At 49.0% G+C, this 232,584-nt stretch overlaps 10 protein-coding genes, 1 long non-coding RNA gene and 1 other non-coding gene across 20 annotated transcripts; 4 read left to right on the top strand and 8 right to left on the bottom strand.

The window, feature by feature from the left end:
• Positions 1-1,032: 1,032 nt before the first annotated feature.
• VIL1 (villin 1) lies at positions 1,033-24,038 on the bottom strand. Its single transcript, XM_020904700.2, has 20 exons — positions 24,011-24,038; positions 19,031-19,116; positions 18,698-18,772; positions 17,585-17,781; positions 16,898-17,006; positions 16,613-16,723; positions 14,772-14,974; positions 14,577-14,655; positions 14,303-14,401; positions 13,447-13,600; positions 12,774-12,874; positions 12,548-12,685; positions 11,822-11,980; positions 9,617-9,796; positions 8,420-8,565; positions 7,606-7,750; positions 6,968-7,156; positions 5,288-5,356; positions 3,769-3,909; positions 1,033-1,188 (listed from the first exon to the last, which is right to left on the bottom strand). The coding sequence occupies exons 2-20, from the start codon at positions 19,103-19,105 to the stop codon at positions 1,075-1,077; spliced, it is 2,484 nt and encodes an 827-aa protein (XP_020760359.2). The 5' UTR covers positions 19,106-19,116; positions 24,011-24,038; the 3' UTR covers positions 1,033-1,074.
• Positions 24,039-32,845: 8,807 nt separating this feature from the next.
• On the bottom strand, positions 32,846-38,728 carry CTDSP1 (CTD small phosphatase 1). 2 transcript variants are annotated; one of them, XM_020904726.2, is made up of 7 exons: positions 38,647-38,728; positions 37,120-37,268; positions 36,581-36,685; positions 36,334-36,390; positions 35,589-35,681; positions 35,265-35,450; positions 32,846-34,546 (listed from the first exon to the last, which is right to left on the bottom strand). In XM_020904726.2, exons 1-7 carry the CDS (start codon positions 38,711-38,713, stop codon positions 34,418-34,420), a joined length of 786 nt encoding a protein of 261 aa, XP_020760385.1. In that variant the 5' UTR covers positions 38,714-38,728; the 3' UTR covers positions 32,846-34,417. The 2 variants fall into 2 exon arrangements, with proteins under 2 accessions (XP_020760385.1, XP_020760386.1); XM_020904727.2 differs by having other exon boundaries at positions 36,581-36,682.
• A 4,592-nt stretch (positions 38,729-43,320) lies between these two features.
• Positions 43,321-54,603, bottom strand: SLC11A1 (solute carrier family 11 member 1). The gene is given in 16 exon segments (XM_020904725.2): positions 43,321-43,836; positions 43,971-44,124; positions 44,823-44,896; positions 46,371-46,520; positions 46,928-47,047; positions 47,184-47,273; positions 48,616-48,774; positions 49,391-49,546; positions 49,924-49,991; positions 50,336-50,406; positions 50,831-50,937; positions 52,030-52,149; positions 52,460-52,582; positions 53,607-53,740; positions 54,309-54,346; positions 54,348-54,603. Coding segments are annotated over 16 exon segments (1,710 nt in total). The 5' UTR covers positions 54,380-54,603; the 3' UTR covers positions 43,321-43,722.
• A 7,520-nt stretch (positions 54,604-62,123) lies between these two features.
• On the bottom strand, positions 62,124-68,291 carry CATIP (ciliogenesis associated TTC17 interacting protein). Of its 2 annotated transcripts, XM_020904693.2 has the most exons (10): positions 68,186-68,291; positions 67,919-68,011; positions 67,344-67,544; positions 67,002-67,057; positions 66,753-66,839; positions 66,396-66,563; positions 64,604-64,728; positions 63,606-63,682; positions 62,786-62,874; positions 62,235-62,546 (listed from the first exon to the last, which is right to left on the bottom strand). In XM_020904693.2, the coding sequence occupies exons 1-10, from the start codon at positions 68,208-68,210 to the stop codon at positions 62,316-62,318; spliced, it is 1,152 nt and encodes a 383-aa protein (XP_020760352.2). In that variant the 5' UTR covers positions 68,211-68,291; the 3' UTR covers positions 62,235-62,315. The 2 variants fall into 2 exon arrangements, with proteins under 2 accessions (XP_070314734.1, XP_020760352.2); XM_070458633.1 differs by lacking the exons at positions 63,606-63,682; positions 64,604-64,728 and having other exon boundaries at positions 62,124-62,546.
• A 6,258-nt stretch (positions 68,292-74,549) lies between these two features.
• PNKD (PNKD metallo-beta-lactamase domain containing) lies at positions 74,550-143,704 on the bottom strand. 3 transcript variants are annotated; one of them, XM_070458631.1, is made up of 10 exons: positions 143,598-143,704; positions 142,666-142,834; positions 80,719-80,834; positions 80,484-80,596; positions 79,834-79,892; positions 79,129-79,221; positions 78,602-78,765; positions 77,804-77,890; positions 76,772-76,887; positions 74,550-76,545 (listed from the first exon to the last, which is right to left on the bottom strand). In XM_070458631.1, exons 1-10 carry the CDS (start codon positions 143,662-143,664, stop codon positions 76,372-76,374), a joined length of 1,158 nt encoding a protein of 385 aa, XP_070314732.1. In that variant the 5' UTR covers positions 143,665-143,704; the 3' UTR covers positions 74,550-76,371. The 3 variants fall into 3 exon arrangements, with proteins under 3 accessions (XP_070314732.1, XP_070314733.1, XP_020724567.1); XM_070458632.1 differs by lacking the exons at positions 142,666-142,834; positions 143,598-143,704 and adding an exon at positions 96,025-96,326; XM_020868908.2 differs by lacking the exons at positions 74,550-76,545; positions 76,772-76,887; positions 77,804-77,890; ... (3 more) ...; positions 80,484-80,596; positions 80,719-80,834 and adding an exon at positions 141,187-141,553.
• Positions 122,432-140,493, top strand: TMBIM1 (transmembrane BAX inhibitor motif containing 1). Of its 3 annotated transcripts, none has more exons than XM_020868905.2 (12): positions 122,432-122,519; positions 131,357-131,589; positions 132,923-133,017; positions 134,191-134,255; positions 134,472-134,525; positions 135,618-135,668; positions 136,413-136,452; positions 137,004-137,041; positions 137,216-137,303; positions 137,622-137,717; positions 138,704-138,757; positions 139,137-140,493. In XM_020868905.2, exons 2-12 carry the CDS (start codon positions 131,397-131,399, stop codon positions 139,281-139,283), a joined length of 921 nt encoding a protein of 306 aa, XP_020724564.1. In that variant the 5' UTR covers positions 122,432-122,519; positions 131,357-131,396; the 3' UTR covers positions 139,284-140,493. The 3 variants fall into 3 exon arrangements, with proteins under 3 accessions (XP_020724564.1, XP_020724566.1, XP_020724565.1); XM_020868907.2 differs by lacking the exon at positions 122,432-122,519 and adding an exon at positions 122,588-122,611; XM_020868906.2 differs by lacking the exon at positions 122,432-122,519 and adding an exon at positions 126,453-126,655.
• A 331-nt stretch (positions 143,705-144,035) lies between the features above and the next one.
• AAMP (angio associated migratory cell protein) lies at positions 144,036-148,977 on the top strand. 2 transcript variants are annotated; one of them, XM_020868904.2, is made up of 11 exons: positions 144,036-144,237; positions 144,709-144,861; positions 145,527-145,646; positions 146,160-146,299; positions 146,557-146,701; positions 146,981-147,064; positions 147,164-147,279; positions 147,435-147,538; positions 147,677-147,767; positions 147,923-148,077; positions 148,487-148,977. In XM_020868904.2, exons 1-11 carry the CDS (start codon positions 144,117-144,119, stop codon positions 148,560-148,562), a joined length of 1,305 nt encoding a protein of 434 aa, XP_020724563.1. In that variant the 5' UTR covers positions 144,036-144,116; the 3' UTR covers positions 148,563-148,977. The 2 variants fall into 2 exon arrangements, with proteins under 2 accessions (XP_020724563.1, XP_020724562.1); XM_020868903.2 differs by having other exon boundaries at positions 144,706-144,861.
• Positions 148,978-149,339: 362 nt separating this feature from the next.
• On the bottom strand, positions 149,340-152,809 carry GPBAR1 (G protein-coupled bile acid receptor 1). 2 transcript variants are annotated; one of them, XM_020868899.2, is made up of 2 exons: positions 152,398-152,809; positions 149,340-150,523 (listed from the first exon to the last, which is right to left on the bottom strand). In XM_020868899.2, the coding sequence occupies exon 2, from the start codon at positions 150,476-150,478 to the stop codon at positions 149,489-149,491; it is 990 nt and encodes a 329-aa protein (XP_020724558.2). In that variant the 5' UTR covers positions 150,479-150,523; positions 152,398-152,809; the 3' UTR covers positions 149,340-149,488. The 2 variants fall into 2 exon arrangements, with proteins under 2 accessions (XP_020724558.2, XP_020724561.2); XM_020868902.2 differs by lacking the exon at positions 152,398-152,809 and adding an exon at positions 151,859-152,365.
• A 5,688-nt stretch (positions 152,810-158,497) lies between these two features.
• On the bottom strand, positions 158,498-186,210 carry ARPC2 (actin related protein 2/3 complex subunit 2). Its single transcript, XM_070458630.1, has 10 exons — positions 186,135-186,210; positions 177,898-177,932; positions 176,538-176,650; positions 172,434-172,479; positions 169,827-170,013; positions 169,133-169,226; positions 163,565-163,691; positions 161,959-162,059; positions 161,553-161,653; positions 158,498-158,955 (listed from the first exon to the last, which is right to left on the bottom strand). Exons 1-10 carry the CDS (start codon positions 186,206-186,208, stop codon positions 158,931-158,933), a joined length of 903 nt encoding a protein of 300 aa, XP_070314731.1. The 5' UTR covers positions 186,209-186,210; the 3' UTR covers positions 158,498-158,930.
• LOC139032320 (small nucleolar RNA SNORA42/SNORA80 family) lies at positions 183,180-183,316 on the bottom strand. Its single transcript, XR_011484846.1, has one exon. It is a non-coding gene; the product is annotated as a small nucleolar RNA SNORA42/SNORA80 family (small nucleolar RNA).
• On the top strand, positions 186,172-187,865 carry LOC139032186 (uncharacterized). The gene is made up of 2 exons (XR_011484703.1): positions 186,172-186,256; positions 186,964-187,865. It is a non-coding gene; the product is annotated as an uncharacterized lncRNA (long non-coding RNA).
• Positions 187,866-221,885: 34,020 nt separating this feature from the next.
• LOC110128537 (C-X-C chemokine receptor type 2) lies at positions 221,886-225,760 on the top strand. Its single transcript, XM_020879378.2, has 2 exons — positions 221,886-221,957; positions 224,074-225,760. Exons 1-2 carry the CDS (start codon positions 221,942-221,944, stop codon positions 225,171-225,173), a joined length of 1,116 nt encoding a protein of 371 aa, XP_020735037.2. The 5' UTR covers positions 221,886-221,941; the 3' UTR covers positions 225,174-225,760.
• The last annotated feature ends 6,824 nt before the right edge of the window (positions 225,761-232,584 follow it).

Below are 232,584 nucleotides of genomic sequence, written 5' to 3'. Positions count from 1 at the left end.
AGAGTGACTTTTGATTCTGATTCTTTGTTATTTTGTATGGAGCGGCACTTTATCTGTGTTTTAGCAGAACTGTTCCTCTGTACCCTTTACGGTTTTTTCTTGTTTTTTGTTTACCTTTTAAATTATGCATAGAGTTTTTTTGTGTGTGAAATTAAAGCCTTTATTAACCTTGTGTTCTACTGTTTATTTCTGAGAAGGACACATTCTTGCAGACACCTAACCAGTTGTTGAAGTTGTGAAAATCACATTCTGTTGGTCTTCTGACTTGGACTTTGAAGCAACACTGTTGCACCTTAAAGGGAGTGGGACACACACCTAGTATGGCTGAGTCAGCACCAACCTTTGCTGGATTTCATCTGAGGAACCTGTGAAGCTCTGCAGAGGTTCTGCATAACAGTTTTTAAACCCAACATTGGGCTAAACTGTGCTCTTCCTTTGCCTTACTATTAAGAGTATCAGAGAGAAGGTAAAATAGTGTATGCATTTCATACTTGCTGTTAGGCCCCTAGCCCAGGCCCAGTGGGTATGTGGCTCTCGGTTAGTGAGTGTTGTGGAACCTCCTAAATAGGGCCATCACCTGGACCGTTCAGCTCTTCCAAAGAAAAAGTCTCTTTAACTTATCACCTGAGGAAGGCTGTAAGAAAATACATGTGAAAAGGAAAAGCCATTACTCTGGGGAAGATGTAAAACTGAAAAATGCTTCAGCCCAACTGCCATATTAAAGATGAGCCATGATAAAAGCCTAGGGGAGTCTCGCCATAACTTAAGGTTCCATGGAGTGCTGGGTTGCTCCTCTCAGAAGGGAAAGCACTAGAGCAGAATGCTTTGAAAGTGATGCAACACCTCTGGATAAAAACAATGCACCCAACTTCCTGAGAGCTGAAATTAGGACCACAGTCTCCTTATAGAGGAATCATATTTCTGGAGGAACAGGTAGGTTACTAAACAAGCGGCATCCCCACAGACTGCAGGTTTCCACTTCAATTGATTTACATCACTGATAGCAGTAATAACAAAACGAAGCTCTGCAAGCAGGGTAGGGTACTGCTTTAAACTACAAGTTACTTTTGCTTCTCAAAACAGCCCTTTTTCTTTCTTGAGGTTTTGTTGCTTCCATCGAGGCAGAGCCGAGAAGGCAGAAGGAGTCATCCCCAAGGCCAGGGTGAAATCGTCAATGGACAGGTGCTCCTAGAAGAGGAGAGGGACCAGAGGGTCAGCTTCTTGCTTAGAGTTAGCTCTGATGAGTCACAGAGGTGTGACAGAAATCAGATGACAAGCAAAAAGAGGCAACGTAACGAGGGACAGGGAGAGGGGAGGTGGCATTTCTTTTCACTCTGGGGCTGTTCTCTGTAGGATTGCCCTCTAGAAAGTTTCTTTGACTCCTGCAGAGCCCTGAACATTGAACAGCTTCTTTATGGTTAACACCTGTAGGTGGAGTTCAAGCCCAGGTTGAACTGAACAGCTTCTTGGTAAACACCTTTAGATGGAGTTCAAACTCAGGTGGATCTGAAGCTCCGGTTTTCTAACCTGTTATCCTTTGCCTCCCACCTCTGGGCATTTTCTGCTCAAGGCTCCTGGAAGCCCTCCCCAATTCCCCAGGCAGGGTGGTGGAGCACTCTGTTTTGGAAGAAGGTCCCTGACAGCTATGGTTGTGTCCACGGTCTGCAAATGCTTTAGCTGCTCTCTGTCCCACCCAAGCTGGCTCTGCAGCTTGGTTGAGACTTCTGGACTCTGACCCCCAGGCAAGATAGCAGGGACTGCCCATCCCAGTGGACTTGTATCTTTCCACTGGTCCTGTTCTTGAACCCTGCAGTCCTGCCAGCTGATTACTAGCCTCACCCATGCCCACATCCGCCTCTCTGTGGTTTACTCATGGGTACTCAGATTGCCCTTCTTGCTACTGCCTGCAGCAAGACCCACCACCCCACTGTTCACTGTTCTGGCCCTCCCTTCTGAGTTTGGAGCAGCCAGAGCATGTGCACTCTCCCCACTTATCCTGGAACCCTCAGCTCTTCTATAAGAATGCACACTACTCCCACAATTTAATCATCAGTGACAACAAAATTTTTAAAAGAATCTAAGCCTTTTCAGACCGCTTCTACTGTGGTGGGGTTGTCTTGATTCTGTTTCTTATATTCAAAATTAGTGATCTATTTAGCTTTTTTTTTTTAAGGCTAATGCATATTTTATTAGATATTGCAAAACTCCCCTCTACAGGTGTGGTAACATTCTGCCCTCACAGCAAAATAATATATGTTGTTCCACAGCCTTACCAACAAAGTACATTATTTAGCCTCCTTTTAATCACCTGGTCCAATAATATTGGCTGCCCTTCCCTTTAGAAATACTTTGTGTGTTATGTGATATGACAGTAAGAGTGGAACTCAGAAAACCTGAATCTTGCTCTGACTTGGCTACTAACTGGGAAAGTCACTTCCCTGCTCTGCATCTGAGTTTTCTCAGGTGTAAAAAAAGCAATGACAATAACAGCTTACATGTACAGAACACTTCCTATGTACCAAGAGCTGGGGAAATAATATTTCTAATATTATTAAGAATAATATATGCTATTAGGATCATCCCAATATTACAGTGAAGACACAGGGAATGCATAAAGGGGTCTAAAGGTGACAAGAAGGATGCAAATGTTGTAGAAACAATACACTTATGTGTATATTGGGCCCAAACCCATAACAGATGTTCCTGGAGGAAATAGCCAACTCACATCTATAGGTTCCTTAATTCATCCCAAAGGCTTCTTTATGGTTTATTGTACACAGGGTAAATTTTCTCTCAATACCCTCTCAAGCTAGATTTGCAGTCTATTTTGGATCTTCATGAAGAGAGAATGAATATTAGACATGTGTTTTTTTTAAACATGCCCTTCTTGCCAAACTCTCTCCTCCAAGTGGTCCACACAGACAGCCCCTGCTCTACCTGAGGGACCCAGTGCTGACTAGTCTCCCTGGCACGCCTCTGAATTGCCTGCCTACCATACACGTAATGATACTTCAACCTGGATGTCTCCCCAGTGCCACTAAACTCATGATTGTCCCTGTCTAGAGCTGGGTCTGACCCAGGGTTTTTTTAATCTCAGAAAATGACACAATTACCCCCCTCTTATGACCTTTATCCAGTCATTACCAAGTGTTGCTGATTTAATCTAAATATTTCTCTAAACCATCTCCACCCATCCCCACCCATTCTTGGGCTTCTCAGATGGGGCTCGTGGTAGAGAACCTGCCTGCCAGTGCAGGAGGTATAAGAGACATGGGTTTGATCCCTGGGTTGGGAAGATCCCCTGGAGGAGGGCATGGTAACTCTCTCCAGTATTCTTGCCTGGAGAATCCCATGGACAGAGGAGCCTGACAGGCTGCAGTCCATAGGGTCACCAAGAGTCAGACAAGACTAAAGGAGATTTAGCAAGTCCATTCTTCACTGAGCAGCTAGAGTGGGCTTTGAAAAATGTACCTGACTGCCATTCCCTTGCTTCACCCATAATAGTTGCCCTTGACTTTTAGGATGGACACCACCCTCCGAAGCCCGACAAAGAAGTCCCAAGTGCCCCCTTCACCCAACAGCTGCCCCTCCCCAGCTCCACACACTCCCTGCTCTGGCCACCTTGCCCTTTCACCCAGGCTGTGTTTACATCCTACTTCTGGGCTTCCATGTATACTGTTCCCTTCTCCGAGAATATCCCACTCTGCCTGAATAATTCCCATTCATCTTTCAAGGAAAAATCTCTGACTAAATCAGGTTCTGACCCACCTCCCTTCGGCTGGGATCCACCCCCTCGGGAAGCTCCTCTGCAGTCTTGTTCACCAGCTGCTCCAGGGGAAAGATGGGTAGAGGTCCGGAACTGAGGTTGCTGTTAGCATTGAACACATCTGGTTTAGAGCTTGTGAGCTCCTAGGGAAAAAACAGAAAACATTGTCACTTCAGCGGGTTTGTGGCTGCCTCCCAGGCTGCATTTTTCTCTGAAGTCAACAATGACCCTAGGGAACCTTCTAGAAGCCCTCAGTGGAGTTCCTTGCAGTCCAGGAGTGAGGACCCAGCACTTTCGCTGCTGAGGGCCCACATTCAATCCCTGGTCAGGGAACTATGATCCCTCAAGCTGCGCAGTGTGACCAAAAAAAATATAAGCCTTCCATGACCCCTGCCTCCCACTGTCCACATACATATACACACACTCTTCATAAGAACATGGCATACTGACAGGATCCACAAGCTAAAGCTTGGCAGTCTATATTCAACCAAAGCTGGTTGGCTGTATGACCAGCTTTGGAAAACACATAAACAAAACTGTTCTGTTCTATGACTTATAAACTTCTCCATGGCTACCCCTAATGTTCCAGGTCTACCTTGGACATTTATGACCTTCTTTTAGCTGATATGAAACTGTCAACCATAAATTCTCTTAGCCTTGACCTACCTACCCACACTTTCCCGCATGCTCCATCAGTCAACCAAGAAGGATTAATTGAGTGCCATGGGGTTCCCAGGCTGTGGGTGGGCCCGAGGGATTCACATGTTATCTGCTGATAACCCCGGTGTGCTTGGGAAATTGCTCTCATGTACTGGCCACAATTCTGCACAGTCTACTTGGTCTTATCTCCCCTGCAAGCCTGTGAACATCTTTGATTTCATATTCCCACATTCTAAGCCTGTAGGCTGAACATATTTCTATGAACTAACTGAAAGATCGAAGGAGAAGGTTTTTCTACCTGGAGAACGGTGATGATAGTAGAGAAATCATTACTTCTCCAAGCGTGGTCTGAGAACTAACTAGATCAAATTACCTGGGCCCTTTGTGAAAAACACACATTAACGGGTCTCAACCCAATTCTCCAAACCAGAATTTCAGGAAATGGGACTTTGGGATTTCCTTCTTTGTGGATGAGGGGCACAGAGCTTGTGGGATCTTAGTTCCCTGACCAGGGATTGAACCTGTACCTCCTGCAGTGGAAGCACAGAGTCCTAACCACTGTACCACCAGGGAAGTCACAGAATCTTCATTTCAATAAGCTTCCCCCACCCCCAAGTTCCCCATCACCCAGACTCTTACACATGATAAAATTTGGGGACCATTTCACTAGGGAATGGAGGAGACAAATCTGCGCAAGACATTGAAGTTAAACCACAAGAAGAACTTCCAGGAGAAGAAGGAGAAAATGATGGAAAGAAAGCAGAAGACCCTGGCACCTTCTTTGGAGCTTTCTGAGCTTTCATGGGTCTGACCACTGTCAGTGGACACTGTGGGGGCCCCTGCCACCTGCCCCATACTCACAGCAGTGATCTGGCCCCAGTCCCCAGAGTTTCCAAGCTCCGCCTTCAGGTCCTCATAGGATTTAGAGTTCTGCATATAAAGTAAGTGACAAATTTTCTAAAAAGTAAGTGACAAATTAGACCTGGGTTTCAGCAGAGGAGTCAGGACCATTTTCCTTCAGGCGCTGAAAGAAGACTGCTCTAGGGCCGAGGGGCAATGAGAAGGGGAAGGGGGAATCAGGGGGAGGCTGGAGGCTGTCCTTGAAAAACCAGGTTGAATGGTAAGGATGAGCATGAAGGGTTGACAGGTAACTGGCTGGGGCAAGGGACTATTTGCCCCGCTCAGCCCACCATGGAGATGGAGAGTATGATCTTTCCCCACCCTCTGAGTTTAAGAAGCTGCACGCAGCCTTGGAAACCCTACCCACACTGTGGGGGACACGGGGGTCCTGGAGAACTGGAGAGCTCCCCTCAGAGCCTGGAGGGGACACTGTCACAGGGGAATGAAAGGAGTAGAGGGGAACTTGGCTCCATGGGGAGCCCCATCTCCACATCCCAGGGCCTGGCAGCAAGCTTAACATATTATGAGTTCCAGCTATGCTGACAGTATGAACTAGTGAGTAAACGAATGGATGAATGAGTCTGAGAGAGAAGCCAGCACAGATCTGATGGGGGGAAGACCTGCCAGAGTTGTTGATGTGGGACACTGACCTGGGTTTGAGAAGTTCTGGACACATCTAGGTGTGCAGACTTGAGATTTGTTGGGCTCCATCATCAAGACTTAACTTAGCTCATCAAACACTGAATTTTTTTAATGCATTTGAGGAAATTAAGCTCTCGGTTTCCCAAATCTCATCTGTTGTACCAATTTTGTGTACCCAAAGCCACCAGGACAACACTCATTCTTCCTAGCTTTCCTTCTTCCTGCAGAAAATCTTCACTGTGGTTTGTGGTTTAGTCGCTAAGTCGTGTCCTACTCTCTGTGACCCCATGGACTGTAGCCAACCAGGCTCCTCTGTCCATGGGATTTTCCAGCAAGAATACTGGAGTGGGTTGCCATTTCCTTCTCCATTTTGAGGACCTGCCCTCTGCTTCTCTCTGGGGCCAGTTTAGGAAAATTCTGTGGAAGTCTATTTCATTGTTCCTCAGGTCAGGGCTGCGTATAGGGCCCATTTTGCTTAGAATTTAGTGCTAGAAGACATGTCTTTAGACATGTTCCTTTAGAACTAATGTGTTTAGAGGGCCACCAATGCCATCTCATAGAAGTTTCCGCAATGATGATGGACATTCTTTTTCTGTGTTGTCCAGTATGGCAACCACCAGCTAGCTACACATGGCTAGTGAGAATTGTGAGAAATCAATTCTTTGATTTTGCTTAATTTCAATTCATTTGCATTAAAATCGTCAGTTACAGCTCTTCCCAATAATGTCCAAGAGCTTTGAGCTAAATCTCGTGTACAAGCAAGACACGGTCATGAGCCTAAATTTTTGATGGACTTCCTTCCCTCTCCCTTACCAGGGAGCCTCATAGTCTTACTGCAGCCTTACTGTCCATTCTAAGTCTCTTCAAGCCCCTTTACAAATACATCACAGGTCATCTATCCCAATGGACAGAAAAACCCAGGCATCAACCCTGGCCTCCTCGTATGTGTCATGAAGAATGTGCTGGGGTGGGAGGACCAAGTGGGCTCGGGCCACTCACATTCCACTTGAAGGGATCCCAAGCCAGGAACCAGCCCGTGAAGGTGGGAGGCTCGTGCCCTTGCTTCACCACAATTATGGGGGTCTCAAGGTCCCGGCCGCTGGGGTGGGTCTTGAGATATTCTTGCACCGTGGTGGCTGCGGCTTTCTTCTCGTCCTCATTGGCATTCTTCCCAATCCAGAAAAAGACCTGTGGAGCATCCCAGAGTCAGTCTCCCCTGTCCTCCCTCAGCTCACCCAGGCTCAGACACCCTGCTGTGAACCCTGACCTTGGGCAGGCCCCATCCGGCCTTGACTTTGCCTCTGGAAATTGGGGTTGGACAGACGCCCTCTACTTCAGTATTCTGTAGATGTGTGACTCTCAGCCTCTCCAGAGCCAAAGACCCCAGAAACACTCCTCTGCCTCATGAAATCAACTGAACTTTGGGAGAAGTATACGTCGTGCCCTGCAGCCCCACTGCGCATCCTCCTCTCCTACCTGCCTTCTTTCTTATGCTCCTGCTGTTCGTAATACCAATCTCAGGAAGAATGTATATGGAAGTCAAGAAAACATCAAACCTTACCTATCCTTAAAACCACTATTTCTTGGCCCTGGGGACTAGGGTTGTCGGAAGGGAGGTCCCCAGGCCTCAAAACTACCTGGTCCCAAACATCTAGCAGGAAAACATCATCCTCTTCCAAGTCATCCTGATTGAAGTCAGGGATCTCTGTGGCCTGGAAGCACCCAGTCTGGTTGGAACATTCAAAGAGCCGGGGAGTGATGACCAAGTTTTCTTCCTGCAGCCTACAAGGCAGAAAGGAAATTGTGTTGGAAAGCTCATCTCCTAGGAAAATGCTCTTTCTTCTGATCACACCAAAAGTCCCCCATCCTACCAAGAGTCCAGGAGCCCTCCAAAGGAGAAATTCCCACTACTCTCCCAGGACAAGCATTTCAGTGAGCTCTTCTACAGTCCTGTTAAGAAGTTCTTCCTGATATCTTTCTCTATTGCTCCTGCTGCTAATATAGTACATGCCCTTTTGCTTTTGAACTGGGGATATGGTGGATCATGGACGTTCTTCAGAAAACTAGGCTTACAACTTGTGTTCCTCAGCCTCTGGTCCTGTGGCAGCGTGGAAGGACAGTGGCTGATGGGACCCTGGCATCTTTCTCCCAAAGGGCACACCTAGAGTCCCGCCCCTCTCTTTGAGCTGCCTTCTCTGGGTGTGAGCTCCCTTTACAGGAAATATACACCCCAGGCCCTGGGCATTCCACAGTAAGTAGCACAGACACAGCCCCCATGCCAAGAGGCTCCCAGAGCCCCGGCTGCCCCTTCATCATCTGGTAACCCTGTGAGCCCGACACCCAGAGTCCTCAATCCACGCCTGCTGCAGGCTCTGGGTGATGCGGGTAGAAGGGCTGGGAGGCTCTCCAGCCTCAGAAGGGGAGCTGGAGGTCAAGGGACCTGGGAGTTACCTCTTGGTGCTGGCATAGGGGGCCTTCCCGCCCAGGGCCATCCAAAAGTTGGCTGGCTCCTGCCCTTCCACCACCACTTGCTTCTCAGTCCGGGAGACAGTGTCAGCAACCATCTTGGCCATCTCCCGCTCATCCCCGCTGCAACCCTGGAAAAAGGTGGGGGTGCTTGTGCTGGGGGAGCCCACCTCCAGGGCCCTGTCTCCCCCTCTTTCCACCATATTCACTGGCCTAGGGCTCCCGGGCCTGAGAGGTTCTCCTGGATCAAGGCCTTGCGCACACAGCCCAGCATCCTTGACGCTCCAAAGGATGGCAGAGGAGGCAAGGGAGACTGCCCTCCCAGTGGAGAGGTGGAGGCCTCCCAGAGACTGAGTCCTCATGACAGAGATAAAGGGGGAGGCAGCGACAGGCACACACCGGGGGAATGAGAGAGCCCAAGACATAAAGACAGGGGAATTCCCTGGTGGTCCAGTGGCTAACATTCTGTGCTCGAAATGCAGGGGGCCTGTGTTTGATCCCTGATCAGGGACCTTGAGCGCACATGTTGCAACTAAGATCCAGCACAGTCAAATAAATAAATAATTTTTTGTTTTCAATGGACTTCCCTGGTGGCGTCATGGATAAGAATCTGCCTGTCAATGCAGGGAACACGGATTTGAATCCTGGTCCAGGAAGATCCCACATGCCACAGAGCAAATTGGCTCGTGCACCACAACTACTGAGCTTGAGCTCTAGAGCCCAAGAGCCACAACTAGCGATCCTCTGTGCCGCAGCGACTGAAGCCCTCAAGCCCTAGAGCCGGCAGGTCACAACTGCTGAGCCCCAGTGCTGCAACTACTGAAGACCGTGCGCCGAGAGCCTGTGCAGAGAAGCCATTCAATGGGAAGCCTCTGCACCACAACTAGACAGTAGCCCACATGTGGCAATGAAGACCCAGCGCAGCCGTAAATAAATATGGCATTGTGCACCTGTTGATCTCAGGCAAGGGTTTAAAAAAAACACCATGAAGACGGACCAACACAGGACAGACAGGAGTCACCAGAGACAAACAGAACGAGAAAGACCTACTCAGACACAGGGGCGGAGGGTAGGGATCCAGACCCAGTGTTGAGGAAGCGGGAGGTGGGGCCAGAGGCAGCTGGGAAACCAGGAGGCGGGACCTATGGGGGATAGGGGGAGGCCATTCAACTCTGCACACACCTTCCCATACCACAGGTAGGAGCAAGACTGAGTCTTGAGGATGAAGACGTCATTGGAGTTGAGGGAGGTGGCCCGGGGTGTGACCTCAAAGGCCTTGGTGTTGTTGGCGCTGGTTCCTCGGACCTGGAATAGCCGGGTGGAGGGCACAGGCTCCAGGTTGTTGGCCCGGGATGTGCCTCCCTGCAGGGAGAGACGGGCAGGAGTAACTTAGCAAAGGTGGTCCTCTGATACACCATCACCTGACTAGTCTTCCCAAAACATTGCTTTGGTTACGGGCACTTCCCTGCCTGACACCTTGGTTCAGACTAGAACCATTCTAGGTCTACAGACCAGAATCCAACTTTCAAGGGATCATTTGAGGTCTCACATGAGGAGGCAACCTGCCTTTCCAGGGTCACTCTCAGCTCTCTCCAAACCCTCCATTTAGCTCAGCCAAGCTTCTCATGGTTCCTCACAGGACCTTTTCCATGGACCTTTGTCCTGGCCTCTGCATCGCCTTCATTTCACCTCTGCTGAGCTCTGACCCCAATGTCAAAACCTCCTCCCAACTCTCTTTCCACCATGGACTCTTTGCCTGTTCGCTGATCATTGTGTTCATGTGCCCCTCTGAATGCAATGTATTTCTGGCATTTAAGCATATGGGGAACAACAGACTAGTTTCAAATCGGGAAAGGAGTATGTCAAGGCTGTATATTGTCACCCTGCTTATTTAACTTATATGCAGAGTACATTATGAGAAATGCTGAGCTGGATGAAGCACAAGCTAGAATCAAGATTGCCGGGATAAATATCAATAACCTCAGATATGCAGATGACACCACTAACCTTATGGCAGAAAGCAAAGAAGAATTAAAGAGCCTCTTGATGAAAGTGAAAGAGGAGAGTGAAAAAGTTGGCTTAAAACTCAACATTCAGAAAACCAAGATCATGGCATCCGGTCCCATCACTTCATGGCAAATAGATGGGGAAACAGTGGAAACAATGACAGACTTTATTTTGCGGGGGTGGGGGGGGGCTCCAAAATCACTGCAGATGGTGACTGCAGCCATGAAATTAAAAGATGCTTGCTCATTGGAATAAAAGCTATGACCAACCTATAGAGCATATTAAAAAGCAGAGACATTACTTTGTCAACAGAGGTCCATCTAGTCAAGGCTATGGTTTTTCCAGTGGTCATGTATGGATGTGAGAGTTGGACTATAAAGAAAGCTGAGCGCTAAAGAATTGATGCGTTTGAACTGTGGTGTTGGAGAAGACTCTTGAGAGTCCCTTGGACCGCAAGGAGATCAAACCAATCAATCCTAAAGGAAATCAGTCCTGAATATTCATTGGAAGGACTGATGCTGAAGTTGAAGCTCCAATACTTTGGCCACTTGATACGAAGAACTGACTCATTGAAAAGACCCTGATGCTGGGAAAGATTGAAGGCAGGTCTAGGTTGAGATAGTTGTATGGCATCACCGACTCAATGGACATGAGTTTGAGTAAATGCCAGGATCCGGTGATGGACAGGGAGGCCTGGCATGCTGCAGTCCATGGGGTCAAAAGAGTCGGACATGACTGGGCAACTGAACTGAACTGAACTGAACTGAAGCAAACAGTGCCTTGGACTGTTGATTCACTGTTTGTTCAACAAGATGGTAAACAGCATTAGCATGGCATTCTTCTCCCCCTTGGTGCTTTGCAGAGGGCTGTGTACTTAGTAAGTGTTCAATAAATAGGTAATTGCTAAAGGAATGCAAGGGATGGCTATTTCAACAGGGAAGTCTGCTCCATGTTATTTGGCAGCCTGGATGGGAAGGGAGTTTGGGGGAGAATGGATACATGTATATGTATGGCTGTCCCTTTGCTGTTCACCTGAAACACAACATTGTTAATTGGCTACATGCCAATACAAAATGAAAAGTTTAAAAAAAAAAAAAGGTGTCAGTGCACCTTAGGTTCATTGTTCAGCAAATCATCCAACATAACTTCTTTTTTCATCTAGAGAGGAGTTGGGGTGTAGAGAGTAATAGTCTTATACATGCTAAGTGTTCATTAAATGGATTTTTAAAAATACTGAGTAGTTGTTTCTATTTCCATTGCACATAGGTGATGGAGCCTCAAACAGTCCCCTCCCAGGAAGAGTAGGCTACCCCCAGCCCGGTCCCCCACCCCATGTCCTCTTCCCTGTTTCCCAGAGCCCACCCCACCTCACTGCCACACCTGGTAGACCACCATGCGTCCCTTGAAGATGGACATGAGGTGAGGCGGCTCCTTGCCCATCGGGACCCGGATCTGGACCGGTTCATTGTTGTACTTCTGGTCCAGGATGACAGCTTGATAGGCAGAGGCTGTGATTTCATCCTGGCTGGCCTGGCTGCCCTGGGGATGTGCAGGGTGGGAGGGGTGAGATAAGGCTAGCCCCCAGTTTTAACTTCATATCCAATTCTGACTGGCCCTAAACCCAACTGTCTTCCCCACCAATCTCCACCCTGAACACAACCAAAATCCCACTCCCCCCTGAGCCCCACACCTAATCTTTCTCCAGCCTCAGTCCACCCCAGCCCACCTTGACCCCCAACCTCCTCTCCCACTTACTGCACCTTTCTTGAGGAAACACCACGACTAGCCCCCACTCACCCCCAGCACCCCCAAACATCTCCCACTCACTCGCATCTGGACATGGAAACCCACAGTCAGAGCGGGTGAAGAGAAGGCGCAAGAAGCCATGGAAGTTAGAAAGGAGACTCAGAGAACAAAAGGGGAAGGGCTGTGAGTGGGGGTACCCAGCGTCAGGGGGATCTCCCAGCCAAAGCAGTTCCAAGATGGAAAGGGGGTAAGATACCCACCACCAGAGGTATTCAAGTCCAGGGCGATGGCCGCTTGGCAGGGGTATAGTGAAGCGGGGTTGAGCAGCTGCGCTCTGAACAGGGTGGAGTGGGGCCTGACCTGCCAGATGTAGAGCAGGTAGTGCTGCTTCTCGTTGATGAGGTAGGTGTAGAGCAGCAGGTAGCAGTCGCCCCCGAAGAAGTGGCCCAGCCACTTGGTGTCCACAGGCACCAGCTCTAGGTTCTCGATGCGCCACATCTGGAGCCGGTACCAGGCTAGTGTGAGGTCCGGGACAGATTCCACCAACCCCTGCCCCCCGGCCCGGGCCTCTCTCCCCCCGCCATACCTGCACCTCGCCACTCCCATCGTCCACCATCTTCTGCTGGGCAGCCACCTGAGGCTGGACATGCATGGATGTGGCATCAAACTTCACCTGTTCCACCTTGGCTGGAGTGAGGGGGGAAATCATGACACCCAGTGTCACCAGCTGAGTTCCCCCAGGTTCTCACAACAGCCTGGAGTGGGAGCTGCAATTCTTAGACCCATTTTACAGATGAGGCAACTGAGGCTAGAGAGATTCGGTAGCTTATCCCGGGTCACACAGTTAGCCAGTGGCAGAGCTATAACACAGAACCCTACCTCCCTCCTGTTAAGACTCATGTTTCGTCGAGGCCTCCCAGAGCAGCCAGGAGAGGGACATATTCTCCTCCCCCGGGTGCTTGGCATGGAGCTTGTCCTTAGCAAATACTGTCTCAAAGACTGGAGTTGTTTGGGTTTGGGTTCCGAGGAGACCCAACACTACTCCAAATGAAAGGCGAGTTTTTCTCAGCTCCCTTTTTATGACAACTCTTGAGTTTATCCAAGTCCCTTTGTGTCCACGCCCCTCCACCTGGGGAGCCCAGAGTCAGGGTGAAGTGTGCACAAGAGGAGTGTTCAAGAAGGAGGGCAGGAGTCAGGTCCAGCGCTCTCCTGGCCCACTGCCCGCTTCCAGCCCCACCCCGCCTCGGGCCAGCCCTCACCCACGGAGCCCACGGTGTGGGTTTTGCCCAGGCCAGTGGTCCGATTGGGTACTGTCCACTTCTGGAAGAGCTGCTGAAAGACAGCTGACTCGGCCCCGTCGTTCTGCAGCTCCACCTGTGTGCTCAGTGGATACTGCTTCGCTTTGATAAAGTTCTGGGAAGAGAAGGAGGAGGCTGGGGTGTGTCCCTCCCCCAGCCTCCACCCCCCAACAGGAGCCGAAGCCTGGCTGTAACCCCAACCAGACCCACCACTAACCTGTCCTGGTCCCAAGCCCAGACCAGACTCTAATCGCTGTCCCAATGCTGACCTCAAACCTAATCCAGCTGAATCCTACCCCAGGTCACACCAGACTCCACCTCAAACCTAACTCTGACCTCAACCCTGAATCTAACACTAACCCCCAAACCCAGTTCAGACCCCTGACCCCAAGGCCAAATCTGACCCAAACCTGACCCCAGCCTCCATCTCCAAATTTGAGCCCGACCCCCAATCCAACGTTGATCCCCGGCCAGCTCAAGGTTACTGACTCCAGCTCCTACAATGACCCCAAACTCTGATTTGGCTTCAGCCCCATGCTGACCCACCCTGCTTCTTGTAGGGAGGCCAGCCTCCGTTTCTCCCTCCCTTTTCAGAGCCAAGCTTGAGGTGCAAGCCCTGAGGAGGCTCCCTTTTTGTGACGATTCTTGAGGTCGCCGGGTTGTTGCCTCCCTGGGGTGCAGAGAACCTCCAAGACGACCCCCCGGAGCCAAGTGAGGCCCAGAGCCGTCCCTGGCCTCTGGCCCCCACTGCTCTCTCCCCCCTGGCTGGCCTTCTCTACCCCTCCTCCAAGTTCTCCTCCTTGACGCCCAGACCCACCAGCGCCTGGTTCATGGCTTCCTTCTTCTCCTGGGCATTGGCATTCTTCCCCTTCCACACGTAGATCTTTAGGCCCCCCTGGTCCAGAATGTAACAGTCCTGGAGGTGGGAGAGAAAGCGCAGGCTGGGGGAGCTGCAGACACAGAAGTTTGCCTCTTGTGCTCCCCCACTCCGACCACCCCAGGACCCTGGAGCTGCTCCCACTGGGGGAGAGTGGGCAGGGGCCGGGTGGGTAATGGGGAGTTGGGGCTGGGGGCACTCCAGACCCTCTCACCTCGTGACTGAGCAAGTCTTGTGTGAGTGGCCGCGTGGCGATTTCTCTGACCACCACCTTTCCCTCTGAGTCAGACACACTGCATAGACAAAGACGCGGCATAGACAAGGAGGATGCTGGACCCTCGTCCCGGGGTTTCCTCCCCCGGGAGGTGCCCCCTGTTCCAGCAGGAGCCCCACGCAGCCAGGCACTCACTGGTACAACTTGAGGGCAGCCTTGAGGGCCGGCTCCACCACCGTGTCGGCCACGGCAGCCTTCAGCTCCTTCCGCTGGCCCAGCACGTGGTTCATGATCTCCATCAGCTGCGGTGAGGCCTTCTCGTTCTCCCCATCCACCACACCCACGTAGGTGCGCCCACCCCGCTCCTGGTCGCGGATCTCCTTGGCCAGGTTCATGCCCTGCAGGGAGGCCCCGGGACGCATGAAGGCTGGTGGGGGGCGGTGGACAGGGCAGCGTCCGCCACCCCAAACCACACCTGGAGAGCCCAGCCCCCCACAGCAGCCCCAAAGTGGGAGGCACCTGCCTGGCGCTTCCCTTTCAAGCGGGGGGATCAGGCTTTTATTTTTATTTATTTATTTTGCATTTTTTTTCTTTTTTTTTTTCCATTTATTTTTATTAGTTGGAGGCTAATTACTTTACAGCATTGCAGTGGTTTTTGTCATACATTGAATTAGCCATGGATTTACATGTATTCCCCATCTCGGTCCCCCCTCCCACCTCCCTCTCCACCCCATCAAGGTGTGTGTCAGGAAGCCAAGCTAAAACCTCAGGAAGAGCAGTCTTCTTCATGAGCAAGGGGGGGGTCTGGTGGGGGGTTGGGGGGACTTGCTAGGCCTTTGGTTTTGACATTGTTTGAAATTTATGATTTTGCTTCAAAGTTTTGCATGAGAGGTGAGCCCTGAAGATCACAGTCCTGTCTCTGCCCCAAAGCCGTGTACACACATTCACTCACACACACACACACACACACACACACACACACACACACAGCCTGGCTCACTCTCTCAGCCCAGCGTCTCCTCTCCAGTTCCTGGCCTTTCCACTCCGGCCGCCTCCCCTCTCCACGGTTCCCTTCACCCCACTGCCCCCCTCGCCAGGCCCACCTTTCTGTTTCCAGCCAAGCCCTATTTATCCAGCTCCCAAGACAGCCCCATTTTAAGATGCCCCAAACCCAACCTTGATTTTCTCCCCAACTCTGTTGCTCCCTGATCTCGCCATCTCAGAAAATGGGACCCCACCCATCCCCACAAAAAGCACAACTTTTGACTTCTGTCTCTCTCCTCTCTTGTCACCCCCAACCTGACATGCAGGTCCTGTGATTCCACCTTCCCAGCCCCCTCCTCACCTAGGCGTGTGCCCTCAGCCCGTCCACTCCCCTCGCCCCTCGGAAGTCAGAGGGTCCTTCAACGGCGTCCCAGGCACTGAGAACAAACCTCAACCCTCTCACACAGCTTCCTGACCACATAGCACGTCCTGTTGAGACCCACCCACCCTCCTTTCCAAACTCCCTAAAGTCCCTGTCTCGGGCTTTGTCTGAGCTGGAAGGTTGCCCCCCATCCACTCCTCTCTTCCCTTAGGGCCCTCTCCCCCCACCCCCTCCTCCCAGAAGCCTTCTTAGACCCCTCCTAACCCTGAGAGCCACACTCCGCACCCCTTACTTCTCCAATATTCCTCTGATGTCTGTCTCCCCTCCTGGAGGCCAGAGCCAGGGCAGAGCTCTGCCCGTTTCATTGACCGCTGGCTCCCAATGCTGGGCACAGTGTCTGCCACACAGCAGGGATTCATCAGACATTAGTGGACCCACCACAGTGCATGCATGCAGACTCCAGCACACATACCTCACTGCACACACATGGAGACTCAGATCCACCTTCAAACACAGCACCCCAGACAATCAGGGAAGAGGGTGCTGAGGAAATGAGGGCCGGTGGAGGCGTGGCAGCAGTCTGGCAAGTGTAGGAGGGAGGCCAGGTGCTGGAGGCAGGAGCGGGAGGGGCAGGGTGGGATTTTGGGTGGGCGGCACAGGGGGGATTTACCCTCAGTCTCTCCATGCGGTTACTCTCCGGCCCATTCCACTGTATGATGAGCTTCCCAAGGTCCAGGAGGAAAACATCCCCACGGTTGAAACTCTTCCAGGACATCTCCACCTGGGGAGCCATGGGGCAGGCACAGACCCCACTCAGACCCTGTCCATCATCCATCAATCTCTCCCCCACCACTTACCTGCCCCTCACCCCTCCTCAGCCTCTGCCCTCCGCCCAGTCAGGGCAGTGGGTGGGAGGAGAGGAGACTGTGCGCCCTGAGCCCTGGTTGGTGCCCACCTCTCCTGCCACCACATTCCTCTTGCCCTTGACGTGGAGCAGCCGCTGGATGTCATAGGAGTTGGTCTCCACTTGCTTCATGCCGGAAGCCACGCCCCCTTTCCGGATCCTGTGAGGAGAGGTGAACTGACCCAAGGGAGTGGGCTGGGAGGTGTGACGGGCCCCCCGTCCTCTCAGATCCTGGGTATGTGGTTGCCACAGGGCCCATTTGAGGGCTGGGGCTGGGAGTAAATGGGTGCCTGAGGCCTTGGGGGCACAAACCCCCAAAAGGCACTCACTCTCAGGGTCATGCAAGTGCAAGGTCACTATATCGCCTCCGTTTGCATGACCCTGGCAGTGCGTGCCTCCTTGGAGTTTGTACCCTGGTGCCTCGCTTGCCTCACCCTAGTCCTTGCCCTGCTGAGAGGCCTGCAAAAGGTGGGTGTATGGTAATGGGGCCATGTGTGAGGACAGGACAGGGGGCTGAAGCGAAGGGAAGAGGGGAGATGCTGAAGACAGAATTGTGTCTCCTCTCAAACTCAAGGCTGAAGACCAAGGATAGGGCAGCAGCAGAGACAGGGGCGGGGAATGGAAAGGTGAACAGAAATGACCCTCATGGGCTCCCCTCCCAGCCCCAGGCCTGCCCCCCAGCCTCAGGTGGCCCTCCCAGCCCTGGCTCCATTCCCCCTGTAGCGTGCCGCTCCGTACACAATGCCCTGCTTGAAGTAGCCTCGGAAGGTCTCGCTCTCGTTGCCCTGGACCTCACGGTGCTGGACGGCCCGGCCCTTCAGAAAGTCGTCCATCTGCGTGGTATAGATGGCAGCCGCCCCTTGCTCGTCCTGGGACGAGGCCTGGCCGATCCAGTAATGAATGTCATAGGACAGGTTGCTGCCTGTCTTGTGGATCTGGGGAGAGGACATGTCCAGTGGACCCAAGGCCCTGGGCTCCCACAGCCCTCTCCCCGCCTCCCTGCTTCACATGTTCTCCTGAACATGTGGGGCCAGCACCACAGGGGAGCGTGGCATGGAGTAGTTCACGGGACGAGTGGTCAGGAGCCCTGCACTGTGCTGTAGTTCTCTCAGACCCTCTGAGACATGTAGCAGGTGTCTTCTCCTGGGCCTTGGAAATAACTTGGTTGGACTATGGCAGCATTTTCCAAAGTTATGTGCACACCATGGAAGGTGACTTGGTGGTATACAGTGAAATGACTTTGGAAATTTTTTTTGGTCCACCCCTCTCAGCATACAGGATCTTAGCTCCCTAACCAGGGATAGAATCCACGTCCCCTGCAGTGGAAGTGTGGAGTCTTAACCACCAGTCCTCCAGGAAATCCCTGATTATGGAAATATTTTATAGCTGCTTTCTGTTTGTGAAACGGGACACTGCTTTCCATTTGTGATAATGATACTGAGTTAAGTTTTTTAATAAATGGATTTAAATTTTAAAAGCAAATCAGTAGAAGTACAAATGCATTAATGATACAGGATGCAGAAGAAACCAAGAGAGTCAAATGAAGTTGACTGTGGATTTTGGGAACATGGGCTCAAGGTAGGGTGATATCCCACCAGTTCAGAAGCTCCCCCAAGACTGTAAATCCACAGAGGGTCACTCCAGCTGGGAGCTCAGTGGTTCAAGGGCACTGAGAGGCTCTTATATCTCTGACCCTCTGGTGTTACGGCTAGGCTGGGAACACCAACTGAACGCTATCTAGGGATGAAGCTGGGCAGCAGTCCCCATTTCCCCCAGCTTCACGGTTCCTCCTGTTGCTGCCCTAAGCTTTGCTCTCTGCTGTGCCCCCTCCCCTGCCCATACCCCACTCACAGCCAGGATTACATAGCAGTCACCATCGAAGAAGCTGCCGAAGGAGTTGGAAGGAACAGGCACCATCTGCATGGCCTAAGGAGAGAAGGGGTTGACCACCCAGGACCCCCAGCTTCCCTGCCTCCCGTTAACCAAACAGAGAGCTGGGGGAGAAGAGCAAACAGACCAGGAGAATGAGTGTGAGGAGGGCGGGGAGGGGAAGGAGGATGGGGGGGGTTGATGCCTGAGGAGGGGGTGGGGTTGGCAGCAGGGACTCGCACGCCAGCAGGGCAGGGTGGAGGACAGTCCATCCCCAGCCGCAGAGCCCACCCTGTGACCAGGCAGTATCCTCACCTCGATCCTCCATATCTGCACCCCGGGTGTGGTAACGTTGAGGGAGCCTTTGACTTGAGCGCTCAGTTTGGTCATGGTGGATGAGCCTAGGGGTGAAGTGGCGTGGGAGCAAGAAGAGGGTCTGGGAACCCTGGCTTTCAGGGGGCACTCTTCCAGCCCAGCCCTGGAGAGCTCCCCACAGGGCCAGGAAGCCAGGGCTCAGGGCCTTAAAAAAGGTCCCCACTGGCTGGAGGTGGGGTGGTCCCACCTCCAGACTTCCCACCGGGCTCTGATCTTGTCACTCTTGTTCAAACTCCTTTCCTGACTCTCTATCACCTACTGAGAAAAGGTCCCACTGGTAAGCCTGACATGCAAGGTCCTTCTTGACACAGCCCCAAACGATGGCTGCCTGAAAATGTTTGATCAAAGCCATGCCTGGCTAAAATATATATAAAATATAAAAAATATATCATACAGAGTTTATTTTTTTAAGCAAAGAATAAACAAGGGTTGAAAAGTATACATGCTCAAAAGAATTGAAGAAAAAAAAACAGGTGTTCAAACAAAACTTGTACATGAAGTTTCATAGCAGCTCTATTCACAAGAGCCAAAAGGTGAAAACAACCCAAATGTCCATCAACAGACGACTAGATCAACAAATGGTGGTCTGTCCACACAATGGAATAGTACTCAGCCATAAGAAGGAATTAAGCACGATACAAACGCCGCAGCATTGATGAACCTTGGACACATGATGCCGAGTGAAAGAAGCCAGACACAATGGCCCCGTTTTGCACGACTGCATTTACATGAAGTGTCCAGAACAGGCAAATCAATAGAGAGAGCAAGCGATTAGTGGTTGTCAGGGACTGCGGAGAAGGGAGGAAAGAGAAGTAACCCCTTGTGCGTGTGGAGTTTCCATTTGGGATGATGAAAATATTCTGGAACTAGACAGCGGTGATGGCTGCACAGAATTTTGAATGTATTGAATGTCCCCGAATTGTTTGCTTTAAAGTAGTTAAAATGGTAAGTCTTATATTCAGTGTATTTTATCACAATAGAAAAGTGTATGCAGCAATTTCCTATTTATTGCTACCCCCAACCCTCAAGTGAAAGAGAAAGTCGCTCAGTCATGTCCCACTCTTTGTGACCCCATGGACTTTAAATTCCATGGAATTCTCTAGGCCAGAAGAGAATTCCTTCTCCAGGGGATCTTCCCAACCCAGGGATTGAACCCAGGTCTCCTGCATTGCAGGTGGATTCTTTACCAGCTGAGCCACAAGGGAAGTCCGAACCCTCAAACACCCCTCAATTACTGTTCTGGTGGCCCACAAGATGTGGACTCGACAAGATGTGGACCCCACCGGGGTGGGGCCGTGTTTGTTCAGTGCTGAATCCCCAGCTTCCAGCTCTGCTGGAACTTTGTTGAGTGGGTGTGTGGGTGGATGGCCAGGTGGTGGGGTGGTTGGCTGAGTTTGTGGGTAAAAGTGATTAAGTGGATGGATGAGGGAATAAATGAGTGAATGAATGAACGAGTGAACCTTTCCCACTGGGAACCACCCTCCACCCACTGATCTTGAAGAAATCTCTCCCCTATCTTCTTTCATGCTGTCTCTTATGACTCTTTTCCTTTGACTTCAAGCTATGTTCTTTACTCCAAGTGCTCATCAGAATCAGCTAGGGAGCTTTAAACAACACTGGTGCTCTGATGCTCAAGCTATATCATACCCCCAGGGATTCTGATTTAATTAGGCCAGGGTGGGGCCCAGGCTTGGGCACTTTATTTTCTGCCTTTGGGGAGGCGACCCAGAGATGCTTTCAAAACTCCCCAGTGACTCTGATGAGCTAGGGAGGAGAGCCACTTGTCCCCAGTAATTTTTGTCCCAGGTTTCCTGCCCCTCCCTCCCAGTCTGGAGGCCATCCCATTCCCCACCGAGCCTACCACCCAGCCTGGCTTGGAGTTGCCCTCCATGAACGCTCCTTGAACCGATGAATAATGAATGAACGATGACGTGGCCCCCACCGCCGTGCTCTGACAGCTGGAATCTATCTAATCTCTCCTTGCACCTGGACTCTGAGTCACCTCTTGGAACAATGACCTGGTCTTTTACTGTTGGTCAACTCCCTCTTCTGACTCCTAAACGGTGACCCCCTTCTCCCTGGCATTGTGGAATTTGGGGGCAACGTCTTCCTGCCCAGCCTGTGATTAGTGCCCCCTCCAGCAAATTAGGGCCACCTGCCGATGGCCAGTGCCGCATCTGTAGAAGCCCCTAATGCCTGGGTCCCGTCTGATATCCCTGTGGGTCAGGGCCTCCTCCATGAAACATTTCTCAACCCATGGAGACCTCAGGGCTCCCAGGACTCATTGTTCGGTTGAACCAGTTTGGGTACTAATGAAGAAAATGTTTCCTCTTACTTCAATCACCACCTTTGTTCACATCCCTCTTTTTGCCAAAACAGATCGACCCTCACTTGCTGTGCGAACATGGCATGTATCTTCACCTATGAGTGGGCAGTCGACAACCAGGTGGTCTCTAAAGTCCCACTGGGGGAATTCCCTGGTAGTCCAGGGGTTCAGACTGAACTTCCACTGCAGGGGGCACAGGTTCGATCCTTGGTTGGGGAGCTAAGATCCCACATGCCATGCAGTGAGGCACAACATAAATAAATGAAAAATAAAAAAAGTAATAAAGTCCCATCAGGGATGTGTTCTGAGTCTAGGAGGGACCAGCAAGAGCAAAAGAGGGCAGACAAGATGAGGCTCTTCTTGTCCATCAGATCAGTGGAGACTTTGGAGCAGGGGTTTGAAACAGTTGGTGCTCTGCCTCCCTAGAGAGAAATCAGGATTGGGGGCCTCCAGCAGCCTGAAGAGGGAAGAGGTGGGCATGGGGATTCTGGGGGAGCTGCCCCAAGAATTGGACTCGCACTGCAAGAGTACCTCATGGATGCCCGCCAGCTGCTCCTGCCTCCTAGAGCTGGTTAGAGCGGATGCCTCTGTCCCGCACCACCCCCACTCTGGTGAACCTGCTCCAGCCTTGCATCTCCTGAACTGCTGGGAGGAGTAGGGGGCCCATGCCAACCCCTCATTGCCCACAGCACAGCCCTGGGTTTGAATATGTGACATCTTCTCCCTCAACTTGAATTCACTGGCTCCCTGCTCACTCCTGGTCCCCTTGCTCCTCTGTCCCCACCTCAGTGAAGGGCACCATCACTCCCGGACCCCGAAGTCAGCCACTGATGCACACTCCGAAGCCTTCCCTGTCCTGCCTTCCAACACATCCCCATCCCTCTCTGCTTCCGGTAACAGCACACGATTCACTGGCCCTGGCCACCCCCACCCACCCCATGCTGCTTCACACTCTCCTCTTATGTCCTTTTCTTTTCCTTTCATTTTCCTTTCCAAGGCACTCCCCACCTTTCTTCACTTGGCCAACACTCCTATGCTCTTCTGGACTCAACTTAGGGCTCATTTCTTCCAAGATGCCTTCCTAGAATCCTCAAGTTAGACAAGAGACCCGTCCTCAGGGAGCCCAAGCCATCCTGGCCAAAAGATGCCTGTCTTGGTCCCCTGACCACATGATGGTGATAGGATCTCTTTATAAGTCTAAGGTTCCCAAGGACCTAGACTCGTTTGTCTGTGTAGCCCCCAGCTCCTGGTACACGTGCGTGCTAAGTCGTTTCAGTCATGTCCAGGTCTTGGCAGACCGTATGGACTGTAGCCCACCAGGCTTCTCTGTGCAGGGAATTTTCCAGGCAAGAATACTGGAGTGGGTTGCCATGCCCTCCTCCAGGGGATCTTCTCAACCCAGGGATCAAACCTGCGTCTCTTAGTCTCCTGCATTGCCTGGCAGGTTCTTTACCCCTGGCGCCACTTGGAAGGCCCCCCAGCACATAAGAGGTGCTCAATAAATATTCTTGAAGCAGAAATACTGAATTGCAGAATAAAAGGAGTGGCCCTTCTTAGGGCCATGGAGGAATTAGGGTTCCTGCTGTCCCCTGCGTCCCATCTTTCCTTTGTAACTGCTGCCCCATTGTCCTGGGAGTTCGGGCTCCAAAGAGCTCCAGAGTGCCCCAACTGCTCTCTGTCCCTAGTCACACAGTTCTGAGTGGGACAGGGACATGGCACTCCTCGAAACGAAGGACACGCTCCTGCTCTGTTAGGCCAGTGAGAGCAGAGTGAGTGACATATCCCAGCCCTCCAGCCTGCAGACTCAGCCTCACCCCCACCCAAGAGCACCTGAACAGGCTTCCTGGGAAGCAGGTGGTCAATATGTCCTAAGATCCTAATCTGGACTTGCCCCCACTCCCCTGCCTCACCTCCTTTCAGCTGAATGGGGCTACAGGGCCTGGTGAGGCTGAGGGGAGGGGTCCGGTGGAGGAGAGATGGGATAGCATGCCTGCAAGGGCATCCAAAGATAGACGGCCGCCCAGGGCCCTGCCACCACCAGCCCCCTGCCCCTGCTTCTGTCTTTGCCCATTCCATCCCTGATGGCTGTTGCTCACACTTTGGTATCCAGGAGACAAGAGCGCTGAGGTCCCAGGAGTGACAAGGAAATGGAGACGCAGAGGAAAAAAAACATCTCAGATGAGGAAGAAATGAGCAGAGATGGTGGGAGCCAGGGGAGGGGGAGAGGGAGGTCAGGGTGACCAGCTGCTCCCTGGTGGCCCAGGGCTGGTGGGTTTTACATCTACAAGTCCCCAGATTCTTCTCTGTCCAGGGCGATCTGGGCCAGGTGGTACCCAACGCAGGGTGGGGACGATGGCACGCGGGGGGGGTAGGAAAGGGCCGTTGTCTGGAGTGGAAGCTACACTATCCTTCTCTTGGAGGCCCGGGAGGCCACCCTGTGCTCCCTGCCCTTTCCAGACTCTCCAGAGAGCCAAATCTCTCTCTCACCCCCACGCCAAGAAGTAGGAGGCCCCGGGCTGCCCGCCGGAAGCAGCCGACCCTGTCCTGCCCTCTCCCACCACCTACCGTGCTGGGTCCCCGCAGGGTGGCCTTACCTGTCTGGGGGAGGCAGCTGCCACCTGGGAGATCTCAGGGAGTTGTGGCAAGCTGGCTGGAGGAGAGCGACCTTTGTCCCCACCCCCCCCCCTCCTCTAGGAACTGCCTTCACCATATAAGGGAAGATAGGGCCCCAGAGAGAGAGGGAATGGGCGAGGGGGTGGGGAGGCAGGTGGCCGCCGTGTCCCTAGGAGCCAGGAGCCCAGTGACCGCCAGACACCCACAGCCGAGGGGCCCCACCCCTGGGTCCCCAGCGAGCACCCAGGGATGGGATACATTTCTACCCAGGGCCCAGATGCTCCCTGCAGGTGGATAGCACCTGCCAGGAAAGGTAGGGGCGCCTGGACCCTTCATCCTTCCAAACCAGAGGAGCAGGCTCCTCCATCCTCCCTCCTCCCTTTGGGGGAAGGACCCCAGGATGGGGGAGCCCTGGACACAGGGATTTAGGGCCAGGAAATAAGATTTGGGGCTGTTCCAGGACTGACGGGACCCTAGCACCCCTAGAGGTCGCACGCTCGCTCCGAGGGGCACAGAGCTTTTCTTGTCTGCCCCTTCAAAGGTACTGGCTCCTCCTCCTGCTTTTATGAGCTGCAATAAACCGGTTCCTTTGGACTCTGCTCTGCCGTTCTCCCCCGAAGCCACGGCTTGTATTTCTGAACCCTGATCCTAGGGGGCTTCTCGCTCAAGATGGGAAAGGAGCCAGTCTCGCTCAGAAGTCAGCGTCGCCCCCAAACTCAGTGTCCTGGGCAGCTGCCCCTCAAACTTCACCCCTGCAGAAATTCTCCTGTCACTTCTGCATGGTGGTCCTTAGGGAGGTGAACTGAAGTGGGCGGGGTGAGGCCAGCTGCTTCTTCTGGCCATACCTTCCCAGGAGTTCTCAAGACAGATGTACATGAGTGTGCACATCTGTGCATGTGTGTGCAGGTGTGCGTGTGTGAGCTCATGCAGTCTGGTAAGAGGAGTAAACGCAATTCAGGTGCTATCTTGTTTCTTTAAAAGCACCTTTTTGTGTGTGAATAAAAAGTATATGTTCAAGACTTCCCTGATGGCCCAGTGGTTAAGACTCCACACTTCTACTAGAGGGGGTTTGATCCCTGGTTGGATCAAACCTGCATCACCCTTATGGCAGAAAGAGAAGAAGAACTAAAAAGCCACTTGATGAAAGTGAAAGAGGAAAGTGAAAAAAGTTGGCTTAAAACTCAACATTCAGAAAACTAAGATCATGGTATCTGGTCCCATCACTTCATGGCAAATAGATGGGAAACAATGGAAACAGTGAGAGACTTTATTTTTGGGGGCTCCAAAATCACTGAAGATGGTGACTGCAGCCATGAAATTAAAAGATGCTTGCTCCTTGAAAGAAAAGCTATAACCAGCCTAGATGGCATATTATAAAGGAGAGACATTACTTTGCCAACAAAGGTCCATCTAGTCAAAGCTCTGGTTTTTCCAGTAGTCATGTATCGATGTGAGAGCTGGACTATAAAGAAAGCTGAGCACTGAAGAATTGATACTTTTAAACTGTGGTGTTGGAGAAGACTCCTGAGAGTCCCTTAGACAGCAAGGACATCCAAGTAGTTCATCCTAGAGGAAATCAGTCCTGAATATTCATTGGAAGGACTGATGCTGAAGCTGAAACTCCAATACTTTAGCTACCTGATGCAAAGAATCAACTCATTTGAAGAGACCCTGATGCTGGGAAAGATTGAAGGCAGGAGGAGAAGGGGACGACAGAGGATGAGATGGTTGTATGGCATCACCAACATAATGGACATGAGTTTGAGTAGACTCCAGGAGTTGGTGATGGACAGGGAAGCCTGGTATGCTGCAGTCCATGGGGTTGCAAAGACTCAGACACAACTGAGTGACTGAACTGAACTGGGGAACTAAGATCCCACAAGCTCAGCAGTGCAACCAATATATGCGTGTGTATGTGTATGTATGCTAAGTTCATTCAGTCATGTCTGATTTTGAGATCCTCTGGATCGTAGCCCACCAGGCTCTCTGTCCACGGGATTCTCCAGGCAAGAATATTGAAATGGGTGGCCATTTCCTCCTCCAGGGAACATATATGGGCTTCCCTGGTGGCTCAGATGGGAAAGAATCTGCCTGCAACACAGGAGACACGAGTTGGATCCCTGGCTTAGGAAGATGCCCTGGAGAAGGCAATGGCTACCCACTCCCAGTATTCTTGCCTGGAGAATTCCATGGACAGAGGAGTCTGGTGGCCTATAGTCCTCAGTTATACAGACAGGCAAAAAGGAAAGAAAAACCTCCTAATTCCACTACAGAGATAAATCTGAGTAATGTATTTTTATATTTTGGAGTATTTCGTTCAAGGTACTGCCCAGTACATATGCTGGGGGTGTATACTCTATGTATATATGTATACTCTATGTAGATAGTACACCATATGTATATATGTGTACTATCATGGTCCATGGGATTTTCCAGGCAAGAATACTGGAATGGGCTGCCATTTCCTTCTCCAGGGGATCTTCCCAACACAGGGATCAAACCCGGGTCTCCTGCATTGTAGACAGACGCTTTACCGTCTGAGCCACTTGGGAAGTCCTGTATATACTATAGGTATACTATATGTATAGAGTATCTATCATCTATCTTCTAACTGTCTCATGGTAATCCATTAGATAGATGGCATAGTTTATGTAACCAATATCTCAAATTATATCCAATTATTTGAAATTACTAAGAATGCCTTGGTAAGTTTTATTACTAAACTTTTGCCAATAGACTGCATCCATTATCATGTATTTAGCATAAGCTCCCTAAAAGTGGCATTGCTGGGTCAAAGATATGACTAGTCAAGTTGCCCCCCAGAAAAGTCACATTAATTTATAGCCACATCTGTATTAGCGGCAGCTGCCTGGTTTCCCCAGCATTGAACTCCAGCTTTTAAGAAAATCTCTGTCAGTCTGAATTGTCATTGTGTCAATTTATATTTCTTTGATTACCAGCGAGATAGACCATTAAAAGTATATTTATTGGGGAATTCCCTGGCAGTCCAGTGGTTAGGTGGGGAGGGCATGGCATAAATATATATATCATGTGTGTGTGTGTGTATATATATATATATGCTATGTCTTTTGTGAATTTTTAATTGATTTGTTGGAGTTGTCTATATATTTAATGTATTAAGGTTTGTAACCCTCCTGTCATTTAGGGCATACTTTTCTCTAATTTAGTTGCTTAACTTTTAATTTAGCCTCAGAATTTTGGGTGAAAACACGTGTTTTGGGGTTTTTGTGTGTGTGTGTGAGATCTTCGTTCCCCTAGGAGGGATCAGACCTGTGCCCTGTGCGGTGGAAACACAGAGTCTTAACCATTGGATCACCAGGGAAGTCCAGAGAATGTATGTTTTTAAGAATTATTTCCAATTTCTTAATTTTGATAAATGTCAAACATATTGAAAAGTATAAATAATCGTATGATAGTATAATAAACAGCCATGGACTCAAGAACTAACATCTGCAATATGTATATATTTGGAAGTAAATTGCTGATATTATTGTACTTTAGCTCAAAATATTTGTCATTCATCTCCTAAGAGTGAGGACAGTCTCCTTCATAAGATTTTCACAACTGAGAAAACTAACAATTATTTCTTATATCATCTTCTACTCAATCCAGTCAGTGCCTTCCAGGAGGACTGTAATACCTGGTTTCATTGACTCTTGATCAAATCATGCACTTCCTTTGATTGTTATGTCTCTTCAGTATCTTTTAAATCTAGAATAGCTCCGACTTCTTCCTGATGCTGACTTACCCGTATCAAGGGCAGTGTGTAGTAGAACGTTCACACTGGGATTTGTCTTTCTTTGTATACTATTTAATTTGTTCCTCTTCCTCCTGTATTTCCCACAAGCTGAAAGCACCTCTGAAGGTCTGGTTAGGTTCTGGTTTAACAATTTTTTTTCAAGAATATGTAAAAAGGGACCATGTTTCTCCAACTATAATATCTTAACAGTCAATGGGTAAATCCATGGCTGATTCTTGCCAATGTATGGCAAACACCACTACAATATTGTAAAGTAATTAGCCTCTAACTAATAAAAATAAATGAAAAAAAAAGTCAATGGGGAATCTATTTGATGTGCAGATTCTGATTCCATAGGTCTGGGGTGGGGTCCAAAACTGCATTACTAACAAGCTCCCAGGTGGTGCTGATGTTCCAGTCCAGGGACCACACCGTGAACAGCATGGTCAAAGGTGTTGCTGTGCACTTCATTCTGCCCGGCATCAAGACATCTCAGCATGAGTGATATGAAGTTTGATCCCTTGATTATGGTGGTTATTGCCAGATATTGCCACCCTAAAGGCATCCTTCCCCTTTTACAATTAGAAATCATCTTGGAGTAATCTTTGGCCAATAGTTTGGCCACCTGATGCGAAAAACTGACTCATTGGAAAAGAACCTGATGATAGAAAAGATTGAAGGCGGGAGGAGAAGGGGATGACAGAGGATGAGATTGTTGGATGGCATCAGGGACTCAACGGACATGATTTTGAGCAAGCTCCGGGAGTTGGCAAAGGATGTGGAAGCCTGGCGTGCGCAGTCCATGGGGTCGCATAGAGTCAGACACGACTGAGTGACTGAACTGAACTGGAGTGATCCTGGGGCAATTTGAAGTCATCTCAGGGCAATTGCAGCACAGAAGTTTCCAATTATTTACCACTCTCTACTTCTCCTTTCGTGAAGGAAATGACAACCCACTCCAGTATTCTTGCCTAGAAACTTCCAAGGACAGAGGAGCCTGGTGGGCTACGGTTCATGGGATCACAAAGAGTTGGGCATGACTGAACACACACGCACTTCTCCTTTTGTAATATTATCATGTAATTACTTGTTAATATCTGTTTCCCCCAACACACACACACACACACAGTATCCGTTTCACTCACTGCTGTCCTGTGATGCCTGGTATGGAGTAGGCATGCAGTGGCTGAAAAAAGAAATGAAATTTGTGATTTCTCTTTGATAATGTATTTAGAAAGCTGTTTTTAACTTAAGCCAATTTGTATTTTTAAAAATAAGTGGACCTGATAAAATAATTCCAAATATAAACATATATAATATAATGTGTTATATTACATGGAATCAAACTTTGCATCACTCAGGCTGAGACAACTGCTCTCATCTTAAATGTCTCCCATCCAGTCTGCCATCTCTGATACCCACAGTTAGCCACAATTTCCATTTCTTGTGTACCATACAGAAGTACACAAAATTATATACATATATTTGTATCTACTTTTATATTTCTCTTTAATGGAAAACCACCATCACCATTGTTAGGAAACTTGCTTTGTTTGGTTGGCTGGTTTATCTTGGAGATCATTCTGTATCTGTAGATAGATATGGAATGGTCTATGTTGATCTATAGATAGATAGTTCCACCTCATCGTTTTTCATCACTATATAGTATTCTCTGGTACAGATACAGTGACATTTATTTAACTAGTTCCTTATTCTTGGACACTGAAGTTATTTCAAGTGCTTTGCTATTCACTTCAGTTCAGTTCAGTCACCCAGTCATGTCTGACTCTTTGTGACCCCATGGACCCCATGGAACACACCAGGCCTCCCTGTCCATCACCAACTCCCGGAGTTTACTCAAACTCATGTCCATTGAGTTGGTGATGCCTTCCAAACATCTCATCCTTTGCCATCCCCTTCTCCTCCTGCCTTCAATCTTTCCCAGCATCAGTGTCTTTTCAAATGAGTCAGCTCTTCGCATCAGGTATTACCAACAAAATTAATACCCATATGCATATAGTTATATGAATATACATTTTATCTACCACATGAATTCCTAAAAATTCAACTGCTAGATCAAAAAGTGTCTGCATTTTGAAAATATTTTTGATGGTCAAATTATTCTCCAAAGAGGTTGCACCAAATATACACTCTTGTCAGCAGTGGTGTATCCATGATTCTGTGAGTAACAAGCAAGTAGTGAGTACCTAAACCCCTCAGGCAGAGACATTTTCACAGCCGAAGTCTCCAAAGCCAGAAGTCAGGTTGCCTTCCTCCCTCCCCTCCACCCCTGCCCCAAGAGCCAACCAGCAGGAGCTCGTTGCCAAGTTCATCTCCCGTGTCACATCCATCACTTCGTCCTTCCCTCTTCACTGTCTTGGCTGCAGTTCAGGTCTTCAACCTTTGTCGTTGGAACCATGTCTGTGGTCTCCCCCTAGGGAGAGTCTTAGGTCCCTAACCAGGTAGCTCAGTGGTAAAGAATCTGTTTGCCAACATAGGAGACAAAGATGAGGGTTTGATCCCTGGGTTGGGAAGATTCCCTTGGAGCAGGAAATGGCAACCCGCTCCAGTATTCTTGCCTGGAAAATTCCATGGACAGAGGAGCCTGGCAGACTACAGTCCATTGGGTCGCAAAGAGTTGAACAGAATAGCACACACCCCTGATATAGCTTCCAGGGGGTAGCTGCCAGGTTTCTATATGACTCTCTCCTGCTCAGTGTCCCTCTGGGGCACCCCCTGCCTTGCAAGGCAAAGGCCAACCCCTTGGTCTGGCTACAGATCTGCGTTATCTCGCTCCTGCTTTCTGCATTGTCATTTCCCCTCCTTCCCCCCTTGTGTGCAATTTCGAAACTGTCACTTCCCACGCTCCCTACTGTGTCCCTTGAGGCTTTGGCTTCCTTCCCTGTTGGACCTCCCTGCACAGACCACCTTCCCCTGAACCTTGCCTCCTTCCCAAATCCTTCGCAAGGATTTCCAGGCTCCCCATTGTACCCCCAGGGGAGGTTAGGCTGTCCCCTGTGCTCCCCCCCAATGTTATCTCTTGCCCCCCCCCCTCACTTGCAGCATTTCAGGTTTGGACAACATATTCAGATGTCTGTTCTCCAACTAGGACGTGAGTTCCTTGAGAGCAGAAGGGCAGCCTAGTCATGGCATACCCCCGGGTCTTGGCACGGTGCCTGGCACCACAATCCACGTGGTTGCATTGAACTCTGTGGATGAAGAGTGTGTGTGTGTGTGTGTGTGTGTGTGTGTGTGTGTGTGTGTAAGGCTGGCTGAGGTCTCAAAGTTGGGAGCGCTGGTGACTCTGCGGTAACAGGCCCTTCAGGATGCAAATCTGGGGGGCGCGAGTGTTTGCATGGAGAGCAGGAAATAGAGCAGGACCCCGAGGAGGGCCGGGCAGGAGGCAGGCAGGGCTCGGTGTTGACCCGGCCGAGGGCTCTCGGGCTTCGGCTCAGAGTGGGACCGGAGCTCAGGGTGCTGAGCGAGGGTGCTGCGTCCTTTCCTCCCGGGTGATGGCTTCACGACGCTTTTCTACCAGGAAAAGTACTGGGGAGAGGGAAGGGGGAGGGGGCAGCATCACACACACACAGCAGAGACCTGGGGGGACACAGCAGAGTCTGGAGCGCCAGGAGGCTGAAGTCACAAGGTGAGGGGATGAGGGCCGGGAGAGGCAGAGGGTGGAGATGGGGTGGGGGGGGGTGTGGAGCAGGAGGATCGGATTTGAGAGGGGCAGATCTTCCTTCTCCCTAGTGCATGGGGGGGTTGGGGGAGGGGGGAGAAGCTACCCACCCCCAGGAGAGGGCCTCGTTCTAGGCCGGCCCTCATCCTTCCAGCCCCGGGTGCCTCGGGGAGAGGGTGGGATGTCTGCTCCCAGGCTGGGGACCGGCGGGAGAGGCCCGGCGCCGGGGAGCCCAGGCGTCGGCGAGGACAGAGAGGCCTCTAGCGGCCACCTTGGGCAGCAGGCGAGGGCGAGCCGGGAGGGCACTTCCTGCCAGGGCCCGGGGCGGCCCAGTTTCGCAAAGGAAGTTCTGCCAGGGCCGGAGGGGCGGAGGCAGGAAGTGGGCCGGAGGCTCGCGCTAGGGTGCGGCCGGCGGGTAGTGAGAGGCCGCGGCCGGGCGCGGGGGAGGGCCGCGGAGGTGAACCAGACCGAGGCCGCGACCCCACCCATCCTCCGCGGGTCCCCGGACGCCTCCGCCTGCCCACAGCGCGGTCCGGCGGCGCGGCGCTGCCAGCGACGCCTCGGCCATCGGCGCTGGGTCAACCGCGTTCCAAGTTCTTCCGTTTGGAGTTGAACTTGGCTTCCCTCTAGCTCGCCCCATTCCCCTCCACCCTCTGGGGCCTCACGGGTCCCTTCCCTCCACCACTCCGGGGCGGAGACCACACCCCTCCCGTCTCCAAATACCTTCCAGGGGCCTCTCCTAGGGTCGCGTTTCAGTTCGCCTCAGAGCTAATACTCTGTGGCGTCCTCCCGAGGCAGGCATTATTTAATCACTTCTGCAAAGAGGGCCTAGCTCCATTTTCCTGGTCAGACAACTGAGGCCAGGACCGGTAGAATTAAATAACAGTCAGATGAACTCGGGCTTCCTTGGTGCCTCAGCGGTCAAGAATCCGCCTGCGAATGCACACGATGCAAGAGACACAGGTTCGAGCCCCAGGTTGGGGGGGAGGGGAAGATCCCTGGAGAAGGAAATGGCAACCTACTCCAGTATTCTTGCCTGGGAAACCCCATGGACAGAGGAGCCTGGTGGGCTAGAGTCTACGGGGCTTCAGAAGAGTTGGAAACGAGTTAGTGACTAAACAGCAAACAGCACAGATGCACTCGGACCCATTCAAAGTTTGCACTTTCAGGCTTGACGCCCCTGGAAGAGGCAGGGCAGCCTGCCCACACCGCCCCAAGTTCCAACCTCTCACCTCTGCCTTGGGGCAGCCCAGGGCAGCCCTTCCCTCCACTACAATCCCCTTCCCTCCAAAGGGTTTGCTGAAGCAGTTGTGGCTTCACTGGACTTCCCCCCAAGTTCAACACCCCCCTTCCCCATCAATAACCACAGAGCCAGGATGGGGGGGTGAGGATCTGGTTTCTCTTTAGTTCTTATCAAACTGTGGGGTTCTCCGTTACAGAGAAGGCACTTAGATGGGAGGGTCACCCGAGTCAGACCAACTTTGTCCTCCCTCCCACCCCCAGCTCTCTGGGGGGGAGGGGGTAATGACATGTCCACCTGACATCCCCCTTGGCACTGGTATGTGGGTCCCCTTAACCGTTAGGCCTTTGGGAGAACCCAAGGCCCTGGCCTCCAGACTCAGCGTTTGGAGGAGGGATTCCAGATAAAGGACTCAGAGCTGGAAGGCAGGATGTCCTGGGAGCTGCCCCCAGCCAGCAGGGGGCAAAGCAGAGGGGCTGCAGGGGTGGGGTTGGCACAGGGGCAGGGGACAACTTGGCCAGGTTTCCTGGAGACTCCCAAACCCCATAAGGGTCCCACCTCCTACAGCTCCCCTAAAGGCACCGGTGAAGTACGGGGTGCAGGTGGGGAGGCACCGGTTAGGTGGTCTAGAGAGAGACCCACACACAAACTCCGCGGGTGGGCCAGGCACAATGCAGGGCACAGAAAAGGTGCTCAATGAATGATTTTTGAATGAATGAATGATTGGAGCAGAGAAAGTGTGAGGGACAAAGGACAGGGCCTGGGGCCCCTTGGCCAGCCTGTTTCATTCAGAAAATAGTTTAAAAAATGTAAAAATCCTTTCCCTCCTCACCCCCCTAGTTTATGGGCCCAGGAAAGGGGCGAGGGAAGGGTGTCTCTACCTGGACCCTTCTCTCTCCCCCTCCCCTAAAAGTCTATATACACATATACATATTTATATGGCACCGCAGGATATTGCCTGGGCCCCCACACGGAGCTGGGGGCACCAAGCCCCAAGGCAGAGGTGAGAGGTTGGAACTTGGGGCGGTGTGGGAAGTAGCCCTCAGCAGCTGGTGAGCCCAGAGCAGCTGGATTCTGGGGTCCCAAACAACAGACACCTGCTCCCTTCACAAGTGGAAACAGATCAACCCTCCCCACCCTAGGCAGAGGTGGGGTGAGGGCGGTCTGGAGCAGTCCCCAGGGAAGAGGTGGGGAGACTGGGTCCTTCCCCACCAGCCTAGATTGCAGCAACCTGAAGGCTGTTCCGGGCAAAGCTGACCCAGATGGTGGCCCTGGGAAAATCGAGCTGGGAAGAGGGCTCTATGCAAGGCACTTGGAGTTCACTGTTCCCAGGCTGAGGGGGGGCGTCCAAGGCAGAGGGCAGCGCAAACCCTGCCCCTCCCCCAAGCAGAACCGGAAGGGCCTGAGGGGCCCAGTTTGGCAGCAGAGAAACATGGCCGTGCAGAGAGAGAGAGGAAGGAAGGGGGAGTGGCACAGAGCCCCTGGGTCCCCCATGGAGGAGGTTCTAAGGCACTGACTCAGGGACCCAGGGGCTCATCGCCCTCCGTGCAGCCTGCTGCCCCCTCCAGAGCCTGGCCAGGCTGGTGGGGGGTGCGGGGGTGGGACGGGGAGACCCCGCTTCCCCGTGGTGCTGAGTTTTCTTAAGGCAGAGTCCGAGTGAGAGGGGTGCAGATGTGGTCAGGGGCAGGTCCGAGCCCCGTGGCGCCTCACTAGCTACCCGGCCGAGGCTGCCTGAGCACTGAGTACACGTCGTCCACACGGCTGAGCTGCTCGAAGAAGGGCAGGAGGTCATGGAGCTCCGTGTCACTCATGTTGTCGAACCAGGAGGCCACCGGTACCTGGAAGATGGGTTGTGGGGCGATGAGGGGGGTGTGGGGCGATGAGGGGGGCAGGGGGCCCTGGTCACAGAACATCCAGATCAGCCCTGAGCACCCTCACCCAGTTTCCCAGCAAGTGGCACCGATCACACAAGTCAGAGCGGACGTTTTAGGGAACCATGCTCAACCCTGCATGTTTGACCTGTCTCTTCAGTCGTGTCTGACTTTTAGGGACCCCATGGACTGTAGCCCGTGGGCCAGGCTCCTCTGTCCATGGGATTCTCCAAGCAAGAATACTGGAGTGGGTTATCATTTCCTCTCCAAAGGATCTTCCTGACCCAGGGATCCAGCCGAGTCTCTTCTGTCTCCTGCATTGGCAGGCGGGTTCTTTAGCACTAGCACCACCTGGGAAGCCCTTACCCTATTGTATACTAAGCACTTCGGACAGTTTTGGTTCTACTTAATTCTTTAAGAAAGTTATTTCTGGGATCCACTAACAATTCACAACTGTCAGGATGAAGTGGAAACTGCTCTAGTGCCCAGCAAGGGACCCAAACCCACGGCAGGCGCCTGTACATGCAGGCAGAATGGGCTGAGTAACTAATAAGAGACCTGGGGCAACTGTGGATGGACAAGGTGAGCAGACAGCAGGCAGGGGCCACTGAGGAGAAAAAAGAGGGAGGAACGGGAGGGACCAGACCCCCGCAGGGCTCCAGCCCCCATCCTGCCGGGCACTCACGGCGTTATCTGGATGGAAGACGTAGGAGGCGGGCGAGTTGTCCAGGATGAGCACGCGACGCAGGTCTCGGCCCAGTCGGCTCAGGTCCTTCACGTAGTTCCCCCGGTGGAAAACACACGACTCCCGAAACAGCCGTGCCCGGAAGGCCCCCCACTTGTCCAACAGGTCAGCTACGGGGTCTGCATACTGGGGGGCGGGAGGTGGGTCATCGGGGGCGGGGAGGGCGCCAAGAGGGACCCAGAGGCCTCTGCCCAGAGGTTGTGTGTTGGAGGCAGACAGAAAGCAGAGGTGCCCAGGGAGCCCTGCGGAGGGTGGAGGGCTCACCTTGGCCAGGCTGGCGGTGAACAGCACGCATTCGAAGAGCTCACCCATCCGTTGCAGGAACTCATCGACGTGGGGCCGCTTCAGCACGTAGACCTGGGGGGTGGGCCAGTGAGGGGACTGCTGGCCCGTGGGCCTGGGTGGGGTGGGGCAGGGTGGGGTGGCGGGGGGCTGGGCAGGAGTTAGGTGCAGGAGGCAGAGGAGCACAGAAGGGTGGCTGGTCCCAGGGCCCGTGGGCTCCACGTGGTCAGCCACCCCCACCACTGCCAGGTAAACCACCCACTGTCCCCGAAGAGGATCAAATAACCTCCGACTTCTGTCTTCAGGCCCTACCTCAGAGGGAATCACTAATTCCCACCCCTTCCTCCGCCAGGGCCTCGGCCAGATGTGGGGGCCTAGGGCAACCCCCTCACCCCAAGGCTGCAGGGCACCGGCCCCCGAGCCAAGTAATGGAGAACAGGCTGGACAGCACACAACCTATCCTGAATTACTTGAACTGGGTCCCGGGCAGGGTGGGGGCGAGGGGGCACCGAGAAAGACCCCCCACCCCACTCCCTGCAGGCCTTGGAGCTGGGCCAAGTCCCTGAGGGTCTGTGTGACCTCAGGTAAGTCTCACACCCTCTCTGGGCCTCGGACATTCCATATTTATCAAAATCCCATCTAGAGCTCTCAGGACTGGTGGGAGGAGCCTGGGGTCTGGAAGACAGATGCCATCCCTACCACCTCCCCCCCACCCCCAGCCCCTCACCTGGTGGACCACCCCATCAATCTCCACAGGAATGATGAAGTCAGCATTGTTCACTGGCTGCAGGGGGAAGAGAGCTGCTGGAGCTGGGGCAAGGCCAGCCAGGACCACCCTCCCAGGCCAGGCCAGGGTCTGTGTGACCTCAGCCAAGTCTCACACCCTCTCTGGACTTCTGACAATTCCACATTTATCAAAATCCCATCCAGGGCTCAGAGACCGGGGCCTGAGGGCTGCTGGGCGGGGGGCCCACCTTGAAGGAACTGTGCACCAGGGTCTCGTCCAGGTCGATGACCACGCAGATCTTGTCCGAGTCCTGGGCTTTGGCCTCAGGGAGCAGGTACTGGACTGGGGTCTGCTGTGGGGACAAGGGGGGAGCTGGCTGCTGCCACCTCTCTGAAGTCCCAGTCATTTCTCCTCCCCCAGCCCTCTTCCTGGAGAGCCCCAAGGATAGAGTGGAGACACCAGCTCCTTCCCAGCTTGGCCCCTGCCAACTCTGGAGCCTGGGGTAGGCTGCCTGGCTCTCTGGGCTTCACTTCCTGACCTGAGAAATCAACGCAGAGGAAAGCCTGCACTTCTGAAGGGGAAATTCAGAATCCTCAGGGCTAGGGACCCTCGGAGGCAGTCAGGGTTGGGAAGGCCTGGGAGGGTGGAGGGCTTGGTGGGAGGGGTAGGGGGGCTTCACCCTCCTCCACAGGGCCTAGCAGCACGCCATGAAGAGCCCCCTTCCCCTACACCCCCCGAAGGGCTGAATCCAGGTGCCCCCATAGCCCCTACTTGGCCAGCACGCACCTTGGGGACCGCACCATTCTCCTCCACGAGCAGGGGTGCCCCGCTGTGGGCGGGCAGGGCCTCCGCGTCATCCCGGCAGACACAGCAGAAGAGCGAGTGGAGGATGCCCCTGCTCCGGGGCTTCTGAGAGGCTGCTGACTTCTGGTCACCTAAAGCAAGGAGGCCCAAGGTGGGGGCGTGCACACTGCCTGGCCTGCAGGGCTGTGCCTACATGCCCGGCTGCCAACCCCTGGGCTGAGAGGATCTGGCCATGCTATCTTCATTGAGGGATACACACTAAGGTGGCAGCCTGACAGTCTTGGCTCCAGGCCACCCCTCTGCTCCCCACAAGTTCTTCTAATGTGGGTACAACGTCACCCACATTAGGGAGTGAGCTGGTTGGAGGCTGGGACGGGAGGTGTTTCCTCTTCCCAACAGTTTCCATCTCTGCTAGGGGAGCAGTGCATAGGGGCACCTCCTGACACGCACCGGACCTGAGCAGCCCCTGGTCAGTGGGGCCCCTACCAAAGAGGGCTGGGGCTTGGGGCTCTGGGGCCCACTCCCGCCCTCCTCCCATTCTCCGCCTCCAGAGGTCCAAAGTCCTCCCTGAAGCTGGGCCCAGACACAGGGGGCGGGGGCTTGAAGCTAGTGTCCTGCGGCCATCTACTGGCCCCTCCTCCTCCGCCCCCGCCCGGACCTCCAACCTAGATCCCGCTGAAAGACTGGCCCACACTCCACCGACCCCCTATCCAACTCCCCCCGCCCCCGACCCCGGGCGGAGCTAGGTCCCGGCCACAAGTGGACAGACCTGGAGGGACTTCCTAGTCTCAAGTCCACACCAGGACAGGGAGAGGCAGACCCCCTAGACCAGAACCATCAGTCCCGGGGCGCCCGGCCGATGCTGGCGGCATTGGCTGCGTGTATGCACAGACACGGTGCCCACCGGCTCCGGGAGCCAAGTGCGCGGTCCGATCACGCGTCTCCTGCGGGCGCGCGGGCGAGCCTTAGAAGTGGTTGTCTCTCTCCGCGCCTCCACGCGGGACGCGGAAGTTTGTGGGGAACGTGGCCCTGTCTTGGCGGGAGATCTTTCCAACCCTCCTCCGCCCGCTGTCACCTCTGCGCCCCCTCCCGCGACCCAGCCAGACCTTGGCCCGGAGGGGGCGGAGTCTCAGCTGGTGGCCTGAAGGCGCCCTCTTCAGCCCCCCGTCTCCCAGCCCCCTTGGCGCCAATGGGGGAGTAGGGGGGGGACGACTCTTGGGCCTCGCGCACACCCAGTGTGGGAAACCCGGAGGGCGCTCCGTGTTCCATCCCTGCCTCAGTTTCCCCACCTCGAGTACACCGGAGCGCCCCAAAACGCGCCAGGCCCCGCCCCGGGTCTCCAAGTCTCTGCAAGTTCAAACTCTCACCCAGCTCCCCCTCCGGTTGGAAGCTTCGGGTCCCGCCACGGCGGGAGCCCTGGGCGGCTGCGGCAACTGTCGCCCCCGAGAGGGTCCCGGCCCCCTCCTCTTTGCGGCGCCCGGTCTAAGCGCCCTCTGCGCGCCCCAGTACCTTTGCTCCGTAGCGGGCTCCGCGCTTCCTCCTTGCTGATCTGAGTAATGACGGCCGAGCTGTCCATGGGGCCGGGCGCGCTCCGCTCCGGCCGGACTCTGGCCCGGGAGCCCGGCCTCCCCCCCGGCTCGGGCCGGAATCGGGGCGCGGGGGGGAGGGGAGGGGTGGGAGGGAGGGATCCCCGCGAGCTTCGGAGGGGAGGGGAGCCAGGTTCTAAGGGGGAGGGGGAGGGAGGGGGCGCGGAGGAAACTTTGTTACAACATGGAGTTTCCTCCCCGCGAGGCGGATGCAAACATGGAACCCGGGCGCCGTTTCAAGGCTCCCCCTTAAAAGGGCAACGGCTTCAGCGTGACCTGGACTCGGCCGGGGCTTTCATCACTTGAGGGGCCGGCGCTGCTCGGCGGGCAGGGAGGCGGGCCCGGCCGGGTTCCTGCCGCGCTCCCGGGGGCGCCGCCTCCTTTCCCGCCGCCCGCCCGCCCGCCAGCCAGCCCGCCAGCGAGGCCAAGCCTCTGCGGCTGCGTGGCAAGGCCAACACCCCGGCCCACGGTTCTCCGCGCAGAGCGGCCCGGGACCAGGGCCCGCCCGGGGCGCCCGTGCCCGGGAGTGCCCCGAGGCAGCGCGACTCCACCTCTGAACATTCCAAAGGTCGGGGACTGGCAGCTTCTCGGTCTTCTCATCAGGGAAATAGGGATAACACCATCTGGTCTGAAAAGTGGGTCTTCTCTCCGGTAGTCGCAGGGGAAGTCGTGAATGTGCAAAGCCTCTGCTGCACCTCCAAACGACTATGCTGAGCCACACAATTAGGTCCCTAACCGGACCGTGACCTACCCGCAGTCTCGGGCCCTTTTCCCTAAACCCGGAGCTGTAGGGCGCAGAAATTCCAGCTGTCTGCCCCAGGGTGCCCCTTGCCGACCTCTCCTCACCGGGCGCCCGGCCACGTCCACTCCCCATGCCCACTCCAGCCATCCGGCTTTCTCGCCTGAAGCCAAGGGCCTCCACGCCTCAGGGCTTTTATACGTGCCGTTCCTTCTGCCTGAGTGCGCTTCCTACTCCTTCGCACAGCCAAATTCCACCGACCTCGAAGAAATGAAACCCTCCTTTTTCCCAGGCCCCCTCCTCTGCTTCCCACCCGCCGGCCCCTCTGTAACTGCTGGGGAGGGGACATCAGGCCGCGGCCCCACACAGTGGGACTCGCCGGACCGTGGGGACCACGGACATCCACCGGCACACCCGTTCCACTCGGGTCCGTGCAGACTCTCCCCGGGCACGGGGCCCGCGTTTCCACGCGGATTCTTCGCGAGCAAAACTCCCGTGTGTTGCGCGGTGAGGTTTACGGGCGGGGTTTGTTTGGTCTCTTTTTTTTTTCCCCTTGTCTATGAAGTTCTTTCTACTTGTTATTACTGTTTTGTGTTCACATCTTAAAAATATTAATAACGCCAAGCCTTGATAAACACGCCCCAGCACTTCCTTCCCCCGCCGGGCGGGGCGGGGCGGGCGCGTCGGGTCCCGTCCGGCCGCCGGGTGCGAGCGCGGCGCGCTTTCTCCCGGCCGGGCGGAGGGGGCGCCCGGGAAGGAGAGGCCCGGCGTGGGCGGCGGGTCGCGAGCTGAGCTGGCTCCAAGGCGCGTCCGCTTCGGGCCTGGGGTCCAGGGCGGGGTGGGGAGGTGGTCAGGGGCTGTGGATCCACTAGACAACACGACTCGCCCTCTGCTTTTAGTCACAATTATCGCCAACGTGCTGTGAGCACTTAGGTCTGAGTCCGGCTGTGACTGCGCCCTTCATCTCATTTAACGACTCCTTTAAAAATCCGTTTTACAGATAAAGAAACTGAGTCCCGACTAGTGAGCGATTCGGTCCGCCCTGCGGCAGGGACTGAGGTGGGATTCCGGCCGTCGGGCGGAGCCCCCTCCCCTACGGTCCGGCCCCGGGGAGGCGCCTCGACTTTATCTCCGGATGCCCAGCCGTGCTGACCCCAAAAGGAAATGGGCGGCGAAGGGCTGAACGAACCCCTGGCCTCGTCTCTAGTCTGAGCAGCTCGCCTTCCTTCCCCGCCCCCGCCCCGAGGCTGGAGCCTGGAGCCTGGCCGGCTGTCCCTTCGACGGTCAGAGGAGCGGGGATAGGGCGGGCTGGACCGCGCGCCCCCCCCCCACCCCGCCCCAGCCCGCCCAGTAGCTATTCCCTTCACCTTCGGCCCCTAAGACACACCCCTATCGTCCCCTCCAAGACTTCGAGGTTGTTGACGCCTCCCAGGAGACCTGCCCTACCCCGCTTACTCCGCCCCAACACCCCCCCCCCCCATCCCCCGGTTTGGGGGCTCGCCAAGGTGCCCTTTCCGCCCGGGCAGGGTGGATGCAGACTGAGTCCCGACACCTGGGCAATGCGGGCTCTAAGGGGTCTGTGGGGACTGAGTTGCCGGTGGAAGCGTTCTGGAGGGTGGGGCGGGTTCTTCGGGTTTCCCCAGGAAAGGAAACACACACCCAGCTGCTGACTCCCTACCCTCTCTGATACAGCAGCTGGGGGTCGCTGTGCAGTTTATTTTTATGTTTCGTTGGTTTGCACTCCAGGAGAAATCAAGTCATGGGGACTGTGAGCCGAGAAACACTAGGACTCAGTCAGGCTCGGTCTGGCAACTCGGGACATCATCCAGCATCTCAGCTTCCCCCTCTGACAGCTGGGGTCCCACCCGGGCAAAGTGGGCAGGCTGAGAGAAAGACAGGAAGCCCTGCTCCAAGACCCCAGGCACACCTGGTGTACCACAGGGCAGGGTGGATGCGGAGTGAGTCGGGGGTCTGGGGGTGTGTAGTGATAAGAGTTGTGGGTGGAAGCTTTTGGGGAGAGTTAAGGTGTCAGGCCACTCCTAGCTGGAGGATTCTCTAGTTAGATCTGAACACGGCGGTGGGGGGTGAGGGGGGTAGGCTGGGAGGACCAGGGCTACTGGGAAAGGGGCAGCCTTTTGGGTAGGGAGGGGTCGGGGCAGGGAAACGACTGGCCTTGGCCTGACCTCATGGCTAACCTCTTACCCAGGCCCAGGGCCACCCCTCAGCTGGCCCTTTGGTCCCCTCCCTCTTCCTTTCCCCCCAAGTTCTAAGTTCCAAGCTTGACTGCTCATGTGACCAGGCCTGTTTCTCTGGGGAACTCCCAACAAGGCTGTGTCTCTAGCTTTTGCACACACCTATACACAACCCCAACTCCTGGCATGCTCACCTCCCCCTTGAGAGTTCCCCCTCCATCTATTCAGTTTTCAAAATACTGTCTAGTACTTGATTTTCTCTGGACCTTGCCTCAATTTTTGCAGGTGTGCTGACACTGTTGCCGGTTTGTTGTGGTGTACTTACCGCCCAACTCCGCCAGGTAGTCTATTTAGACACTGTGCCTCCCTCCCCCATGTCCAGCACAGGCCTGGTGCCCAACTAATGCCTAGAGAATTGTTTAAAGATGTGGACAAGGGGTACAGCTGGGGGCACCTCCGGGAAGTAGGGAAGAGGGTCTCCCTTTTCTTGGCTACCTGGCCCCCATTCATCCCCTCTTCCAGTTCCCGTGGGCCCCATCTTCTCCAGGGCCAAGCCAGGAGAAGAGGATTGGGCAGCTTTCTAGTCCGGGTATCTCCCCACCGTTGTGTAGGGTGAGCCAGACCTGTCCCATCCCAGTCCTCTTAGAGGGCCCCACTTGTTTTGTTGCCCTTTTAAGAAAGAGGAAATTCTTCTCATAAACAAGCGCCTCAACCTGAGCGCGGAGCCCGACTGCCTGCCCCACTGCATCCCCGGGAAATCGGGGGTGCTTCCAGGCACACCGCCCACTCCAAGCTCAATCCAGGGGGAAAGACTGGCGGCCCCTCTTCGCCGCTGCTCGCCACCGGGGCTGGGGGCGGGGGTGGCGGGTGTCCCAGAGACTGGAAGAGGCCGGAGGAAGAGACTTTGGGGGAGCCTAGAAACAGCTCAGGGAACGTCTGTAAAGTGCAGTCCCTGCTAGGGGCGAAGGGGCACTGGCCCCGCTCCCTACGGCCGAGGGGGTTCCCCGCCCACGAAGCTCACCCCCCACCCTCCAGCCTGGGCTGATTCCGAGGCCCTCCGGCTCGGGGCCCGAGTGACCGCCTCCTTTTTGGAGGCGGGGAGTACAGGCGCTCGGAACCGTCCCTTGCCCCTAGGGGGAGCTGGGAGACAGCGCCCTGGGAGCGTCTACTGCGCGGCGTGGGAGTCTCGGCCGCCGTCCCTGGGGAAATGGCAAATGAATTGGGCCTCGGAGGCATGGACTCTTGGGTTCTTTACGACCTGGTGCCCGAAGAGAGGGGAACCACGCCCTCGTTCTACTGCCTGGAAAATGGGTTTCGGGTGGAACCGAATGTCTGAGGCCACTCCAGTGAGAGTAGGAGCGAGAGGCAGACATTCGAGGAGGGGGATACTTGTTGATGGTTCAGGGATTTTGTGCTTGCCTGTCTCCGTTTCCCTTCTCTTTTGGATTAAGCGGTGAATCAGCATTTATTTGGGCTTCCCCAGTGGCTCAGCGGTAAGGAATCCGCCTGCAATGCAGGAGATGCAGGCGATGGCGGTTCCCTGAGTAGGGAAGATCCCCTGGAAGAGGGCATTACAACCCACTCCAGTATTCTTGTCTAGAGAATCCCATGGACAGAGGAGCCTGGTGGGCTGCGGTTCATAGGGACGCAAAGAGTCTGACACGACTGAAGGGGCTAAGCACAACGGCATTTATTTAACATTTTCAAACTCTTATTTTTAAGTCAGTTTGGAGCCTGGGTCCTGCCCTGGACTGGGTGGGTCTGTCAGATCACTCCTGTGATAGTGCTCAGTAAATACTTTTGGAATTATGATTCTTTTGTTTTTAAATCTGAAGTGCTAGGCTCTGCGTTCAAGTGTCTTATTTACAACCATTGCAAGGTAGGTGTCCCCATTTTATAGTCAAGAACACTGAGATCTGAGCTAGGAAACAGCAGGTCCCTATGGAACTCACGTTGTCCGGCTTCCAGAACTCCCTCTCCGTCTTGCTGTGGGTGACCACACACACACCCTTGTCTGGCAGGCCACTGTGCCCACTCATCCCACCCGTGGCCAGGCCCTGGTGGGAGCTCATCCTGAGGTCCTACCCCTCTCCTGATCCTCTTCAGGAAGCCCATACAGAAAGCGTTGGTGGGAATTGTGGGCCAGAACAGTGGCTCCCTGGGTGATGAGACAGGTCCAGACCTGAGGGAGGGGCGGCTATGAGGAGGGGAGAAGACCCACGAGGAAGCTCCCGGTACATCCCCGCTATGCCCTCCATCTGTGGTCTCCTCTCCTTGCCTCCCCCATCCCCCAGGCACCCGCCAGCCCAGCAGTACCAGGTAGGTGGTGAGGCCCAGGTAGGCGGCAGCCAGCAGAGCTACAAGGCTGAAGTAGGCAGGGTGGGGAAGGCTGGGCACATAGCTGATGACGAAGTAAAGGTTGACAGCGCAGACCAGCACCATGATGGAGGAAGTGATGACTTTGCTCACCCTTGGGAATGAGAGGGAGACTCAGGATCCGCTGCATCACCCCCAGGGCCCACAGTCAGCCTGGAGCTAACGCAGGCTTCCCAGGGCTGTGGGGCTGTGGGGTCTGGTGCAGGCCCCTGGCCATTTTCTGCCTCCTGGGCTGGCCAGGCACCACACCAGCAGGATTTGGCAAGAGTAGAGGCTGAGGTCGGAGAAGGCAATGGGACCCCACTCCAGTACTCTTGCCTGGAAAATCCCATGGACGGAGGAGCCTGGTAGGCTGCAGACCATGGGGTCGCTAAGAGTCAGACACGTCTGAGCGACTTCACTTTCACTTTTCACTTTCATGCATTGGAGAAGGAAATGGCAACCCACTCTGGTGTTCTTGCCTGGAGAATCCCAGGGACGGGGGAGCCTGCTGGGCTGCCGTCTGTGGGGTCGCACAGAGTCAGACACGACTGACTCGATTTAGCAGCAGCAGCAGCAGAGGCTGAGGTGAAGGGGAGGAGCTCAAGCTCTAGAAATAACCCCTAGCTCAGGATTCCAGTCCTGGCTAGCTGTTCCTCCTCTTTCTAGCTATGTGACCCTAGGCAGGTTTCTTAACCTCTCTGATCTTATCAGATATTCCTTATCTGGAATAGTGAGAATTCCTACCTCTTGATGGTTGTGAGGATCAAGTGTGATAACGTAAGCCCAGTGCTGGGGTTGGGGAGTACTCACAGGCCATTGGCAAACTCCTGCATCAGGGCGGGCATGCTGGTGAAGGTGAGGATGGGCAGCACAGCAAAGGGAAGCTAGGAAGAGTCAGAAGAAACGGGCTGAAGGACCCTGCCGTTAGAATACAGTGAGGAGGGGAGGAGCAAGCCAGGGCTCCAGTCACCCTCTGCTTCACTGTGCAACCTTGGGAGTCCCCTAACCACTCTGAACCTGTTTCTCCACGTCTATGGCTTCCACTGTGTGTGCTAGTCGCTCAGTTGTGTCTGACTCTTTGGAACCCCACAAATGATGGCCCACCAGGCTTCTCTGTCCATGGGATTTCCCAGGCAAAAATCAATTCAATTCAGTCACTCAGTCGTGTCTGACTCTTTGTGACCCCATGGATTGCAGCACACCAGGCTTCCCTGTCCATCACCAACTCCCGGAGCTTACTCAAACTCATGTCCATCGACTCAGTGATGCCATCTCATCCCCTGTCATCCCCTTCTCCCACCTTCAGTCTTTCCCAGCATCAGAGTCTTTTCCAGTGAGTCATTTCTTGGCATCAGGTGGCCAAAGTATTGGAGCTTCAGCTTCAACATCAGCCCTTCCAATGAATATTCAGGACTGATTTCCTTTAGGATGAACTGGTTGGATCTCCTTGCAATCCAAGAGACTCTCAAGAGTCTTCTCCAACACCACACAGTTCAAAAGCATCAATTCTTTAGCGCTGAGCTTTCTTTATAGTCCAGCTCTCACATCAATACATGACTACTGGAAAAACCATAGCTTTGACTAGATGGACTTTTGCTGGCAAAGCAGTGTCTCTGCTTTTTAGTATGCTGTCTAGGTTGGTCATAGCTTTTCTTCCAAGGAGCAAGCATCTTTTAATTTCATGGCTGCAGTCACCACCTGTAGTGATTTTGGTGGGATACTGGAGTGGATTGCCATTTTCTTCTCTAGGGGATCTTCCCAGCCCAGGGATCAAACCCATATCTCCCACTGCAGACAGATTCTTTACCGTCTGAGCCACCAAGGAAGCCCCAAGGTCGTGGGGGCCCCAAAGCAGGAGAAAGTGTTTGGGGGGTCTGGCCCCAGGCTATCTGAGTGTGCATCCTAGCTCTGCTGTACTGTGCTTAGTCACTCAGTTGTGTCCAACTCTTTGTGACCCCATGACCTGTAGAGGTCGCCAGGCTCCTCTGTTCGTGGGAATTGTCCAGACAAGAATACTGGAGTGGGTTGCCATGCCGTCCTCCAAGGGATCTTCCCAACCCAGAGATCAAACCCAGGTCTCCTGCACTGCAGGCGGATTCTTTACCATCTGAGCCACCAAGGAAGCCCCGTGGCTCTGCTACTGGTCACTTAATTGCGTGCATCAGTTTTTCCATCTGCAAAATGGGGAAAATGGCAGTTTCTACACCCTGGGGCAGCTATGGGGAGTACCAGAATCTTGTAGGTAAAGTGTGTTTAGAATTGTGCCTGGGAGGTGGGGGAGTCTGGGGAGGGAGGGAATTGCTGTGGTTCCTGTTTGGCCCCACAGGGCGGAGGAGGTGGTAGGACCCGTAGGCTCACCAGCAGGCTCTGCAGAACGTTGAGCAGGTCGTTGAGGCCTGACAGGTCCCGCAGGTCCCTGAAGACAGCCACGAGCACAGTGGGCAGGATGGCGCAGGAGCGAGTGAGCAGGACTCGGGTGAAGCGTGACCACCGCAGCTTCAGGAAGCCCTGGGGCATGCAGTGAGGAACTCGGTGGTGGGATGCAGAACTGGGGTTCCAGGGGAGGAATCCTCCATCCTCCCTCAGCCCATCTGATACCTGGAGGAACCCTCTGTTTTTCTATCTTTGAAATGGGGGCAGCTCTGTCTATAGTTGGTGGTGAGGGGATAGATGGGGGAAATTGGGGGTGAGGTTTTCCCCCCTACAGCTGATTGCTGAAGCCTAAACCGTTTTGGAGAAAAGGCTCCTATTAGTCCTGGGTAGTCTCAGGCCTCACGTCCCTAAATCTCAGTTTTCTCATCTGTGTAGTGGGGCTTATAAGGGTACCCATTGGGCTGCCTTAAGGATCAAGGAGGCCCATGTCCAAGTCCTGAGTGGTCTGCCTTGTGCTCAGACACCGGCCGGCCCAGCCACACCTCCATCACAAACTGTCCCGCGTAGGTGCCGGTCATGGTGGAGCTCTGCCCAGCGGCCAGGAGACCCACAGCCCAGATGTAGAGGGCTGCAGGGCCAAAGAGGCAGCCCAGGATCACGCCCTGGAAGAAGGGGTGTGGTCAGACCATGGACCCACCCCCTCCTGGCGCAGACTCCGCCCCTGAAGTGGGCGTGGTGAAGGGGGTTCCGCTGGATCCAGCCCTTCCTCGCAGGTGCCCAGCCCTGCCATTCGCTTACTCCTTGGTAAATGTCCACTGCCACGGTCAGGTTATTCCTGGGAAAGATCGTCGCATAGTCGTGGAGGCTGCTGCTGGCACAGATGTTGAACTGGAGGCACCGGACAGTAGGAAAGAGATGTGAAGCACACACTCAATACGGGAAAATCAGACCTCCAAGCCTTGACCAAGGGTTGAAAACTGGGTGGCCCACAGGCTGAATCCAGCCCGACATATTTTGCTTGGCCAACAATTTTTTTTTCTTTAATGTGAATTTGTTGACAACGTTTACAATTGAGAAGCATTAACAAGCCTGGTTTCTAGCTTCTCTTTGATGGTGAGAGCTGGCATTACCACAGAGACACAATTGGCTGCCAGTGACTCAAGCAAACCCACAGGCCCTTCTCCCTTACCTGGGACCCACTTCCCACAGCTCTGCGACTCGGTCGGTCTCGAAGACAATGTGTGACTATAGTTTGCCATCCTGTTTAGATCTCTCTCCTTGTGCTAAGGAGAGAGACTCACAGAGGGGTATGACCTCACAAGGTCACTCAGCAAGGCACCCAACAGTGCCTGTGTGCCCGGAGTCCTGACTAGTCTGTTCCGGCCCCACCAGCCCCCTTTAGTGCCTCTGGACAGAGACCCACCCAAAAACTGAGACAGACTCAGGTCCCAAATCCCAGAAAGCCAGGGAGGAGCTGGTTGGTTCCTTCTCTTTCAGAGTCCACTCAAATACCATCTCATCCAAGAGGCTTCCCCTGGCCACCTGGGCTAATGTAGAAGCCCCTCCCCCACCACACCCCCAATTATGTTTCATCACCCCCTTTATTTTCTTTACAACATTGTTCATATTTTCCTTTGAAATCAATCAACTGATTGGTTGATTTCCAGTTTGCTTACTGCCTCCAAAGTTAATCTGCAAGAGGGCAAGGCCATTGTATTATTGGCTGCCGTATTCCCATGGTCTAAGACACTGGGTGATACATAACAAATGCTCAATAAATATTTGATGAATGAATGATGGTTTATCTGCTAGTAATGAAGATTATCACTAGAAACTCAAGAGAAGAAACTGACTGCATGAATATTCCCAACCTCACGCTCAAGCTTAGGCAGGCACCCCCTCCCAGAAGGTTCTCCCCACAGCTGGCTGGGCAAATCCTGCCCATTCTTCAGGTGCAGCTGGAATGCTGGGTCCTCCAAGACTCAGCTCCCTCCAATAACCTCCCCTGGATGTGTGTGCCCTGGAGCCCCTGGTGTGGGGGCTGACCCTCTACAAGCCTACAGGGGGCAGCTGTGTCTCCCCAGTAGGGTGGGAAAGGGGCTCCCAGTCAGAGGCCAGGGTCAAGACTCCTTCCCCTACCAGTGCAAGACAGAGACTCAAAGGGCATAGCTGCACTCTTTGGAGTCCCCCGCAGAGCTTAAAGGGCGTGAATATATGGGGTGTGCCTCACCGCAGCCTGGTTGGTTTGCTTGTAGAAGGCTTGCCCAAAGACAGCCATGACAAAGAGGTTGATGAGGAAAGAGACAGACAGGGCGATGGTGGCTTCAACCAGGAAGTACATGTTGGCTTCTCGGATGTCCGCCCGCCGGGACCGGTCTACCTCTCGAGACTATGAAGGTAAAAGGACGGAAGTATCGAAGTCCCTTAGAGTTGTCCCAGAACTCTCTACCGTCACACTCTACATATGTTCCCCTAAACCCCGTTCTGTCTAAAGCCCTCTTGCATATTAGTCTGGGATAGTCCTTTGTTTCTGTCTCAGGACCTTTGCACTTGCTGGTCCTTCCGCTTAGAATATCTTCTCCCCTAATCTTCCTTCCCATCCTTCATGTTGCAAAAGTCACCTCCTTAGAAAGGCCTTTGCTAGCTACCTTTTCTAGGGAAGCCCCCCTCCTCAGTCATCCTCCATCAGGCTGCTCTGTTTTGTTTCTTTCAGAGCATCTTTCACAATCCATTTCTTTCCTTTACTATTGACTTGCTCATGGTCTGCCTCCCCGACTAGAAATGCATGCTCTAAGAAGCCAGAGGACTTATCTGTCTTTTCCCTCACTGACCCTCAGCTCCCAGCACACAGTAGACCCTCTATTATTATATATTGAATAAAGAATGATTGGCTTCTCTCCTAAATTCAGAGGCAGGAGTCGAAGGGGCGGGGCTTCAGCCTTGGGGGCGGGGCTAGCGTGGCTCTAAGGGAGAGCACGCGTCTCCCTCCCCTCCAGTCTGCTCACCTTGACCAGGGAGGAATGCAGGTAGATGTTGTGGGGCATGATGATGGCGCCAACGATGCCCACGGCCTGCAGCAGCTCAGGCTGGCCACAGCCTGCGCACGAGGGCAGGAACAGGCCCTGAAGCAGTGCTCCCTGGGCAGGCCGTGCCACCACGTACTGTGGGGTGAGTGAAAGTCACTCAGTCGTGTCCAGCTGTTTGTGACCCCATGGGCTGTAGGCCATGGAATTCTCCAGGCCAGAATACTGGAGTAGGTAGCCTTTCCCTTCTCCAGGGGATCTTCCCGTACTGTGGGGAGGAGCCTCGTTAGGCCCGGCTCCACCCCTGAGCCTCAGTTCTACCCTCCAGTCCACTTCCGATGCTGGAGTTGGGGGAGAGGGACTGGAGGGGGGGGGGGATGGAGGGGGAAATGGGGGTGGGGGTGGGGGTGGGGGTAGGTCATGGCTAAGGTCCTCTCCCCTGTCCCATCAGGCTCTGCATGGGGCAGAGTAGGGTGGCTTTGGTGCAGGGCCCTGTTATGGCTCTGGCTTCCCACCTCATAGCCGAAGGTCAAGGCCATTATGGTAATAAGAAATCCAAAAAAGGCTTCCAGCTTCCGCAACCCTAGGGTGAGAGCAAAGGGGCTGAGCAACAACAAAAACCACCCAAAACCATAATTGTAACTTAAGCAATTATTAATGACTGATATCCTGAGCACTTTGTTCCTGGCACTGTGCCCCGGGCTTGACCGGTGATACTGCAGTGAATCCTCCCAGCAGCCCTCCCAGATACTAGCCCTGTGCTAGTATCTGCGTGTTGTAGATGAAGAAACACTACTCTAAGTTGCTCAAGGCCGTGCAGAGCGAGGTTGCTCAGAGCCCTTCTCCCAGTTCACCAGAGCACCATTACATTCATTGCCAGCCCCCTCCTCGCCCGAGTCCCACTGGGGATGAGGGGCACACACCCACCGTAGTTATCGAGGAAGAGGAAGAAGAAAGTGTCCACGATGGTGATGAGGACACCACCCCAGAGTGGGATTCTGAAAGCAGAGTGGCCTGGGTCAGCCTGGCCTAATTGAGGAGTCTGGATCTCCCACCCTCAGGGCTGGAGACCATGGAATGGGGCCTCCGGAGAGCAGGCACTCAAGGGGCCCCAGACAGCTGAGGGAGAGGGGAGCTGGGGGTCTAGAGACCTCAAATGGCACCTCCATGCTGGGTGGGGGACCAGCGTGGTAGGGAGCTTGGGGCTGCAGTACTGAAGCCTGCAAGATGACCAACATCTGTCCGATTTGCAGCAAGTCGCTTTACACATCTGGGTCTCTGTTTCCCCATCTGGCAGATTAGGCAATAACTGAGTCAGAGATGACTGCAGGATGAAGTGGTCAGGGGGAAATAGAAGGCCTGGGGAGGAAGTGGCAGCTGTTCCCAGCCCTGGGCTGAAGAGCTCGGGCCCCTCTGGAGTACCGTCCAGCAGAGAGCAGACTGAATGCAATAGCCGTGCCAATGACTTCCTGCATGTCTGAGCCCACGATGGCTAGCTCGATGGTCAGCCAGAGGAGAACGCGGGGCACCTAGGCGAGGACGAGATCCATTCAGCAAGGCTGTCTCTTGTCTCAGTCCTGCACCCACCTGTCTGTAGCTGGCTCTATATGCCTGGGCTGGAAGCCTGCAAACTACATTTGCAAGTGTAGCCTTGCCAGTTGGCTTCATGGTGCCATGGTGGTTTCACGTATAAAATTAGAAACGTCAATTAAATAGAGTCGGGAGATAAGAAGAGGAAGCTTCCGCGCCCTTCAAAGATAGCAGAGCCCAAGAGAAAGAAGACACTTCTTTGCTGGAAAGGATTTAGGCACTGAAAAGTCATGGACTCTTTGCTATCAGCCTCCCAACTTCCCTTTTCCCTCCATAAAAGTGTTCTCCTTCCCTTGTGTAGAGTCCTTGCAGGTGGCTCCCCATGGCTACAGACCCTGAATTATCATTCTCTGCTGATCCTGAATAAACTCATCTTGGCTGCAGAAATATCTGACCTAAAATATCTGTTTTAGCTCAACAGTAAGAAATATTTAAGGAAAATTAAAAAACAGGAAGAGATCTTTTTCCTCCTGCTTCTGGAGCTGGCACCAGCAAGGGCGCCACGTAGCCTGGGCTCCAATAAACAGTGATGGCAATGTTTCTAGAAGCTCGACAGCAAATGATGGTCCTTGGGTTTCTGTCCAGCAGCTTTCTGATCTCTGGGTAACACCTCCTTCTCTTGCTCCTTCAGCTCTGTCAATACCTTTGTGACTATATCCTGCATTAGATGCCTTTGACCAATCCAGTGGTATAATTTCTGTTTGTTTGCCTGGACGCTGACAACAGCCAAGTCCCCAGTGTCCACCCCAGCCAATGGTTATTCCACACCAGTTTTGCCTCGCCCCCATCCCGTTTTTCTGCTTAGGCAAGTCACTTCCCCAGGTTTCAACGTCCTCTTCAGTAAAAAGAGCAAGGTACCTCTAGCGTCCCTCCCATTCTGCATTCTATTCGTTTGAGCCTCAGCCTTACCTATCACATGGGCTTGTAATGCTCCACTTGAGATGATATTTTTATTTGATCATCAAAGCTTTCAATGGCTGTTTGGGATTTTGTGGCTACAGATTCTTCCTGTCCAGGGGTACCAAGCTCACCTTAGGGTAGTAGAGATGGCAGACCTCGCCCAAGTCCTTGCCTGTCACCACGCCCAGCCGGGCAGCCAGTCGCTGGCAGAGCAAGCCCAACACTGTGGCCCACAACAGCACCCAGAGCAGCTGCGAGAAGTTAGGGAGAGGCCGTCAGCCAGCGGGGCTAGTTTCTGATAACCCCCAAATTGCTGGGACCTTCTAACCTAGGACACTCACCGGGGAGAGGATGGGGGATACAAAGCTGGAAGACAATGCCCCCTATACCCCACAGTGTGGCATGGCTGCCTTGGAGACCCTTTTCTGGCCCATTTGAACTTAACACCTATTTCCAGCAACTCTGGCCAGGAAGGCCACTCTGGGGAGTTGTGGCAAAGCTGGGGGTCTCCACCCACTTAGCCTGGTCACCACCCTCCCCACGGTGCCCCGACTCCGTCACTTTGAATCCAGCCACAGCCCCAGCCTGAAGATCTGACTCGATGTTTCCTGGGTCCAGGAATGCAATGCTCATGAGGAATCCAGGCCCCGTGAAGGCCCACAGCTTCCGCAGGCTGAATGTACCCTGTGGAGGGGAGTGGAATGAGGGGTCTTGGGTGGGCACAGCTGGCCTTGGCCAGCACCCAGTTGATACCTTCCCAGGCTCAGAGACCCAGGCTGGCCAGCCCTGCCCTCGATTCCCCATTCCTGGAGCTATCACCTGGAGGGTTAGTGGAGCACATGAGTGGGAAGGACTTAGGATTTGCTGGGTCATGGCAGATCAGCTGTCTGGATGGGTCAGTTCTGCAGTCTATACCTGATTGGCCAGCCTCATGCAGGCCCTGACTCAGCAGATCCTCAGAGCCCAAAGGGAAGCTTTCCTGGGTCAGACCTCCCTGGTCCAACTCCTCCCTCCACAGCCCCTTCTCAGACCACAAGGCCTCCTCTCTTGAGTCCACCAAGCCGAGGGTCTCCCCACCCCCATTCTGGGGATCCTGAGTCTCTCTGAAGATTCTGGAAACGCAGGATGACATGTCCTAGGCTTCCCTGGTGGCTCAGACTGGAAAGAATCTGTCTGCAGTGCAGGAGACCTGGGTTCGATGCCTGGGTTAGGAAGATCCCCTGGAGAAGGGAATGGCTATCCATTCCAGTATTCTTGTCTAGAGAATCCCATGGACAGAGGAGCCTGGTGGGCTACAGTCCATGGGGTCGCTGAGAGTCTGACATGACTGAGCAACTAACACACACCCTCTTCCCAGAAGCCAGCCCACTGGCGTCACCTTTCCCATGCCCTTATCTGCTTCCTTTCCTTAAATATTACAACAAATCCTTGAGGCTACAACCCAAATTCATCCCGGGTCCTTTCCCCTTCCTAGGAGAGCTGAGATTCATTTAAAAAGCCACTTGGAATTTTTAGACAAATAGTAAGCACCCCAGCTAAGCACTGGGGGACGGAAGCAGGAGGGCAACAGTTCCCATTGTCTGTCACTGTGGCTCAGAGCCAGGAGGGACTGGCCCTGATCTTCAGGAGACCTCCCTCCCCAGGCTGCTGAGAGCCCACACAATCCGGTGCATCCTGAAAGCCCCCAGGAAGTCTCCAGCGTTCTCACCGATTCTGTATCCGGAATGGGGATCTTCTCACTTAGGTAGGTCCCTCCGGGAGGCGCTTGCTGTGACCCTGGACTGGGTGGGCTGGAGATGGAGCCATATCTGGTCCCTCCCTGCTTTGGGGGGCCCATGTCACCTGCAAAGGGCCCCACGAGCCTTGGTGAGTGACCTGCCTCTTTCTGCTGGCCCAGGGTTAAAGCCATCTGTCCTCTCCGCCCCCCCCCCCCCCCCCCCCCCCCGCTCCTCCTGGCAGAGAGGAGAAATGAAGGCTCCACCGAATCAGAACCCTTCACTCTCATCTTAGGTCCATCACCTCCACCCATGAACCGGACACTCCGGAAGATGTATAAGAAGTGGCGCCTTCAGGGTTCCCTCCTTCCATGGGAGGGCAGAGATTCCCAGATCTAGTTCTCTCTCCACGGAGGATGTGGAGAGGGACATGGGTTCCGAGGAGGCAAAACACACCACCGCGTGCCCCAGGGCCACATCCCTGCCGCCTGCAGGAGTCAGGGAAGCTGCAAGGGCTCCGGGTTCACAGAGACCAGGCTCTGCCCTTGGAGGTGTGAAGAGCCCAGCCTCAGGCTGGTGTCTGGAATTGCGGTTGAGATCCAGACTCCCACGGCGCAGCAGGGACTTCCCTTGCCCGCCCTGACTCTCCCCATCACACCCCCACTCAGGCTCTGTCCCTGGAGGGGGCCTCTCACCTGGAATGAAGACCGCAGACTCGGGCACTCTGTGCGAATGGCTGGCGTGCCGGGCAGCCCCTCACGGGCATGGCAAGCCTGTGCTTCCTCTCTAGGCAGTGGTGATCGTGCAGGTCCACGCCCTCTTGCCCATCCTCAGCTGTCCTCACATACAGGCACGTTGTGAAACACTTTCCAAAGGCAGAAGTGGCCAGTTCTGGAGGAAGGGTCTGGGTGGCCACAGTAAGGACATTTGTTCCCCTCCTGGCCTGAGCCCCACAACACCTCTGGCTCCCTTCCAGGCACCCTGAGTTCTGCGCCTCTCCCAAGTTAGCTCTGATTTTGGACAACTTCCTGCCACTTGGGCATGCATGTCTAGATCACATGACTGCCCGCCAGCCCACCCTCACCCTGTACAAGCAGTCAGGTCCTTCTCCTTTTCAATCTTGGGTCCCATGGCCACTGGGAGGAAGGGAGTTTGATGGCTATCTAGGTCTCAGTGTCCCACTGACTGCCTCAGAGGGAAAGATCTTCCGGCCACTGCCACAGGGACATACATTGAAGATTCAGGCCAAAGAGATCCCCAGAAGAAAGAGGCACTGGAATTCTGGTCTTGGTTCTGCCGCTGATCCACTGACATTGTCACCAGATCACGTCTTGTCTCTGAGCTTGTTCCTTCAGTTAAATGAGGGTTCAGTCTAACTAAAAGGTCAAAAGGTGCCCAAGGAGGCCAGGCAGGTAAGATAAACTATGAGACCAGTTGGGAATGAGAAAAACAGTGCTGGCTCAGTGCTCAACGTCAAACGATGCTCAGTATCAGGGGGAAGTAATAGGGAGTGGTGGTGGTTTGGTCGCCGACTTTTGCGATCCCATGGACGTAGCCTGCCAGGCTCCTCTGTCCATGGGATTTTCCAGGCAAGAATACTGGAGTGGAATGCCATTTCCTTCTCCAGGGGATCTTCCCAACCCAGGAATCGAACCCAGGTCTCCTGCATTGCAGGCAGATTCTTTACCGACTGAGCTACAAGGGGGGGAAGGAATGGTGGAGACAAAGGTCATAAACTCTGTCTGAAGAGGGCAGTGCTCACAGAGTTTCAGCCAGTTGTCAATGTGAGGATGTGGGTCCACTGTCACTATGTCGTCTGTTTTGTCAAGGATGCTGGAAAATTTATGCAACATATGCATTTGAATACTGGGCTCAAATGTTTTGCAAATATTGGGTGACCTAAGCAAGCACTTCTATGGGCCGGATTCCACTTTAGGACGATCAATCTGTATGCTCTAGACCCTTCTAGCTCCCAATCTCTTCTTGCCAGCTGCCAGCTCCTTTATCGCCCCACTTACTTCCCTCGGAGTCTTCTCCCTGCCATGCCCACTCATGTCCTCTATCCTGTAACCTTTCTTTTCTGCCAAGAAGATTCAAAACTCAAATTGTCATGGCGTTTCCAACTCCAAAGTCTGGACCTCCAGACGCAGAGAAAGTCAGGGCTTGTTCCCAAGCCCAGACTTGATCTGGGATATGATGTTTCCCCAGGTTGAGTCAAAAACTTGAGCCAAAGCTTGGAAACCCAGGGTGGTGGGAGGCAGCCAATTTCCTGGCTCCTTGTTGATGAGAGAGGCTGGAGGGACAGGAGAGGCAGGGGTAGAGGGGTGACTGGTTTGAGTCACAGATGAGAGAGCAGCATAGTGGTTTGTCACTGTGCAATCTTGTTGCTCAAGCCACCAGCCTTGACCTCTAGGGTTTACACAGGTTTGCAATCACTACTTTGGACTCAACGTGGGGTGGCTGGGGGATAAGGCTGGGGTAGGAGGCTGTGATGGTTTAATTTTTGTGGGTCAGTTTGAGCCATGGGGAGCCCAGTAATTTGGTCAAACATTCTAGGTGTGTCTGTGAGGGTGTTTTTGGAGGACATTAATATTTGAATTGCTAGACTAAGTAAATCAGATTTCTCTCCCTAATATGGGTATGATCCAATGAATTTGATGAGAATAAAAGGCTGAGTAAGGGATAATTCTCTCTCTCGATGAGTGTCTTTGAACTGGAACGCTAGTCTTCTCCGGTCTTCAGACTTAGTTTGGACTAGAACTTATATCATCAGCCCTCCTATTTCTCAGACTTTCAGACTCAGATTGGAATTGTATATGCCATTGACTCCAGGGTCTTCAGCTTGCAAATCTTGGGACTTCTTGCCCTCTATACTCTCATGGGCCAGTTCCTTATTATCTATCTATATACCTTATCTGTTTATATTTCTGTTGGTTCTGTTTCTCTGGAGAACCCTAAGACAGAGGTCCTCCTCTTTGCATTTTTTGTGAGGCCTTCCCTACAGTTAGGAACTTGGTGAGTGTAACTGATTAATGATTGATCAAACCCAGCACAAACTCTGCCTTACACAAGAGGCAGTATGTGTCATGGTTAAGAGCAGGGCTTTCTGGCCAGTGTCTCCATGAGCCAGAGCTCTGGAAATCTGCATAGTGGCCCCCTCAGATCTGGAGTTGTTGCTGAATACTAAGCCCTACATGCGTAGAGTGAGATTGCTTGAAGCCCAATTCGATCAAAATGGATCACAGTCTTAAATGTAAATTTAAAACTATAAAACTTTTAGAAAAAAAAGTAAGGGAGGGAATTCCTTGGCAGTCCAGTGCATTTTCACTGCTGTGACTTGGGTTCTATCCCTGGTGGGGGAACTTAAGATCTGTAAGCCACAAGGCATGGCCCAAAACAAAAAGGAAAAGAAAAAAGGTAGGAGAAAATCTTCAGGATCTAGGACTAGATGAAGATTTTTGTTAGACTTGACACCAAAATCGTGACTGATAAAGGGGAAAAGGATGAGTTGGACCTCATCAAAATGAAAACTTTTGCTCTGTAAAGAACCATGTGAAGAGAATGAAGAGAAAAACTAAAAATTCAGAGAAAATATTTACAAACCACGTATCTAACAAAACTCCAGTATCTAAAAATAGGGAACTCTCTTAAAACTCGAGAGTGAAAATACAAACAGTCCAATTAGAAATGGGCAGGGAGTTCCCTGGTGGCCAGGGGTTGACTTCGGTGCTTTCACTGTTGTGACCAGGGATTAGGTCCCTGGTTGGGGAACTGAGAGCCCACGTCTCGTGGCGTGGCCAAAAAAAAAAAAAAAAAGAAAGAAAAAGAAATGGGCAGAGGTCATGAACACACACTTCACCAAACAGGACATACAGAGGGCAGACAAATATATGACAGGATGTTCAGTGTCGTTAGCCATTAGGGAAATGCAAGTGAAATCATAATGAGATATGACTACATCCCGATCAGAGTGGCTAAAATAAAAAGAGTCACAATATCAAATATTGATGAGGATGTGGAGAAACTAGGTCAATCACTCATATGTTGCTTGTGGGAATGTAAAATGGTATAACCACTCTGGAGATAGTTTGGAAATTTCTTTAAAAATTGAAGATGTGGTCTTCCTTGGTGGCGCAGTAGTAAAGAATCTGCCTGCCAATGTGGGAGACATGAGTTCAATCCCTGATCCTAGAGGATTCCAGTGCGGTGGAGCAGCTGAGCTGGAGCTCCACATCTATTGAGTCTGTGCTGTGGATCCTGGCAGCCTGCATACCGCACCTTCTGGAGCCCGTGCTCAGGGACAGAGAAGCCACTGCAATAAGAAGCCCCCACTTGCCACAACTGGAGAGGGCCCAGGCACAACAATGAAGACCCAGCACAGCCAAAAGTAAATAAAATTATAACCCCCCCAAAAAATAAAATTTAAAAATGCAACTACCATATGATTCAGCAACTGCACTCCTGGGCATTTTTTTTTTTAAACTGGAGAAATGGTAAGAGCTCAAACTGGAAACAGTCCATACCATTCTTCAACATGTGAATGGTTAACCAAAGTACAGTACATCCATACCGTAGAATATACTGTGGTATTCACACTGCATACTATGGTATACATGTATCCCAGAGAGGTTAAAACTTATGTTCAGACTAAAACCTGTATATAAACGTTTATAACAGCTTATCTCTAATACCCAAAACTAAAATTAGCCTAGCTGTCATTCAACAGGAGAATGGTTAAACTAAGTGCAGTACAAACCATTGATTACTATTTAGCTGTGAAAGGAACAAACTACTAATATACACAGTAACTTGGGAGAATCTCCATGAAATCATGCTAAATGAAAAAAATCCATTTGTAAAGTCTTCATGTATTACTATTTCATTATGTGACATTTGTAAATAAGTAAGGGTAAAACTAGGGACATCTGAAAAAGAGCTATGGGTTGTGTCAAGGTCAATATCCTGGTTGATTGAAAGCAGAGAGTCAAACAGATACTTGTACACTTGTGTTCAGAGCAACGTTTTTCACAATAGCCAAAAGGAGGAAATAATTCAAGTATCTATCAAGACGAATAAAGTGCTATACTATCCAATGGAATATTATTCAGTCTTAAAGAGAAATGAAATTCTGATATATGCTACCATGTGGATGAACCCTGAAAACATTATGCTAAGTGAAATAAGCCAGTCACAAAAGGACAAATATTGTATGATTCCACTTACACGAGGCAAATCTACAGAGGCAGGAAATAGGACAATGATTACTATGGGCTGTGGGACAGGGGGGAAAGGGAGTTATTATTTAATGGGTACAAAGATTTTGTCTGAAAAAAAAAAAGATTTTGTCTGGGATAACAAAAATGTTCCAGAAACAGATGGTGGTGATGGTTGTACAAAAATGTGAATGTACTTAATGCCAGTGACTTGTACACCTAAAAATGGTTAAAAGGGTACAGTATATTTTGGGCTTCCCTGGTAGCTCAGACAGTAAAGAATTTGTCTGCAGTGCAGGAGACCCGGGTTCAATGCCTGGGTCAGGAAGATCCCCTGGAGAAGGGAATGGCAATCCACTCCAGTACTCTGGCCTGGAGAATTCCATGGACAGAGGAGCCTGACAAGCTACAGTCCATGGGGGTCACAAAGAGTCAGACACAACTGAGTGACTATCACTTTCACTTTATGTAATTCTCCAGGCCAGAATACTGAAGTGGGTACCTTTCCCTTCTCCAAGGGATCTTCCCAACCCAGGTCTTCTGAAATGCTGGCGGATTCTTTACCAGCTGAGTCACAGGGAAGCGCCTTTATGTATATATTACCACCAAAAAAAAAAAAAATGTGGAAAAATTCCTGGTTGTGATATTGTCTTTTAGTTTGTAATTAATTATTTTTGGTTGCCCTGGGTTTTTGTTACTGCGTGCAGGCTTTCTCTAAGTGCGGTGATCGGTAGTGGCTACTCATCCTTGTGGTGCCTGGGCTTCTCACTGGGATGGCTCCTCTTGTTGCAGAGCACGGTTCTCTAGAGCTCAGGCTCAGTAATTGTGGCATGTGGGCTTAGTTGCTGCATGTGAGATCTTCCTGGATCAGGGATCGAACCTGTGTCCGCTGCATTGACAGGTGGATTCTTAACCACTGGACCACCAGGGAAGTTTCATATTGTATTATAGTTTTCCGTATGTTCAGAGATATACATAGCTTAGGAGTATGGAGTAAGAAGAGGGAGTCAGAAGTTCTGGGGACAGATGACACAATCTAAAAACAAACTGGTCTTGGAATGGGAGAGAGAGCAGGAAAGTGGCAGACCCCTTCCCAAGTCACCTGATGCTCTGCAGAGGAAGGATGTCTGTGGGCTGGACGTTACTGCCCTCTCTTTCCCCCCACCACAGCAAAGCATCAGGCACTTCAGGGAGCCCTCGAGGCCTCTGTAAGAACATTCTGGGTGCACTGGGCTGGGTCAACCTTGGTTTCAGTTCTCCACGGATGGGAACTTGCAGTGCTTAGGAGGCTCTTCAAGACCCGGCTGTCCCTACCTCACCATGACTGAGCACTTTCACGCCAGCTTCTCCCTCCTGCCCCACCCCCACTGTGCATCAGCCTTGCTGGCCTTCTGACCCCAACCTGCCATGCTCAGTCTTTGCACTTGCCATTCCTTCTGGCTTGCTATTCCCACAGCTCTTCACAGGTCTGACTCCTGATCATTCAGATCCCAGCTCAGCTGAGACATGAGAGAGACCCACTCTTAAGCCTCCACCCATGAATCCCTTTCTGCCCATGACTTGGCCATAATTGTTTTCATAAAAATATCTGAAATTTCACATAAGAAATGGTCTTTTATGTTTGCTGTCTGTCTCCTCATGCTATCTGCAAGTGCCGTGAGGACAGAAGCTTGGTCTTGTCCCTGCTTTTCTCCGAGTGTTCAGAACACTCATGGAAGGAACCCAATATTCACTGAGCTGATTGCCTGACTGAACAAAAAGACCTCATCCTCCTCAGCTGTTGCTATCCAGGCTGGTAGCCGCTAGCCACATGTGGCTATTTAAATGGAAATTAATTAAAATTAAAGTAGAACTTCAGGTCCTCAGTCATATTAATCACATTTCTAGTACTCAGTGGCCACATGTAACTTGTGGCTACCATACTGGACATTGCAGATAGAGAACATTTCCATCATTACAGTCTTGTAGATATTGGCCCCTCTTGTCCACTGGAGTGCAAAGCTCTGGGACCCTTGTCTCTTAGCTGGTGGGAGGAATGAACAGATGGAAGGATGGAGTCTACATACCAAATACCAGCTGCCACATTGGGGGTGGCCCCCTATTTGTTACTGAGCTGTATTGGGCAGCAACAAGCCACTGGCCAGAACTGTCATTAACTGAGAAGCCTAAAGGAGGTGATGATCACCTGCCTATCCTTTGTAACTGGGGACCTTCCATGCAGTTTGGGGGTTCCTGTGTATAGTAGAGACTGGGAGGAAGAAGGTAAGCTGGTGGCATGGGGAGGGAGGGAGGGTTGGAAAGCTTCCGGAGTGTTGTTGAGCAAGGGTACTGGTGAGCACACTGACTTCTTTTTTTCTTTGATGGTAGCTGGCAATTATGCTGAGCGGGCTCTATTAATTATTCTGTTTGCCAAAAGCCCCGCCCCTCTGTCATGACTAACCTAGGGACTAAAAATGTGGGGTTTTCTTATTTTGTTTACTTCGTTGCACCAGGTCTTAGTTGCAGCCTGTGGGATCTTTATTTGCAGCATGCAAATCATTAATTGGGTTAGGGTTGGGGGAATCTTAAGGGCTTCCCTGGAGGCCAAGTGGTAAAGAATATCCCTCTACCAATGCAGGAGCCCCAGATGCTGGTTATATCCCTGGGTTGGGAAGATCCCCTGGTGAAGGGAGTGGCAACCGGCTCCAGTATTCTTGCCTGAAAAATTCCATGGACAGAGGAGCCTGGTACTCCATGAGATGGCAAAGATTTGCAGTTGAAGAGTCCCACATGACTGAGCTAGATTGAACAGAGACGCACAGAGTGGGATCTAGTTCCCTCGGCAGGGATCCAACCCGACCTCCTGCAACGGGAGCTCGGAATCTTAGTCAAAGGGCCACCAGAGAAGTTCCCAAAATGTCCATTTTGGGATCCAACGTCCAGGTTTGAATCCTATTTCCCACGTGTTAACTCTGTTAACATTTTCGTGCCTCTATTTTATTATTTGTAAAATAGGGACGGTGGTGGTATAGTCGCTCAGTCGTGTCGGACTTTTGCGACCCCGTGGACTGTAGTCCGCCAGGCTCGCCTGTCCATGGAATTCTCCAGGCAAGAATACTAAAGTAGGTTGACACTTCCTTCTCCAGGGGATCTTCCCGACCCAGGGATTGAACCTGGGTCTCCTGCATTGCAGGCAGATTCTTTAGTGACTGAGCCCCCAGGGAAGCCCAAAATAGGGATATTGATCATAATAAAATCTAGGAAGAAGGGCGGAAAATCGCTCGGCAAACCCTGTTCACGTTTCCTATGTTTAGCCCCAGACGCTGGCCAGAGAAGGATCCAGGTCACAGCAGAGGCTGGGGAGCGCCCCGTTTATTCCCATTAAAACCGCAGGCAGGAAATCGCGCCTCCGGGGTGCGTCCCGCAGGCATCCCGTCCCAGCCCAGCCCTGACGCCCCCGCTTCCCGTCCAGTCCCCGCCAGGGAGGCCCCGGGCCGCCTTGCTGCCCGCCTAGGCCTCGCTGCGCTCCGGCTCCAGCTCGCGGAAGGGGCTGGGCCGGTTGGAGGAGCGCAAGGCTGGGGTGGGCGGGCGTCCCTTGGCGAAGGGGCCGAAGTACTCGGCGGCGAAGGTGACCACGTCCACCGGCTGGCGCAGCAGCAGGAAGAGCAGGAAGTCGGAGACGAGAGCCTGGGCCTCGGGGTGCTGCCGTAGATAGCTGTTGTGGCTGAGACGGAGCTCCTCCTGGTGGTGTTGTGGCGAGGCTGAGCCGGACCCGGACTCCCGCTCCCCAGGGGCGCACCCCCCTCCTCCGACCCATGGAGGGATTAGGAGCGCTGGGGTCCCCAACCCCTCGGGGTGCAGTATTTCAGCGGGGTAGGAAAAGTGATGACAAAGGGTGGAATATATGCCCAGGGCGGGGGTAGGGGGTTAAGGGTGTTGGGAGGGGTGGGGACCTAAGGCTGCCTGCAGCCTCTCCTCACCTTGCGGTCCAGGAACCGCGAGTAAAGCTCCAGGTCCTCCTCCCACACCAGGGGCTTCTTCTTAAATACTGGGCGAGGCTCAATATCATCTGAAGGAGTCCGGTGGGAGGAAGGCGGTGGTGGTTTAGCCGCTAAGTCGTATCCGACTCTTTGCGACTCCCATGGACTGTAGCCCGCCAGGCTCCTCTGTCCATGGGATTCTCCAGGCAAGAAGAATGGAGTGGGTTGCCATTCCCTTCTCCAGGCGATCATCCCGACCCAGGGACAGAACCTGGGTTTCCTGCGTTGCAGGAAGATTCTTCACCGCGACTGAGCCACCACGGAAGCCCCTGGGTGGGAGGAAGGCTGCATGCCCATTCCGACCCCAGGAACCTTCCTCAGATATAGAGGGATGACTGGACGACACCTGTTCTAGGCAGGCTCGGAAAACCCCAGGGTTCTGGCTGCCCATATGGGAAGAGTTCCCAGCAAAGTTATCCTCTTCTAATTAGGGACAGGGACTGGAAAACAAGGGCTTCCCCGGTGGCTCAGACGTAAAGAATCCGCCTGTAATGCAGGAGACCCGAGCTCCATCCCTGGGTCGAGAAGATCCCCTGGAGAAGGAAATGGCAACTCACTCCAGTGTTCTTGCCTGGAGAATCCCCACGGTCAGAGGAGCCTGGCGGGCTACAATCCGTAGGGTCACAAAGAGGCGGACATGACTGAGCGACTAAGCACTTACTGGAAAGCAAAGCCTCTCCGTCTCATTTGGCCTCCCACCTCAGAGGTGGCCCACTCAAGGCAGCCCCTGCACCCTGGGAGGCTCGGCGGCTTCACTCACCCTCTTCCCTCAATACGGGCACCTTGGTGATCATGCAGCACCCCGGGGAGCCCACCTGGATCCTCTTGGCCAGGTGCCTGGAGTGCAACACGGAAAAGGGGTGAGTCTTCCTAGACCAGCCGGCTCCTTTGAAGGGTGTCCTGGGGCCTCGGTTTACTGCTGTCCTCTCCCCCTCCCCCACTTGTCTTTGAGTTCCAGGGTGCTGTTCATGTCTAGATCACCAGATGATGGCCCCTGCTTTTCAAACTGGGGACTGTGTCTACCCTGAAGATGTGTGCACATATGCAAGACCTTTGTAGGTGTGAGCGCTAGAAGAACCATGAAAGAGTTCCCTGGCACGCCAGTGGGACTCCACACTTTCACTGCCAAGGGCCTGGGTTCAATCCCCGGTTGGGGAACTAAGATCCCGCAAGCCATGAAGTGCAGCCAAAAAAAAAAAAAAAAGAAAAGAAAAAGAAATGGCAAGCCAAATTATGAAATCAGGAAAGCCAACAAAGTTCTAATTTGTTTGTTTGTTTGCTTTTCCCAGTGTGGTGATTCTGTCAGTACCTCCGTGGAAATTTCAAGAAACAAATGCTCCTCTCCCTTCCAAATTTTCTCAGGATTTTGGTGCCTGCGCTTTGCTGGTGACAGCTTGGCAGTGTATTAAGATGCTTCTTCCAACGTGATGATCTTATCAAGTGCTAAGTTGTTCAAACTTTTGTGTTTTTCGATATTACACCCACACCTATGGCAGCTGCTTTAGCTATGCCCTGTGGAGTTGATCTTGACTTCCTCAGCAGTTCAGGACTCTTTGGTGAGATTTGGGAGGCATTGTGAAGATCGGGAAAATGATATATTTTCCCGTGAATATATGGAAAAAGTGAATGAGTGGGTAAAGCCAGGGGCACTCCCATCTCAACAACAAGTCTCCCTGGTAGTGAATCTCCACCCAGGTGGTTGAGCTTCCCATGTTTGTGCTCAGTACTGCCCCCTTGGCCTCACCGACAGTGGCTCACCCATCAGGGAGCAGGTAAAACTGGCAGGACATGGGGATGCCTTGTTCCGAGTGTACCGTCTGCTCCACAATGAAGACTTCCACCTGCTGATGGCCCACCTGGATTGTCTGGGAGCCCAGGGCTTGCTGACAGCAACCGAAATGAAGGGAGGGAGGTGAGGCAGATGCCTACCAGGACCTCCCCCTACATCTCACCCTGCCCCTCTCTCCATCTTGTAGCTTCATTGCTTGTTCACCGGTGATAAGCAACCCTGGCTGTCCAGACCCTTAGGCTCCACAAGATTTGGGTTGCAGCCCCAGGTTGAGTTGAGGTCCTCTCATAGAGAGCCAGCTCCACCCTGCTCCTGCCTCAACCCTCCTCCATGCCAGCTCCATGACCAACTGCTTCTAGCTGGCAGATTCTATAACACAGATCACCAACTAGGAGTGAGTGTGGGAAGGGGCAGGGGTTGGGTTACTTGAGGGGAGAGGGTAGTAAGGCTCTGGAGAGGGACTTTTTTATTATTCAGTTTCTAAGTCGTGTCTGATGCTTTGCAACCTTATGGAATGCAGCACGCCAGGCTTCCCTGTCCTTCAGTATCTCCCAGATTTTGCTCAAACTCATGTCCATCTAATCAGTGATGCCATCCAACCATCTCATCCTCTGTTGCCCCCTTCTCCTCCTGCCTTCAATCTTTCCCAGCATCAGGGTCTTTTCCAATGTATTGGAGTCTCTTCGCATCAGGTGGCCAAAGTATTGGAGCTTCAGCTTCAGCAGCAGTCCTTCCAATGTATATATGCAAATTAGTACAACCATGCAAACTAGCACAGCCAATGTATATTCAGGATTGGTTTCCTTTAGGTTTGACTGGTTTGATCACCTTGCTATCCAAGGGACTCTCAAGAGTCTTCTCTAGCACCACAATTCGAAAGTGTCAATTCTTCAGCACTCACCCTTCTTTATGGTCCAACTCTCACATCTGTACATGACTACTGGAAAATCCACAGCTTTAACTATACGGAGATTTGGTGGCCAAGTGATATCTCTGCTTTTTAATATGTTGTCTAGGTTTGTCATAGCTTTTCTTCCAAGGGGCAAGAATTGAGACTGAGATTTGGGGCTGTCTCAGGCCCATGCAAGCTACGTGTTATAATTAAAACTTAAATCCCTATTACAGCTATGGCTGCGAGGAGAAAAGTGCTAACATAAAAATATTTCAGAGAAAATTGGGGGCAAATGGTGTGTGCCTGTTTGTGTCAAACTCCTTGCTGTTTGTCATGTTTGTGGCAGAAGAGATGCCAGTGTCATTTACAAAGCTGGTCAAATCAGCCCCCAAAGTGCATGTCCACAGACACAGTTTCAAAATCACATATTGTAAGAAGTCCTAGGTAGGTTGGTGATGAAAGTTTAGCCAAAATAAAGAAGCACCCTTCAGGGTTGAGACATAATAAAATAAAATTCAAGTGAAGTTGGAGATTTAAATTTCCTGATGTTTAAAAAAAGTCTCTAAAAATGGCCCCACACTGTTTTTTTTTTTTTCCTGAACTGACTTTTGTGTAAAAAGCATCGCTTTCTTCCATTGCTCCCACCTTTTTAGTCCCTATCTTCCTCACACCACTTGCCTTGGTCTTCTCTCTGAGAAACGCAATCTTGTTTTCTCCTGCCCTTGGAAGTTTCACCCCCACACGCCGGGGGTTTATCCCTGCCCCATCTGCTCTTCCACTCCACAGCTGTCTTTTCTCCCAAATCAGCATCCTCTCTGCCCCTTCTAGCTTGCCCACAGACCAAGTCCCCACCCAGGGAGATGGCTCACGTAAGTAGAATAGCAGAGTTTGCCTTCAGTGTCCAAGGCCAGGAAACGGGCATTGCTGGGCACCGTATGCCGCCAGGCCATCACCCTCAGCAGCACCAGGTTAGCGGCCTGGGAGACGAAGCCCTCAGTGGAGGGCCTGGGGAAGAAAGTCACTTCAGTCTTCACTTCCTGTTCAGGACAAATCTGGGTCAGGGAACTTGAGCTGGGAAGTAGGGGGAGGTTGGGCAAGTCAGGTGTTGAGCATACGGTCCAGTCCATATGGCCCCCAGGGCAGGCTCCTGGCCTGACACCATCTGTCCCCTGTTTGCGGTTCCAAAGAGGATGTTGAGTATGGCTCCCACCTGGCTCTCCCCTTACCTCACCCTCCTTGACCATTCTGGTCATGGCCAGCTGATCATCCTGCTTCAGCAAACTCGTCTTCTGTTCCATGGGGAGAATGTGGAACTAGGGGGCAGAGCAGGAGGGGAGAATCAGGGACTCACCGATTGTATATGAGTGAGATCCCCCGGAGGCCACCTTGTCCATCCTCCATAAATGAGAAAACCGAGGAGAGATGTGGATAGAAAACCTTCTCTCTGTGGTCAAGGCTGGGGGCCCAGGAGGTACCTTGATGAACTCCTGACTCTGTTGTTTCACAACTTCCAGTTTCCACGAGAGATAGGCTGAGGGGAGGGAGGTGAACACAGGAGACAGGGCTGGAGACTGTGGGAAGGGCGGGTGGTGGCCTGGGTTGGAGGACTCAGGGGTAGGGTGGCCACAGGTCAAAACTACGGCTGCGATTATCTTCTTGTCACCACACATCCCACGCTTTCTCTTTGCCTCGTTCTAGTCCCAAGGTGAAATTAAAGGGCTGCTACTGAGTGAATGTCCTGGGAGTTAGGGGCTGGGAGTGGGGGCCAGGATAGGACGGTAGGGGTTGGGGGGGGGGGGGTTGGTCAGGAACTCTACCCAGAAGGGAGCTTCCACAGAGTGTTTTGTCCACGAAGCCTCGGCTGGAGGCATGCACGAAGGGGACGTACGTTATGACACCAAATTGGTCTTTGTATTGCCCTCTCTGCACCTCAATGGTCAGCTCTCCCTGAGGCTCCCCTGTGTCGGAGACCATGACCAGAGTCTCTGAGAAGAACAGCAGCATCAGCTCCTCCTGCCCTGTGGAGTGAGGGTCCCATGGGAACAGTTAAAGCCCCAGCTCCTAGTCCTCAACTCTCTGACCCCCCTGGCCACCAGTGCCCCCACTGTCTCCACCCACCCTCTCCTCATCTCACGTCTCCCAGGCAGCCCCCGCCTCCCCTCCACTGGTCTCTGCAGCAGTCAAGAGGTGGAGACAGCCCACCACACACAGCGATCCCCACCCCCACTGTATCCCTGGGGTCTTCCATTAGTTGAAGACTATCAACCATTGCGCTTCAGGCCCTTTCTGAGTCCCAGGCTATTCAAGGCTGCTAGAGAGGTGTCTGGGCTCTCTCTCTTCCCTCCGGTCCACAGTTTTGTCCACCCCCTCCACCCTCACTGCCCAGGCTCACGGAGGGAGTTGAGGAAGTGGATGGCCTCAGCATTGGCCTCTGGGGGTGGCAGATTCTCCTGTGTTGAGGGTTGGGGGTCCTTGGCTTTGGAGCCTATGGAGGGAGGAGAGACTGAGATGGCAGATGGCGGACCCCGAGGAGGACAGCGATGGGGCGGGAGTCCCGAGAGTAGAATCCTCCAAGGCCACCCCAAGGTGGACGATGAGGGAGAGATGCCCCCCTCACTTTCCAGGCCCCCACCCCCCAACTCCTCAGCCCCCTTCTCACCTTTGGATTGAACTTTAGGGGACATGCTGCTCGCTGCTGCCAGGTTTGTATCCAGATGTCTCCGTGGCAACTGGGAGCTCCCTACTGCCTCTTAAAGGGCCATCAACTCATTTCACTAAACACCCAGACCTTCGAGTAGTTGGTTGGAACTGTGACTTCTGGGGCTCAGCCCAAACTTAAGGTACTGTCCAGCAGAGGGAGTATTTGACATTCTTAGGTGGCAGAGGGGATGACATGAGTATTTACAGTGACCTTGGAAGCTGTCCCATACAACTGTACTTTGGAGTTCAATTCGTACTGGGATTTAAACCAATACTTTAAAAAAAGAAAAACTTTAAATTTTACTATAATTATATGTTTACTTTTATTAGATTGCATTAAAAGTACTTGGGAAGCTGGTTTATCAATTTGTTAAAAAAAATTAGAGAATTATTTTTCCTTTATTTTTCCCAGCGTTACTGAGATATGTTGTTCAGTGGCTCACTTGTGTCTGACTCTTTGCAACCCTACAGACTGCAGCACACCAGACTTCCCTGTCCTTCACTGTCCTTTGAGTTGATGATGCCACTCAACCATCTCATCCTCTGTTGGCCCCTTCTCCTCCTGCCCTCCATCTTTCCCAGCATCAGGGTTTTTTCACATCAGGTGAAAAAAGCTCTTCACATCAGGTGGCTGAAGTATTGGAACTTCAGCTTCAGCAGCAGTCCTTCCAATGAATATTCAGGGTTGATTTCCTTTAGGATTGACTGGTTTGGTCTCCTTGCAGTCCAAGGGACTCTCAAGAGTCTTCTCCAGCACCATGTTTCGAAAGTATCAATTCTTTGATGCTCAGCTTTCCTTATGGTCCAACTCTCACATCCGTACATGACTACTGGAAAAACCATAGCTTTGACTAGATGGATCTTTGTTGGCAAAATGATGCCTCTGCTTTTTATAACTGGCATATGACAATCAAATGCTTTTAAAAAGGTAGTAGAATATATGGAATGAATAAATATGGCATAAACATCCTAAAGCAGTTTTAATTTTGTAAAGAGGACAGATTGTTCATTGAAGTCCCCTTAAAAGTTAATATTAGCTAGGACATCTTTGGTGGTACAGTGACTAGGAATCCAACGCATGGAACATGGATTTGATCCCTGGTCCAGGAAGATTCCACATGCTGAGGAGCAACTAAGCCCATACACCAGAAGTACTGAGCCCAAGCTCTAGAGCCCACGAGTTGCAACTGCTGATGCCTGAGCACCTAGAGCCTGTGCTCTGAGACAAAAGGAGCACTGCAATGAGAAGGCCATGCACCACAGCAAATAGCCACCGCTCACTGCAGCCAGAGAAGGCCTGAGCAGCAACAAAGACCCAGCATGGCCAAAAATAAATAATAAATAAATAATTTAAAAAGAATTAGCTAGGTTCATAATTAGAACGACGTGACAAAATTGAACTTAGAAGTTTTAGAAATACTTACGTTTTAAAATTTGCATTTTAAAAAATCAAGCACTAATTTTTAAAAGCCCAAGTGAATTCTGAATAAGTCATTTTCTGCACGTGAGCCACCACCAGTGGCATTAAGAAAATTCACAGCTGCTTTGGGAAGTGACTAGTTAGTTCCTCAAAATAGTAAATGTGAAGTTACTATATGACAATTCCACTCTGACATGTATACCCAAGAGAGCTGAAAACATCTGTCCACATAAAAACTTACACACAGATATTCATAGCATCATTATGCAGAATACACAAAAAGTGGAAACAACCCAACTGTTCATCAACTGGTGAATGCATAAACAAAATGTTATATATATATATATATAAAATGGGATATTGTCCAGCCATAAAAAGGAGTGAAGTACTGACACAGGCCATAATATGCTTCAACCTTGAAAATATGTTAACTGAAAGAAGCCAGTCACAAAAGACCACATATTGTATGATTCCATGTAAATGATAAAATGCCCAGAACAGGCAAATCTATAGAGACAGAAAATAAATCAGTGGTTGCTTGGCGTGGGGGAAGGGTGGGGGTGTGGAGGCAGCAGGCACCTGACACCAGAGGGTCACAGGGTTTCCTTGGGGAGTGTTGAAAATGTTCTAAAATTAGATTGTGGGTAGCTCCAAAACTGCGTATACATTAAAACCCACTGAACTGTATACTTTAATTTGCATTATATAAATTGTATCTCAATAAAATTAATAAAAGTAGATTTAAAACAAACCTATTACTTTCATGTGTGAATTACATAAAGTTTGACAAAATCTTTTCTATTGGGCCAAGTTTACACACAAAAAGAAGCAGCAGGGACTTCCACAACAGTCCAGTGGTTAAGACTCTGAGCTTCCACTTCAAGGGACATTGGTTCACTTCCTGGTCCAGGAACTAAGGTTCCACATGCCACGCAGCAAGGTCAAAAAAAGGGCAAACTGCTATTTTTTGTTCCTTAAGGGATGCTCACTGAATTGAACTGAACTGAACACAGTCCTCCTCCTTATTGCATGCCCGTATCCCTGCTTTTCTGGACTCCTGGCCTCAGGGAAAATTTGCTCCCTGAGCCCTCTACCCCTTAGAGTTTTTCCCCTGTCAGCCCCGCTCTCCTTCACCTCCTCTTGCTCAGGCTCTCCAGTTGCATAGAACCTCCAGATGCCTGTCCTGACAGGCTCCCGCCTCCTGGGAGACCATGTTTTCAACTCTCTCACTTCCCCCAGTTCCCTTCCCCTTGGTGCTGTTTCCTCCCAGTCGCTTAGGGGAAAGAGAAAGTTGGCAAGGTGGATCACAGAAGGATCAACATCCAGTTTCTTGTCTATTTTTTTAGTCATCTGTTAAGGACCCTTGTTACCACTGCTGCTTAGGACCTGATAGACCAGTGGAAGGATGCTCTGGAGAAGTTGACGTACTAGCCGTGCAGTTGTGCTGGACTGGTTGGCCTCTCTGAGCCTGTAGCATGGACAGCCGGTGCCCTCCCAGTGGTTAGGGTGGGCATCTACTGAACATCAGCCACTGCTGCAGAGAGGGTGCCCTATGTGCCCAGCTCTGCAGGGTGTAACCTATTTAATCCTTCCAATCAGCTTCTCAGATGGTGTGAGCATCAACCCCATTGGACAGATGAGAAGTGGAGGCACAGAAGGTTAAGTAACTTGCCCAAGGTCACCCAGTTAATAAATGGAAGGCATGGACTCCAACTCAGATGGGCTGACTCTAGTCCGTGTTCTTAATCACTTTGCCCTATTGTCCCTGATAGACTGTGGGTGCATGCTAAGTTGCTTCAGTAGTGGCTGACTCTGTGACCCCCCCTGCCAGAGTACTCTTCCATGAGATTCTCCAGGCAAGAATACTGGAGTGACTTACCATGCCCTCCTCCAGGGAATCTTCCCCACCCAGGGATCGAACTTGCGTCTGTTAGGTCTCCTGCATTGGCAGGTGGGTTCTTTACCACTAGCGTCACCTGGGAAGTCCTGTTGTCTCTGATAGACTAGCCCTAAGTTTATTAAGAACAGTAAGAGGAAGAAGAGACTACTGTTCATGGAACACCTATGTGCATCTCATTTGGCTGCCCAGCCACTCCAGAAGAGGCTAAGAGACAGAAGTTCCCTGTCTGGTGCTATCCACGGTTGGTCAGAGTTTGTATTCAAACCCAGACCAGTCCAAGTCCTCTCTCTCCCACACTGTCCCTGCTTTGGCCCGAGCCTAGGGTTTACTGACCATCAGGGTTAGCTTTGCACCTGCTTCCAAATGTTCCATTTGTGGCCAGGGCCTTGGAAGACTAGGATGACCCCCTCCCCCAAGACACACAAGTGTACACACAGGGCTTTTCAAGTTCACATCTACAACTTATCCTGTTCTCTGTCCTTCCCTGGAACTTCTAAGGCTGCCCACTTAACATGCCCCTCCTTTTTTCTTTTTCTGTGATTTAGAAAGAAAGAGACTACAATTTAGGGGGAAAAAGATGGAAGTGCTTACAGGTTATTTTTTAAATTATGCAGTATTCAAACACCTGTGAAGCCACGTGTCTACCTCTATTTCTTCTCATATAATGAATTACAGCACCAGAAATCAGACACAGCATTTTCCAAAGTGACTTTATATGCCTTTCTCATCTAACTCTTCTAATAACCTCCAAATAAGTGGACTTGTTGGTGATTGTTTATGATTTTGCTGCTTTGCATCATTTCTGATATCAGACCCTCTATTCCTCTGAGGAACCCTTTCCCTACTCCCAGTACACTGTGTTTCAACTGAGTCTGACATTGCCTTTCCAGGTGTGGTCATGTCATTGAACCTGGCCAGTCAGAGAAGCTAATTCCCCTAACTCCTATGATAGGTTAGGATTGGGCACATGATCCAAACTGAACCAATGAAACGTAGTCCCTGGGACTATTAGAGGTTCTGCTATTAACCTGTAAACCTAGTTGATGAACTAGTAGCCTGCAAACCTGGAACTTCTAGAGAAAATCTTTCCATCACAGGGAAAAAGACTGATAGAGCATGGTATCAATGTAGAAGAAAGCAGAGCTGAATGACGAAGATGCCTTTGAATCCCTGGATCCAGCCATGCCTGAAGTTACCATGATGTAATCCCACGCTTCTCAACTTCATGAGTTGATAAATTTCCCTTTTGGCTTGAATCCCTTTTTATTGAGCATTTGTCACTTGCACTTGAAAGTACATACACAGTAAAGATTCTGTCTCATTCAAAGTTGTCTCCATTGGAAGATGGACTGAGATAAAGTTCCTTGGATGCTGAGTGATAGAGCTGGGACTGTAAGTCAGATCTCTTAACTCTAGCTGTCACTGGTGCCGTTCTGCAGACAAAGAGCAGGCGTCCGAGTTGTTGCTGGCCAGTGCTGGTTCCAGCTGAAGCACGTGCCGTCATTCGGGATGGGTGCCCCAGTAGGAGGGTTCACCAAGGCTGTGGGAAAATGCTTCACTAAACCCTAGAGAACTGTCACCATCTGTCCCTCAAACTGGGCACACCCAGAGTGACCTGGCCCTGCGGCTTGGCCCATCAAGAGACAGTTACAGAGCAGAGACTCACCCTTCTTCAGGAAGGTGAGGACTACCGCTTCTTCCTTCAGTCCCACCCGGGTGCCACCCTGAGCCAGGATGGGGTCGGGAGCCAGTGCCAGGGTCCTTGGCTCAGGGTGTGGGACACCAAGATGGGAGGCCGAGCTGTTACCGGGGGTGGGAAAACTCTGACTTGGGTCCAAGGAAATGTGGAGCTAAGCCAGTGTTTCCCAGTCTTCAGCCACACCAAGGTCACCTTCAAGAATTCTGCTATAGCCAAGTGTCACCTTTATTTCATATTGTCCTGTTTCAATAATGCAAGCACACCTCTGAGATATTGCAGATTCAGCTCTAGACCACCAAAATAAAATGAATGTCGCAATAAAGAGTCACATAAGAAATGTTTTTTCCAGTGCACATAACAGTTATAACACTGTGTGCTGTGCTTAGTCGCTCAGTCGTGTCCGACTCTTTGTGACCCCATGGACTGTGGCCCACCAGGCTCCTCTGACTATGGGGATTCTCCAGGAAAGAATGCTGGAGTGGCTTGCCATGCCCTCCTTCAGGGGAATCTTCCCAACCCAGGGACTGAACAAAGGTCTCCCTCATTGCAAGAGGATTCTTTACCATCTAAGCCACCAGGGAAGCCCATGTTACACTATACTGTAGTCTCTTAAGTGTGCAACAGCAGTATATCTGAAAAATGGTACATGCCTTAATTTAAAGTATAATTAATTTAAAAGATTTTATTGATCAAAATACTAACCATCATCTGACAATGCAGGGTTGTCACAAATCTTCAATTTGTAAAAAAAAAATGCAATTATCAGAAAAGCACCCTAAAGTGAAGCACAGTAAAATGAGATATGCCTGTACCTTTAATCACCTGCATGAATTGAAAACTGGTGTCACTTGTCAAAAATATTGACCATGAGGATAAATACAAGGAACACAAAATGATGTTCTTAAAGTTCAACTCAAGATAGCTTCAGGGCTTGACAGCCGACCTGTTTAACAATTAACAGATGAGTCCGGCTATTAATTGCAGAGGCCTTAAAGGACCTTAAAGAGGGGTCAGCGCCAAGGCCTTGTCCTTGAAGCATATTCACGGCTGGGCGGTGACCATATGTAAAACCACTTCCCCTGCGGCTAGAGGTGCATCTGTGCATCTCAAGCTTTGGAAAACACCAAGGTAAGCAAATCATAAGCCCTGAACAAATTCTCACGAGCCATGGAAGGATATATTTATAGCTTTGTTTTTGCCCAGAGTTCTAGAAGTGCAGTCCTTCTGAGTAAGCAAGAACTGTAACCCAGAGAGGAAAACAGAACCAGCAGTAAAGACAAGCCCACTGAGGGACCAAGCCTCGGTTAAATCATTCATTCATTCAACATTTATTGAGCGCCTACTGTGTGCCAGGCACCGTGCTAGGCGCGAAAATACAGAGATGCATAAGATACAGTCCATGCCCTGAAGGGTTCACAGTCGAGAAGGGGGAGACAAACGTGTAAACAAGTAAAATACAGTGTGATAAGTGCCACAAGAGAAGCATTGACAAAGAGCAGAGGTAGCCTGGAGGGGGAGGGGCATGGGAGGAGGAGGGGGGACTTCCTGGAGGAGGGGGACCTTGAGGGGGATTGGTGAGATGACTAGGTGTTTGCCAGGCAGACAAGGCAGGAGGGGCAGGAGGAGCAGGGGAAAGGCAGGAGGAGCAGGGGAAAGGCAGGAGGAGCAGGAGAAAGGCATTCCGTTCAGAAGAAACAGCAGGAGGGAAGGCACAGAGGCAGGTCTGGAGGGTGGGGAACTCTGACTATTCTGGCGGTATTGCTAGAGTTGGTACCAGAGGCTGTGGCCCGAGAGGGAGGCAGAGGCAGGCTGATGAGGGGAACTGAGGGCAGGGGCATCTCGGGGGCTCCCCAGTGGGGAGCAGAGCCTGAGGGAAGGCTTCCACCCAGGAAGAGAAGGCTCCTGGCTGACCCCAGGTACGCCTGCTTGAGGACCATTGCTGTGCTCACTGTGGCCCCAAGGGGACCTGGATCCAAGGCCAGAGGAGGAGCTGAGCTGAGGCAGGGCTGAGCAGAGGGGAAGGGCCCAACCAGGGGTCCTAGAAGCTGCCACTCACTCGAGAGCTGTCCACTCCTGGACTTCTGGTTTCTGCTCTCTACTGTGTAGACCTCCTGGCTCCTGCCAGGATAGGGCCAAGGGCCAAATGAGAAATGACAAGGTGATGTCCTTGGCCAACTGCAAAGGGCCAGATGAATGGCTTTACTAACTGAAAGGGGCAAGGGTTGAGGATGAAGCAGGAGTGTCTAAGAATAAGGGCCACAATGAGAAAACCACAGTGGACCTGGTGGACAATGGCTCTCTGGTCCCCCAGGAAGAAGGGGCCCTGCTGGCCCAGGGCAGGGGCAGAGGCCAGCAGGCAGGACCAGGCCAGCTGTGCAGTGAGCATGTGTGACCTACATGACCGTGGGGCCTCCAGCCCCAGCCTCCTGGTGTCTCCTTAGCCTGAGGTCAGGTTTCCTTGGCAACCGGGACTCTCCCGCTTCCAGGCTGCAGGGGAGTCACAAGTCAGATTGTCCACAGCCAGGCTTGCAGCCCTTTCCTCTTTCTCAGAAATGGCTCTGTTTAAAAAAAATGCCTTTGTGGGGGCAGGGGGTGGCCTTGCTTTTGTGGGTGCCTTGCTCTTGTGCAAAAATGCCTGGGGGAGGAGGGGCAGAGGCTCAGAAAACCAGAGCCCAGGTGCCCCTCTGAGTGACTGCTTTTCCAAAGCACCTGACCTCAGGCCAGTCTGGGGGAGTGAGTTTCTTTCCCCACCACGGATGGGAGGAAGGGAAAGATGGACTCACCCTGTTCAGGACTCCTGCTGCCCTGAGTTCAGAGGCTGCAGTGAGAGCAAGGGCTCCGCGTCCTCACTGCCGCGGCAGGAACAGGGGGAGCTAACTCCCAGTGTTAGCTCTGCCCTCGGTGACTCAGCCTCACCCTGTGGAGTCCCCAAGCCTTCCGTCACCCGGCCTCTCGTTCTCAGGGTCTCCTCGCCTGTACCTCCTCTGCCCCTGGCCAGTGTCCGGGTGGTGCCCGCTGACGAGCCGATGGAGGCGGGGTGGTAGCAGACAGAGGGATGGCGTGGTATGGGCGATGATGGGTGGTCTCCCCACTGCGGCGGGTGGACTGGGCCGGGCCGGGGTGGGGTCACTTGCTCTTATGCAGGTCCTTCAGCTGGCGGAGCCTCTCCAGGAGCCGGGCCCGGGAGCAGCCATCGTCGCCTGTGGGGCCAGGGCCTGGCCCCAGAGCCTCCTGCAGCACCGGGCAGTGTGTCCTTAGGAACGGGTTATAGGAGCGCTCCTCCCCCAGGGTGGACGGGCACTGTGGGAGGAGAGACACGGGCTTTGGTGGGGAGGATCTAGAAAACGGATCTGACCAGGAAAGCCTCCCCACCCCCTGCCCCACCCTAGGGTTCAGGTGTTCTCACTGGAAGGCCCTTGTGCCAAACAGGCCAGAGCTCTGGGGAGGGGCCTGCAGGGCCTGGCTCGGCAGAGATGGGATCCATCTGGGGAGTACCCTCGGCTCCTCCTGGACCCCAGCCCCGCACCGTGCTCTTGCGTTCCATCCGCTGCCTCTGCACCCACTGCATCTTCCTCTCCCGGGCCAGGTTCTCGGGCTCCACCACGCCTGCAAAGCCCAGGTTCTCCTCTGCATACTCGTGGCCTAAGGATGGCCATGGGGGCCGAGACACGGGGCAGAGTGAGATGGGTTATGGTCAGGAAATGTCCTCCCATCCCCACGCCGATGGGTACCTAACAACTGAGGAGGAAGGACAATGCTTCCAGAAAAAGCCCAACCACAAGGAGCCGCTTCTGTAAACATGGGCACAAGTCAGCCATAAGTGATGCTGCAGAAGCAGTTGGGGGGAGGACCACAGACCTGGAGCCAGAAGACCTGCATTCTAGCGCTGCTGGTTCTGCCCAGCTGTGCAACCTCAGTCAAGTCATGGCACCTCTCTGAGCCAATGTTTTCTCGTTTGGCAAGTGGGGAAAATAATAATGCCACTAATGCCACTAGTTATGTGTCCCTGAGGCTGGGATCAGGACCTGGTGCACATTAGATGCTCAACAATGTATTTGTTGAATGGAATGAATAGATGAATACATGTTCTGAGGATTGACTGAGATATTAGTGGATGTGTTTTAGAAACTACAGATATGCAATGTACCCAAGCACGTATGTATGGATGGATGGATATTCCACGTACATGCATATGGATGATGGGTGTGCAGTGTGGGTGTGATGGATGCAGGTAACGATCCATGCAGAGTGGATTTAAGTCACCTCATTAATCAAAGGCTGTTTTCTGTTCTGGACTCTGGCTATGAGACATCAGCCATCCCACGGGGACACTCTGGGGCCTACAGGGCTCCTCAGAGGCTGTGGGCTGGCTGCCAGGGGCAGCTGACATAAGAGGCCCTACACAACCAGTGCTCTAGAAAGAAGGGGGTCTGCCCCACTGCTAGAGCTGGCTCCTAGGAGTCACCGGAGGAGAGCTGGGTCACCTCTGGGCCAGGAACTGGGTCGGCTGGGACTCTGGGTGTGTGAGGGGCTGGGAAGAGATGGAGGGGCACCTCACCAGGCCACAGAAGAGTGTCATCCCCCAGCCCGAGCACGGTGTCCAGTGAGCTCAGCATGGTCTCTGCAGTACCCTCAAAGGTCCGTCCTGGTAGGGTCAGTGGGTATGTGTGAGGACCAAGGACCACACAGCATTGTGAGGTCGATGGAGAGGAGTGGGGACCCCCCATATAGCTGGGGCTGGCCACCAGCCCTCACCCATGCCCCTGCCATGCACATTCACCTGGCAATGACTCCCTCCCTCCCCCTGGGAGCTGGACCCAAACATTGAGCCCTAGCTGGGCCCGTCTGAGGGCACAGACTGACACGTGGTGGGAGAGGGGTGTGGAACCTCCAGGCTGAGTTCTGTGGTCCCAGGCCCATTCCAGGCAGAGTTGCACTTTTCCACACAGCACCTCCTTCTTTGCCTGCGCTGCCCCTGGGACTCCATGCAGCCTGGGACCGGTGATATCCCACCCACAGGATCACCCTGTCAGTCAGGGATTCTCAGGTTTTTGTAACTGGTCTTATCAGTCACTGTATCAGAGAACCCGGCTCCACCCAACGGAAACAAACGCTCTTCGAGGTCTGTGCTCAGTTATAGGCTTCGCCTCATTCCGTCCATCCCCTTTGGGACGTCGTGAGGATATGAAAGAAAAATCGAGGTAACAAAGGTGGTAGCAACTGCTGAGGCAATGTGTGTGCTGAAACCAACATTTCCGTGCATTGCGTGGGGCTGCGGCTGTCCTCGGGCCCCAGCCCTGGCCTCTCTCTCTCCCTCTCATTCCCGCTCCCCCCTCTTCCCTTTTGGGGGACTCACCACAGCCAGAGAGGAAGAGCAGATCCCCTGAGAAGAGGCAGGAGGGACCCTCATAGGGCTCCCCGTCCAGCAGGTAGACCAGATGGCCTTGTGTGTGACCCGGGGTAGCCAGAGCCCGGATCTGAAGCCGTCCCACGCTAACCACATCTTGATGACACAGGGGACTGAGGAGGGAGGCAACAGTGGAGAGAAGGCACTAGAGCTTGGGCCATGCTCGTCCTCCCTCCCCTGCCCGGCCCAGGCCCAAGGGGATAGGTGATGTGCAGGAGTGGGGCTTCCCCACCAGAGAGAGATGGGCCCCCTCAGTGCCCAGGGCTTCAGACTCAAGCCCTCCTGCTTCCTCTTTGGGGGACTATGGCTGGGTCAGTTGGGGGGTGGACAGTGCTAGGCTTCAAATGGGCTGTGATCTGCCCTCGAAGGGCCAGGAAGGGCACAGCAAAGATCCAACTGCTGATAGCCCTGAAACGCGTAACTGAAGGATGAGGGTGAAGGGCAGGGCCATCCCCCGCCCCGGGTCACGGACTTACTGGGTGAGGTAGGGAATGCTGTCCTGAGGGCTCCCGTACACCCGACAGTCCTGGTGCCGCCGGCTGAGGTCGCGGTTCCCTCCACTGTGGTCCCTGCAGGATGGCACAGACAGGCAGGGGCTTTAAGGGGCAGCTGTCCTGGGCCTCCCTGCCTCCCTCTTCCCCAAGCATCTCCAGGGCTTTGAGCTCTGGGACTCCTGGCTTCTGGACTGAATCAAGCCATCCGCTCTACTTCAGACCTCTGTTCAAGCTGTCACCCTGCCCTCTAATTCCCCCACGTGGATCTGATCGTACCCACTCGGTGCCCCTGCCCCCCAAACCCTGTGCTGGCTGCCACAGTTATTGTTTGTACACTTTCACACAGGGCTGTCTCCCCATGGGACTATAACCTCCCTGGATGAAAGCGATCACAAGGTTTGCCCATGCCCAGCAGACATGCCCATGGAACCAAAGATAAATGCCTGCTCTGCCCTCCTCTGGTGCTTCAGGAGCCTGGTAAGTGGAAGAGGGGGAGACCCGTCACTCCCTCTTCTCCCTCCCACCGCTGGTGCCCCAGTGACTTCATGAGGATGGTGCCCCCCTAGCCTGACCCCTGACCCGCAGCCCAGTCTGTTCTCATGGGTCCCAGTCCTGGAAAGCCCAGGAGGGCCATGGCTGGCCAAGGGAAGATGATCTGCACTCAGACCTCCCACCTCAGCCCCTTACCAGTGTTTGTGGGTGCAGAGAATGGCAACCAAGTTAACACCTTCCTTTTCAATGGAAGCCTGGGGGAGACAGGAGGCAGTCAGACTGGGGATCGGGATGCTGGGTGGAGAGGAGAGCAGGGAGAGATGGGGGAGAGGGAGGCGACAGAGCCAGAGAATGGGAAGGGGGTGGGGAAGAGGCAGTTGGATAAAGGGGGGGCACCTGAGCCCAAGCACAGGCATAGGGTGGAGGGAGACTGGCGGAGCAGGTGGACACACAGGTACATGCACACAGAGATGTAAGAAATGGAAGGAATGATGAAGAGACCTAAACACAACAGTCAGAGGTGAGAAAAGCAAGGTTCAGAGAGGGGGCCACAGAGAGGAAGAGGAGAAGGAAGCAGGCTAGACCCACAGCCCCGGGAGAGCACAGCTTTCCCTCCAGCTCCGACTCTCCCACTGCTGACCTCCCCTCCTCCCCCGGCCACACCCGGGACGCTGGCCCGTCCCCAGTGGGTCACGTGTGTTTGCGGTGGTCAGGGTGCGCTGTGTGAGTACGCATGGCGGGGGCCCATCCCACTGGCAGGGAGCAGGGTCAGCCTCTCTCTGGCAAGGAGAAGCTGCCAGTCCCCCGGGTGGGCCCAGGTCCCCCCGCCCTCGTCCTCCCCTCACCTGTACAGCCTGAGGGTCGGAAGGGTCCACAGCCACAGCTAGCCGGGCCTGGGTGTCGATGATGAGGTAGCTGTAGTTGTCCGCGAGGACAGGGATGGGGAGCACCTTCACTCCTGGGGAACAGAGATGTGGGTGGGGGGACAGGGCAGGGAGCCCGTCCACTGGGGGAAAGAGATGGGGAGGGTAGGCAGGGGTGGGGGGCGGGTGGGCACAGCCTGGGGCGGCCAGAGCTCACCATTGAAGAGGCGGGGCTGGGTTCTGGAGTGGCCTTTGGGGTAGCGGTTCCGAGCCCTGCGCAGCTGCTGGCGGTAGAAGAGGTACCCGAGCCAGGTGCGGGTGTACAGGCTGTACCTGCGGGGTGGGATGTCCGTGCTCAGCCCAGGCCCCATGTCTCCACGCCCTCGGTCACCCCCTGCGTCAGTGCAACGCCACCGCCACTGGTGCCGACCGTCTGCCTTGCTCAGTACTCAGGACAAGATGCAAAATGAAACCGACACACCCTGAGCTCAGAGCTCATCAGGCAAGATGTGAACTGAGGAATTCACAGAAGAGATCTGAGGATGAGGGCTTTGTTCAGTGAAGGCAGTTAGGAGTTAGGAAGCAGGAAGGAGGAGGGAACCCTATTTCAGGCAGGGCAGTGGTGCGTCGCAGTCACACGTGGGACCTACTGAAGGTCCCAGCGTTTTAAGTCTCAGCCAGTTTGAGTGGGCCCCAGGAATCTGCATTTCTAACAAGCTCCAGGTGATGTTGATGCTATTGGCCCAGGGACCACAAGGCTGAGAACCACTAGGGTCGAGGAAACAATAGGCCCAGGCCCAGAGGCAGCAGACAGCAGGGTTCACTTAGGGAAACTGTAGAAAGCTCTGCTTGGCTCTTTGGTGGAAGAAGCCGGCAGAAGTGAGGCTGCATGGTTTGACCACACTCCCTCCCTCCACCTGCCACATTCCAGGCTACACAGTGAAAAGGGGGCACATGGAACAGAGGGGACTCGTGAGTGACAGAGTCCCCCAACACAGGATGCTAGCACACGGGGCAGCTTCACAGATGTGAGACCCGGCAGTCACATAGGGCCCCACACTTGGCGTGACACTCTGCTGTCACCATCCTGAAATCCTTAATGATTTTCTCTTTGAACTTGTGTCTTGTAAGTGAAGTCTGATGGGACAGAGGATCACGCACGTGAGCAGAGGTGATGCATATATCATCACGTCACATCCCATGTGTCTGCTCTGTCCCTGCTGCCCTGACCCTGCTACACACACCGTGTTCACCATGGCCATGAGCATAGAATTCTGGTGGACCCTCTACGTGTGGGAATTCAAGACCCAAGAAGACAGGTGAGTGTACCTTTATGAGTAAAGGGCTGGAGGGCACTAGCTGACCTGTGAGCCACACTTTGGGTTCAAACTAGAATTTTCTTGTGGGATGTCCCTGGTGGTCCAGTGGTTACGATTTTGCTTTCTTTCTTTTTTTTTTTTTTTTTTTTTTTAAGATTTTGCTTTCTAATGCAGGGGGTGTGAGTTTTATTCCTGGTTGGGAAGCAAACATCCCATGCACCTCATGGCCAAAATACCAAATCACAAAATAGAAGCAATATTGTAACAAACTCAATAAAGACTTTTTAAATGATCCACATTAAAAAAAAAATCTTATAAAAAAAAGAATTTGCTTAAAATGCATCAAGAGGCAATGGTGTTCTAAGAGACACAAGGAACCCTACCACATCCTTTCTTATATATAATCCCACCATTAATGCTGCAAATGATGCTGTTACAGAAAGGAAGGGAAAGAGGCGATGGATCTGTCCTTTTCCTTCCAGCTTCTCCTCATTCATCAGAAAGCTGAAAGCAGAGAAAGCTGGTAGAATGTGCTATGTATCAAGAAATGAAACAAAAACAGCTGAGTTAGGGCTGTTCCCACACTTCCACTGTTCTGGTAAGAACATAACACATATCTGTGTACAAGCTAAGAAATGTGAGTTACGTAGTTTCAGTGATCCCACGTATAAGTTAAATGTTCTTATTGTTGCTGTTGGTGTTGTTTAGTCGCTAAGCCATGTCCAACTCTTTTGCGATCCCATGGACTGTAGCCTGCCAGGTTCCTCTGTCCATGGGATTTCCCAGGCAAGAATACTGGAGTGGGTAACCATTTCCTTCAGGGGATCTTCCTGACCCAGGGATTGAACTCTTGTCTCCTGCTTGGCAGGTGGATTCATTTGCCACTGAGCCACCTGGGAAGCCCCAGGTGTTCTTATATTTGTATTTAAAATTGACATTGCATGATATATAATGAATGGCACAATTCATGCTAATAATTAACATTTTAAATATCCCCCTACTCAAATGATATTAAGTAGCAAATTAAAAACATCACAGCAAGTCAAGAGAGAGAGATTGTAGAACAATATTTTTAATTGTAGAACAATATTCATAATTTCGTATCAGATGTGGCACTTCTTTCTTGCTTTTTGAGCAAGAGGCTCCAAATGCCATTTTATACTGGGCCCTGTGAAGAATGAGCCGTCTTGGACCCTGGGCTCGCAGGAGAGTGACAGGCTGGGCTGTGGGTGGGCTTGGTCAGTGTTTAGGTTTACACAGCAAGGCAGGGGGTAATGGGGGTGGGATTCTGGCTGATCAAGCCTGAGACAGAAAAGTTGAAGTTGGGATGCTGGATGAAGGATCCCAAGTCCCTACAGAGGTTTACTGTGTCTGTGGGGGGCAGGGGCAGGGGGAGGGCCCTTTGGGAAGGGCAAGCTGATCTGTCTGCAAGCACTTTGATCAAAACCAAGCATGTTTCCATGGAGAAGGCAATGGCACCCCACCTCAGTACTCTTGCCTGGAAAATCCCATGGAAGGAGGAGCCTGGTAGGCTGCGGTCCATGGGGTCGCTAAGAGTCGGACACGACTGAGCGATTTCACTTTCACTTTTCACTTTCACGCATTGGAGAGGGAAATGGCAACCCACTCCAGTGTTCTTGCCTGGAGAATCCCAGGGACGGGGGAACTTGGTGGGCTGCTATCTATGGGGTCGCGCAGAGTCGGACGCGACTGATGCGATGCAGCAGCAGCAGCAGGCATGCTCCCGTAACAATTCGCTGAAGGTGAACCACTGCTGTCCAGGTTCTGTGTGCCTGGGCACTTATTTCCGTTGGGAAATTGGATGCGCTGTGGAGAGGTTCTACCATCCTTTAGGAGTCTTCATGTCTGTTTTATATGGGCCCTGTTTTCGTTTTACTTTAAAATTAATTTCGAACAGGTCCTACTTTCACTCATTCCACAATATTTAGTGAGGCCTTGCTATCTGCCCACTCTGGGCACACAGCGGGTAAGGCAGAGTCCCGGCCTTCTTGCAGCTTCTACTCTAGTGGGACAGAAGGGACTGTAAACATACTGTCAAGGGACTTCCCTGTGGTCCAGTGGTTAAGAATCTGCCTTGCAAAGCAGGGGACTCTGGTTTGATCCCTGGTTGGGGAACTAAGATCCCACATGCTATGGAGCAATTAGGCCCACAGGCCACAACAACCGAGTCCTCAACTGCAGTGAAAGATCCCACAAGATGCAATGAAGACCTCGTGCACCACAACTAAGACCCAAGGCAGCCAAATAAATAAATAAATAAACATACTGTTCCCTGATAGCCCAGTTGGTAAGGAATCCGCCTGCAACGTGGGAGACCCTGGTTCGATTCCTGGGTCGGGAAGATCCGCTGGAGAAGGGATAGACTACCTGCTCCAGAATCCTTGGGCTTCCCTTGTGGCTCAGCTGGTAAAGAATCTGCCTGCAATGCAGGAGACCTGGGTTCAAACCCTGGATTGGGAAGATCCCCTGGCAGAAGGGAAAGGCTACCCACTGTAGTATTCTGGCCTGGAGAATGCCATGGACTGTATAGTCCATGGGGTCGCAAAGAGTCGGAGACGACTGAGTGACTTTCATATTCACTTTCACTGTCAAGAGAAGATGACAAAATAAACAAGGCAAAAGGACAGAGAATGAGGACAAGAGCTGCTATTCTAGATCTGATGGTCAGTCATGGAAGGCCTCTTTGAGGAGGTGACATTTCCAAGAAGGAAAGAGGACAGGACGTGTGAGAATCTGGGGAAGGCACACCAAGACCGGCTGAGTGCTGGCAGGAGCTGCTGATTCTTGCCTTTCTCCCTGCTGTGCCGTTGGGACAACAAACAATCAGCACAACACAGATGGGACTGGTTGGATCAATCTAAATATCCTGGATTGGACTGAAGATCAGAAAAGGAATGTTAGGGAGACAACACACGGAATTTCACTGAAGTCTGGAGAGTGGTAATGGCTTGGATGGATGTTAATTTCTTGGTTTTGATGACTGTACCATGGTTATGGAAGATGTTAACATTTGGGGGAACTGAGAGAGGGGGTATATGGGAATTCTTTGCACAAATTTTGCAAATCTAAGATGATTTAAAAATGAAAAATTTTAAAATAATAAAGAAGAAAAGAAAACCACCCTTGCTTCTGTGCCCGGACACCACCTGGCATCTAGGCCCTGTTCCTGACTTCATTTCTTCCTATTTAGGCTTCCAGGAAGTGCAGGACCTCTGACAACAGTAAGCTCTGGGTTCTCATTACAGCTTGGGCCATCCTTGGTCTGAGACCTTGGGATAGTCAATGGTCTCACAGATCAGACTTCTCATCTATAAAATGGCGATACGACTTACCCCTGCAGGACTGTGTAAGGATTAAGTGACATAAAACAAGATGACAAGTGTTAACATTCTCCAGGGCCTGAAGGGTGGAAGGTGTTTAGCCACTGCTGTTTCCTCCCCAAATTCAGCTGGACACCCTTCACAGCTTCTAGAACAAGGCCGTGCACAATCTGGGAGGGACTGGTAAACATTCCCTGTCTTCCCTTATTGGATACTTAGTACACGTACTTTGTCCTCCAACAAAGATCAAGATGTACAAGGGCAGGGACTATGCAGTAAGAAGCTGCGATAAACAAGGCCCTGCTCTTCCACTGGCTTTAACCAGCAAATATTTACTGCACGTGCTGGACCGGGTACAGAAGGCAGAGAACAAGGCAGATGGCTCCCTGCCAACATAATGAGAGGAGCAGCCAACAGACACTGAACTGGAAAACAAAACAATCAACAAGCAAGCGGTGAACTGTGGTGGGAAAGGAAGATGGTTTCACGGCAGACCGGGTGGTCGGGGAAGGCCCCTTCTCTGAGCGTGACCCTTAAGCAGGTTCGACAGATGGGGGAGCCAGCAGTGCTGACTGACTGTGGGGGGCGCAGCACCAACACCCCTAAACAGGCACAAGCGGGGCACACTCGAGGAGCTGCCAAGAGGCCACGAAGTCTCTAGGCAGAGAAAGGGTCAGCGAGGTGCGCAGGGTCAGGCCATGGAGAGAGGGTGGAAAACTGCTGGTGGGTTTGAAAGTGCGCAAGCAAATGTTCTAACTTCCTTTTTAAGAGCTTGCTCAGCTGCTGTGCAGAGGGGTAGAATGAACTGAACGGGAGCGGAGGGGAAGGGGGCTGGGGAACCGAGTCACGCAGTGAGGGACACGACCAGGGCCTAGACTAGAGGGGGTGTCGCAGATGGAGAAAGGGGGGGGGGGGCGGTGGCTGTCAGACCCAAGATCTGTGCTGGCCAGGGTGGCCCCTGTGGCCCTGAGGTCTGGATCGCTGCACAGGGCAGCGGGGAGGGGTCCGAGGACCGAGTTGCACGGGGCCTGGTTCTTTGCAGACAAAGAATTCCTCCTGCTTCTCTCCAGTCCCTGCGCTCAGTTCTCCCTCCACTGGCGGGCTGGCTGCATCACCAGGGTCTATAACCGTGCCTGTCAGCTCTTCCTCTTGCTGCCTCTCTTTCTGGGAAAGGCCCAGTCACCCTCCTAGTTTCACAACTCAAGCATCCATTTAACCCTTTCCCCGGTGACTCAGACAGAATTCCTCTCCACTTCTCATTTCCCTTCATGGGTTCACCCCTGCAAAGAGAAACTGTTGGCGAGGCCCTAACGAAAGCTCCTCTATTCAGCTCTCTGACTCACTGAACCAAACTGCAAACTACTGGCAGATGCTCATGTTCCCAAAGCACCACTTTTGACTGCAGTGGCTTCCCAGGGCCTTCAGTGGCTTCCCAGGGCTGGCAGGAGAGTGTCCAACCCCCAGGCAGGCCCTCTGTGGACCAGGAGGAGGCAAGTCTCTGTCCCCTCCCCAACATGGCCCTGTGGAAACCCCATGTCCCAAGAGTGAACAAATGGACACCCCCAAATGTCCATCAACAGCACAATGGACAAATAAGTAGTGACATATTCCGACCATGGAAAACTACACAGTCAGGGGACTGAATGATTTAGGGTACCAGCTCTCAGCCTGCACAGAGCTCAAACGTAACACTGAGCTAACACATGGGCCACAGAAAACAGACAACCTGACGATATTTCCCTAAAATGCCAAAGAAGGACTTCCCTGGTGGTCCAGTGGTTAAGACACTGCACTTTCAAAGGAGTGGGTGCAGGTCAATCCCTAGTCAGGGAACCAAGATTCCATATGTCACGTGGTGTGGCTAGGAGATGGAAAAAAAGGCCAAAGCAAGCAAAACCATCATTGGTATGCAGACGTAAATAGTAAAAGAATAAAGGCAGCGGAGAGGAGGGCATGGTCAGCATGCACGTTAGTAGGGTTTCTCTGGGAGAGGGGGAAGGTGGGCTGGGGAGGTGTCTGTAACATTGTCTTTCTTAAGCTGGGAGGATTGTTATTTTATCTGTCTTCTGAATGCCTGAAATAGCTCATTAAAATTTCAGAACTACAGTCCTGCCTGGCTCCTGCAGGTCTCAGCCTGAAATATCCTCCAGGCCTTTCTAACTTACTGGAACCCTATCCAGTTCCTAATCAGCACCATGCAGGAACCCCAAGCATCCTTCACCACTTCCTTGATGGCTCAGATGGTAAACAATCTGCCTGCCAAGCAGGAGGGAGACCCAGGTTCAATCCCTGGATTGGGAAAATCCCCTGGAGAAGGGAATGACACCCCACTCCAGTATTCTTGCCTGGGAAATCCCATGAACAGGGGAGCCTGGGGGGCTACAGTCCATACAGTCACCAAGAGTTGGACACGACTGAGTGACTAACACACACAGATACAAGCATCTTTCAGGGCTGGGCTAAACCCCAGGGCCTGATTATCCAGGCAGAAAGCCACCTTCCCCTGTTCCATTTGGGGCACTCAGGAGCAGCTGAGCCCCGGGGCAGCGGCTGGGCCTTATCAACTTCTACCTGGTGCCCTAATCAGTGCCATGCAGGGGGCACCTGTTTCTCGTGGCTCCTCTGCACCCCCCTAGCACTGGCCCAGCACAGAACCGGGACTCACAAAATGCTGGCTGAGTGAGCAGGAAAGGCAGCACAGGGCCAGGCACCTGAGTATAAAAGTGACGGGCAGAGAAAGTGGATTGTCAGCGCTGACTGCGGCTCCACCCAACTGGCCCCAGGCCAGGCTGTGATGCCCAGTGAGGGCATCGGAGGCCCGAGTTACAGCCATCCCTGCCCTGGTTCTTCCCTTCCCACCTCACCCACCCGCTCCCAAGTCCCTGCCCTCTCCTGGCAGGACCCACAAGGTGGAGCAGGGTGCTCTGATAAGCAGGTCATCTAGACCCAAGGGCCTAGGTGAGGCTGTGTCACTGGGGCACAAAATTCCAACTTCCCCAGCCTGGGGTCCGGACCCAGGGCCTCTAAAATGGAGAAGATGGCGGAGCAGAGGAAAGGGGGTCTGAAGACGGGGTCCGAAGTCTTGGCTTTGCCCCACAGGTTAGAGCATCTCTCCAGAGCCCACTGGCCTCATCTTTAATAAGAATGACCTTTTCCTCAGCTTTCCTAGACCCCACCAGTGGGCTCAATGCCTCCCATCAGTTATCTCCTGTCATCCTTCAAGCAACCCTGAATCAGGTATCATTATTTCCTCCATTCTACAGACAAGGCTCAAGATCACAGAGCAGTGAGTGGTTGGGCAGAGAGATTCACCCCCGACAGCCTGACCCCAGAGTCCACACTCTTTTCTTTTTTTATGGCTTATGGTTCCCTGACCAGGGATGGAACCCATGGCCTCTGCAGCGGAAGCACAGAGTTTTAATCACTGGATGGCCAGGAAAGACCCTGGAGTTCACACTCTTAACCATCGCAAACCCCTAATAAGCAGGTAGGATGAGATGAGTGGGCCTGAACTATTTGGGGTCAGACCCAATTCCTTTGAGGGCCTTTGCTGGGAAAACACATTTGTCGGGGTAATTACAGTGTTCCAGACACAGCCCGGCATCTGGCCTCTGGAACCTCCTGGAGCACTAGTTTCAGTCTCTATGAGACACAAACCTTTGAACCCTGTGAACTCTCTTCCCAGACCACCACCTCACATGTGCGGTTTTCCTGAGGACCGCAGAGGATCAGAGACCCAGCAGTGCTCAGGAGAAGGTGCCTTGAGTGGAGGATCCTGGAGACCTCTGTCGGTCTAGGCTCTGCCACTCTGCCCTGAACCATGACAGGGTGGATGGTTCCACCGGGAGCAGTGCAAGCCAGATGGACAAGAGAATTTAGGAAAAAAAGATGGGAAAACGCGAAAGTGAATGAGCCCCTGGGAAGAACCTGCCTCCCATCTCCTAGCCCCCCATCTCGCTGGGATGTCGCCATCCCCTGTAATGGGGCTCACAGCTCCCTTTCTTCTGTTGCCCAAGGTAAGAAGCAGAAACTCACTCCACAAGCCTCAGTTTCCTGCTCTGTAAAGCCAAGTGCTCTTCCTCTATAAATGAGCAGCTGAGTCCAGAAAGTTCAGGTGACTTACACAGTGACATGGACCTCTGCAGGGCCTGATGTGGGATTCAAACTCCCTGCAGCATGAGAATGTGCCAGAACGCATCAGTATGATCTCGAGGTGCTGGTGAAACCCAAAGATGCTGACCTTTTCTTCTTCTGTTTACCACCCACTCCAGGACTCTGATTCAGCAGTTCTGGGGCCCAGAACTACCCACCATCACCTCACCAAAAAGAAAAGCAAGTTTCCTAATTGGTCCTCTGGGACCCAGGTGGGAGACAGAAAAACCACTCTACCGGGTGGGGCTGGGGTGGGGGCAGCCGGCCTGGGGCAGCCTTGCAGGGTCCTGAGGGGCCCTCCCCCTGGGGTCAGGGCTGCAGGATGAAGCACCTGCCATCCCCCGTCATGGGGCCACAGGCATACCTTTCACTCCTCGCCTCACTGAACCAGAGCGTGGCTTCTCTGGTATCTGAGTTTGAGCCTCTGGCCCCATGGGAGGCCCCATGGGACAGCTGGGGACAGTGACACACAGCCCTCCCCCACCCCCTTCTCTTGGCTCACAGTGGAGAACACACAATGAAGCTCTTCTTCTAACTCCCTCCCGCGAGCAGTCTCGCCATCCTGGGCAGCCCTGAGACAGGCCTGGGGGCTGCCTGTCCCAGCTGGGCCCTGGCCCCAGACTCTGCCGGCTGGACAACAGGCCCAGGCTGAGAGGACTCTGGTCAGGGGGTGCTTTTGGCTTCTCCTCTCCTGCCTGCCTCCCCTACCCGCCTCCACCCGGGGCCCAGCTTTTCCCAGGCTTTTCATCTGACCAGCAACAGGCAGTCTTTATGAAAGCAAACCGGAAATGCCTGTCTGAGGGCCTAGTGCTGGAGCACTGCCTGCTCGGAGGCCCCTCGGGAACAAACTCAGGCACGAGATGTTTTGTGCTTTCCCCAAATTGAGGAAACTGAAGAAGATAACGAGACAGCAAAACAGGCCCTAGAGGGTGAAGAGTTTCCTGAAGCTGCCAGCAAGGCCTTGAGGGGTCGGGGGACAACTTCCCCACGACCAGGAGAGGGGCAGTGCCTGCAACAGGTCAAGAGACAGCCCTGACCAGGAGACCAGAGGCCCCATCTCCATACCCATCCCCTCATCCGGTTCGGTCCTCTGCTGACTTTGCAGATCTCTCCAGCCTTCAGCATCTTTCCCAGGGGGAGGAGGAGCGGCTCCTGAGGGCTCCCCAGGAGGCCCAGAGGCACAGTCAAATCTCAGTCCTGGGCAGGAGGCATGGACTATTTGTGTCTCCTTGCCTGAAATCCCAGGCCACCTGCCCAGCCAAGGCCCTAGGGTTTTGTTTGGTGTAGGTCTGTTTCTTGGCCCTCCCTCGCGCCTCCATCCTTCCCCTCCTCACCCCAATCCCAGGCCCTCTAGATTCAGCCCTGTTCCCCAGGCTTGGCCTGTGGAAGTCCAGCGAGGAAATCACACCCATGAACACTTGATGCAGGAACAGGCAAGAATACACAATGAAAGCTCTAGGAGGAGAGACAGTGCCAGGGGTCAGCCTGGAGGCAGAGATGAATTTTGACTGGAGAGGCTGGACAAGCGTTGTGGAGGAGAGAGCACTTGGGCCAAGCTTTTTATTAATTCCAAAGTCCTTTAATGAGGGCCAACTCTGTGCCAGCTACTGTTCTGGAAGCTGGGGAACAGTAGTGAAAGAAGTTTCTTCCCTCATATGGCTCATATCCTGATTGAGGGAGAAAGCCAGTAAACAATAGGCAAGTCCATATACAGGATGTCATGTGGTGATATGTACTGTGGAGAATGGGCTTCCCACTGGTTCAGAGGTAAAGAATCTGCCCCGTAACGCAGGAAATGCAGGAGACCCAGGTTCAATCCCTGGGTCGGGAAGATCCCCTGGAGGAGGGCATGGCAACCCACTCCAGTGTTCTTGCCTGGAGAATCCCACGGACAGAGGAGACGGCAGGCTGCAGTCCATGGGGTTGCAAAGAGTCGGACGTGACCGAGCACGCACGTGAGCACACTGTGGTGGAGTAAGACTGCAGGCGTCGGGGCCCTGCTATTTTTACACGGGGGTCAGGGTAGGCCTCCTTAATACAGTGAAATTTGAGCAGAGACCTGAAGGGAGCCAGGCACAGTCACGTGGCCATCTGGGGGAAGAGGGGTCTCGTGAGAGAGAACAGAGACAAAAGAGCTTGGAGGTTAGACTGTCTCAGAGTGCTTGAGGGACAGCAAAGTGGTCTGTGGCCGAAATCCAATGAGCAAGGTGAAGGGCACACAAAAAACCAGCAGAAACAGTGAGGTGGGGGGTGGGCAGGTCCCTCTGGACCTTGGAGCCATTCTGGAGGGTTCTAAGCAGAGTTGCAGCACATTTCTGACTTAAATCTTAAGGGTTTGATTCTGGTTGCCTTGCTGAGAGTGCTCTTGTGGGTACAAAGGCTGAAGGGAGTTGTCAATTTAGGAGATTAGGTGAGAGGTGACCAGGGGTTGGCCCAGGGTCGTAGCAGTGGAAGTGGGGTGAGTGTTCAGATTTGGGGCATATTTTGAGGATGAGCTTTGAGGAAATAATATTTGACGTAGGAAGGAAGGTCTGGCAGACCCCAGAAACAAGTACAGCAAAGAGCACAGGGCCTGGGGAAGATGGGATTGCGCAGCTCTGGAGGGGGTGTGGGAGGGCCCCAAAGGCCTGGGTGAGAGGTGTGGACTCCGTTCTGTAGGCAGCATGGCCTGGGGAAGGGCACACCTACTGGGACATGCACCAGAGGAGCCTCTGTGGGTGCTGGTGCTGTGGCTCTCCAGGGTTCCAAGGCCTGCAAAAAAGAAAAGGACCCACCCTGCTTCCCTCCTGAAGGCTGTGTTGTGGATGGCCCAGCCCACTGCCTCTGTGTGGTCTTTACTCTGGCAACAAGCAGGTGGGCCATTCACTCTAGGGTCCTCAGCTCAGGACTCCTGCCCCCTCTTTGAAATCAAGCCACTGGTCCTCACTGGCCCCTGAGAAGGGCTTTTCTCTTGCAAAAGGGGAGCAAGCAAGGTTTGTCCTGGGACAGCTGGTTTCACTTGGGTCAGGAGATGCAAGAAAGATCCTCTATGCCTCGGAATGAAGAGGGGACTTGGTCAGGGAGGATGGGAGAGTTTTGTCTGTTGGACTGTCCATTTGCAGAGGCTGGCTGCCTTCCACTTTCTCAGCTCTGAAAGATGGTTCCCAGCCCTGCACGCAGGAACCCAGCCTAACTCCCCATTCACTGCTCCCTCTGCAGACAGGCCCTGCTCAGGGTCCTGTTCTCTAAGCAAACCTTCTCAACGGCCACTGAGAAGGCAAAGGGGCAAAAGGGAAACTGAAGCATGAGTCAGGGGGCACACAGAAGGGAGCACACACTCCCAATCCCAGCCTCCCCAGGCACACCCCGTCACTCTTGGGGAACCTATCATGCCCTGAGCCTCTGGCCAGTTAGGGTCCTTGTTCCTCTCACTGACTCCTTGAGAACAGCTCCTTTCAGTGATCCCACAATCCTGACCCAGGGCAGTAAGGGGGGGCGGGGGTCACTGAATGAATGAAGGGATGTGGGATTTCCTGAGAGTAAGTGAGCAGGATACACTTGGAAGACAATAGAAGCATGTGTGCGTGTGCTCAGTCACTCAGTTGTATCCGACTCTTTGGGACCCCATGGACTGTAGTCTACCAGGCTCCTCTCTCCATGGGATTTTCTGGGGAAGAATCCTCGAGTGGGTTGCCATTTCCTCCTCCAGGGGATCTTCCCAACCCAGGGATCGAAACTGCATCTTCTGCGTTGGCAGGTGGATTCTTTACCACTGAGCCACCTGGGAAGAAGCATGTAAGGAAGCTTAAGAAAAAAAAGAAGTGGAGGGACTTCCCCGGTGGCCCAGTGATTAAGACTGTGCCTCCACTGCAGGGGACATGGGTTTGAGCCCTGCTCAGAGAACTAAGATCCCATATGCTGCATGGTGTGGCCCCCCCCCCCAAAAAAGGAAGCTCCAGAAGGAGCCAAGGCTGTCCTAATGCCATGCATCTTCCCTCCCCACATCCCCCATACTATAGAAAGAATAATTGCTAACATTTCCTGAGCACTTACTACAAGCCAGACCCTGTGTACAATTTCATTTGATCCCCACAGGAGCCCTCTGAGGTAGGCGCTATCACCAGGCCCATTTTACAGATGCCAACAATTGAGGAACAGAGAGGCTGAGTTATTTGTCCAAGGTCACACGGCTGCTGCTGCTGCTAAGTCACTTCAGTCGTGTCCGACTCTGTGTGACCCCATAGATGGCAGCCCACCAGGCTCCCCCGTCCCTGGGAGTCTCCAGGCAAGAACACTGGAGTGGGCTGCCATTTCCTTCTCCAATGCATGAAAGTGAAAAGTGAAAGTGAAGTCGCTCAGTCGTGTCCAACTCTTAGTGACCCCATGGACTGCAGCCCACCAGGCTCCTCCATCCATGGGAATTTCCAAGCAAGAGTACTGGAGTGGGGTGCTATTGCCTTCTCTGGTCACACGGCTACTGAGCAATAATGCTGGGATTCAATTCAAAAGCAGATTTATCTGATCCCAATGCTATGTGCTTAACTACTACACATTGCCTCCCAGGCCCTGCAGAATCTTGAATGCGTGTGTCCACCTCAGGGTAGCTCAGATCGACCCTCTGCTGTGCCCAGTTATCCCCATCCCAAGACAATGGTGGTTATGTTTGAAGAAAGCCCTTTATAACACTGTCAAATACCAGTGAGTACTGTTATTACTGACAACATCAACAAGGACTCCTCTCCCAGTACCGCTTCCCATCTCCGCTGTCCATTTTCCAGCCCCCTAGTAAAGCCCTCTACTTGTGGTCCTCTCAGCCACACGTTCAGGGTGGAGGGTGTCCATGCGCTCCGCCCCTCCCCTCATGTCCTGCCCCATCCCGGCCCCCTCCCTCTCCATCCTTCCTGGAGGCACCCTCACAGCATCAACACCTGCCCATTTCCCTCAGACTGTTTCCTGCTGACACCCTCAGTCCCTCCCAGCAGCCAGCAGCCTCTCCCTGAGGGACTGGACTGATTGTTTCCCAGATCCTGGAGAGGCAGGATCTGGGACTCTGATTCCAGGCACGCCCTCCTGCTCTGCAAATTTGGGGAGCTGATTCCAAGGCAACCTTGAAATCCAGTCACAGGAAAGATCATGGGTTACTGAATTTCTGAGAAGCTCTCAGACAATTCCAGGTTTGAGGATTTGGAAACACCCAGATCCCAAGTTCTAGGAATACCCAATCCTTCCGGATTCTGAGGTGGCAATCTTGGAAATTTTGACCTCAGGACTTCTGATCCAGTCCCTTGTGGAAACTGTTTCACTTCCTCAGGCTCTTTGTATGACTTCAACATTACCGATGTTGAAAGCTAGAAGTAGATTTAAAAATCTTTCCCCAATAGAGCTGTACAATTCTCAGAAATTTTGTGAGGAGCAATATATTTTTTTAATCTCACATATGGAGATATTTAAATATTTGTGAATCTTATTATTTTAATGCTATTTGCAGAGCAATGGTGACCTAGCTGGAGCACTATGGAGAATGTGACCATTGTGTGGGTTATTAGAGATGTGAATGCCCCTGTAAGGCACACACACAGGATTCCTCCTCACCCTTGTTTTTTCAGTTTCCCCCCCCACTGGACCCTTACATCTCTGTGTCTTAGACTGAGTGAGGATGATCCTAGGGATAAAGTTTCTGAGCTATCTGGGGTGATCACGAGAGGAGGGGTGAATTGTACAACCTCTTCTCTGAAACTCAGGAAACTCCCCAGCTTCGGCCCTCGCCTGAACCTGGCCTTGGGCCAGGGCTCCCACAGTTCCCAGACCAACATCACTGTCCTTCAAGCGTGGCCTGAGGGCCTGCCCCCTGGCCCTGCTGGCCCTGGGAAGGGGATGAAGCCTCTAGGAAGCCTTCTCGTAGCTCCTTCCCTGACTCTTACCGCCTATAAGGCAGAACAGGGATGGTTACCATCCTTACTCTGTCCTGTCAGGAGAAGCAGGGGTAAGGGACGAGTGAGGACTGGGGTAAGGGGTGGGGGTCAGAAAGGAAAAAGTCACTGGAGGTCAGTGAACCTTCAACAAGTCAGGCTGAGTGATTAGGGTCGGATTTCACAGCCTGGGGCTTATGACAAGGGCGGCGGGGGAGACAGGGATGTCGAAGGAAAGGGACAGTCTGACCTACAGAGTGGGGAGTGGGGAATCCCGCTTGGGACAGAAGTGCTTGCATTGAGTGGTGGGAAGCTGAGTGATGGGGAGAGGACCAGGGACACATGGAAAAAGTTAGCGGTTTCAGGTGAGACTCAGTCGTCTGACATTCCTTCTCTCCAGCACCTGCCCACCGGAGGAACTGGGGGGGTGGGGGGAGCCCGGTATCCTGCACCTGTTCTTTTTCCAGCTCCCTTGTCTCCAACCCCTCAACTGGCTCTCTTCTCTAGAGGTCCTCTCAAAGCCCTCTTCTCCGGCTATCCTGACTTGCTCCCCCCAGCAAACTGCTTTCCCCAGCCTAACCCAATTTTCCACCTACCCCAAATTTCTTTGCTTCGTCAGCCCACGCCCCCCCCCCCCCAAAAAAAATCAGTAGTTTCTCTAGCCTGCCTCTTCGATCGTTCTTAGCTCCGGCCCTGGATCCCCCAGCCCTAGCCCTGTCAGAACCCCTAAGCCCTCCCCCGGCACCCCTCCTCTAGTCCCTTTTCCAGCGCGCCAGCTTTCCCGATCCCCGCAGCCCGCAGCCCGCCGGAGCCCGGCACGAACCCGATTCGGAAGAGCAGCCGCTTGCTACGCGCCATGAACAGGCCGCGGAGGGTCCGCCGCGCTCGGCAGCTGCGGGGGCTCAAGAGCAGGATGAAGACTAGGAGCAGCAGCCCGCAGCTGGCGACCCACAGCCACGACGCAGGCCAGCCTCGCCAGGCCATGCTGGGGGCAGGAGCCCGCGGCGGGCCAGGGGGCGGGACGGGGCGTTGCTAGGCGACGGCTCGGCCCAGGCCCCCAAGTGGGGAACCTGAGGGCTTGGGGCCCCGCCCCCTGCACCAGCCAGCTGGGAGACTGGGGGCATACTGGCCCCGCCCTTCCATTGACTCACGTTCGAACCAGCCCACTCGCCACCCTGGGTACTGTGGACGCCCCGAATGCCACCCTCTGGAGGCGGCCTGGCCCCGCCTCCGGCTGGCCGGCCGGGAGGCGGGGCTGGGCAGTAGCCGGTAACCGACCTGCGCTAATCCCGGTGTACAATTGCCAGAGCCCGGGGCTCGGCCCTACACCCCACCTTTCCCCAATAAGGAGCTCTGGGAGAGGTCCTGGAGAGGTCTTCTTGCTGGGAAACCTTAGCCTCATAAACTTCTTCAGCTGGAAGGAAACTGGGAGATCACGTGGGTCAGCTGCCGTTCATTCATTTATTCATTAACTAAATGAATTTTCTGTGTCCTCCTTTGTGCCAGGCCCCGTGCCAGGATCTGAGGATGCAAGGGTCAAAGACACACATTCTCGGCATTCCTGGAGCCTAGAATCTCTCGGAGAAACAAACCAAATAAGCAAACAATTATCTATGCACTTACTATACTTACATATACACATACATACCTACCTGCTGTGTGATTATAACACTGCGGTTCTATGGAGGTCAGAGAGGGCCAATTTAGGTGTGGGAGGGCCTCCTTGAGCAAGTGAAATGTAAGCCATGCCCTGAATGATAAGAAGTCACAGAGGCTGAGAGGGAGTGATTCCACCAAGATTATACAAAAATGATGGCAGAAACAGGAATAGGACCCAAAATAGCCCAAGCCGATGGGAATTCCACATCACTGACCCCTCCACCCCCACCATACTGCCTTCCGGATGAATTCCAGAGGTTAAGATCAGTGGGTTGGAAGAAAATGTAGACAGGCATGGTGATCTCTTTAATAAATTTGGGCAAACTGGAACTTGGGGCTGGGCTCTTTCCAGCTGCAACCCTAGCCTTAGCCCTGCACAGGGAGGGAAGGAAATTTGCCAACAGTGACGGCAGTGATCTCTCCTGCTGGAAGATGGTTGGGGAGGAGAGTAGGGGAGGCAGGGCTCTTGTTTTCTTCTGTTTCTTTGCTTCCGCCTGTGCTCTGGCCTGAGAGAGGCTGGATAACCTGATCCCCAAACCACACATTTATCCTTGCTCTCTGATGTACTCTGAGTAGATCACTGGATCTAAAGATTGAGTTCCCAGCATGAAGAGCATCCAGGTATAGGCTCATTATGCATAATGAATTGAAGGCCTCACTCCTCAACCACCTCTGAAGAAAAAGCCAAGATACATGTTAAATTATCCCCAAACTGAATTGTAATCCCAACACCCAACCCTGGGTTTCCTTCTGTAACTCCAGACAGTGAAGTTTCTCTTATCTTAAAGGTCAGAGATATAGCCTGCTCCCTTCCTGTCTCCATACCCACATTTCAGCTTCTTCTCAGTGCCTGGCACATAAAGGGCTCCCAATAAACAAGAATCAGATAGAAATGAATTAAACCCCTGTGTATGCTGCAAAAGGGGCGGGGCTGAGAACACTAACAAGCTAGTTTGTAGAAGGCCCTCTGGGCCAAGGGAACTTGTATGTCTCTAAGTCTGTGTGTATACATGCAAAGTGAAGAATTATGGAGCCTGGTCAAAAGTCACTGTGAACACACCTTTCTGCAGGTACAGCTGTGCCAGGCATGATATTGAGAAATCAAAACACAGCCCCTGACATCTGAAACAGGAAATGCAGGCTCAAGCATGAGCTCGCAGATACAGAAATGATTGAAGGCTAAATCTAATCTCATGCTACACACACATTTACAAGATTATAGCTAATCATCAACATACATTTTATGAAATGCAGGGAGCTGGACAAGGCTGTGGATAAGGAGTAAGAGTGGGTGTTTTGAGAATTCACACAGGACCAGGAAGCTACCCTTCCCTCTTGAACTATTCTGAAAGACGTTCAATATCCACTCCAAATCCGCTTTGGTTTCACCTCAGGTGGCACCAGTGGTAAAGAACCCTCCTGCCAATGCAGGAGGCTAAAGAGACATGGGTTCAATCTCTGGGTTAGCAAGATCCCTTGAAGTAGGAAATGGGAACCCACTCCAGTATTTCATGGACAGAGGAGCCTGACAAGCTACAGTCCATGGGGCTGCAAACAGCTGGACACAACCTCACCACTGAGCGCACACACACCTCTCCCATGAGAATTTTTTGCCCCAGCCAGATTGATGCTTCATTATTCACTGTGTCCTGCACTTGATACCTGGTAATACCTCACTGCTTGCAGACATTTGGCTTGGGGGGCACTCCTAAGATGAAGATCGGCCTGTGCTTGGCAGAGCTTTTATTTTGCTGAAATCTCCTCTCATTATCCACAGTTATTATTAAAACCTCAGGCCCAGCTACAGTTCCTTTGCTTTCAGCCAATATGCTTCTTAGAGGAAGTAATTTCCCTGTCCAGTCAGTCTTCTACAAATTTTGTGACTTACATACGAATTTTTGGTGGAAATGCTATTGGCTCCTCTTGTTCATATTGTCAAGCAGTGTTTCTCCTGGCCTCCACTTTTTCTTACTCTATAAGCAAACTCAAGCATCTCCTTGCCTTAAAAACTTCCCTTGGGAATTCCTTAGCAGTCTAGTGGTTGGCTTTCCTGGTGGCTCAGTTGGTAAAGAATCCGCCTGCAATGCGGGAGACCTGAGGTCGATCCCTGGGTTGGGAAGATCCCCTGGAGAAGGGAAAGGCTACCTACTCCAGTATTCAAGCCTGGAGAATTCCATGGACAGTATAGTCCATGGGGTCGAAAAGAGTTGGATATGACTGAGCAACTTTCACTTTCCAGTGTTTGGGACTCTGAGCTTCTACTGCACGAAGCATGGTTCAATCCCTGGTTGGGAACCTTAAGATCCTACAAGCCATGTAGCGGAACCAAAAAAAAAAAAAAAAAACCAAACCTGGCCTTGACCTTGGGTCCATATCTAATTTCTCTTCTGCCTTTATCTTAACACAACCTAGTTTCCGGAAAGGCTTTCTCCTTGTATGTGGTATTAATAGATTGCATTTCAGTTCTCAATTCTTCATCTCTCCTGAAAATATACACCTCACCATATGACTACACACCATTTCCATGGAGGTGAAATATATTTCTCCCACACCACTGATCTTGGACTTGGTCTTGTGACTTGCTTTTGCCAATGGAATGTTAGCAGACATGATACAAAAGAGGTCTTAAATATGCTTAACAGTTAACTTGGACTCTAGCCACAACTTTCACCATGAGAATATCCTGGGTAGTCAGTTGCTAGGCTAAGGAGAGTTAAAGACACATGGAGGTGACCTGGACCCACTCACAGCTGGAAGTCAACTCAGCCCAGCTATTGTTCAGTTTGCTAAATCCCGTCCAAGTCTTTGTAACACCATGGACTGCAGCACACCAGGCTTCCCTATCCTTCACCATCACCCAGAGTTTGCTCAAACTCATGTCCATTGAGTCAGTGATGCCATCCAACCATCTCATCTTCTGTCACCCCCTGCTCCTCCTGCCCTCAATCTTTCCCAGCATCAGGGTCTTTTGCAATGAGTCAGCTCTTCGTATCAGGTGGCCAAAGTATTGGAGCATCAGTTTCAGCATCAGTCCTTCCAGTGAATATTCAGGGTTGATTTCCTTTAGGATTGACTGGTTTGATCTCCTTGCTATCCAAGAGACTAAAGAGTTTTCTCCAGCACCACAATTCAAAAGCATAAATTCCTTGGCACTCAGCCATCTTTATAGTCTAAGTCTCCCATCTGTACATGACTACTAGAAAAACCATAGCTTTGAATAGATGAAACTTTGTCAGCAAAGTGATACTTTTTATCATGCTATTTAGGTTTGTCATAGCTTTCTTTCCAAGGGGCAAGCGTCTTTCATGGCTGCAGTCACCATCTGCAGTGATTTTGGAACCCAAGAAAATAAAATCTGTCACTGTTTCCACTTTCCCCCCATTTACTTGCCATGAAGTGAGGCGACTGGATGTCATGATCTTAGTTTTTTGAATGGTGAGTTTTTTTTTTTTTTTTTTGAATGGTGAGTTTTAAGCCAGCTTTTTCAGTCTCCTCTTTCTCCCTCATCAAGAGGCTCTCTAGTTCCTCTTCACTTTATGCCATTAAAGGGGTATCATCTGCATATCTGAGGTTGTTGATATTTCTCCTGGCAATCTTGATTCCAGCTTGGGATTCATCCAGCCTGGCATTTCTTATGATGTACTCTTCATAGAAGTTAAATAAGCAGGGAAACAATATACAGCCTTAACATACCCCCAATTTGGAATGAGTCTGTTGTTCCATGTCCGGTTCTAACTGTTGCTTCTTGACCTGTATTCAGGTTTCTCAGGAGGCAGATAAGGTGGTCTGGCATTCCTACCTTTTTCAGAATTTTCCACAGTTTGTTGTGATCCACACAGTCAAAAGCTTCATACATTGAGTATTCATATGTTGGTATGAATTGTATGATTCAGACAGATTGGGTATCAACTGGCATAATTTTCTAGAAAACAATTCCAATATGCATCAAGGTTTTAAAAAATATACATCCTTTGACTCAATAATTCCTTTTTAGCAACCTGCAAAAGATCTGCCCCAAATGTACAAAATGGTGTGGCTGTAAACAGCCAATAGGTCAGGCAGTAAGGGAAGAGTTAAGGTTCTATGAACCTCTGTGCAGCTTTAAAATGGTGTTTATTTTTATTTTTTTTAATGGTGTTTATTTTTTATTCTATTTTCTTTAAAGATGATGTGTGTGCCATCACTTTTCTTTTATTATTTTTATTATTTATTTATTTATGTCACTGTGCCAGGTCTTAGATGTGGCATGGAGGGTCTTTTTTTTAAGTTGTGGCATGTGGAATCTAGTTCCCTGACCAGGGATAGAAGCCCAGTCCCCTGCACTGGGAGGGTGTGGATTCTTAGCCACTGAACCACCAGGGAAGTTCCTAAAATGGTGTTTATAGTTAGAACCCGTAGTATGATTGATCCTGGATTGGATCCTGGACCAGAAAAAGGACACTGGGGGACAACTGCCAAAATTTGAATAATGACTGTAGAGAGGTTTTTAAATTTGTATCAATGTTAATTTCCTGGTTTTGATTCTAACACTGTAGTTAAAAGTAAGAAGTGAACATTTAGGGAAGCTAGGTGGCAGGTGTATGGGACCGCCTTGTATTTTTTGCAAATATTTTCTAAGCCTGAAATAACTTCAAAATAAAAAGTTTTTTGTTTTTGTTTTTAGAGAACAGAACACACACAAACAGAACAGAGTTCATGTCAATAAACATCGTTTTTAAAAAACAGTACCGGTGTGGCTGATCCTGCTGCTTGATTGATGCCCATTCTCCAACCCTCCCTGCTTTCCTGGTTAACCCCTGTTGTGCCTGAGAACAGCTAGGGCTTCCACGAGAGTCCCTCCTCCTGATTGGTCTAAGCCAGCTGGTGCTCTCATGGCCCTGCCAAGAGACTGGCTAGACTCAGGAATATGAGACAGTTCTTGCCATTAGATAATAATAGCAAATATTTATATAGCACAAATCATGTGCCAGGCACTATTCTAAGTGCTTTACACAGTTTAACTGTCAGTTCTCACGACAACCCTATGAATCAAACATGGATATAATTCCCATTGGCACAGATAAAACATGAAGGCACTGAAATATCAAGTCAGTTCCTCCAGGTCACACGGTGATTTGCTTCAAGTTGAGATGGGGAGGGAAATAGGCTGGAAAGTGAAAGTGTTAGTCTCTCAGTCATGTCTGACTCTTTGCGACCCCATGGACTCTAGTCCCCCAGGCACCTCTGTCCCTGGGATTTTCCAGTATTCCAGGCAATACTGGAGTGGATTGCCATTCCTTCTCCAGGGGATCTTCCCGACCCAGGGATCGAACACAGGTCTCCCACATTGAAGGCAGATTCTTTATCATCTGAGTCAAATAGGCTTTTCATAGTTGTTAAAACAGAATATAATAGGGCTCTGCTCTTTTCTTTTTCCAGGATGCTATCACCTGCCTGTGATGCCTGGAACTATGGCAGCCATTTTAGGTTTATGAGGCAGCAGCCCAAGAGGCAATTCCAACAGCTAAAGATGGCAGAGCAAAAGTGTGGATGCAGCAGGATCCTCTATGATCCACCTCCCAGAATATTGGAAATAAAGACAAAAATAAACAAATGGGACATAATTAAAATCTGCACAACAAAGGAAACTATAAGCAAGGTGAAAAGACAGCCTTCAAAATGGGAGAAAATAACAGCATATGAAGTAATGCACAAAAAACTAATCTCCAAAAAATACAATCAACTCCTGCAGCTCAATTCCAGAAAAATAAAAGACCAAATCAAAAAGTGGGCCAAAGAACTAAATAGACATTTCTCCAAAGAAGACATACAGATGGCTAACAAACACATGAAAAGATGCTCAACATCTCTCATTATCCGAGAAATGCACATCAAAACCGCAATGAGGTACCATTTCACGCCAGTCAGAATGGCTGCTATCCAAAAGTCTACAAGCAGTAAATGTTGGGGAGGGTGTGGAGAAAAGGGAACCCTCTTACACTGTTGGTGGAAATGCAAACTAGTACAGCCACTATGGAGAACAGTGTGGAGAGTCCTTAAAAAACTGGAAATAGAACTGCCATATGACCCAGCAATCCCACTACTGGGCACACACACCGAGGAAACCAGAATTGAAAGAGACACGTGTACCCCAATGTTCATGACAGCACTCTTTATAATAGCCAGGACATGGAAGCAACCTAGATGTCCATCAACAGACAAATGGATAAGAAAGCTGTGGTTAATATACACAATGGAATATTCAGTTCAGTTCAGTTCAGTCACTCAGTCATGTTCGACTCTTTGCGACCCCATGAATCGCAGCACACCAGGCCTCCCTGTCCATCACCAACTCTCGGAGTTTACTCACACTCATTTTAATCGAGTCAGTGATGCCATCCAGCCATCGCATCCTCTGTCGTCCCCTTCTCCTCCTGCCCCCAATCCCTCCCAGCATCAGGGTCTTCTCCAATGAGTCAACTCTTCACATGAGGTGGCCAAAGTATTGGAGTTTCAGCTTCAGCATCAGTCCTTCCAATGAACACCCAGGACTGATCTCCCTGAGGATGGACTGGTTGGATCTCCTTGCAGTCCAAGGGACTCTCAAGAGTCTTCTCCAACACCACAGTTCAAAAGCATCAATTCTTAGGCGCTCAGCTTTCCTCACAGTCCAATTTTCACATCCATACATGACCACTGGAAAAACCATAGCCTTGATTAGACGGACCTTTGTTGGCAAAGTAATGTCTCTGCTTTTTAATGTGTTGTCTAGGTTGGTCATAACTTTCCTTCCAGGGAGTAAGCAACTTTTAATTTCATGGCTACAATCACCACCTGCAGTGATTTTGGAGCCCAAAAAAATAAAGTCTGACACTGTTTCCACTGTTTCCCCATCTATTTGCCATGAAGTGATGGGACCAGAGGCCATGATCTTATTTTTCTGAATGTTAAGCTTTAAGCCAACTTTTTCACTCTCCTCTTTCACCTTCATCAAGAGGCTTTTTAGTTCTTCACTTTCTGCCATAAGGGTGGTGTCATCTGCATATCTGAGGTTATTGATATCTCTCCCGGCAATCTGGATTCCAGCTTGTGCTTCTTCTAGCCCAGCGTTTCTCATGATGTACTTTGCATAAAAGTTAAATAAGCAGAGTGACAATACACAGCCTTGACATACTACTTTTCCTATTTGGAACCAGTCTGTTGTTCCATGTCCAGTTCTAACTGTTGCTTCCTGACCTGCATATAGGTTTCTCAAGAGGCAGGTCAGGTGGTCTGGTATTCCCATCTCTTTCCGAATTTTCCACAGTTTATTGTGATCCACACAGTCAAAGGTTTGGCCTAATCAATAAAGTATAAACAGATGTTTTTCTGGAACTCTCTTGCTTTTTTGATTATCCAGCAGATGTTGGCAATTTGATCTCCGGTTCCTCTGCTTTTTCTAAAACCAGCTTTAACATCTGGAAGTTCACGGTTCACGTATTGCTGAAGCCTGGCTTGGAGAATTTTAAGCATTACTTTACTAGCGTGTGTGATGAGTGCAATTGTGCGGTAGTTTGAGCATTCTTTGGCATTGCCTTTCTTTGGGATTGGAATGAAAACTGACCGTTTCCAGTCCTGTGACCACTGCTGAGTTTTCTAAATTTGCTGGCATATTGAGTGCAGCACCTCACAGCATCATCTTTCAGGATTTGAAATAGCTCAACTAGGATTCCGTCACCTCCACTAGCTTTGTTCGTACTGATGCTTTCTAAGGCCCACTTGACTTCACATTCCAGGATGTCTGGCTCTAGGTGAGTGATCACACCATCATGATTATCCGGGTCATGAAGATCTTTTTTGTACAGTTCTTCTGTGTATTCTTGCCACCTCTTCTGAATATCTTCTGCTTCTGTTAGGTCCATATCATTTCTATCCTTTATCAAACCCATCTTTGCATGAAATGTCCCCTTGGTATCTCTAATTTTCTTCAAGAGATCTCTAGTCTTTCCCATTCTGTTGTTTTCCTCTATTTCTTTGCATTGATCCCTGAGGAAGGCTTTCTTATCTCTCCTTGCTATTCTTTGGAACTCTGCATTCAAATGAGAATATCTTTCCTTTTCTCCTTTGCTTTTCGCTTCTCTTCTTTTCACAGCTATTTGTAAGGCCTCCTCAGACAGCCATTTTGCTTGTTTGCATTTCTTTTCCACAGGGATGTTACTCAGCCATTTAAAAAGAATACATTTGAATCAGTTCCAATGAGGTGGATGAAACTGGAGCCTATTATACAGAGTGAAGTAAGTCAGAAAGAAAAACACCAGTACAGTATACTAACACATATATATGGAATTTAGAAAGATGGAAACAATAACCTTGTATGTGAGACAGCAAAAGAGACACAGATGTATAGAACAGTCTTTTGGACTCTGTGGGAGAGGGCGAGGGTGGGATGATTGGGGAGAATGGCATTGAAACATGTAAATTATCATACGTGAAATGAATCGCCAGTCCAGGTTTGATGCATGATACAGGGTGCTCGGGGCTGGTGCACTAGGATGACCCAGAGGGATGGGATGGGGAGGGAAGGGGGAGGGGGTTCAGGATGGGGAACACATGTACACCCATGGCAGATTCATGTCAATGTATGGCAAAACCCATACAATATTGTAAAGTAATAAATAAATAAATAAATAAATAAAACTGGAAAAAAAAAGAAGTGTGGATGGAAATAGCATCCTTGAAGACAGTACTGAGCCCCTGAGGTCTGGATTAGCCCCTGAATTTCTTGTTATGTGAAATAAAAATTGTCCTTACTGTCTAAGCCACTTCTAATTTTTTTTTTTTGATACTTGCAGCCAAAACACCCAAACTAGTACTATAGATAAATTTTACATTTTAATCTAAAATGGAGGGGAGGGGGAACAAGGTACAAAACTGTAGAAATTTTGTGTAATTGATATGATGGCTATAAAAAATTGGTGCAACTCCAAATAAAAGTAATAAACCTATTCTCTTCCTTCACATTAACTGCATTAAAAATGCATGGAAAAATATTTAAAATGCTATAATGATGATCTTTAATTGATTAATGGCGTATCACTTGTTTTCTTTTTTTATATTTTAAAAATATTTTCCACACTTCTATGATGAGAAGGAATTACTACTTTAATTACAAAGTTAATTTATTAAAACACAGAAAGCAGTCCTCCTTGCTGCCTCATTTTCACTTCCCATCAGTTCCTAGGTCCCTCCCCTGAGCCTCTGCCCTCATCATTCGATCCTAATTTGACTCTGACCCCTTGAACCTCCAACAAATTTGTCACTGTTCTGTCCTTGTCACTTAACCTCTGAGCAGAGCCTTCAACTTCCCTATCACAGTGTCCTCTGGGTCTTTTTTTTAAGAAATAAAACATATTTTATTTATCAAAGAAAGGATTCTAGGACTTCCCTAGTGATCCAGTGGCTAAGACTCTGAACTCCCAGTGCAGGGGGCCCAGGTTCAGAGATGCCCGATCAGGGAACTAGATCCCATATGCTGCAACTAAGAGTTCGAATGTCACAACTATAGATTCCACATGCCACAACTAAGATCAGGCACAGCCAAATAAATAAATGAATGAATGAATAAAAAAATTCTAACAAGGCTTGGCTTTCCAATCGAAAACATGTGTCCCATGATGTGTGGAACAGTGTTTAAGCAATGAAATAAATTTCCAATGGTCATGATTGTGCCTTGTTCTTCTTTTTTTAACCTGGAGTATATACAGTTCCTTTACAATGTTGTGTTTGTCCTCTGGTCCCCTTCTCACACCCCCTACAGCTTCCCCTTCCACTGTCATCCCTCACATTTACTGCTTCCCCTGACTTCAGCTATCACTTGCTATTACTCATTACTCCCAAAGAGAAGTGTCCACCCTAGCTTCCCCCTCTAGTTCCAAACCTAAATGCCCATCTTCTTTCTGGCCATCTCCAGGTGTGGTGGGGCAGGGGGAGGGGACGGGGGAGGTGGGAGGCTCAGTCTCTTCTCTGTAAAAAGAACTGATAGTTTGCACCAAGTATTTATTAAGGATTAACTATAATTAGCCAAGTAAAGGATGTAGTGCCAAGTTTGTTGTGGGTAATCACTAAACGTTCATTGAAGTTATTGCACCTTGTATCATTCTTGCAACATCAAGGTCTGGTCCCTGAGAGCGCTCCATCATCATCCAAATTTGGGCCCTGAGTCCCAACACGAGGTGCATTGTGGGTACCTCCCACCCCTGTCCACTTTACATAGGTTATCAGACAAAGGCTTTGAAAGCCCAGGTCTGAATCAGATCTGCCTCCTGCTCAAAGCCAGTATCTACAGCATTACATTCACATGACTTGGTTTAGCAACACAGTCTCAACCCAGTTTTCCAGTGTTCTGTGCTTACACCGCTCCTTTCCATGTCCCTGGCTTTCAGTCAGTCTGCAGTGGTCATTTTCCTGTACTTTTGCCCCCTTACCCCTGCCCCACCACCTGGAGAAATCCTTTAAGGCTCACTTCTAGAGGTACCTTCTGCCCCAGCACTCCGGATATGGTCTAAAGCTTTCCAGGATAACTGTAACCAATTAAAGGCCAGGTTCTCTTGGTCTGGGAAGTTTTGCAGGTTCTCCCAGGAGGAGGAAGGGAGGAGGGTAGAGTTCAGGCCCAGAGAGACTGAGATGCCCCCACCTTTGAGTAATAGTTCCTTGAAAGTCCAACATCCTCTTTGAAGGCCCTGTGATCACCATAACTCTACCTCCAGACTCTGGAATATTGCCTGCCACCTGGTAGTCAAAAAGAAATGAATGGTTTGAAATGTAAGCATTATTGCTTTCCACTTTGAACTATGGGGAGTCCAGCTCAGGGGTGGTGGTGGGGGGGTGCCACCGTGGCTTCCTTGTAGACAGAAATGATGCCCTGTGCTTCCTGGTCTGCCCCTCATCCAGCACCTAGCACCTAGTATCACAGAGGCCTAAGTGTTTTCTTGGGTACAGGGCAAAGGAAGACTAGAACCAGCGAGTCTGATTGTCCATTATGCCCTAGACATGCTCCAAGTCCTCACATGTATCATGTCATCACCCTGACCGTATCCTCAATTAAGGTGAACGCCCTGGCTCAGAGAGGCTGTGGTGTACCTCATCACAGAGCTAATAAGTGACAGAGCCAGATCCCGTCCTGGTTTTATCTGACCCCAGAGTCCAAGCTCTATCCATTGATGCCATGTTGCCGGTTGGGGTAGGAAGTAAGGTAGGGGGTGGTTAGGTCAGATTCAGCCAGGAAACAGATGACTTCCTCAAACTGGGAACCAGAGGAGAGCTTTATGGAAGGACCACTTTACCGGCGATGGGCAGGGGACATGCGGCTCTCCAGGGCTAGGGGCAGAGGGGCTCTGTCACCACCTGTAGACCTGACAGGTGAGGGGAGGGAGCAGTTATGGAACTTGGAGGGACGGAATTGCTGGGACAGGGCCACCTGACTGCCGTTGTGACCTTTGGTTGCGGAATGAGCCAGTCCTTGGTGACCCTTTGGGCAGAAGAACAGATATCCCAGCTCCACTGGCTCCTGGCCACCCCTCTCTTGTGGGGCTCTCCACTGGCAAACCTAGCTGAAGCTGGAGGTCAAAGGGCCCCTGCCATGTGCACACAGGCCAGCCCTGAGCACGGTGGGGAGGAGGGTGGAGATGGGTGTGGAGGGGCAGATGGAAGGTAGCTAGCCAAACGAGGCCAGAGAAGACACATGGGTTTGGGGCGGGAGGTGGCGGTGGCGACTGTGGGTGGGGTGTACTGACCCTTCAGAGGTGAAGGCCAGACACCACCTTTCATCCACTGGCTGAGATAGCTCTGAACTGACCCCTCATCCCATCCTCTGCTCAGAACCAGGGGATTCTCTTAAAATACAGCACAGATCATGTCCTTCCCCTACTCAAAACTGTTCAGTGGCTTCCCTATACAGTAAAACTCCAAATCCTTAACAAGGCCCCAGAGGTTCTGCAGACCAGGCCCTGCTCATGTCCTCAGTCAGTCTCCTCTGAGGCCATGCCCAGTGCTCAGCGCCCTTCAGGCACACAGCTCTCCTGGAAGCTTCTGGAATAGCCCAAGCTCTTTCAGTTCTGAGTAGCCTCCACCACCTTCACCTTCATAGCTTGTCGCTTAGAGAATACCAGCACGCCTGCCACTGCACACACAGACACACACCCACACATCCATATCTATATGGGTGTTATCTGTGGACAAGGGAAATTAGAGTGATTTTAAGGCTTGTTTGACCTTGACTCATGGTAAGAAAGACATTTTTTATGAAGACCCTTATACAATACGTACATAAGTAAGACTGAAACGAAGTTCCACAAAACAATAACAATGCCTATATTCTCATTTTTTTCTAGTCCTTTTAAAAAAATGCTGGCATTATCCATTTAATTGATGTTACTAATGGGTCACGACCAGCAGTGTGAAAAACGCTGCATTTTAACCATCTTCCACCTAGAAAAATGTTGGTTCCCTTTCCTTGCCAAGGGATGATAGCCAGATCCTGCCCCCTAGTGGTCATGTTTGGAAACTGGTCGTCTCTTAGAGGAATACAAGGTGGGGGAATATTTTCTTTTTCAGTAATAAGTACTGAGTACAGGCCACGCATCTGAAGCCTTGGGGTTTGAGAAGAATTATAGCGTAGACCTCGACCCAAAGAATATTCTCCAGACTGATGACCACAGTGTAATTGCGCTAGGTCTGTGCTGTCCAATGTGACCACCAGCCACATTTGGCTACTAAATATTTCAATACAGCTAATGCAACTAACAAATTTACTATTAATTTAATTGTATTGTATTTTAAATGTTTTCAGTTATTGGAAAACACTCAAATATGTTTGGAACAAACTTGATATGTGAATTCACTTTTTGAACTGTACATTTTATAAAAACTAAAGATTCCATATTTTTGATGAAAATTTAACATCCAAATCCAGATGTGCTGTAAGTATACACTGCATACTGGACGTCAGAGACTTAGCATGAGGGAATTCCCTGGTGATCCAGTGGCTGGAGCCCTGTGTTTCCACTACAGGGGAAGTGACATGGGAAGTGAGATCCTGCGTGCTTTGCACAGACCAAAAAAGAAAAAAAAAAAATCAAAGACTTAGCATGGAAAAAATTCCCATTAATAATTTTTATACTGATTAAATGTTGAAATAATATTTTTAGATATGTTGGGTTTTAAACAAATATATTACTAAAATTAAATGCATCTGTTTCTTTTTACTTTTTATTTTATTTATTTTTTGGCCACACTGCACAGTATATGGGATCTTAGTTCCCCAAACAGGAATAGAACCTGTGCCCCATATTTATCTCTGCACTGGAAGCTTGGACTACTGGACCGCCTGGGAAATCCCTCCTTTCACTTTTTAAATGTGCTTAATGAAAAATGTTGAATTACTCATGTAGCTCACACTGTATTTCTGTTGGACAGCACTCACAATGAAGAAGGAATTCATAGGGCCTGGACTCCATCTTAGGCCTGTCCATGCTGATCATGCTTGGCCACCTCTCCAGTGGACTCTGCACTCTGTGTTTAGTGTCTATGGAAACGACAAGAGAAGGCTAAGACCCCCTCCAGACAGGGGAATCTTGAAGATGGTATCCAGGTTACTCGTCGCCTAAGTGAGCACATACACTAATCACCCCTTCCTCCAGACAGGCCATAAACTTTTCTGTACCTGTCGGAGTGTAACCTCGTGCTTATTGATTATTGGCTAATTATTTAACTGTCTGAGCACATGGCACATGAGTGACGGGGTTATTGGTATTGTATTTACCCTTCCTTAGTTTATGTAACTCTCAAGGAATTTGAGGCGGTGGGTTTGGACACATACACACGGGGTATAAAAGATTTTCACAAATGCTGGTCGGGGTCCTTGGCTAAGAGGAGACTCTGCCTTGGGCCCGCTGGTATAATAAACTGTACTCCACTATCTGCATTGTCCTTCTGAGTGAGTTTGTTCCCTGGGAATGCGTGGCTACAACAACAAAGCTGGAGCTCCTTCTGGTGTCCCTTCCTCCAGCCCCTCCTGTGCATTTTGCATCCCTGATGGAGAAAGGATGGAGGAAGTTGCAAGAATCCTCATTCAGACTGGGCTTTGGATGGGGGGAGGAATTAGGAATGAAATGGTGGACCTATTAAGGTTGAGATGCCCATGACCTCAACACTAAGAGTGTGGGCCTCCCACCCACAGCCCAGCACAACATGGAACACAATAGAAATGTGGACTCTCAGGCCCCAACCCCCTACTGAAGCAGAATCTGCATTTTAACAAGATTTCCACATGATTTATGGGCTTCCGAGGTCAAAGCTATGGTTTTACCAGTAGTCATGTATGGACGTGAGAGTTGAACCATAAAGAAAGCTGAGCATCGAAGAATTGATGCTTTTGAACTATGGTGTTGGAGAAGACTCTTGAGAGTCCCTTGGACTGCAAGGAGATCCAACCAGTCAACCCTAAAGGAAATTAACCCTCATTGGAAGGACTGATGCTGAAGCTCCAATACTTTGGCCATCAGATGCAAAGAGCCAACTCATTGAAAAACACCCTGATGCTGGGAAAGATTGAAGGCAGGAGGAAAAGGGGATGACAGAGGACAATATGGTTGGATGGCATCACCGACTCAATGGACATTAGCTTGAGCAAGCTCCTGGAGATGGTGAAGGACAGGGAAGACTGGTGTGCTGCAGTCCATGGAGTCCCAGAGTCGGACATGACTGAGTGATTGGACAACAGCAATAACAGGTGGTGCTTGGGGTAAAGAATCCCCCGCCAACGCAGGAGACAAGAGATACGGGTTCAATCCCTGGGTCGGGAAGATCCCCTGGTGAAGGGAATGGCAAACCACTCCAGTGTTCTTGCCTGGAGAATCCCCATGGACAGAGGAGCCTGGCAGGCCTCAGTCCATGGTGTCGTGAAGAGTAAGACACGACTGAAGCGACTTAGAATGCACACAACACATGTTTTGCTTGCACACAAAAATTTGAGAAGCAGTCACCTATTTGATAGCCAAGTGGAGATACAGGGGGCAGTTCTCTCTCTGTTTTTTTTTTTTTTTTTTCTCAATGACCAAGGAAGTGTTGCAGTGAAAAGGAAAAAAGAAGAGGAGTGAGGCTGTTTTTTTTCCCTTTCCTGATAACAAAAAAGATAAAGAGAACAGTGAGCAGGCCTGAACCTTCCTAGTCTTTTTTACTTTAACTGCTCTTAACTCTGCATGTCTGTAACTATCTTTGCTTTTCGGCCCCTAACTCTACAGGAGCTACATTTCACACCTATTTTTCTTTGATTCTATGCTAAATACATCCTGTATCTGGTGATTACCCTTACAACACACCCTTCCCCTCGTAGTTACATATCAGAAAGAAGGCTGAAGAGCCACTGCCAGATTCAGTTACTAGGCTATGGTCTTTGAAACAATGCAAGAGGAAGAAATTAAGGCCCTAACTCCTTTGTTCCTCATCAATGACTCCTGACAGCGAGCCTTCATGTTATATAAGTCCCTGGAAATCAACCCTGAATATTCCTTCATTGGAAGGACTTGTGCTGAAGCATCAGCCACCTGATACTTTGACCACCTGATGCAAATACTTTGGCCACCTGATGCAAAGAGCTGACTTGCTGAAAAGATTCTGATGCTGGGAAAGATTGGAGGCAAGAGAAGTGGATGAGACAGAGGATGAGATGGTTGGATGGCATCACGGACTCAATGGACATGAGTTCGAGCAAATTCCAGGAAATAATGAAGGACAGGGAAGCCTGGCATGCTCCAGTCCATGGGGTCAAAAAAGTCAGACACAACTTAGTGACAGAACAGCAACAGTTCTATCTAGCATCAAAGCTGACTGATAATTGGATTTGCCCTCAGGCATTCATTACTACATTCCCTAAAGATTCTGATTCAGAAGTCTAGAAAGAGGTATCCCCAAGGGAATCTATATATATATATTCATAAACTCCTCAGGGGATTCTGATAGTCAGGAGAGATTGAAAAACATTTTGCCCTGCACCCTGGCTAACCACTGTGGTGCCCCAGGTGGATGTCAGACTGATTCTGCAGCCCTTCCTCACATAGCAACATTTCCTTGTGGGAAGGAGAAGCTCTAACCTAACCTGATGGAAGAAATAAAAGTTACAGTGGTCCATTTTCAAGAACAGCCAGCTTTGACGATGTAATAGCTGATAGCTGTAAGGATTACAAATACGTCCTTGGTGGTTCAGTTGGTAAAGAATCTGCCTGCAATGCTGGAGACTCATGTTCAATCTCTGGGTCAGGAAGGTACCCTGGAGAAGGGCATGGCAACCCACTCAAGTATTCTTGCCTGGAGAATTCCATGGACAGAGGAGCCTGGTGGGCTACATTCCATGGTGTCACAAAGAATGGGACACAGCTGAGTGACTAACACCTTCACTTTCATAAGGGTTACAAAACTGGAAAGTCCAGACAAACAAATGGAGGGTGAGATGCCTAGGATTTTCGCATGGGTTCATCCTATTGGTAAATTCAAAACATCAGAACAGGAATAGGTCTGCGGGAAAGGAGGAAAGAAGATGTCAGGGAAGGGCCAACCCAAAAATAGAGGGAGGGAACAAACCTAGGTGATTGTTCACCCCATAGTACTCCCCAGTGAGGAACTGGGGGATGGACCTGTGTGTTAGGTGTAGGAAGAACAAACGGAATGTAGGAAGAGCAAACATAACGCCATGATAGGAGACAGAGGCTGGAAGGGAAAGACCCTCCTCTGGCAACTAGGACGATTATCAGGCCACCCAGATACAGCCAATCAGAACTTGTTTTCGGAAAAGTCCCGCGCGCGCGAACATGTAACCAATCCGCTTCGCTAATTGACCCCTGCTTATGTTTGAAATTGGATGGCCTATAAATATGGGTAGAAAAACTGGGCTCGGGGCTCTCAGCCTGTGCGCCACTGCGTTGGACACAGTGGGGGCCCTAGCTCGAGCTAGCAATAAACTTCCTTCTTGCGTTTTGCATTGTCTCTTGGTAGCTTTCTCTCTTCCCGCTCGGGGATTCGGACATCGGGCATAACATTAGGGATAAGTGTAACAACTCTGGGGGTGCCGGCCCACCAGACATCTGCAAGACTGTCATTAAAGCCTTGCTTCCCGCAGCAGCTTGTGTCTCCAAGTCCATTCTTTGAGTTTGGGCTGGTGAGCATGTTTCTCACACCTGATTCCAGTACTCTTTCATCCAAGAATTGTTGTTCAGTGGCTCAGTCATATCTGATTCTCAGAGACTCATCTAGTAGAGTCACTAACAACATCACAATGTGTAAGTCATAGGAGGTAGGAAAGAGCAGTAGGATTAGACCCATTAAACTCATTATAGGAAAAGAGATGGGCCCAGGCCCATCAGTGGCAAAGCTGGGATACACCCTTGCTCCTGGGATGTTGAATCTGCCATTCTTTCTACTCCCTATTTCTTCTTCTTCTTTTTTAATTGGAGTACAATCATTTTACAGTGTTGCGTTTCTGCTGTACCACAAAGTGAATCAACTGTACGTATCCACGTACATGTATATCCCCTCCCTCTAGAGCCTCCCTCCCTCAATGGCCCCCAGGTCATCACAGAGCACCCAGACGAGCTCCTTGTGCTATATAGCAGCTTCCAACTAGTTATCTGTTCCTGTTTTTTTATGAAAGTGCTAACGACTGTTACATTGCTGTACTCAATGTGCCACCAAATTTGGAAAACTCAGAAGTGGCCACAGGAATGAAAAAGGTCTGCTTTCATTACAATCCCAAAGAAAGGCAATGCCAAAGAATGTTCAAATTATTGTACAATTGCACTCATTTCACATGCCAGCAAGATTATGCTCAAAATCCATCGAGCTAGGCATCAGCAGTACGTGAACTGAGAACTTGCAAATGTACAAGTTGGATTTAGAAAAGGCAGAGGAACCAGAGATCAAATTACCAACACATGGTGGATCATAGAAAAGGCAAGGGAATTCCAAAAAAAACATCTACTTCTGCTTCACTGACTACGCTAAAGCCTTTGACTGTTTGGATCACAACAAATGTGGAATATTCTTAAAGAGATAGGAATACCAGACCACATTACCTGCCTGCTAGGAAACCTGTATGAAGGTCAAGAAGCAACAGTTAGAACTGGACATGGAACAACAGACTGGTTCAAAACTGGGGAAGAAGTACGTCAAGGCTGTATATTATCACCCTGCTTATTTAACTTATATGCAGAGTATATCATATGAAGTGCTAGGCTGAATGACTCACAAGCTGGAATCAAGATTGCTGAGAGAAATATGAACAACCTCAGATATGCAGATGATACTACTTTAAAGGCATAAAGTGAAGAGGAACTAAAGAACCTCTTGGTGAAGGTGAAAGAGGAGAGTGAAAAAATTGGCTTAAAACTCAACATTCGAAAAACTAAGATCATGGCGAACGGTCCCATCACTTCAAGGCAAATAGATGGGCAAAAAGTGGAAATAGTGACTTTATTTTCTTAGTCTCCAAAATCGCTGCAGGCATGACCGCAGCCATGAAATTAAAAGGAGCTTGCTTGACGTGAATCAGCCATGGATTTACATAGAAAAAAAAAAATAAAAGAAGCTTGCTCCTTGTAAGAAAAGCTATGACAAACCAAGACATATTAAAAAGTAGAGACATCACTTTGCCAACAAAGGTCCATACAGCCAAAGCTATGGTTTTTCTGGTAGTCATGTACGAATGTGAGAGCTGGACCATGAAAAAGATTGAGCACTGAAGAAATGGATGCTTTTGAACTGTGGTTTTGGAGAAGACTATTGAGAGTTCCTAGGATAGCAAGGAGATCAAACCAGTGAATCCTAAAGGAAATCAACCCTGAGTATTCATTGGAAGTGAAACAGGAAGGAAGGGGGCAGGGCACAACTTTTAAAAGAATGACATAGTCCAAGGATACAACATAAACCGATTAGAATCAGGAGTTTTCTGGTGTTCCAGTGGCTAAGAGTCTATGCTCCCAGCTCCCAGTGAAGGGGGGCCTGTGTTCGATCCCTGGTCTGGGAACTAGATCCCACATGCCACAACTAAGAGTTCATACGCCACAGCAAAGATGAAGAATTGCACATGCTGCAACTAAAACTCAGCACAGTCAAATAAATAAATAAATATTAAAAAAAAAAAAAAGAATAAAATGGGTCCAAGATGGCAGACAAGTCAACTTCGAGTAGACCTTGATCCTCAATCAGCAAGCTAAATGAGGCACCATGACAGCTCCAAGACACCATCAAAAGACCAAAAAGTGGGTAGGGGCCCAATTCCTGGAAATCTCCACACCTTCCCAAAAACAATTGGAATGATCCTCCGGTTTATTGGCCTATGAAATTACCCAGCCCATAAAAACTAACCAGGCCACATTCCGGGGCCCCCACACTCACCCTCTGTGATGGCCCACACTCTGTGCAGTGTGCTTCTCTCTGAGTCTGAATAAATCCACTTCTTACCTATCACTTTGTCTCTCACTGAATTCTTTCTGTGATGAGACATCAAGAACCTGACCTTCATTAGGTTCTGAAACCAGGTACTGTGGGTTTTGGCCGGGTTCGAGCCCAGCCATGTGGGTTCAAGTCCCAGTCTGAGGTAAATGGTTGTAGCAGGACTGATGCTAAAGCTGAAGCGCCAATACTTTTGAAGGAGGAAAAAGAACAGGCGCTATCGTGAAAGCAGGACTCCATCTTGGACCGGACTGTGGAGTATCTATGCCCAGTATCTATGGAAACGACATACCAACTGGAAAACCAGGCCTCTGGAAGGAAGAGCCCTAGGGCTCTCCATCGCCTAAAAGAATACCCTAATTATCTGTGTAAGGGAATGGAATCATACACTCTATTATGCTTACTGGGGTATGACCACAGGCCTATTGATAAATGTCTACTGTTAACTACGTAGGCTTAAGGCATGTGATCACGGGTTAACTCTGATTGTATCTTTCTTTTTCCTTGGTTCAGACTAGTTTCAGGAAACCTTATACACTTAGGGTATATAAGGTTTTCAAAAAACTGGTCGGGGTCCTTGGCTAAGAGGAGACTCTACCTTGCACCCTCCGGTGTAATAAACTGCACTCCACTATCTGCATTGTCCTTCTGAATGAGTTTGTTTCCCGGAATGCAAGGCTACAACACTTTGACCACCTGGTGTGAAGAGTGACTCACTGGAAAAGACCCTGAGGCTGGGAAAAGATTGAGGGCAGGTGGAGAAGGGGGGTGACAGAGGATGAGATGGTTGGATGGCATCACCAATTCAATGGACATGAGTTTGAGCAAACTCAGGATGATGTTGAAGGACAGGGAAGCCTGGAGTGCTGTAGTTCATGGGGTCGCCAAGAGTTGGACAGGACAGCAACTGAACAACACTACTGGGCTGGGCTGACTTCTAAGCTGTGAGTGGGTCCAGGTCCCCTCTATGTGTCTTTGACTCCTTAGACTAGCAACTGACTACCCGGAATGTTTGCATGGTGAAAGTTGTGGCTAGAGTCCCAGTTAACCATTATAGCACATTTAAGACCTCTTTTGTATCATGTATCATTCCATTGGTAAAAGTGAGTCACAAGACTAAGTCCAAAATCAGTGGTGTGGGAGAAATATATTTTACCTCCATGGAAATGGTGCACAGTCACATGTTGTCAGACACAACTTAATGAGTGAACAACAAAAAACACGGAATCTGGCCATCCTCCCACCGAAGCGCATAGTCTTAACCACTGGGCCACCGGGGAATTCCCCCTCAGGAGTCTTTCCTGAAATATCCCCTCACTCCCACCCATGCTCCTTTCTCTGGGATTCCATAGATGCAAGTGAGCACTCCTCTATCCCAGCACTGGTAAAATTGGCAAGACTGCAATTCTTTGGTCTTTTACTAGTGTTGCAGAGAAGAAGCCAATTCTGACTCCATGTTGAAACTATTTCTTTGACTTGCTTTTCTGTTGCTTTTGTTATTACAATCACAGATAATGGCCTGCCTCAGAAGACCCTGCCAGTTTGCCTGATTGTAAACTAAAGAGCCTTTGTTCAGCTCTTTAAGAGATAATCTGACCCTGCCCACCTGTGAATAGCTGCAACAAAAAGGAGAGATTAACACCCCCCTTCCAAAGGCTGCCCATTCCCTTGTAGATGTTTTGCAAGACTGAAGACCCTTTCACAGTCTAAGGGAGATAGTGTTACAGAGTACAAGCTCCCTCTGCTCGCCATAAAACAGGCCTATGAATCTGAGAGAAGTGTTGAGGCAAGGAAGGAATACGATTTTATTTGGAAAACCCATTGACAGAGAAGACGCCAGACTAGTGTCTCAGTTGATGATGGATAGGGAAGCCTGGCATGCTGCAGTCCGTGGAGTTGCAAAGAGTTGGACATTACTGAGTTGGACACAAACTGAAGACCCTTTCACTTTATTTCCCCACTGCCACTCCCTCTCTTTTCTGCCTTTGGATTTTAGTTCCTCATTGCTTCTTTCTCTCTGATTCTACAAAAGAAACTGGCATCCAGACTTCAACAAGATGGTTACTCTCAAAGAGTAGGGGCTTAATTAATAATCTGCTAAGGGTCTTACAGATAAAGGCCTTTTATCTCTTTTATCCAGGCATAAGATAGGGTCCAGAGGAGAAGTCACTTATTGAGTACTTATTGTGAATGGTCATCCTGGGCCTTGTTCTGCAGATGTTCTTTTAGAATTACAATTATAAAGAAAAAAATGATGCCTGCCATTCTGGTTCTACAGGATCAAGGCACTGGTCACTGGAGTCACCCACCAACAGTGTACCCTGAGGGGGGATGAAGGGAAAAAAAAACCAACCACAATGTTGCATTCTCTGCTTTGGATACTAGAGTCCCTAGATAGTTAAGATACCTATCTAAGGAAGAATTTTAATGACCCCAGATTCTTGCATCATCCCATTAAGCACTTAAGTCACTAACAGTTATCTTTTTCTGTTTAAACACAGGTTTTTTCCCAGCCCCCCCCCCCAAAAAAAAGATCCTGAATATTCTGACTCCTCCCTTATCTCTTTGGAAGCAGTTCCTCAGAGCTATCTGAGAGTCTATGGTCCTCAGTAAGGTACCCTAAATAAAACTTAACTCACAACTTTAACATTGTGTGTTTTTTCTTTCAGTTCACATAATCTTGATTTCAGGATCAGAAAATAGGCTCAGGAGGGTCTTCCCTGATGGTCTGTGCATGGGTGCATGCTCAGTCGCTCAGTTGTGTTCGACTCTTTGTGACCCCATAGACTGTAGCCTGTCAAGTTCCTCTGTCCATGGAATTTTCTTTCTTTCTTTCTTTTGTCCATGGGATTTTCCAGGCAAGAATGCTGGAGTGGGGCTTCCCTGGTGGCAGAGTGGGTAAGAATCTGCCTGCCAGTGTAGGGGACATGGGTTTGATTCTTGGACTGGGAAGATTCCACATGCCCCAGAAAACTAAGTTCCTTCTCCCGGAGTACTGAACCCTCGCGCCTAGAGCCTGTGCTCTGCAACGAGAGAAGCCACCACAGTCAGATGTCTACGCACCACAACAAACAGTGGCCCCTGCTCACACTTGCTGCAAGTAGAGAAAGCCCAGGCACCGCAACAAAGACCCAGTGCAGCCAAAAAAATAATAATAAAATAAATAGAAAATTAAAAAAATACTGGAGTGGGTTACCATTTCCTACTCCAGGGGATCTTCCTGATCCAGGGATCAATCCAGAGTCTCTGGAGTCTCCTGCACTGGCAAGCAGACTCTTTACTATTGCACCACTTGGGAAGCCTGGTGGTCCAGTGGTTAGGAATCCACCTGCCAATGTGGGGTACATGGATCCCATTCCTGTTACAGAAAGATCCCCCCATATGCCTCGAGGCAACTAAGCCTGTGCACAGTAACTATTGAGCTGTACGCCCTGGAGCCTGTGCTTCACAAGAGAAGCTGCTGCAATAGAGAAAGCCCTCGTAGCAACGGAGACCCAGCACAGCCAACAATAAATAAATGGGCTTAGGACTGTCAACTACAAATTGGCACCTGCCAAGAGAATTTGCTGGGCTTCCCAGGTGGTTCAGTGGTAAAGAATCTGCCTGCCAAGCAGGAGACACAGGTTCAATCCCTGGGTTGGGAAGATCCCCTGGAGAAGGGCATAGTGACCTACTCCAGCATTCTTACCTGGACAATCCCATGGACAGAGGAGCCTGGTGGGCCAGTCCATGGAGTTGCAAAGAGGTGGACACGACTGAGCAACTAAGCTCCATGCTGCCTCTTTGGAACAGTCTATCTGAGCTATCTGAGGTGCTCTCTTCCAGGCAGCAGTCCTCATTTTGCACCAAATAAAACTTAACTTGCCACTCTCACCTTGTGCATCATTTTTAGTCAACAGGATAAAGAACCTTCAGTAAGGCTTGTGTGGGGCTTGTCTGTGTGCATCCCCACTGTCCACTTTTTCAGGGGGCAAATGTGATTGCTAGATGGAAAATGAACTCCCTTGAAATAATTCAGGCAGTTTCAGAAAGTGAAGGGTACTTTCTGGCAAAAGGGGCCAAGTGCAGAGAGCATGAAACAATGTCAGGAGACCCAGCCACATGCTGCAGGGTTTTGCAGCTCACAAGGACTCTGTGATACAGGGGAAAACTCATACTGCCCCAAACTGTCCTTTCCCTAGTGCATCCTTGTTCCTGTGCCCATGCTTTGGGAGAGGACTTCCTCATGATTTCAGTAGTTGCAGCTCCCGGGCTCAAGAGCACAGGCTCAGCGGTTACGATGTATGGACTTAGTTGCTCTGAGGCACGTGGAATCTTCCTGGACCAGGGATTGAACCAGTGTCTCCTGCACTGGCAGGTGGATGGATTCTTTACCACTGAGGCATCAGGGAAGCCCTATCCTTATGTCGAGGGCTTCCCTTGTGGCTCAGATGGTAAAGGATCTGCCCATAATGTGGCAGACCTGGGTTTGATCCCTGGGTCAGGAAGATTCCTTGGAGAAGGGAATGGCTACCCACTCCAGCAGTCTTACCTGGAGAATCCCATGAACAGAGCAGTCTGGTAGGTTACAGTCCATGGGGTGGCAAAGAGTTGGACAAGACTGAGCAACTAACACTTTCACTTTCCTCAGGTGAGTTCTTTGATCTCACATGGAACTTACACTGAAGGTGGCTGGGGGAGTTAGCCCTCCATAATGTCTACCATCCTAAATAACCTTCTATTTAAGTTATATAAAAATAAACACACATAGTGTGTGTGTGGAGGGGGTGATTTTAAAAACATCTTAAAAAAAAAAAGACCATCTTCAATTGGTCTAAAATACAGTCCAAGTGGTAACCTTGCTTATTATGCTTTCTAGTAATAGAAACATTGCTTTCACTAATGCTTAGTATGCAGATGAACTTCTAGATAAGTCCTTGGGCTCTTGTTTCTTAAGCCTCACTCTGTGAAAGAGGGGGACAGGCCCTGGAGATCATAAAGTGCTTCCTGTTGGGTTTGGAATCAGGAGGTGCTCAGGTTGTCTGGACTGTCTAACTGTGTTCTGTGTTTTGTCAAGTCATCCCACCCCCATTCAGAAAGGAACTGTGTCAACATGCTCTGAATGACATTCAGTGGCAGTGTGAACCTGCAGCTACCAGCTTGAGATAAGCACCTTAAATAAAGTCATTCTACCAGCAGTCTTGGCCTAATTGGGAAAAAAAAAAAAAAGGCAAAAACATGGACTTTGGAACTATGTAATCTCTGCTATTGTTACAAAACTTCCCAGAACCTATTTCCTTGTCTCTAAAATGGAAGACTAGCACATTCTACCATTAGTGGCTGCGAGGGTTCAGGCTACTGGTGGAAAGCCTCAAACCCAATGTTCTGCACTGACTTAGTTCTCTACAGGATCTCTGACTCTAAAACACCTACTTTGCTGGTCGAAGTAACTTCAGGCAGGAAATGTCTTATTCTCAGGGAATTCTAAGTTCCATCTATCGCTACATTCCTTGTAAAGAATCTGCCTGCAATAAGGGAGACCTGGGTTCAATCCCTAGGTCAGGAAGATCCCCTGGAGAAGGGAATGGCTACCCACTCCAGTATTCTTGCCTGGAGAATTCCACGGACAGAGAAGCCTGGTGGGTTACAGTCCATGGGGTCGAAAAGAGTCGGAAACGACTGCGCGACTAACACTTTCACTTTCTTTTTACATTTGCAAATTTTAAGTTTTAAACTGGAAAAGTGCATCTGGCTTAAAAGCATATAATTGTTAAAGATGATCATCATTGGTTTTTGTCTAATAATGAGAAAAATGGGAAACAGCATTTTTAAAATGTCCTTTAAAGTAGGAAACTGATGCAAAACACCGCGCAAAAAAACAAGTAAAATATGTAGATACATAGGCAAAGAAGCATCACCAGCAAGCGCTGGCCGCTGGGAGTCGGGAGGAGTGGAAGGACGTGATCTCTCCCTGTAGTTTTGTATTTTGAGTTTCCAACAATGACCACGTACAGCTTTAAAATCGGAAAATCTTGGTAAGTCCTGGCGGACTTGGGAGGAGAGGCAACAGGCGGATGCGGGCGGGACCGGGGCGGACCCCAGCGCGTCGCGGGGGCCCGCGAGACGGGGCGGGGCGCGGAGACCCAGCCCTGCCCAGGCCGGCGCGGGCAGTGCAGGATTCGCGACACCAGGAGGCCGGCGACGCACCGTCCGGAGCGCCAGGCAAGCCAGGGGCCCCGGGGCCGGAAGGCGTGCGGGACCGCAGGCCGGCGGGGACCGGACCGGGACTAGGCGGAGCCCCAAACTTTCTTGGAGTGCGTGGCGGGCCGGAATGGGGCTCTGTCGTCCTCATTTTTGAGTTCCTCTTTCTCAGCGCGCCCCGGGCGGGCGAGTGGCGCCTGTTTAGCTTTGGGAGCCCAGCCGCGGGGTTGTGGGCGCGGGCGATCAGCCCCGGATCTGAGGGTGTCCCGGGTCCCTGCTTCCTATCGCGGATCCGTCGCCGGGCGTGTCCACAGGGCCAGCCCCAGGGTGGCCAGCTGTGCGTGGGATAAAGGGTGTCAGGGGCCTTCAGCTGGTGGGAGGGGGAAGGGAGGCGGCCCGGGCCTGGCCTCGGCCGCCTCTGACGCCCTGGTGCCAGCTTGGGTGTAGACAGGTGACCGAGTATTTGAGTGAGGGAGAGAGCGGGTGGGAAGCCCCGAGCAACTCACATCCTTGGTGTGGGGAACTTGTCACCTCTGTCACCAGCCAGGCCTTTGCCTCAGTCCCCTCTCCCCTACACTGGTCTAGCCACTTCCCTCAGGCTGGGTTCTGAAAACTACTGGGAAGTACTCTTTCTTGTGGCCTCTTTGGGTGGGAGTATAAACCAAGCAGGAAAATGGGAGCCGGGAGAACCGTGGAGACAGCAGGAGGGAAGTGGAGGCAGGCTGTTCGGAGGCTCGGCCCTGATCTTGTGGGTTTTGCTCTAGCTGTTGTCTTCCCCCGGGGTCACCATCCCCTCTGACTCCATAGTGGCCTCTGGGGTTGGGATTGCCCCGAGGAACCTGGTCATGGGATAGGGGGAGGTGGGGGTAGGCCTGGGAACTAGGGTCAGAGCCAGATGTCATGGAAGGTCCCTCGGGTGTCCAGTTCTCTGGGGCTCTGAAATATTCATCTCACTGGTGAGCTTTGGTTTCAAAGCTAGCGCCTTTGGCTTGGCCAGTGGTGGCAGGAGGAGCCAGGAGCCCTTGGAGCTGCTTTGTGTGGGGCAAGGGGGCAGCCATACTTCCTCCTCACCTGCCTGCTCTGTCTCTCCACGAGGCCCCAGAGACCCGGTTTATAACTTAAAAAGTGGTGGGACCACACACGGGGTCAGGGGCCCTGACTTCCTCTCTTCTTGTGCCCTGAGCTCAGGGCCTCACCTGTAAAAGTGGGCACGTCAGAGAGGTAATGATGGGGTACACCTCCAGTGTGGGGAGAACATCACGTCATGAGCTGGGGTAATAGCCACCTCAGCTCAGCCTCCTCCCATGGGAATGGCTCGGCTAAACAGCACTTACATCCCCCAAACTTGTCACCCTGGACCCTTCAGAAAGAGCAGAAGCCCCAGGGAAGGGACTCATATTGTGTGTCTTTAGAGAGCCACACCGGGAGTAGAAACTCGTATAGCAACTGGGAGAGAAGGTCTCTGCTAACCATATGGCTCATCCTCATGTGGGCTTTCTGGAGTATTCTGTTGGGAATGCAGAGGAAGGGAAGGCCTTGATGGACTCTTCCACCCCTAAGATTCTGGGGATCTGGGCCCAAACCTGGGTCTTATTTTAAGTAGAGATCATACCCAGAAGTCCACAGGCCACAGTGCTGGGTACCTGGAGGATAGTCAGTATACTGGTCATGGAGGAGGATGACCAATATATATATGTAAGTCCTTGTTCCTATATGTGTGAAAGTGACAGTGATGGTCACTCAGTTGTGTCTGACTCTTTGCGACCCCACTGACTGTAGCCCACCAGGCTCCTCTGTCCATGGAATTCTCCAGGCCAGAATACTGTAGTGGGCAGCCGTTCCCTTCTCCAGAGGATCTTCCCAACCCAGGGACCGAACCCAGATCTCCTGCACTGCAGGCGGATTCTTTACCAGCTGAGCTATCAGGGAAGCCCGTTTATATATATAATAATTGGTGTTTTTTCCTATTATGTGAAGGTGATGTTAGGAATGGCAGCCTCCTGGCTCTATGCTGCTTGGAGATGCCCCCAGCCCTTTGCAGTGAGTTCCACTTTGGAGTTCAGAGCAGCTGTGTGGGGGTGGCAGAGAGGAAGAACCCTCACAGAGGATCAGGGCATTGAGTTGGCCCTACAAATGAGGGGGCACACCTGGTACTGAGTATGGCTGTTCTGAGGGGCTGGCTAAGGACAGGGGTTTAACAAGATGATGAGTTAGGACATGAATCATTCCCAGGGCTATCTGTAAAACAGAGGTGGCCTGGTCAGCAGCCCACAGGATGGCAACTAGGTGTGCCTGTATAAAAATGTTTCAGGCTTAAGAAAGTTGGAAGGAAACAAAGTTGAATAGCTTTGCTCACTGCAGAACTTGGAAGCTTCCTATGCCATGGTGTCTAATGAATTTCCAAAAGGGGATATGGATTCTCTGTTTCTGAGCTCATCCATGACCATCTCCTGGCAGGAGATCTCCTGGGGAGGAGAACATCTCGTGTTCTTTAGAGCAGCCTGGGAAATACCTGGCTGGATGATTCTAGCTTTCTAGAGTCCAGAGAGGTAGGAGAGGGAGTTGTGGCCACTCCCACCCCCAGGTCAGACCCTGTGCCTTAGCCTCCTCCAGACCGGATGAGGATGAGGCTGAATCTGGCAGAGACTCTTTAGGAAGCAAGACATTTTGCCCTGAAGGTTTCTGCTCTGGTCTCTTAGCTGTTCATTCAAAAGCAGACATTCTCAGAGTCTGAATGGACTTTGATCATTTGGTGATGGTAAAGAATCCTCCTGCAATGCAGGAGACCCAGGTTTGATCCCTGGGTCAGGAAGATCCACTGGAGAAGGGAATGGCAACCCACTCCCTGTATTCTTGCCTGGAAAATCCCATGGACAGAGGAGCCTGGCGGGCTACAGTCCATGGGGTCTCAAAGAGTTGGACATGACACTTGTTTTATGGATGAGGAAACTGAATCCAGAGATGTAAAAAGACCCATCCTGACTCTAACAGTGGAGTTAGGACCAGAACCAGGACAAGAACTCGGCTCCCTGCATTGTAAGCCAGGGCTCTGACAAGGATTGACTTTCGACAAGGGCAAAGGAATTGGTATCAACGAGAGAAAGGTCTTTACTTCCTCAGTCCGCCCAGGTGGTGTTGTTGGCTTGTTCTGGTGGGGGCCTCAGGGACTTTGCCTCCAGGCAGGTATAAAAGCAAATGGTACCTTAAGTCAGACTTCAGATCTGGGTTCAAACCTTTCTCTGCTGTTTGCCTGCTCCAGGACCTTGGATCAACTTCTCTCGAATTTCAGTTTTCTCATCTGTAGGGTGGGGATAAGGATTGCACTTCATAGGGCCCTAGTGAGGAGCAGACGTCCTTGGTACCCAGTGGTCAGACAGTACTTGCTACTCTAAGTGGTTCTCTTCCTTCCCTGCCCACTGCAGGAGTGGGGCATATCTCCCTTCTCCACTAGGGGTTGTTAATTATCTGTCTGCCTCTCCCCGCCTCATCTGGGAGTTGAAACTGAACTGAACTGAAAAGGTAGGAGAAGCTGAAACACAAAGAAGGAGGTGGATGGGGCTGTGTTTCTGAAGCTGCATCCGGCCCGGTTAGTGCTGCTTGCTTTCCTTATCTGGACGTCCTAGCTGTTCTGGGTTGACTGGGGTCTCGGAAATCACCCCCACTCATGATGCTGAAGGGTGATGGGAGTACTGAGTGCCTGGGTCTTTCCACGGCTTCCCCTTCCTGGGAGACTAGAGCCACCTTCTCATTTTCGGGTTGGTTGGAGACCAGGGCTGGGAGGGAGGTCTTGAGTTGGCAGCCTTATCTGTTTCTGAGCCAGGAGGGCCGGGAGAACTGGGGGAGGCGGCTGGTTGTGGCTCCGCCTCCGGGGTGTGTGCGCTGGCGTCTGTCTCTCTGAGTTCCCGGACAGTGGGCAGGGCTGGGAATGATCGCTCCAAACCCATGACCAAGAGGGCCTGTCACTGCCTGGGCAGGAACTTCCTCGGCTCTGGGATTTCCTGGTCTGTCAAATGACCAGAGGATTTCTAAAGTTTGTTCCAGCTCTGACGTTTTCAGTTTTCAGATCCTCTTGGCTTCATCCTGTTGACCCCAGAGGCCAGGCGGACAGAAGGATAAGTTGATTCTGGGCCCTTGGTCTGTGTGCGTCAGACCTGGTGGTGAGCCCAGCCACTCCTGGGTGGATCCTTTTTACTCCTCTGCCCTCCTGTTTTCTTGGAGGGGAGTGGAGAGCTTGGGGGGTGTTGGGGTAGGGAAAGGGAGAGGAGGCTGTCACGAGAGACCTGGTCACAGCGGGCCAGGGGCTTTGCTGCTGGGTGGGGTTTCCTGAGATACTCACCCTGAGCTATTCTTTCCACTCTGGCCCTGGGCACCCGTTCCTGGCAGAGAGCAGCACGGGTTGCCTGGACCAGTCAGCTGCTCCTTTCCACCCCTCCCTCCAGCACACACCCTTCTGCTGTAAACCTAGTAGATCCAGCCTCCTCTCAGCAGATTCCAGAGCCTTAACCCTTCAGATGCCCTCCTCCCAGGGAGCCTGAACCTGGGCCCCAGCTGGCGGGGAGCACACTGGCCACACTGAGACAGCACCAGGGAAGGAGCTGGCTTCCCCGAGGCTGCCTCTGAAAACCTGATAGCCAACAAGTCCTATGTTAGGGCCCTCCCACTTCTGATGGCTGGGTCTGGGGATCGTGTAGGAGAAAGAGGTTCTGGCTCCTTCCCGATGGGTCATGAGAATGGGGATCACAAGAATGGGGAGCAGGCTTAGCTCTAACTTGACAAGGGTGCTGTGGAGCCTGAATGCCTTGATAAAAGGCATCACGAGGAAGCATGTTGTAATGATTCAAGCTCCTTGCCACAAAACAATCTTGCTTCCTGTTGTGGGAGTGTGTTCAGTAGAAACCGAATGCCTACTGTGTTTTAGGAAAATTCAGGCTTCTGATGGGGCGCCTGGAAGGTCCATTTTAGCCCCTCCAGGGGCTACCAGTGGAATTCCAATGACCTGATTCCTGGTTTCTAGTCTGTGGGCAATAAGTATCTGCACTCTATCTCTGTATATTTTCCCACTTCTTCCTCCCCTTCCCTTTGGACTCCACTTTCTCCTGCTGCTCCCGCCTTTAGTCATAGTCATGATAGTAAACTCTGACAGCTTCCCCCTTTCCCTACTCCTGGTCACCTGCCAGCCCCAAACCTCATCCCTAGCTGAGGCCTTGATGATGGGGAAGTGGTCAGGGCCTCATGTAGGTCAGGCCGTGGCCAGGGAGCAGGCTCAGAAGCTGCCCATGCTGGCAGCCCTGGGGCCCGAGGTTCCTGCCCATCTGGTCCTGCTCACAGGGGGTGTGACTGTGCCTAGCCACTCCCCTGACTGGCCTGAACACTCTCCCTGTCTCCTGCGCACAGGCCTCTACACCAGAGAGCTGGGATGTAGTCCTGGGTCCTGGCCCCTGCTTTGTGGCCAGGGACAGGTCCCTCCATACTCCCCCCTCCCCCGCCCCGAACCGCGGTGGACTGGCTGCTAAAGGGAGGGGTCAGCCTGCCCTAGATCAGCAAGTTTCCTTTCAGTGCTGACGTTTTAAGAATCTCTGTCTCTGACCACCCTCTCCTGGTGGCTTCGTGGAGTTTGGGAACCATGGGGCTGATGGAAGGGGCTGAGTGGTTCATTGTGCACTTGCTGTGAGCCCCCTTTTGTCAGTAGAGGGGCCGAGATGGGAAGCTGAGAAGTGACGAGTGGATCGAAAGGGGGATGAGGATGAAAGCAGAGAGGTTAAGAGCTCTGGAGTCTTTGGGAGCTGAGTCTGGCCTTTATCACACCCTAGCTAAGTCACCTTGGACAAGTGACTTAATTCTTCTCAGCTTCTATTTCTTTATTTGTAAATAGGGATAATAATGTGTCCACCCTATTGGGGTATCATACGGATTTAATGAAATAACAACTACAGGTAGTGTTCAGGTACCATTTTAAGTATTGTACACACATTTTCTCGTTTAATTGTTGTAACAGCTCTGTGGAGGTACTGTTACAGTGTTAAATCCATTTTCCAGGTGGAAAAACTGAGACACAGTGAGGTGAACTGGCTAGTGTTGGTCTCTGGTGAGCATGGGCTGGTGGCTGAGCCCCCAGAGAACTGAACTGAGCTGCTGCGCTCCCTGCAGAAGGTCTGGTTCCTCTGAAACCAGAAGCATCACAGGGAGGGGCGAGGAAGGGCAGAGGGCATCTCCACGGGTCAGCGGCCCACTGGGCCAGGCCTGAACCTGGAGTCCTGGGGGCCTATCCAAGGCGGGCCTCGCGCTCCCTGATTTACCCGCTGGTTTGGGGAGGGACCTGTTTGTCTGGCTTGGCTTGAGGGGGTGGGGCAGCTGGCTGGTTGGGCAAAGGGCAGGCCCCACATAACTGGGCTCCTCAGGTAAGTCCCAGGCCCAGAGTCCGTCAGAGCTGGACATGAACTCAGGGATCATCTGGGCCCCTCACCCCACTTCACCGAGGGGCACCCTGACTTGCTGACAGGACCAGGTCATGGTGACATCAAGATCAGGCGGCCAGCTGGGGCCTCCGACCAGAGGGTCCTCCCTGCCAGTTTCTCGTGGGCTGTGTTGAGCCTGTTGTCATCGGGGCCGGGGCAGTAATGACAGATAACCCTACTCTGCGGGTGGCCTGCCCTTCCCGCTTCCTGCAGATGGGGCGCTGTCTTCCTGGTGGAGTTAAAGGGGTGTTTGGGGAGAGGGGGCGATAGGGGGAGGAGACTCTTGCTTAGGGGAGGAGGGTGCAGTTTCTCTTCCTTCCTCTTTTAGGAAAGTCTGTTAAGCAGATATGCATATTGTTACTGTTTATGCTACCCTGACATAAACCACAAATGTTTTCAAAAACAGTTACTCGCTCTGTTTCTTGAACTCACACCACTCAGTGCTGGGTCTCCCTGTTTCCCTCCGCTCCATTTGCTCAGAGCGCCCTACCCCAACCTGTGGGGCCTTCACTATGGCCCATGGTTTGCTGTCACACCCTCACTGTCCTTCTTATTTCTGACCTGACACACTCTTGCTGTCTGGTTCGTTTGTTCTGGGAAGATGGAGAACGGCTTTCCTCAAAAGAACTCATTTAGAGACTTGGCCTGTTATGTGAGCCCTCCTCCCCACCCCTCCCTGCCACCTTCCCCTCTGTGTTATCCCAGTCGAGACAGAAGAGTTAGTTAGGACAGTCTTTTATCTGCTCCCTGAACTGGGCAGGGGGCCCTAAAAAGAGGGGTCTGTTCTGCCCTTCTGGCAGAGCCTCTGGGGATGTCTGCTGACCTTGACCTGGGCATGTATCCTCTCTGTGGGGACCTAAAGGAAGGTGTGCCCTTGAGAGATGGTCTAGGGGGCGGCTGTGGCCCTCTGAAGGGGCCCAGACTCTGTCAGGGCTTGGACCCTTCCAGGGACCTCGGATCCTTCCAGGGACCTCCTCCTCAACTTTTCCCAAGCCCCCATCTCTGTCACCTCAGAGGGGGACACCAGGTCCAGAGGACATTTATCTGGCTTAAGAGGCATAAAGAACACAGCATAATATAGAGGACACCTAGACTTCCCTGGTGGCTCAGATGGTAAAGAATCTGCCTGCAAAAAAAAAGAATCTGCCTGCAATGTGAGAGACCCTGGTTCGATTCCCGGATCGGGAAGATCCCCTGGAGAAGGAAATGGCTACCCACTCCAGTATACTTGCCTGGAGAATCCCATGGACAGAGGAGCCTGGCGGGTTACAGTCCATGGGGTCGCAAATAGTCGGACATGACTAAGCAGCTAACACTTTCACTTTCACCCAGGACCCGGAAGAACTCGGCTCTTGTACTATTAAATGTGCTAGTTTTGTGATCTTGGGAGTCACTTTACTGCTCTGGGCCTGAGTCCCCCAGTGGAACTGAGCACTTGGGGCCGTACAGCCTGGGGGTCTCTTTGGAATGTTTCTGGGGTTCCTTTCCCCTCCTTCCTCTGCCCTTCCCCAGCCGTGGGGCTCTCCTGCCTCAGAGAGGGCACTGGCTGGCTCTGGCATCACTCCTCAGCATTTTAACCTTTCTCAGCTGCCAACCCTGGGAGCAAACAGGCAGGAATCCCAGGGCCGCCAGGGCCTGGCGTCTTCCCCTCCCCGGGGGTTTGAGGGCCCTGAACTCCCTGGCATTCTGCTCCCTGGCACAGCCCTGAAGCGACTGGTGGCAGCCACAGGCTGTCACATGCCTGAAGCTCCTCCTCGGCTGTAATTTGAAGGAACCAGAAAGTCCTGTCTCCAACATGCTTTTCTGTGCAGCCTCCCAGCCCCCAGGGGTCAGCCCATGTACCCACACGCTCAGGCCTCTCTGGCGGCCCCTGACTCAGCCTGACACCTTCCACAGCCCTGTGCCCTCCTCCTCTGGGCCTGGCAGCTCCAGCCCTGGGACCGGCTTGTTGTCTTCCACTTGGGGCCTTGGCTCCTCCCCAGCTCCGCCTTTCAGGCCTGGAGCTCCTGCCAGCTGCTGTGGGGGCTGGGCTGCCCCCTTCAGTGGGTCCTGGCTGGCTCTGTGACTCGCCAGTGGCTTTGCTGGGGTCATCTGGCTCCCTTCCTGGTCACTGGAAGTGATCAGTTAAGAGAACCCCCTGCTCTCATACCACCCATGTGACTGGTCTCCCCCCACCCCCCCAGCTCCTGAGCTAAATCCCCACCTGCTGCTTTCCAAGGGCAGGAAACTGCACAGTGAGGAGGGGCTGGTGTGAGGGCAGAGGGGCAGGGGCTGAGCTGGTGGGGTGGGAACAGTGGCCTGCAGGGAGAGACTGAAGGTGTCCTCTCTGCAGAGGCAGGGTGGACTGGGGCTCAGTGAGCTGGGCCTATGCACTCATGACTACTTTTCTCATCTCTGCCTCAGGTCTCAGCAGCTGGGGTCTCCCCTCAGCCTTTGAACTATCATGTCCCATCCCAGTGCCCCTCCTCCATATGAGGACCGCAGCCCCCTGTACCCTGGTTCTCTGCCCCCAGGGGGCTACGGGCAGCCATCTGTTGTGCCCGGGGGGTACCCTGCCTACCCACAGCCTGGCTACGGTCACCCTGCTGGCTACCCACAGCCTATGCCCCCAGTCCACCCGACGGCCATGAACTATGGTAAGTCCCTGCAGGGCAGCTGAGGGTGGGTGGGAAGAGGCAATACTGATGAGGCCACTTCCTTTCTTTCCTTCTTAACTTCCTTCATCTCCTTTTTCATCTTCTCTCTGGCTCTCTCCTTCTGTTTCCCCATCTCTGTTACCTCTCTGCTTTTTCCTTCAGCTCCTAGCCACCCCCCACCCCCCACCCCCCACCTCCAGGCCACCTGCCAGCCCCTTTATTCAGCGAGAAGACTGAGTCTGTAAGACACACCAGAACTTACACATCAGATGGGAAAGTGGCTGGTGAAGGAATTACTTCAGGAGGCCACTTCTGTTTTCCTGCTAGGCAGTTGCCACCCACCCACGGCCCTTTCTTCTTCAGGAACTGCCGCTAAGAAGGAAATGGCAACCCACTCCAGTATTCTTGCCTGGAGAATGCCATGGACAGAGGAGCCTGTCAGGCTACAGTCCATTGGGTCGCAAAGAGTCGGACATGACTGAGCAACTAACACTTTTCACTTTTCACTGGAACCTGAAGCAGTTTTTTTTTTTGTTTGTTTTTAAATATTCTCAGTGCTGATGGATCCTCATTTTTTAAGGTAACATCTGATTTGCAAACATCCAGAACCTGTTTGGATGTTTGATAAACGTCGTGGCTGGTAAATCTGGTCAGAAATGATACTAGAATGTGGTGAGATCTTCCTTATGTGGCTCGCCTCGGATTTTGAAAGCGGTTCCCAGGGAGGCATTTGAGGAATGGCTTTGAGCCCCTGCAGCACCTCTGGAACCCGGGAGCACAGCCAGCTCTCATCAGGCCGTTCGTGTTCTGGTGCGAATACCAGCACATCAGTCACGTTTACAGCGATGCTTTGTCCTGTGCACAGATAGCCCTGACGTTTCTGTTTTCCCAGAATCCTAGTGCTTGCCTGATGGAGACCACTGTCTGCACACTCTGTCCTCCATGCTCTGCACATATGCACTGTTTCCATCTCCCTTTCCTTCCTTCGATCCCCGAGTCCCTGCTCTGACCCTGCCAGCTCCTCTGACCCACACCTGCCTGGCTTCTTTAAGATGGTTTTCCCTTGACAGCAGGAGCGGTGGGTGTTCACACTCCTCAGTGGAATCATGCTGATGGAGTGTTCACACCTCAGCCCCCTCCCAGCCAGGGACACACCACTCCCTATGGTATCCACTCAGGTTGCTCGGGGGGCACCTGGAGGAACTGGCTGGGGAGAGGAGTTCCTGAGTTTTGGCTGGAGATCCCTGAGACTGTTGAGATAGTGTTCCAGAGGCTTGGGGATTGAGGCCACAGGCCCTGGATCCTCTGTTGGTCATATGTGATCTGTCCCCAGGCCCTGGCTATGATGGCGGGGAGAGAGCAGTGAGTGACAATTTTGGATCTGGAGACTGGGATGACAGGAAAGTCCGACACACCTTCATCCGAAAGGTGAGATATGGGCTGGTGGGCAGGTGAATCTGGCCACTGGGGCCGTGACTTGGCCCATTAAGAAGAGGGGCAAATGTGGAGTCCTGCCCCAAGCCACAGGTGGGGCCCAGAACCAAGGTCACCTCCAAAACTAATTGAGCCCCATTGCCAAAAGCCCCCCTGATCATTACTAACAAGCTTCCTGACTCCCAATTAGGCAAAGATGCTCACTGCAGTAAACACCCTATAGTGCCTCAACTAGTCACCTAACGCCAACCTTCTAGGAATTTTTTTTGTCTTGAGGCTATAAAAATTGGCTATTAATCCATGAAAACTGTCGACTCTCCCTGGCTTGTCAGGAGTTGTCGGCCCACTGAGCTTGCAGTGCCCACTTTATCTGTGCTCTTCGTTCTTAATAAACTCACTCCTTTCTGCAATACTCTGTGTCTGGAAATTCTTTTCCATCCTGCACTGGGACTGCCTCAACAGGAATGGCGGTCCTCTGGTCCCCTCTAGCCCTGCACTCTCCTGAGGGAACACCAGCTCCTCTAAGCTATGTTCGCCCACTTTTGCTTCTCTGTTCCTTGCCCTTGCTTTGGGGGGCAGGTTCAATTTGAACAGCCCTGCTGAAGTGTTCTGCCCTCTGCAAACTTCTTTCTCCTGTGAGACTGCAGCAATTTGAAGCCAGAATTGATTGCATGCACTCGCAGGCCCCTGCCCGCCATCTCACCTCACCCTAGCACCTGCTCAGGGTAGAGAGATACCTGACCAACGTTCAGGCTGAGCCGCTGCAGGCACAGAGGCCATACTCAGGAGTGTGGCGAGGCAGGGCAGTGAATGTCAGTGAAGGCCATGTGTTGGGCTAGAAGGGGAGATGTCAGGAGCAGCGGGGGTGGGGTCAGCCCTGCAGGTGCGCACAGCATCTGAGCCAGACTCAGAATCTGAGCCAGACTCCTCACTGCGCTGGCCTCTCTGGCAGGCTGCAGTGCAGCTGGGGCGGGCTCTCAGATGGAAAGGAAGTAAGAGTAGATCCTTCAAAATGAAGAAGGAACCCCCTCCCTACCTCTGGAAGATGGGAGCAGACCTAGGGTGGGAAGGTCTTTTGGGCTCCCTGGTCTCGGGGCTGGCTGCTTCCTGGGGGAAGGCCGGGAGCAGAGGGTGGTGACCGTGCTGTCCCCGGTGTTCGTGTTCCAGGTTTACACCATCATCTCCATCCAGCTGCTCATCACGGTGGCCATCATCGCTGTTTTCACCTTCGTGTGAGTCTCTGGGCCTTTCTGCACAGCTGAAGGTGGCTCTGGGGTCCTGGGCTCTGGGTCCCCTGCTAGGAGCACGGCTGGGGTGAGCCCTCAACCCATGGACAGGAAGAGGGGCTTGGTTGTGGGTGACTAGAGAAGATGGGGGGGCGGGTAGGGCCTCGGCAGGGGGCGGACAGCCTTGGCATGACTCTTTCCTGTGTCTTCTCTGCTCTGCAGGAAGCCGGTCGGTGACTTCGTGAGGGCAAACATGGGCATCTACTACGCATCCTAGTGAGTGTGTGCCTCCTCTGCTTGGGGGCCAGGAGAGGAGGGGTGACAGCTGACTAGCAGGGATCAGAATCTTTTCAGAGGGAGGGGTGTCCCAGTTGCCAGCTGTGCTGGGCCGTGTAGTGTGTGCCACTGAGTGTCAGTGTCGGGGTCTCCTGAGAGCAGGGCTGGGGGAGCCACGGCCACGTGCATCCTGTAAGACAGGCCCCTGCTCTGGCCGCCTCTCCCTGCGGCCTCCTCCCAGGCCAGGGCCCCGCTCCGGCCGCCTCTCCCTGTGGCCTCCCCCCAGGCCAGGCCCCAGCTCCGCTGCCTCTCTCTGTGGCTCCTGCGGCCTCCTCCCAGGCCAGGCCCCCACTCCGGCCGCCTCTCCCTGCTCTGCCGCCTCTGTGGCTCCTGCGGCCTCCCAGGCCAGGCCCCCGCTCCACCACCTCTCTCTGTGGCTCCTGCGGCCTCCTCCCAGGCCAGGCCCCCGCTCCGGCCGCCTCTCCCTGTGGCCTCCCCCCAGGCCAGGCCCCAGCTCCGCTGCCTCTCTCTGTGGCTCCTGCGGCCTCCTCCCAGGCCAGGCCCCCACTCCGGCCGCCTCTCCCTGCTCTGCCGCCTCTGTGGCTCCTGCGGCCTCCCAGGCCAGGCCCCCGCTCCACCACCTCTCTCTGTGGCTCCTGCGGCCTCCTCCCAGGCCAGGCCCCCGCTCCGGCTGCCTCTCCCTGTGGCCTCCCCCCAGGCCAGGCCCCAGCTCCGCTGTCTCTCTCTGTGGCTCCTGCGGCCTCCTCCCAGGCCAGGCCCCCACTCCGGCTGCCTCTCCCTGCTCCGCCGCCTCTCTCTGTGGCTACTGCGGCCTCCTCCCAGGCCAGGCCCCCGCTCTGGCCGCCTCTCTCTCTAGCAGCTCCTCCCCCGCCTCCCAGGCCAGGCCTCCGGTTACTGATGGCCTCAGTGTCCCTGGCCAGGGTGACCCTGTCCTGCTGGGCAGCTTCCCCGCAGACTTCTAGACGCCTTTCTGGGCCTCCAGCCTGCCAGGCTGGTGAGTGCCACCAGGCTGGGCCGGGAGGGTGCTGAGGGGCATAGTGGGCCTGAGACTACTTCCCTCTTTCTCCCCAGTGCTGTCTTCCTGGTCACATACCTGACCCTTATCTGCTGCCAGGCACCCAGGTGAGTCCCAGAGACTTAGACCATGGGAAGGGATGGTCGGGGGCAAGGAGGTGCACGCGTGCTATGTCGCTTCAGTTGTGTCCGACTCTTTGCAACCCCATGAACTATAGCTCGTCAGGCTCCTCTGTCCATGGGATTCTCCAGGCAAGAATACTGGAGTGGGTTGCCATGCCCTCCTCCAGGGGATCTTCCCCACCCAGGGATCGAACCCGAGTCTCTTATGTCTACCTGCCTTGGCAGGTGGGTTCTTCACCACTGGCCCACCTGGGAAGCCCCCTCATAGCATCTGAGTGGAGACTTACCAGCAGTGATGATGATGACAGTGAAGGTGAAGAGGATGGTGGTGGCACCTACTGGCTACTGCTCAGCTGGGCCCAAGTGCCTTGTGTGTGTGGGATCTATTTAGCTATCTAGCTGTTATTCTTATAGCTACCCTGCAAGATATGGGGCATTTTAACCCTTTAACAAATAGGAAGAACCCAAGGCTCAGAGAGGCCAAGGGACTTTCTCACAGTCACGCAAGTAGTCAAAGAGCTGCAAACGAATCCAGTTCTCTGTGGCTCCACAGCCCAGGTGTGTCCTGTTGCCCCTGCTGTCTCTGCATAGAACACGAGCAGGTCCCGAGGGCCAGGCCAGCCTCCCCTCTCTCAGGTCCAGGCCTCGTTCTCGAGGTGCACAAGCCAGGAACTTCTTCTGAGACCTGGCCGGCCACACGCTACTAAGTCATGGTTTCTTTCCCTTCAGACGCCGTTTCCCATGGAACATCATCCTGCTGACCCTCCTTGTGAGTCAAAGGGCCGGGGGAGGGGGGAGGAGATGGTGAGGGAGGGCTGGGCCCAGGGAAGGAATGGGACCCTGTTGGGGAAGATGGCCTTGGCTCTCTCCCTGACCTGACTGCCCTCAGTTTCCTTGTGGCTGCCACTTTCCAACTAGGTGACATGTACCACCAGCTCTGGTAGTGTCCCCACCATGCCTCCAGGGCTCTGCGTGCCCCTCTCTTTCTAAAATTGATTTTAATTTTGTTGTTTGTTTATGTATTTGGCTGCACCAAGTCTCAATTGCGGCATGTGGGATCTAGTTCCCTGACCAGGGATCAAACCTGGGCCCCTGCGTTGGAAGTAGAGTCCCAGCTGCTAGACCACCAGGGAAGTCCCTCTTTTTAAAAAAAATACATATTTTTGGCCACACCATGGGGCATGTGGGATCTTAGTTCCCTGACTAGGGAATGAACCGGCACCCTCTGCCTTGGAAGTTTGGAGTCTTAACCACTGAACCACCAGGGACGTCCCACAGGCTCTATTAAGTGTCTCCCTCTGGTCTCTGTTCCTCCCGCAGACTCTTGCCATGGGCTACATGACCGGCACCATCTCCAGGTGCGTTCAGCGGCAGTCGGCACACGGGGGTGTGTTTTATAGGGGAGTGGGGCACCCCGGGCTGACAGCCCCTGTATGGCTGCATGCTGGGCATGGTACTTCCCGAAAGCTCTAGTTTTGAAGTCATTTGTGCGTGGCTTATGCCTCTGGCCTCTCTTAATTCCTTCCCCGCAGTGTGTATAACACCAGAGCCGTCATCATCGCAGTGATCATTACTGCTGTGGTGTCCATTTCAGTCACCATCTTCTGCTTCCAGACCAAGGTGAGAGCACTGGAGGGCCGGCCCTTCCCTGGCCACCCCATCCCCCTCTCTTATACAGACCTGACCTTCTGGGCCTGGCACTTAGCAGGCCTGAGAGGGCCCAGATCCTTATACAGGGGTCTCCCTTAGAGACCCAAAGCCCCTTCCCTTCACATCCACATCCACAACTCTGCTTCCTGTGTCTGTCCTTAGAATGCCATGGTCAGTCCTGAGTGCCCCAGGAGGCAGCATTGAGCCCCCTGGAGGAGGCAGGGCCTGGCTGGCCGGGCTGCTGGCTGTGGCCCGTCTGACACGTGCCTCCCTCTCTCTTCCTGGCAGGTGGACTTTACCTCGTGCACAGGCCTCTTCTGTGTCCTGGGAATAGTGATGATGGTGACTGGGATTATCACTGCCATCGTGCTGGCCTTCAAATACGTGAGTGTCCCGGCAGAGTTGGTCGGTGAACCCAGTGCTCAGGGCAGAATTTCTGTATATCTTGCTGCAGCAGGCCCCATGGGCCTCTGGACGGCTCTGGGTTCCAGAACCTCTCAACTGGCTAGCCAAGGCACCTGTGCTGAAGCGCCATCCTTTGGACTGGGGTATCATTGGAGACCCAGGTCTGGGAGCCATAGCACCTGAGGCCCCAGACAGCATCATGGGATTCCTATGAGAAGCAGCAGTGTGATCTGTCTGACAGCTGAGGCCAGGCTCTTGGAGGCCGGTTGGCAGAGGAATCCAGAGGGCAGAGATGGGCTCAGCTGGAACGGACCTTAGGGACCACTGTATCTCCTCTTTGTCTCCAATTAGCAGGGGGCAGCATGTGAGGCCCTAGGCTGAAGGAAGCTTTGTGGTGGGAAGGGGAAGCACATAACAGGAGCGTGAACATGACAGGAGCCTACCCATGTGACCATGCTGGCCGTGCCCTTGTGGACAGGTCCCTGGAGGGCTGTTGAACAAGGCTGCCCTGGGGGTGCTCCCTGACTCCGCTATTCATCTGGTGGTTAGGGGGTGTCCCTCTTGGGCAGGGCTGCAGGAACACGGTCTAGTGACTGCTGACATAACTAAGGGTAAAGTTGATGGGGCTCTTCAAGGAGTGCATGGCTGGGCCTGCCCCTCCCAGAGCCATAATTCAACCACTCTTCCAGAAGCAGAGTGGACACCTCTGTACCTTGACTAACTGGAAATTGGTTTGGGTAAAAGATGCTGTGATTGATTTCATATAGCGACTGGATGATGGCCTCTGTTTTCTCTGCCAAACATGTTAGCATTCTTAATTTCTCCCAGGATCTGGAAGGGAGAGGTAGTTTTCTCATGGATCTTCCCACTTGGCCAGAATCCCAGTGGGGAAGATGGTCCTGAGGGTCTGCCTCACTCTGGGCTTTGCCAAGTTTTCTAATGCCATCCCTGTCCTCTCTCCCCAGGTTTACTGGCTGCACATGGTCTATGCTGCTCTGGGGGCCATTTGCTTCACTTTGGTAAGACCCTGCCCACTCTAGGAAGGGGAGTGGGAGGTATGGGACTGGGTGGGTGCTGAATGTAGGCTGCTTGAGAGGCAGGGAGTGGGGCCACAGCTGCCTTTCCCTACTGTCTGGAGACTCCACTGATTTCTTGGGCATTCCTGTCTTTAATTCACATTGCTTGCTATGAGAATACTCAGCAAGCTATATTCCAGAGATGACACTATTCCAGTGTCCCTCTCCCTTTCTGGACTGTGAACTGCTTAAAGACAAAGACCATGCCTTCTGCTGTTGTTAAAGTGTTCCCTAAGCACACCTCATGGCCCTGAGGCTCCCAGGACAGGTCTGTGGACTACTGAGCCCCTGAATCCTCATGTGTGGCTTCTTGTCCCTGCAGTTCCTGGCCTATGACACACAGCTGGTCCTAGGGAACCGGAAGCACACCATCAGCCCAGAGGAGTACATCACCGGCGCCCTGCAGATCTACACAGATATCGTCTACATCTTCACCTTTGTGTTGCAGCTCGTGGGGAGTCGCGATTAAGGAGCACTTCCGGGGCTTTCCCTTCCCTAGGGGGCTGGGCCCTGTGACCCCGGTCTGGGCCTACACCCATTTCCTTCTCAAGTAATACGCCCATTTTTCTTTCTGTCCAGGGATGGGCAGCCTCTCTCGCATTGGATGTATAGGTATCTGATGGGGCTGGAGGAACTAGGGACTAACTCTTGCCCTTAGTGGACAGAGCTGGGCCAAAGATGTGTGTTTTCCCTCCACCCCACTACAGGGCACCAAAGCCTTAAGAGCTGGGGTTGGAGTGGGGTGAAAAGAGCCTGTTCTGTAGCTCAAAGGGAACATGAGAAGGAGAAGGGACTTCCTGGTGTTTCCCCTCCCACTCCTGCCATGGGCTTCTGGGCATGACAGCTGGAAAATTTTTCCTCTCTCAATCCCAACAAAGCCAGAGAGCTGTCCCCTGCCTCCTGGACTCATATCTTGTACTTTTTTGGCAACCCTTGGCACCTTTCAACACAGGAAGGTAGAGGGGGTTTGTCTCCCCTGCTTCAACCCCTTCTTTTGATAGCATTTATATAATGATCTTCGGGGTTAGGGGTGGGGAGGAAGAGGAGACTGAGCAAAGTCAAGCACCGAGGCCAGCTGAGAGCAGCATCTGTCCAGGGCTTCCTCAGGGCTTGTGTGGTAGAGAGCAGGCCCCCTGGCAGTCATCTGGTTCTCCGAAGCTGCCTGGGGCTTCTCTGGTACTTCTGAGATCTCTATAGTCAGTGGGACCACTTGCTTCTTGTGCTCAGGCTTCTCAGAGCAAAAAGTGAGGGCAGAAGTCAGGAGATGGTGTGGTGTGTAGGATCACTGTGGCCAGGAAGTAACCAGGGTGAAGACAGCCTAGAATGTGGGCAGGGTCCCCCATCCTGTCTTGAGAGAGATGGAAGCCTACATGGTACCCAAGGGGCTTCCCTTCTGCTAAGGGGAGGGCCCTGAGAGGAAGGAGAAGCCCCTCTCAGTCTGTGAACTCACGCCAGGGGATTTAAGATGCCCCATCTCTCCAGCCAACTACCGCTTTCTTCATGACACCAAGTGCCTCAAGCTGGAATGGGGAAAGGGGACAAGGGTCACTCTATGGGGTGGGGGTGGAAACCAAATCAGCCCAAGGATATATTTAGGACTTCTTTATTAAGTATGTGGTCCTAAATATATCCCACAAAGGAACGTAACTAGAAATAAAGTTTTATGTTTAGAAGGTAAACCCCTGTTTGGCTCTGGTTTTCTTCACTTTAAGGGGTCAATTCTTAGAGAACATCTGGCTCTGCCCAAAGCATCCATATCCTACCCTTGCATTCTGGCTTGGTATCTTCTACAAGAACCAAATATGCTTTGTCCCAGTGCTTCCTAGTGATGGATGGCTCAACCCCAGGTCTGGCAGGCACTGCTCAGATCCATAGCACATGACCTTTCTATATCATGGACCCTTTACAAAAGCACAGGAGAGCTATAAATGCTCTTCCTGTCAAAGCTGTATGTGTACACACAATTTTGCATATGGGGGTGGGGGTGGGAATGGACCACAATGTTCAGGTTTAGAATTCCTACCTTAGAAGTCACTAGTTCAATCCCTCTTACAAACAAGGAAACTGAGGCCCAGAGAGGTTGAGTCATTTGGACTCAGCCAGGAAGATTAAGTGTTTTTTTAAAACTCCACACCCTGAACACCCTTTGATTCTCTTTATTATTTGTTTAGGCTGAGTGGAACCCCTCCCTCCTGGCCAGCAGCTCAGGGCTCACTCCCCAGGGCCTGAGCCTAGGCTTGTACTTAAGTCTCTGTGGTTTCACCAACTATTCAGCCTAGAACACTGAGGCTTCTGTGAGAGGGAGTACAGAGGAGTAACCAACCCCACCCAGTACCCCTCCCATCCCAGGGGACTCACAAACCCGGTCCTGGTTCCTTTCCACTCAGTAACTTTATTCGCCTTTGGCTGGTTTTTCAGGAGGAATGGGGTTGGCAGGAGCCTGGGCTTCATGCGCCCTCTGGTGGGCCTCAGAGGCAAGGACCAGAAAGGACTGGAGAGTCTGGAGGCCACAGTCAGTAGAGTTTAGGGGAGGGTTTCAGTGCTCCTCATGACTGCACCCCCGACCCAGCTTCAGGAGATGGTGCATGACGGGAGGAGGCCCTGAACCTCTGGCTCTCATACTCGCCCGTGTTGGATGCCCGCATGTTCTGCCGAGCCTTCATCTGCTTCAAACGGTCCTTGTCCACTTCCCGCTTGGTGAGGATGAAGAGGAGGATACCACAGGGGAAGCCGATGGCCCTAGGGGTGGGGAGATGTGCATGGCATTTGGGGAGGGGCCTAGCCTCAGCCAGAGGAGCTGGGCAGAACCTCATTCCAGCTTCAACTGCACCAACACTGCAATACTACTTGCATCTATTCAGCCTCAGTGTTGGCTGCTGGAAGGCCCCGTGTGAATCGGATCCTGCCACTGCCCTGCTCAAAACCCCGCTACAGTTCTCTGTCACTTCCTGGCCAAGTTCAAACTCCTTGGCGGCATAAAAGGCCTGTGGTTGGGTCTCTGCCCACCTTGTCATTCCTTTTCCCTTTAGTTTGACACTCCTCAGCATGAGCCCTGCCAGCCTGCCATAACAACTGTGCAGGGTTCTCCAGACAGCCCATTCTCTACCTCTCCAAGTCTTGGCAAAAGTTCCCTCTGCCTAAACCACCCCACACCCCATCCCTGACTCTCCTTAACCTGAGCAACTGCTATGTGGGAGGCACTTCAGTGTGGGGAAAGGGCGTGGAGTTATAAGACCTGGTGAAAATCCAGCTCTGAGCCTCAGTTCCCCCCTCTGTAAAACAGGGATGTCCTATTTATCTCAGAAAGACTAAAACAATACACAGTAAAGTACTGGCACACCTTGGGTGCTGCAAAAAAAAATATTAATTTCTCCCTGCTTTTAATATTGCTCAAGCCTGGCATGCTCCATCCATGGGGTCGCAAAGAGTTGGACACGACTGAGCGACTGAACAACAGCAATGTATTAAGATCAGAATCAAATCCAAATAACAATTCACTGAACATCTTATAGGTGCTACTACTGTATAACTAACATAATCTTGCATGATCTCAATTAAAACCTCAATTGGGTCCTGCCCCAAGCTCCCAAAAGAGAGGATGAGGCCATAGACCCAAATCTGAATCAGATTAGCTCAGCTCAGTGCACAGAAAACCCACTCTCTCTCCAGTTTCAGACGTTGCCACCTCCCTCCCCTGCTCCAGTCCTCTGAGATTCCAGTCCTCACACCCAGCCATTCTGTCCCGGCAACCCTGGATTCAGTTCATCACCTGAAACTTGGAGAAGTTTCTGGGTCCCACCCGCCCCTGGTGCCACTCCCCATTGGTGGGCAAAGAGTTAGTTAAAACTTACCAGGCTAGTCCCACAGCTTTCATGGGGTTCTTGCCCCTCTTTCTGGGGATGTATTCCAGTTCAGGGGAGAGGGGCTCAGGCTCCTCCTTGCACTCTGGGGAGCTGTGGCTTTGCAGTGCCCGGCTCCTGTTCTGCGAAGCCTTGTTAGCAGCGGCTCCTGACAGAATCCCTGTGAATGGAGACAAGGAAGGTCAGTTAAGAGAAGAGGAGAAGAAAGCCTAGGGAGGAGTGACTGAGATCTGAGGAAGGGGAGTGACTGCAATTTGGAGTAACAGGTGCCTGGAAGAGTCCAGAGAGAAATGGGAAAATCGCCATCGAGGTGGCACCTTTGAAAGCCGCTTCCACGTCACTGCGGGCTCATCACCCTGGTGCCGGGAGAGCGAGCTTCGCTATTCTTCATCTCCTCGGACCTCAGGATGTGAGGGGACTGCAGTGGGGCTCGCGTGAGACATATGAAAGAAAATCCGAGAAATGGCTTGCAAACTGCAGAACGTTAGCACTGGAAGGGGAGCTTAAAGGTAGTCTACTCCATCCCCTCATTTTATAGAAGAGGAAACTGAAGCCCCAGGAGACGAACTGCTTCGCCCAAGGTCGAACTGCTAATTATCCGGGGCTAGAACCCAAGCCTCCAAAAGCCCAGGGCTCTTTTCCTCTGCACTGCGGTGAGTGTGAAACACCTGGAGCGCGGGAGTCTAAAAGGCTTCCTCGAGGCTCCCTTTCCGTGAAAGACCCCAGAGGTGTCGTGTAACCGGAAGGCTGAGGGATGGACTGGGTGACTTTTAAAGAGCATCTTTTAGCCCCCAGACTCTTTAAAATCCTGCAGAGGGATGCGGGCAGCAATCGACAGCCCTGAACTCCTGCTACAGCTTAGCGGGATATGAAAAAAAGGGCATCTCCTGCAGTCTTGCCCTCCCCGGGGTCCCTCTCCTTACCCCGGAGGACGCGGGCATTTCTCGCCCCCCGGCCCTTCAGCGCCGTAGCAGCTACCACCGCCGCCATGTTCAGATCCCACCCCCCCCTTCACCGCAGTCCCCGCTGGGAATTGTAGTTTGCGTAAGGGGCCTCCCCCGCTGTATCCGTCCAGCCTACAAATCAGAAACTACATCTCCCAGAAGCCCAAGCAGCGGACCCAGGAGAACTACTCTTCCCAGGAGAGCCCCGGAAGCGCGCACGCTCGCTTGTTTCCCTCCTGTTGGGGGCGGAGTCAGGTCGGGCGGAGTTTGGGTTCTCCTCGCCACGCCTCGGCCTCGTCTCCCTCTTCTGTCCTGTGATTGGTGAATCAGCCGGTCCACCCCCTTCGCTATTGGTCAAGAGCCCGTCGCTCTCCCTGCCGGGGGAGTGGCCTACGCCTACTTCCTCCCGGGAGGAGGGGCCCGAGTTCCGCGTCGTCGCGCAGAGCTGACTCTGGGAGGCGTTTGGGCCCAGAGAAGTGGGTCCGCCGCTTGCGCCGCATGGAGTCCGAATCGGAGAGCGGGGCCGCTGCTGACACCCCCCCGTTGGAGACTCTAAGCTTCCATGGTGATGAAGAGATTATCGAGGTGGTAGAACTGGATCCTGGTCCGCCGGACCCGGGTAAGAGCTGCGGATCCTCAGGCCATGGGACAAGAGGCTCTTACCCCTGGCCTTTGACCCCGGCTTCTCCCCCCTCTGCTCCCCACCCTACCCCACCCACCTGTCATTCCTACCTACCTCCTTCGCCCTTCCCCTCTCCCCTAACCCCACACTTAGTTCTCAGGCCTGGCCCGGGGTGGGGGTTCCCCTGACGCCTCCCCTGGCCCTTCCCCTCACACACCCCCTTCCCATCATTCCCTCGGTCCTCCCTTCCCACACGGTCTCTGGCCAACCCCAGGTCCTCAGAGCTCTCCAGTCCTCCGTTCCGCACGCCCCCTCCTCCCTGTCGCCTCTCACCCCCCACTTCACCTCTCCTGTCTGACCTCACCTTGCCCTCTCGCCACATGACCACCCCAGCCTCGGGCCTCCCCACACTTGCCATCCCTCTTACCGCCTGCCGCACACCGTCTGTTAACCCTCTCCCAAAAGCAGACGATCTGGTCCAGGAGATGGAAGATGTGGACTTTGAGGAAGAGGAAGAAGAAGAGGGCAATGAGGAGGGCTGGGTTCTGGAACCCCAGGAAGGGGTGGTCGGCAGCATGGAGGGCCCCGACGACAGCGAGGTCACTTTTGCATTGCATTCTGGTAGGTCCCTGGGGAGATCTGTCCTAAGTTCAGTCCAGGTGGACATTTGAGCATCATCCACTGTGTAGCAGTGGGAAAATGTTGCTTTTGTGGTGGAGGAGCTGTTGGCTCCTGGAGTCGGTTGAGACACACTTGGGTTCAAATCCTGTCTCTGCTACTTGGTTGTTTATGATCTTTATTGACATCTCTGGGCTTTAGTTTCCTTTTAAAAAGTTGTCATTGATAAAAGTTTCTTTACTCTGAATTAGCGGTAATAGTACCTTTTGGTTCACCTTTTGGATAATCCTTTTAAATATTAACTCTTGATAAGGAACCAGTAACACAGGCTTTCCTCACTCAGCCCCCAACCTGGTGACACCCCACTCTGAGAACTGTAAGCCCTGCACACGTTCTCTCCTCTTGTCCACCACATAAGTGTGGGATGAAGGGAAGAACACAGGAGAGCGATGTGTCCTGGGGAGGGACTTAGAGTTTGGCAAGCTTGGGGAGGGACTTCTCCAACAACTGAGTGTTTGAAACTTAGAAGGTCTTGGACGCACCCTTCTTTTCCAGGAGGAAAGACATGTTGCTTTAGGTGGAAGGGGGTGGGCTCCCCAAAGGTCCTGAAGGACAGGACTCTAGGTGGGAGCCCCACCTCCTTACTCTTGGAATGTCTCTTGGGACAGCATCAGTGTTCTGTGTGAGCCTGGACCCCAAGACCAACACCTTGGCAGTGACAGGAGGCGAAGACGACAAAGCCTTCGTGTGGAGGCTCAGCGATGGGGAACTGCTCTTTGAGTGTGCAGGTGAGGAGGCTCGGTGAAGTCTTGCCTCTTTGCAGGTCTTAGGGGGCTGGCCTGCAGTGGTTGTGCATCCAATAGCCATTTATTGACCCCTGTTTTGCCAGCTCTATGCTTGGCCCAAGAGCCCCAAAGAATATCCTAGTCTGTTGTGGGCGTGGGGGAGGGAGACACTGATTAGCTGAGGGAGTCAGGGAAAGACCTGGAGGAGGCGACACTAGTGACGGAGAATAGGGGTGGGAAGAAGGCTGTGGATGTTTCAGGCAGAGGTGTGCTGTGGACAGAACGGGGAAGACATAGGTCTGGGCTACACGTGGTCAGCTGGGGGCCCAGGAGTGTCTCGCCTGGGGAGAGCTGGGGGTGTTGGCTCCTGCAGCAGCTGTGAGTTTGGTTACCTGTTCTGTGGGGACTCATCCTTTTTTCCCAGCAGGTACTTTCTGGGGGCCGGATGCCTGGGTCCTGTATCCCCAGCACCAGGTGCTCTGACATTTCTCTCCTCTCTCTGCCCACTCTCTGCAGGCCATAAGGACTCTGTGACCTGTGCTGGCTTCAGCCACGACTCCACCCTAGTGGCCACAGGGGATATGAGTGGTCTCTTAAAAGTGTGGCAGGTGGACACAAAGGAGGAGGTCTGGTCTTTTGAAGCAGGAGATCTAGAGGTGAGATCGTCACAGTGGGATTCAACTCCGAGGGCCGGGCAGAGTGGGGAGAGCTCAGGGGCCACGCCTCCTTGAGCAGATCAAGCCAGCTCTGAGCCAGTGCTCTCCCGGAGGACAGCAGGAGTGTCTGGGCTCATCCCCTGGGATGTCTCCACTGACTGACTCAGAAGCAGGGAGAGCTTGGTGGGGCTCCGGGGGCAGACTCCTAGGTGAGATGGGGTGAGGAGAACCCCTGTTGAGCCTTTGTCTCTGCCCAGTGGATGGAATGGCACCCTCGGGCACCTGTCCTCCTGGCGGGCACGGCTGATGGCAACACCTGGATGTGGAAGGTTCCGACTGGTGACTGCAAGACCTTCCAAGGCCCCAACTGCCCGGCCACCTGCGGCCGAGTCCTCCCTGATGGTGAGAGCGGCATCCCTGAGTGTGGACAGGTGGGGTCTGGGTTCCACACCTGCCTGGCACCCTCCTGGGCCGTGGTCAGCAAACTCCGAGGTCTGCTGTTGGGAGCACTGATCTCCCAGGACCAGAGCAAACAGCTCTCCCTTTCTCACCCGGAATTGGGTCTCCCCTGGGGCCCTGTCTGTTCCCTCGCTTCCTTGCCTGCCTCCCTCTTCTCTTGCCCGATGCGCTGATGTGTCTGTGCTGGTTGTCTTCTCTTCACCTGCATCTCTGATCCTTTAGGGAAGCGCGCTGTGGTCGGCTATGAAGATGGCACCATCAGGATTTGGGACCTGAAGCAGGGAAACTCTATCCACGTACTAAAAGGTATCAGAGGTGGGGGAGGTGTTAACCTAGGCCTTTGTGGGGAAAGGGCCGAGACCTGGGTCAGGATGAAGCCTGACTTTCCCCGCTGCTTCATCCTAGGGACCGAGGGTCACCAGGGCCCTCTGACCTGTGTCGCTGCCAACCAGGATGGCAGCCTGATCCTCACTGGCTCTGTGGACTGCCAGGCCAAGCTGGTCAGTGCCACCACCGGCAAGGTGAGTGGGGCCTGGAAGCCTGGCTGTGGGGCTCTCTGCGTCTCCTCCGTTTCTTCTCTTTTTCTTCACTCAGCCTCCTCGCCCCAGTGCCTTTCTTCTCTTACTGGAGAACCACGTTTCCAGGCCCTCTTCTGATCCTCTCCTCTGGCTCGTAGGTGGTGGGCGTTTTCAGACCTGAGACTGTGGCCTCTCAGCCAAGCCTGGGAGAAGGGGAGGAGAGTGAGTCCAACTCCGTGGAGTCCTTGGGCTTCTGCAGTGTGTGAGTGTGAGCGTGGCCTCAGCCTGGACACAGGAGCAGGGGGCTTGGGGGAGGAGGCTGGGCTAGGGGACCAGGAAGGACAGAGGGCACCGAGTGCAGGTCCCTCCACGAGCCATCGTGATGCTTTCTTCTGCCCAGGATGCCCCTGGCAGCTGTTGGCTACCTGGATGGGACCTTGGCCATCTATGACCTGTCCACACAGACCCTCAGGCACCAGTGTCAGCACCAGGTACAGGCTGTGGGGAAGCCCAGGTTCTCTGGGAGCATCTGCCCTAGACCTGGCTCCTGTCCAGTCCTCCCTATGGTCCATTATCCCTCCCTCCCTCCTTGAGAGTTGGAAGCAGATGCCCCTGACTCACCCCACTTCTGTGTACCCTTCTGCAGTCGGGCATCGTGCAGCTGCTGTGGGAGGCAGGCACCGCCGTGGTTTACACTTGCAGCCTGGACGGCATCGTGCGCCTCTGGGATGCTCGGACCGGCCGCCTGCTTACTGACTACCGGGGCCACACAGCTGAGATCCTGGACTTTGCCCTCAGCAAGTAAGTGACTTGGGCAAGGGCTGGGGTCTCTGCATATTTGGAAGGTGAGAGTAGCATTGGGGGCCCTTAAAATGTGGGAGGGTTGCTAAAGGAAGCTAGGACCCAAGGCCTGGGCCTGCCTAGGCAGCCGTGCTGGGGCCTGCGGGAGTCATCCTCTGTTGGTGGTGTGGCCTCTCATCTCACTCTTGGGCTCAGGGGCTGAGACTGCCTCCCCCATGCGGGCAGCTCTCCTCTGATTCCCAGGCTGATGGCTGGCTTCAGGAGTGTTCACTGGATGTGGGCTGGTCAGCCCAGCTCCAGGCACTAGTGGTCTAGAGTTGGGGATACACTGGAAGAGCCCCCCCAAAGTGCCCCTGGGTGGTGGGCTTGGGGTGGGCCTGTCCTTTCCAACCATGCTTTCTGTCCACAGAGATGCTTCCTTGGTGGTGACCACGTCGGGAGACCACAAAGCAAAAGTATTTTGTGTCCAGAGACCTGACCGCTAACAGCTGCATCATCTGCTTTGTGTCTGGTGTGGAGGGGGCGCAGGGAGACCCCCCACAGCAGAGGCGGTCGGGTAGGAGGGAAGAGGAGGGGAGGGGCCTCGGACTACTTTCCAACCCCTTCAAACTGACTTGCTCCCTCTCTGTCTCTTCCTTCTCTTAAGAAACCCACCCCTCAGGCCCCTCCTTCCCCCCCTCCCCTCCCCCTCGCCCAGACCTGGCAGATACTTCAGAGGGAGGTTCAGACCTCTTTCTCTTTCACTTCCTTTGCTGGTGTGAGCCATGGGGGTGTGTGTTTGTATGTGGGGAGTAGGTCTTTGAAGTTCCCGTTCTTTCCCTTCCCAAGTCTCTGGGGGTGGAAAGGAGGAAGAGATGTTAGTTAACAGATTTTAAAAATGTAAATAAAATATACTTCCCAGAGACGTGTCTGTGTGGATTTTGTGGCTGGACGTGAGGAGGAACTAGTGAGGGCCGTGTCAGGGTGTTGCTACCCTCCCCCTCTGCTGGATTTCAGGGTTCCTCAACTCACCGCCCTCACCTACAACTGCCTGCCTATCAGGAATCTCCCTGGATATATATCCTCTAGGTTCTTTCCCCAGCTGTTCACCTGTCCCTCCCTGGCTAAGACATGGAATCTCCCTGGATCCTCTAGGTTCTTTCCCCAGCTGTTCACCTGTCCCTCCCTGGCTAAGACATGGAATCTCCCTGGATCCTCTAGGTTCTTTCCCCAACTGTTCACCTGTCCCTCCCTGGCTAAGACATGGAATGAGATAACCATCACCTGGGCCAGGGGAGCTTTATTCAGTCAGAGTGGGGTCATACAGGGACACTCTCTGATCCATGATCCAGAGCCGTGGGGACATGTGGAGACGGGCTTGGCAGCCAAGATGGATGGATGCTTCTGGTGGGAATGAGCAGAGGCCCTCCCTCTAGTTCAAGTCGAGGTCCACGCTGCTTTGGCTGCTGGTATGGTAGGCGGTGCTGGGGCCAGGACTGCCCTGGGGTCTGCCCCGCAGCATCTGGAGCCACCTCTGGGCAGCCGCCCTCCAGGGGGCCGTGTAGCGCTGATCACCCAGCCCCATGGCCACGGGCACAGCCGCCGCACTGGCGCTGCCCAGTGAGATGAGGGACAGCAGAGTTCCAGGCCCCAGCGGTGGGCGCTGCTCAAAGGCCAGGACAGAGAGCAGTAGGGTGGCCACGTAGGGCCCCCAGCACAGCCCAAAGAGCAACGTGGCCCCGGCCTGCGCCCTGGCCTGCCGCCAGGTGAGGGCCCGGGCTAGGGCCGAGGGCGCCCCGCGGCACACGGCCCGCTCCAGCCGGCGTATGTCCTGCAGCTGGCGGTGTGCGGTGACCAGCACGCGGACCGAGAGGAGGGCGGCCGCGCCCACGGCTGGCAGCAGGAGCCCATAGATTTCGAGGTAGAGGTAGGGGGCTGGGAAGACGGCCTTGGAGCTGCAGTTGCCACCAGGGGCCCAGTGGTTCCAGCCCAGGGCAGGCAGGCTGGCAAAGAGCAGGGGGGCAGCCCAGGTGAGGAGCAGGGCCAGCCTCATGCTCCCGCGGGGCCGCAGGGGCCGCAGCACGGCCATGTAGCGCTCCCCGTGCACCAGCAGGAGGTTGGCGAGCAGGGAGAGGAAGCAGAAGTTGGGAGCCAAGTAGAGGAAGAGGCAGGACCAGTAGCCCCGGCGGCTCTGGCTCCACAGGGCGGGCAGCGCAGGCAGCGCCAGCCCGGTGAGCAGCCCTGCCAGCAGCAGGCTTAGGAAGAAGCAGCCAGCGGGCGGGCTGCGCAGGCGGCGGTCCCCGGCGATGCCCAGGGCCAGGAGCAGGTTGGCAGCGACGATGAGACTTGCCAGGGCCAGGGAGAGCCCCAGGGCCCCTGCAGGAACGGGGCTGGGCACCTCCTTGGTGCTGTTGGGTGTCATCTTGGGCCTGAGGACGGGGGAGACCTGGAGCAGCAGCAGGCGTGCCTGGTCGGAAGATGGGGTGGCTGGAGTTAGGATGGGGCTGCGGATCACTGTCCTCTCTCGGCAAGTTGCTGTTGTTTCATCGCTAAGTCATATCCGATTCTTTGTGACCCCAGGGACTGTAGGTCACCAGGCTGCTCTGTCCATGGGATTTCCCAGGCCAGAATACTGGAGTGGGTAGCTCTAGTCCCTTCTCCATTGAACTATTGAGCTATTCCCCACCCAGGGACTGAACCCAAGTCTCCTGCATTGGCAGGCAGATTTCTTTACATCTGAACCATCAGGGAAGCTATCCAGAGGTTGTAGACCAATGGACTGTGGACCATATCCTGTTTGCTGATACACATTTTTCCTCCAATGAATTGCCAATTAAAATTTACATAAAAATTAATATTTTTGGTTAAAAAAAAAATGAGGGCTTATGTAGTAGCAACCAGCTAGAGTTGAGCGGTCACTGCCTTCAGAAAGCTCCCTATAGTCCCCACCCAGCCCTTTCACCCATTTCTGTTACCTGCCTGATCCTCTCTGGGCAGCTGTGTTTATGCCTCGGGTTAGACTCACCCATCCCCACAGCATTTGGACCACCCCTGCCTCCACCAGGTGAGGCCTCTAAATCAGCTAAAGGGATAGGATGGAATCTGGCTGGTGTGTAGTGGTCCTCTGGCCAGCCAACAGCTGACAGTCTCCTTTGGGTCATGGGTGGGCCCTGGACCAGGGGCTAGGGCTGGGGTGCGGGGGGCGGGGTGGATATAAATGGAGAGTGGTCCCTGTCTTCAGATGCTTGCAGGCTGGTTGGCACCAGTGTCTTAAAAGGTGGTAGGTTACAGGGATTGGGGGTGGGGGTGGGGGTGGGGGTGGGGTGGGGCAGAAGTCAGTCTGAGGCAGGGCTCACTGAGTTAGCAGCACCAAGGGGTTGCCCTATCCCCAGCACCTCCCTTCCATCCGCCTTGTGGCTGGTTACACTTCAGTGAGCAGCCTCCGGGTAGGACTTCCAGCCCATAAACTTGACGTCCGCACCAGGCTAGCAGCTAGCAACGGGGCCTTTCCTGGGAACTGGAGGAGGGGAAGAGTTGCTGAGGGACGGGGAGGGTTGGCAGTGAGTGTGGAGGGCAAGGGGGGCTGGTGTGAGCCCAGAGATGGAGGGGGAGCTGCTGGGCAGGGCCTGGCCTCTCTGTGGCTCTGACCTGTCCCAGGCCTCCCATGCCCTGGCCCTACTGCCACATCAAGGGGATGAGGGAGGGGGTGTCCTGCCTGGGCCCTGTGGGAAACTCCTGCTTCTGTCAACAGGGGAGCAGCTGCTGTTGCTAGGATCAAAGTCAATAAGGGAAGGATTCCTACCTGCCCCCTCCCTGGAGTGAGAGGGTCGAAGGGCCTCAAGGCCACCCTGAGCACAGGAGATGCTGCCCCTTCTATTCCCAGCTCCCCCAGGTCCCCAGGCCATTGCACCCCTTTACCCTCAGCCTGGTTCCTCTTCCTCAGTGTCCCCCAGTGCCCTCTGCTGGGAACATCCTTCCCTTCCAGCGGCCCTCTGGTTTCTGTTCCCCTTCATCCCCGCACTATTAACTTGTTCAAACTCCGGGAGATCTCAGGGTCCTGAAACTTCAAACCTGGACTCTGGAATCACAGGCTGGAGCTCCCAGCTCTTCTCTGGGAGTGAGTCTCCCACCCCACCTCCACCAGAGCAGCAAGAAAGGCAGGCAGGGTCAGCCCTGCGTGGGGGGGGTGGGGGGGGGGGCAGTACATCTCAGCAGTCCCAACCTGGAGGCTCTGGTGGTTTGGGCTGGGTGCAATGGCCTCTTCAGGCCCTGAGGCTGAAGTCTCCAGGTGTGGTCCAGGGGCCGGGTGGGGGCTAGGGTTAGGGTTAGGTAGCTACTCACATGACTGTAGGTGACAGGTGTGGCTTGCCCAGGCTGGGCTCCCCTCCGAGTGTCAGGGAGCTGTCCCGGCCAGCGCTGCAGGGCTTCTGGCGATGTCTGGTGTCCTGACCATTGAGGTCATGGTACCTCCACTGTGTGGAGACAGCAGGGCCCCCAGCTCTCTGCTGCCCTGGCTCTGCCCTTGCCTGGGATGGAGCTGAGGCTGGTGGGACCCAGCCTGGCCCCGCCTCTGGGGGTGGGGCCTGACACACCCTGAGCTGCTGTGCTGGGAAGGCTTCCTCCCTTCTCCGCTCCCCCCGCCACCCCCTCCATGTCCTCCTCCTGTACCAGTGGCCCTGTCTCCAGCCACTGGACATAGCTTGCCACCAAGGAGGCAGCTTGGAGCTCTCTGGCCTGCTACTGCTTAGCTAATCTGAGGAATGCATTCCAGTTAACCAACAAAGATTTAGTCCATCCTCCCCACCTCCCAGCTGATATATTTACATTTTATAAATATATCAGTGGCCAGTCAGCTGATAGCGCATCCAGCTCTGTAATTCTGCCAGTCTGCTGAGTACAGTCTGATGGTGGTGGTGGTGGGGGCCTTTGGAATCTGAGAATCTTCGCTATCTTCCCTTCCTATCACCTGATGGGAACTTTCAGCTTATAAAAGCCAGCCTTGCCTTCTAGAATCTGGGGTCATTCCACACTTTTCTCATTTGCTTTGTGAGTCACGTTTTGGGCTCAGAGGCATGAATGGCCCTGGGGGTGTGACTCTGGGCAAGCCATCTCTCTGGGCCTCTATTTTCTCACCTGTAAAATGGGAACAAGGCAAGGCATCAGTCAGTGTTGCCAGGAGTCTTATGGGATAATATGTGTAACTGCACAAACCCCACTGCTGGACACCTAACGGGGGAGGGGTCTCAAGTGACATCCTTCTTCTCTCCTCCATGAAGACTGAGAAACAGCCAAAGCTTGAATCAGAAGGCCTGGGTTTAAATCTCAAGAATCCTAGTTGGATCCTATTTTTCTGGCTGTGTAAACTTGAGCAAATTATTAAATTCTCTTACCTCAGTTTCCTCATCCTTAAAATGGGGGCTCATACCATTTTCATCTAATGTAAGACTAAATGAGAAAATGTGGGGAGACTTCCCTGGAGGTCCAGGGGTTGACTCCACCCTTCAACTACAGGGGCACAGGTTCAATCTCTAGTTGGAGTATATCCCACATGCCACGTGGTGTGGTCAAAAAAAAGTGTAGTAAGGACTTGGGTCAGTGGTTGGCACAGAAGCAGTCAACGAAAGGAACTTCTGGCCTTCTCTGCACGTCCCCTCTGAGAATTCCATTGAAATAAGTGGATGAAGAGCTTGTGAATAGCAAGATAGTAATGACACTTTCACTTCACAAGGAAACACAGGAAACTGAGTGAGAGGAAGGGCAAGTTCAAGGCTAGGAAGCACTGATTTCCATCTTGTGTCAAGTGTAACTTTGGGGAGAGGGAGAGAAGAAGCAGTTACATTTTCTTGAGACCTGAAATGGGAGAAAACAGGCTAAAACTTCAGCAAGAAAGCTGGAGGTTAGACATTAGGAAAAGCTTTCTCGTTCAGGAGCACATGAAGATGGAACAAGGGGTCCTCTGCTCTCTCCCAAGAAGATCTGGGCCTGAAGGGTTGGAGGCCTGAGAGGTCTGGCTCCGCCAACTCTGCACGGCAGTCAGGGGTCCTGGAGAGAAGGGCCTCTGGACGAAAAGTGGGAGAAGCATCCAGTCTCAGGCCTGTCCTCAAGGGAGCTGGTGGCTAGGAGGACGCAGCGTTCCAGGGGATGGCTCCCAGCCCCACGCCCTCTGGTTGGGCAGAAGTCAAGAGGCTCTGGGAGAGTTCAGACTGAGGTCTGGACAGAAGTGGAGTGGGGCCCCTCAGATCCTGAACTGCCGAGAATAAACAGACCTCCCTCTGTTCCCAGCCCTGGCCTCCTCCCGGCAGCCTCCAGGATGTCTGTTTCTTCTCCGCTGCTCTGTCTAAACAGTGTGTGGGATGACGTGTAAAGAACAACTCTGGGAGCAGGAGTCGGGCAGCCTGGGTTCTGTCCTCCGCTCAGCTGTTTGTTCCTGACTTGATCGTCTGGTTCCTCTGTTCCATCAATCCCTGGGGCTGACTCATCCGCAGTCTTCTCTCCTTTGCTCACAGGAGGGCTCTGATGCAGGAAGTCTTCAGATGCTCCAACCAGCTGACTCTTCAGGCCCTAGAGTCCTCACCCCAGTCCCTCTTCTCTCCTTAGGTCCTGTTATCACGATGCCTGATGTGGACAGGGGCAGGAAATGCACCTGGGTTGCCTTAGTCACTCTGTTCTCCTGAGCATTTAACTTTTCTGTTGACCCTGGGTGTCTGGGACTGGGTGGTGAGGGTCGGGAGGTACTGACTGGATGAACAGAGGCAAAGTGGTGATGAGTGGCTATCGAACAGTTCAACCTTCCCCAAATGCAACAGCAGACGAGCCCCTGGGAGTCTCTGGAGGGTTGTGGGCACAATACTGTGACCAAGATTGAGGAAGCCCTAAGTCAGCTATATGAGCAGAGGAAACTGGTCCTTCCTGTTAGGGATAAATGACAGATCTCTCACAGAAATTTAACAGTGCTTTTAGCAATCCCCAGAAGGTGGCAGCATTGCTTGAACTCAGAATAGCCCCAAGAATGGACCCAGGCTTGGGTCTTGGGCCTCTGTGGCTGCTGGGCTGAGGCTGAGGGTCCATCAGGCCTACTTTGAATGAGACTGAAGGAACTGAAATGGTAACAGCGGAGAAGCAGCTCTGGATATGTGGGCTGACACAGAAGCTGGTGTTACTTCCTCTTCCTGGCTTCAATTTCCCGCCCTTTGGTTCCACACTTCTACTTCCTGTTACTGTCTTGTCTTCCCTCCAAGCTCCTGATTTTTAGCTTCTCCAGGTCCCACTTTCTCCAGACTTGAAGATACCCACCAACACCTTCCTCACCTCAAACTGCAGTATGAGGGCAACCAGCAAAAAATAGCACCATTTTTGGGGAGGATCTGAAAAACCCAAAGCAGAATAACCTTGGTTTATGCTGCCTTCTTATCCCCTTGGGAGTGTAAGAATGTAACTAAGATTTATTAGAAAGCATTATCAACTATAATCATAGGCATTATCAGTCAGTTCAGTTCAGTCACTCAGTTGTGTCTATTTGTGACCCCATGGACCACAGCACGCCAGGCCTCCCCGTCCATTACCAACTCCTGGAGTTTACTCAAACTCATTTCCATTGAGTCAGTGATGCCATCCAACCATCTCATCCTCTGTCGTCCCCTTCTCCCACCTTCAATCTTTCCCAGCATCAAGGTCTTTTCCAATGAATCAGTTCTTCAAATCAGGTGGCCAAAATATTGGAGTTTCAGCTTCAGCATCAGTCCTTTCAATGAATAATCAGGACTGATTTCCTTTAGCATGAACTGGTTGGATCTCCTTGCAGTCCAAGGGACTCTCAAGGGTCTTCTCCAATACCACAGTTCAAAAGCATCAATTCTTCAGTGCTCAGCTTTCTTTATAGTCCAACTCTCACATCCATACATGACTACTAAAAAAACCATAGCTTTGACTAGACGGACCTTTGTTGGCAAAATGATTTCTCTGCTTTTTAACATGCTGTCTACGTAGGTCGTAACTTTTCTTCCAAGGAGCAAGGGTCTTAATTTCACACTGCAGTCACCATCTTCAATGATTTTGGAGCCCTAAAACATAAAAGTCTGCCACCGTCTCCCCATCTATTTGCCATGAAGTGATGGGACCAGATGCCACTATCTTAGCTTTCTGAATGTTGAGCTTTAAGCCAACTTTTTCACTCATTATAAATGCTTACTATGTGATAGGCACTTATCTGTTGTCTACTCCTTTTAAGAGCCCCTTGAGATAGGTGGAGTCATGTCCAACCAAAGATGAGGCCACTGGTGCTCAGATTAAGAAATCTACTCAGTCACATAGCTACTAAGTGGAACCTGGATTCAAACCCAGGTCTCTCTAAGAACACTTTTGCAGCTCTCAAGTTTACATCCCAGCTTATCTACACCTCCCAGGTATGGATCTTTGGGCAAAGGAGCAAATTAGCACCAATTGAGATTAGATCCCATTTTCCCAGCCCACATCCTCAGCGTGCTGAAGTCCTCCTACAATGGGCTTTGGCTGAAGTTACAGTGGGCCTTCGTCCATAACGGTGAAGGAGGACCCTTGAGAAAGAGTTAAGTGTGCCCTGGAAACAGATGTAGACAAAGGAGTGTCTGGAGGGGGTTTCCCTCAGTATGAGTTTTTATGCTGATGAAGTCTTGGAATTAAGACAATTCCTTATGGTTTACTGCTGTAAAAAATACTTAATGCCTCTCTTTTTCTCCTAACTCCCTATCTTCTAAGCAATTTTGGTTTTGCCATTTATAGCACTTTCCAGAAATCCGATCCCTATTATTGGCAAAATATAGTTGAGTTCCAACTTACTAAGGAGGTATGTTCTAAACTCAGAGGGATGGCAAACACACTTTCTAGCAAAATTACCTTCACAAACCCCTTACACAGGGGTACAGAACACATCTATGTCACTGTCTCCCAATAGATCTAACTTAGCCCAGTTTTCCATCTACCAGAGGTAGGTGATGAGGGACCACATCCCAGGATAACACAGGGCAGACTAGGCAGTGAGCTCTCTCCACTGCAGGTCCCGGTTGGCACCACCAAGGGGATAGCACTCTCCAGGGCAATTGTTTGTTGACAGCATGGGAGCATAACTGATCCTGAGCTTTCCAGAATCTTGTTTATAAAGAGTAAAGTGGGGGGGGGTACTCTTTTGCCCCCTTCTGATGCCTATGTCAGAAGCTTTCTCTATCTCCTTTATACTTTAATAAAACTTTATTACACAAAAGCTCTGAGCGATCCAGCCTCGTCTCTGGCCCCGGATTGAATTTGTCTCCTCCGGAGGCCAAGAATCCCGCGTCTAAGCGTTCAGCAACAACCTTTCATCTTGGGGGCTCGTCCGGGATCCTTCAGGACAAGGTGGGCCTGATAATCTATGTGAGCCTACTTCTGCTGACTCCAGAAATCCTGAGTCTGCCATTTGATCCTCAAGACAATGCCTTCCTGTCCTGGGCTCACTCCTATGCTGCATTCCACAATCGGTCTAACTGCTGGGTCTGCGGAGCACTCCCCACTTCATCAGTGGAAGGCTTCCCGTGGTGGACATCTCCACTTCAAGGAAAAGACTTTCTCCAAGTCTGCGAATACCTTCAACAACAATCACATGTGATGCCTCTTCTTGGTCTGGTGACATCTAACAACCCTAGAATGGACTGGTGTAATACTCTGTACCTTAACTATGGACATAATGTGACTTTTAATTTTGATTATTAAAAAAAAGAGTAAAGTGAAGTTTTGATGACTAAACGACCTGTCCCTTCAAATCTGACCATGACCCACAATAAAGACATTTTCATGACCTAGTCAGTATGTCCACAACTAAGACATATTTCAGAATTAGTACTTACCCATAATAGGAGTGATGTACTCAGCATGACACAACAGCACCTACTATTCCATTTTAAAACGTTGAAGATGAAGTCACACACGTGAAAAAAAACACACAGGAAACAACACACACACACACACACACACAAATGAGTTGCATGTAAAACTGGGGAAATATGAGTAAGATTGTGATCGTGTCAACATTAGCTTCCTCCTGGCAATTATATTGTATTACAGGATTTTAGCACTGTTTCTTACAACTGCAGTGAATCTACAAATACCTCATAACTGCTGAGGAAATGTCAGATTTCACAATTCATTGACAGTCTCAAACCAGTCTGAAACACAATGAACTGGATAGAGACAAATTAAAAAGCTTTACAGTGCATGTTCAAGTTTACTTAGAAATGCCAACTAAGAGCTTATCAGTGAGCCTTTCTCCCCTCTACAGGGAGGGTGGGGGTGAGGGGGCTCTTGAACCTAAGCTTCTCCAGTGCAGGTTTGCAGGTTCAAGGGCAGTACTGATGCATCCTTCATCCCTCCTTTTTTTTTTTTTTTTTGGGGGGGGGGGGGGGGGGGGGGACTCCCAGACCAGAAATCAAGTGAATTTTCATGTAAGATAGAAAGATTTTCTTTATTAATGACCCCAACCGTATTTCTTTAGATACAGGAGTTTTGAACTCAAATACTTAGAGAAAACAAGTTAAGATTGCATTATCCTGCAACTCATTACCAGTAACATATTGCAAAGCAAAACAGCTTGGAAAAGAGGGGGAGGGAAAGGGGAGTGAGGGAGGGAAGATAAAGAAAAGGAATTAAGTTGATCAAGTGGAATTCTTTTTTTTTAATTCTTGGGAACCATGAAGTCCTTGCAAGCACAGCTCGTTTTTGCAGATTATTTTCCAAACGTGTACAAAATGGAACCAAAACGGAGAATCCCTTAAGAACCTGAAGAGGTGCAACATTAAAAGCTACGATTATCCAGTAGCAAGTGTTCCAGCCTTCAGTTGCCAGCCGCTTCCTCTTCCTGTTCCCAAGAGTTAGCGGGATGAAAACGTCTTCCCCCTTCAAAAGCAGAGAATAAATGTGAAGGTTAGTTTCTGCTTACCTTCCTATCCACCCCACGCTCTGCACTAGAGATAGGGTCAATGTTTCTTAAGCAGAGGTATGTGGGAACTCCAGGCAAGGGTTAAGGTCCAGCTTTCACAGAAACAACCTATCAGCTCTTTCTTCCTATTGAATACTTCAGGGTACCAAGTAATAAGCCCATGAGGACAGTAAATATACCAAGTTAGACAGGAGAATCACCTGCCCACAATTTCGGGATGGCCTAGATCTACCTGCATTTTAGACTGGTCTCAACCCTCTTCTGAGCAAAGAATTTGGGGTCCTCCTAACACAGCTTATACCTTTTTCAGGCTAGCAGACAGCAGTTCCTTAAATCTTTCCCCATGGGGCCAGGATGTCAGAAGAAGCAACCCTCCAAACTTTCCAAGTTTAAAGGTGCTTTGTGTTGTCATACGGTGACTACACTCAGTCACAAAACACTTGCTTCACTTAAGGCTCCTGAGCTGGGGTGTCTTGTCGTACCCAGCATTCTAAGAATGGCCAACTCTGGGAATGGTTCCCAAAGATGGAGGGTACCTATCTGGCACAGAAGCCTGGAAGCTAGAGCGGAGGACTATGGGAACTAAGATTTTCCTGTCTGGAATGTCTTACCCTACCACAGATGAAGCTAAAATATTTTGTTATCCATTCCCCAACAGAAAGCTCAATTCTGACAGAGCTCTGTGGGGTGCTGATGGCTGGCTTCTGATCACAGCAGGGTTGCCACCCTCCTTTATGCTGCTCCAGGTTCTGAGAACCCAGAGCAGAAGAGGGGTCCTGGCTTCTCCTGCCTAGCCTTGGGAACTCAATCTGGTTTTCAGGGTTGTTTAGCTCCTGCTTCTCCTTTCTGGGGCTCACCTCTGCCAAAGAGAGGTCACAGGATGGAAAAAGGCAAAGCTGCTCTCCTTAAGTTCCAGGAAGGAAGTGTACGGATGACTGGTTCATTTCAAGGACTCATCTTTTCTCAGTCCCCCATCAGGACAGGGAGTTGTTCCTGCCCTTCCACTGCACCTGCTTTGCAGTGACCCCACACTCCAAGGCTGCTGGGCTGTGTGATGGAGCCAGGGGAGAAGCCCTGTGGGGAGACACTGGGTAGTTGGCTGCCTGGTGGGCGTTTCTACTGAACGGACAGGCAGGTACAGGGCTGAAGGTGACAGCAGAAGTTTGTGACTATTTATGATGCCCAGCCCCCATTTGGTGGGCCACAGGCTGGCAGGTCAGGATGCCTTCTACTGTACTGGCTGCCGGCTCACCTCCTGGCCTCTACTGAACGGGGCCCTGAAAGTGGCACAAAATTGGCTGCTCACACTCAAAGTCACCAACGTGGTGTGCGTGAAAGAAGCAAGCACGCAAGCAAAGGGAGACCTGTCCACCCTATGATGGAGGTTAAGAGTCTGCAGGGCAGCGAGAGACGTGCTCCCAGGACATGCCCACCCTGCCTCCCCACCTTTCACATTCTGCCCATTTTAGGCAGTGCCACAAAGCTGCAGAGTAAAAGGAATGATGCTGCCATTGTCTTGCCATGGCACGTGGGCACTTCTCTCTAAGCAGAGGATCCAGCTGTGGACTGAACACTCTGCGGGCTCTGGGCAGTGCGAGGAGTTAATTCTAGAGAAAGGTCCTTGGTATCAATTTCCTAGTGAGACAGGCAGCCTCTAAAGTCTAGAAGGCAGGGGCGACTTACTCTGCTCTCTATAAATGTCTGATGCTTCTGAGATTAAAAGCACTCTGCTCAGGCGCCCAAGACTCAGACCCTCTCTCACCTTGTTAAATGGCAGCAAAAACTAGCTTGGTAGAAGAGGCCAAGGGAAGGAGCCTGAAGGCCTAGGCACGACATACCTATAGAAGGTTATCCCAAGAGTGTGGGGTCCTGGAAATGGCTGTGAGGGTTGTGGGGGGTTTAGTTCACCTCAGGACATTTAATTCAATGGGAACAAGTGATAGGAGACGAGTACCTATTTCTCTGCCTGGAGAACAGGATGGTGGAAACCTTACCAGAGGGGGTCCCAAGAGTCGGCACCTGGCACAGACCCAAACCCCCAGGCCCATGACCATGCTGCTCTACTGTGGACAGTGTCCTGCATCCTTTAGGGCGCTCCTCATCATCTCCACCTCAGATAAAGTTGACCTCCTCTTCAGGCAAAATTCCTGCCAAGACTTGGACCAGGAAAGAGAATGCTTTGGAATAGTTCCAGGCCTATTTATGCAACTATATGTCCTCAAGCAGATTATTCCACTTCTACAAGAAGACATCAAGACAGTTAAGACAGGCCTCTCAACTCAGGCCCAAAGAGAACATAGTTCATCTTGGTAAAAAGGTCTGTGCTTCTTCCTAGCAGCCACTCTCCTCGATCACAGAGATGTTGAAACAAGGAGGCCCATTCAGACGTGAAAACCTGTTTGTCTCCCATCTTTAGTCTGCCAGGCAGCTATAGGCGCCCCACTGCCTGTCTCACCTGCAGCCACTGCCCAGACACCTGGGTCACCGACACCCATGACCTCCTTGGTAAACTTAGGAGAGGAAGGCAGTCCTGCTGCAGGATGGTGCTACTCACGTGATTGTTTTCATTTCCTTTTTCTCGGCATCTGGGCGTGCACGGTTCAGCACCTTGAGGAAGTCCGATGTTTTTGCCCGCATACGTGTGTGAATATAGGCCTGGAGGCAAACACAATGGGTACTGAAGCAGAGTCATGTTCCAGAAAGGCTTTGCTCTAAGTAGTGGAAATTATCAGAAAGGTTTGGGAACATCCACCCTGGGGTTGACGTAGGGGTGTGCAAGGAAGCATATACTCACCTTTCTGCTATGGAGTGAGAGAGATGGAGAAAGGCCATGATTCAAAGCCTACAGAACCATCTCTGTAGAGTTCCTAGCAACAGCCTGGACCAGAGAGGACTTTATGCCATGAGCTCTGGTGCAAAGAATGGCCCGGAGCACAGGTGCTGTGGCTGCTCCCACTCACCTTAGAGCACTTGATGTGGTAGTGCAGGTAGTCCCGGAACGTGTGGATCAGGTTGATGGTGTTGTCTCGAGCACTGGCGTTGGTGTGGCGAGGGAACAGCACTGGGTGGGGGCACAGACAAGGTGTCAAGGTCGAGTAACACCAATGCCAAAGGGTGCAAAGACCAGCAGCCTACCGTCGTCTCCCATCTAGCCCTGCTTCGGGACTGTCCACTTGTTTCATTAGGGTTTTCTGCCAGTGAGTGCAAATGGAAGAGACCATGGCCGAAAACCAGGGCTCCCCAGGGGAAGGGCTTGGTCCTGGCATTCATTCCGGGTCTGGATTCTCCGGCTGTGCACTGTGAAATCTACTAGCTCCTGCCTCTCAGAAGTCTCTCTAGCAGATGACACAACTGGCTACCTGGGTGGACTCTGGAGCAGTGGGGATTAGAGAACAAAGCCTGCCTGCTGCAGGCCCTTGTTGCCAAGGCAGAGTAAGCGTTCAGAGAAACTAGATCCCTGGAGGACCATGCAGTCTGTGGTGAACACCAAACCGGAAAGGACAAGAACCTGAGCACTCCTGATGGGGAATGGCAGGAGGAGTTGCTTTGGATGGGGGCTGAAAAAGCGCCTGCCACTGCACGACCCCATGAAGTCCTGTGCAGTCAGTCACTCAGCTTCACACCTGGGCAGACCTGCATGCCTCTCCCTCTGGCTTCTGGGAATCCCCTCTATCTTCTGCATCTATCCTACTCAGTGGAATTTGCATCAGCAAAGTCCTTGAGTATCAAGTTTTGTTGAAACGAAAAGAAATGCCTCCTAAGAAAGGGTGGGACCACCGTGTGTCAACTTGCCCTCAAGAGAAAAGAGCGCCAGGCCAGGAGATAACTATACTGCAGAGGTCCTGAGATGCTAATGACTATAAGTTCACCATCAGTTTATGTAGCACAAAGAAAGACACTGCTAATTAAACTGTAACAGGCTGTCCCAACCTGAGAGAGAGTAACGTGCTAAAAAAAAAAATAAATGTAGATTAGATTTAAGGAAACCTGGTTAATCAACCCGCTCATCGCCGAAGTGCTGGTGAAACTTCAGCACGCAGGTGACTTAGAGAACTTCACAAAAGGGGACATTTTAGTGCCGTCAGGGTCAGTGTGCGCATGAGCTGTGATTCTAAACTGTCAGCTGTTAACGATGAACCAGCTCACTAGGCTGCAGCAAGCTGTGAGAGGGGTGGATGTGAATCTCTCCAGAGGGAAAGTGGGTAAGCGAATCGTGGCTGGAGCTCTGGTCTGATGAGCAAAAAAAACCTAACAGGCGCCAAGGGACAGAGAACCCCGTCCAGCCACTTAGCAGTGTTTATGTGGCCCTAACCTCTCCTACTTCACACCAGAAGCTACCCTTTTCCCCCCTGAGGATTTAGATAAAACAGGGAAAAAAGGAAAATGATTACTGTATAAAAATAAAAACAGTGCATGACTTGTATTAGTGCTCCATGCCATGCCTCCTACAGTCATGGCACTGGCAACAGGAACACTCTGGCACACCTGCTTTCACCACTCAGCCCTATTTCAACTGCAGTAGGAACCCACCAAGGTGTGCAAATGTGGCAACCCTGCCCGGCTCACCGAAGGTAATGTAGCCGATGTTGTCACCCACGGCGGCATCGGTATCTTTCAGCTCTAGGGGAGGTTCCCTGTGGCTGAAGAGGACCTGTGGGGCTGTGTGGCTGGCTCTGCGTCCTTCTTTGAACTCCTGCCAGGATGAAGCAAAAAGCAGCCAGAAGAGAATCTGGTGTGAGATGAACAGCAAGAACAGCAACCTATGCTCTGGGGTTTGCCCTGTGATGTGACCTCTGAGCCCTCTGTCTGGCAGAGGCTAAAAATGAATGACACCTAACGTGAAACACTGGTTTTCCCTGGTAGCTCAGCTGGTAAAGAATCCACCTGCGATGCAGGAGACCCCAGTTCGATTCCAGGCTTGGGAAGCTCCCCTGGAGAAGGCAGAGGCTCCCCACTCCAGCCCACCATGGGCTTCCCTGGTGGCTCGGATGGTAAAGAATCCGCCTGCAATGTGGGAGACCTGGGTTCGATCCCTGGGTTGGGAAGATTCCCCTCGAGGAGGGCATGGCAACCCACTCTAGTATTCTTGCCTGGAGAATCCCCATGGACAGAGGAGCCTGGCGGGCTACAGTCCATGGGGTCGCGGAGTCAGACATGACTGAGCGATTCAGCACAGCACAGCGTGAAATATTACAAGTGTTGGCTGCCATCAGTGCACTTCAGATTCAAAGAGGAGAGATCACAAAGTCCTTAACAAGTCTGATCTTCAAAGAGCGAAGAAAAGCACTGTTAATCCTCTTCTCTTTCTTTTGTTTTGGAAAAATATGCATGATAAAATTACTTGAGGCTAAATAGACAACAAATTGCAAAGCACTCGGAGAACCAGATTATGCTCAGGATAAGGATGACAGTTTATTAGTTTCTTTTGATTTAATATGAAAGGAGGTTATATTTTTCAGGAAATTTGATTAAGATGTCAAGTGGAGCTCAAGTAAGAGCTCACCCTTGACAAAATGTATCCACCCTTATCAAACTACAGAAAAATGCCTAAGGATGTCAAAACCAAGCCATTCTTCCCCGTCCTAACTTCCACATCTCAAGCGTTCCCAATCCATACATTCCTGTATAAACAGGTAAGTGACATGAGGCATCCCGGTCTCAACCCAGATCTGTAATAACAGGACTGGACTTTCCAGCAACGCCAGTAAAACCTATGGTTTAAACTCTCTGGAGGACAGAAAGATGGAATCAAAAGTTTTCCAAGGTCCCTGAATTTGCTGAGTGTACTGAGAGCAAGTCATATAGCCCTTCAGTCTACAAGTTCCTTCTACTGCTGCCCAGATATAACGTTCTCTCCAACAGCTTGGGCACAGCTGGCTGCTCTCCTGTGGGGAGAGCAGCTTTTCTACAAACCTCTACTGTGATATTTCACTATTCATTAATGCATCTGGCTTCCCTACCAGGTTTTAAGCTCCTCAAGTCAAGGATTCTTTTATTCATCTCTGTACCTAGTCCTCTGCCCTTCAAAGAGGCTGTCTAGCACAAGGATGAGAAAGAAAGCACCACTCCCCTAGCTGACAGAGTCAGCACACTGTGAAGGAAGGCGCAGGGACTACACTTCCACCCGCAGCAGGAGGACACACACTGATGGGCAAGCCCTCAGCAGCGGATATGTGAAGGAAGGATACTACCTGAGGAGGTCTAATGCCCAGTCGGGGAGCTCGTCTGTCACCCCCTGCCTTCTGAACTCCTTGTGTAGCTTCCAAAGGTTGGTGGGAAATAACATCACTGGGTTAGGTGAGCTCCCCTCTGAACTTTGATCCCCAAAGGAAAAATATCTGAAGAGGGAGGGAAGGATCCAAGATAATTCAAAATGGAAATCCTTAAAGCAAAGCTGCTGAAATTGCCCTTCTCTAGAAAATACCGTTCATTCTGCAACTGGGTTGGGAGGTTCTCTAACTTCTATCAGTTTCCCTCTTTTAGCCCTGGCGGGGAGAACAGATAAAAACTGCCTGCCAGCACTTTGTGTTTCATAAGTTTCTTGAATGCTCCAGTTCACTGGTACATGTGGCATTCGCAACCAGATGGGAGTATCTGTAAACCCGTGGTAACTTGGCAGCATTTCTCAGTTTTGTACATGGAGAATGATACATTTCAGAGTTGGTTAACAATATACTGACTTGGGGCTATAATTCAGGCAATCTCCTGCCTCTGTTTCTCCTTGGTTTTTCTCTCTTACAAAACACTTAAAAGCCAATCAACCCACCAACCCAGCACTTTTTGCTTTAAGAGTCTTGTTACATATGTATCAGCAATACTGCCTCTTTTTTCTTCCTTTTTTTCCTCTTTGGGGCATCACAATATTATTTCTTTCTTCCATCAAAGCACAACTGACCACAGAAGCTCAGAATAAACCCAAATAAACACAGAAATTAAGTATATGATAAAGGCAGCATCTTAAACCAGTAGTGTAAACATGGACTTTTAAACAGCTGCCACTGGGACAGGGAGTAGTCACTTAGAAAAAAAGATGACTCCACCTTTCTTATCATGCACCAAGAGAAGCTACCCATAGGCAGTAAGATTTACACATAAAACATGAAACTATAAAAACACCAGGAAAATAATGCAGGTAGATTTCTTTATAACCTTGCAGTAGGGAAGGCGTTTCTAACTATGACTCAAAATCTAGAAGCCACAGAGGTTGATCAATTTCACTGCATGAAAATAAAGTTCTACCTGGGGGGAAACCAAACAACAAAAACAACCCACTAAGTCTAATGACTAACTGGAAAAAAAAAATCTGCAACTCTTATCACAGACAAACTGCCAGTCTCCCAAGTATATGAAGAAACTGAGAAAATCAATAACCCAATAGAAAAATGGGTAGGGGCCATCAAGAGACATCTCACAAGAAAAGAAAAAAAACAGCCTTCAGCGTTAAGAAAAAAAAAAGATGTTTTGACTGTGTTCATGAGAGAAAGCAGAAACCATTTTTAACCTGTCAGACTGGCAGAAATCCACAAGTTCAACACCACTTTGGGAAAACGGACACTCATGCATTGGAGGTGGGAGGGAAATAGCATAACCTCTCTGGAGAAGGGGTTGGCAATGCTACCAAAATTACTCACTTTGCCTCAGGGTCCCCAGTTCAGGAAAATATCCTACAGGTGTAACCCCACATGTATACAGGCAGCAAGGATCCTCAGAATAACATCTTCACTACTGCCTACGAGGCAAATTGCTTGTCTTGTCCTGAACATATAGTAACCAGTGGTTTCCACTTAATTTTTCTTACCTACTGAACTAACTTAAAAGATCTAGTTATATAAACAATTCTAGTCCACCAATCTCTGAAGGGGTAACTATTACTTTTCACGTAATGAGTGCTGAAATGGTATCTACCAGGTTTTCTCTGATGCTCACAGCTCATATACCTACAAAGGTGAGCACTAGCACATCCATAAGAGTGGGGAATGCCCCTCCCTGTCTTTTTCCAAATGACAGCAATAAGCATCCCTCCAAGTCAGCCTGCCAAATGACAAGGGAGGGATGGCATTCTGACCAGGCCGGAGGTGCATGTCAGCATGGGAAACAAGGACGCACAACAGACAGACAAGTGACCACGACCAGCCTTCCCAGGTCACGGCCTTCTAGGCTAGGCATTCACTGCTCTCCTTTTTCCTAGAAATTTAAAATAACTAGGCCTAGGACAGTGCTTGATTTATTTTGGAGGGGAAAACCAGCAAAATAAGTCCACATTACTAAGGTCATTTCAAGTAAATTACCACTGCCTCTGAGTCTGGAGAGGGAGGAAGGGCAGACGGCTTCCTGGGCACCGCCTTTTCACATGGGGTCAGGCCGTCACTCACTGGAGACACTGTCAGTACAAAAATGCAGACCTTCTTTTCTCTTTTAGACAAGTGTCCCACCACACGGACTCTGAGGGAGAGCATAAGTTCACATGCAAAAAAGAATACTCAAAATTCTCCTAAGGAACAAATCTCCAGTACACTCTCCAAGACAAGATCTGTTTAAAGTATAAAAATAAGTTAAGATGTTGTCTGGAATAAAATGGAAGAAGACTGGTAAAAAAAACCCAGCCAAATCTAAATATATACTTCATAGGTTTTAAAATTAGCTTGTCAGTCTGGATTTGGCCCAATTTCTGAGCTACTGCATTTAATTCCCCTGTCAATTCTGCATAAAAACACATGAAATGCCTGTCTGAGGTTTACATTTAGGACCTAAGACATACATATCTGTGTGTCTGCACACACACACACTTTTGAAAGTTTAGTACTCTCAAACGCTGTGTCAATATTCTGATTCTTCTGCATGGGGACTACAAAATTAGTTTCTGATTAATTAGCTTAACACAAAAAGCCACTACAGATGGTCAAATGGAGACTATCCCTTCTGAAGATTCCCCTAGCCACTGAGAATACTTACACATAAAGTATTCTCACTATATTAAGCACAATTATTTTTCAACTCAACCTGGCAAAAGAGGTTCTGTCCTGGAATTCTTAAATTTCATTAAACTGCCAAGGAACAGAATGAACATACAAAGTTTTGTGTTTTTTTTTGAAATTTAACCTCTGTACTAGACTTTGAATACTGAGCTGTCTCATAAGAAATATGCCAGGATACCACTTCACCAGTGAGCTCTCATGTCCTAAAGCCAGCTACTGGTTAGCAGACAGCATGACAAAGCCACAATGGTTATATTGTGTCAGACCCGAGTTCAACCACACCAGAAATCCAATTACAAAATGTCCTGCTAACCCCCATTACTCTTCTAGTAGATGAGCTGCTTCTGAGGGAGGCGCTCCATGGGAACCTCAGCCAAATTCAGGCCCATTCTCTTCACTGCCAGTTTGACAACTCTACGCTATTAATGCATTACCGACCACCTAAGAATTTTCTCTAGACTCCATTCTGAAAAGACTTTAGAACTAATAAGCCAAGCCAACAAACCTTGCTAGAAGCTTGAAGAAAACTTAAGAGGGCAGGAAACGTGACCAAGCTTTAAATCAAAGACCCCATGGCAGGAAGGATATTTCATATTCAGTCATCTTGTTACTGTGTGTTATGCTTAGTTGCTCAGTCATGTCTGATTCTTTGTGACTCCCATTCTGTAGCCCATCAGGCTCCTCTGTCCATGGGGATTCTCCAGTCAAGAATACTAGAGTGGGCTGCCACTCCAAGGGATCCTCTTCCAGGGGATCTTCCCAACCTAGGGATTGAACCCAGGTCTCCCGCACTGCAGGTGGATTCTTTACCGTCTGAACCAACTCTAGTTCAGTCCCGGAAAAGGGCTAAAAGCACTAAGAAAAAAAAATTCAGTGAGTTTGATGGAGGACTGTTTAACTAAATCAAGTTTCAACATCAATAGGACTGCCAGTTCTTATCTTTTTAAAAAAATATCTACTTATTTATTATTTAGCTGTGCTGGGTCTTAGTTGTGGCATGTGGGATCCAGCTCCCTGACCAGGGATCGAACCTGGGCCCCCGTGCATTGGAGTGAGGAATCTTAAGCCACTGGACCACGAGGGAAGTCTCTCTGATGGCAGGGTGTAAGTCACTAGGCCGTGGTTCCCCTACCCCTGCCCCAAGATGTCCGCTCCATACCTGCATGAACACCTTTCCAATGACCACATCGTCGTCATCCTTAAACACTGTGCTGAAGACTACTGTGACTCTGTCCTTTTTTGACTCAACATACCTGAGGGGAACAAAACCCATGAGTCAAGTACAGAATCAGAACAGGGTTTTGTCGAGAACTTGATCTACAAGTGAAGCAGGAGGGTAAAGCCATCATAAACCTTTTAATTCATAAAACAAGTTGTGCTAGTGAGACTGAATATTTATGGCCATGAAGTCAGTACAACAAATGCAAACTTTACGCGAGGCAAGAGATGAAAATCACCCAAAGTGGACATTATGAACTTGTCTATATGGTATGATTTGGAATCCAGAGTTAGCTGATTCTCAGAACCCCACTTTAAAAAATATTTCTTAGAACCTATAGTTACCCTCAGCCTCCTGATTGCCCAGCTAAATTATAGAAGGGGACTCAAAATGTTAGTGCCTTAAAGGAAGTGCTAGATTCTCTTTTTATCTTCTGCCAACTTTCTGTAGACAAGGAGAAGTGGCCTTCTCCTTCGCCACACCATCTGTATCCTGGGTTAAAGAATTTTATGAGAAAGACACTTTGGGGGGCTTCACACAATATAGTTTAAGGTCTGACTTAGCTGAACATCTTTTGGTAAGCACATGTGACAGACACAACCAAGTTTCAGGACCAAATTCTACCTATACTCACATGGTCTCATCATCCCTATAATGGATAACTGCCCTGTTCTCCCCTTCCTTGCCCTCTTCTTGGAACTGGAAGTATTTCTCAAAGACAGAGGCAAAACAGTTTCGTTTCAACATGCCAGCCTGATGCACGATGGAATCCTTGGATGCAGGCAGATTTTCAAGGTCGTATAGCAAAGAGACATTGTATCCTGGAGGGGAAAAAAAAAACACCCAGTAGGTATATTAAAAAAAAAAATGCAGTCCACTCCCATCTTCCTCAAAGGACAAATGAGGTGAAATAAAACCTTAATTCTTATTGTATTGTAAATATATATAGCTAATTAACAGATACCACCCAACAATCTAAATCAGTATCAAAGATGACTGATTACAAATAAGGAATGGGAGGAAGTCATAATCCTGAAACTTTTAGAAATTTAATGTTCCAGACACAATCGTGAAAGCGGGCTGAATATGCTATCAACCTATTAATGAGTTTCATATTTTTCTCTGATGGTTTATCATGCCAAGTGTCAACATGGTGAGCAGCTTGGTTGCTTTTTGATAAAAAAAAAATACTTGCCTGCATGCCATTGCAAACCCTGAGAATGGAAATAGGGCAAAAACCTAAAAGGGGGAAAAAAAATCTGTATACACCCCAAAAGATTTATTTGTGTACACTGTAAATTTTTCCAAGTGTTTTAAAACATTTTACTTCATTTGATCTCCATATGAGTTGTATGAAATAGGCCAGATATAGTTATTCTCATTTTAGAGGGAAAAAAAGGTTCAAAGAAGCCAAGTGCCTAGGATGCTTTATTATGTAATTGAATGACGTATACCTGCCCAAAAGCCTGTAGATGATTTTGCAAGAATATCTGTCCATCACTGAGGATCATTTCATATTCTAAACAAATGATGGGAATAATTTTACCAGAACTGTACAGACTTCACATTTCCAAGTTTCTTAGACCTTTATACTTTGTTACCATTTAATACTTATCTAAGAGCATTCCTGAGGTCTGTGTTTTGGGGATCTATCCTCACTGATAGCATCAACTGGCTATCTAAATCTCTGTTCTAGACGGGTTTAGCACATTCTTGGCACTCCAAAATTAAATAATATCAATCACCCTTCAGTTTTTGATACCTGAAAACCAGATAAACAAATAGACCACTAGATTAAAAAAAAGAAAGAAAATATTTAAAGCTGGGGTTTTGTTAGTTTTAAGAAGCCAAAGAAAACAAACTAAATAAAACTGTAACTGAAGCCAGACTTAAGTATGGCTTCCCATATGATAAAGAAAACATGATGAGAATGAAGAAAAGTAAAATCTAGTATGGCTAGCTGAGTTTTCCAAACATGCCTAGATAAACCCATAGAGAAAAATCCAGGTCACACTCTGCTTGTTCTGATAGATCTTAGGATCTGAGTGGTGACAAGAACATTCAAGAGTTCCTTTATGCTTTCTCTGCTCTAGTTATTTTTCTTTCTGAAATTCCCTGATTCCTCTCAGAGCCCACACTGTTATTTATCTTTTGGCTTTTCTTTCTGAAATTCCCCGATTCCTCTCAGAGCCCACACTGTTATTTATCTTTTGGCTTTTATTTCTGAGATATGTTTGTACCATCAATTTGGGGAAGAATAAATTTCAGTATTCTTTATGGAGCACGAAGTTCTCATAGGCAAATACTCCAAGTAACAAGTTACATTCCAAAGGCACTTTTCTTTATCAGCTACTTCGTTTCCAGAGCAGCATATAAGAGTCAGGGGAAGGTATTCTAATGGGGATTGTGAGGTGCCATCATTTTTTTTTTTTTTTTTAAAGTAACTGCTGTTAAAAAGAGACAGATACATTTTCCTTTTTAGAAAGCTTTGTTAAGTCAAGGTACCAGTCATAGGATCTGAGTAACAAATATTACATTCAAGCAGTCTTACAACTTGGTCCTCACTATGGGGCCTGGCTATAGATGCCTCAGAATTCAAAACTACTACTTAATCATAGGGATAAAAATACTGTTCCATTTTTTTCCTCTTTAAGTTTCCTTTAAAGCTATATAACATAGCTCTTCTAATCAAGGAGGCACAGATCACTGATTAGGGGCTGAAATTTTTATTTGAAAATGTGAAAATAGCTGTGAATATTCCTTTTCCTTCTCCAAATGTGCTGTGTACAAAGGTGTCACTGGGGGCTGGGAGGGAGAATCAATGTTGGCTTAATCTTCTCAAAAGGCAAGTTAATCACTATGGGCAAACAAAGGTGGCCCTTTGGCTGAAACATTAACAAAGAGTCAATGTTAAAAAGAGCATACATCAACTCTCTGTGTGACTACACCAATAACGTGTATCCATTACTGGACAATGCAAAGCCGCTTAAATGCTAGGTTTACGGAGACAGCTAAAGTGGGACCGTGGACAGGGAGGCCTGGCGTGCTGCGATTCATGGGGTCACAAAGAGTCGGACATGACTTGAGCGACTGAACTGAACTGAAAGTGGGACCTGAACTCATGCAGAAATATTCATAAATAAATAACATTTAAACAAAATCTGTTGGCTAAAAAAAGCAAAGCACAAACAGGACGAATTTCTTTTCAAGTCATTCCATAGTGATTCACATTACTACATACCTGATTCTGGATTTACCAAGTAACTTCCGTACACCCTCTTTAATAACTAGAAAATAGAAAAACAAGTATGTCATACAAATACATATCAACAAGTATGTTTATTCAAAAGAGAATTTCATTATTTTCAAAGCATCATGCATGCCAAGTTTTTCCTAAGCCAGCGTTCTTCCTAACTTTCAAAAGGCGAATGGGAAATAGCATACAGGGAGGGAAGAAGATGTATCTGAGTTATCAAGCAAATCATTCACAGAACTTCGATTAACTCCAAAAGGTTAGCACTTGGTCACCCACCCCCTTTATATGGTCTGTTCTCCTCCAGATCTTATATTACACATAATTATCCTTTTTCTTTTTCCCCAAGAGAGGAGAAGGATGCTGAACTCAAGTGAGAATAGATCATATTAGTTATCAACCAAGTATAAGCCAAACCACTAACTCAGGTGAATGAAATGGTAAAACCAGAACTGTCAGGAACTGATTCTGGTTAGCCTGTTTATCTTGAATGCTTTAAAATTATTTATTTACTACCAGCTTTTTTACAGGCAAAAAGCAATGGATAATTCAGTCTCAGCCAGTCATTTATACTGTGGGGGTCCACAGAAGGGTGGACTCTCTAAATGTTGTTTTCTCAAAACCAATCCTTACAGCTGGCTATTTTCCAGGTTTTTTGGAGTAAATGATAAAACAAGAGTCCCTTTTACACCTTCTTATTTTTTCTCTGCCAGTGTGATTGCTCTTCCTGGCAGGAACCGCTCTGAGGCTGGGATGGTTTAAGAATCAATCTTTTTATTTGGGAAGGAACAGTTCTGACTTAAATGTTATTGACACATTAAGCAGGAGAAAGGCAGTTATTTGGAGAGAGAAAAATTAAAGTCACTAGAATTCAATAACTTCTCGGTATTTAATAGTTTTTATTACGTTTTAGAGGCAAGACATAGGCAGGTCTTATTTCTGTCTCATTAAAATCTTGAACTTAGGGAGGGAAGGAGTCAGCATTATTCCAAAGGAAGGCAGAATGGAGGCCAATATATCAATACTAACCCCCAGTCGTATAACAGGCTGTGGGATTTTGTCTCTATGCATCCAATTTTTAATGGTGTCACCACAAATATACTAACAACGATCCTCTTGCATTTTCTGGGATACCAAAAAAAAAAAAGGTATTCGAATCTAAGTTACCAAGTTAAAAGTGAACAAGAGGTGGGAAGGGGGTTCAGGATGGGGAACACATGTAAATCCATGGCTGATTCATGTCAATGTATGGCAAAAATCACTACAATATTGTAAAGTAATTAGCCTCCAACTAATAAAAATAAATGGGAAAAAAAATAAAAGTGAACAAGAGCATAAACTTGCTTTAATTGTAATAGTGTGTGCTTCTCAGAGCCCATCTCCAGCATCTGGGGACTCAGATAACAGAACTGAGCAAATGTCAATGCTTTTCTTCTAATCTTATTTTCAGTGTTCTCTCCAGGTTTTAAAAACGCATATGATATACAAAGCAGGAGCCATTTATTTCATGTCCCATTTTCAAGAATTATCATATAGTACATTCTTTCTCTTCATTCTTAAATATTTTTCAGTACTCCACGTATTTATTTACCCGTTATTCTATAGCTGGAACAAAGTCTCAACATGCAAAACCTGGACAGTAGGGTGGACTTCGCAGCACGAATCAGTGACCACACTTGTTTATGTAAAGGCAAAAGGTAAGTAATGCCACACATAGTTCCTACTTGATTACCATACACCCACTGTGAGGTATCTCTTACAGAAGAGGAACTAAAGGGAGAGGTTCAAGGTCATAGAATCTATTGGTGGCACAGAGATTTGACTTCAGGTGCCCCATATACCACTTCTCCTAAATCATTTCAGGGTGAAAAAAGTAGCACCCATGTCCCATTAGTAATTTTAACTATCTACAATTCTGTACTATGTGTACTTAGAGGAAGGGAAAATCAGATGTGGGAGAAACCACGGCACCTAGTTTAGGTTCCAAGTTATTCAGTTAAAGCCCAAGATACTAAGTTAATATTCTGAGATCTAAGCAGTTTTTAGAACCAAAATTATACCATGTTCAACTCCTCTGCTCCCTCCTCTTGGCAAAACCAGCCAATGCTTCCCAATTCACTTCACTTGTACTTTTAACTGTGATTCACTTTGCACCCCCTCTTACAACTTGACACCAGGAAATCAGACCTTCCCACCTGGCAGCTGAGGCTTTCTGCTTTGAAAAAAGGCCTGTGACAAAGTAACAAGCTTCCTGTGGTTATCACAGGCTGGTCACTGTTTAACCAACCCCGGGAGCCATTTACCCCGCACTCTGCTGCAGCACAGCCAATGGTTGCCTATTCCACCCACTTGAGTGGGCGAGGTTGGTTCTCTGACCCTTGTGGTAGCTACAAGAATAGCAATGTATTCTGGAGTTTCACTGTAAGGAAAGCAAACTGGAACAAAGATTTAAGAAATCTAGCTTAACACTTTCTCTCCCTCCCAAGGACTGTTTTTACTGCATCAAGATCTTTAAAGAGAGGGGAAGGTCTAGCGGGAATGATCGCACAGTTTTTCAGTCATCTGTTCAAATGTTCAACAGTTCTTTCTAGATAGTTGTCTTCTACTTCATCTAAAGCAGGGCCACCTTAACTGCCATTTATTTCCTCTTGATCTTCATCTGGTAAAGAGTTAGCCGGTCTCACATTAGTAATCTTTCAAATGCATTAAAAGACTTAAGTCTTTCTCTGGAGGCTCTTTCTTTTCAGGTAAAATAACCCTGAATGCAAATTCTCTAAACCATTCTTCTTCTCTTGAACTTGAGGCAAAATCAGAGAAGGTTTTAGCTGTTCCTTCCAACTTCCAGGGCAGACCAATTGCATATGAAGTAAGGGAAGTGACCGTGTATGGCTGTTGGTATCTGGGTTGGTTAACATTAATTTTAGTTTTTAGTATCAAGATTTTGATTGTATGCTTTTGTTAAACAGCTCTTTCATCACATAAATTTTAAACAAGTTAAAAGCTACTACTCTCAGTAGCATGGAAACATATACACTACTGTATATAAAATAGATAGCCAATGGGAATTTGCTGTATGCTTCGGGGAACACAAAATGGGGCTCTGCAACAACGTAGAAAGGTGGGAAGGGGTGGGGGTGGGAGGGAGGTTCAAGAGGGGACATATATATACCTATGGCTGATTCATGCTGATGTATGGTAGAAACCAACACAATACTGTAAAACAATTATCATTCAATTAAAAATAAATAAAAAATATAACAAACTACTATTACTCTCAATCAGAAAGAAAAGAGAAATGGCTGTATCTTCATTTACCACATTAAGGACAACCTACTCTGTTAAAACTAGAAGATACTTGAAAACTGATTCAGGAACTGAGTCATACTTCCTGCTTTGAGACCCAACCACAACGTGCACACACTGGTGTAATAACATTTTCTTTCTTCCATAAATGGCTCTCCCCAGAGCAAATACAGTTCAACAGGAACCAAACCTATTGAAAGAAGTCAGTGAATACAGCATGGCCACCAAGAGTTTCTGAACACATGGACACCCTTTCTTATTTCCCCTAAGATAGTCATAAGGAAGAAGAGATACTTACAGAGGCCAGTTCTAAAGAGCATTAAATTTAAAAGTGTGAAGGGCAGATTTGTTCCTAAATTTCTAGAATGAGAAATTATGCCTGTAAACTTGAAACAGACCAAGGTTATATACCTGCTTCTCAATGTAACAGAAATAGAAATGAATCCATCTCAGTCTTGCCATAGCTATTTTTGTATTGGTCAAGGAAAAGTATTCTTTGCTACATTTTTTGAGAACTAAATCTGTTTTTGTCTTCACTGGTTAGAGAACATCTTTACTTCTTCAGTGTACAAAGCAGTCAAGCAGAGAACCAAAACCTTTTCTGAGAAACACCCTTCTTTATGACTAATGGAAATGAAGTCAAGAGCCCCTGGTTAGGTGAGCAAGCCACCCAGAGTGGCCAGTGCCAGTGTGGATGACTCAGTGCCGCGGATCTTCTAGGAACGGCAAATTGCCAGGAAAAGGTGAGGAGGAAACAAGACTCCCAAGGAAAAGTGATCTGCAACTTACCTCATCAGCACCATGTGCCTGAAGTTCCTTGTAGAATTTCAAAGAAATACTGACCATCACTTTTGTTTTGTCTCCATTAGGATTTGAAATATGATAGAGGACTCCATCAAAATCTGCCAGGAGAGGCAAATAATTTTGCTTAACTTGGAAATAGCGAATAACATTTCAAAGTGCCTGTCTACCTGTTGCAGGGCACAAGGAAATCTCCCTTACAAGTAGGCATGTAAGTAAAATGGTGTTCATTTAAAATCCATGTGGAAAATCAGTAGAAACACTGAGATAAGAATTATCAAGAACTCATCTCTTTTCTCTAAAATTACAAAGCTATTTTTAATCATCACTTTGTGCTGAAAGAATTTTTAAAAAAACAAACAAGTAAACCTTTATTGTGATATATTTTAAACATGTATAAAAATATAACATACAACGAACCCCTATTCTCATCATGGCTTCAACAATTAACATATGGCCAACCTTGTTTCACTTAGACACAGCCCTTGCCAATGATCTATTCTGAAGCAAATCTCACACATCATGTCAGTTCACCCATATTTCAGAATACATCTCTAAAAAAAACATAACCCCAATTCCACTGTCATCCCTAAATTAAAAAAAAAAATTAAATATCCAGTCAAGCACTGAAATATTATCTCAAGAATTTTAAAAAAATATTGTTGTCTTATTTGAATTAGGATCCAAACAAGGCTCACACAGAGTGTTTGGCTAGCTCTTAAGTTCTTGTAATTCACAGGCCTCCCCTCTACACAGTTCTTGAAACCTGGGGCTGAGTGTCATTACTTCAGGCAGCTCTGGCATTGCCAGTTAGCAGGAGGGAAGAGGATGGTGCCTGGCCTCCAAGTCAGAGCCCTTCAGAGCTGCAACAAGTTTTCCAAGATGACCTGGTCAAGCATCCCCATTTTATTAATAAACAGCATGACCAACGCCTCAAAGTTCACAGAGCAAGTTAGTAGTGTCAATACCCAATTCTTTCTAGGGAAAAGAAAGCACTAACCTCTCTCTCTCTGACTTGTTGAACAAGTCTCGAGTATTTTTGTGAGCCCCTACTCCTCTAAGTGTTAGGTAAACTAAGATGATGGCTAAAGATACTAACATAATATTTCCAAATTTAAAAAACCTTAGTCTGTATCACAAAATTAAACCCAAACTTCTAAGATATCAGCAGGCAACTTTATATAGCTCACTAAATCCATCAATAATGATTGAAAATAAAAGCCAGAAAATAAAATAAACCTGACAATCAAGATAAGAGCCCAAACGTCAAAGTTTATTTTAGGAACAATTTTCTTTTCTATTTTTTATATTGTGCCTTCTCTTAATAGGCGAGATAAAGGATACTTACCTGCAAATGTTACTTCTACAGCTTCTGGTTTGTTTCTGCAAAATGAAATAAAAGTCCTTTAGTTAGCTAACTATATTGCTAGGACCTCCCTGCTGACCCAGTGGTTAAGACTCCGTGCTTCCAATGCAGGGGGCACAGGTTCAAACCTTGGTCAGGGAACTAAGATCCTGCGTGCTGTGCAACGTGGCCAACAAAAGGGTAATGACATTGCAGCTTGCCTTCAGGGAGACTTGCAAAAGGCTCCTGAGCTTTATTTAAGATCAGACAACCTTGATCCAGGTACACAATTTATTTTCTCATGCACCTGAACCTCTGTACTTACTAATGGTGAAAGACTGAAAAAAGGACAGACAGATAAAGCTTGTTTTGCAGCTCGAGTCTCTGCTGTGGTTGGGGCTCACCTTCAATTCTTAACTCCTTAAGACCATGACAGACACATTTGCATATATGACTCACAAAATGCCCTCTTTTGTAAAATGAAAGGATGAGTTCAGGCCACAAAATGATGCACAAAATGATCCTATTCCATTTCAAAGACAATCTGTAAGTCTTCCTACACTGTGTTTCCCTCTCCCTTACATCACCTAAGTACTCACCACTCTCCTTCATGAAGCCCTCTTTGGTTCTACTCTATTTTTTTTTTTTTTTTTTTGCGGAGGCGGGGGGGGGGGGGGGGGGGTGTTTTTAAACTTCAGTGTTGTACTTTCTGTTTTTTTTTTTTTTTCCAGTGTTGTACTTTGATACAATGTGTAGCACAAAGTAACAGCAAAATAACAGAGAACAGTCAAGACACCTGTTTTCCAACTTTAGCCTTTTCTTCAGGATCATGTTTTCAGACAAATTAATGCCTGCATTCCTTCATTTTCTCACCTACTCATCTTTAAAATGGGAGAACACAAATGATCCTACCTACTTCACACAACTGCTAAAGATAAAACAAGAGAACAGACATGGAAGAACTTATCCTGGGAGGCACTGACGGTCTACCACTTCCAATGTGATTCCCAGCTGAGCCTGGTACATGGACTTCTGTTTGATAAATGCTGCTGAGTTATTAACCCAGAAAGCATGACATATATCCAGTTAAAAACAATAATGGTCAATTAACCTCCAGTGAAAAGCTACTTCAAATGCTTTCCTCACTTCTCCTCAAAACCCAATGGTAGGAAACCAATGAAGACTCCATAGTTTTATCAGCTAACACCCTATAACTCAAATGATTCCACTTTGTTTTATGGGCCAGCAGACAAGATATACACACTTTCACATTTATTCTTGCCTAACTTGCTCAAGACCTCACCATCAAATGTGTATCTCTTTTACTATCTCCGCTCCCTCATCTGCAGAAGGAACTAAGACTGAGCTGCCCTTCAGAGTTGCTGGGAAATAACAGAATAAATAACATGGTTTATGACTGTTAAAACGCTGCTGCAAAGCTAAACCATACCTCTCAAGGAAACTGGCTTCTATTAAACATATGTTAGCCCCGTTGTAAAATCAACCTATACAAATCACACATCGAGTTCCACTCTGCTTCTTCAAAGCCATCCATATGTGACTTAGGAAAAAGTACTTTGGGGGAGAAGCATCAAGTGGGTTTATGGACAAGCAGTGAGTTCAGGATGTGATGAAAAGAACTAGATTCAGGATATGATGAAAAGAACTGGATAAAAATTAAAGGTTGTTTCTGATCTTTCATTTGAAACTGTAGCCTGGTGACTAAGGCGATGAATGACCAACCACCATTTCTCACTTCTAGAAAAAACAGGAGCAAAGGAAGAAGTAGAAACATTAATCTATGGCCCATTTGAATGAAACATTAAGAGGCTGCACAACGGGAGGAAGCCACTGAAACACATTCTCCTGAAGAAGGCTGGCTGTGCCTAAGAGGCAGGGTGGAGGCTTATAAAAGCCCATGTTGTATCACTTAGTAGGAGGCTGGTTTTTTTTTTTTTTTAACCTTTAAGCTTTAAGTCAGCCACAGAAGGACTCAGTTCCTCACTTTCTCACTTCATCAACTGACCAAGAAAAGATCAACTATAGATAAAAAACCTTAAGGGTTCCAACATTCTGACTTGAAATTTTGAATTTCTCTAGGTCATAAAGTTCCCTGAGCACTGATCCCCACTGGGAGAAGTCGCTAAGATCTATACTAAGTGGTTTGCTGCCTGACTTGGGAATATTTGTCAAATCATTGCCATTAATATTTTAGTTTGCTATTTATGGCTGCACAGAGGTTGCAGAGGAGAGAGGCAGGCTGCTGAGGAGAGCACTGGGCTGAAGGCGTCCTCCTGAGAAGTCACCTGGGGGTTAGACTTCTGTCCAATTCTGTCCCTAACAAGGGGACTGCACTGACCGGGAAATATACCATGACAGGGCTATGGCTCAAGTCCAAGACCAAGTGCTTTGTGGTTTAAAAATCACGGGGCTACTGGGGAATAAAGGCTTCCCTGGTGGCTCAGCTGGTAAAGAGTCTGCCTGCAAGGCAGGAGACCACATGTAGCACAGGATTCCTGGGTCCGGAAGATCCCCTCAAGTAGGAAATGGCAACTCACTCCAGTGTTCTTGCCTGGAAAATCCCATGGACAGAAGAGCCTGTACGTTACAGTCCGTGGAATCGCAAGAGTCAGACATGACTTAGCGACTAAACCACAAGCAACCACAGACAGGAATAAGATTGGTCTGGGAGCAAGTGTACTCTTAACTGGCCAAAACAATGTTAGTCACTCAGTCATGTCTGACTCTTTGGGACCCCATGGACTGTAGCCCACCAGACTCCTATGTCTATGGAATTCTCCAGGCAAGAATACTGGAGTGGGTTGCCATGCCTTCTCCAGGTGATCTTCCCAGCCCAGGCATCGAATCCAGGTCTCCTGCATTGGAGGCAGATTCTGTACCATCTGAGCTACCACAGAAGCCCCTAGGCCAAAAAGGCAAATAGTTCTTTTCTGTTTGACTGTGTGTGCTAAAGTTTCAGGCAGTGAGAGTAACTTTAATCACAGAAAAAGCTCTTTCAGAGCTGACTCTTCACCACAAGTTCTGTCGCTTACTGTAGCCACAGCAATGATACTCATGAGCAAGCCAAAGGTTCCTCTTCTAGAAAATGGAGATTAAAAGCCTCCACCACAATGGCAACCCACTCCAGTACTCCTGCCTGGAAAATTCCATGGACAGAGGAGCTTTGTAGGCTGCAGTCCATGGGGTTGCAAAGAGTTGGACATGACTGAGTGACTTCACTTCACTTCACCACACAAAGCTGCTGTGAGGACTAACTGAGAAGTTGCCTGGACGGCAAAGTTTCCCAACAAAGGTCTTATGACTCAGCTACAGATATGCTGAGATAATGATCCCATGGCCCTCAGGGCAGCCCAGTGGCAGGATCTCCAGGCTAGACCATTTACCCAGATGTGACATACCATAACAAGGTCAGCAAATCACCAGGGAAGGGTGCCTACACAATGCTGAATCCATCTACTCCCTCAGCAACTCCCAAGAGCCCCAGTTTTGTCAATTGTAAATCAGAGCTGCTATCTGTAATCCAGACACATTCTGAAATGGAAGGAAACCATGTCAAACAATCAGGAGTTGGTCAGCAAGACAAGGAGAAACAGAACCATATTAGTGTCAGACTGCTGCAGTGTCTGCAATCCTAGAGTAAGCCAGGTGGCTAAGTCCTCAGGGTTACTGACAGGACAGCACAAGACACTAAAACATACTGAATTCATTCAGATGGGTTTCAAGAGCCATTCTTAAATACCTTTAGAAAAAATTTCTTTCTCTCCTTTTTCTAAAATGTCACTAAAGAACTCCTGGCAACTGTTATTATCCAATCCTCTTTCCTCATTAAGGATTTTGGAATTTTTACTCCTGAACACATCCAGTTCCTTGTTGTGCATTTATGTCCCTCTTCTAGTTACTGTTTCTATGAGCTGAATTAGAGGAATTATTGAATACTGCTCATTATCTCATCATAAAGTTTTTGATTAATCTCCTTTAAGTCCTCTCTAAGGCTCCCATCATCCTTTTTGAGCAAAGCCTATAAAAATGGATATTAGGTAAGAGGTGGTCCTACTTTCTTAAGGTACATCTCAAAATAATGAAGAGGGTCTAAAAGCTGAATCACACAATGTCAGAAGAAGGATAAACTCCTAAAGAAACTGAGAACCATTCTATCTAGCTTCATCAAACATGTACTAAGCTGACTATACACACAGTAAGAATTCTGGGGAAACAAAGATGAAAGAACCATAGACCCTGCCACTAACAGAGTTGCAGGTTTCGTACACACAAAAGGAACACAGTTCTGGGGCCTCATGCCCAAAGTAGCTCCGAGGCAGCCAGAGAGTGGGCAGTAGTGTGTGACTACAGTGACCAGTAAAAAGACCAACCAGATCATCTCAGCAAGTCAGCTGCTACATCCAGTTTCTTCTAAATGCTTAAACAATGTCCTAATTCCAAACCACTCCACAGCGGTCTGTCTCCCTGAGGACACAGGCAGCATATTTGGGAATGAGAAGGTATCAGCAAGATTTAATTTATTCCTCGCTCAAATTTCTCCTCCCACAGTCCTCGCCCACCCCAACTGGCATGGCTTGCTTACTGAGCTTCACTCCTCCTCACAGCAGCACAGCGCCCCACAATATGCACAGCTGTGGCAAGAAGCCAGCATGCACTTAAAATCAACAGCAATTCGCATCTGACAGCATTTCCTCAATTTTGCACTCCAGACTAGAGTGAGGTTGACAAGCCTAGCTTTGGAGGCTATAAAGGTTCTTGGTGTGTATACAGTAACAAAAGAATTAAATTAATTTGCCAGAATACTTCTTTAATTGGGAGCCTAAGTAAGAATTCCTAAATGGTTGGAAAAAAAAAAAAAACAACCAAAAAACTGTCGACAAGACCTGCACATGAGGTTATCTGCAGTGTTGTGCACAGGTTCTTAATCACAGACAGTCTCTCAGTGTCACAGTCTCAGTAGAGGCTGTTGAGAAGACAATTTACCAATAATTATCATTTTGTGGGGATACAGGAATCATCTCAATAAGCCACCTTTCCAGGAATGTGGTGGGAAAAAAAAGAAAGAGTAATTTGCCTGGAATGGCTCTCAGGCTTTGTCAAAACTGCCTCCAAGTTAAAAGGTTTTCATGACCAAATATATTCTTAAACAATTTATGACAGAACTGCTTTACTCGAAGGAAATTTAGACATTTAGAAGGACGTCACAGGCAAGAAGATCCAGCAAGATAATCTGAGAGGCATCATTTTTTTTCTTTCTTGTTTCAAACTGTACAACCCCCTTCAGTGCTCGCAGCCCACAAGTAAGAAGGCTGGGCAATGGTTCGAGGCTGCAATTTACTCTGGCATGGGTACACTATGAGAGGCCCACAGAGGAGGACCTGCCATAAATCCATTACCATGCTCCGAGAGGCATCACTTAAAATAAGATCAACTTCAAAAGGAAAATAACTCGTGTTCTGAAATGTATACCGCAGAACTATTTTTAAGACTACCTCATAAAAAAAAAAAAAACTACCTCATGCTCACGTTTTCAGTAGCTGCCAACAGGGCTGTCCAAGGGGACTTTCTGCAATAATGGAAATGTCCTACATCTAGCTGCCCACATTTGGCTGCTTCTAGCCACGCGTGGCAACTTTGCTCCAAACTGTGGCTAGTGTGACTGAGGAGCTTTATTTTAATTCACTTTAATTTTTATTTCAACCTGACTAGCCATATGTAGCTACTGGCTATCACCAGGCATCGTGGAGCTGGAGGATTCATTCTGGGGAAGGCTGCGTAGAACCTCATTTCCCCAGCTGGGAAAAGCAGGGCGGAGCGGACCTCTCCCAGCAGGTTCCCACAATGGCCAAGCCTTTCCAATCTCCAAGGTTTCTCCTTAGAGCTACTGCCTTTCTTTAATCTTTCTCTGATCTCCACCCCAAAATGTGTTCCCCCTTAGGTCCTCTGTAACTCTGCCATACTCTTAGAAAGGTCCCCCTTTCCTGTTCCTGTTTGGGGATGAGCACTGAGAGAACCCTGTAAATGTTCATGATTATTTAGTTATTATGTAATAATACTAGTTATTATTCTCTAAAAGTTCTGGCTAGGCATGCACCTTGATAAATAGTTAACTATTTGATAAATACTTAAATACTTTACTGCTGCCTCACCTTACTAGTATGCCTAGAAACTTCTAGGCTTCTAGGTGTTACATTTGCAATCACAGGAAAACCCTATCTGTTAGGCTGAATATCACGGTCTTTTTTCAAAGTGATTTTCAGCAGAGTATGTTCTGAGTCCACTTACTTAAAGTCACATCTCAAATGGAAGACAGGCCCGAAAAAAACCAAAAATGGCTGCCATGCCCTAAGATTTAACATTGTTACAACATACACTTTGTAAAAAAAAAAGAAGTCCAGAAGTTCCAAATTATGCCTTCCAGACTTGTATGACTACTTACTCCCAGCTGAAATAGTTAGTAGCTCTTTTTAAGAGTAATGTTCTAAAAAGAAAAGAGCTGAAGCTATGAATAATGGGCTACATTTCAGAGTCACAAGTTATTAATAAACAAGCAGATGTGAACGTACTCCTACACTACAAGGCATGCTTCTACTTGAAATGCACAGGCATTTATCTTGTAGATCAGCTTATAACCACCCATGTCTCATTTTTCGCTAGTCTAAACGTGAGAATTCACTTGAGATCAGCTGTGAAAATGCAGAAGTTATTTTAACTTCCTCCTATGTGCTACACTGCTCAAAAAAGTACATAGCAATCACCCAAAATAAGCCACTAAGCTGACTGGCTTGAACATTTAAAATGCAAAGGAACTGGTAAGTGAGGCCAAAGACAAGAAGCAAGTCAGCCTAAAATATAAGCAACTGCAGCCCCTGGCAGGAAACAGTCACTACTGGTCACTGTGTTACTTCAAGGAAAGCTGTGCTTTGTTCTACAGATAAAACCTGTGGCCTTACAACAGAGATAGGAGACAATATATTCAATTTAAGAGGCAGGTAGTAAGTATTTTTTTTAAATGCCTCCAAGCCACAAGTTCATTATGTCCACTTAGAAATTCCCTCCACCAATCCTCTCCCATCGGTGGCTCTCCAAGCACTTACTCTATTCTCAGTTCCCAGTTCACCAGAAACGGTTTGCACTATTTCCTCAACTGTGTAACCAAGATGTGAAGTCCCATCCTCACACATGGGGAAATGAGGCCAAGGGACTGGCCACACGCCATCAAAAATTAGAAGTTAAAACCGATTCTTTGGTTCATGTATTAAATATTATACTAGAAAAGCAAAGCAGCTTTGGGGAGGAGGTCGTCTTCTACTGATTCTTGCGTCTGACGGCGAAGGTTGCCTTAGAAACATGTCCTAAAGCCCACTTTTAACAAGGCCAATGGTTGACAAACAGGTCTTATCTGAGAACTTTATTATAGACTCTGGAGGCTTTCAAGTGTGTATCTGGGCCGGAATGACTACAGAAGAAATCACAGACCAAGGGGTACGGTACAAAGATTTGAAAGATAACCAGATAGAAGACAGTGGGTGGGGAAAAAAGAATCAGGACCTCAGAAGAGCGATAAGAAAGGAGTGTGGATATTGGGGGGACTATTAACTTTGCTCGAGGAATGTAACAAAATGACCAGTCTCTCTCACAGTAGGGTTCGGGGAAGTAAAACTAGAGAGATCAACGGGTTTTCCGGCTGCAAGGCAAGGGCCTGCCTCAGTCTTCTCTCCCGCTCCTTTAGACGAGAAGATGGGGGTGGGGAGCGAGAAGATGGGTGGTGAATCTGGGCCTGCCACCTTCTTTCCTCCTCCAGTGCTGGGAATTCCTGAAAACTCCTTCCAACCGGATCCCAAATGGGCTCTCTCTGGGTTCTGAACAATGACGGGGAATACAGAGGGAAGTGGTCCCCAGCTCGTTCCAGAGGGGAATGGGATCCTCCAGCGGAGAGTTCCGGCCCAAGCTCCCCTCACGTCCCACAGGTCTCCTGCCCTTTGGCACGCGCACTCCTGTCCACTCACTGCTTCCGCATCCCTCCTCTGAGCCTCTCCCCACGCATCTCTGCCCCTCACCCCACCGCGCCCAATCACCTCCCACGTCTGACCCCGCCGGGGCAGTCCCCACACCCGGCCAGGTCGCTCACCTCCCTCCTCTGGGTCTGGAGGACTGAACGATTATCAGGGGTCAACTCTGCCTCCCCCGCCACCCACCGGCCCCTGGCGCGCGCTCACCCGGCGGCCGCGTTCTCGAACTTGAGCGCGAGCGTCTCCTCGATGATGCGGTTGTTCACCTCCAGCAGGATCATGGCGGCGGCTGCCCCGGACAGGGGAAGGAGAAACAAGGGCGGGTGAGGGTGGGTAAGGGAGGAAAGGACAGAGGGAGCGGCCCTGCTGCCCCTTGAGGAGGGGGGCTGGGTGGGGTAGGAGGTTAGGGGAGAAGGGGAAAGGGACCAGGGTGGGAGAAGGGGGAAATCTGCGCGCTGGCCCGCGCACGCACTGACTGTGGAGACACCCACCCACCCGACCGACCTGGCCCCTGAAGCCTGAACCCGCCTGCCGAGCCGCCGCCGCCGCCGCTGCCGCCTCACCGACAAGCCTGGTCCCCGCCCAGCCCCCGGCTCTAGCCGGCCACTTCCGCTCTCACACCCACTTCCGCTCGCCGCCCGGACGCGCGGCCCCGCGGCGCCATTTCCGCTCCGACCCCTCATGCACGCGCACGCAATCGCACCGGGCAGGGGCAGGGTGGAGGAGTGGGGCAGGGTGGAGGAGTGGGGCGGGGTGGAGGAGTGGGGCGGGGTGGAGGAGTGGGGCGGGGTGGAGGAGAGGAGTGGGGCGGGGTGGAGGAGTGGGGCGGGGTGGGGCGGAGTGGGGTGGGGCGGGGCGGGGCGGGGCGGTTGCCGCGCTTGCGCACGCGCGATGCTGGTAGTCCCAAGTCCTTCCTCTTCGCTAGTAACCCTGCAGTCCTCCTCTCGACCTGCTGCCGTTCCCCGAGGTCCACCAGGCAGTCCGGTCTCGTACTCCCCAAATGTTTACCTCCACTCTTCCGGTCTTGTAATTTCAGAGACCCTGCAAGAAGCTCGCTCTTGTCATCTCCCAGCCAGCTTCTTTGCTCTCCGCTTGTCAGTGACCCTTCCTCGTGCCACACCAATGGCTGTCCAGCGGCACCGTCGCTCATTCATTTCACCAAATGTGTAGTGGGCTCCTGCCCTGCGCTGGAGATACGGTGGAACACACGAGGTCCCGCCCTCGAGGAGCTTATAGTCTGGTGAAGGAAACGGACCAGTTCTCAGTTTAGCTAACTACGGATTGTTAACAAGGTCAAGGAAGGAGAGGAATGAGAAGTCACCGAAGTGAATAAGCCTGCCTGGATTCCTGTCATGACTCCATTTCTGTGCCTAGAGTTTGCCTCCAGGTGCCCCGAACGTGATTTTTCTCTGCCTTTGAAACCCTTTCATTCCAGTACCTCTGCCAGAGACATACATTAACTTATCTGCATGTGGAAATGAACTCATTTTTGTGCTGCGGCTGTCTTATGCCTGTGCGCCTTGTTTTGTCTTTTTCTCCATGGAGAATCAAACAAATGTAGTTGAGTTCTCTTTACATGTATTGATTTACTTTCTGCTACGTGCTCTTGGTAAAGGGAGGGATGGGGAATGCAAAAATGAACAAATAACTAGCCCTTGTCATCAAGGCCCAGACAGCCCTTCAAAATGGATTTCTTTGCTTACCGACCATGGATAAACTTCCATTTGAAACTACTCCCAAATTATATGCTAATGTTTTAGCATTGTTTATTTAACTAAAATAATGCAAATACATAGCTGTAAAATACATACATATACTAGAAGGCTTGTAATGAAAAAAGTTGTTCCCTGGCCTACTCTTTAGAGGCAATAGTCTCAACTCTATTACATATTCATCCAGATTAGACCCATATATCTAAATAAATCCATATACTACTAATTCTTGATTTGTTCATTTTAAGGGTTATTTGTTGACTTCCTGCCATGACAGTTAAGAACATGAGTCTATCTCTTCTGTTCTCCACCTCCCATATTTATGTAAAAATTTCAGTTAAACCAATAATCAGCATTTAAATTATGTATGCAAATACTATTTACCAATGACCCAATGTATACTACAACTGTGCCTTATAATTTATACAGCCCTTCATTTTTCTTAGAGTTAATTATTGCCTTTTCCCACTTGCTTGTTAGTTTTTTGTATTATCTACAGTTGGCTGCCCCCACCCCTGAAAGTGCTCTTAAGACTCTGTCCAAAAGTCTGGCAGTATTTTCTGTATACTCAAATGCATAAGTTCTGTTTTTTCTCTGGAATCTTTGTCCCAGAGTCTCCTTCCTCTTGTTTCGATCGGAACTGACTGCTCTCTAGACTTGCTGTACAGTTGTCATTCTGGGATTTTCCTGGGCTGGTTTTGCCCATTTCACAGATCCCATTCCTTCCTCTTAGTTTACTTCCTTGTTTTGCTGAAGCACCGACTCTGGTTACTTCGAAAGGAAAAGGCATGGGGGATATATTGGAATCTTTGCATATTTTAAAATCTATCTTAATACTTAATTTGTAGTTGAATTTATAGTTGGGCTGGATATTGAATTTAAGTTTTGAAAATAATTTCCTGTCATAATTTTTAGGGTATTATTCATTTTCTTCTACCTTCCAGGTTGCTATTGTGAAAAGCCTGATTCCTATTCATATTCCTGATCCTTTGTATGTTACATCTTCTCTGCCTCTGGAGGCTTTAGAATTTTCTCTTTAGTCTGTGGGTTGGAAATTTTATAATGATTTGCTTTGCTGTGACTTAATTTTTTTGAACTGAGCACTTATTCAAAATGGAAGCTCATGTACTTTAGCTTTGGAGGCAATTTTCTTTATTTCCTTGATAATTTCTTCTCCTCCATTTTCCTTGTTCACTTTCTGGAATGCCTGTTATTTAAAAGTTAGATTTCTGGACTGATATTTTCATTTTTTTTCTTCTGTTTTCTTGTTGCTTTGGATTGGTGTGTTTTATTTTTATTTTCAATTGTAAATATACATAATGTGAAATTTCTCATCTTAAGCATTTTTAAGTGTACAGTTCAGTCAGTTAAATCATTTATTGGGATTTTAATGCAACAGTCTCAAAACTTTTCATTTTGCAAAGTTGAAACTCTGTACCCATTGTTTGTTTGTTTTTGTTGTTCTGTTTTTCTGAGATATTTCCTTGTCATTATCTTCAACCATTTTAAGTTTCAGGTTTTTTTTATTTTTAATTCCCAAGATGTTTTTCTCCCAACTCCCCTTCCCATATTATTTTATCCTTCTTCTCTTTTATATATTTATTTATTTGACTGATCTGGATCTTAATTGCAGCATGTGGAATGCAGTTCCCTGACTGGGGGATGAACCTGGGCCCTGACTAGGGAATGAAACTGGGAGTCACCAAACCACTGGGAAAGTTCCTGTCAAACATTTATTTGACAGGAGTGTCTTCTATCTTTCTGAGGATATTGTATGTTTTATGGACACTAATATCTTCTCTCTAAGGATACTGTAGTGTGTTTCTTTTTAGTTTTTCTTCTCTTTGCTTTGATCTATTTCTTTGTTGTTGTTTTTATTTTTGCCTGTTTATTTTTGTTTAGTCTCATTTATGTTAATGGCCATCCTCAAAAGTCTGATTTCTTTAGCAGCCTGTTCCTATTTAGGGATGAGATTCCAAAAAGCTGAGTGGAGGCTGAGTGTGTGGGCAAGAAGCGTTGACAAGCACCTTACTTCTCAAAAGGGACTAGCAGCGTTGGCTTCCTTTGGAAGCTTTTTGGAAATACAGACTCTCTGGTCCTACCGTAAACTACAGATTTAGAATATGCACTTTAACAAGATTGCTACGTGACTCAAATGCACCTTATGTTGTGAGAAGCACTGGATGAGTGGGCTTATTATGAGGTGTACCGGTGGTATGCTGGGCTTCCCTGGGAGCTCAGCTGGTAAAGAATCTACCTGCAATGTGGGAGACCTGGTTCGATCCCTGGGTTGGGGAGATCTCCTGGAGGAGGGCTTGGGAACCCACTCCAGTATTTTTGCCTGAAAAATCCCATGGACAGAGGAGTCCGGTTGGCTACAGTCCATGGGGTCGCAAAGAGTTGGACACGACTGAGTGACTAAGCACTGCATTGATGTGCCAGATTTCTTAGAGGGCCCACAAATGTCAGTATTGGGAGGTCTTCTCTCCAGAGAAGCATCCTCTAGTTTCTTGGGACTTATTAACTTGACTATGAGTGTTCCCAGAGTCTTAAGAATGCATTCTAAGTTCCAAGCCACTTCCACTTAATCCCATTGTAAGCCCTGTGCCTCCCCACTGCCTTCCCTAGGGCTAGAGTGTATAGAAAATGAATCTCTGTTGGTAAAGATGGAGGAAGGGGTGGAAATGGGATGGGTCAGATGGAAACAGGGGTAATCCCTTGACTGTTTGGGAACCTAGAATGCCAAATGCTTTTTATGACACAGATTTTTCAACCAATTTTTCCATTTTCTTCATCTGGCTTGTGGTTTATTTAAACTTATGACTAATTGAACAAACATCTTTGTCCCACCACCCAGCTTTCTGGAATCTTAACGTTTAATAATTAAACTTGCATGAGTGCTTTTTTTAATAGAAGAAATACAGTTGAAACTTTCTGTGAAGCCCACCCAACTCTATTCCCTTTTCTCCTTCCTCCTCCTCCTCCTCAAAGGTACCCATCACCTTGCATTTGGTGTTTATTCTTCCCATGGCATGTTTTACACTTTTATTACATATGCATGTATCCATAAACAATGTGTAGCAAATTTGCATGATTTTAAACTTTTTGTTATTAGTATTACATATGCATGTATCCATAAACAATGTGTAGCAAATTTACATGATTTTAACTTTTTGTTATTAGTTATTAATATCATAAATATATCCTTTTGAAACTTGTTTCTTTTAGTCAGCAATATATTTTTGAGATTTACCCATGTTGTTACATGAAGCTGTTTTAATTGTGATGTAGCATTCCAGTGCTGAAGATGAAGCTCCAGTACTTTGGCCACCTGATGGGAAGAGCTGACTCATTGGAAAAGGCTCTGGTGCTGGGCAAGATTGAAAGCAAAAGAAGAGTGAGGCAGAGGATGAGATGGTTAGCAGCACTGATTCAATGAACTTGAATTTTAGCAAACTCCAGGAGATAGTGAAGGACAGCAAAACCTGGCATGCTGCAGTCCATGGGATCATAAAGAGTCAGACACAACTTAGCAACTGAACAACAACAGCAGCATTCCAGTATATGATTATATGTTATGATCACCAGGGTATTTACTCTCCTGTAGAAGGACACTAAAGTTCTTTTCAGTATTTTTGCTATAAAAAGCAATGCTGTATGGAACATTCTTATACATATTTCCTGTATACAGATGTGAAGATTTCTTTAGCATATATCCCAAGGAGTGTAGCTAATGAGATGCAGATTATGGATACCTTTAACTTTTCCAGCTGTTGCCAAATTGCTCTCCAAAAAATTGTACCAATTTATACTCCCACTTGCAACATACAATGGTTCTTATTACTCCCTGTCCTTGGCATTGTCAAACTTTAAATGGATGGATATGAAAAAACATCTGACTGTTTTAGAAATAAGAATTAGCCAAGTAGATAAAGAGGCATACATGAAGGCCTAGAGGCAAGAGACCATGACATCTTGCAGAAAGTAAAAGCAGACTGGTAAATTGTGGGGTAGAGCTGAATGGGGAGGGAGGGAAATGCTGGGAGGCAGACAGCTGAAAACACAGTAATGGTTAACATTTATTCAGGTTGAAGATTTGTTCTGTGTTAGGTGCTGGTGCTATTTTAAGAACTTTACATGTATCTCATTGAATTCCTGTGATAACTGTAAGAAGTAAGAACTACCATTAGTTCTTTTATAGATGATAAACTGAGATGCCGATTGGCTAAGAATGTATCCAAAGGTATCCAAATGTATCCAAATGTAGCTGATCATTGAAGCTATATGCCTAGCTACATGTGGCTGATCATTGAACTGGGATTTTGACTCCAGATGTCATGCTCTTGACATGTAATACGGATATCCAATACTGAACTGGATAGTTCTGCATTTTAGTTTCAAGTATAATAAAATCAAAGTATAAAAAAATTGTACCTAACACTGCATTTAAAAATAAAGACAGTAGCTTCTTGATTGAACCTTCATCCTGCTGAACCCCAATGGCCAAAATAAGGAAGGTGACTGTTTTAAAACAGCCATAAATTTTTGCTTTCAGTCTTAAAGACAGAAGCTGGAGGTCATATTGGGGTTGGGGGGCTGGAATCAATTCAAACTAGATTTTTATAAATTTAGGATGTCTGTTGTAACCTGCAGGGTAACCACTGATAATAACTAAAAAAAAAAAAAAAGTATGGAAAAGAAAATGAAGGAAGGACCAAAATTGTACGCTCGAAAAATCAGTCATACACCAAAGTAGAGTGTATTCAAGTAAATAAAGGAGAAAAAAGATTTAAGATACAAAGAAAAGAAATAGCACATGGTAGAAGTAAGTCCTTTATTATCAGTAATCATTTTAAATGTAAATTGATAGGCTCACTTTATTAAAAGATGGAGATTGACAGAACATATAAAAACCTGTGATCCAGCTATACACTGCTTAAGAGAAACTTAAGAAGAAAAGACACAAATAGGTTGAAAGAATTGGAAAAATATATTCTATGCAAATAGTAAGCACAAGAGAGTGGGGTGGTTATACTAGCACCAGAAAATATATATTTTAAGTTGAAAGTTGTTATAAGAGACAAAGAAGAATGCTATGTATTGATAAAAGGATCAGTTCATTGAGAAAATAGCAGTCATTACAAACATACACACCAAACAACAGAGTCCCAAAATATAAGAAGCAAATACTGATAGAATTAAAGGGAGAAATAGATAATTCTACAATAATAGTTGCAGTTCGCCTTCAATATCTCACTTTAAACAGTGTATTGAATATCTAGGCAGAAGATCAGTAAGGAAACAGGAGACTTGAAGAATATTATAAATCAAGGAAGCCTAACACATACAGAACATCCCACCCAACAACAGCAAATACACATTCTCCTCAAGTGTACATGCAACATTCTCTAGGATAAGCCATATATTAGACATAAAAAAACTCAATGAATTTTAAAAGATCAAAATCACACAAAACATTTTCTTCAACCACTTGAGAATGAAACTAGAAATCAATAACAGAAGAAAATGGAAAAATTCACAAATGCATGGAAATTGAGCAACATACTCTAACTACAAATACATCGAAGAAGAAGTCACTAGGGAAATTAGAAAATACTTTGATATGAATGAAAATTAAAATATACTAAAACTTATGGGATGCAGTGAAAGCAGCCTTCAGGGGGACATTTACAGATCAACACCCTAAGTTCATACCTTAAGAAACTAGAAAACAGAGCAAACTAAACCCAAAGCTGGCAAAGAAAGGAAATCCCATAATAAAGTTTAGAGCATAGCTAAATAGAGGATAGAGAAACAATACAGAGTACCAATAAAACCAAAAGGAGAAATCTTTTCTTTAAAAAAATCCAACAAAATTGAAAAACTTTTAACTCAACTAAGAGAAAAAAGAGAAGATACAAGTAACTAAAATCAGACAAGTGAAGCCGTTACAGAAATTAAAAGGATTGTAAGAGAATATTATGAGTAATTGTATGCCCATTAATTAGATAATGTGGATGAACAATTTTTAGATATGTGGAAATGACCAAAACTTAAGAAGGAATGGAAAATATCAATAGACTTCTAACCAGAAAAAGATATTAAATCAATAATCAAAAACCTCCCAAGAAAGAAATGTCCAGCCACTACAATATTGTAAAGTAATTAGCCTCCAACTAATAAAAAGAAATGGAAAAAAAGACATATAAGAAAAAAAAAACAAATAGAACCTAATAACCTAATACATCATAATAAAAATAAAAAAAGAAATGTCCAGGCCCAGGTGCTTTAACTAGTGAATTATACTAACCATGTAAAGAATGTCTGTGTGTGTAGTTTCTTCACTTGTATCCGACTCTGCGACTCGATGGACTGTAGCCTGCCAGGATCCTCTGTTCGTGGATTCATGCAGTATTCATTTGCATGAAGTATGCAACTCTTGCAGTATTCATGCAAGAATACTGGAGTGGGTTGCCATGCCCTCCTCCATGGGATCTTCCTGGCCCAGGGATCAAACACACGTCTCCTGCATTGCAGGTGGATTCTTTACTAGTGAGCTACTTGGGAAGCCCCCTGTGTAAAGAATAATTAATACCAACTCTATCCAAACTCTTCCAAGAAACAGAAGAGGAAGGGAAAACTTCCTAACACATTCTGTGAAGCCAGCATTGCCTTAATACCAAAGCCAGACACAGATACCTCAAGAAAAGCAAACTACTCTATCTTTTATGAATATATATGAAAAACTCTTGAACAAAATGGTAGCAAGCCAAGCCAAATAGCACATTAAAAAGATTGTATACCACAACCGGGGCTTCCCTGGTGGCTCAGTGGTAAATGATCTGCCTGCCAATGCAGAAGATGTGGGTTACATCCCTGGGTGGGGAAGATCTCCTGGAGGAGGAAATGGCAACCCACTCTAGTATGCTTACCTGGAAATCCCATGGACTGAGAAGCTACAGTCCAGGGGTCACAAAAGTGTCGGACCCGACTTAGTGAATAAAGAATATCATGACTGAGTGGAATTTACTCCAAGAATGCAGAGTGGCTCAATGTAAGAAAATCAATCAATGTGATACATCATATTAACAGAATAAAAAAAGAATAAAGAACACCTCAATAGATGCAGAAAAAGCATTTGATGTAATGCAGCACTTTTTTTTTTTTAATAGAGAACTTTTTAATGATACAAATACTCAGGAAGCTAGGAACAAAAGGGGATTTCCTTAACATAATAATGGGCATTTATGAAAAAACCCACAACTAACATCATTCACAATTTTAAAAGACTTAAAACATTGTCCCTCACATCAGGAACAAGACAAAGATGTCTACCTTCACCATTGTTTTTGGCATTGTACTGGAAGTCCTAGCAGAGCAATTAGGCAATAAAAATAAAGGAAAAACATCTACACTGGAACACAAGAATTAAACTATCCTTATTTGTGAATGACATGATTCTATATAAAGAAAATCACATAGAATACACACACACACACACACACACACACACACCTGCTAGAGCTAATTAAAGAATTCAGCAAAATTTTTGGGAACAGTATCAACACAAAAATCAGTTGCATTTCTATACACAATCTGAAAAGGAAGTTAAGAAAACAGTTTCACTTCCAATAGCATCTAAAAGAATAAATTACTCAGGAATAAGAATAACCAAGGAGGTGAAAGATTCATACACTAAAAACTACAAAGCTTGGCTAAAAGAAGAATTTAAAGAAGACCTGAATTAATGAAAAAACATCCCAGTGTTCACAAACTGAAAGACCTGATGTTGTTAAGCTGGCAATATTATCCAAAGCAACCTACAGATTCAACATAATCCCTGGCAAAATCCCAGTAGCCTTTCTGCCTAAATGAAGTTGATCTTCAAAGTTAGAGAGAACTGCAAGCGCCTCTAAATAGCCAAAATTATATTTTTTAAAAAGCAAAATTGGAGGACTCACACTTTCAGGTTTCAAAACTTAATACAAAGTGGGGCTTTGCTAGTGCTCCAGTGGTTAAGATTCCTCACTTCCAGTACAGGGGGCACAGGTTTGATCTCTGGTTGGGGAACTAAGATCCTTTATGCCAGGCAGTATGACCAAAAGCAAACACAAAAATAAAAACTTGTTACAAAGCTACAGCAATCAAAACAGTGTGGTGCTGACGTAAAGACAGACATATATAGACCAATGGAATAGAATTGAGAATTCACCAATAAACCCAACATCTATGGCCAACTAACTCTTGACAAGGGGGCCAAGACTATTCAGTGGGGGAAACAAGAATCTCTTTAACAAATTATGCTGGGACAACTAGATAACCTTAAGCAAAAGAAGAGAGTTGTACCCTTATCTCACCATTTATACAAAAATTAATTCAGACTGGATCAACAACCTAAATATAAATGTCAAAACTATAAAACTATTAGAAGAAAACATAGGTGTAAAATCTTTATGACCTCAGATTTGTGAATAGATTCTTAGATTTGACACTAAAAGCAGAAGCAACAAAGGAAAAATAAATTGTTCATCAAAATAAAAAACTTGTGATAGACATATACAAGCTATACCTCTAAACCTGAGATAAGTCAGCCAAGGACTGTCATTTAAATAAAGTCAGCTGAACGGCTAAATATGAATAATGCAATAGGTTGTGCTATTCACAGGAAATTAGTGATTTATTTAAATTTTGAGTGGTTTCATATGCCTCCCAAGAAGTTATCTGCTTTAAAAAAATCACATGTATTGAGCCTCTCATTTTAGCATAAAAAGAGAGACATACTACTCTCATTAATAGACAATTTCTCCTCATCTCTGGTGAATAAAGATTGACTTGAAGGAAAGCCAAATTATTCACTTGCCTTGGATGCTCTCATGTCTTGGCCCTGTTTTGATAGGATGCGCAAATGTGACAGGGGAGATCAGGAGGCTATTCTATTTGTCTGGGCTGGAGAGGATGACAGTCTGCTCTGGGTGGACTAGGGAAGATGGAGAGAATTAGATGTTTTTAGATTTATTGCAGTAAGGAATCAAAAAGTTCCGGTGGTGGATTGAAGAGGTGCTGCATTCGTTTTTTTTTATGCTGAGTATCAAGCTACCAGAAACTTAGCAACCTAAAATAACACCCATTTATTAGCTCACAGTTTCTATAGGTCAGAAGTTCAGGCATAGCTTGACTGGGTCGTCTGCTCAGGATCTCAGCAGACTTCAGTCCAGGTGCTGACTGGGACTGTGGTCTCATCAGAGGTTCAACTGGGAAGAGATCCACTTCCAGACTGATTGGCAGAATCCATCTCCTAGCAACTGCAGCACTGAGCTCCCCATTTTCTTTCTTTCTTTCTTTCTTTCTTTTTTAATAAATAATTCACAGTTAAATTTTTAAAAAAAATTTGTATTTTTAAAATACAAATACAAAGTTTATTTTTGGCTGTGCTGGGTCTTTGTTGCTGCATTGGCTTTTCTCTAGTTGTGGCAAGTGGGGGCTGCTCTCTAGTTGTATGTGAGGCACCCAGGCTTCTCATTGCCGTGGCTTCCCTTGTTGCAGAGCACAGGCTCAATAGTAGCAGCTCACAGGCTTTGTTGCTCCGCAGCATGTGGGGTCTTCCTGGACCAGGGATCGAACCCATGTCTCCTGCATTGACAGATGGATTCTTTACCATTGAGCCCGCCAAGGAAGCCCTCCATTTTCTTTCTGGCCGTCAAAACCACCCCATCCCCACAACTCCCTTGACAAATATGACAGCTTAATTCTTTAAAACCAGGAAGAATGTCTTTCTCACTTCAGCCTGCAGGATGGAGTCTTAGAACGTAACTATGGAGCTGACATCCTGTCACCCTTGCCATATAACACAACCTAAACAAGAGGCTGGCATCGGTCACCTTGGCTATATTTTACTGACTAGGAAGCAGGTCACAGATTCTGCCTCAAGGAGAACAAAAACATAACTCTGTGGAGGGGGGTTATCAGTTTAGAATGTGTCCCCCACAGGAAGGATAAGGGAAAGCAAAGTGACAGACCTAACTTTCAGATTTCTGCCTTGAGCAACTGGGTGGCTATTGCGCTGTTAATTGGGATGAAAACATGCAGGAGCACGTTGGTTGAGGGCAGCTCCTGAGCTCAGGGCATGGAGCATGCCTATTCTGTTCTTCACTCTTTATCCAGTACCTCATGTATTTCCTAACATGTAGTCAGTGCTAATAGGATGAATGGATGAACAAATGCTTCTATGAGACATCCAAATGTAGACAGCGATGAGCCAATATCTCCGGGAGGTCACTGGTGTTTGTACACTGATTAACACACCACCTTGGATGAGACTGCCTCAAAAAGAGGGTAGAGAGAGGAAGGCAAGGGTCTCAGGATTGAGTGCTGGGACCCGCAGCACCAACAGGTCAGGGTGAGGAGGAAACACTGTCAAAGGATACCAAGAAAGGACAGGCATGAGAGGCTGTTGTCAAATGCTCCTGAGAATCCAAGTCAGTACAGAGAGGGGTCTGTGAGGAGAACCGGTTTTGGCGGAGTGGCGGGGCTAAGGAATGGACAGGAGATAAAGAAAGGGCGGGCAAGCCAACCCTTTTTTTCTAGAAATCTGGCCTTAGGGGAGGAAAGACTGAGTGATACCTGGAGACAGATGAGTCATCCACTGTAGAGATCAGCCACATTCTGATGCCGAGAGAGGGCAGCTCGAGGCAGGCACTGGGATGGGACCAGCCTTCTCGGTCAAAGGGGAAGAGAACATCTTCTCTGCTGACTTCTTGATCTTGCCTTTATACTGCTTTCTCTATCATCCTCTTATTATAGTCAAGCTAACACCTTTCTTTAAGAATGTTACGGTTGGAAAATACACTCAAGAAGTCTCTTTCCTCTCCTTTTCTCCTCTTTCCTTGCTCTTCCTCCTCCTAAATCATTCTGTCCAGAATGTATTTCCTCCCTCCCTCCCTTCCTGCCAAAATTAGTATGGAAGAGACTTGGCCAGTTTCATTGAGGACAAGTAGACTGCAAGAGAGAAGGAGAAGGTGAAAATAAAGCAAAGGTGGTAATTAATACTGTGAGGCTTCTGAGAAAATGATGGGGAAATGGACTCTAGGAAACAGACTGGCTTTGAGTTGGCTGAAGGATGAAAATACTCTGATGCACAAGCAAGGAGGAAGGTGTGCAGGGGTCCCAGTTAGAGTATTGGTTTGGTGTCAGGAAGTAGAAGGAGGTTTCCAGGGTTCAGGTCCAAGTATTTTTTGTGTCCACCCCATCCCTGAGATACTGGTTTTTCATATAATAGACTTAATAATTTTGTTGAATAAAAGAATAGGTGCAGAAATCCTTTGAAGAACAGCATAAATAGTGCACGTCTTCCTTGATTTTTCAAAACAAAATACTTATTGACTTTAGTTATCATACAAGTAACACATGCTCCTTAAAAAATGTAAATAATACAGAAAATTTTCCTTGAAATTTTCCCCCACAGAGATAACAACTGCTAACAGTGAGCATCCACCTTGCCCCAGTGGGTTACATATTAACTAAAGATCACCTTATACCTGGAATTGTGTAAGCTGTTTTTCTCACTTTAACATTGTATCCTTTGTGTCAATATGTAAAGACCTTCCTTATCTTTTATAACACCTGCTTGGTATCCATGACACCTTTGAGTCTGGTACATTTATTAACAAAAACCTCTTTTGATAATCATTTAGGTTGTTGCTAATTTTTCAATACAGCTTTGCATACTTGTACCATTATTTTCTTAAAATAAATTTAGGGACTTCCCTGGTGTTCCAGTGATTCAGACTCTGCCCTTCCAATGCAAGGGGCATGGGTGTGATCCCTGATGTGGGAACCAAGATCCCACGTGCCGTGTGGAGTGAATCCCTACCCCCCAAAAATATAAATAAAATAAATTTAAAGGAGGGCAGCACATATGTACATTTTAAATTTTGATATGTCTCCAAATTGCCCTCCAAAGGACTGTGCCAATTTAAGCTTCCATCAACAAGATGTCAGGTTACCTGTCTCCACATACTCTTGTCAACAATTGGCTGTTAGAAATCTTTTTAATCCTGTCCATCTAAGGAAAAAATTAATCTTGTTTTAATTTGCTTGTCTGTAATTATTAGTGAGGTTCTACATCTTAAATATGAATTTGGGCCATTTTCAAGTCTTCTTTTATGGAGTGCTTCTTTGTGCCATTTACTCACTTTCTATCTGACTTGTTAAATTACAAGTCAGATAGAAAGTGAATAAACATTGAATGGCCTATCAGCAAAAACCTTCAGAACTGGGAATGAGCCTTCCCAGCAACTTGGGACAAAAGGGTCATGAAATGCCCCCCAAAGTATTGTTGGATTTATGACCACAAGGGGGCCCTGTCAACTACAACTTGGCACTTGCCAAGAGCATTTGCCAGTGACTAAACAGCAGTAACAACAAGGGTATTTGCCATCTACCTCTGCAGAGACTGAGTTTCCCTGGTAGCTCAGTTGGTGAAGAATCCATCTACAATGCAGGAAACCTCAGTTCAGTTCCTGGGTTGGGAAGATCCCCTGGAGGAAGGATAGACTACCCACTCCAGTATTCTTGCCTGGAAATTCCCATGGACAGAGGAGCCTGGCAGGCTACAGTCCACAGGGTCACAAAGAGTTGAACATGACTGAGTGATTAAGCACAATTCAGACTTTAATAATAATGTGACTTCCCTGGTGGCTCAGATGGTAAAGCGTCTGCCTACAATGTGGGAGACCCAGGTTCGATCCCTGGGTTGGGAAGATCCCCGGGAGAAGGAAATGGCAATCCACTCCAGTACTCTTGTCTGGAAAATCCACAGAGGAGCCTGGTGGGCTACAGTCCATGGGGTTGCAAAGAGTTGGACACGAACGAGCAACTTAACTTTCACTTTTCATACTTTAGTAATACTCTTCTTTTTCCAGCATGTTGCAAATGTTTTTTTCCACTTCGTTGTTTAGCCCTGCTGTTGATTTGCTTTGCAATATAGCAATTTTGCATTTTTTAAAAGTTTATTTCTAATTGAAGGATAATTGCTTTACAATGTTGTGTTGGTTTCTGCTGTTCAACATGAATTAGCTCTAAGTATACATATATTCCCTCCCTCTTGAGCCTCCTTCCCACCTACCTCAGAGATTTTAGTTTTATGTCAATTTTCTCAATCTTTTTTAAAAAAATGGTTTTTGTCATTGGCACAGTACTAATAAAGCTGATTGTCACATCAGCTTTATTGTCACATCAGAATTATTGAAAAATTCTTATGTTTTCTTTATGACTTTGAGGTTTATCACTTTTTAGTTAAAATTTTATTTGTTTCTGCTTGTTTTTAATCAGAAGAGCAATATGTGATTACATTCTAGTAACTTCCTTGGAAGTAGTCACTGCTATTTGATTAAGGGCTATCCTTTTAGACTCTTACATGTTCATGTGAAGATACCCAGACATATTCAACATAAATGGCATCATTTACATGTGTTATATATAACTTGTTTTCTCATTGAACAATGGTTAAATATTTCCTTGTCAGTGCCTATGTATTGATTTCTTTCTTTTCTTATTGCTGAATGATAGTTTATTGTATGAATTTACTATGTGAATGTACCATAAATTGTGGTCTGTTAAGATATTTGTCTTCATCTGAAAATGTGTGTTTGTGTAGTGAGTTAGAGATATAACCTAATTTTTCCCAATAATTTTCCAACTATCTTAACACCATGTGTTGAATAACCCATCTTTCCTCTACTGACTTGAAATGTTACTTTATAGTTATAGTTTAAAAAAATTAAAAAAATTTTTTTTTAAGTTTAGGCCTCACTGTGCAGCATGTGGGATCTTAGTTTCTCAACCAGGGATCAAACCCATATCCCCTGCATTGAGAACTCAGAGTCTTAACCACTGGACCACTGGGGAAGCCCTAAAATGTTATTTTATATATGTTGAATGAACACCAGATTGAGAATTTTGGGAGAAGGGCATAGTTAAGTATTCAGGAGCATTTGAAGGCCTTCCTGTTTCTGATGTACCAGCTGGCCTGGTATTCTTATTTCTCCCCGGCCATGTAGCTTGCTCTGCAAAGACATACAGGGCTAACCAATATTCCCTACTTGTTTTATCCCCGTGTACAGAGAAATCTTAGCTTAGTAGCCACTTCTCCTTCATCATCATCCTGTTTAAGGTTGTGGTAGACCTGCCACCTATTTCCATCTCCCCTGGGTGACTTGAGGTGTGTAAGGCCTTATGTACTAGGCAGTTCAGGGGAACACCCTTATCTGTAATATTCCCTCCTGTGTATCTAGAACAGGAATGTCGAGACAGCTGGCTTTACTTTCACAAAATGCTCCATTAGTAAAGCAAAACAAACAAAAAACAAAAACGAGATCATTTGGGGTGAATCTGTTTTAATTTAATTAAAATTTAAAATTATTATTCTTTTTTTACTTACCTTGTAAAGGATACAAGTGAACAGCCAGATGAACAGGCAACTTCTAGAAGGATCCTGAGAACAGGAGCTTCCCTGTGGAGTTGGGGTGCACCACCCTCATGGCAGGGAATGTACTCAGCAATCTGGAAACTGCTTTAATGATAATTGTTACATTTATTTATTTATTTTAATCAGTATTAGAAAAAAATAAGACACACATGAGAGCGCAAGGCTTAAAATAGGTACGTAAGTTAACATAAGTAAATCAGTCTAAAGAATACTGTATTTGAGTAGACATGATAAAATGCTACAGAAGGTTTGAGGATGATTGAAGGTTTGGAAAATCTCAAGTTAGATGACAGTGTTATCAGTCAAGAGTGCCCCCAGGTGCTTTCCCCTGACAGTCCAGTGGTTAGACTCCATTCTTTTACTACCAAGGGCCTGGTTTCGATCCCTGGTCCAGAAGCTAAGATCCTACAAGCCAAGTGATGTGACAAAAAAAAAAAAGAAAAAGAGTGTCCTCAGATGGAAGTGAAGTGAAAGTCACTCAGTCGTGTCTGACTGTTTCTGACCCCGTGGATAATCCATGGAATTCTCCAGGCCAGAATACTGGAGTGGGTAGCCTTTCCCTTCTCCAGGGGATATTGCCAACCCAGGGATGAAGCCCAGGTATCCCACATTGCAGGCAGATTCTTTACCAGCTGAGCCACCGGGGAAGCCCTCAGATACAAGTAACAAAAACCTATTAATAACTCATAGTGGCTTAAAAGCAAGGGGGTGAGGTTTTTGTTGTTTTTGTCTTTGTTTTTCTTGTTTTTGTTGTTTTGTTATTTTACACATGATATTCACTTGTTGGACTATGTTGGTTCAGGCACTCAGTGATGTCCAAGGGTGAAAGACCTCTTTGTGATTCTTTTGGCCTTTTTCTCATGGTCCCATGATGGCTGCTGCTGCTCTGGCTATCACAACCAAAAGGAAGAAAAAGGAAGGTGGGACCAAGCAGTGTCTTTGACCTCTGTCAGGAGAAATAAGAGCTTTTCCAGAGTTCCCAGCAGTCTTCTTCAGCCTCATTTGCCTGAATATACATGGTCACTGTGAGGTGTAAAGGAGGCTGGGAAAGTAGACCATAGATTGTTGTAATTGGCTTAGACCATCCTCATCAAACTGAGGTCCTCTTAGTGAGGAAGGAAGGGGAATGGGTAGGTAGGAAACTGCAGTATCTGCCATGTGTGGATGCGTGGACCTGCAGAGCGATGCAGAAATGGGACACCATCTGGCCCCAAAGAGATGCTACAGTGGGAGTAACGTCAGGCTCTCAGCTCCAATCCCTAAGTAACAAACTGTACTTCATTTCATGTTCTTGCAAGTTGGCAAGATTGCTTGTTATATCATTTCCATAAACCATCCTTTGACTTGATCTAGTGAGAGTAGTTTTCTATTCACTCTAGCCCCAAGCAGAATTTTTTTTCTTTTTTTTTAAAATTGAAGTACCCTGGTGGCTCAGAGGGTAAGGAATCTGCCTGCAATGCAGGAGATGTGGGTTTGATCCTTGAGTTGGGAAGATCCCCTGGAGGAGGAAATGGCAACCCACTCCAGTATTCTTGTCTGGGAAATCCCACAGACAGAGGTGCCTGGTGAGCAACAGTCTATGGGGTTGCGAAAGAGTCAGACATGACTTAGCAACTAAACAGCAGCAGTTAAATTTACAATGTTATGTTAGTTTCATGTGTACAGCAAAGTGATTCAGTTTTATATATATATATATATACACATATTTTTTTCTTTTCCATTATAGTTTGTTACAAGATACTGAGTATAGTTTCTTGTGCTCCAAGCAGAGTTTCTGACATGTGTTAAAGTGTGTGTTCTCGTTTGTTCTTTACAGCAACTATTAGAATCCTTATTTTACACAAGAGGAAAAAGAAACTCAGGTTAAGTTGCTCAACATCATGTGAATTTAACCTAGGTTTTCTGACAACTAACATATTCTTTATGCCATCTCTATTTTTTGGAGGACCATCTTTATTTTTTATTTTTATTTATTTATTTATTTTCCTTCTGGAGGCCCATCTTTAAAGGGAAGTATTTATTCCTTAAGTAGTATCAAGAGGACAAAGGAATAAAATACATGAGCGATGGAGTTTCCTTTGGGGCTGTTCAGTATCACCCATCAGGTCTGTACCTGGCTTAAGTCAGAAGGCAGGAGGCAGCCTGACCCTGTCACACACCTGGGTTTCAGAAACCTAGGGGATGTTTAGCTTTCTTCTCGTCTATTTCCAAACTTTATGCATGTAATTTTTTGTCCTGGTTGTAATTTAACATGTTTGGAGGATGTGGGGCATTTAAGTTCCAGATTTGTGTGAAAAGCACAAGAGAAAGCAAGTGTGTTTGGGAGCTACGTGCGTGACCTTAACTGACCATGACCTTAACCACCAGCAAGACAAAGGTGGCTCTCAAGATCCTGATTCAGCCTGGTCAAGCAGAAGTCATCACCTCCTCTCCCTAAACTTGACTTTTTTCTTGCATTTCCTGTCTTGGTAAATGGTAGAGCCATCTACACAGTCATGCCAGGAAGTCATCACCCCCACATGCAAACCCTTGCCACATTATGCACATTCTTTCCTCTGAATCACACTGTAATACGCCCCCTCTTTCCTTCCCCCAATGTCTCAGTTCAGACCTTCTTCATTCCCATTCAGAGGATGGTGGCTGCCATCTCCTGGATTTGGTATTTCCCAAGCTCTTTGGAAAACCTGGGGTGCTTGCTAATTAGCTAAATGCTCAGATCCTTCCCCTAGACTCTGAGGCAATAGGCCTGGAATCTGTATGCTTAACAGACATTCCTGGCAATTTTTCCAAGCAATGGGCGGCGCTGGGACCTCGCTGGTCTCCCTGCCTCAGATTTCTCCCTTATCAACCTAGCCCTGCTCTGCTGCAGAAGTGTCTTCCTGAAATGTACCAGAGTCTCTTATGTCACACAGAACTCAAACTCTGTAACATCATAAACAGGGTGTGATTTGGTCACTACCTCCTGCTCTATCTAGTCTCATTTCCTGTCTTCCTGAGCTCTAATAATACAAACTGTTCATCTAATTTGAGGATCCCATTGTTTTTTCACTGCTCACTGCCGCCTTTGCTTATGCTGTTCCTTCTGCCTGGATAGCCTTTCTTCCCCAGGTCTACCTGGAAAACTCCTTTCCGTCCTACAAGACCCAACTCAAGTGTTCTCCCTTCCCTGAAGCTTTCCTTGCCCTCTTTAGAACTTGAGCATATGTTTATTATTGCAGTTAACTCACTGAAATCTCTGCGGCAGAGTCTGTGGTTAGACCACAGCTACAGATTGTATTTGTAGTAGTTGTAGGTTCTTAGTAAACAACTACTGAATAAATAGCTTTTCCTCTGTGAGAGGAACTTTTGTGAAAGCAAATAAGGCTATGTCCATGAAAATAGTCTTCCCGCTTTTTCTCCTGTCAGTTTAAACTCAATAGTGTTTCTTACTGTGAAAAACAGTCCTTATTCTGTTTACATTTATAAAGTCAAAATATTAAACATGTAATAATAGTCAACATTTAGCTGGTGCCCGCTGTGTTCTAGAAACTTTCACTTCACTTATCCTACAGTTGAAAAAACTGAGGCTCAAGAGGTGAATTAATTTGCCCAAGATTGCAAAACCAGTAAGTGGTGGGATTGGTACAACGCTATTCTGCCTCTTTCAGGAATGTATATAATAACCACATCCCTGGATATGCCATATATGTCTAGGATAAAACATCCATGTATTGTGCAGGTAGAATCAGTGAGTGAAGCAGTATGGGCATGATGCAATAAAGAGGGCTGAGGAGTGTGGCAGATTGGAGGGTGTACCCTCTGAATAAAGGTGTAGCTGAGACCTACAAATGCTGATTTGACTACCCAGCATTTTACTGTGAAAAATTTCAAACATATAGCAAAGTTGAAAATTTTATAGTATGTCTGTCTACCTACTACCCAGCTTCTACTACAAGCATTTTACTTGTTTTATCTCGTACCTATCCATTTGACTATCCTTATACTCATTAATGCATTTTGTTTTTTAAAATGAATTTAAAGGGAAATTACAGATAGCAGTACATATCTTCCTAAATATGAATACATCAGTATGTACAACATTAGCTAGAGATCAATATAGTTTTTCTTTTGATGTAATATTTATGTATTAATACAATGAAATGCACAGATCTTCAGTATATATTCACTAAGTTTTGACAAAATATGTGCTCCTGTCATCTCAATTTCCATTGTGGAATAAACCCCCAGTCTAGAAAACATCACCATTGACCCTTAAACTCCCCGTGTTCCTCCTAACCATCTCTGCTTCCATCCCCCATGAGGTAACAACTGTTCTGATTATTTTTCAGTACAGATTCAGTTCAGTTCAGTCACTCAGTTGTGTCTGACTCTTTGCAACCCCATGGACTGCAGCATGCCATGCTTCCCTGTCCATCACAACTCCCGGAGCTTGCTCAAACTCATGTCCATTGAGTCAGTGATGCCATCCAACCATCCTGTCCCCTGTTGTCCCCTTCTCCTCCTGCCTTCAATCTTTCCCAGCATCAGAGTCTTTTCCAATGAGTCAGTTCTTCACATCAGCTGGCCAAAGTATTGCATCAGGGCAGATTAGTTTTGCCTATTTTAGGACTTTGTAAAAGCTGAATTATACAGTATATACTCTTTTGTATAAGGCTTCTTTCCACTCATCATAAAGTTTTAAAGATACATTCATGTTGTTGAGTGTATAAGCAGCTCTTTCCTTTTTGTTGCTGAGAAGTGTTTCATTGTATTTGACTGTATGAATATACCACACTTTGTTTATCCATCCTCCTATGGATGGACATCTGGGCTGTTTCTAGTTTTTGTCTATTATGAATAAAGCTACTAATATTTTTAGACAAATATGTTTGTGGACATATATATTTACCTCTCTTGGGTATATTCTTAGGAGAGGAAGAGCATGTTTAGTTTTACGAAACTGCCAAGTCATTTACCAAAACGGTTGTACCACTTTACATTCCTAACAATAACCTATGAGAATTCCAGTTGCTTTACATCCTCACCGGCACTTGATGTGAGCATGATCAGTTGCTAAGTTGTGTCGGACTCTATGCGACCCTATGGACTGTAGTCTGCCAGGCTCCTCTGTTCATGGGATTTCCCAGGCAAGAATACATTTCCCATGTCCTTCTCAAGGGGATCTTCCAGAGCCAGGAAGATCTCCTGTGGCTCCTGGATTAGTAGGTGGATTCTTTACCACTGAACCACCTAGGAAGACCCACCAGTACTTGATATTATCATTAAAAAAATTTTTTGAGTCATTTTGGTGATTGCATAATGGTATTTCCATTGTGGTTATAATCTTCATTTTCTTGATGACAAGTAATGTCGAACACTTTTTCGTGTATATATTCGTCATTTGTATATTGTTTTGCCATTTAGGAGGGGTTATTTTTGGAATTCTTTGTATATCCTCAATGTCAGTACTATGCGATATATAAGCTTTACAATTATTTTCAACCAGGCTGTGGCTTGTTTATTACTTTTTTATAATGATGTCTTTTTGAAGAACTTAAATTTAAAATTTTGATGAAGTCAAATATTTTAAAGGTTACTGCTTTCTTTTATTATTTATTTATTATTTTATTATTCACTGTGGGGCAAGGGGGCTTCTTTACTGAAAAGACTTCTGCCACCACAGATGCTCAGGGCTGGACCAGAAATTTCCCCGCTCCCCCCTCCAAGGAGAGCAGTGACGTTGGGGAGCGGGGTGAGGGCGAGGTTGCAGCGAAGAGAGAGGCAGCGTTCTGCTGAGGAGGGTAGGCTTGAGAAGGAAGCAGAAGAGACTCAAATTGCTCAGAAGCAGCCACAGCCAAGCCCTGTGTGGGGCCTCCTAGGACTTCAGCATCTCAGGGAGCACAGTTGCCGGACTCTCCTTGGCCCTGTTGCGGCCACCACAGGTGCTGATGCACTCCTTCTCATTCAGGAAGTTGTTCTGCTATTTTTTATTTTATACAAATAGTTTGCTTACCCCCAAGTCATGATATTCATTCACACTTTTCTCTAAAAGCTCTGCAGTTTTAGCTTTTACATTTAGACCTATGAGTCATCAACATAATATCTGTGTGTAAGGCATGGATCAAAGTTCATATTTTTCCTATATCTAGTTATTTCACCACCATTTTATGGATGGAATTTTCCTTTTCCCATTTGGTTGCTTTGGCACTTTTGATGAAAATCAAGTGATGGTGGTAGCATGGTTCTATTTCTAGCATCTCATTTATGTATCAACTTCAGCTGATTTTTGCCATGGGCTCAGTATTGCCCCATCTTCCAAATGTTAGGAAAGAGGATAGAAATCCAGATTTCTTTTAATGTGAAAAAGTTTAAATTTTAATAAGTTGAAAATCAATTCTACTTTAAATGAACAAGCAAGTAAACCAAACCTAGGTAGCCAAGGAAAGTCTTCTGCAGACTGACTGGGTCTGTGGCATGCGGACTGGGAGAGGTAATTTCAGCAGGAAGCTGGTTCTACTATTTATGCTCAAATATAAACCAAGGGCCTTATTATTAATTTTTTTTAGAGTTGACTATATTTTGAATAAATCAAGGTAGTGTAAGTTTGTGTGACTATTATTTCTTTAAGATATTAATAATTAGTTATTTATTATAATATTTAAAGTTTAGATATGGAAATACACTATTATGAAATTTGTATATCAAGATATTAATTTAATTTTCTAAAAATTTTCCATCAAATATTATTTCAGAAATTTTTGTTTATTTTTTAAAAGATCTTTTTGATGTGGATCATTTTTTAAATCTTTATTGAATTTTCTACAATTTTGTTTCTGATCTATGTTTTGATTTTTTGGCCGGGAGCCATGCAGAATCTTAGCTCCCTGACCAGGAATCAAACTTTCTCCCCAGCCGCCTGCACTGGGACAAAGTCTCAACCACTGGTCTGCCAGGGAAGTCTCAAGGGCCTTGTTTTAGGTGAAGGAAGATGAAACTGTTGCCAGAGTAAGTACGTGGATTTCAATAGACCGGGAAAGTCAAGGAGAATTTACTTCCAGGGTGAGTTTAAAACACAGGTCTTGAAACAACAAGGTCCTACTCTACAGCACAGAGAACCATATTCAATATCCTATGATAAACCACAATGGAAAAGAATATTTAAAAAAAAGGATGTATAGATATGTATCACTGAATCACTTTGATGTACAGCAGGAACTAACACAACAGTGTAAATCAACTATATTTTAATAAAAAAAAGTCCCAGGGCCTGAGGTTTCTTTGGCATCTAGGAGAGCCAGGAAGGGCCACACAGACCAAGAGGGCCTAGTGGGAGATGTGGAGAGGCCAGGACGTCCTGGACGGCAGCCGAGGAGAGCGTGCAGGCAGCCAGACAGACGCGACGAGAAATAGGCAAGGACTGAGAGAGTCCAGGGTGACCTGACTGGAAGTGAGGGGTCTGAAGTGACTTAGAGAAATGACAGCGGGCTAGGCCCCGGCCCAGGAAAATGCTTCCTGGAGCGGTCTGAGGCTTTTTCAGCTTGTCAGGGGGAAGGTGAGCCGGCAGCCTGAAGACAGTAAAAACTGTGGGCCCCAGAGCTTCAAGGATGGCTCCTGGCAGCACCACGTGCTTCCCACCCCCATGGTGAAGCTATTCGTTGTAAACATGGTAAGACTACATTTCACATCTAAAATATAATGGGAACCATGTCACATGTTTCAAAAATTAAAAAAAAAATATTAAAAGCTATTAATGAAACGTCTTCTTCCCAACTGCCTCCCATCTGCCCAATTCCCATCTCCAACTCCTCCACCCCCAGGTAAACATTTGTGCTGTTTATTTGTACTGCAACCAAGGATACCACTTTGGCAGCCCCGTCTGTCAGGCAAAATGTTGATTATGCTGACTGAGCCACACCAGGGAGAGCTTGGTGTGGCGGGCAGCATGTAGGAGAAAATAAGCCAGGCTGCATGAAAGACAGAAGTGTGTTAACACTTGCTAGAACCTTGTCTCATGAACATGTAAGAGAGTGCTATCACGGAGGGAGGGCATTCTCCTCAAACTGGGATGTGGTGCTTGTTATAGGCTGAATAATGTCTGTATCCCTGCAAAATTCTTTTTTTTTTTTGGAAGAAAATAAAAAAAATCACTGTAATGGTTATCACTTCCTATGATTACATTTTAGTAGAAGTAGAAAAAAATAACAAAAGGAGGTCCTAATAAACCAGGAGGTCCTCCCCAGACCCAGAATCTGTCAGGACCATCAAAATTCATGGACTGGGGCTTCCTTAGCAGTTCAGTGGTAAAGAATCCACATGCTAATGCAGGAGACGCGGGTTCCATCCCCAGTCTGAGTGTCACAGCTATTGAGCCTGTGCTCTAGGGCCCGTGAACCTCAACTACTGAAGACCGAGTGCCCTAGAGTTGGTACTTCCCAACATGAAAAGCCACCACAATAAAGAAGCCTGAGCACCTCAATGAAAAGTAGAACCTGCTCACCGCAACTGGAGAAAGTCCGTGCAGCAACAAAGACCCAGCACAGCCAAACATAAAAAAGTAAATTTATTAAAAAAAAATTCACTGGCTGAAGCCCTGACTTCCAATGTGATGGTATTTTGGGGGTGGGAGGGTATCTTTGGGAGGGAGTTAGGTTTACATGAGGTCATGACCGTGAGGCCCTCCCCATGGTGGGATTAGCTTCCTCATAAGGACAGGGAAGCCTGGTGTGCTGCAGTCCATGGGGTCGCAAAGGGTCGGCCACGACTGAGCGACTGAATTGAACTGAAGAAGAGGAAGAAGCCAGAGCTCTTTCTCTCTTTGCACGAAAGGCAACGGTCTGAAAGCCAGAAAGACAGCTCTTACCGAGGACCCATGCAGCCAGCTCCGTGATCTCAGACTTCCAGTCTCCAAAACTGTGAGAAATAATCTGTTGTTTAAACCACTGAATCCACAGTATTTTGTGATGGCAGCCTGAGCTAAGATAATTTTGGAGGACCAAAAAGTGAGCTGTAAGGAAGCTGGGAAAAGATTTCCAGTTCTCTGAAATATACCTTTTAATTGCCTTGCCAAGTGCATCCCAACATGTTGTGTTTAAAAGTGTGAATTCGGGATGGGGAACACATGTAAATCCATGGCTGATTCAGGTCAATGTATGACAAAAACCACTACAATATTGCGAAGTAATTAGCCTCCAACTAATAAAAATAAATGGAAAAAAAAAAGTGTGAATTCACACAGAGAGGCCAAGAACCGGTGGTGTGGAGGAAGGGTCTGTGGAGGAAGGGGGATGGCCACAGGGACAGGACTATTCATGAAGCCTGTGACAAGTTGAGTATGATACGACCAAATGGGAGATAGACCTCAACTGCTCATCCCAAGCCGCGCTGCCTCTCTGGGAATTGCTAAACTCTCACCTGCACGAATGCTAAGTCGTGTCCGACTCTTTGTGACCCCATGGACTGTATCCGCCAAGCTCCTCTGTCCACGGGGATTCTCCAGGCAAGATTACTGGAGTAGGGTTGCCCTGCCCTCCTTCAGGGAATCTTCTTGATCCAGCGATCGAACCCGCGTCTCTTCTGTCTCTCGCATTGGCAGACGGGGCTCCTTACCACTAGCCTCACTTGGGAAGCCCCAAAACTCTCATCTGGGAGGACGTTAAGGGGAGAATGAATGCATGTGAAAGGGCTTGCACACCTTAATGGATGGTGTCACGTTCTAGACGTTGACTGCCTAACCCAACTTCCAGCGGGTAGAGTATTTTTACCGCGATTATTTTTCTGCCTGCCCCGCCCCTCTCCACCCCGCCTGCCCTCCCCCTCCCTGTATTTGGTTTGATTTGAAGGTAATGCTTCCCTCTGCTGGATTGACCTTGAAACTGCATAGATCCTGGCCGCCAGGAGTGGATTCTTTTTTCCTCTCCTGCTAGAGCTCAGGTGCTGTCAGCATTGCTAGGGGTCTCATGATTTCCGAAGCCGTGGTGCGGTCAACTTTCCCTCCAATGTAATTTCCCAGAGGCCAGAGGCGAGTTAAACAGAAGACAAACCCTCTGTGGGTCTCCCAGTCTCTAGAAATATAATCCATCTTTCTTTCCTTTGCTTTGGTCAACAACTTTTTATGGCACCCTAAAGGACAAGCTGTCTCCTAGGCGCTTAGGATACAGCGATCAAAATAACGATCACTGCCCCTGTGAGGCTTATGTTCTAGAGAGGAGAGAGAGACGATAAGTAATAGTGTCTATAGTAAACAAGTGGATTGTATAGTATTATGTTAGGAAGTGATAAGTGCTGTGGGGAGAGAAAAATGTGTAAAGTAAAAAAGGGAACATTTTCATATTGTTAGCCTGGCACTCACCATGTAGCCCCAGGCTTGTGATTATCTTTGGGGGAAAAAATCCAACAATAATAAATATCGCAATAAATAAATAAATATGTCATCCCCCCAAAAAAATGGGGAAAGGGATACCCAGCAATGCTAGGGGAGATACAACTGTAAATAGGTGGACAGGGTGGGACCCAGTGAAACGGCAGCATCTGAGCAAACACTAAAGAGGTGAGGGGTTACCTGGGGACCATCTGCACAAGATCATTCCCAGAAGCCTGAACAGCAGAGGCGATGCCCCCAGACTGGAGCCGAGCCAAGAGGTTAGTGTGGTGGAGCAGAGCTCTAAGAGACTAAGGAGGATTCGATTAGAGGATGTTATGGACTGAATTGTGTCCCTTCCCCCCAGATTCATATGTTGAAGCCCATTACATCAAAACGGGACCTTATTTGGAAAGAGAGTCCTCGCAGAGGTAATTAATTAAGACGCAGTCATTAGAGGGAGCTCTAGTTTAACAAACTGGCGTCCTTATAAAAAGGGGAAATTTGGACGCAGACATATCAGGAGAACACCAATGTGAAGACGAAGACAGAGACTGAAGTGGTGTTTCCACAACCAAGGAATGCCAACAATTGTTAGCACACCACCGGAAGCTGGGGGAGAAGCTGGGCACAGATTCTCCCTCGTAGCCCTCGGAAGGAAGCAGCTCTGCTCACACCCTAATCTTGGCTTTCCAGCCTCCAGAACTGTGAGAAAATGCTTTTCTGTTGGTTAATCCCCCCAGTTTGTGGTCCAGGGGGAAAGGGGTGGAGGAGTGATGGAGAAGGCATTTTTTATTTTAAAAAATCTAGCCATATATATATATTTTTAATTTTCTTGACTGTGCAGCATGTGGGATCTTAGTTTCCCAACCAGGGGTTGAACCTGCGCCCCTTGTACTAAAAGTGGGAGTCTTATCCATTGGACAACCAGGGAAGCCCCTTGAGAACTTTTACTTTTATCAAATTCACTTTTTTTTTCATGATTAGGTGGGCTATATCCCCCTCATGCAAACATTACTCAATGTTAGAAAGCCATGAATATAATTCCCATGCTAATATAGCTAAGAAGAAAAAAAAAACATAATTATCTTCATAGGCCTTTGACAAAATTCAATACTTATTCCTTTTTTTTTCCCCAATACTTATTCCTGATTTAAAAAATAAAACTCAATAAAATGAAATAGGTAACAACTTTAAAAGCAAGTGTTAACTAAACTCCAGATTTTATCTGGATTTTTCCAGTTTTTTCACTAGTTCTCTTTCTGTGCCAGGATCCAATGCAGGGTTCCCCAAGGCTTTCAGTTGGTATAACTCCCCAGTCTCCTTAGTCTGGGTTGGTTTTGCTCACTCTTCCGTCACTTTTCATGACCCCGACAGTGTTGAGGAGTGCTGGCTGGGTGTCGTGTAGAGTGGGCCCCAGGCTAGGCTTGTCTGATGTTTTCCTCATGACTAGTCAGGGTGATGGGTTTTCAGAGACACTACCCCAGAGGTGAGGTGGCCTTCTCTTCACATCATCCCGTGGGTTTGTGAAACCCACACAGCGTCCCTGGTAGCATCAGCCCTTTTCCCTTGGTCAAGGTGGTGTTTGTCTGGTTTCTACGCTGTGAAGTCACTTAAAATGCACCCAGGAAATGAAAGCAGTAAAATTCATCGTTTGGAAACATTGGAGGGTAGTAAGAAGGTGTGACACGATCTGACTTAAAACATAAACGGATCTCTCCGGCTGCTGCGATGAGAACAGACAGTAGGAGAAACCTGGCAGACACAGGAAAGACTGGGAGGTTGCCTTAGTAAATCAGGTGAGAAGGACTGGTGGCAGGGGCCAGGGCAATTGCAGTAGGGGAGATGAGAAAGTATAAGTTGGAATTTCTTTTGGTAGAGTCAGTGGAATTTTCTGATAGTTTGAATTTTGGGTGTAACAGATAAAGACGTGTCACTGAATTCTGGCCAGCTCAGTTGGAAGGATGGAGTTGCCATTTTGAGTGAGCTCAGGTAAAAAGTCCAGTCTGGCATTTATGTCCTCTCCATTCCTTCAATATTTCACCCACCCAGAAGATATTTACCTGGTGTCCAGGCTGGTTGCATAATTTGCAGGACCCAGTGCAAAATGAAAATGCAGAGTCCCTTGTTCAGAAAGCAGGAGAAAGCTTGTTTCTTTCTTTTATGGCCTTTCTCTTAAGGGGACAGAGTGGGGATTTCCTGGCCTTCCAGTGATTAGGTCTCTGAAATTCCACTGCAAGGGACCTGGATTTGATCCCTGGTTGGGGAACTAAGATCCTACAAGCTTTACAGTGTGGCAAAAAAAAGTGTGTGGGGGAGACAGAGTGTTTTTTATTGTCTATCTAATGCTGCACTCCCTGAGGCTTGGGATGTTTGGGGGTGGGGGAGTAGCAGGCTGAGCTCTCCCGTCCCAGGGAGGCAGCAAGAGGTGGGACTACACTAGAGCTGAGCTCGAGGCCCTGTGTGTGTTCCATTGTCTCTTCAGACCTCACTTAAAAAACACAAATTCTAGGGACTTCCCTGTTGGTCCAGTGGCTAAGACTCTGAGCTCCCAATGCAGAGGGCCTGGGTTCGATTCCTGGTCAGGGAACTGGCTCCCATATGCCACAACTAAGGCCCAGCACAGCCAAATAAATATCAAAAAAAAAAAAAAAAAAACCACCACAAATTCTAAAGTAAATTTGTAAGGAGTCTCATGGTACTGGTGGCAGAGCATTCCACCCTGAGCACAGGGCTCTTCCCAGCATGCTGCCCTGTACACTGCACAGTTACACGCCCACTCCCCGTGTGTCTTCTGCTAGTGTGTGTCACACACTTTGCTGGGCACTGAGGATGCAAAATAGAATCCTTTACAGAGGGGCAAAGAGGAAAGGAAGAGAGGCTTTATTAATCGTTGCTCTGTATCAGAGTGTCGCCTATTCACAGTTCAGTGGGAGAGACAGAGTTCTGAAAATGGAATCCAGTCTAAAAAGTACAACAATCGAGAACAGGATGGGTGACACCGGGCCCCCAGGGGAAGGAGACTACGGCAGATTGAAGGGCTGAGGAAATAGGAGGAATCTCAGTGTCTTGGACATCTGCTCACCGACCTAGCTGGACAGGCTGATCTGAGAGAGGGGAGGGAAATGACCATCAGAGTGTTATTTATTTACTTTTGAGTGAAAATGGCTAAATACATATTTTTTTTCTGACTGCAAAATTAGTGCTCATTTTAGCAGTTGGGCCACATCAAAGGATATAAGCAAGAAAGCAAATATCCGTAATCCCACCATCCAAAGATAACCACTGTTAACATTTCCCCTCTCTCTCCTCTCCTCCCTGTGCACATACATCCATGGATTTATTACAGAATCTTATCATCCTGTGCATTCTGCTTGTTGACGTTTCTGTCTACTCAGTGGTTATAGAACTCAATATAGAACTCAAGGTTCTATTATAGATACGTTGTCACAGCATTAATTGTAGCTATACCTTATGTTTAGTGGAAACAGTGTTCCATTTTACAGATCGACTATAATTTGTAAAATAAGTTTTCTGAAGGGCATTGAAATATTACCAAATTTTATTGCTATAAATGACTCTGAGACAAAGTTTATCCTCCCTCCCTTTCCCCTCTTCCTTCCTGTTCCTATTTCTTTCTTTCCTTCCTTCCCTCATGTTAAGTGGGCCCACAGGGTCAGAAGGTTTGCATTGTTTAGTGAGTCTGACATGCAATCACTGAACAGGATTGTTCATTACAAGTCATGAACATTTATCATCTGCCAGATACTATACTAAGCACTACATTCATTAACTCAGCAATCCTCATATCAGCCCTATGAGTTAGCTCCCACTTTTAGTCTCATTTTACAGAGGAGGAAACTGAGGGGCAGAGTGTGTATCTAAGCTTTCAAGGCACAGAGCTAGCCAGGGACAGAGCTGGGATTTGCACCGAGGTGGCTTGGTTGGCGCTAGTGGTAAAGAACCTGCCTGCCAACACAAGGGATGTAAGAGACGTGAGTTCGATCCCTGTGTCGGCAAGATCCCCGGAGGAGGAAATGGCAACCTACTCCAGTATTCTTGCTTGGAGAATCCCCATGGACAGAGGAGCCTAGAGGGCTACAGTCCATGGGGAAGCAAAAAGTCAGACGTGACTGAGGTGACTTAACCTGCAAGTACACACAGCTTGGTTCTCGAGCCCGTGATCTTACCTCAATTCATCATCACACAGCTGCATGAGGCAAGTAGCCCCATTTTGATGGATAAGGATATTTTGATATAGGTTAAAAACAGTGTCCTGTACAATGTCACGAATTTCCATCCACAGTTCATCATGCGCTCTACCAGATCTAGTCCCTTAAATCTATTTCTCACTTCCACTGTATAATCATAAGGGATTTGATTTATGTCATACCCAAATGGTCTAGTGGTTTTCCCTATCTTCTTCAATTTAGGTCTGCCAGAGAATAGCAAGGAGAGATAAGAAAGCCTTCCTCAGTGATCAGTGCAAAGAAATAGAGGAAAACAACAGAATGGGAAAGACTAGAGATCTCTTCAAGAAAATCAGAGATACCAAGGGAACATTTCATGCAGATGGGCTCAATAAAGGACAGAAATGGTATGGACCTAACAGAAGCAGAAGATATTAAGAAGAGGTGGCAAGAATACACAGAAGAATTGTACAAAAAAGATCTTCATGACCCAGATAATCATGATGGTGTGATCACTCACCTAGAGCCAGACATCCTGGAATGTGAAGTCAAGTGGGCTTTAGGAAACATCACTATGAACAAAGCTAGTGGAGGTGATGTAATTCCAGCTGAGCTATTTCAAATCCTGAAAGATGATGCTGTGAAAGTGATGCACTCAATATGCCAGGAAATTTGGAAAACTCAGCAGTGGCCACAGGGCTGGAAATGGTCAGTTTTCATTCCAATCCCAAAGAAAGGCAATGCCAAAGAATGCTCAAACTACCGCACAATTGCACTCATCTCACATGCTAGCAAAGTAATGCTCAAAATCCTCCAAGCCAGGCTTCAACAATACATGAACTGTGAGCTTCCAGATGTTTAAGTTGGTTTTAGAAAAGGCAGAGGAACCAGAGATCAAATTGCCAACATCCGCTGGATCATCAAAAAAGCAAGAGAGTTCCAGAAAAACCTCTATTTCTGCTTTATTGACTATGCCAAAGCCTTTGACTGTGTGGATCACAATAAACTGTAGAAAATTCTGAAAGAGATGGGAATACCAGACCACCTGATCTGCCTCTTGAGAAATCTGTATGCAGGTCAGGAAGCAACAGTTAGAACTGAACATGGAACAGCAGACTGGTTCCAAATAGGGAAAGGAGTACGTCAAGGCTGTATATTGTCATCCTGCTTATTTAACTTACATGCAGAGTACATCATGAGAAACACTGGGCTGGATGAAGCACAAGCTGGAATCCAGATTGCTGGGAGAGATATCAATAACCTCAGATATGCAGATGACACCACACCTTATGGCAGAAAGTGAAGAAGAACTAAAAAGCCTCTTGATTAAAGTGAAAGAGGAGAGTGAAAAAGTTGGCTCAAAGCTCAACACTCAGAAAACTAAGATCATGGCATCTGGTCCCATCACTTCATGGGAAATAGATGGGGAAACAGTGGAAACAGTGTCAGACTTTATTGTTCTGGGCTCCAAAATCACTGTGGATGGTGACTGCAGCCATGAAATTAAAAGACACTTGCTCCTTGGAAGGAAATTTATGACCAACCTAGACAGCACATTAAAAAGCAGAGACATTACTTCTCAAACAAAGGTCCGTCTAGTCAAGGCTATGGTTTTTCCAGTGGTCATGTATGGATGTGAGAGTTGGACTATAAAGAAAACTGAGCACTGAAGAATTGATGCTTTTGAACTGTGGTGTTGGAGAAGACTCTTGAGAGTCCCTTGGACAGCAAGATGGACAGCAACCAGTCCATCCTAAAGGAGATCAGTCCTGAGTGTTCATTGATGATGTTGAAGCTGCAACTCCAATACTTTGGCCACCTGATGCAAAGAACTGACTCATAGGAAAAGACCCTGATGCTGGGAAAGATTGAAGGTGGGAGGAGAAGGGGACGACAGATGGCTGGATGGCATCACCGACTCAATGGACGTGAGTTTGGTTAAACTCCAGGAGTTGGTGATAGACAGGGAGGCCTGGCGTGCTGCAGTCCATGGGGTCGCAAAGAGTCGGACATGGCTGAGTGACTGAACTGAACTGAAGAAACGTGTCCAAGGTTCTAAACTGTTAAAGGAAAGCCGATATTTGAATCATGGTCTGTCTGATAGGCATGGCAACTCAGTCCAGTATTCTTGCCTGGAGAATCCCCATGGACAGAGGAGCCTGGTGGGCTACAGCCTATGGGGTCACACAGAGTCAGATATAACTGAGCAACTTATCACACACACATGCTGTCTGTATCCAAAGCAGCGGTTTCTGGGTTCATTCAAGAGAGTGTCCTCAGTAGGAATCTCATCTGCTTGCTCTCCAAGTTTCCTCTCCAACTTCCACCAGAGGCTGATAATAATCAGGGCTGGGAGGTCCAACCATAGCTGCATCCCTGGGTCACACCCCTGTCATGTCCTGCCGTTACCTGTCTGCCCGTGAGACACATTCTCTCCCTTCTCCTTTCATCCTGGATCACTGTTGGTTTCCAGAACTGTCTTGGTCGGGCCCAGTTTTGGTTGTGTGTAGAGACAACTCCTGGAGAAGGAAATGACAACCCACTCCAGTATTCTTGCCTGGGAAATCCCATGGACAGAAGAACCTGGCAGGTACAGTCTATGGGGTTACAAAGAGTCGGACACGACTTAGTTACTAAACCACCACCACCAGACCACTCCACTTGAACTGGTGTTCAACAATAAAGACAATTTACTGGCTCACATAACTGAAAAATACACAGAGAAGATGAACTCTGGGCATAGTATGTTTAGGATCCTGGATCTGTTTCTTTGCAATTCTCTTGGTTCTGTCTCCTCCAAGTGTTAGTTTTTGTCTTTGGACTGGTTTGCCGTATATGGTAGCAAAATGGCTTGCAGCAGCCACAAAGCTACATACTTGCTTTTCCACAGTCATTAAACAACCACCCTGAGCCTGGCTCTGAGTGGGATCGTCTTAGGTCACATACTTACCCTTGAACCTGTCACGATGGCAACAGGGACCATCTTCAGGGAGAGGGTTGAACGCTCTCCTCCACCTCCCTTGCCTCTACCTTGGTTCCCAGGTCCGAGTGGATTCTTCTGCAGGGCTGTGCAGAGATGTTGAGGCCGGTATCAAAGCTGACAGGGGGACAAAATAGATATCCTTATAGCCATATTGTGTTGTCCACATGGTCCTGCATAGAAGCTGCCACTTCTAGAACAGAATGGCAAGAACAGGCCTTGGCATCTTGCCAAGGACTGGCATGTGGGCTGCACACGTCACAGCAGTCTTTGTGGCACTGGATGTTCTACACAGAATGGAAACATGCTCTCCCGTTAGGAACATCATAGAGCCATTTAATGCGGAGCCGTGATAAATGCAAAGTGACGTACAGAAGATACGTGCTGTGGGAGAACTTGCTGGAACCTTTTCAAGTGGGTAGAATTTTATTCCAAGCTCATCTGTGTATGCCTTTTCCTCTCCTTCAGTGAAATGCCCTTTCCTACCATGAAGGGAAAGATCCTTTTCAACTCTTTTCCCCATATTGTTTTCCCACTGGAGACCTAAGCTACCACCGTTGCCACCCCCATGCTCATCCCAAGGGGCTGATTCTTTTTTGTTCCTTGGGTTTGAGGGAGGACTCTTCCCTAGTACTCCAGTGATTAGTTGAAACATACTGGAATCTTGAACCAACTTGAGTGAGGGCCTGGGAAAGCAGAAGGGAATTATTCACAAAGAGGAGCCTAAAGCCAAGGATTAGATGAGACTTTTCTTGCCTTGGTCTTTCTCTGTGGGTCTCTTCCCTGCAGATTTTCTCGTTCAGTGACTGCCGCCCCCTCGTGGCGAATATTCTGTTTGCCCTGGAGTGCATACTGACTTGCACAGTCCAGACCCCAGTCTGTTTTCTCCCTTGTTCCCTATTTTCTGCCCCAGGAGCTACCTTTTCCCTAGATGATTAATAGGAGACATGTCTGCTCTCTCCAGGGACTACCCCCTCTTCAAGTCCTTTCTAGTCTAGGCATCAGGTCGCAATTGGTCAACACCTGTAAAAGCAAAGCATGGATAGCCCCAGAGCAATTGTCTCCTTACACTTCCTGCTATTACTTATAAACGATAAGAGAACTGAGGAGGAGAGCATGACTTAGTTTAAGAAATATGCTTGCCAGGGGCAGAATTGTAGGCACCAGTGCCATGCTACATTCAGCATGCATGGTAGAGGCAGAACACAGATTAGCACCAGCCCTAAACAGTAGCAGATAGTTTGGAAAGGACAGACAGTCCAGCTCAACTATATGGAAGTGCAGCTTTCAGGCACAGCTTACATAGACTCTCTTCCTTAAAGTGATAGACACCCTGAATTGCAGGAAGGGGGTGGGGGAGGATCCACGACACATCAATCCAAGGAGATATGACTAATGTTGTTTACCCTATAACCATTGAGTGAGCACTTACCCTGTATCCTGGCAGAGGCTCTGAAGGTGAATTGGAGTGGTGTCTAGCAGCCCACGGTCTAGTGGGGCAGACTGACTTGTAAATGCATCATTACAGGACAATAGGGTTCCTGTTATAAGGAAGAAGTGATTGAAGTACCAGAGGTAAAGCCAAGGGACAGACATTAGTTGTTGGGGCAGCTGAGGCAGGTTCCCAGAGATGCCATCCATTCACCACCAGCGGCACCAGCTCTGCTGGTCTCCCTGTGGTCCAGCCAGACTCCAGGAGTGGCCCCCAGAATCAGGGCCATTCTAATTAACCAGTTCTTCGTTGGTGGTGGAGGAGGATTAGTTCTTCCTCTGAAGCTCCATCAACATCTCCATCCCAAAGAAATCTAGAGTTTAAGTAAACACTGTGTGTTTGCTCTCCAAACACAACTCAGTCTTCTACCTCCTTCCCACGGGGTTGTCCTCCAGCTGTCAACCCCACCCCGCTGGTGGAAGGCTCCTACAAGGCCCTCCTACTGTGGACTGCTAGAGTCTGTACTATATAAAGTCAAATTCTTTCCCCTTTATTCAGGTCAGGCAAGTTGGAAGCTTTCAAATGGAAATAAAAGCAAGAAAAGGAAGAGAATGACAATAGCCATCCACAGAGTGGAGATTTCAGATAATGGATCCTTAACTCCATCTTCACCCCGGGTTCCCCTGCTTGGACACAGGGACCCTGGGAGTCTCTGATACCCTGTGACCCCCTGACTTAACCTGTTCTCCAAATATAGACATGGGCAAGGCCCAGGGAGCTGTGCTGTGACGAGGCTTCCCTATTCTTTATTCATCAAGTTTCCTCTCAGTGTTAAAGCACTCTGGTCTCTGAGTTCCAGGTTCTTACAGCTGGACATACATGCTTGGTGACTCAGGTAGGAAGCCACCTCTGATTGCCAGGACTTTTTCTGGGGCAGGGTGACTTAGTTTGACTATATTTCAGAAAATGAATCTGGTTGTCTGGGACCTGTGATTTGTACTCCATTGACTCCCTGCCTTCTTCCTCATGACCATGTACTCGGTTCTGTTTTTATACATGGCTACAGATGGTGACCAGGGGGCCACAGTCTTCTCACCTTCACCTTTCATCCCTCTCCTTTCCTTTTAAAAATATTTATTAAAAAATTTTTTTTTGGCTGCGCTGGTCTTTGTTGCTGCATGGGGCCTTTCTCTAGTTGCAGAGAGTGGGGGCTACTCTCTATTTGAGGTGCACGGGCTCGAGGCACATAGGCTTCAGTAGTTGTGGAACAGGGGCTTAGTAGTTGCAGGTTGCAGGCTCTAGAGCGCGGGCTCAGTAGTAGTTGTGGCTCATGGGCCTAATTGCTCCATGGTACGTGGGATCTTCCCAGAGCAGGGATCAAGCCTGTGTCTCCTACATTGGCAGACAGATTCTTAACCACTGTGCCACCAGGGAAGTTCCACGTCTCTCCTTTTTTAGGGAAGAGGATGACTTTCTCTGATCTGACGTTTATTGCTTTGCCCTGAGGCTTAGTCTTTTGTGACAATGCAGTCCTGGCAGAGAGATTAAAATGTATGGGTTTGAATGAACTCATAGAACCTCAGATTTGGAAGCATCTCAGGGGTTATTTATTCTGCCTCCCTCAATTTGGATGAGGAAATGGAAATCTGGAGAGGTAAAAGGACTCACTCAAGGTCACATAGCATATTGATGACAGAATCAGGAAAGAATGAGCACTGGATACCAGATATCCTTATTTCCAGTCTTGGGAACCGTTTGTGGGTTTTCAGATTGTCCTCTGAAGAGCCCTGGAGGTTTTGCGGGAACCTCCTCTGTAGTGACTACTTAGATGGAGAGAGGGGCACACCCACCCTCCTCAGCAAAAGAGGTTTTTGTCTGTTTCATGCCTGTTTCTTCTGGTACGATTTTGCTTCAATGAATGTTTAACAACCTTAAAAGTTATTTGACAAGTGCTGAACGATTCTGTGGATATTTAAGTGGTGACCACAATGGGGGTTTCTCTTAAATGCTTACACTTTCTTTAGACAGAGGACCCAAACATTTATTGCTCCTTTAGAGAAAAGGCTTAAAATACACTTTTTTTTTTTTTGGCCATGCTGCACGGCATGTGTTATCTCAGTTCCCCAACCAGGGACTGAACCTGTGCCCCCTGCAGTGGAGGCGGGAGTCTTAACCACTGGACCATCAGAGAAGCCCCTTGACATACACCTTAATGCAATTTATTACTATTATTTTCTTCCCTCAGTGGATTTTAAGAAGGTTAAATAAGAATCGGTAAGGGAATTCCCTAGTAGTCCAGTGGTTAGGATTCAGCACTTTGACTGCCGGGGCCTTGCAGTCTGCATAACACAGCGAAAAACAAACAAACAAAATACCAGGAAGACCATGGAGGGGAAATAGCGTAGGAAGGGGCATCTGAGAGCAGGTTTTGTCTTTGCCACCCCGTGGACAGTGGCCCACCAGGCTCCATGGAATTCTCCAGGCAAGAATACTGGAGTGGGTTGTCATTTCCTTCTCCAGGGCATCTTCCCAGTCCAGGGATCAGACCCACGTCTGCTGCATCAGTAGGCGGTTTCTTTACCACTGAGCCACCTGGGAAGCCCTAGAGCAGGTTTGCCTCCTTCCATTTTGCCTGATGCTGGCTCTTCCCTGAATGTGTAGAGCAACTTTGTCCTCCCATCTGAATGCCTAGACATGGCTGAGGATGGAGAAAGTCAAAGAGAGCACAGAGGCAGTATTATAGGTAGAGCTGATGCCACTATGGGGCCAGCCAACAGCAGATGCTTTTCCCTGTGTGTATGTTCATCTTATCCCACATTTAGGCCTAGGGGTTCTGGAAAGCTGACAACACGATGAAGCTGATCCTTAAAGCAGCCCGTGACAGAGATGAAGGAAGGGATCTTCAGTTACCAAGCTAGCAGATAAGCAGAAGATAACCTAGTAACGGTTATCACATCCTTGATGAGAGTGACTTGGATCTGAGTTACTAAATCACCTTTCTTTCCTTCTAGTCTTTCAACCAGATCACACCATGAAAATCATCCTGAACGATTTCTATAATAGCAGTTATTTGTGGGAGGAGTTTGAGGATGAGTTTGGAAATTACACCGGCACGCCACCCACAGAAGATTATGATTATCTCTGTGAGGTAAGCACTGAGACACTCAACAAACATGCTGTGGTCGTCATCTATGCCCTGGTCTTCCTGCTAAGCCTCCTGGGAAACTCCCTGGTGATGCTGGTCATCTTATACAGCCGGGTCGGTCGCTCTGTCACTGATGTCTACCTGCTGAACCTGGCCATGGCTGACCTGCTCTTCGCCATGACCTTGCCTATCTGGGCCGCCTCCAAGGCAAAGGGCTGGATCTTTGGCACACCCCTGTGCAAGGTGGTCTCACTCCTGAGGGAAGTCAACTTCTACAGTGGTATTCTACTGCTGGCCTGCATCAGCATGGACCGCTACCTGGCCATTGTCCATGCCACACGCACGCTGACTCAGAAGCGCCACTGGGTCAAGTTCATATGTATAGGCATCTGGACCCTGTCTGTGATCCTGGCCCTGCCCATCTCCATCTTCCGTGAGGCCTATCAACCACCCTCCTCCAACCTGGTCTGCTACGAGGACCTGGGTGCCAATACAACGAAATGGCGGATGATAATGCGTGTCCTGCCCCAGACCTTTGGCTTCCTCCTGCCCCTGCTGGTCATGCTGTTCTGCTACGGACTCACCCTGCGTACGCTCTTTTCAGCCCAAATGGGGCAGAAGCACCGGGCCATGCGGGTCATCTTTGCAGTTGTGCTCGTCTTCCTGCTCTGCTGGCTGCCCTACAACCTGGTCCTGGTCGTGGACACCCTCATGAGGCTCCAGGTGATCCCCGAGACCTGTCAGCGCCGCATAGACATTGGCCGGGCCCTGGACGCCACCGAGATCCTGGGCTTCCTGCACAGCTGCCTCAACCCTCTCATCTATGTCTTCATTGGCCAGAAGTTTCGCCACGGACTCCTCAAGATCATGGCCATCCATGGCCTGATCAGCAAGGAGTTCTTGGCCAAGGACGGCAGACCTTCCTTTGTTGGCTCTTCTTCAGGGAACACGTCTACTACCCTCTGAGACCCCTCAGTGGGCTCCTCGCTTCCCCTCAGCATCATCCCAAGCCCCATGTCCTCTGGCCAGGCACAGTCCCGTGTCAAGGCAGCTCCCCACTGTGGCTGTAGGAAGTTGCTGAGGCCATGTCCCTCTTAGGCCCCCATCACATGGATTAGACAGCCTGTCCTGGGCCCCACCTCTTGCTGTAATTGCCATGTCAACTGATAGAGCTTGGTGCATCCTACCACTGAGCCCACAGTGCTCTATCTTCTGGCAGACATCCTTTGAAGATATTCTTTTCAGTGATTACAAAAGGTTCCCACTATTGGGAACCATTAATGCAAAACACCGTTGGTTACTTGCCTAGCTCTCCCTTTCCTTGTTGGCCAGCAAAGTTCCCTTCCCTTGAGAGAGGCTGCAAATGACAGACACTCTCTTTCCAAGATTCCCTTAAGACAGGAGTGGCCATATCATCTTGTTCTGATTTGTAAAACTTAAAAACAATGATGTGCTGGTAAATCACTCTCCTGGTTGGGGGGTGGGAGGAGGGAAGTTCTGATTTGTAGCATTTGCTGTTGTGTGGTATAAATAAATGCTACCATCACGGCCAATTTCAAGGATGGTGGTGTTTAACAACAAGCTCACAAAATCTAAAAAATGTGATAATGTGCTTTCACAAGCTTGTGCAAACTGGCTTCAGCACACTGTTGCTTAAGAGGAAGTCTAATGGGGCCAGGGGACTCCTAGGAAATATTCTTAATTTAAAACACACACACATACACACACACACACACACACACACACACACATCCTTGGTTCTTGACTTTGACTATGGTTATAGGATATGATGTGTGGAGCTGAAGCAGCCACTTTTTGACAATGAGGGGAAAAGCCTTAGAGCCAAAGGATAACAAGGACCTAAGAATAAAGAGTCCAGAATAAACCTAAGAATAAATGGTCAAATGAGTTTCAACAAGGGTGCCAAGACTATTTAAGGGGGAAAAGATAGTCTTTCAACAAATTGTCCTGGGAAAGTTAGATATCCACATACAGAAGAATGAATCTGGGCCTCTACCTTACATCATATACAAAAATTAATTTAGGATGGATCAAAGACCTACAGTTAGAGCTAAAACTATAAAACTCCTAGGGAAAAAACTTAAGGAAAAAGCATAATTTGGTCTGAGGTTGGGTATGGAGTGAGGCTCAGAGATGGGATTTAGATCAAGGTTGAGATTGGGATCAGGGGTTGAGGTTGGAGTCAGAGATGAAGTGTAGGGGAGCCAGGTATGGGACTGTAGTTTGTGATATGATCAGAGAAGAATGAGTGTCAGAAATAGGGAGAGATCCACAAATAGACTGAGGCTGGGGATGGGGTGAGTTTCAGGGAGGTTGGAGATGGGGTTGGGACCAGGTGTGGAGTAAGTGTTGGGAATGGGATGAATGTGGGGGTGTGGGAGGGGTGTTAGAAACAGAGTGAATGTCAAGGATGAGTTAGTGGCTACAATAGTGGCCACTAGGATTTAATCTAGTTAGTGACTGCTGCAAAAGGCATCACCAGTAAGGTCACCATCCTCTCTAGAGTGTTGCCTATGATGCTCTCTCAGGGTCCAAAATGGAGACACCTTGGCCTGTCCAGCTTGAGACTCCAAAAGTACATTGGTGAGGAAGGAGTTAGGGGCTCAGGCCCTAAGAAATACCTCTGATTCAGGGGAGAGGATAGAAGAATGTAGAAAGAATCCAGGGAGGAAAGCAGGAAATGGGCCTGGAAACCTCCCTTTCCTCTCCCTCCCTCCTCTAGTCCTCTCTCCACCTCACCTACTGTGTAACTCAATGTTCACCTTCCTTCATCCTCTGCTGCCCTAAAGCCAACTCCATCAGGGGCTTCAGTAAGTAAATAAGGAAATATATTGGGTCTGGGGAAATATACAGATGACTAATACACATTTGAAAAAATGCTTGCTCTCACTAGTAACCTGCAGAGTGGAAAGCAAAGAGCAAAAATAATTTGGAAGTGTTTCCAGGGCAAAGATTCAGTCTGAACTCTCTTCAAACAAGTACAACATCATTCAGTTAGACTTTTTTTTTTTTTTTTTAAATACAGTGTGTAGTTCTCTGGGTATAGCTCAATGATTTGGATTTCAGATCTGTAAGAATACCAAGATGTTGGTACTTAAGTAACACAATGTATGAAAATACCAGAAACTGGTGTTCTAATCATTGGATAATGCAAGGATTAGCTATCTGGTCAAGGTTAGGGAAATGGAGAAGGAAATGGCAACCCACTCCAGTATTCTTGCCTGGAAAATCCCATGGATGGAAGAGCCTGGTAGGCTACAATCCATGGGGTAGCCTACCCCAGATATGACTGAGCGACTTCACTTTCACTTTCAAGGTTAGGGAGATGTTTACTTTGGGGAGGAGCTCAGCATCCAGAATGGAGCTGGCATCCAGGATGGGCTGCATCTTAAGATCAAGGGAAGCAGGAAGAGGTCAGGGATGGGAGAGAGTCAGGGATGGAATTGACATTAGTGATGGGGCAAACACCAAGGATTAGACGGGGGATAGAGATTGGGATGTGAATGTATATTTTGCACATTGCTTGCTGATGTTTAAAACTTTAAAATTATTTTTAATTTTTTTGGCTGCACTGTGTGACATGCAGGACCTTAGTTCCCTGACCAGGAATAGAGCCCACTCTCCCTGAAGTAGTGGAAGCATGAAGTTTAACTGGACTTCCAGGGAAGTCCCAACGCTTGCTGATTTTAAATTTTGAAAATTTGTTCTGTGGGTTTAGTTAAAAGTTTTCAGCCTTCAAATTACAATGTTGAATGGTACTATTTTCCCCTACACTTCTGACCAACCACAGCCTCCTCACCAGCCCTTGTTTCCCTATCTAGTAGCCCATTCTTAGTGATTCTAGCAAAAATATTAATTGATAATCTGTATTTTATTCCATAGGGGTTTAAGATTGCTTCTTTTCCAGCAATTTGTGTTTTATAGGATCTTTCAGAGGCTGAGAAGTCTTATGGATGAAGATGAAATTAAATGACCAAATCCTCTTTGGTCTAAAGGTCTTCCCAGACATGACCGTTAATCAAGAAGTCATAAAGTGTGCTGGTGTAATTTGGAGGCATTGAAAGTTTGGTTCCAGACCACCATAAAGCAAATACAGAAATGAAGTGGGTCATCTGCTTTTTTTTTTTGGTTTTCCCGTGCATATAAAAGTTGTTTATACTGTAGTGTATCAGGTGTGCAATAGCATTATGTCTAAAAAGTGTACATACCTTAATTAAAAATACTTTATCGCAAAACAATGCTAACCATCATCTGAGTCTTCAGTGAGTCATAATCTTTTTGCAACAGTAACATTGAAGATCACTACTGAGCAAATACTGTTGGAAAAATGGCACCAACAGACTTGCTCCAGGTAAGAGTTGCCACCAGCCTTCAATTTGTAAAAAAACCCCACAGTATCTGCAAAGGACAACAAAGTGTAGTGCAATGAACTGAGAAGATACGCCTATACAGCTGTTGTGGTTTCCACGCAGAGATTGGAGGGGCCAAAGATCTCTGGATTTGACCCAGAAACCTGCAAGTGTCTAATATCTGGGCTGGTTTTTCCATCCTGGTATTTTATTTATTTATTTTTGGCTGCATTGGGTCTTCATTGCTTTGAATGAGTTTTCATTGCAGCGAGTGGGGGCTACTCTTTGTTGTGGCTTCTCTTGTAGAGCTCAGGCTCTAGGGGATGCAGGCTGCAGTAGTTGTGGTACATGGGCTTCAGTAGTTGTTGCTCTGAGGCATGTGGAATCTTCCAGGGCCAGGATTGGAACCTGTGCCCCCTGCATTTTCAGTCTGATTCTTATCCACTGAATCACCAGGGAAATTCTCGTTTTTGTTTTTAAACTCAAGATTCTTCCATCCTTGAGAGTAGAAATGAATTGAAAATTAAAAAAAAAAAAGCAGAATATGTTAATGCAAACTTTCTAAAATTAGTTTTTTTTTTAATCAAAATATTTCACTGACATTGTTTATAAAATAGCTTTACAAAGCTTATAATGAAAACCAACAGCAGCCCTCCTGTCCCACTTCCCACGTCAAAGTCTGTGACTTTCAACTCACATAGCTGTTTCATTCAGTAGTGGTCTGTTGTTGTTGTTTAGTCATGAAGTCATGTCCGACTATTTTGTGACCCCATGGACTGTAGCCTGCCAGGCTTCTCTGTCCATGGGATTTCCCAGAATACTGGAGTGGGTTGCCATTTCCTTCTCCAGGGGATCTTCCAGACCCAGGAATCAAACCCATGTCTCCTGCACTGCAGGCATATTCTTTACTACTCAGCCACCAGGGAATCCTCAACAGTGGTCTACATATTTCTAAACATTATGCTTATTCTGCTAGCTCGTGAAAGTTTTTTTTCTGAGTTTTGGATATTGTCTATTGACTTTCTATCTTGGCTTCTGAAGATTTAACACTCTTTAACATTTTCTCTTGCTTTTATTGCTGTCCCAGAAAATATAAATATTGCCTCTTCTGTTCTTCCAGGACATAGATCTGTACTTTTTGGTTAAATCAGCATTCAGTGTTTCAGTTAAAATGGCTATATAAAAAATAATTCACAGTTGGATACAATGTTTATACTTCCTTTTTTGGTACAAGTTTTCTTTTCTTTAGAATTAATGACAGAATTTTTCCACGTACTTTTCATTACATCAGTCTCAAATGTCTCCCTCAATACACTCATATTAATCAGATAATAAACATAATAAATTTGAGATAATCCATAATTATTTTTTCTTTTTTGGAGACCCCTTCTCTGGAGCCCTTTATACCCCTGTTCCAATCTGGATAGCTTATTCTCCATGCCTGGTTCTTTTTTCTAAATAGCTTTAATTACATTTCCAGATAAATTTTAGAATCTGATTGCTAATTTCAATAAAATGTCCTGCTGGGATTTTTATCTGAATTACATTGAATTTATAGATCAATTTGGAAAATGTTGACATCTTAATAACATTGAGTCTTCCAATCCATGACCATGGCATCTTTTCTCAACTACTAGTTCTTTTCTAATTTGTCTTGGCAATGTTTCATAGCTTTTAGTACATAGATCTTGTACATATTTTATCCCTAAAGTTAGATTTATGCCTAAGTACTTTATGGTTATTTGAATGCTTTATAAGTGGTATTTGGGCTTCCCTCGTGGTTCAGATGGTAAAGAATCCACTTGCAATGTGAGAGACCTGGGTTTGATCCCTGGGGCAGGAAGATTCCCTGGAGAAGGGCATGACAACCCACTCTAGTATTCTTACCTGGCAAATCCCCATGGACAGAGGAAACTGGTGGTCTGCTGTCCATGGGGTCGCAAAGGGTCAGACACAACTGAGTGACTAAGCACAGCACAGCACATAAGTGGTATCTAGTTTTTAAAAAATTTCCAGTTTTTTCTTACTATAGAGAAATATAATTGAGTTATCTATATTGACCTTATATTCTGGGACCTTGGTAAATTCACTTATTAGTTCTAGTAGTTTTATTTTTTTTTTTAGTAGTTTTATTTTTACAGATTCTTTTGGACTTTGTATGTACACAATCATGTCACCTGAGAATAAAGACAATCTTATTTCTTCCTTTTATTTATTTTTCTTGCCTTATTTCACTGACTACAACCTCCAGTACAATGATGAATAGAAGTTGCAAGAGTTTGCTCAATTCCTAGTCTTAGGGGTAAAGCATTCAGTCTTTATTAAATATGGTGTTAGCTAAAGATTTTTCATGGAGGCCCTTTTCAGGTTGAGGAAGTTCCTTTCGTGAATGGTATTAAATCTTCCTCTTTCTGCTGAAGCCAGACTATTGCTGCTTACCGTCTTCATGACTAGTGGCAGATCATTTGAGCTCCCTCTAGCACTTTATAAAATGTGGATAATGATGATGTTTATTTCCCATGAGAATTAAATTAAATGACTACACATACACACTGCACTAAAAGAATGCCTACCATACCATAGGTGTAAGGTGCTATTTAAATGTGAGGCATTATAATTTTGGTTTACTCCCTTATTTCATTTTACTACTGGATTTTGCTGAGAAAATACATATAGTAGATAACTTTTAGAGGTCCTGAGTTTTCAAAAAAGGCTTTATTCTATTCTCCCATGTGATTAGTATTTTGACAGAGTATTGAATTCTAGATTAGCCTTTCTTTTCCTTCAGAGTTTTGCAGGCTTTTCTTAATTTTTTCTATCTTGTAGGGTTACAGTCAATACTTCTGATGTTATTCTATTCTTGATCTATAGTATGTGACCAAATTTTCTCTTAGAAACATTTAGGATATTCTCTTCATCTTTTCAGTTTTAGAATGCATGATGATGTGCCTTGTTGGGGGTTCTTTTCTCAATCCTTTTGCTGGGAACCAGGTGGCTGTCCTTGCTGGAGCCCTACTGGGTCGTATGGTTCATAGAATTTTTGGTAATTTTTGCTGTTATTGCCTGATCCCTTGTTTACACATCATTCCAAAGGGCATATTTGGAGCCTCATCATTTTTAACTCAAGACTTGTAAGTCTGAATTGTCCCTCAGGTGGCCCTCTTTATCCATAGCTAGGGCAGGCCTCTCACTTTGGGGTCAGGTCTCAGAGCTGGCAAATGTTTTTCTATCTCCAGGAAAGCCTGGGCCAGTTCTTCCCTGGTTCCTGGTATTTTGCAGGGTATCCATACACAGGGTCTGTAGACCCGCAGGTGTTATCATTCTCATCCTTAAGATGTACGACTAGTTCTAGCATCCTTCTGGATTCCCATGGCTTCAACTCTTGCTTCTTGATAAGCCTGTACATCTCTGAGTTTCCTTTTCATGACTGACCTTCAGAGACCCCCTCTCCTTTTGCTTTTGATCTTGGATATTTATTTAAAATTTTAAAAATGTATGTTATCTAACATTTCGATGTGTGTGTTTGTGTGTGTGTGTGTGTTGTTCCCATACATCTTCCCACGCATCCTCAGAGCGCTGTCATAACAGGATATCAGTAAAAATTCAAATAGCTCATAAAATAGATCAGTCTCTTTTCATTATTTCTTTCCTTTCCTTAAAGACAACTATTGTTGGAACTTTCTCCCAGTGAATTTTATAGCCAGTCTGGAGGACACATTGGCCAAATGTCTAGTTAACTCACAGCACGGATACGTATGCTGCATACGCATGTGTGCATGTGTACATGTGCATTGGAGGTGAATGACCAGCAGTATCTCAGGATTATCACCCCTTCTTTTAGCCAGGTTCAAGTCAGCAGGGTGAAAGGATTGAGATACAGAAGGTAAGTGGGGAGGTGCTTCTGAAAAAATCTAGTCACTTCCGACATGGGAAGAAATCGTATTGCCCAACAGAAACCTATGAGGACACATCCGTACTTCTCTTGGTTCCCATGTCGTAAACAAGAC

The sequence above is a fragment of the Odocoileus virginianus genome, chromosome 30 (genome assembly GCF_023699985.2).
Source record: "Odocoileus virginianus isolate 20LAN1187 ecotype Illinois chromosome 30, Ovbor_1.2, whole genome shotgun sequence".
Taxonomy (NCBI): Eukaryota; Metazoa; Chordata; class Mammalia; order Artiodactyla; family Cervidae; genus Odocoileus; species Odocoileus virginianus.
Note: the sequence above shows the minus strand (reverse complement) of the source record. Positions and strands in the feature narration are given on the sequence as shown.

Excerpts from the sequence above, each read along its gene's own strand:
- VIL1 (XM_020904700.2), bottom strand. The coding sequence starts at position 19,105 with ATGACCAAACTGAGCGCTCAAGTCAAAGGCTCCCTCAACGTTACCACA. Across the intron at positions 18,773-19,030 it reads TGCAGATATGGAGGATCGAG|GCCATGCAGATGGTGCCTGT; the intron begins GTGAGGATACTG and ends TTCTCTCCTTAG. Across the intron at positions 16,724-16,897 it reads GGAATGTGGTGGCAGGAGAG|GTGGAGATGTCCTGGAAGAG; the intron begins GTGGGCACCAAC and ends ATGGCTCCCCAG.
- CTDSP1 (XM_020904726.2), bottom strand. The coding sequence starts at position 38,713 with ATGGACAGCTCGGCCGTCATTACTCAGATCAGCAAGGAGGAAGCGCGG. Across the intron at positions 37,269-38,646 it reads GAGCCCGCTACGGAGCAAAG|GTGACCAGAAGTCAGCAGCC; the intron begins GTACTGGGGCGC and ends TCCTTGCTTTAG. Across the intron at positions 35,451-35,588 it reads TCACCGCCAGCCTGGCCAAG|TATGCAGACCCCGTAGCTGA; the intron begins GTGAGCCCTCCA and ends CCCGCCCCCCAG.
- CATIP (XM_020904693.2), bottom strand. The coding sequence starts at position 68,210 with ATGTCCCCTAAAGTTCAATCCAAAG. Across the intron at positions 67,545-67,918 it reads CCACTTCCTCAACTCCCTCC|GGCAGGAGGAGCTGATGCTG; the intron begins GTGAGCCTGGGC and ends CTCACTCCACAG. Across the intron at positions 63,683-64,603 it reads TTTTACCTGCTCCCTGATGG|GCACCTGGCCAAGAGGATCC; the intron begins GTGAGCCACTGT and ends GTTGCACTCCAG.
- TMBIM1 (XM_020868905.2), top strand. The coding sequence starts at position 131,397 with ATGTCCCATCCCAGTGCCCCTCCTCCATATGAGGACCGCAGCCCCCTG. Across the intron at positions 133,018-134,190 it reads GACACACCTTCATCCGAAAG|GTTTACACCATCATCTCCAT; the intron begins GTGAGATATGGG and ends TTCGTGTTCCAG. Across the intron at positions 134,526-135,617 it reads GGCATCTACTACGCATCCTA|TGCTGTCTTCCTGGTCACAT; the intron begins GTGAGTGTGTGC and ends CTTTCTCCCCAG.
- PNKD (XM_070458631.1), bottom strand. The coding sequence starts at position 143,664 with ATGGCGGCGGTGGTAGCTGCTACGGCGCTGAAGGGCCGGGGGGCGAGA. Across the intron at positions 78,766-79,128 it reads AGCATTCCCTACCTCACCCA|TCCCCTGTGTCATCAAGATG; the intron begins GTAAGTCCGTGA and ends CTCCCTCCTCAG. Across the intron at positions 76,888-77,803 it reads TGACACTCTTCTGTGGCCTG|GCCACGAGTATGCAGAGGAG; the intron begins GTGAGGTGCCCC and ends GGCCATCCTTAG.
- AAMP (XM_020868903.2), top strand. The coding sequence starts at position 144,117 with ATGGAGTCCGAATCGGAGAGCGGGGCCGCTGCTGACACCCCCCCGTTG. Across the intron at positions 144,862-145,526 it reads CACTTTTGCATTGCATTCTG|CATCAGTGTTCTGTGTGAGC; the intron begins GTAGGTCCCTGG and ends CTCTTGGGACAG. Across the intron at positions 146,702-146,980 it reads CGGCCGAGTCCTCCCTGATG|GGAAGCGCGCTGTGGTCGGC; the intron begins GTGAGAGCGGCA and ends CTGATCCTTTAG.
- GPBAR1 (XM_020868899.2), bottom strand. The coding sequence starts at position 150,478 with ATGACACCCAACAGCACCAAGGAGGTGCCCAGCCCCGTTCCTGCAGGG.
- ARPC2 (XM_070458630.1), bottom strand. The coding sequence starts at position 186,208 with ATGATCCTGCTGGAGGTGAACAACCGCATCATCGAGGAGACGCTCGCG. Across the intron at positions 176,651-177,897 it reads TGTAGAAGTAACATTTGCAG|ATTTTGATGGAGTCCTCTAT; the intron begins GTAAGTATCCTT and ends CTCTCCTGGCAG. Across the intron at positions 162,060-163,564 it reads CATCGGCTACATTACCTTCG|TGCTGTTCCCTCGCCACACC; the intron begins GTGAGCCGGGCA and ends GCCCCCACCCAG.